The sequence below is a fragment of the Enoplosus armatus genome, chromosome 4, assembly GCF_043641665.1.
Source record: "Enoplosus armatus isolate fEnoArm2 chromosome 4, fEnoArm2.hap1, whole genome shotgun sequence".
In the NCBI taxonomy this organism is placed as follows: domain Eukaryota; kingdom Metazoa; phylum Chordata; class Actinopteri; order Centrarchiformes; family Enoplosidae; genus Enoplosus; species Enoplosus armatus.
Window position 1 is genome coordinate 20,652,637 of NC_092183.1, and position 254,498 is coordinate 20,907,134.

At 42.9% G+C, this 254,498-nt stretch overlaps 6 protein-coding genes across 7 annotated transcripts; 4 read left to right on the forward strand and 2 right to left on the reverse strand.

The window, feature by feature from the left end:
- Positions 1–15,612: 15,612 nt before the first annotated feature.
- On the reverse strand, positions 15,613–21,579 carry stx2b (syntaxin 2b). Its single transcript, XM_070903742.1, has 10 exons — positions 21,544–21,579; positions 21,347–21,446; positions 20,510–20,584; positions 20,334–20,407; positions 19,856–19,964; positions 16,671–16,744; positions 16,366–16,503; positions 16,087–16,197; positions 15,842–15,952; positions 15,613–15,678 (listed from the first exon to the last, which is right to left on the reverse strand). The coding sequence occupies exons 1-9, from the start codon at positions 21,562–21,564 to the stop codon at positions 15,857–15,859; spliced, it is 798 nt and encodes a 265-aa protein (XP_070759843.1). The 5' UTR covers positions 21,565–21,579; the 3' UTR covers positions 15,613–15,678; positions 15,842–15,856.
- A 1,776-nt stretch (positions 21,580–23,355) lies between these two features.
- adgrd1 (adhesion G protein-coupled receptor D1) lies at positions 23,356–50,674 on the forward strand. The gene is made up of 26 exons (XM_070904188.1): positions 23,356–23,430; positions 23,519–23,555; positions 23,908–24,024; positions 24,667–24,765; positions 25,234–25,356; positions 25,467–25,643; positions 27,426–27,683; positions 28,825–28,892; positions 29,473–29,622; positions 29,755–29,805; positions 30,984–31,107; positions 31,473–31,580; positions 32,890–32,965; positions 33,860–34,001; positions 43,007–43,080; positions 43,644–43,767; positions 46,067–46,170; positions 46,457–46,568; positions 46,978–47,131; positions 48,470–48,536; positions 48,816–48,882; positions 49,047–49,138; positions 49,242–49,368; positions 49,465–49,506; positions 49,763–49,855; positions 49,946–50,674. The coding sequence occupies exons 1-26, from the start codon at positions 23,356–23,358 to the stop codon at positions 50,039–50,041; spliced, it is 2,757 nt and encodes a 918-aa protein (XP_070760289.1). The 3' UTR covers positions 50,042–50,674.
- Positions 50,675–53,947: 3,273 nt separating this feature from the next.
- Positions 53,948–66,789, forward strand: ulk1a (unc-51 like autophagy activating kinase 1a). Its single transcript, XM_070904075.1, has 27 exons — positions 53,948–54,037; positions 54,127–54,219; positions 54,308–54,349; positions 55,661–55,693; positions 55,814–55,850; positions 57,285–57,458; positions 57,669–57,742; positions 57,837–57,938; positions 58,924–58,982; positions 60,124–60,206; positions 60,290–60,340; positions 60,441–60,529; positions 60,676–60,832; positions 60,934–60,994; positions 61,373–61,462; positions 61,695–61,820; positions 61,983–62,116; positions 62,544–62,644; positions 62,843–62,964; positions 63,220–63,335; positions 63,661–63,786; positions 64,319–64,473; positions 64,563–64,738; positions 64,824–64,942; positions 65,189–65,346; positions 65,453–65,588; positions 65,738–66,789. The coding sequence occupies exons 1-27, from the start codon at positions 53,948–53,950 to the stop codon at positions 65,779–65,781; spliced, it is 2,748 nt and encodes a 915-aa protein (XP_070760176.1). The 3' UTR covers positions 65,782–66,789.
- Positions 66,790–67,199: 410 nt separating this feature from the next.
- ep400 (E1A binding protein p400) lies at positions 67,200–93,855 on the forward strand. Its single transcript, XM_070903677.1, has 54 exons — positions 67,200–67,272; positions 68,571–69,922; positions 70,039–70,146; positions 70,271–70,355; positions 70,611–70,730; positions 72,354–72,748; positions 72,860–73,159; positions 73,513–73,698; positions 73,841–73,981; positions 74,073–74,151; positions 74,340–74,377; positions 74,468–74,525; positions 74,672–74,761; positions 75,168–75,281; positions 75,392–75,579; positions 75,685–75,862; positions 75,975–76,111; positions 76,209–76,378; positions 76,663–76,837; positions 76,924–77,060; positions 77,462–77,648; positions 78,203–78,372; positions 78,487–78,674; positions 79,593–79,892; positions 81,772–81,945; positions 82,372–82,524; positions 82,772–82,842; positions 82,999–83,288; positions 83,592–83,794; positions 84,417–84,586; positions 85,475–85,671; positions 85,811–85,922; positions 86,081–86,401; positions 86,525–86,599; positions 86,790–86,924; positions 87,023–87,067; positions 87,329–87,482; positions 87,699–87,934; positions 88,086–88,259; positions 88,352–88,399; positions 88,503–88,639; positions 88,956–89,012; positions 89,101–89,179; positions 89,394–89,570; positions 89,679–89,724; positions 89,807–89,913; positions 90,096–90,297; positions 90,381–90,523; positions 90,723–90,962; positions 91,266–91,440; positions 91,609–91,769; positions 91,954–92,112; positions 92,214–92,285; positions 92,732–93,855. The coding sequence occupies exons 2-54, from the start codon at positions 68,606–68,608 to the stop codon at positions 93,050–93,052; spliced, it is 9,495 nt and encodes a 3,164-aa protein (XP_070759778.1). The 5' UTR covers positions 67,200–67,272; positions 68,571–68,605; the 3' UTR covers positions 93,053–93,855.
- Positions 93,856–113,955: 20,100 nt separating this feature from the next.
- ncor2 (nuclear receptor corepressor 2) lies at positions 113,956–192,987 on the forward strand. The gene is given in 46 exon segments (XM_070903858.1): positions 113,956–114,006; positions 129,488–129,683; positions 130,472–130,591; positions 135,756–135,923; positions 141,300–141,482; positions 145,180–145,293; positions 150,084–150,140; positions 150,852–150,904; positions 154,356–154,422; positions 156,222–156,394; positions 156,611–156,704; positions 158,186–158,364; positions 159,159–159,213; positions 159,301–159,399; positions 161,565–161,692; positions 163,449–163,609; positions 164,780–164,842; positions 170,202–170,344; positions 170,513–170,651; positions 171,507–171,936; positions 173,080–173,200; positions 173,731–174,013; positions 175,348–175,512; positions 175,695–175,831; positions 176,069–176,168; positions 176,336–176,443; positions 177,274–177,377; positions 179,862–180,012; positions 180,208–180,357; positions 180,475–180,567; positions 181,325–181,542; positions 181,641–181,986; positions 182,088–182,291; positions 182,828–183,079; positions 184,225–184,320; positions 184,424–184,742; positions 184,883–185,038; positions 185,190–185,563; positions 187,847–187,977; positions 188,134–188,309; positions 188,467–188,601; positions 189,705–189,847; positions 189,970–190,023; positions 190,644–190,847; positions 191,687–191,866; positions 191,979–192,987. Coding segments are annotated over 45 exon segments (7,128 nt in total). The 5' UTR covers positions 113,956–114,006; positions 129,488–129,578; the 3' UTR covers positions 192,176–192,987.
- Positions 192,988–198,035: 5,048 nt separating this feature from the next.
- Positions 198,036–205,089, reverse strand: rflna (refilin A). Of its 2 annotated transcripts, none has more exons than XM_070904731.1 (4): positions 204,927–205,089; positions 204,405–204,788; positions 199,325–199,434; positions 198,036–199,178 (listed from the first exon to the last, which is right to left on the reverse strand). In XM_070904731.1, the coding sequence occupies exons 2-4, from the start codon at positions 204,621–204,623 to the stop codon at positions 198,845–198,847; spliced, it is 663 nt and encodes a 220-aa protein (XP_070760832.1). In that variant the 5' UTR covers positions 204,624–204,788; positions 204,927–205,089; the 3' UTR covers positions 198,036–198,844. The 2 variants fall into 2 exon arrangements, with proteins under 2 accessions (XP_070760832.1, XP_070760831.1); XM_070904730.1 differs by having other exon boundaries at positions 204,906–205,089.
- Positions 205,090–254,498: the final 49,409 nt, after the last annotated feature.

The following is a 254,498-nucleotide window of genomic DNA, read 5'->3' on the forward strand; positions in this document are numbered from 1 at the left end:
GTGCGGATCCAAACAGCCCTCCACCTCACTGAGCAGACCACAAACAGACTTACTGACAGCTCAGAGAGAGCCACAGCAATCTCTAAAAGTGATGTTAAATATGTGTGCTTTTGGGTTTATAAGTTTTGTTAGTCAGGCCTAGTACATATTAAAATCCTGTTTGTGTGCGAGAAAGGAGTCCTACTTCCTCTCCTGCACTGAATTCCTATAAAGACAATCAATGACCTGTCCATAACAATGTAACACTGACGACGCTAAAGCATCAGCATACGCTTTAACTACCTGTGAAAATGTCACAGCAACAAATTTGAGTTTGTCACATCTGTAAACTGGAGTATGAAAATAGCATCACCCCAACAACAAACCACTACTACCAACTTCTGGGGACTCATCTAATCTCATGCTGTTTACCCCAGATCAGTGATGTCCATCTGACTGAGTGGACAGCCCTGATCAACTCCAGGAACAATCAATTATGAATGCAGTCAGATCCCCGAGGTGATTACTGACTACTCTCCTCTGACCTCCAGTGAAGTCAGCAGACGGTCTCTCCCGGCCGTCTGAGCCCGACTACAGCGGTCGGTCAAACTGCCGACATGACGACAGCTGGCACGACACATCTACTTAAAGCGTCTTTCACACTTAGTTCCCGGTAAATTACTGGGACAACCTTTCGGGCACCGCTAGTGAGTCTCACTATTCACACATGCGGCTACATTCAGGAACATTTCTGTCTTGCGCCTTTTCACACATGCCATGGGGATGCCGGAATAGATGGGGCAAGGGATGGTCCAACTGCCATAAAACTCAACGGAAGAAGAAGATGGGGCAAGGCTGGATGTACGTGTACGCGCCGGAAGTCGTCTCATATTATTTTCAGGAACATGGCGGGCGAGGAGCTGTTTTTTGTCCGGTGCCAATGTTCTTGTAATGTATTTAATACATCATTGGCAAGGCAACCGTAAACAAGTCGCGGATTCAAATACATGAAAGCGTCTTGAGGTGAGAAATTGGCGATACATATTCCTCTAAATATCCATCCCTGCTCCCATTCACACATGACCCCATGCAGGAAATGTTCCTGAACATGTCAGGGACACACTGCACTGACACTTGAGTGGTGGGAGCTATGGCGTAACACAAACATGTGCTGTATGTAAGCATACACATGCACATATGTAAAGATGCAAACTGCAACACTCACACAACAGTGTAAGGACACATGCAAGTCGATACACATATATGGACAAGAACATGTACACAAATACACTGAACATGTGTGTAGAGGGGATCTAGTCTAGAGGCTTATATTGCACAAAACGTCTACATAAATCTGCCCTCACATGAAAATACCCTCAGGACACACAAGAAGCACATGCTTGCTTTGTCATGCACGGGACAGTCCAACAATCAGAGCAAGTGATGCAGTTGCTGACAATGATAATGCACTTTCACTCTGCTGTCAGCGAGTCTCCCGGAGCCATCTTTACAGAGATTTCCCAGCGAAGATGGTGTTACGTAACAGCGGCCATGGACCCTGCTGTTCATATCACTAATGCCTCACACTGTGATGGGGTCACGTGCTTTATCCAGGCCACATCCAGGCGCCAGCAGCAGCAGTGTTCCAGCTGTTACTACAGCCTAGCTTCAGTCACTCAGGACCATGCTGAGCCATGCTCCTCTCGCACTGCTACATGCCCTCCACTGAGCAGCCATGTTCGGCGCCTCAGCACTCCCCCCTTTCCCTTTAGTCTCTCTAACATCAGCACTGGAGACAGCGCTTCATACTAACAAGACTATTCAACTTATCCACCAAGCCATTTACACACTACACATACAGGAGACACTGACGCATTCTTTTGCAATGTCAACTGGGCAATTCCAATTGTTGCCAACCGCTAGCTGTGTACATCATCTGCATTGGCCAAAAGGTTGCTAATTGTGTCACCACTGTTGCAAACAACACATGCTGCACAATGTTGCACAGGGTGTTTTTATATAGACCTGAACAAACCAACTTCAGACGGAACTTGCTAATTACTCTTAGCACTAGCACCACCACAACAACACATGAGGTTTATCTTTTAGCATTTATTCTAATCTGCTTCGTAGCGTCAGCACCAAACTCATACACCAGCATGGCGATTTTAGCTTATCACAGATACGATCAGCATGGTCAGTATCTGTGTTCAAGGTACAGTAGCAGTACAGTAATGTCAAAGATATGTTTACTGCTATAATTCATAATTTTATACCAACAGTCGGATCAAATGTCTACCAGTATGTGAAAGGGGACAGAATTATCACCCGGTCCCTCTCACTTCTACTGAGCATTTTAGCGCCTTTCAGCTCATTGTTTTAGTTGTACAGCCCACAACTTTACAGCCTTATTTCCAGACGCAGCAGGTTGCTGTTTTCAGAAAATAAAACCCCAACTCTGATTAATCCCCTGTACACTACCTGCCCAGCACAATGGCAGACAGACAAAGTGAGTGACTAGCTGGTGAAGACAGTGGAGCATTTAGCAACTAAAGAGCCAGATATTTCCCTCAGGAGTTGCGGAAGACCAAAACAGAGCTAAATACTAAGGTTGCTCTGTTATCTGGTGGGTGTGTAAATAGGAAACTGTTTGCTAACAAGCTCGCCATATTAACTTAAAAGGCGATAATATGTCAGTGTGCTGTGTTCACATCTTGTAGCCAAAAAAAACAGCAATGTAAGTTTAAATGTAGCGCTCGTAAATATTGCATGAAAAATATCTGATCTGTTTTTAGGCAAAAAAAAAAAAAAAACATCCAATACATCAATATACTTTTATATGATATATTTTTTAAAACTCTCAAATATCACACTTCAAAAATCCAGCGTCATTGGGTCTTCTTCATATACCATATGGGCAAATACCAGATGGCTTCATTATAGTTTAAAATCAGTGAGCAGACGTTTTTTTTTTTTAATTCAGTATCGTTTTCTGTGACTGAAAACAAAATGTCTGAACTCCCGATGCAGTAAACCCCGTGATGGGGTTTTGGTGCTACCAGAAGGAGGAAATAAACACGAAGAATTTTATGCAAATATTATTTGACCCAGGGCTGGATTTAAAAAAATGCTCTTCCTCCCTCCTTGAACTCCCCCCACCACCAACACCACCCTCCCACCTCCTCTCTTGCAATCAACTCATTGCAGAGCAAACAAATTTAGGTTAGAAATATGAAAAAACGTCTCCTGTGCATAGTGAAGATAAAAGTCACTTGCTGGCAGCTCAGGGATAGCCAGTGAAATGATGAATGGCCATGTCTGCTTGTCAAGGTGGGCAGGAGGAGCTACAGTATGAATGGGAGATTGTCGTCGGAGTACTCTCTCATATCCGAGGTGTGGGTCGAGACAGACAGCCCTAATTATGGAAGCTCTTCAAATGGGAGGCATGACCTTGGGAGGCAGCAGAAACATCCATACCTGAGCACACATGCACATATAAACAACATATTTTTTGCTCAGTGAAAATCACAGTTCAGCCTTCACTGTTTATTCCCGGGCCACCCTCTGCTCTCATGACTGCCACCTATAGGATCCCTGCAAACTGAGCTCTGTAGCTGATGACACAACATACAGAAACACTTACATCCTTTACATGTCTATTAATGCCCTCTGCAACCCACAGTGTCAATTTACAATGCACACACACACACACACACACACACACACACACACACTCAAGGACACCTTTTTGATATGAGGGGAAAAAAAACACCAACCATACAGTATCAGCTGTTGTCATTGATAACAGTCCACACTGGTGTACAACATTGATGGATAATCCGCACATATGATTGACAAAATCCACGCAAACTATTTGATCAGTATCAGATGACTGCTGTCTACCAATTAGCATTCATATCTCTATTTCATTAATATAACTTCATTTGCCCTAATGATTTTTCTCAACTAAAAACCAACACAGCTCCTCTGCATGTAGACTCTACCGAAAGCGTCCAGAGAGCGCCTTCTGACAGGCATGGCAATGACAACCGGAACCAACGTCAAACCCCAAAAAAATCATGTTATATCACCCACAGACAATAAACACACTGCTCCTGCTCTGCCGACTAAAGATTTAGTTCATTTTTAAACATACTGCTCCTGCTCTGCTGACTGCAGCCTGTTTTCAGTCAGGACGAGAAACTCAACAATATCACAATATGACAGTGAGTCCTCACTGCATGCAAATGATGTGCAATGTCCTCTGGCTCTTCTCACTGATGTCTAACCTGGATAGTCTGCACTCCTGTGCAGAACAGCTCAAAGCAGGCTGATCCAAGAAATGCACACAAGGGTAGGGGGGCTACATGTGTATGATAAGCAGGAGAGTACATTTTTAATCACTGTAGCCGCTAAGAGTCCAAGACACAAGACATGTTATGATCATCCTTATCCGTCCGGCAGCGGCAGCAGCAGCACAGGGATCCTGCAGCAGAGGCAGCACAACAATCCCTTGCTCAGAAAAAAAAACACACACGGCTTGACAGCAGACAGTACGCGGCACAGTACCTTAGCAGCAGCGGTTAAAGGACCGATGCAGTTGCAGGTGTTTCCTGCTGTGCTGGGTGGGCAGAAAAGCAGCCAGCAGCAGGACCGGTACGGTGGCTATGGCAGCTCTGTAGCATAAAATGGTTCATCAATGCTCGGCAGAAAGAGGCACAGCCAGGCAAGCGCGCAGGGGGAGAGAGAGACAGAGAGAGAGACAGAGAGAGAGAGAGAGAGAGAGAGACAGCCAGCGAGCATCACTCAGCTCACACTACTGTGGCTGTGCAGCAGAGCACGCACATCAACACGCCCCCTTTCTCCCTCTCTCTCCCTCTCTCTCTCTCTCTCTCTCTCTCTCACTTTCTCACACACACACACACGCACACGCTTAGTCACACAGACACAGGCACGCAGGGGTGCAGAGGCAGTGCAGTGCGCAGCAGCACTGAGCAGCGCTCCCTCTCCAGGATGTCTGTCGTCTTCCTTAATCAGAGTGGGTCGTTCTCGGTCTTATTCTCAGCAGTCACAGGCGATCCTGTCAGTAACCCCTTCCAGCCACGTGCTCCATCGTACCGCCTGCCCACCTAACCGCCACTGATGAGCAGCCACGATTGAAGCCGGCAAGGTCATTTGAGGTTCTCTGGCGGTCCCCCCCCCCCCCCCTTGGTCTTTGCTCGCTGTTTTGTTGCAGTGCTTCTGAGCTTCTTTTTTTTTTTGTTTTTTTTTTTGCAAGCTGATACAGGGACTCTGCCTCGCCTCGTCACGGGTCATTATGCCACAGAGGCTCCCCAGAGGCTCAGCTTGACAAACCCTCACTCACTGAATGGTGGGCCAGACCAATCAGCTATCACAAACCGCAGCAACACCATTACCATCCAATCACAGGTCGGGAAATCAAGTGCAGAAGGGTATTAAAGGGGATTATTTGGGCCATCCTGGGGGTTTTTTTTTTTTTCACTACAGGGAGATGTGGAGGAGAACGTGTGCAGTATGGCTGCCCTCTGTGGCGGACAGTGGTGCTGCACTCTGTTGTGGGAAAAGGAGAGAGGAGGAGCAGGGCCCAAAACAGATATGCTTTACCCAGCTTGGATGCCTAGCAACCACAGCAGCTCCTTACCTCTGTTTAGAGCCTTCCCTCCCCCTCCAGCGGGACCCTCTCTGCAATCCCAATTGAGAGCTTATATTGCACAGCGGCTGTTTAACACTCAAGGCACCACAACGTCACACACAATTGATGTCAAATGTTCCCGCCCATGTCCTCTACCTGGTGTGTAAACACTAAAGGGGGAGGTGCTGAGCTCTGACAAGGAGCAGGAAGCACACCTGATGTTTTCACTATAACATCAGCTGCTATGGGCAACTGCACTGTAGATTAGAGCTCCGCTAGGACCATTACTAAATCAACTAAAACCATAACACAGCAGGATTAAAAGCACTGAGAACTGCAAGCCTTATACTTCTTTGATCATTTTTTTTTATCAAGGAAACTGCTCGTGAATCGGTTTCTATTATTTATGAATGGAGATGTAATAAATGACCTTCAAATGTCTGATTTGACGCGTCTCCATGAAGGAGGACAATGCAGTCCTTTATTTCCAGGTTTATTGTATTTTCTCTCCCATGACACGTCAAAGCTGCACAGGGCAAACACTGTAGCTATGTGAAAAATAAACCATTTGTTTAAAGTCATTCATTGTTAAGGTCAAGCTGCAAATCATGCCTGCACTAAATGGGATACAGGCATTTTCTGACTGTTCACCAAGGAGGACAAAGCTATGCTAAGGTGCATCTGCTGGTCTGCTGCTGGTCTTGTATTACTTTGTTTTATTTTTCAAATAATGATTCAGAGGACGCCTGCCTACCTTAGGATGTTAAAGGGAACCAAACCTGTTCGGACAGCTGTCAAAGGATGTCAGAAGGAAGACCGGCGGCTCCGGGCCCTCCTTAACTCAGCTGCCTGAGACATGTTTGGAGGTGTGAACAACTGTTTTGACATTACCTTTTGTGAAGGGTTCTGCGGATTAACAAAAAAACTGCGTGAGGTGCAACAACAACATCACGAAGAAGAAGACAGCTTGTATATCGAGAGGCAGCTAATAAAAACAACGCAGATGTTTTGGGGTCAAATATATATAATACATAATATATATATCATAATTTGCATATAATGACAGAGGCTGTCATTGTTAACATAAAAATAGTCCGATTACTAAAATCTCAATGATATAATGAAATGCATCTTATATCTATATAAAAAATCCTGCCGAGTTCATCACATCACATCCTCTTCCCCATTCCAAAGCGTGGCTACAGACCAGCGGCACTGACTTCAGTCATAATGAAGTTCCTTGTACAGCAGGTCTTGTCCTGCCTCCTGCTGTTTGCCTGCAGAGTGAACCACTTTGATGCTGTCCAAATCCTGTCTGAGGACTTCAAAACAAGCATCCGTGAGCAAGGCGAGTCTGCTGAAATGACGCTGCTACTCTCTACCTGCCAGGGGCGTCACACTCCCCTCTCCCATTGTCCCTATAAGCAAATGACTGCCCCTCCGGCAATCTACAGTAAACATCATGGGATGTAATCAACACCAAACTGAGGACGCTGCTCCGGTGTCAGCTACATGTGTCACAACATAATACCAGTCAAACTGTATCGTTTTCTTTGCATCCTCTAGCTGATGAGGACAGTAAATTGCTTTCCATCAGTACTGGCTCAAAACCAGAGGAAGGAGACACAGAAACTTCACTGGAGAAGGTGGTTCCAGTGCATCACTGGCCAAACACAAAAACACACACCACCCTGTGATGACAGATTGACTGTTAATCTGCACATGGACACTGATATAAGACACTCAGGCTATTTACAAACCCAGCTGCATTTAGCACAACTGCGGTCATTATGTATCATAGGATCGCTGCACTACCGATGCTTAAAACAGCCATTTTAAATCAGGTGTGTTCTCTTAAATTGACTCTTAATTGTGAATCTATTGTGCACAGGACTGCACGACCGGTAGTTCAATGCCAAAACCATTACTGTTAAGACAAAAGCATTTTTTACACTTGAGCAGCTCTTCAGCTTCTTGTCTGTCCTTGTGGTGCATCACATTTACTTTCTATGAATCCCTGACATTTACGTTTAACCCTCGTATTGCAGTTACAAAGTTGCTTAAAACTGACAAGATCACTAAATAAGTAAGCAGGTTTTCCACAAATCGAAAAATACACATTTAGGTGTGGGTACCTACTATGACAGACAAACGCAAAACATGTAGAAAAACAGCAATGAATGTGTTGACACTGCATATTTTATGCTTTAGTTAGTAAAATGCATATTACATAATGGCACGTTGGGTAATCTCTTTATAAACAAGCAAACACCACTAATGATAAAGCTTTACCATATCTCGTTTGTTTGGTAGCTAAATCATGTGCATAAGAGATGAAAGTACAATCAGTGAGTGCCACATATGGTTGCATTTGTTAATGATGAGCCTTGGTGACAGTAAAGAGCCTTGGCTGAGGAGTGCAGGGTGAGGTCAGATTATGGCTGCAGGCAACAACAAGTGCTGAGGCTGCCAGTGTCCAGACACGGCCGAACCAAAGCTTATTCATCGAAAGCTTTACAAACAACACAACACGCTCACCTTATCTGCGCCTCTCATCCGGCTGTTCTTCTTTGCCGTGGCTGACCTTTGTCTCTGGCTCCACCCTACTTCCCTCTGAGACTGTTTCAGGAGTTTCTCCACCTTGCAAGTCTTCTGACAACCCATTGTCCCCTGGCATGGAAAAATCAGATGTCAAGTTAAGCCACGCATCAATCACATTACATCCCAATGATACGTTTCCTGTTTTGTTACAAGCAATAACCTACCATGACAGAATGGCTTGCATGCTTCCCCAAACGCTTGTCATGGTCAGCAGTGCCGGGTGATGTCATAACTCCAGCATGTTCAGATTATAAATATCTGTATTCAGCAGAGTTACATAATAATGGATGTTGGATTACTGTCAGTACACACAGACAAAAAAGACAGCGCAGCTGCCACAGGAAATACATAAAAGTATGAAACCATGCAAAATTACATTTTGGGGATTTAAAGAGCTGCATGTCAGAAATGTACTGTATGTTGTTTCTTCTGACAGCATCTTATTTTGTTTGTTTTTGTTGATGAAATTGAAGAGATTATTATATCACATGCATGTGGAAAAGTAAATAGTTTTAAACAGTGTCACTGTAGAAATCATGAAAAAAATGTAGGTTTTATTTTGCTTTGTTAAATCTATAAGTTTTTTTCTAATTCATGGCTGGTTAAGAACCATGGTGTTTAAAGGTAAGAAGACTTTTAGTTTGAGTCTAAAGAAGTCTTTTAGACATGGCGATTCACAGTAACTGTGGGCTGTAATGAGACTACAGACTATAACACTCTATACAAAATCCAGTATATTTGTTTAATATTTGACTACCACCCACCTCTGATGCAAGATAAGTCAGCCTCCAGCAGAAACGAGGCTGCAATTAAAACATCCAGCGGTCCGGTCATCAGTTACAGCGCAGTTTCTACTGGGTCATCCAGGCCAGCGTGCTCCAAAACGACTCCAGAAGAGACTAATAGCTCTTGGATTTTCCTTCCCTGTCAGCTCCGATTCCAGTGAGACCAAGCACTCTCTTGTAGTGTGCAATTCACTCTTACCGTTTTAAGAGCAGTGACATATCTCATACAGTTCACACGGTAACAGAAAGATCTTTCTACAGCACGATGAGAGTCGCTTCTACTCGGGCGCACAAGGAACGTGGCGCCTCCTGCATCACTTTGAGAGACGGCGCTGTTTTCCTCTCATAGGTCAGGTGAATCTTTGGTGCCTGTTTAGTCATTCAAAACAGCCCTCTGTATTTCATTATGTCAGAGTTTCAGGCAGTTTTTTTTTTAATATAGGAAGGCCTAGAAGGTTACATCTGCACATACATGAGGAGTTTTTATTATCATTTGGGATCCAGTAAGAATGTAACAGTGGATGCACAGTGACAGATTTCACTTGCCAAATAAGTAGCGCAGGTTTACTGGCTTGGGTGCCCTGATTGCCGCTGGTGCCAGTCCATGAGAGATATGAACCACAGATGGATAGAGTAGATAAAAAAAAAACTGTATTCAAGTTTAAGTACTGACAGTTTGTAAAACAAGTAACTCTAGGAGAAGTAAAAGTAGTCATCAAAGTGACTACTCATTCAGAGTACAACAGTATCTACTGATAAATGACTTGAGTAGCAAGTAATTTCATAAGTCAAAGAAAGAAGAAATAAAAATACTTCTTTTACTTCATGTGGATATGACGGACATCATTTCAATCACAGCTGGTCTTCCTCGGGTAAAGCTGAAGAGGCGAGCATACATCTGTGTTTATGGTCAGTTTGTGATGAAATGTCATGTCATCACCTCCTGATTGGACAATCTGCTACACAAACACCAGGACACACTACTCACGAAGTGTGATCGCAGGATCCCCATGTGAACATTAAAGTACAATTTAATTACATTCTGGGATTGTTGTCTCGTATATTACAATTTAGCAAATAAATGAGCAAATCAGACATGCATGGACCATGTCTATTAGATTATAAAGTAAACCGTGTCCTTAAACTTTGGTTTCCAGTATAGTTCCACTTCCCATCACACAAACTCAAATCTGTCCAATATCATACCATTACATTGCATATTAAATGCAGTTGTGTTAACGTCTTCACTTTTGCCTGAGGAAGAGCATCTGTGGTTGAAGTGTTGCATCAGTCACGCCTAACTCAATTAAAGGTTGCAGGTCTTGATCGTTAGCTCGCTACTTGTCTGTCTCTCGCCATCAGGCTGCATAAACGACTCAAACGGTGAACGCAGTCGCAGAGACGCGCAATGTCAGCTCGACAGACGGCAGGAGCGGTAACGTGTGCGTCAAAGTTATTGGCATTAACACAACAGACACAGCTTGCTGCTCTCTGTCAGCTCCGTGTCCGCACGGTTCTCTGATGCACTGTGACCTCAGACCAGCGTGCACAACAACCGGAGCTCGCTGTATTCTACGCTGCAGCTGCCAAACTTTCCGACAGTTACGAAAGAAAAAGTGAGGCCAGCTAACCCTGTAGATGTGTGCTGGGTCTGAGTCAACAGTACCACGGCCCAGCACTACCCTGTTCCTGTACAAACCATTAATGGCAGCATAGAAGGGTCAAGGAGCTGTTAAAGGTACCCTGTGGAGGGTCTGACCTCTAGTAGCGCTAAGGAACAGTTTTTCCATGAGTGGGTCCCATCGATGTAGGTGGGCCCCTGTTTTGTTTGTCTCGTGCGCAGCCCTGTCAGTGGCTTAACACTAGTAGCAGCCTCAGCTATGTTTCACTCGTTTGGGCCCCGTCCTCCCAAAGTTCCCCCACGACTGACGTGCAACGATTGAATAATTCACCCATTTTTTTATAATGGGCACTCAAGCAGGACAGGACTACCTCAGACTGAATCGACTGTAAGTCTTTTAACACATTCTTAGCAGAAATAAAGTTAATAACAATAATATTATTTTAAAAATAAACTACTTGTTTAGGTGGCGGTGACTTCTCTATCTCCCCCTCTGTCTCTCGCTCTCCTTTTCGCGGCTCCAGGCCTGTAATGAGCTGTCCATGGTGCTAAGAGAGCATGAAGCACAATTCATTGTAAACTACCAGTAGTGTCTCATTTCAAAGCAAATAAGTCATTGTTTCAGTTTTGAATTAAAGGAATTGTTTGTTAAGCTGTCCATGATGCTGAAAGTGCACATAATACATTTAAGTTGAAGTCCAAAAAATATACTATCATTTATTTATGCAAACCAACTTGAATGCTCACTTTTTTTCTCTCTTTTATGTTTTTTTTTTTCAAATTAGCTCTTGAAACGAGCCCCCAGATGCTTAAGGCCACCACTGCTTCACACTATTACACTGATCTACAGGTGGAGCTAATGTGTCAAGAAATACAGCAATGCTAGAAAAAAGAAAAAGGCGGGGGAAGGTTTGCACACATGAAGCACCAGAAATCCCCTTGGTCGAGCAGAAGGTTTGAATTGTCGTATGTTGTATGAGTAAATGCAAGCAGCCATAAGAGAGGTGGAGCGGTATGTGAGGGAAACGAGGGTGGGGAGAAGGACCCGAAGGCTTAATATAGTGGTAAGATTCGAGGCAAAGGGGGGAGTAAAGAAAGCTCCACAAACAAAAATCATTAGAGGGCAAGTTGTAGAAGTGAAACATGCGAGTGTTGGGAGATGGAAACTGGCTAATAGTGTGTAATACTGAAGTACAGATGGAGAAGACAAAGAAAATGATTTGTATTGGAAAAGTCAAAGTAGCCAAAGTAGTAAGAGTGGGGGAGCAGAGGTTGTGTGGTGGTGATTTCCAGAGGGTGCAGGTTAGTTCAGTTAAAAGTGCTCAAAGAATGACAAGGCGAGTCGAGGAAAAGGAGACTGAAACTGAAAGAGTTTGAGACAAACATACTTGTGAAATACAGCGTAAGAGGCCGACACAGCGATATCAGATGGTGCATGGAGCACAGCCTACCTACTAATATGGACATAGAAACATTTGATAATAAGACAAGATATAATATCAGCTGCATTAGTCCATTCCAGCCAAAATAAAGAGGAAAGCAGTACCATGGTGGGATAACAAATATAAAGTAGCAGTGAGCGTTTGAAATGAAGCATTTCAACTAGTGATAAGGACACACGATGTCCAGTGTATGATTCAGTACAAACTAGCTCAGGCAGTAAGTAGTAAGAAGGATAATAAGACAGGCCGTACTGGAGAAAGTACTGGGAATCAATTGGGAACACTACCCAGGTGAGGTGTGGGGGATGATTGGTGATGAAGTAGCAGGAACCAAAAAGGAAAAGGCTGAGTTAATGGCAAATACTTTTGTTGCAGTACACAGTTCCAATAATTTGTCTGGGGAGGGAAGAAGAGGCAGAGAGAAATCTAAATCTGAAAACCAGAAAGAATAGTGTCGAGGATTAACAAAACGTCCGATTTAGCATGGGAGAATTAAAGAAGGCACTGACTAAAACTGGGAAGACTGCAACGGGGAAAGATGAAATATGCTGCATCATGTTGAAACATTTAAAAATGGAGGGACTGAAGAAGTCATTGCTATTGTTATAATAACGTATGGGAAGAAGGAAGACTCCCAGTGAGCTGGAAAGAAGCAAAAATTATTGTGATAAGGAAACCTGGGAAAGATGATGGTAAGCCGGCAAACTATAGACCTATATAATCACATGTCTGTAAATTGAATGGAGACTAATGGTCGTCTAGGAGAGGTATGGTGGCTACGTACCAAAGCGGGATTTTGCATATGAAGGGGCACCGTGGAGCCAATGTTGTGTCTGGATGAGATAAGAAAAGCTCATGTAAATAAAGAGACGGTGGCTGCTGTGTTTTTTAATCTTGAAAAAGGTTGATTTTTTTTGAAATGCTGACGTTAGAGAGAGGGGTCGCTGATCAAATTACACTTAATGGGAGTCAAAGTTGTTCAGTTGTGTTATGGACTTACTTAGTGGAAGAAGTATTCAGGTTAGAAAAGGGTCACAACTATCAAATACACTTGTTGTAGGGGGAGTGCAGTAAATCCCACTCAGGTACATCAGATCACACAAATCCTTTAAATAAAGCTGGACGGGTGGAAGATTAGTGACTACACCGCTGTACTACACTTGTACTATAACAGAACTGTGCTTCAAAGAACATTTTTGACACATGGAAAGTATAAATATCACTCAGTGAATTCTTATAGTAAGCCCACCTGCCTCACATACACTCAGTTGGTTTGTTTAAATTGTCTTTTTGATCATTCTCTATTCAAACAGACTACCGACTCACAGTTGGCGCACTCTCACGGGCTACAGTATGGAACATGGTGTACACTTATGAATGACATCATAATAATATTATTCAAATCAAAAATACATGAATTAGAATAAAAACCCTCCATGTCTCTCGGAATATTATTCCTATACATTTGTTCTCGTTTACCAGAGCGTCAACACCTACAGCTTGCCACAGAAATGACTCATCCAAATAAACTGCTGTGTCCAAGTTTAATCACAGTCCGTAATATCACTCGTCTTGACATCGAGGATGTCTCGCTCAGTGACCTGAAAGCGTCCTCGTGCAGATTTTAAGGACATTCACTGGCATTTGACTCTAAGTGCACCTCTGAAGTTTCCTTTGATCTAATTCAAAGAGAGAAAAGAACTTGTCCTCAGGGGACCTACTTCCACTTTCTTGACTAATCTTGTTTGGTTGATTACACGGAAGTCAAGCGCTTTGTGCAAAGTGCTCATTACTCCTGAAGTAAACAGCATCCTCTGTTTCTTTCTGTTTTCCTGTAAACAAATCCAAATGTTTGGAGTGTTAAAATAACCTGACAAATTCAGGGGTGTTTGCAATCTAAAAAATGTGGAGTGGTCCTATAATTACGACTAATAAGTTCGACTTCATCACCTTCAATATATGAACAAACAATACATTCTGCAAGGACTTTTTACTCTTTATTTATGATTGAATTATTCCTCAATACAAAATACAGGACATAACTTAAAATCAAATGTATCAAAATGAAAACGTGTGCTCTTGAAATAACTTCATCCAGAAGTCCTATGTTGCAGCGTGACTTTTTTCACAATTAATATTTCAGTCATCACACATGACAATCATGATAAACACAATGCAATAAGTGAAATTTTCATATTAAATGTCAAGAAGGCACTTTCGTGAGGTTGCTGATTTAGAGTTGTTGAATGAAGTGATGAATTCCATTCAACTGATTCTTCTGATTGAGACGCAGTTAACTAGGAATGCTTACAGTGTATATCTTTTTTTTTTTCTTTCTTTTTTTTTTTTTTACATTTTTCTATTTCTAAGACTCTGGAGCTGTAGTACTTTTACATTCAATACACATGAATTACAGTAAATATACAAAATGACAAGAGAACATAAGGAGCCTACACATGTAAACACAAATTATACAACCAATTTATGACGAGAATTACAATTGTCACAATATGTTTTGAATATTAAAGCAACAGTCTGACATGTTGGGAAAAAAAACACTTATTCACTCTCTTGGCAAGAGTAAGATGAGGAGATTGATACCACTCTCATGTCTATACGCTAAATATGAAGCTGCAAGCTTAGCACAAAGACTGGACATAAAGGGAAACAGTTACCCTGGTTCTGTCCAAAGGTAACAAAATAAAAAAGCCTAGCACCATCTCTAAGGCCAACAGACTACCACATTACATCTTGATTGTTTAATCCTTATCCAAACAGAAGTGTAAAAATGACCCATTGTGGCTTTATGAGGGGTTATGTGCTGGGAGCAGTGACTTCCTGGAGCCTCCGCTAGTTACCTGGCAACCTCACAATGACAACAACACAGGAAGTCACTGCACCCGGCCAAGAAATAGTTCATGACACGTAACCCTGTTAAACCTTAACGTGTCATTGTTGTTAACTTTGGACAGAGCCAGGCTAGCTGTTTTTCTGTCTCCATCCTTTGTGCTAAGCTAAGCTATCCGGTTACTGGTGATAGCTTCATATTTACCATTCAGACATGAGAGCGGTATCAGTCTTCTCATCTAACGCTTGGCAAGAAGGCAAAAAAGCTCCCACAATGGCAAACTATTCTTTTAAAGTCATTAGACACGTCCGAAAGTGATACCCAACATGAAAAAAATGGCAGCAATACAGAAGGTACAGCAGTGTATAAATCTGATGTGCTGTCATTGTTCATCACTGCTAAGGGGAAGGGATATGTGCTGACAGGGCGCTTTATGCTAGCTGTATAGAACTGCTCCAGAAACAGCGTATCATGAGGTCTGGTGTTACTGGTGCAAAGTGGATCACACACAGTGTACTTATTTCACTGTGGACAAGAAATCCTCTCTGTAATGCTGTTGGGTAGTGAATGACTTGTTATGACTTGTCTTATTATAAAGCTGTTAATCAAGTTTCATCACTACAGGAGCTGGCTACAGCTGACTGCTGTGACGTTGTGAACCGTGAAATCCATCACTCAAAGACTCCAACTATAATGATGAGTAAAAGGAGGAAACCTGCGACCCCACACGTGGCAAGGCAGAGACGTTTCTGTCAAAAACAAAAGAACAGAGGAGTCACGAGTGTTGCTTGTGAAGAACTGCATTAGAAATCCTTTAAACCACCCAATCCTTTAAACGACTACTTGAATGAATGAGTTCAGGGATATAAAGGTGGATGGATGGGTGTTGTGTTTGAGGAATGGAAGTGTTACCTCAGGTAGTAGTTCTCATACAGGGGGTTTGGTTAGTCCAACAGACAGGCCAACGATTAGTGCAATGACAGCAAGCAGGATCAACAGAGCAAAGGCAAGGATAATGTATTTCTGCCAAGTGAAGAAGAGGTTGTTATTTGAACTTGAACTAAAGGTAGGGTATAAACAGTTTCAAATGGTAGTTTGACATCTTGTATAATTGACATTTGTAGTTTAGCAACACTTATTTAGAAAGGAACACATACCCTCCGGGATTTCTTCTGGTATCTCACAGCTTTTTTGGTCTCTTCCTTTGCACTACAAATGTATTCGGCTGCATTGAAGACGTTCTTCTCAATGTTGTTAACCATATCCCCCTGTAAGTGAGAGAATCAGAAGGCTTTGAATTATTGCATTTTGTCTTGGTAGTGTTGGCAAAGAAACACAGTGGTGCACTTACTCCACACTGTGAGGAACTATCACAAAGTAGATACTACTAAGACTACATTTGGCAGGTTTCTTATTGGTAAAGATTTAGCTGTTACCTGAGTTTCTACCAGCATTGCCATGTCCATGAACATCGCATGGAGCTCTCTGATGCTCGACTCCAGGCGCATGATGTCCTGGTGTCGAGACTCTATCTCATTTAGCGCCTGACGTGTGATCTGGGAATCAGAAATGATCTGAGGGAGAAAGATAGAGAGACGAGGTAAAATAATTCCTCCTGTCTGGCAGCACACTACCCCACCCCACCCCAGATGATTTACTTCTCCTCCACCACTAGATGGCAGTAATTGCTTTTAACCCTGCAATAACAACATACTGCTCAGTAAAGCACGAGACAACTTACATCAGATGTGAATATTGAGGGATTTCCACTTTCTAACATGTCCTCTAGCTCTTCATTGGTGGTCACTCTTCCAGCTGAAATAATAAATAGCAGGCAATGATTATCCAGCAATGAATCGACCCTTCCTCCATTTGATTCATCACTAATGATGAAGACCACTAGTGGCAAGGAAAACATGGAGCCTGGGCTCCAGACATGCTGGCTCCTTTAACTGTGTAAAACGCAAAATAAGCCATGTTGTTGTTTTAATTCAGTTATTAAATGTAACAATTGATGATCATGGAGTCAGCACATGGGCATGCACTCACCCAGCCTTGAACTTTGTGAGTGGGTGAATGCACTTTACTGTGTAGTGCTGTGTCTTGTCTCAGCATGATGCACAAACCACCTTAATAAAATAAAAATAAAATCGTACAACTGTAGATGCAGGCCTTTCTATGCATACTGTAATTGGATGTATTTGTATTCTGGGAGCAGAAGGACAGAGAGCACAAAAACCTTGAATTCTCTTGTCTGTAATGACCTTTAAGCAAGACTGGATACTAGATCTAAAGATGTCCACCAGGACATGTTTTTAAATGAAGAAATTGTAGTCCCAAACCACCCAGAACCTGGTTCAGGGACATGATGCGGTTTCTGAAATTTGAGAAAATTAGGTATAATTTAAAGGCCTTGAGTGAGGATTTTATATATTTTTTTAAAAATCAGCATATATGACAGCTTATAAAAAGAAAATTGAGTCCTGAGATTTTTCAATAGGACACCACTCCTACTCATGCCCTTTCATTTTCACTCTGGACCTTTGATTCAGTATCTGGCATTAAAATATGGACGGCCAGTGGGCTGAGCGCTCTTTCCATTCTTGATAAGAGGGCTAGGCATGAGGTTATGGTTTAAACAGCTGTCTATGACTAAAAGATTGATTGACTGACGCACCCTGTTCGTCATCATTCTTGTAGCGTGCTTTAAAAACAACAAAAACATAACTCTGACATTTAATCGAGAAAACTCCCAAAGGAGTGAGTGTTGCACTAATGTCAGGAATGAAAACAACAAATGTCTGTGCTTTTCCCTGGTTCAGTATGTACTGGTGAGTGTTTAATCCCAGGATAATACATTTGTCTGGCAGTGCTGTGAAGCTGCTGTGTATACAGCCTGTTGTGAGAGGAGAAGAAGCCTCATTGTAGCTCTATCGATTGAGCTGACAGAAAAATAATGTCTGTGTTACCCACCCAGGGGACACTGCTACAAACACAATGCTGACTTTTCCACAAGTATTAAGAGATATATTGTGTTGTTTAATGAAACAACACATTGAGACTTCATCCCAAATGTGATATCCCCCTTTTGAAATAACTGATAATGTGTTAAAGTAACTGCGTTAATGTAAGGCACACTGAGGATCACTATTGAAGTGAGCAAGACTTTTGTTTACGTGTTTGAACGAAACGATTTGTGAGGAAGTTAGAGTGCTAAACATTGATAGCAAAACATTCTGCAAATCTCAGCGCAAACAGTTGTTAACAATACATTTAAAGGAGGACTGCTACATTAGATAATTTAATGTTTAAGATAAGATAATATAAGATAAGATAAGATAATCCTTTATTAATCCCTCAGCGGGGAAATGTGCATTGTTCCAGCAGCATACAGGATAGTGCAATAGAGACATAAGTAGAAGATCAAGATATAATAAATAAAAACAATAAAGACTGCCGTAACAAATCTACTAAGACTAAAAGAAAAACAAATTTATTATTGAAATTTTAATTATAGTCAGTTCCTGCTGAGGTTCAGGATATTCATGGACAAGGGCTGCACTTGTGACTAAGATTAGAAGTGTCTGAGGAACAAAGGAGCCCAGCAGCCCTCATAGACAAACACCCGCTGAAACTCTAAAAACAGAAAGCTTTCTCCTGTTGTATGTTGCATGTTGTGCAACACCCTCCCTGGAGAGACAGATCTCTGTGCAGGTGCTTACTGTATGTCGCACATCGTTTGCAATGGCTATTCCTCAGGGAGACAGAGCCAAACACAGCAAAACACACCACCATTACAACTCATCAAGCAAAAAGAGTCTCACTTCTGAATGATGTGCATTAATGGTGTAAGTCTACGACAGCACAGAGCAGGGTTGGTGCGGCCGTGTCAAAGACAGGTGAACTACTGTTACACGGGCCGCTGAGCCCTCTGCAGGTTTCCCGGGCAACACAAACACGGCGAGCCGTCTCCGGTATCAGGCTCTTCCGTCTGCAGTGTGGAGAACTAGAGCCTCTCATTAATGCTGGCCGCAGGGACTGTGGGAGACAGTCCTATTTTTTGCCTTTCGCTATAGTTTCGCGTTACTCATATGTGCATAATACAATGCACCTGATACACACCGTCTTTGTTTGTCACTGTAATTCTCAACAGAGATGACCCGAACATACTTAACATACATAAAATGGTGGAAAATATCAAGTCGTCTGCTTGCAAAGGCAAAACCATTTAACACAAGTTAAAACTAATAACCTTGTATGAATGCTAATACACCTACATACTTATTTACACTGTATATTGCATGTTTTTCATTATGTTACATCTCACATCGACTGCAGATTCTGTGCTACATACACTAATGCTGCTATTTTACACATCCTGTTAGGGCCCCACATTTACAGCACATTCTGTTCATTCTCATTCTGGTTTGTTAGTGCCTAACTAGTTACGTGTCTTTATATAACCGGTTGGTGCTCTATTGTATATCCTATTCTTTGATCAACCCTACTACTACAACAACTACTACTCATTTAAGTTCCATCAAAACTCACAAAACATTGAATATCTAGTGTTTGCTTTGGAGTTTGGTACGTGCAAAAGAGATCCTTGACATCTTGAAGGAAAAAAAAAAAATGCTGTCGTGCTGCTGGCGTGTGTTTATCAACAGTTAAGTTAGTGTCCAGAGAAGCAGAGAGGAAACCGGTGTGGTCTGTTTCCTGGATCCTGTCCTAACACAGCTTCAAGGGTTTATGTGTCACGCTTTTATCTCTTTATCTTGTGCTCACAAATCTTGAAGGTGTAACCAAATTCAAGCCATTGATGTGTTCAAAAATGTCTGTAGTAGCAATTTAAAAGCTTTAAATACTACTTTATCGTTGTGGCCCATAAATTCCTGGCCTCATGGGGGTCCATGATTTGTCACTTACTTATCTCCAGCTGTCTCTGGATCCTTCCTTTGCTTCTTTCCCGAAAAGACACTTGAGTCTCATTATACTGGGTCATGACCTCGACAAACTTCCTGGACAGCACTGTGTGCTGAGGACAAGCAAGAACACAAGGACAGATAGTGAGAATGTGGGCATTATGACTAAATACGCCACAAAGCAGTTCTGTACAAAATACTTAACATTGTTGGAATTAAAGTCACATAAAGTCACTTTTCTCTGTGAGGTTCAAAATTACACAAACAAAGAGATCAGGAAGAATCTATAATCTATATAAAGAATATATAATCTACAAAGACATATGGTAAAGTTGAGAATTTGATAGTAAATAATCATAAAGTTCCATATTTAGCTATAACTTGGGTAAATCTTTACAAAAACATTATCCCCATATCCTTCCTGACGTGTGTGTGTGTGTGTGTGTGTGTGAGGAGTTAGCCGTCCCAATCAGTTTCCTGACCTGTGTTTTCTGGATCCTGAAGTCGACAGAGGACCTGTTCGCTGCATCATCTTTGGGCATACTTTGCTCCATGGCTTCAGAGGGAGAGAGCCATGATACAACATTATAATACAGCAGCAGACAACATCAGCTTCTGTATGGTGTGGTCAAGAAATATCTAAGTGTGTTCAGCTCACATTTTAGTTTAGTTCGCACCACATTGGCATTCCCTTTGATATCGTTGGTCAGTGCGTCCAGTTGATCCTTTGTTCCTTCACACAAACACAAACAGGAAACACTTGATTTGCTGATGAGGACAAACAATGTCATCCATCCATCTCTCTCTCTCTCTCTCTCTCTCTCTTCTGTAAATATTGGATTTACTATAATTTCATCTTGTAACTTGGCAACAGCCCTGTGGCAATATTGCTGAGGTCACACAGCACAAAGCACAAGCCCTTGGTTTTCTTTCCCTGGTGACCATTTCCACGTCATGCATCTTATAAAACACTGGCTAATATGTTACGCCGAACACAATCACTGATGATGCCATGGCACTGTCTTGTGGTTCTTTGTCAGCTCACACACTGAACAAAGCCAAAGGGTACATCCAGCAGTAACACTGTGTTACATTCACAAATGTTGGTATCATATAGCTTTAAATCGTTAGGAATACTTTAGAACTGTATCTGCCTTGTTGGCTGCCTGCAAACATCTGCCAGTGACAGCATGTTTGAATCCCTGACTGTTAAAAGGGTCCTAACAGGACAAGTCAAAGTCCAAACTACAAAGGTTCGTGGGTTTGGGGGCAAAACGGAGCCGTTTCCTTCACAGGTTTCCGGCCAAGCAGCCATTCATTTACAATGAGGAGGGAAATGTAACAAAGGAAGTGAGACATTTGTTGCGTTTTCCCTCGGTGCCTCAAAAGTCAAACTCCAGCCGAGCAGCTCTCAAAAACAACCGAACTCACAAACGAACCCTTGAAACCTACAGACATCCCAATATATTCTTTTTTCAGAAAGACACACACTTACTGTCATCTGGGTGGGGTGCAGACAGGATCATGCTGTGCATCTTCCTCACCTCTTCCACCTGGTAGGCGATCTTATCAATGAGTCCTCTAACTTCTTCCACCTGAATCAATCGACAAATCAATCAATCAATCAATAACACAGCAGCATGTTGAATCCCCCCCCCCCCCCCCCCCAAAACCTGTTGCAGTGATACCCACCCTTCTGAAAAAGCTCTCCATGAAGCCATCTCTGTCCACTGCCACCGCAACATCCTCCTCTGCTTGTGTCCCACTCTGTACGGAAGACAAATGTGTTTGAGGGACTTCTCGTGTCACCTGTCGAGGTATACGCACAGATAAAGCAGGAGAAGACACCTACAGCAGTCAGCTCAGCCAGTCGATCCTTCATCACACCGATCGGCTCGTCTCCTGCCCAGATAATTCTACCAAAACGTCCGCCGGGTCATCCTGGAAGTCTCCATGTGCAGAGTGACATTGATGAGATGAGGAACACAGCAGGCCTCCGTCAACTGCGTTATTTAGACCACAGAAATAGGAAGAGGGGCGCGTCGGGTCCAAAAGTTTGAATTCTGTCAAAATACAGCTCTGAAAAGTAAAGTGCGAAGTCTAAAGTAATTGTGTTTCTGGTCTACTCTCTCGATATTCCTCACCGCACCGGCGCAAAAGACCGTAACAAATCCACAATGTCTCTTTCTCCGGGATACGCCTTTTCTCCCACCTCTCTCTCTCTCTCTCTCTCTCTCTCTCTCACTTTCTCAGGGGGGGGGGGAGAAACTAATCCACCCTCAATTAAATTTGATCGCATCATTGTGACAAACAAACTAAATGAATGTCGTGCAATTATATTTATAAGAAAAAGAAGGAAAGCTTTTAACCATTTAAAGCCACTACTAAGTGCCATCGTGACACAGCTCGTGGGTCATTTGTGGTTTCTTCTGTGAAAACCGCAGTTAATCAGATGATGACTTTTATTTTGACAGGTTTGAGAAATAATAGATAAGCACGGCTGGGTGGCCGCGGAACTACTGACCACGTGGCCACGCGATGGCGCTGTTTACTGTGATATGCACGCGAGTTGACCTTGGCAGCCTGTGACTGACCAGCAGTGCATCTCATGACTCCCCCACCTGTGGGTGTCCCCCAAACCGATCAGCATTTCGCCAACAAGACGAGACGCACATTAGATTCTTATGATATCTCTGCATGGGCTTTGGCTGTGAGGTACGATATTTTATTTAACAAATAACGTCCAATGGTTGAAATGTAATTAAAGAACCCATCAGGCTACTCGTAAAAAAATAAATAAATAGAATTAACCTTTTGTGAGTGACCTGATGGGTTTGGGAGTTGCAGATATTGCATCTGCGTGATTTCAGTGAACAAAAGCCTCCCATCCCACGGCAGCAGTTCCCAGAGAGTCCTGTCATTTAACCCAATAATCCGAACCAGTCCTGCGACCACACGTTAACACGCACCTTTTATCTAAACACTATTTGGATAGCACCAAGCGCAAACCCTGATCTCATTCATTCCCCGCGCGTAATCTCCAATTACGCACAAATAATGCCATTTTACGCAGAGCTCTAACGCCCCTCCTCAGAAGATCCAAAAATGACATCACGTTTTGCAATTCCCACGTTCGGTCCAACCAGCCAGTACGCCTCCACGCAGCTTCTCTGCTGCTTGCAGTTTTACAGATGCAGGCACGGAAACTCAGAGAAGCACTAGTCCAGTGTCGGAATAAAGAACACGGATTACAGTTTTCTGCGTGGAAGTTGGGCTTCAGGTTTTTTTTTGTCATGAAAAGGGTAACTTCTGAAGTGTTTCTGCCTCATGCCGGAACACTAAATTAATTCCTTTTTGTTGTTGTACTGTTATTATTATTTATCTACATTTCTAAGTTTGGACACATGGACTGATCAGAAGTTTCCACATCTTGGAATAATGAGTGACTGCTCCTGGATTCATCTTTATTTGGGGATTTAACAGTTGCTTTATATAACACTTTGTATGGTCCATTTTCCAAAAGCTATGGAGTTCTCTTTGCGAATTCACCTTTTTACAGCTTTTGTCTCCTGTATTAAGGTAAGCTCATAACAAACATAACTCTCATGTTATAGTCTGGTCATCAGCTGTACAGTGGCCTTTATAAATACCTTTGATTTCTTTACAGGTTTATGCTCAAGTTGTACAACCTGTGAAGCATCCAGGTAGTAATGCATTTTTGTATGGGTGGTGTGCTTGCTTTCATTTTTCCATACTGTTGCCAGACTTGATGACATCATACAGCTATATTTCAATGAACTGTGAAAACAAAGTCTTTTGCCATCTGCTAATTTACAAATCAGAAGGTTGTTATTGATTTGTTTACTGCTCTTCTCATTAATCAGAACAGTCTGTATAACTTTTACAGCTGCTGGGTTCATTATTATCAATCTTTTAATCCCCCCCCAAAATCCAAAATGGAGCGCCAGGAAAACAAAATTTGAGTAATGGGACAGAGCTTGATTGGGGGAAAAGCCCTTTTCTGGACGCTTGTTTACCCGTGAACTCTCCGTCCAGGCCTGCAGGTGTTGGCCACGGCCTCACATTATTGGCCTCTTGACGCGGTGGATGGAATCCATGAACTGTGGGACCAGATTGGAAACAGACCAGGTTATGTTAACGGAAGTAACATAAGTATGTGCATACATAAACAGGCTGTATATACTCATGGGAATGCACAACCTAAATGTCTTTTTTTTCCCTGATTGCTCTCTGCATGCTGTTTTTTTCACCACCCACCTTCCAGCCACAACCATTATGCTTTTTAAATGTGCTGCTGTGTTCAGAGCGTTTATATCGTATGTCAGAATTATCACTGAAATTATAGAACAAAAATATCTGGAGTGTGTTGTAACTCATTTTTTTGTAATTTGAAATGCTGCAATACTTCACATGCAGTATCCCACAATCTGGAGGTGTCAAAAGCCTGACAAAAACGTAGGGAATAGATCATTATTCTGCATCTTAGAGTTTGCAGCCATGTTGTCGCTACATTACTCAGTGCAAGTCTTCCAAAAGAAATGATAAAGTTGAAGAGGGATCAGGTATAGACTTGAGTATGATGTGTGGAGTCACTCGGAGTTAAGGAAAATCCTCAAGTTGAGAGGAAAAGAACCTGAACCTGTTTGAGCGCCGCCACTGTGCACTCAGCATCACTCTGTCTCATACCTGCGCACCACGTCCCTCCTGTTGTCCTCCTTTCACTGTTCTCTTGTGTCCTCTGTCATGTGTCTCTATAGGTGTGAATCACTGTTTTTCTCCGTTGTCTTTGTCCAGCTCTCAGAATCCACAACCACACTGTGCTCCCTTCCTCCCATAACTCTTCCTATGTGTATACCAATGACTCTGCCTACACTAACATTTCCGCAACAGTAGGTGAGGATCAATCACTTTCCGCTCACCGAAATTCATTTGTGCATCACCGACTGCTCTCTGTTGTCCTCTCTGCATCCACACACGGTTGAGCTGAGCATTTCACACTTTTCTCCTTGTTCAGTCTTTTGTCCGTGCAGCAACAAGGCGAGGAATTCTTGGCCTTTTGATAATTCATTATTGTTCATTAGCTTTAGTCAAACCAGAATTGTGACTTATTAATACATTTAAGCCACTTTGTTAATGCCTTTGTATTCTTGTATGAGATACAAAGAAAGCTGTAAAACCCTCATGTTCATCAGTTGCAAAAACAATTTATGATTTGTTTACTATTAAGGGACTTTGAATAATTTGATTTGTTGGATGAACAGAGGACAAAACATTTTGAATATTTTGGCACTTAAATAGACTAGCAGACACTGCTCGTAATTTTCTAGCGAAATGATTCCCTTGATGTGTGCTTTGCTGCAGATATTGTTGAAGGAATGGTCAACAGGGGCATCTTTCTGAATGGAGATAACGGCGGTACTTTTCTCCACTTCGGAAACTACCAGAACTCTTGCATTAGTGACCCTACTTTGTGTGGTCCTGAGGGTGAGTGCACTGCAGTTTAAGCACATGAGGATTTGGCTAAACACACACATTTTCAAACTATTTCAGTCTCTTGTATTGATGGCTACAACTGGTTTTTCATCATTCGCTAGGGATTACCTTCTCCTTCTTTTGGAAAAACCACGAGGCAGAGTCCCGTTTTGCTGTTGCCTCTGGAGGGAAAGTCATCTCCAATGGCTTCTCCGTCTACACCAATCCCTTTGGAGGATATGTGGAGTTTTACACTCGAGGCAACAACCACAGATGGAAGGCCAACATCCGAGTTCCAGGTACTGTGAATGAATTTGCCTTTGTGTTACATAGTTTTCTTTCAGTGAAATTCCCCATAGGCACCCATGAGTAATATATTTTGCTCTTGGAAGTCTATATATATTTGTTTGTTTTCAACCATAAATTGTTAGTTATGTAATTGCATTCATGGTTTGGTTAACTGAAAGCAGATGGAGCCGCAGAGAGTTGATTTGGCCAGTCATGGATACATTTCATAAATCTTGTGTATCACAAAACATACAATTATCATGGACGTGTAATGACATGCAGTCATTTCCTTCTTAAATATAATAATGTTTGGTGTTTAGTAAAGGGAAAGTTAGATGAAATTTGAGCCATAATAAAGGAGTGTGACCAATACTTTGAATTCAATTCTCAAAATAAAAAAAAAAGGATTTAAATGAGATGAAATTATTTGCTAAACAGTTTTGACAAAATAGAAAAAACAACATGAGGCTTAACATTATGTGAAACTTACAGGTCAGTGTTATGTTCTCAAATGACTTCTGTCATCTTTGCTTTTCCTGCAATGACTCAGGGTTGTGTTCACGGGGCGTCATAACTCAATTTTGATTTGAGTGTACAGTTACGGAGGATCAAACGTCATCTGGTTCTCATAGAGTGTGACATGTTGAAGTTTCAGGACAGCTCTCTCTCTCTCGTGTTTCACAAGTGAGGAATAGCTTTGAGGGTAATAGCTTAAACCTTGAGGTGCCCTATGAGCAATGTAATTGTCAGTGAAGGCTGAGAAGGTTGCATTATACATGGAGATATCTCCCCTCATAAAGACGTGGAAGAGAGAGTTTAGTGGGGGTGATCTTTGACACATATGGTTTATATTCTAACAACAAATGAGACATGTTTTGGTTGTTTCGCTCTTCTGGCAGAATTGTCTTTAGGGACTCCCTTTATCGACAATTAACTTCAGAGAAACAAGGGGAAGCAAGTTCTTTGTATTGTAAAATTGACTGGAGAGAGCTTTCAGGCCAGAACAGACTTGGGCCACAAGTTCTTGTGGAAACACAGGATTTGCAAATAAATCATTAGATCGACAGAATCACAAAGCATTTTGATTAGCAATGAATCATTTTCAGCCATTACACGTTTTTGACCAAATACCTGCAAAGCTAATGACATTCCTCAGGCCTTCATCAAGCCTTCTGTTTAATCACTTTTAAAGAAAATTTAAATGTTAATGCATAGCAAAAAAATATCCCACACTAACATGGTAAACATTATACCTGCTAAATGTTAGCATGTTAGCATTGCCATTGTAACATGTTAGCATGCTGACGTTAGCATTTAGCTCAAAGCACTGCTATGGCTCACTGAGCCACTAGCATAGCTGAAGATTCTTAGTCTTGTCCAACCAAAATGCAAATATTTCCTGGCTCCATGATTTGTTGCTTTTCTATGTCATATATGACAGTAGGTTGGATATATTTGGGTTTTAGACATCTGACAATTCATTAATTAGATAATAATTAGAAAGAAATCTGCAAATTAATAGATCATTAAAATAATCATTAGCTGCAGCCCTAAAATAGTTAGAGCGGAAATGTTCCATTATGTCCACTATCAGCATGATTTTAGATGTGAAGCCATACTAATTCCTCAATTTCTGTGTCCTGTTCAGTTTTTGATCATTTCCCCATTCTCTTCATTTTGCTCTAATCACCCACGCATTGCCTTAACATTTGCAGCGCTTATTTTGTGGAGCTACTATTTACAACTCTACATAAACCATATAAAAAGTATATATAGTATGTTTCCTCTTTCAGGGCCTTACTGGAACCACATTCTCTTTACATGGACCAAAACGGATGGTCTGAAGGTCTACATCAATGGGACCTTCATGGCTGGTGACACAGTTGGCAGTGTCTCGGAGATCTATGGCGACCCCTACTCTGACCTTGTCATTGGAACTGGCAACGACAGGGCATATGGTCACTATGTAACAGGCGCCTTTGATGAGTTCGTCATCTGGGAAAGGGCCCTTTCACTTAACGAGATCCTACTCTACTACAGTGCAGCCATAGGTAGGACGTCACGCTTTACTGGATAGTATTTCCTGTCATTCTAGGACATGGCATATCTATTATAATGCTTCCTCCCTCTTGACTCTGCTCTGAGGAAACAGGGGTTAAAAAGCAATTTCTGTCCTTGTCCTCACCACATTCAACAACACCCACAGCATTCATGCATAACAACAAGATATTAAACTACACAAATATGCTGTGGTACTCCCTGTCAAATGGCTCTTCTTGCACAAAACCTTTTCATGACCTTCCACCATACAAGTGCCATGGCTCACATAGTTCTGCCTTATAAGTATTTTTAAGAGTGCAGAAGCATGTTGGGTTGCAGGGGGCTGATCATTTAATGTGACAGGTTATAACAGGCTAGGACGAACACCCCCAGACTCTTGACCGTCTTTGTTCTCTCGCTGTTTACCTCCTTTGGTCAGTAGAGTGCCATAAATGTTGACATTTATGAAAACTTATGACTCGGCTGTGTGATAATCCATATTACTAAATTTCATGGTAGTCTGAGAAATGCCCAAAGCCTGATGACATGTACCTTTTTAGCTAGTAGGCTGAATCACCTTTTGCTGTGTATGAAACTTACTGATCAGTGAGGGTGCATGCCTTGACTTCTTACCGAAAGCAATATATTCCACAGACCATTACCAGACGCAAAGAGCCTGACTGTTATGGTTACAGAATAATATTTTTACTTCTCCAGAGCACACATATAAAATGTTGCATTGAACCAAAGAAAAGCAGGAACGGTTCAGACTGATACCTCTAATGGACATCCATATATGGCGATTTTCTGGTAGCTAGTTAGTGTTGTCTTTATTAAACGACAGCAAAGACATAAAATGTATCTTAGCCTTGTACAGAAGCTGGTGGCAGACTATTATGCGGTTGATTATTCCAGTTTTCTGGAGGTTGTAATCTATCTCCTTTCATGACTTGGCATGGTCTGGCCTCTTAAACTGTAAACTGTATGGTAATAAAATCCAGCTACATTACAGCAGCTTAGCATGGTCAGGTTCAACAAAGGACCTAATAACAAAATAACAGAAAATAGAAAATCTATACACCACAATCTATACATGTCACCAGTGTGGTTCCTAACCTTTTGTAATGGTGCCCATTGTATTGTCTTTTCTAGGTCAGGCCTTGGTTTCTGCTACGACACCCAGAGTCTCCAAAGAAGTCACTTCAACTACACCGACAGTCGTAAGTTTGTCAACTCTCGGACTTTGCTGAGCTCTTTCAACAAAAACAGAGGCGATACCTAAATATCAATGTAAAAACTACATGTATGAATCGTCTTGGCGTTCTTCATCTTCATATATAGCATCCATACAGAAATGGTGTGAAAAATATGCATACAGTTTTGGGGCCAAAATATACACAAAAGCCATCGCGATGGGGACATTTTGCTTTGATTAACATTAGCTTTTGATATGAATGCAAACAGTTCATTTCTTATTGAGCTATTGTTTCCTTTTGAAGATAGTGAAGCTGGGAAAAGGGATATTGAGAGCACATGTGAATAGACTCATCCTGTTTGTTAAAGGGCTTTGGAGGTAGAAACGGACAAAGAAATAGAAGAAAGTGGAGACAGCTGCTCAACACTACACACAAAATGGCTCCCTGTAGGGCACTACGCTGAAAAAGAGCAACACTGAATCACTTGTCCAAAGAGTATTCTCTCCGAACTCAGTCTTTCAGTCACTAAACATCCTGTGTATGTTGGAACTCGCTGGCTCCTGATAGTAAACTTCACTTGATGCCTGATGTGTTGCCTCCCCAGAGAGCCACTGAAGTGAGTCCTCCTGTCGTCAGCAGTCAGCGTGAGGAGGTCCAAAGCTCCCAGGACCCGCAGTCCATGCCAGTGTTGGGCTTCCTTAAGGTGATGCCCAATAGGACCATTCCTCACAACACTGCCAACAACCTCACTCAGGTCTTGGAGCACAGTCCAACACACACACACACACACACGTTACACTTGCAAAACCAGTTCACACACAGACACAATGCCCACCCATGTGTATATGATGCAACAGTTCCGTGATGTCCATTTTCTTCCACCCAGGCTTTTCTCAAAAGTGTGGAAGAAGTGCTGTCCTCTCCAGGGTTGCCAGAGGTAAATGAGTTCACACTGTTGTTGTGCAATGTTCAAACATGACATAATGTAACATATGCAATTTGGTGAATACTTTAATCCAAGGCACTTAAGAGATCCATGGGTTTGAGATTTTAACACCGCATATTTTTGGCACAAGTGGTGCCAGCAGCAATAACAGTGCCTGGCAGTGTACCCACACAGGATTACAGTATGTAGTCAAATATAGTGGTGCAAATTGTATAAGACAGTACTGCTGACTATGAAGTGCTCTACAACACAATGCTTCGAATGTAAATTTGCAGGTTCCTGGACTGTACACTCATCCTGGCCAAACCCCGGGGCTCTTATATACAAACACATTGCTGCCAGAAGAAAGACATTCTGAGCAAGTGTGTTTCAGTACATTGAGTGCTCAGAACAAGCATGCTTGTTTTTGTAGGAGCAAGATGAAACAGATGTCCACGTACAAAAACGCAAAACTTGGACAGTAGATACAGTGTGCAGTAAAGCCCCTTGTGTTTACCTTCTCTGATCAGATTCAAGCTGAGTGTCAGAAAACTTCACTCTTTATCAAGTTTTATTTTAATCTAATGCCATATGGCCTGTTAGTTTGTTGTTTTCAGCTTTCTGTAGTTGATCTGATTCAATTGAATGAAATCTGTGTTATTACCAGCCATGACAGCGGTGGGCGATCCCATCACAAGATGGCCTCTAGTTTTTATTATTACCATTGTATTGCAACATCTGGATGTTTGTGTAATACAACACATGCTACATATTTGTAACTAATGTTAAAGCAGGACTATGTCACTTTTTTAGAGGACAGATAATACATTCTTCTACTTACAAATGAAAAGTTGCATATGAAACAAAACGCACATTTGCCAAATTTTGATACCCTCAGAGGCTGTTTGCTGCTACAGCCTGACTTGGTCTGGTATGACCAGTAGCTTATGGTGGCTAATGTTAGCAAACTTTAGGTAAATATTTCTGTGTAACGGACATTACTGACTCAGTTCACTGACTTTATGACTCTTCTCCACGTGTGCTAATGTTACATAGCTTAGCATTACAGATTATAACATACATTATAAAGACGTGACACCGTTCAATAGGTTAACATGAAGCAATGCTGGACATTAGCAGCGAGCGTGGATTGATTGAGAACATCTTTCTGTTGGGTCATTGTTGAGCAGCAGCCCACCCCTGTGGTCAGCGGTCTGATCGAGACGATGGACAGAGTGATGGAACATATGGTGACGAACCTGGAGCCCAGCCCGAACTCTCTCATCTCCCTTGGTGGAACATCTTTTGTTGCAGGTCAGTATGCTGTCAGCTCTCCATAAGGTGACTCACTGTTTGTAGTTTGTGTGGACACTGTTACGGATTGAAGGACATGGAGCGTCGAGCTGACATCATTAGTTTTCTCATTCAGAGGACAAATGCGGGTCAGAAGAGCAGAGATCAACCCCCTCCTGTGAGACTTTGCATCTCACGGGTGTGGGTCTTTTTATTTTATTTTTTTTTTTTTGCACAATATTTTGTTTGCCACTAAGCTTGACCCAATGATCGCTTCACATCTTTCATCCACCCCTGATGAAGCAGATGGGATTTGTTGCTTGCTTCTCAATCTGTTTTTCTCAACAGTTCTCACTTTTTCTAACCTCTGCCCCCCCCACACACAGATTACTCCCTGATGAAATTGCCACAGAACTACAACCTGCCACATTACCGCTTCCCCACACAGGGCAAGAACTACATCTCGGTGCCTGGAGAAGCTTTCACCATGCAGTGTAAGTGCAAACATTACAAATTGCAGACGTTCAGTGACATGACTTGAATGACGTGCAAAGTAGACCTGTCCTAGCTTGAGGATTCTCTGTATAAAAAGTAGTAGCCTCTCTAGGTTGAGTGTGAATACTGCGCATTAGTCGTGCTCTGATTCTGCCAAGAGAAAATGGTCCAGCTGGGAAGCTCTTGTTATTGGCCAGTAATTTATTATGCTAAGATTTAAGACTGCTAACATAGCATAGAGTGTAGGACAGGAGTGCCATGAGAGCTTTTGTGTGACTTTATGGTGCACCGTAGAAATCCAGCTATGACTTTAATGTTGGCAGTTACCCTTTTAGTCAAAACAGAAAGAACGAGAGAGAGAGAGCACTTTTTCTCCACTTTCCTCTGACATTAAAAAGAATGGACTCTCGTAGCGGAGTGAGGGAGAGCACCAATTATGGTGGGCATTAAAACCCTGTTTGTTTGACTTTGTGTTCAGGTCAGATTCCCTTGGCTCCACCTGGCCGCTACATGCACTGTGTTGCCATACAATCACTGGAATAAACCATTTTAATAATTCATTAAAGGACTGTTATCAGAAATGGAATATATGTTACTGCTTGACACATTAGAGCCAGGACCAAATTAACTCACAGCTCTGAATACCTGGCTGAAAGAAATGCTCCAAGGGGAGGTTTTATATGCTAATTAAGTCCAGAGCATGCTACACATCGGTGTGTTTTGATACTTTATTATATTTTTTTCTTATTTTCTCTCTTCCTTTGGAGAGTTGTACATGCAAACTGGACACATTGAGACCTCTTGTGGGACTTGCTGGGGGGCATTCTGTCGAAATTATTTTTTGGAAGGTTCAAAACTCTCCTGCAGCATATACACCACACATTTGTTTGACATCAGCAAGCTTTTGTTGTCACCGTCAGCGGGGCCCGGGTAGAGGGCCTTTGAAAGGAGGAACAGGACCATTAAGGATTTCCTCCAATTTCATTGTTTATCTTGCAGTATTGAGGTGGGACCGAGCTGGATGATAGGTCAGATTAGGGGAGGGGTACCAGACCTCCTTGCTCTCCTGATGAAGTCATGTCGAGGTTTCATAAGATTTCCCAACACCCACATGGTTTGCGGCCCTCTCCCTTTCACCCTTGTGCGAGTATATTAGCCTATTAGCCTCCTGGTGCCAGCGTGAGGCGGCAAGGCAGCGCTAATTAACTTCCCTTCAGTGTGAGCATTTTAGCGGCGCTGCATTACATTCCCAGCCCGCTGCCCATGCCGTTCACGTTCAGCTACTGCATGTTCTCTTCTCTTCCTCAGCTCAAACCACCATCGTGGGCCTATTCTACCACAACATGCACAATTACTACAAAGAGATCAGCCCTGTCAAGACCAGGTAAGAGGATGGGACAACACCCAATGTGAAAATTTAAATAAACTGACCCTGCACTTGTTGTTAATTCAGTCCAGTCCAATCATACCACTTTGGTTTTATCTAGGAAAATATATTCCAAATAAAATCGTTAATTTCAAATATGAAGAAAAAAAATCAGGCTTCTCTTTTTGTACTTCCTGTGTGGGGAATCAGGTCCACTGGCGCTAAGGGGCCCGTGCTTCCTGAACCACAGAACGGCTGGTGCCTGAGGCCAGGGCCTTATCTGTCCTGTCTTTGGCCTATCTCTGATCTCACTACTCAACCTCCACTGACTGATACACCCTGCCATTAGCCCCCCCCCCCCCCCCCCCCCCCCCGTTATTGTCTGAAGACCAGCTTGTTCCACTCGTGTTTATTTTTACCAAACCTGACATAACAGCAATTAAGCAACCTCTTTTTCTTCCACTTTAGTTAAAGTACAAAATGTAAAATATGTGACAGTACGCTTGTTTGTGACTGTTAATATGGCCCTCCCACTGTCCTGCTTCTCTGTGGGTGAGAATGTCCCTTCTGTGTCATGGTAGAGAGGTGATGCTTGTATAATCCCAATGTCACATATCAGATTACCCTGAAAAACTATTGATGCAATACTGCTGGTTGTCGGTGTTATTAATTATATAGACGGGTGATCAAAGTCCCACTTAAATGCTACTCCTCTGAGCCTGTGTGTAACACCAATGTGTTGATGTGAGTGCTAGATTAGTGTTTTTTGTATGATTTATCTGACTGTATTTGTTAATGTCTCTCTTGACCATTTCTGTCTTTTTCTTCTGTAATTGTATCAGCCTCTCTTTATTATTTCTGTGTCTATTTCTTCCAGTGACGCTGCCTTCATTTTCTTTTTTTGTCTTTTAGGATTAACAAAGCAGCTGATTTCCAAGATCACAAGATCCAGGTAGCAAGCTGTCTAATCTCTCTGAAAGTGGAGCCTTCGCCGGCTCTGTCCGTCAACCTCTCGGGAGCACCTCTCATTAAGATTGTCCTCACCCACGTCTTGGTAAGAACCAACTCGTACAATGTCCCAGTTTCTTCCCTATTTGACTCATGTCTTTATCGGCCATTTATTTTCTGTGTGAGTCAGTCATACTGGGAAAATGGAGTGCTTTTCCAGTTGGCGGGCACAGTTGTTGGGTGTGGGACACCCACCTTATCAGAGGAAAGAGGGCCATGGTTTGCCTGTGGCCACAGTAGCAGTATCCCCCCCCATATGAAATCTATCAACTCTATTTTTGGCATTTCTCTTATGTAAGAAGATGATTGTCTATCACAGACTGTGGCGTGTGCAGCTGGTCACTCACCAGCCCACAGAGCAAAGCCTATTTTGGTTTTCATTAGCCTGCCTAAATTTTTCCTCGTGGAGCATGTGGCTTCCAGAAAGCAAACTGATTATGGACATTTGAACCGCAGGCTCAGGGCGCTTTGAAAGGAACAATAACTTTCTTTTATGAACAACATATTTTTTCTTTGCTGCTTTATGGCAGGGCTGTGCCAGGTTTCCATGGGAAATGCAGTTGAAACTCATAATGAAAATTAACTTAAAAATGTGTATTCCATTAGCTTGTTTTCCTATAAAGTCAGAAATGTGGCAGTGTACTTCACAGCCATGTACATTTTTTTTTTTTTTGCACATTGACATCTTTTCATCTAAATGGATTGTGTTAATAGCCTATTAGGCTATCATACAATGGCATTAATAAGGCAGTTAACGAAACTAGTACCAGCAATGTAGTTCTATTCCATTTACAAGTCCTACAAGAATTATTCACTTTCTATTGAAGTGAATTACCAATGCGTTATTTTCTCTCCTCAAATGAAACCCATGCAGCTTTGTGAAACCATGGCAATATTGCTTTGTTTGCCTTCATTTTCCCTTGTGAAATAAATGTTTATGCTGCAATCATCTGGCTTGGTTCCTGTGACAATGATTACTATGTTTGTTTTAGCCGACACCATGGGAGAGGGCTTATAATCCCCTTTGTTATGGGAGTGCTGGAGATGCTCAACAGCTCTGCTGTCTGTTGAATCAAGGTGTTTCTATTTTAGTTTGATTGCCTTTACCTCTGATGTAAGGATAAATCAGGCTTCTTACATTCTTTCCCCTCTACCCCATTACAAATAAGCTGTTATACTTATTACTAACGCATTCTGATTGGAATGCACCATGCCAGCATATTTCAATTTAACTTAGGCTGCATAGCTTTTGACGATGATTTATATTTAGGAGCTGCATCGTAATTTGGCACACATCGCTTTTGGCTGCGATGGCGTCCAGAAAAGGGGTTGTTTTGCCATAACTGGATTGCTGCACAGAACTGTAGTTGGATTTAGTCAAAAAAAAGTGACTATTTTTGGAGTTTTTTAATGTCTTTGGCAGCTGGCGAATACTTATCACCTCCCTAGCTTGGAGACAGGGAGGGCAGCTCACACAGTATGAGGCGGACCTTTCCCGTCATTGTTTATGTTGCTCTTTACTGTCTGCACAAGTTAAACCTCAAAGGTGTCTTCGCATGGCACCACTTCAGTGGCCGAGAGTAGGTGATTTGCAACTGACCTCTCTGTTTATCCTTTGAAAGTAGACAAGCACCCTGTGACTTCATTAAAAGTTAGCGGGGGGACTGTGTCTGAAGCAGAAATGTGTCAGCTTCCACATCTGTCTTTTTGTGCTGTCATGGTTACAACAAGTCCTGTGTGCCATCTCTTGTACTGTACAAACAGTCACTTACTGTCATGGCTCGGACCCAAATGACATCCATTTTCCCAATCTGACACCTGCCATGATAAAAAGTATCGTACTGTGGATTGATGGAGTCGCCGACTTGTAAAGAATCTTGTGTAATGGCAGGAACCACTCACTGAAGGTCAAAGCCTTGTGGTTGTTGTCTGAGTGACCTTGCAGTCTTGATTGATGCCCCCGAGTACACTGAAACTGCCTGGTGAGGTCATGCCATTCCCAGCTGATTCCCAGTTTCATGGCACGGAGCGGGTTTGATACCCAGACAAGGTGTTATCAAGGCTGCTGGAGGCCCACATGCTTTCTCACGCCATTCGGCTGCGATGTTGATTGGACCCTGGCTCCATCAGGGATTTATTACAGCTGTCCGACTCAGGTTCAGTTTGAGAAAGCCTAAGGAGAAAAGAAGGGAAGAAAAAGGAAGGTGGTCTGTAGTTAAACATTAATACATGCATAAGAAGGCTGACACCTCCTCCCTGTCCACTTCTTCCGTCAAAGCATCACACTGAGTGATGAGGTATGAAGTGAATGAATGGAAAGATTGATTTCATGAGCAAAGTCGATTTATCCGAGAGGATTTAAAAATCTGATTTTGACAAGGGAAAAGCCGTGTGTTAGTTCAGCGGCTCTGTATGAAGGGCAGAGGCGAAGGGTGGAATGGGGTGGCAGCACTGGAAGAGTGCCGGTGGGCTCCATCTGTCCCTCAATTCAATTTTATTTCATTTCATCCGTTATGTAATGTGGAACTACAAATCCTTACCTTTAAAGAAATAGATCAACGTTTTATTTGCTCTCTGGAGGTGAGTTACATGACAAGATCGACACCACCACTCACATATATTTGTATGTTGGATAAAAAATAAATTAAAGGCCACAGCTAGATGTCCCAGTTAGCTTAACTTGGTTTAAAGACTGGAAACACCGAACACCCACCAGCACCTTAACAACTTTATATCCATTCACCATTTTATAAAATTACTGAATTTGTCCAATCGACACAAGTGACCTCAGCTCCAATATTTGCCAAGTGACTTGACAAAAAACTGTTAGTGATCAAGTTCTCCATTAAGTTGTATCCATCGGTTCCCTCCCATAATAAGAACATGAAGGTTTGGTGGGAAGTAGTCTCGCAGCCAGACCTATCTCTACACTTTGGAGAAAATATCTGGCTTTATCAATGTGGGATAGAGGAAAAAAAACGCTCTGGCTTGTTTGTGTTTCTTTAAACCAATCACAATCGTCCTGGGCAGCGCTATGCCCAGGATGCAGCAACGGTGAACTTGCAAAACGGTAACACGCAGATAACGGAAGGGGAAGAGAATTCTGACTGAAATAGTCGGCCGATGGCAGACTTATCCCAACAGCCTACATCCTTAGAGTCAGACGAGGTGGGAAGTGAGCGAAGAGATCAGGGGCAGAAGGTGAAACTGGGTGGCTTGAATTTACAAAGACGTCTAGACTTGTTGGAACTTCCTATACGTGTGGGAAATAATGGGCTAATTGTTCAGCAACTCTGAAAATAAACACGTAAAGCTTCTGATACCTGCGCTCTCAGTCGTTTAATCATGTGTGCCAATGCCGCTATCAGTCCTTTCTGCCACAAAAATAACAACTCTTTATTGCCAGTCTTTTTATAACTCCCAGCACACGCCCAGCATAAACCTTGTGGGCAAAATCTGTCCTCTGTCTCTCTCTCTCTCTCTCTCTCTCTCTCTCTCTCTCTCTTTCCCAACCACCCACACCCACCCATACACCAACACACACACAAACACAGGCTGTGTGAGCCAACATACTGATCAATCACAGATGGAGGTCTGGCTATTGCTATTCCTCTCTTGCCAAAAGATTTAGAGTCTCTCTTTACGACTCCTCCCATTTAGCACCCCCTTTCTATCACCACTCCAACCTCGCGACCACCACCTCTCACTACGTGCTGAACAGAGCCGAGCTTAAGCCCAGAGGAAAGTAGAAAAGGCCCTGGAGCTGATTCTGTCTAAAAAAAAAAGATTTAACGCATGTCAAATAAAGTTCAGAAAGAATTTCAAAACCTGTGGTTGTATATCAGCCTTTTTAAACCTGTGACAAAAGTCAAGACTAGCCTAAAATTGGGATTGTTGCGACAGTGAATTGTGTGCTAAGGAGGATGTTTGTTTCAGTCAGCACCATAGCAAATACTGTCACTACTGTTAGCTGCAGTAGCTAGGACGCTCATTGTCACATAATGGGCAAGTGTTGACTTTAGCTTAAATTGATTTAAATGAACTGAAATGAATTAATAATGTTAATTTGGTTAATCAATTCATCCATTTCTGCTGCCTATCCGGGTCCAAAACTTAGGCTGTAGAAAATCGTGATTGTGAAAAAAAGTTTTTCACTATTTCCTGATATTTTATAGACAAAATGAACCATTAATTGTGAAAATCATCGGCAGATTATGCTTCCCACATTCGGACTCCTCTGCAAAGACTCAAAAATTCAGCCCTGAACTTGCAAATGCAAACACGTTTTTCCTGCGGAAACAGGCCAGAAACCAGAGAAATGTTACAGTGGCCTTGCATGAAGGCCTTTGGGAACTGAACACATGAATTCACGCATGAAGAACCTCTTCCGTTGTCATGTGAGTTTAGTCCTAAAAGGAAAGACACTCTTCGTGTTTGTTGTTTTGAATGTAATAGGCACAGTACAGTATTTCTGTGAACCTTCCCCGCTCACCTTATCAAAAACAACTCTGGGGTTGTTTAATTGTCTCCAGTTTTCATCACACCCTGCATACCTATCAACGCGTCTCGTTGTTTTCTGTGTCTACCTCAGACTCTGAGCTGAGACCACAGCTGCACGTCTTATTGCATTTCCCCTGACAGCATGATCTCACTCAAGGCCAGTTGTGTTTTGCTGCATGGATTCAGACTGTTACTCCACATGCTGAATGTGGACCCGCTTAAGCCTGACCTCTGACTGTAAGGCCCTGTTGTAACAACACTGAGATCTGTACTCCATCAGAGCTGCAGGTCGTGTCAGTGTGATGCTTTAATATATTGGCCTTAAGGTTCAATGGGCAGGTTTTTCTCAAACTCCAGGTCACGTTTTGAACTGTGATTGGTCCTTTCCGAGCCCGCTGGATTGAGTAACGTAACACCATACCTTGGTGTGCCTTTCCCAGACATGCTGCAATAAAGTGTTTCCTTCCCTTACTAAATTTAAGAGCAGTCAATGTAGCTTTTGAGAAACGCGTGTATGGCCTCTCTGTTGTTACGCAGAACAATTTAGTCATTGTCAAAAACCTGGCTGCATCTCAGCCGGCCTTTCTGTTGATTCATATTTCAACAAACACTTTCACCTACTGTACACTTCCACAAAAACACAAGATGATGGTAGCATTTAATAATGTTTCGTTAAAGTGTGACTGATGAGTTTCAGTGCTGTTATGGGCCCTGCTGGCAGCTGCACTGTTAAAGATTGATATCTATACCAAATGCAGAAAGTGCAGTCCAAATTACACCCTGGCTCTCTGTGCTCTCAAATATTTGGAACGTTTGAGGGAAAAGGAGAAGATCGCTTACTTCTCCACTCACACTGTTGTGTAATTTTTTGCTGCTTTTTAAATTTAGCACAACCAAAGTCTGTATTTAGACTTCTTTGCTCCTGTGGCTGCTTATTGTTGTAGCAGTGCTGGATGGAATGAGTGGGAGTGTGCGGGACTTTTTTATTAGGGATATCCATTCAAGGTCCACTCACTCACTCTCATGCTCCCAAGCTAATGTCAAGCTCTGGAAAAAGCCAGTAAATGGCCCAAAAAACGAAAGATTTTTTTTGTCAAACTACTGTCAAGGTCAAGAATGAACTTTCATGCTGAATATTTCAGTAACTTGCATCATATTTGATTAATTTTGTTGTCCTCTGTAACTGAAATAAGATGTTCTAATTCTTTATTTCTCCATTTGAGTTTGTTAACAGTGGTTTACTGTTAAATTGGTGTCACTGCAGCATACTGTACTGTACACAATAATGGTTATTTTCTGTGAAAGTAAGAAAAGCCTAAATACATTGCAAGTTCATCAGTTTGAGAGTTTTACTACAACAAACAATACATTGTTTAACACAGAAGTACGTGTGTGTGTGTGTGTGTGTGTGTGTGTGTGTATTCTTCAAGTCTTTGACTTGTATTTCTACCCGGCAGACGAGCCTGTCTGTCTGGAATTGACTGTTGAAACAATGATGATGAGTGGCGTGTAGCTTTCTCCGTCTTTTCTTCATTTGCGCCTTGCTTGAGAACCAGCTGTCAAAAGCTCAGATTTAAATTGGCCCGCAGTTGCCCGATGTCCTGGGATTTGCAGAGACATATGCTGTCAGCGTTTGCTGAAGCTAGCTCAACCACAGCGAGGCCCCCGGCTGCCAGCTCTGCCAGTGATGGGAGGTCTAAAAGACACCACAGTGGACAGAGAAGCTTGCGTTTATACAAATTGCCGGGTAATGTGTGTCATCTACGACTTACATGCTTTTGTGATGCATTAGAGTGTTTATTTTCATCCCTCCTCATTTTTGCCCAACAGGCTCAACGCAGCCATTAAACAGCAAAAGGACGAGGCGTGCTTTGGGTTAGAGGGATATACACATCAGGCGGCCTCTTGTTGATGGTGAAGGCCTTTTGGAAGGCTGGTGGGGGTGTGTTGCCATCAGCAAGTCAGAAGTCAGAATACATTATTAAATATCTATTATGTAAAACACTATCATATTACAGGTATGTTATGATGATGACATGGCAGCTAAGAAGTGTTTGTTCCCTCCAAAAGAGTTGCATCATGACTTACAGTGCTGTTGTCCCCCGGCAGCTGTTTCAACTGAGATGGTAGTTAATAACACCCAGGACTCACTCCATGTAATACATCTGCCACGTACATTTTACTCTAGTACCATACTTGAGCTCACTTTGGAAATACTTGTACTAATTTCCATTGGACGCTACTTTCCACTTCTACTCCGACATTTATTTTACAACTATAGTTACTTATATAGTAACTTCTTCACTTTTGAGATGAAGATTTTACATTTAGACAAATGATAAAGTTATGAAAGAAAAACACAATACATCGTTAAACATTAAACTAGTAGTACCAGTAATTTATGTAGCAGAACTTATTTTTTTCTTTTTTCTTACACAATTAATCATCAGTGTGCCCTGGGTTGGGAACCATGGGACTGAACTACTTAACTGTATATTAAATAGTTAGGTCGCCTGCTATACCAGTAACATGTTGCATCACTATTAACAATATAATAATGTCATATATAATAACACATCAGTAACAGGGACCATTTTTCTGCAGAATGAATACTTTTACTTTGATACTTTTAGTAAGTAAGTACAGAGTTGTTGTTTTTTTTTTACATTGTTGTACTGGTACTTTGATGTAAGTGAAGTATCTAAATACGTCTTCCACCTGACAGCTGCTGGCGAATCTGGAGATTCAAGATTTTTGACGATATTGAATTTCACTACAGCGGAGGATGAGTTGCGGTTAAAGTAACTATAGGTGGAGCCGTGGTCGACAGCTGCGCCAAGTGGGACATAGAAACATAGAAGCACCAGAACCACCTTGACTATCTATTCTATCTACTCTCTACGTCTTTTCTCCTTACAAGGCTCAAAGTGATTTCCAAGGCCGTGTTTGCTGGCCTTCTGTTGTTAATAAAGATTTTGAGCTCCAGCTCCAGTCTTGGCTGGTGGCTGAGGCCTCAGGGCACTGAGGGAACAACAGCGTGCAGCGCAAAGCCAGATCTTTGAGTGCATTTTAACACTCTCCAGTGACTTTCAGGTTCCTGCACCTCTCCTCAGATATCAGCTCGAAAACACATGCTGGATGTACCACAAACAGACAGTTGCTAGAGAGGAAGTAAGGCCAAACAGCACTCCTTATATGCGTGATGGTCTGTTAGTCAATGTATATTTTAGCTTGTGTCTGGTACATGTCATGGTTTGATAATGATGGATTGTTTCCCATGAGCCACGGTTTACATTTTGTGCTTAATGAGGATAATTAGTCTTCCTTCATTGCACAGGAACATTAAAGGTTCAGCAATTGTGGAGAGCAAATATGACACTGTAAAGCAAGGCTTACAGTGTGCCAATTACAGTTTGTCTCTTTTCCATCTGCTTTCATTTACACCCAACAAGAAATGTGAGTTGTTAAAGCCCACAGGGGAGCAGTAAATTCACCCACGGGGTTTCTTGCAGCTCCTCAAAGCTGGCCGCCGGCTTGTGATGACGGGGTGCATTTACGGCGCTCTCATGGTTCTTGGACCCATCGTGCTGCCTGCTCTAATGGGCCACATGAATGTCTATCCATTGCATTCATCTCGAGGGTCAAAATGCATGATGACTAAAGAGCTGCATGTGCGAAACAGACAGAATGAGAGCAACGATTTGGTTACACAATGAAGTCAACGTATTGTGCTATGCTTTGTAATATGAATCAGGGAGCCTATGGGCCAGTTAACAGACAGCCTGACTGTCAGTCTCACTCTAACTCTCACTTTTTCCAGAAGGAAGTAGTGCAGACCCAGTCCATCTAATCATACACTTATTCAGTCTAAGAGTCGAGGCTTTGGGAGTGAGAAGAGGTGTGCAGTCTTTCAGTGTACACCCAACCAGCCAATGAAAAGTGTTGTTTTCTTCAGATGACAGATTGAGGAGGGTAGTGGTTTTGACCTGAAACCAGGGCCAAGCCCCAATTACTGCGTTCTTGCACTGTAGCCATTAGGTCACTGTCTCCGTGGGACTCCAAATCTCATATTAAGGAATGACACGGAAAAAGTGAGTTATAATCAAATAAGACTCTTGAAGACAGCAGAGATTTTCACTCAGTGCAATAAACACCTTAGCTCGATCTGTGTGTTGTCTGTCCTTTAGTATGATCTCACACCTCTTTAGTTGAAGTCTTCTTTTATTGCCATTTAAGCACCAATGAATTGCATCAGAAACCAAATTAATAAAGTGGTTTCCTCTTTAGATACAAACTGTACAGTATTTTTTAGCCTTAATATATCTAATATATCAAGATCTGATGCTTCGGTTGAATGGAAAGAAAGAGCATTAAAGACAGAATGCTGCTAATTTGTGTCTAAAAAAATGTTTATTATTCCACGTCTTCATGATCACAGCACATTTTCCCTGAACAGATTGAGTTTTGGGACAACAAAGCTTGTGATCCAAAAGCAAATGTTTTCCTGTATCGTAATTAAAGATCTCAATTTTATTTGACTTTTCTTTTCAGACTAAAGAACAGCAAGAGCAAGTACTAAATCAGAGCAATAAAGTCTTCCTCTACTGTGCCTTCTTGGACTACAGGTGGGTCTGTGTTCATGATTTAGATGCAGCATGTCTCAATTATTCATGCAGATGCGGAGCCAAAGAAATTTTATCTTGATTACTGACTCTTTGCATAGTCTTTGCTCAGGTCTTTAAGGCTTTAAATCATAAGAAATGATGATGAAATGATGGAAATGGTGTATTTCCCTTTTTCTCATTCAAATCAAAAACATGCCGTGTTACATGTGTTGCTATTTCAGTTTGGTGCACCTTGAGCAACAGCCCAAAGGAAGCATAAATCAGTTTAAAAGGGAGTGTGTTTTAGTTGGATTCAAAGGCTTGCACTCCTTACTCCCCTTTGCCCTGATGCTCAAAATAATGTGAATTATTGGATTGCCCTGTCAGATTGCCCTGATAAATCCAGCAAAGAAATGTCTCTGTGTGCCTCCCACAATGGATCATGTTAAGTGATCCCTGCCAGCAGTGCTCCTGTAAATGTTTTTTTTCTCCTGTATATGTGTTCTTCATGTTAGCATCTTTATATTAATGTACCTCTAGGATATATTTCTCTATGAATAACACCTAATTGTCTTTCTTTTCAGTTCAAATGAGGTAATATGGTCCAACGAAGGTTGTGTACGCTCAGATGGAAACATGACGTACTCTGTGTGTTTGTGCAACCACCTTACCAACTTTGCCATACTTATGCAAGTGGTGCCCTTAAAGGTATGACATTTTGGCTAAAGCTGCTCTAATTTATCTTTTTTGTATTAACAATGGATCGCAGCAGGCAGCTGTTATCAGTGAAAAACCGACTGCACACTACCTGCCCAGCACCACACGGCAGAAACAAAGTTAGCAACCAGCTGGTGAACATAGTGGAGCATTTAGCAGCTAAAGAGCCAGATATTTCCTCATGCAGACTAAAACTAAGCTAAAAGTTAATATTGCAGAGTCACCAGAAACAGTCTTTCAAATAAATAGGGTGGTGATGTAGTATGTCAACATTGTGTTTTCATCTTGTTGTGCTGCCACCAAGTGGCCAAAAAATAAATCATTGTAGGTCGAACATTGACCTTCTTCACAGAGGCCTTTTTGCTATGTCACAGTAGGAAAAGTACTGGTGTGAATTATAAAATACATGATGGCTAAATTCCATTTAGCTGCTTCCATGTCAGGGTCCTGGTCATGGATGTATTAAGAGAGGTGGATATGGCGCCACCACTCAGCCTTGCTGTGTCCCAGTGGTCACTTAAGGTAATGCAACAAAGAAATCCCAAAAAGCATTTTTCCCATAGACCATTATAAAAGAGACGTCTGTAAAGCTGTTGGCAGGAGAACTGCAGACATGATCAATTATTGCTCTGTGCATTATGAATTTTTAATCCATGAAGTTTTTATATTTGTAAAACTTTTCCTAAGCCCTGAAATGCGTGACGTCATCCCTATGTGAAAACCTTTTAGCTTATGCACTTAGCAAGCAATTTTCATTCAAGTGAATGGGTGCCATCTTTATCCAGTTCTTATGATATATTTGTGGTTCTGGTATTTTGCATGCTAGCTCACTGTCAAAATGTCATGGCTTACACTGGAAGAGAACAGAGTCATCGCTAATGTTATTAGAAACACCTGCTTTTCCTGCAATGACAGGTCAAAATGTCTGCTGTGATGTGAATGTCCCAGAGGAAGGTTTATCCCTCTGAACCAGCCGTATTCAAAACTGTGTCCCTCTCTCTGCGTCTTTGTCATGAAATAAGTAGATTTGTAGGACCATAATTGGACAGGAGGCAGTGGTTTACCACGTAGTAACCCATCAACCAGAAGCCCCCACTTGTGCCTTTGGACAGTTTAAGCAGGTCAATTGTAAGCAGATCTACACAGTCACAATGTTGGTTTCACTGGTGGTTTTATACAGAAGTACTTTGGACAACCATGATTAATTGTGGTTCTTTTGGGTCGTTGCACAGGTCAGTGGTCCATTCCTCCACAGTCTCTCGAGAGACCAAAAACTGTCCCTTTGAACCATCCTCCAAAAACTGTCCCTTTAAAACATCTGGGATAACATTAATGCTCTTCTCTGAACACTGTCCGGCACAGTATTTTCTATTTACATTATTTGTATGCAGAGCAATTGGGAATGCCAAACTTGTGTCACCACAGTCTAACTCTTTGTTATACGTGAATACGTGCCATGTGAGTATGGTCAGCATCCACGATGGCTCCTTTAAATAGAAAAGAGGACTTCTTATTGCAGCTAAGTGGTCCAGTGTTGTATTTAAGGAGCAGAAGTCTATTTGATGCTATACTTTCCCCTAGCCAGTCTCTAATTAGTGGGCTGCCTCATCCCTCAGCTGCGAGGGAACATCCCACGTATCCCTTTTCTGGAAGGCTGAAACTCCTCTGGGCTCATAATGACAAGGCACATGTGAAGACAGTTAATGGAGAATCAAACTCAAACCCTCAAAATAGTCTCAACTCCAAAACAACATCAATGCACGAGGCTGTACGCCATGGATGTATGCATATGGAGAAACACAATTACCACTGTCACTCTTTAGTTTACACATTGCTTATCTCAAAATCATACAAAATAGGTATTTGACTGTACTTTTACAGTGACTCCATAAAAAGAGAAAAACAACTTTACATCAAAAACATGTTAAAAAAAAAATAGTAATAATAATAATAATAATAATACACAAATAATAATACACATAATATGTGAATACCCGTTGCATCTGTGTCTCATCATTCACACAGGTGGATTTGAACGAGTGTGCTAAAGCTTTATGACTTGGAGAGTAGCCTGCCGGAGAAATCCTAATGAGAGTCTTGTGTTCATCATCATAAACTCAACAGGGCCCCTTTTAATTTCCCGGCTAATGCTACAGGCTGAATGAAACAGGCTGAACTAGCTTTGCAATGTGCGCTGATGGCACAATACACTGACCCACCATGTTGGTAAAATGTTAGTGTTTTTACATGTTGTCTTGTCCATTGTTGACGGTGATGTGTCTATACACAGCTCACTACTGGCCACAAGGTGGCACTCTCAACCATTGGCTATGTTGGCTGCTCAATTTCCATCTTCTGTCTCGCCATCACTCTGGTCACTTTTGCAGTTCTGTCGTGAGTATCATTAGTTAATCACAAGAACAACCTTTCATAGAATATTAAAGAATATATCACAGTCTTCATCAATCAATAGATTTATACATAAATGTTTCTATTGTATCAAATATAGCTAAAGTATTTCTGATTCTGATATACATGTAAGCTGTATTTTATTTCATAAATCTACCTATGTACATCTGTATTCAAAACATACACGTTTTATGTTTTATATACTACGTGTTGTTATAATATTAAGTATTATAGCAAGATAAGGTGATGTTGTCCTTGTGCTGCTCTGCAGGTCAGTGAGTACCATCCGTAACCAACGCTACCACATCCACGCCAACCTGTCCTTTGCCATCCTGGTGGCTGAGATCTTACTACTCATCAGCGCTCGCTTTGACCCTGGCACGGTAGGCACAGAGTACCAATTATGTTGTTGCTGATAATTATAATGGTTGCAAGAATGATTACGATGATGAAAACAATTTAAAAAAATTGTGATGGTGATGACAAGTATGATGAAACAAATGAAGATTATTAAAATGATTAGGAAGATGGTGAAAAAGGGTTTGTGTAACACAGAGGTGTGAGCTACAGTGTGAAAATGTTAAATGTGATAGAGTGAAACTACCACTACGTGATTAAAATCAAGAATGAAAGATAAATAATGACCACTGGTGCAAGAAAAAAACAGAACAGAAGAAAAGAAGAAGGAAAATGGCGATTAGCAAAAGGCTTTTTAATCATAAAGCATACATAGATAATCATGAAAAAGAGAGTGTTTTGATTGTAAAAGCCTGCTTTTGCTCTCTTTCCCAGCTGCCTTGTAAGGTAATGGCTGTCCTGCTTCACTTCTTCTTTCTGAGTGCTTTCGCCTGGATGCTGGTGGAGGGCCTCCACCTCTACAGTATGGTGGTCAAGGTGTTCGGCTCTGAGGGCAGCAAACACATCTACTACTATGGCATTGGCTGGGGTAGGTCTGCCCAGCAGTCTTTGATTACTACACTTAGATGGAATCATATATCTATATATCTGGCATATTCGCTTCAGAGTATAACATACATACCTGTCTTAGTCCTTGTTTTTCTTATATATATATATATATATGTATATATATATATTTTCTCGTTTGTCTGTTCAAGAATACACTAGGCAAATATTATTTTTTAACTGACCTTACTGGCCAAATATTGTTGATGAAAAGTAAATAACGACAACCCTGTTAAGTAAATCTGCTTTGAGTTACATTGCCTCTCCTTAGTTTGATGAACAGAAAAAACAGATTGTGGAACATACGTATACTGTCTCTGACTGCTGAGGAATGCATAGTCTCTCCTTCACATGCTGAACCTATTAGTGGAAAAACGATCCCTTTTTTATTACTTCCTTTCTTCTGGCCAGAGTAATTTTTCATTTTGTGTGGCCAACTGCAAATTATGTGCTGGAGACTTGTCTGACAGTTACAAGTATAGCTGTTATACTTAAAAAGTAAACACTCATTTTATAATGAATTGATCTTGCCATTAGCTGTGATAAAGGCTGTTGACTACTTTATCCTTCATTTCCTCCTTCAAATTAAAACTGTCCTTGTGGTATAGCGTGCTACAAACCTTTGGGCTTGGTAAGCCAAAAGATCAAGGCACCAAAATAAAATGAGTTATTTTCAGGGAAATGAGCAATTAGCAGCACAGCAGATAAATAAAACCACCACTGGGTTTTGTATGCAAAGACAGGTGCTACAATGGCTGGAGTTTACCATGTTGGACAATATAATGGGTTGTAATTACAGTTTGGCCTCATTCTGTCATAACCTGTATGTCTGTGGCCTTGGTCAAAGCCTTCTGGCTACTAGACTACTACTTGAGATGATTCCTAAATCATCCTGCTGATCTAAGAATATGAGAGTGTTGGTAACTTGTGTTGATGCTGTCATTAATAAGACTGCATTACAAACCCTGTGATCCAGTCCTCAGGGGCCTTAAAGCCTTGGGTTCAGTGTGTGTTGTTTGTGGTACTTGGATTAAAGGTACCCTGTGGTGTTTTTGACCACAAGTGGTGCTATGGAGTGGGTCCTCATTTTGTCTGCACGAACATAGATGTGACGCAATGCAAACACTGAATGCAAACATAACTTTTGTTTATGAGAAACATAAGTCATGTAGGCACTGTACTTCATTGGTACTTGAACACAACAGTGTAAATCACATGTTTTGTCCCCAGGGCCCCATAGCATGTTAATCCAGTCATGGGTACCATATGTCAGTATAGGCGAATGTGTAAAATGTGTGTTCATTTCTTTCTTCATTATCAGGCTCTCCATTGGTTATATGTGTGGTGTCCATGACATCAGCTCTGGACAGTTATGGCGAGGTTGACAAGTAAGTATGACCTGCACTAAAAAAAACAAAATCATAGGAATTATATGGAATTCATTTTACTCCATCAAAACTTGCTGGGATTGCATAATAATGACATCACCTGTGGGAGAAACTGGAACCATCGCTTATGTTCAATGTTATTCAAAAGCTATCAGGTTAACAGCAACAACATATGTCATTCCATATTTACATTAGGGCATTATAGCATTTTACTTGGAAGGATACATAATGTGGTATTTTTTTTCTTTTTTACTCTCTCCCCTGTCCTTGCTTTCTCAGCTGTTGGCTGTCACTGAAGAATGGAGCCATCTGGGCATTTGTGGCACCAGCGCTGTTTGTCATTATGGTGAGAAATTTGCAACAATTAGCATTTGCCATTTTTTACAGTTCCCAATCGTTGCATAATTTGATCTACAATGTCATCTGTATTCATTGTAAAGTTGTGTTCTATTTGAGGAGGAAAGAAACAAAACAGTATATCCTGTGCCACTGTGTTAAATGTGTTTGCAGGTGAACATTGGCATTTTGATATCTGTGACCAGGATCATATCTCGGATCAGCGGAGAGAGTTACAAGGTTCATGGAGATGCCAATGCAGTCAAGTGAGTTAATTTGTTTTCATGAACAGACCAATGCTCTTTTAATTATTTTTCGCTTATTAAGAGCGTATGATATAAACATGGTTGTCTCTTGCTTTGTTTCAAGGCTGACTGCAAAGGCAGTGGCTGTGCTCCTGCCTATACTCGGCATTTCCTGGATCTTTGGCGTTCTTGCTGTCAACACACACTCTCTGGCATTCCTATATATATTTGCTGTATTCAACTCGTTACAAGTAAGTTCTTCACAACGGAATCTTTTCTTTTCCAAAAATGTTTGCAGCCATTTGTGAAAATTCTACTTAAGTTTACATTTTTTCCTCTTTCTTCAGGGGTTCTTTGTCTTCTTGTTTCACTGCCTTCTCAACTCTGAGGTATGGTGCAAAATATGTTAAATATGTGTTTTAATGTTTTGATTAGTCACGTCCTGTGGGAGAAAATAGTCCACATACTAAACAACCAGAATTTCATTTGGCCCCAGGGTCTCAATTAGTGGTGATATTTACTCTAATTAACAGGGAGGGGACGATGTTCTCTATTACAACCCCAATTTGTGATTTAGAGTGATAAGATGTGTATAGCCTGACATTTCTCACCATTGCCTGTTATGCCTTTACTTTTTTTCTGCAGGTCAGAGCTGCTTTCAAACACAAAACCAAGGTGTGGTCTCTTACCAGCAGCTCCATCCGAAACATCAATGTGAAACCATTCAACTCTGACATTGTGAGTGCTGGCATGGAAAATTTGCTCAAACAAAAGTGAGCTGTTAAACCCTTAACTGGCTGTCTTAACATTCTCCCTCCCATCCTCCAGATGAATGGAAACAAGGAGGGCGTGACTCCCACCAAGATGAACACATGGGACAAAAGCACCAACTCAGCCAATCGTATCGACCTCTCCGCCGTGTAGAACCACAGATCATCGCTTCTGTCTGTGGCAGGAGAGCAATCTGAAGCTCACTAGTGTAGAATGACAAACACTGGCCAGAGTATTCTCCCACTATGTTATGTAATATGAATTGAACACTCATCCACGGAGGTGTGGTGTAGCTGAATGGTAGCTTCACCTTTAAAGACAAACAGACTCTAAGGACTGTGCCTTATTATTGTCTCATAAACCATACTGCAGTGATGCTCAACTTGCTTTGATCCAGGGGACAAATCTGGCCCACGATAGGGTGCCTGGTGGCCGACCATTTTCTAATTCACAATAAATAAATAATAATATTATTAATATCCAATAAATGGATTCACACTAAGATTTGTTTTGTTTGTTTATACCAATTAGTAAATGTTCAGTGTTACTTGGGAAATTGCATATTAGCCCATCAGCGATCTGTGCAGCGCGCAGAAGCGATGACACTTGATTTCTGCGAAAAGTTCATGTACAGTTGATCTGTGCGGGGCACACGGGAGAAGTTTGCCCTCAGGGCTTTCGGCCAGAAAGTCTCTCTGCCAGAAAGACAGGACTTTCACCCAGTAGACCGCTGTTTGTCTCCCTTGTGAAACCAAAAGTCAACGTTGACTTATTATTTTAACCCAAACCATGGTCTTTTCCTAAACCTAACCAAGTAGTTTTGGTGCCTAAACCTAACCTAACTGCAACTGTTTCACTTTAACCACGTATTAGAAAGGCTTTCTGGCAGAAAGGCCTGTGGCCTATTAATGTTTGTTTGTTAACTGGCCCCTAGCCTCCTGTCATTTTCAAGTGGCCCCCTGGCAAAGCAAGTTCCTGCCATACTGTGTTCCCGAAAACAAGAGCTTGGATTTCCGTGTGCTAGAGTGTCTTGATTTGTATATTGCAGTTGATTCACTAATTGGCAAAAGTTTATTAAACAGAGTTGTTCGACATTTTGGAACATACGCTTAATTGCTTTCTTGCTGAGAGTTAGATGAAAAGATCACTTTCATGTCTGTTCAGTAAATATGAAGCTACCACCAGCAGATGGTTAGCATAGCTTAGCACAAAAACTGGACACCCGGAAACAGCTATCCTGGCTCTGTCCAAAGGTGCCAAAAGCACCTCTAACAGTTATTAAATGCGTTATATCTCATTTATTTAATCTGTACAAAAACAGATGTTTTTTAGCCAAGCCAACTGTTTCAACAGTCTCCAAAATTTGTGCTAAACTTAAGCTAAACGAAAATAATCAGCTGTTGGCAGTAGCTTTATATTTAGCGTACAGACTCGACAGTGGTTGCCATCTTCTCATCTAACAGTCAGCAAGAAAGCAAACAAGCTTATTTCTCAAAATGTCAAAACACTCCTTTAAATCACAGTGATGTGTTTTGACATATAATTTGTCTCACACTATGAAATAATTCAAATACATCTGCTTTAATTTAATGTAAAATATTACAATTTGGGACGATAATAAGACTTTCAGGGGATGGTTGGCTACATATGCATAAACATGGATAGAAAAAGACCAAGGAAAGCAGTATATCTTCCTTGATTATAGTGTTAGATTAGAGGCTTAAAAACAATGACATGATGGTTTCACCAGCTGTTAACATTATTCATCATCACAAGGCACAAATTGCTTATTTTACCTGGATGAACTTCTCCTAGATTCACCTGATTCATACAACTTTAATCCAATTTTGGGGACTGCATAACACAACAACTGCATAATAACAATGGATGAAGTAGCAGTGAATTAGACCCTATGCAATTCTGATATAATGTATTTATTTATTTTGTGATTCTCAGTTCTGTATTGTGTCACAGCTCAACAATCAGTTGTTCAACAGTATGTTCTCATGTTAAATTCAATGTCTGTGTGTTTTCCCTCTTGAAATGAACTGACTGGTATATTTGCAGTACCTCACATCTTAGTAAACTGCAGTATGTTATGCTTTTTGACGAATAGTGAATACTGGTTGTGTTTTGGACACAATTCTGTGAAGTTTTATGGTGTCTTTAGCTATTTCTGTTGCTAATTTCTTTTACATTTTCATACTTTTTTTTGTACAATGAAATATGTTCTAAAACAGAAGGACTTGATAAGGTTGTTGCTTTTTTTCCCTTAACATACTGTGAGAATGGAGAGAGATGACATATTTTGAAATGTCATTGATCTTACACTGTACCAACATTAAGTTTCCTAAAACAGGATTTACTGTAAGTCACTCTGCGCTCACTTTTCATGTCAGATTTAAAGTTAAATATTTCAATATTTTTATGCTTGTATGGCCTTTAATGATTGTTGTCTTACGGTACTATGGTTTGTGCTTCCAATTATCTTTATTATAAAACGTTTATGACAAGAAATCAGTGTCATCTTTATTACCATCATGCTCACATTTGTATTGGTTGTTGGCCAGTACGACTGATGGTGTTGGGTGGACACTTGTTATCAATCCAATTGGTAAGGATGGCTTTGAAGAATGCCAATACCTGAAAGCTACTGTCAAAATTGTGTTTTTAGAACAAAACAATCTCTTACTGCGTTACTGTCCCTCCACCAAAGCTCAGCAAGAGAACACCGTCTGCAGAAAAAAAAAAAAATTGCACTAAGATAAATATTAGCTTCAGATAAACATTAGAACACATTTTACACATAACAAGGACTGTGGATTTTGTCCCCCATCATTGGAAGCACATGAGGGAGGGATCTCTTAATGGCCAGTGTGAACAGAAGGAATGATTACAGTGAGCGAAACCTGTTTTAATGTACATATGGGCACATGACAATTGTTTTATGACAAATCCCTTAAACACACCCCAACAAAACTGACAGGTGTTTATGATACTGTTGATTCTGTGATATTTAGGCATTGATGGATTTGGAGACTGTAGGCCCCTGGACATAAATGCCTAAAATGCATTGTGTCAGTACTGAGCACTAAAAACCCGAGGGGACAAACACTTCCTTTGAATGTCTTTCTTCTGTTTTTCAGAAGGAACTTTAACTGAGTCCTTGTACTCTTTTATGATAATTGACCCATCACTTGTCACTGAGCCTCTGGCCTGGGGCCCCCTGATCACCTAGGCCCCTGGGCCTTGGGGCAGGTAATACTGTACATGAATATGTTAAGGTGGTGAAGGGGATAAGGAAATTGCCTCCTTATTTGATTGTAAAGGTGATGGATTTTTCTGAATTTGAAAGTTTGTTTAATTTGAGTGTTTGTGCATATACATTTTTGACCAATTGAAATATTACAGGGATCATACATAGGCAAAACAGCAAAATATGATTTGCGCTGCTAGACTCCTAAAATAAAAAAAACAACCATCATAACACTAATTTTGGAAAATGGCCCCGTCTTGATATAGCGTTTAAAAATACTGTAAGTCTTAGTGAGTCATTGAATTACGAGGTGTCCCTGAAGGCGCCATCGTTAAACAGCTGCCAGTCTGTTTGCGCATGCTCGCCGTGAGATATGAATAACTCCAGCGTATGGGCAGAAAGGTGAAGAAGACAATAATATCTGAGCTCAGTGTCTGAACACAAACAGCGACTAACAACGCTAACGTGAGCTTTTAACCTCTAGCGGTTCCTGAAAAGTCTCAGAAGCTAATTTGAATCGTTAAATAAGAACAGCGGGCCGCTAATATTTTGTTTACATATAGCTGTTTATTCTGACGCACGTTGTTTTAACTTTTTCTGTGTTGACAGAAACTTCGTCATGTTGTCATCGACCTTTTCGTCGCTTCTAACGCTTGTCTCATGTGAAGACAGTGTTTTTCATCGATGAAATGGGATTTACCGGCACAGAGGACGTGTCGTGGGACCGTACGTCTGTTTCAGTGGGAAAATCTACCTCTTGATCCTGCTCGGACACTTTAACGCGTTTAATTTTTTTATTATCCATGGAGTCTGTTGGGAAGTTTGAGTTCAACAGGAAAGACCTGATTGGTCACGGCGCCTTTGCAGTTGTGTTCAAAGGCAGACATAAAGAGGTACGTTTGATATCCATCTACGTATTTATTGTTGATAAATGTAAGGCTAGTGTATTCATATCCTGCTTCTATTTTTTCCACCTTTCAAGAAACGTGACTGGGAAGTTGCTGTGAAGTGTATCAACAAGAAAAACTTGGCCAAATCACAGTCTCTGCTTGGCAAAGAAATCAAAATATTGAAGGTAACAAGTTGACTTTTAATGTTGCCATACATTCTGTGTCAGTCTCTCTGTGTACCTTTAACTAACAGCAGGGTTTTAACTCTTCCAGGAACTCAAACATGAGAATATTGTGAGACTACTTGACTATCAGGTAAAGATGGTTTGCCCCCCCCCCCCCCCCCACACACACACACACACACACACACACACACACACACAACACTGTAGACGTTTGATTGAACGTCATTTGCCCATGTGATATAGATCTGGCTGTTGGATGTTGTAGTTTTTCTTGGGCCTAGTGACCTCAGTGACCTGAAGTGGAGCTGTAATTTATGTTTTCTTCAGATGTCCTTCAAACAAATGATTAAGAGTGAAAAGTGGATGTATGACAGATATTTTTTCACCATTTGATAAATCTGAACATGGTATTGATTCCTCTGTAGGGTGTCTTACTGTATGCCTCATACTAAATAAATATCCTTAAGCCTTTAAACAGGTCACACATACAGTTGCACAGGACATTAACCATTTGCTTGGATGCGAGTTGGCGTGAGTGTGTTTGTGTGTGTGTGTGTGTGTGTGTGTGTGTGTGTGTGTGTGTGTGTGTGTGTGTGTGTGTGTGTGCTCTCCTCTTCTCACCTTACTGACACCTGCCAGGCAGCCAGACAGGGGTAGGCTGATCTCTCACCATTACTGACAGATGGCAGGGTGCAGATGGTCAAACAATGGCTTATAAAACACAGTCTGAGTAGCATCTCACAGCAGGCACATACAAGGCTAATGACTTACACTAGGTCAGGCTGCAGGAGCCTTGTGTAGACAGCAATGTGTTAATATACCCCGCACTGACACAACCTGCACTCTCTATTATCTGTTATGGTGAAACTACATCGTAATAGCCATAAGTTGTTATTTATTTAATAGCACAAGTGGTAAACACTTGTTAATTTTCACTCTAACACACATACACCACTAGCTTTAACTTTGTGATGTAAAAGACAAACAAGAGGCAGCCTGCTCCCCCACTCATTACCTTCCAGTCAAGTCAGGCAGGACTGACACCCTAATCTTGTCACCTCACCGCTTTGTGACTTTTTCACTGGCAATGAAGCGGGTCGCCAAATTGGGGAGGGGTCCTGGTTGACTCAGGGGGCCCCTGAGCTGTATAGGGGCCATGACGGGGTGAAGTTTCAAGCCCCCGAGTTAGCTTGTTGTCCAGGGTCCCAGAATGTGCCGCTAGTGGTGTGTCACTTGTTACGTAACCTGGGGCGCAGCTGCTATGACACGGATGGATTGTTTGTATGAGTCACAATTCCCTCACAAATCTCTCTACATGAAATAAATATGATGTATTTACTACCATTCATTAAATCTGTAACTTTTAATCAGATTCTTAGCCTTGGTGTATTTCAGTTGCTATTCCATTGATCATTCGCATTTTATCTGGTTTTATCAACAGGAAATTGGAGGATGTGTGTATCTCGTCATGGAGGTAAGTTGTTTTAGAAATGGTAATGCCTGGTCTGTTTTCATGTGGAAATGCAAATCACATTCACTAACAAGGCAGCATTGTCAAAGCTTCTATTAAGACTTGTCTTTCTCGTCTTTTCAGTACTGCAATGGAGGCGACCTGGCAGAGTACCTTCACTGTAAGTTTGCTACATCACGCAGGGCTTAATATAGTCCATGTCTCACACTGGCAAAGCTTCACCTGTGGTCAAAGCAAAAAAGGGGACATTCACATCACTCCTCAGTCTTGCACCAGAGGATCGGACTTACAGTGTGTTACTTGTAAATATGTTTGGAGCAGCCTACTGGCGGGTCAGTTTGGCATTTAAGAGGCTTGGCTAAGCTTTTCCAGTGTTTTGGAGGAATAATAGGATTTTGAGGAGGCAGAGCAGAACAACCATAGAATTCAGGTTTAAGGTTCCAGCAGGTCATTGGGTAAATTATCACTAATACTCCCTAGTGCTTAACCCAGATAAAATTAAACCCCCAGAAATTTGCTTGGAATCAAGCATTTTCCCTCACAAATGATGTAGAAACCAGTACAAAATGAGTGGCCAAAAATAACTCCTAGCTTTTATTTTCCATGGGGTTAGCTTTCCATGCACCTTGTGATTTCACCACGTTTAAATTCTCCGAATGAAAGAAAGAAAACGTTTCTCACTTGACTGTCACACTGAAAATTTCCCCTGCCTCAAGTTTCAAACCCTCTTTCAAAATATGATGACGCAGCTGAGGGCATGGAGTTGATTTTTCTCAAGCTAAATTTACCTCGCTGGTGTGGATGTGTCTATTTAAATGCTGATGTGGAGCGTCGGTCTAATTCTGCCAAAGTGCCAGCATCTCTTATTTTGTAGACTTGCCCATTCTGTCTCCCTGCCAAGGTGGCACATCCAGCTATTTGCAACGTCCAGTCACACTTGGCAAGGTCCACGGAGCACCCACATGACCTCACCCATCTGTCACTCACTTATCCGGTGGAAAAACACTGCAGCTATAAATACTGGATGTACTGGGAAAGGGGGGGGGGGGGGTGCTAGCATATCAGACGGCTTGACATTAATATCCAAATAAAGCCCCATCGTAAACAAAATTCTCTTACATGAAGTATGACAGCAGTGACGCTGTGATTCCACTTCCTTGTGAGAGTGTACAAACAAGGTATATCTAATTTGTAAGTAAGACCAAGGGCTGCAACTAACTATCATTTTCATTATTATTAATCTGTTGGTCATTTTTCCCAATTAATCATTTGGTCCATAGAAAATTCCCATTACAATTTACCAAAGCCCAAGTTGACATACTCATCTCAACCTTTGTTTGTTTTGTCTGACCAACAGTCAAAAATCCAAAAACATGTCATAGAAGAGTAGAAAAAGCAGAAAATATTCACATTTGAGAAGCGGAAGTAGATATTTGGCATTTGTGCTTAAAAAGTGACTTAAATTCTATTGAATAAACGACAAATCAATTTATCTCTAATAAGATCTGGGTGCTAATAGACTATAATATCCTTTTAATCTATATGCGAACTTCCTCCTGGATCATCTTGTGTATCTCATCCCTCTGACTTTCAGCTAAGGGCACGTTAAGTGAGGACACCATCCGCGTATTCCTGCAGCAGATCGCTCAGGCCATGAAGGTCCTGCAGAGCAAAGGCATCCTCCACAGAGACCTCAAACCTCAGAACATCCTGCTCTGCCACCCTGAGGGGCGCAGGTCCAGTTCCATCAACACCTGCATTAAGATAGGTAATGACTTCACTAAGCAGAGCATTAGAAGAACTGAATGTACAGTATGTCTGTGATAATGTGTTGATTTAAGGAAGATGGTGGAGTTTCTTTCATTTCTTTTCTAACTCTCTCCCATTCTCTCTCTCACACACACACACACACACACACACACACACAAACACACATACACCTATGTGTGTCCCTCACCTTATTTCTCTCCCCCTCCAGCTGACTTTGGGTTTGCACGTCATCTCCAGACAAACACTATGGCGGCCACGCTGTGTGGCTCTCCCATGTACATGGTGAGTATTAAGGTCTCTTACTCTGGTTTGCCGTGCCAACAAGGTGTAAAGTCACCGTGTCTCTAAGCTGTAAGCTGTGTTTGTCTGGACACAGGCTCCTGAGGTCATCATGTCCCAGCACTATGATGCCAAGGCTGATCTGTGGAGCATAGGTACTATTGTGTACCAGTGTCTGACTGGAAAGGCACCATTTCATGTGAGTGAAACACACACACACACACACATGCAGATACAGAAACTGTAACATCACTCTTTATAGGTGTTTAGGTAAATGGATTTAGCAATTTGCCAGCAAATGTTCGCTAAGGTCCCTTACATAATCATGAATACTTATGAAATAGTTTTGCTTTAGTTCCTAGGAAGGGCAGGCTCATTATTGACGACACAAAACTGAACGTGATGCATCCCTTTCACAGCACAGTGAGACAACATGGTCACCAACGCAAACCTTTAGAAACCACCTGCCTGCTTGGTGACGCTCTCCCTGATCTCCAGTGTTGCTAGTTGGAAAATGCTGGAACAGCTTGACCACTTGTTAGGAAAGAGCCTTGTTTACACACGGGGGGGCATGCGGAAATGGCTGCGAGCCATTTCTCTGAAACCCATAGTAAATATTGTTTCACAACCCTGGGGTATTACTTCCTACGGTTCACGTGGCTGCTCAGATGGAACTGTTATTTGCAGATTGCCTCAGTTGCGATGTGATGTAGACACGTGCATGTTTTGTCACTTCTTTGGGCGCTGGACCCTGTTGTTTGACCTTGTGTTCCTATTGATGTTATTTATGTTTCATTTTCCTCGAAAGCATTTTTGAGAATGAGAGGGAAGATTGACTTCTATTTCTGCCAGGCAGGTCAGTGAGTTGAGAATAAGTCCAAGGGTCAGTGTGAGGTTAGCTGTTGAAGATGATGATGATGTTTACTTAGCTGGTATCTCCAAGCATTCCACTTTGCCCTCAGTGGGATCATCAAACACCCACATAGTATTTATGTTTGGATAATATGCTCTGTGGCACAACATATATTTGTAATAATGTAGGCAGATAAATAGTCAAACGTTCCACTGTCATTTATTCAAATGCTTGTTTGTAAGGATGCAGGTGCATTCATTTGCATATGTTTATGGTTTTGTGTGTGTGTGTTTGTGTGTGTGTGTGTGTGTGTGTGTGTGTGTGTATACAGGCCAGTACACCGCAGGAGCTCCGTCTGTTTTATGAAAGCAACAGGACCCTCTTACCCAGGTTAGTGCATCCCCGGATGACCCCACGCCAAAACACATATATACTGCACACGCAATACGCACAGGAAGATGATGGATGACTGAGATGTTAATCTGCCCACTGCCCAGTGTGACTGGACGAGTGCACACTCAGGTTTGTGTGTATGTGAATGATTTTCACACACATGCAAGCGCACACACCACTAAAGATAATCCTAATGTGGAAGAAATGGACACCTGAGGGGGCCGATCATCGGAGCTTTCTTGATCAGCCGCGCTCACACAGCAACTCGAACAAACGTACGATGCTAAATCTAGTGACCTGCCGATTATATATTTCTCTATTTGCAATGTGAAACTCTGTGTCTCTGCCTTGATGTCAGTTGACAGATGCTCTTAAAATCAGTTCTCTTGGCTATTTAAAGTCATTTTGAGCACTGAATCTCTCATGTTCAGAACTTGGACCAGGAAAGCGTTCAAAGGGATTTATGGATTGTTTGCCCGCTCATGGTGTACTTTGCCAGCCTGCGTATGGCTCTTGGCCATGCTTATCTTTCGCTCTGATAAAGCTGGGTGATAAGACGGGCCCTGTTTGTGCGTGAGGAGGCATGGTTTGTTGTTTTCTTGTCATTCTATATATAACCTGTTCCGAGCCGCCAGCTAGTGGCCTGCACGGCTATCGTTTTCCACATGACCCACATAGCTCCACACAGACGTAAACACACACACACACACACAAGGTCTACTGACTCTGTGTGTCATGATGCCCTGAGGTTTTGCGTTGAAGCCATAAATTCGATTTAAAATTGGCATATTTTACAGCTCCCTCTGATCTTATGAAACATAAATGACCTAAATATTATGTATTTAAACATCATATATATCAGCAACAAAATGCAAGCACAGTGAACACGCTGGAGCAGCAAGTTCAAAATATTAGCATGATCTTTCAACATCTAGGCTACACATACAATACACTGTATGAAGCTGCGTACAGAGAACCTGTAATTGTTGGGATCAGCCAATAATCTGACTCAAGTCATGGTTTCTCTCAAACGTCTTGTATAAGTTTGTTCATCAGCATTTCGTTTTTTCCAGGACTTATATTATCAGTGTTCTAACTCAGAAGTGAATCTAAATAGGAAACCTTTGTATTTTCCCAGCATCCCAAAGGAGACTTCTAGTAACCTAAGACACCTACTGTTTGGCCTGCTGCAGAGAAACCACAAAGATCGGATCAGCTTCGGTGAGCCTCTGCCTTTTAACACTCAGAACGCTGTTCCATAATTACATTTTTAAAAGCTTCTCTTACATTTCTATTTTTTACAGATGAGTTTTTCCACCATCCCTTCTTGGAGACGAGCTCATCCTCAAAGAAATGTACGGACTGTTGCTTATTCTCAGTACAGCTTAGAATCAATAAGGGTGCTGTAGCCGGAGTCCTAACACAGGCACATCTCTGTTTTTTTTTTTTTGACAGGCTCTCCAGCTCCCGTGCTCTCCTACCCCAGTTCAGGCTCGGGCAGTTCCTCCAGCAGCTCCTCTACATCCCATCTGGCCTCCCCGCAAGTGCGTACACTTTTCTTTTGTGGATTTATAAAACAAAATGTTAAAGATGTGAAATGTAACTGTCTTTTTTCACTCATGGTACATTTGTTTCCCTGCAATTTATCATCATTATATTTTACATTTTACTTTATTTTACACTTTCTTAGCATTCCAATGGAGAGATGCACCGACCTAGGCCCAAAGTACAGTATTCCCCTACACAGGACACCCCCGGCTTCCTGCTGAAAGAAATAGCCAATCAAGACAGTAGGAACACCTCATCTTACACAGAAGACTATGTCATGGTGCCTGCCCAGTTTCCCAGTAAGACATCTCACTTTATAGATATATGGATTTTTTTTTATTGTGTTATTTCTTCACATCAGCACAAGCAGTCTGACTCTTTCTATTTTACTGCTTTGTAGGTGAGTACACATGTGAGGTGGAAGTTGGGTCACCCATTGAAAGTTGCCTGATATACAGTGGGTGAGTCATCACTTCTCGGGGTGCACAACATCTTGTCAGTTAATTAGACTGTGGAATGTGAAATACTGTCTGATGTATCACACCGATTTACTATGTGGATGATTCAAATGTCCACACACATTAAGTATTTTAAATATAGATTAAATATGATTAACACAAAACCAATTTTGAAATGAATTAATATATCAGCTTCTTTGCTATAAACTGTATAAGAGGCAGATACCTGCTTTTTGATATGTACAAAACCACAGTGACAGTCGTCATCTTACAGAGAAGCTTCCAAGCATCCAGAATGCAGAACAGATTTGTTGTACAAAAACGAATGTTGGTAAATATTATTAATTTGTGCAGACAGAGCTGACAGGTAGCTTTCTTTAGGTCCTCACTACTAGCTGAAAGAGGTCCCGGAGCTGCAGGAAAAACACCTCCACCCTCTCCCCTGCTACACTCTCCCTCCAAGCCTGTCAGGTAAGAGAAAGCCAGGCAGGTTTAGATTGGGGTGGGTTAATAGATGATTAAGTTGAGTGTGAGCATGAACCCAAAAGTATGTACAATAATTGTAATGTACAATTATGAGATGGTTTTAGAACATCTGCATTTACTTTATGTAAATGTTACTGTTATTTTTTATTTTGAAAGTCACTCCTAACTGCGCATTCCTTTGTGTCTAATTCATTTGCTTCCTCTCTCATCCATGCAGCAAGCCTGTTGAATTTGTAGGTTGTAACTGCAGCCAATCGGTGCCCATTCCTGTCCCAACTCAGATCCAAAACTACCAGCGTATGGAACAGAACCTGCAACCTGTCGGCTTGCATGGCTCCACCAGGCATGTCTCATCTCTGTGTTGCCAGAATGCCACAGGCAAATTTCCATATCATGTAATGTAATGGACAATAAAGTTTTCTTATCTTATCTCCCAGCCTACTTCACTGTTTTGTTATTACCCTTTCTCTTCTGCCTTTGTCTGACTATGTCTCGTGTCGTTCAGGGTCACACTCTGCTGTGCTGGCAGCAGCGGTGAAAGCTCCCCACAATGTGGAGGCTGTAGACCTCCAGGTCCAGGATTCGTTCTCAACTCCACAAGGCTGGCAGGAGCCCGACCACAACAGTGTTCCCTGCTAGGTAGGCATCTCAGTCGGCTTTTGTTTTACTTATCAAGGGAGTGTTTGTTAAGCAGAGCTCTTTCACAGCAACTCTCTCAGTCACGCTCTACAGTTTATCACACTACATGGGAATTTGTCAGCGCAATGTCACTTGTTGTTGGTCCCCAGGGCCATTTGGGTGTTAACAGAAATTCCACCATCTGAAATATGTCATGTTCGGTACATTGCCAAAGTTGTTTTGTGAAGTTTTCCCATTTGATTTTCCCACTTTCACTCCGCCTGATTAATTTAGGCCTTTTGACAACACCCAGAGAACACGTCTGAGCTTGTTTCATTCGGTGTTAGTGATGTTGTTATGAGCAAAAGTGTTGATCAGTGAACACTGATGACTTACTAAACAGACCTAACAGCTAATGGCTTAATCTTTATAAAACTCTGTACTCTAGTGGGGATTACCGCAAAGACCTCAGAGCAGACTCTCCCACTCAGCTCAAGAACTGGACTGCTCACTAGCTCTCCTGACATGCAGGACACCTCCAGCCCCAAGGTCAGCTTGTAAAACCTCTATATTACAGAAACAGGACATCCAAAAGTCATCTACACCCCATCATGTCAGTCATGATGCTGACATCAGCACATTTGTATTTACCTCTCACAGTAAAATCAAATTGTTCTGAAATCAAACATTGCCTAAGTGTACAGTACACACGTTAGTGATTAAATTAGGTTTCCTTTTCAACAGCAGGTTCAATCGAGAATGCCCAACCGAATCAGGACAGTCCCAGACCTGCAATCCCTTGACCCATCTCCTGCTTTGCTGACCAACCTCAGCAGGAAATCGGCTAATAAAAAGGGCCCTTTTAAAAGGTCAGAGCAGCATAATATTAATATATTATTATGAATATAACAATTATGTTTATATGATAATATGCTAACATCCTGCAAAATCACATGACAATGGAATGAAATTTGTATGTGTTCATGTCAATAATCCAATAATAACTGAGACAAAGTCATTCATATGAAAACCTGAGATGTCACACAGAAAAAGGATAAAAGATCTGCCATCTGATCAATTATTAAATGCTCTCGATGGTGTCTGTGGCTGTATTGAATGTCCAGATCACTGAGCACAGGCAGGCTGTCTGACATGCTGCTGAAGGCGGCCTTTGGAGCTCACCTTTTTGAAGAGGGCAGTGACGAGAGCCTCAACTGTGAGAAAGGCATGGATATAGCAGGTACCAGTGCAAAGTAGTACAAATAGGACCAGTCAAATTATTTCTACGGCTACTGTTTGTTTACCAGTATTTAAGCATATGTAGCTGTTGTTGTAGATTAGAAAAGATGTACCCATTTGTTAGCTAAATATACTTTCTACGGGTATGGGCCAATTTATGAAAACGCCACCATAAAGTCATGCAAAGGGAAAGCTTTATATAATAATGAAATCAATACAAATAAATTGTGAAATAAACACACACATCATTATGAAGGCAAGCTGGGCCACATTTTCCAAGGGCGTCTTAGCCATTTGACTTGAACTCTTCTTATTTGTTCCTACAGCTCCACCTACTGGTTGCCATAGAGGCTTTCAGTGCTCAGACAGCCCCCCTCCTGTGGTCTTCATAATGGGTTCTCCGTCCAAAGTAAACACTCCTCCTGATACCATGGTATCAAGGGTGTTCTCGGGTAAGTGTTTCTCTTCACTGAACATTAACTTGAACACTGTTGCAGGTATTTATTTTTCACCGTTATTTTAGCTTGTGTTGTAGGAGGTTTGTGAGACGTCCCCTAGCTAAGTACATTTATGAGTGATCCAATGAGGCTGTTTTTTTGTTATGTATTGCTTTCTCCAGTTTGGAGTTCAGTTAGGTCACTTGCAAATTAAATAAGGTGTAATTCTCCAATTAAGAAATCTTAAGCAAAGCACAAGTACTGAGCTCTTGGAAATCAAGTAAAATTTGAGGTAAACCATTTGAACAGCGGCAAGGTAAGAGAGCAAACTATGATTCTTCACATTAAAGTTGCAGTCTGGTGTTGCCATCACATGGTGGCACTGAAAGGTTTATGTTTTTTATAATCAAAATAATAACAAAACAACACTTAATAAGAGCCACGTGGTTATTGTAAACCTAAAACGTGTCATCAGTTACTCCCATTACTCTACCCTTTACTCGTGTCTCAGCTGTTCAGGGCTAAGATGTATTGGTCTGATTTGCAGGCTCCCCCAGCTACATTAACTCAGCCTGGCTACTTAACAGTCGCCTTCTCCCGGGAGGAAGCCGTAGAAACAGTGAGACTGAAGCCATGGACGCTACTCCACACAGCAGTCTGGCCTTTCACCCTCCAGAGCTCCCTGAAGACACACTGATGGAGGTACAGACAAATACTAACGTGATGTTGTGAGTTCAAATTCAGATTCCACATGAACAGTTTTCACAGTATTTTATCTGTTCTTTTCACAGCAGGCTCACACAGATGCTCTGAGTGACCTGCGTTTCACCTTGGCTTTTGTCCACTGCGTCATGGAATTGGCTTCTTCTAAGGACCCAGGGCTGGTTGTCATCAGCAGTCCTGATGTTTCCTTTCTAGAGCAGAGCTGCGTGACGGATCAGATTAGCCTTCTGAGTAAAGAATGGAGGTGAGAGGCATGAACATGTACAGTAGCTCCCTTCATTCACAAATCTTCTTTGGAATGACTTCTGTTTCTTATGTGCATCTTCCAGCTATGCGGAGCAGTTAGTGTTGTACATGAAGGCAGAAGAGTTTCTGTCATCAGCTCTGCACACTGCTAAAGAGAACATCAAACAAGACAAACTCCTTCCCTCTGCTACAGTCAAACAAGGTGAGACCAGTGACCAGTGGTTTTGCGTATCAAGCACTCACTTTTTGTAGACTCGAAATGTGTCTCTTAACAAGAGCTTTTGGGCATAAAAAACTGTAAGCATTAAAATTGCAGAGCCATCCAGGTATTTCTGCCGTGGTGGTAATGGAGTGAGAATTGGCTTTCCATGTTGAAGCATGATGAAAAGGTGCAGTTTATATTTATTATAATAATTAAATGTCTTTGCATACTGTATCCTTTGTGCAGTGATCAGAAAGCTGAATGAATTGTACAAGAACTGTGTAGCATACTGTCGCTCTCTCAACCATCGGCTGCAGACCTTCTTGTTCGACAAACAGAAGCTTATGGACCGCTTCAATGGACTCACAGCGGAGAAGCTCATCTACAGCCACACTGTGCACATGGTGAGCTCACCTTGCCGCAGGGGATGTTAATATTCACTCTAAATCAGATTCTCGCCATTGTGCATCTCTATCTTAGCATTAATGTGTGTGTTCTTAATGCATTCAGGTACAGTCTGCTGCTTTAGATGAGATGTTCCACTTTGGCACAGCGTCAGTCCAGCGCTACCATAAGGCCCTTTTGCTGATGGAGGGTCTGTCCCGAATCATCACAGAGCGAAAGGACATTGACAGCATAGATAAATGTATGTGAAAGCACTATGACACACAAACACCACAAGATAGTATCTTGAAAATTCTGTAATCAGACCACATATGAATGGATTCCTTTTGTTATCTTGACTAGATTTAGTCTAATCTAATTTGAATTTCTCAATCTCTCTGTTGTTCTCAGGTAAGCAGTGTATTGAGCGACGCCTTTCTGCTCTGCAGGCCTAACAGTATCCATGAGCTCTACAACTTCGTCCCAAGAAACTGCATTATCTTGCGTCATCCATCTCCCCTCAATGTAGATGGATCCTCCTGGACTGTCAATACACACAAGCACTTTGTTCGGTCTTAAGGGAAATGACCACTGGAGCATCTGCTCTTATCCCACCACCCAGTCTGTAATCTTTACAGAAATGCACAGAAAAGACTGAAAGTCTTGAAGACAGTACTTTGATCAGATCAAATTGTTCTCAGTATTTGTTTTGTTTTGTAACAGACTGTAGTTTTGTGCTTTGCACATAAAAAAAATCAGATTATATAGTAACTGATTTTAAATGTGCTGACTTGAACGAACATAATTTAGTTGTTTTGTGTATCTGAAGAGTTTGTGTTATATGTATTGTTGTATATTGATAGTATACAGTAGTAGAAGTTCACCAGCCAATAGGAGTCCGAATATTTTGGATGAGATGACCAAATATTGCAAACGTGTAGCAGTAATAGTAAAACTGTGCCTGATTTTTTTGGACATTTGTCATTAAAGCAAAGTAGTGGATGTAAAGGTAATGAAAGTATGTTTTGACCTCATACAGGATAATTTGTCTTACAGTCAAACAGACTTACATCATAGACTGCAATAAGTATATTTTGACATTTGAATGAGATTTTAGTTTAACACTGAACATCAGGTGGTAATGTACTGTCATGAGGTACTGTAAGTGACACCAACTGCATGCCACATTTCTCATGTTTATCTGAAAAATACAAAACCAAATGTGTTCTATAGAACACATTTGGTTTTGTATTTTTCAGTTTAGATAAATGTAAAACAATTGTGTTAATTTGTTAATGAATTTGTACATGATTTTGCCTGATAGTACACTAGTTTTTTTCAATTACATATTCAATATTTTGTGTTGAAGCAGTATTGTTGAAGTTTGTTAGAATTTATCAAATTGCCTTTTCTACTTTTATGTTATGACTGCCTGTAAAATTTGCCAAAATGAGTTGTAACTCACTGGGTGATGAAAATAAATAATATTTATTGCTCTTCAAGTGTCTTTTTATGCGCAAGCTAAGTCAGCATGTCTTAGTTTGCTACAATGTCTGATTACGATTTGACCGTTGTCGTTACAATTACATCTTCTCCTCAATTCCAAGCTCTGAATAATTTATTTAATTTGTGCATTAATATGTTTCTAAGAACTATCTACAAAAATCGCCTTTTGACTGAAAATATTTCTGGTTTTGCTAATACTAATAGCAGGGTAACAACGTCGATTCACGGTATTACCGCTTCCTGGAGATAGAACGACATCCGGGTTACACAAAAGGTTGCTGCGGTCGCCATGTTGCTGAATGAAATTAGCTCCAAAACATTGAATAGCCGCTAGCAATATCGATATTTTATTTTTTCGCGGAATAACATTTGTTACAGCATGTGACTCATTGTAAATATGACTTAGGATTTATGAAACTACTACAGAAGCCCCATACCCTGTAAGTAACACCCTTGAGGTGATAAAATGTATTTATTCATTAGCAGCTGGCCTGCTAGCAATAACAAGCTAACATCATTAGCATTGGCTAGCACGCGTCCCGTAGGAAGGATCATCGTAATTGCTGAAATTGCACAAACCGCATTATTGCGGATGTTACAGTTTCATATTCGTAATCTACTGTCAATATAGTTATTACCCAACCCTAAACCCACACGGTATTATTCTAATAATTGCTTCTAGCTAGCTAGCGTTAGCTAACGTTACGCCCCGGAGCGAAACTGGAAGTGGGAGCGAACGTTAACGTCGTAACAAACAATGACAATTTAAGCCAGTAGCCAGGAAATACTACTATGTGTAGTTTATTTTGGTTGTAATTATAATGTCTGCATTGCGGTGTAAAAACGAGTACTTAGCATATAATAAATTTGCGAATACCTTAACGCTGTAATTTACTGGCATGGGCCTACAGTAACAGTACAAATCACCATCACATGGATCGGTATATCACCTTTGTTTAAGATGTTGGCTATGGCTTATTCACAGCGGAAGATGAGACTAGATCAACTTCATCATTCCCAATACAGGACATCTGGCGATATAGATATTTTGTCTAATAGCATGCAAATGTACTGTTAAAGACGGGCTGTAGCTATATTACGTCAAAGGTGTGCTCTTTAAACATCTTAATATGTAACGGCTTGCAAGGTGTATGTTCTGGGCTTAAAGGTAACAGCCCTTGCCTAATTTGCCATTAACACACATATCTGTATCTAATAATCACATTGTAATATGTGATGTCCCAGCTGTCAACCCTGAAGTGTGCTGCCCTCTATATTTCTATATTGGTGTAAATGTATTTGTTTGTGTGTGTGCGAGTATACATATTTTCGGTTATGCATACCAGTTTAATAGAAGAAATTGGTAATATGGAGAAATTCCTCTGCCACAATGTATGTCATTTTATATCAAGATGTTGATATATATTATGATATGGTACATTTTCTGTTAAATCAATTGAGAAATAGTTTGTAGATAAAATAATCTGACAGGAATGTCTGTTTTAGGTTAATCTAGTAAATTGAATACCTGACAAATCAAGGAACAAAACAATCGTCATTTACATCATCACAATGATGTAAAATCATATGAAAGAAAATTAATATAGCCACGAAGCCCCACTGGTCATGAAGTTGTAATACTACCATCAATGACTTAATACACCCAGCGATATTAAAGGGTCATGATTCAATAATTAGAAATCACTTATTGTTGTGCTTTGCTGTGCCCTTTCCACAGATTATTGTGTTTAGACATAGTAACAGTGTCACGCAATGCACCATGGAAGTGGATCACAGAATATGCAACGACAGCTCCAGAGATCCAAGTCTGTCAGTGGGTCTGAAGCGGAGGAACAGCAGCAGCCCACCATGGCAGCGACACAGCAGCAAGCTACAGTTAACCACCCACAATCTCCTGTGACAACGTTTTCCTCTGCTGCCAGCCCTTCAGCCCCACAGTCGCCCAATTATCAGATAATCATGAGTCGTAGCCCAGTCACTGGCCAGAACATGAACATCACATTACAAAATGTGGGACAGATGGTGACTGGTAACCAGCAGATCACCCTAACCCCACTCCCCATCCAGAACCCAGCATCCCCTGGCTTCCAGCATACTACACCTCAGTGGAGGTTTGAGCATGCTCCATCCTCCTACATCCAGGTCACCTCACCTGTGCCCCAGCCCATGCCACCCCAAAGTCCCACCCAGCACAGCCCAGTTCCTTTGCAAGGTGTGACAAGGCCAGGAGCACCTGCAACAGCATTGGGTGTGTGCGGACAGAGTCCAACACGATTTGTTGAAGCTGGTATGTTGGTACGGCAAATCAGTTTAAGCAGTCCATCGGGAAGTGGCCACTTTGTTTACCAGGAGGGGCCTGGACTGGCCCAGATTTCCCCAGCCACACCTGGCCAGGTACAGCTGGCTTCTCCAGGAGCACCAGGCTCTGTGAGGGAACGCCGGCTCTCTCAGCCTCACTCACAGACTGGAGGCACCATCCACCACCTTGGACCTCAAAGTCCGGTGGCCACCGGTACTGCTCTCCCCACTTTGGGCAGCCCTGGTCACATCACCACTTCCAACCTACCTCCACAGATAAGCAGTATCATTCAAGGACAGCTGGCACGCCCTATGATATTTGACAAGACGCCACAGGGTGTGGTTACTGGAGTAGGAGCCACAGCATCATTCAGTATACCCTCCTCCATTCCACCCTCTAGCCCATCCCTCACCAGCCCATCCCAAGGGATCCCCAATAATCCTCTTGCACCCACCAGCATGGCTGTGGGCACTTTGAAGAAGCAGGTTCCCAAGAAGTTAGAGGAAATTGCTCCTTCTACTCCAGAGATTGCCCAGCTGAGAAAACAGTGTTTGGACCACCACACCAAGAAGATGGAGAGCCTAAAAGAAGTGTTCAAAGAATACCTGATTGAGCTTTTCTTTCTGCAGCACCTCCAAGGGAACATGATGGACTATCTAGCTTTTAAGAAGAAGCCCTGTGTTCCCTTGTATACTTACTTGAGACAGAACGACTTGGACCTTGAAGATGAAGAGGAAGAAGAAGAACAGTCTGAGGTCATTAATGATGAGGTATTACATTGGCTGGCTCTTAGTGAAAGATCAAGTAGGAGTTTTACAACTAAAGAACTGTACATGCATTTCATCCAATGCATACTGTTCCTCTTTCAAATCTGTGGCTTTTTCAGGTAAAGGTTGTTACTGGAAAGGATGGCCAAGCAGTTACACCAGTTGCCATATCAACACAACTTCCTCCCAATGTTTCCGCAGCTTTCTCTGTCCAGCAGCAGTTTCAGGTGATAGAGGCAACACTTGTTTTAAGCACTTCTTACAGTGAAAATAAAATTAAAATAAAATCCTATTGAGAATCTTTTGTAAGAGGAAAGCCCTCACTCATTCTTCAGAGGTTGTTTTTTCCAGGGACACCAAGGAACTGTTGGTGGCACCATCACAAACCCTGGTGACATGGATGCCTTTAAGAGGCAACAGGCTATGGTTCAAGCAGGTAGGGCAAGGATCGTAGACTCCTGTCTCTCTGATGTTGCTTTGTTTCCTCCCCGTTTACTTTGTTTTCTGTTGTTTTCTTTTTTCCCCTCTAATTGCTTCTGCTTTTAGATATTTGGCATCCTCTACTAGCGCTCTGTGTTGAAGTCTTAACCCGAGGAAGGAGAGGTGACCTGTAAGGTCTTCAGAAGGTCATTGCTCTGTGCTTAGTGCTTTTGTTTTGCGTTATGAGGGTATTGTGTGTTTTAAATCCCAGATCAGGCTAAGAGGTCCCGGATTGACGTTGGTCGCCATGGGCTGATTTTCCAGCATCCTGGTGTAGGTCCTTTAGGATCACCTGGCGTTCCACTCCAGCAGCTTATGCCAACTGCGCAAGGTAGGAGTGCTACTACCAGGCCGTTCTGTGTTCTGTTCGATGCTGCTGGACGTATCCCCTTCCTCAAACTAAGGAGATTTAAAAAAGCGAATCACAACATTCATCTTCTACAAACAAACTTCAAGCAGCATCAACAAACAGATCTTCATCCATCTGCTGGATTTCTCAGCAGTCCACAGGAATTTCAGACTTAGCTGTACCAGCACCATCTCTCTCTGTCAGGATAAATGGGGAAGAAGACAACCCAAGTCTGAAGAAGAGTAGCCACTCAATGGGAAGATGCCATGTCTTATGATTTTCCTTTTTTGTTTTAACTGTTGATCATCCGTCGTTATCCATCTCTTCTTTTCTGAAGTTTGTTCCTGTTAGTCATCTTTATTTGGACAGACCTTCCCGCGCTGATGGATTTTCATCTAATTTGGAAGTGGAACACAGAAAGTGGGAACCCTGTGGGAATATATTCACTTTCCAATGGGTTTTGCTTGTTTTCCCATTTTATGAATCCACGTGTCATGCTTCCTTTTGGTTTCCCATCGTCATTCCTTCACAAGTCTTTCCCTGTCCGATTGTCCGTCCTTGCATCATCAACAGGGATTCAAAATCATCAATCTTTAATTCATACGTTACGTCTTCAAGAGTGTCTTTATTTATCTCATGTTCACATTTAGTTGATTTCCTTCCATGTTATTTCATGGCATTTTGTTCTGACTTGGCTTCTTTCCCTCAGTCTAAGTAGGAGGGGAATCATGTGGAGGAGTTGCGTTCGCGGCACAGGTTTTTGCGATTGTGGTGGTTTGGGTGTGTCAGGGCCAGGTGTTGATGGCGTCTAGGCAAGGTGGTGTGACGTGCAGGGAGGTAAGGCAGGCGCTGCTTTAGTGTGCACAGCTCCGCTCAGACTTGCTGTCTGCAAGACCCCATGTTTGTCCTTTTGCTCACCTCTGTGCTTTGTTGCTTTGTGAGGCATCCAGATGCCTTGGTTACTGCTAGAATGACATCGCTTCATGCATGCCAAACATATGGTGTTTTTGTGAGTGTCCGCTCTATATTTTTATTTCCCCTTTCTTCTCCCTGTCTCTTTATTTTCAGAAGTTCTTTTTTTTTCATTTTCCTTTGTAACATTTCTATTTTTCCTCTAAAAGCCTCTCTTATTGCACGTATATTTTTTGATGTTTTTAACCACATTCTCTCAACATTTGAAATACAATGTTTTGGTTTTGCATTAATCAAAGTAGTATTTTATTTGAGAGACATGTAGATTCTCACATTGATTTCATTTCTTCTGTAACCATTTTGCTGTATGACTTTCATTAGTTTCCGCTCTGATCATCAGAAAGTAGTACACTACTGTTGATTCATACAGTACATCTAGTTCCTTAAGGCAAGGTTCTGAGGAGCTCTAATAGCTGGAGCTCAAACAGTCATTTAAAATTTAAAAGTACTATTTCATTATCTACTTAATAGCTTCAAAAGATGATACTTCTCTAAAGGGGTCTCTCAAATATATATTTTTATTCTACCAAGAATACAAAAAGACATTTCCAAAGACTTGGGAGGACAAGATTGACAACTTGATTTCTGTACTACCCCCTTGTTTGTCCTATAATTTGGTTACTATGTGTACAGGCGGGATGCCGCCTACTCCTCAAGCGGTCCAGATTGCAGGACAGAAGCAGAACCAGCAACAATACGACCCATCCAAAGGACCTCCAGTGCAGAATGCAGCGAGCCTGCACACCCCTCCTCCCCAGTTGCCTGGCAGGTTGCCCCAAGGTGCCCTCCCTATGTCAGGCCTGCCCATGACACTCTCTCAGCAGGCTCAGTTAGTGGAGAACACCGGTCAGTCTGGTGGTCAGCTCCAGGCACAGGTGAAGGTGCAGGCAGGTGGGCCTGTCCTGGCCACGGTAAACCCACACACACAGCTCCAGGCCCAACTGCAGCAGCAGATGCAGCCAGGCCTTCATCTCCAGTTGCAACCCCAGCAGCAACAATCCCAGGCCATACTACAGCCAGGACAAGCGGTCAGTCTACCTGAAACCATGTACATACAGTTTTCATATATGTTTGTGAACTCTAAATGGTGAGACTGCAAATTGTCCTACTAAGAATATTGTTTTCTCCCTTCTTCATAGACGGTGGCACTCGCTCGCCCTGGTACAGAGTCAAACCAGCCAGTTCAGAGGATTATGAACAACTCAATATCCATGACATCCATGTCTCCTACTACCCTCTCGGCTCCCAATTCTGTTCCAACCCCCCATACTGCAAGTCCACTCCGCCCTCTTGGCTCTAACATCAACCCAAACACCCAGTCCAAACTGACTGGAACCAATGGCATATCTGCGGTCAAAATTGGTGGCTTTGGTCAAAGTGGCACCATGCAGTCCTCACAGGAGGGTTCCCAAGATAAACAAGTTGAGCAGGCCAAACTGGTGAGTTCTGCAAATTATCTTGGCCTGAATAGATTCAGTGCCTTTATACACTTACGCCTTTTAATCTTCAATACTGTGTGCATTTTTTCTTTTTTTCCTAATGGAAGCAAATAACTCCTAGTTATTTATAATGGCATTTGATACATAAGAATAATCGACATGGTTATTGCAATGCCCAATAATGTCAGTTGTTTCTATGTTCTGCTTTTGTGCAGTATCTTGTATGCTCATTGAATATGGTTTTAATTTTGGAGCTCAACAACCTATCACTTACTGGAGCAACTGAAACAAGAATGAAAGAATGAATATTCTTGATTTCTATTCTGATGTCACATGCTTTTTCTATTTCCCAGGAGAGTCAAGTGCATCAGCGCATCTCTGAGTTACGGAAGGAGGGCCAGTGGTCAGCCAGTAGGCTCCCCAAGCTAGTGGAAGCCTCACGTCCAAAGTCTCACTGGGACTACCTCCTGGAGGAGATGCAGTGGATGGCAGCTGACTTTGCCCAGGAGAGGAGATGGAAAGAGGCTGCTGCTAAGAAGGTATGGCAGAGATGGAATAATTCACAAGGAGAAATGTGAAGTTACACAGCACAACCAAAGAACTCACAGTTCAGCAGAAAAACCCACTGCAGAAACGGATGTCTTGTTAAAAGCCAAACTATCTCATGTGTCTCTGCTACAGCTTGTTCGCACATGTGCCCGTTACCATCAAGAGCAGAAGAAAAGTGAAGAGAGGTCAAAGAAAGAAAGGGAAATTCATCTTCGTCACATTGCCAGCACGATTGCCAGAGAGGTGGAATTCTTCTGGTCAAACATTGAGCAGGTACGTTTATTTATATCTTTATTTTCTTAATTGTGAAACCATGACATGATCTCTAAATAATACAGTGTATTATTTAAATTGTTTCTGTCAGGTTGTGGAAATCAAACTCCAGTTTGAAATTTATGAGAAGAGGCTCAAAGCACTCAGCTTACAAAAAGCCTCAGCCAAAGGTACGTCCCACTGAGCAACATAAATCATAACATAACATAAAAACAACATATTTGCTCTATATCATGAACCTTTACTTTCCCAGCCATTGTTTGCGGTTCAGAGCTCAACTATGGTGATATACCTCATCTGTAACTATGTTTTTAATAACCAGGTTTTTTGTATTGAACTTAAATTATTTGTGTTACAGTACCTGGTCAGTCAACAGGAGTGAAGGCTGATAAAGAGGTAAGTGCTGCACTCACACATGAATTATGACGCTAATGCACCTATTGCATCTCATTTATATTTTTGATGTATATTTTTTCATTTTTATAGGAGGTGGCGACTTCAACCAAAAAAAGAAAATCAAGTTCGGCCTTGGTTGATGAAGATGGTATGTGTCAAACCATTAAGGTTCATTTGGCAAAAAAAAATAACATGGAAGTTCAGAGTCTATACAGTTGGTGTTGTACAGTTGCCTTTACTCTGCCAAATTATTTGCAACTGTAACATTGCAACATTATTTGTCTTTTCCTTTAGTCCCAGATGAAGAGGGCACCATAGAGGAACAGGAGGCCATGGAGGGGGAAGCAGACCACAAAGCAGAGTTGGTTGACCTTGCTAAAGATGGTACGTATTTATTTTACTTCTCTGTCTATGCATAAGTGGAGAGACAGGATTAAGGGGGATAAATGGGTTTAGTTATATTATTAATAATATGTTATTATTTGCTATTATCAGTAAACCAGGCTTTAGTGGTATCCAATTTTTCACAACTGGTACACAGCATGTACTGACACTCTATACGGCTGAGAGTAGTGTTACTGTTGCTCATAATTGTGAATTATTAATCAACGAGTTTGACATTTGGTATTTATACTGTGCAAATAATCTTGGGCAATATATACTTTTCTTTTCTCAACAAATTACTAATTAATACAAAGTATTACACCATTTATTCCATACAAGTACCAGAATTGCTTTGTGTCCTTGTGTCTGTATTGCTTACCCAAATGCTTTTGTATTTGGCTTTTAGCTGAGATGCCTCTGGATGCTTTGATGAAGCAGTATGCTGGAGCCTACGTAGACAGCTTTGAGTGGCCTCAGCCTAGTCGACATAGTGATGAGGATGACGTGGATGAGACTGAAGGTGCCTTTTGTGATTGAAAAATGAAATTGTCATGTTCATCCTCATACCCGTTTTAGCTAATGGTTGTGAATAATGTTACTCTAAAATAGTTGATATTTTTCATTTTCCAGAAATGCGGTGTCCTGCGGGCAGTCCACCTGAGGCAGTGTTGATTGACTCCCTGCTAAGTGTGGACCAGTACCGTGCTGACAAAGCCACTTCCTCTGACTCTGATAGAAAGCCTGCCAAAGACATAGCTGAAGTGGCTGCTGCCACAGAGCTCATCCTGCCCAAAGGCAGCTTCAGGACCACTTCCTCAGTAAGACATACACACACACACACACACACACACACACACACACACACACACACAAAAGAAAAAGATGCCGTTTAGCATTTTTTAACTGATCTTTTATTTTTCTAGACCCGTAGCCCAGCTCCTTTTCTACTGCATGGGTCGCTGCGAGAGTATCAGCAAATTGGTGTGGACTGGCTGGTAAACCTTCACAAGAAACACCTCAATGGCATCCTAGCAGATGAGACGGGCCTTGGCAAGACTGTACAGACAGTGGCTTACATGGCCCACTTAGCTGGCCAAGAGGGTATGCCTCTATTCAAAGATATATGTGATTTTTTATGAATATTTTTGTTTTTCTTATGTTATTTAATTGGATGTCATAAAGACAAGTCTGACAAGTCTGTTTTTGTCCACAGGCATCTGGGGACCCCACCTTATCGTAGTAAGGACGTGCAAGTTGCTAAATTGGGAGGTGGAGTTCAAGCGCTGGTGTCCTGGCCTTAAGATCCTCCTGTACCTTGGCAACAGAAGAGAGCGCAGATCTAAGAGAATGGTAGTTTTTGCTGTATTTAAACAACACATATTGATGACATTACTCAATACAGAAGTTGTACAGCTGTACATGTCATAACATATCATCTGATCTACAGTGGTGGGGAGAAGCCAACAGCTTCCATGTATGTGTAACATCCTACAAGCTGCTGATGAAAGACCAGAGCCATTTTCTGAGGAGAAGGTGGAGGCACCTGGTCCTGGACGAGGTGCAGCTCATCAAAAACATGACTGAGAAACACTGGGAAACAGTCTTTGCTCTCAGAAGGTGAGCTGGATGATAAATATTAAAGTTTATTATTCTTATAGTTTGTTGATACATTTTCAATCTCTATTGTGGATCACGGTTAACATGCATTTTTGTGTCCCTGATGATCACAGCACTAAGAGCTGTTATTTAAAAAAAGGTTAAAAATATTATTTCATTGATGAGATAATTTTCATGTCAGAGGTTTTTGTCTTTTTCTATGAAATCACTTTTAGTATTCTGCTAGATGTTTGTAACAAGGCTCAGTTGACTGATTCAATTAGATATTTCTGTTCATCTTCCAGTGAGCAGAGGATTCTCCTCATCAACACTCCTCTACAGAATACTCTAAAGGAGCTGTGGACCATGATCCACTTCCTTTTGCCAGGAATCACCAGGGCCTACTCAGACTTCCCTGTTAAGGCAGGCACAGACCAAAACCAGGATTACTGCCACAAACTGGTCATCCGCCTGCACAGGGTGAGTTTATTAATGTGCCACATGAATGTTCACCTGCAATCCTGAAATACACATTATGTATAAAGTCCTCTTACTCTTCACTGTAGATGATCCAGCCTTTCATCCTGAGACGCTCCAAAAGGGATGTGGAGAAACAGCTGCCTAAGAAGTACGAACACATCCTAAAGTGCCGTCTCTCCACCAGACAGAAGAGCCTTTACGAGGATATCCTCACTCAACCAGGGTGAGATGTTTGGATACATGGATAGTTATATTGTGATGTCAATGCAAGGTTTTCCGTGGCACTGAGAGTAATATTCGATAATATCACCCTGGATGAATCAGGCTTCACACAGGTACTGGAGTTTGAAGACATGCTAAAAATATAATTCACACATTATACTATATATCAGGAAATCTTAGGAAATATATTACAATACGTTTTTATGGCTGTGTGGCAGTCCAGGTTAGCTTTAACACATTAGTTTTAGTGAAGAAGACCTTTTATTATTTATCTATCTATTTGGAAAAAAAGATGAATGATACAGTATAATGTGTCAAGATGTACAGTAAATGTTATAAATATTGGTTGCATCTTTCTTTTGTTTTCATAATTATGTCTTCTATCTGGGTGTGATCCTCTAGAGCTCAGGAGGCGCTGAAGACAGGTCATTTTGTCAGCGTGCTTCAGGTCCTGATGCAGTTACAGCGAGTGTGTAACCACCCTGAGCTGGTGGCACCCAGAGAGAACAGCAGCTCCTACTTTTGCTCCTCTCTACAATACAACGTCCCATCACTGGTGCTGGGGGCTCTTCAAAATGACTCAAGCAAGGTATACACCTGTTCTTTGCTTTGCTGATGTGCATTAAGGTCTTTTCTAGCCCTGTTTAACTGTCTAAACGCCCTGAATGTCAGTGCTAAATGGATTAGTTCATAAAATTCTGAAAATGAATCCATGACCATTTTGATAAGTGAATAATTGTTTAGATAATTTGTCAAAGTACAAATATGAAGGATTTGGGAGTTGCTCAAATGTAAAGATTTTCACGCCTTTCTCTGTTTCATGGCATTATGAAATGGATACCTTGCTTTATTAGTGTGTTGGACATACAAAAAAAGCTATATTAAGACATCACTTTGGGCTCCACACTGTCCTTCCTTTTAGTGCTTAATACTTATTTCTAGTTATATGGCTTGTGTGCTTCTTGTTTGAGCCCCTGCCTGTCTATCGTTTTTTATTATTATGCAATTCCTTCGTCTTGATTTTGAACCTTGTGCATCTTGAGTCTCTTTTTGTGTTAAAATGTCATTATTAGAATAAAAAACGTATTAATGTATCATCAATGTGCATTGATCCACTTCTTCTGTGTTTTTCCATCTTCCTAGATTGCAAACATGTCCATATTTGATTTGATCAATAACGAGAACAGACTGACTCGGTATCAGACTGAAGAGTCGGTACCAAAACTAAAGGTCACTCAACAGCTCATAGAGGAGATCTACACTGGTCCAGATCCACCACCACGACCCAAGCCATGCCCGATAAAACCCATGAGGTCAGTCAAGTAACATGACATGGTTGATGTCCAAAATGCTCTAAAATGTCAACATAATATTGTAATATTGATATTCTGGCATTGAAACAACTTGATCATTACATTTCTGACTAGATTGTTCCAGCCAGTGCAGTATGGAACAAAACCAGAAGGTCGTCTGGCTGCCATCACAAGTGCAGCAGGCCAGCGTCCTCCAACAAGCTCTCTTGCTTCTAGCACCTCTGCCTCCACCACCAGCCAGTCAGCGCAGACCAGGGGCAAGTCCCCTGTCACTACTGCAACTACTACAGCCACTTCTCATGGTAAGACCATTTCAGTGGTAATAGTCTGTAAAGGACAGGACATTTTGCTTTCACAGTGGCTAAAGGATTCCAGATGGTGTCATCTAACATCAAACTTTAAAAGACAAACTTAACCACTCATAGCTGTTTTTTGATGCCTTTACCTTATTTGCTTATACTAGTATGATGTGTGCATTATACAATGTTATGCTGCATGATTGTAACGCTGTTTTGGATTTAAATTAACCTGATTTACTGTGTCATGTTTAAAAAATACATACTCTCATATATTATCATATGTGCTTACAGCGCATTTTAAAAACATGTACAGTATATACACATTTATGCACAGTGCTGCAAATTTTAAAGGATAGGTCCTCTTTCACTACTCTATGGAGAGGTTTGGGACACCTTGACTGGCAGGTTTCACTAGTCACAGAGGTTTCACTTGATTACATTTATACTTCAATGCAGCAGTGGTGGGCAGGCCAGCCATAAGGGTAAGGCTGAATGTGAGGCTTTTATTGCAAGGCAGCTGCAGCCTTCTGTGATATAACTTCTTATCGATTGGAAAAACAAGTTATGGAAAAGTTATGCAAGTGGTGACATTGTAAAGTAGGATATAACTAACAGTCATAGTAAAAATGAAGAGCTGCAGGCAAAAGGCACTGACTGCAGTTTGGGTGAAGTTTGTCGCTGAATACACCCACTGTCACACTAACTTTGTTCATTGTTGTGTAATATATGTTTCATCAAATTGTTAGCAGTGATTAATTTATCAGTGATAAATCAAAAGCATCCCTAATCCTGCTTGCTGTGATGGCCCACCACTGCTGAGTGAATATATGGCGGAAACTGTTTGATCGTACTGATGACTTGACTAAATATTGGGTTACCCCTAACATGTAGTCCCATACCCCATTGCCTTGTACTTCACAGCGGTTGGAACAGCTACTCAGAGAGCCCAGACTACCCTTCCTGTCAGCAGCAGCAGCAACACTGCCGCCTCCACTGTAGCCTCCTCTGGGAACAGTGGCATTGGGCAGCATGTGTTGGGGGCTTCCTCTGTGGCCTTGGGCCAGACCTTAGCTGGCACAGTTGTGGGATCTATAGCCCCCATCAGCCAGCCTGGATTAGCACAGGTCCCCAGGCCAGCTCTAGCCCCCAGCCATGCCATCCAGCCCAGCTTACTTTCCCAGAGGCTGGTTCTTACATCCCAGGCCCAGGCACGGTTGCCTAGTAAGTGGCCTCCCCTCCCTTTCAGCATTTCCCCTCCACCTCTGGCACAGCAGTATGGGTTGCTCTATGCTGAGGCCTTCACTTGGGGCACTGCTGATATGTGTTGAGTCTTTACTCCTCCAGAGAAATGGCTTTGTACATAGATTCAAACATGCAATGGTAGCACACTGGTGGTGCAGCAATTTTGGTAATGGCAGAGATGCCATGTATCAATAGACAACTCATGGTCAAATAAATGTAGCCATATCAGCAGCATCTCCACAGCCTCAGCATTCTCCAGTTTCTTTCTCGAAACCTGCATGTACACTATGAACAACCCACTTATGTGACACCACACATCACTATACTATTTAATTATTATGTCCCCCTTCTTTTTAATAATTTTTTCTCCCAGTTTACTAATATTCTTTTGTCTCTTGCATCAGCCCAGCTGCAGGAAGAAATCCCAAAGCTTTGGTTGTTTCATTTTTTTTTCTTTGCTAATGTTATTATTTCACTCTGATGTGGAGCATCACTACAAAGCATGTGGAAATGGTCCCACAGATTGCCAACCCTTTCTGCCTCAAATGTGAACAGAGAAACCTTGTCACACACAGCATTTGAATATATAAAAAGGGAGAACATTTTTTCAAAATTATCTTGTTTCGAAAATTCCAGGATAAGATTTCTGAAACCCTTTGAATGTGTTTTTTTAAGTAAACACATTTTAAAAAACATTTTAGCCCAGCAGGTGTTGGCTAAAATTAGTGCAACTTAATGATCTATGCACACTGATATCTTGTGCCTACTAAATAACAATTTTTGCCTTGTAAATACTTAAAACAGTTATTAACTTGTGTGTATCAATTAACAGAATTAGCATTAACAAACTATTTAGGGATGTCAAAAATAACTGTGTTTATCAACCATAATTCGTATATCGAAATTATATGTTAACCATTTAGATCGACAGGTCCACAGCCTGAAAACCTTTACTGTGCTTATTGTCACTGCATTTAGACGGACACAATGTGTTGCCATCACTGTTGCTAATTTTTACAAACAAATTTTCGTCTGGTAGCTGTTGGGTTCTGTACATTTTATAAATCTATATTATTATTAATATTTGTGCATAACTTTTTCTTCACACATTTGATATCTTCAATAAACATTCTTAAATTTACTATCCATCAATCAATTTACTAATACCACTGAGCTCTTTGTGATGGCTCAGAATAGTTCGTTTCCTAAAATTGGCACGGGACTGGGCACCTGTATTAGAGGGCATACATTTGAAACATAAAAGCTGAATGGAAACATTTGTTGTGGCCTGACAAAACCCAAGTTCATTATGCCATTTCCAAACTAATTGTAGTTAATTTCCAAAAATGCATAAAGTGGCCATGTTTATAAATTCTCAATTTCTCATTTACACCTTTTAACATATTTTATCATTTAAGGCCAATCAGAGTGAGTGCATTACTTAATCAGAACAAACAGGGTTAAACCAGTGTTAAGAATTGTCAAATAAATGGATAGGATAGGATATCATTGTTTGACACCAATCCCTAAGTATACCTCCTGGTGACCAGTGTGGTGCAGTGCTTTCTGTACTGTATGTGTATGTTTCAGGCTCTCTGTCTCACCTGAGGACTACCCTTGTAGCCATTTTCTTTCCCCTTCAGGGTTTGTAAAACTAGGAGCTGCTATGGTTCTGTTGTGGAGGGCGGCTGTGCTCGTTCCTCTGATTAATCCACCCTGGTTCTGCATGTCTTGTGTCTTTTTCACCCTTTAACTAACTGATGCAGAGTATATTGTTTTACTGTTAAAATGTCAGACATTTCAGCAAACGTTTTAATGCTGTCTTTGATGAAGTATCTGTTCTTCCTTTCCATTGAAGGTGGAGATGTGGTGAAGATTGCCCAGCTGGCCAACATAGCAGGCAGTCAGAATCGTATCTCCCAACCAGAGACTCCTGTCACTCTGCAGTTTCAGGGTAACAAGTTCACTTTGTCCCCCAGTCAGCTCCGCCAGCTCACGACTGGACAGCCCTTGCAGCTCCAAGGTACACTCGGTAATGTACATCCCATTGTCACACTTTTTCTAAAACATAATTCTCTTCATTCCTTCCTTCCTTTTAGATCTTTATATCAAATTATGGAAGCTTATTGTACTTGTCTGCAGTCCTCAAGGCGTGTCACCCTCCTCTCTCAGCTGTCAGTAAAGGCTTAAAGCCAATAAAGTCCTTATGGAATTATCTTGAATACAGTTAAAGATAAACATTTCGTCTTAAAGTCCAACTTAAATTAAATAGCATTTTCTATACACTATAGCTATATATCTGCTCTGTAAATACCTTGTCCTGTGTTCTCATTTGAAGAAAGAATCAGAAACTCTATGATATAGGTAGTATAGTGGGTCTTAAATGCCATTCTAGCTAGTGTAGGGTTTTGAGAAGGCGCCTCTAATATTGGTTGCTTAATATGTGTCATGGATTTAGGCAACATCCTGCAGATTGTGTCAGCTCCAGGGCAGCAGATCATCAGGCCCCAGGGATCCATGGTAATGCAAACAATGCCACAAGCTGTTCCTGCCTCCAACGCATCCGCTACACCTGGCACACCTCATCCTGCCCTGTCAACAGCCCAACAAGGTGACTCATTCACACTGAAGATACTGCATCTCTTATTCAGTTATTTAGTAACATTATCCAGTTCCAATATATTATAATGCTGACAGTTAATACATTTTTGTGGGACATAAAATGCTACGTTGTTCCCACAGTTACACCTCTTTTGCTTTTGCCATAGCTTTAACTCTGGTGTTCGCAATAGCACTCATTTGAAATTTATAATTGATAGAATTCATTCTTCTATTCACATTGAACATTTCTTTTTAAGCTTTGGGTGTGACTGCGAATGCTACATCAGCCCCCACCAAGCTCACTACTGCAGCTCATGCTGTTTCTCAGGTCAGTGCGTTGCTTTCATCCGGAGTCATGTTTATAATGCCCAGTTTCACTTTTTTAATAATCTGAAGTCAAATCATTTTACAGCATGCAGACTACATTTTGGAATAAAAATGAATAATTGTGGTTGTGTGTACAATATCTCACTGTGATGTTCAGGAGTCTTCAGAAGAAAAGACTCAGCAGCTGAAGGAGCGTTTGAGCCGCCTTTTTCAAGCAAATGAGCACCGCTGTAGCCGCAGAGTGTTGTATGGGTCAGACCTGCTGCAGGCATGCACTTTGAGCTCAGAGCCTGGTCACTCTGCCCTGACTGCTGGAGGCTGGAGGTGGGTGGGCAGAGAGAGCTGCCTCAGGGCCCAGAGAACCTGCGTGGCTACTGCCTCAACACTGCAGTCCACTCTGCTCTCTGTGGAGGACCGCCTGGAGGCTGCCAACAGCCTTATCAAGAGGTACTTCAGCTTAGTAGGCCATTAAAGCCGCCTTTATTCTATACTGCACATGTTGTTCGAAACCATCATGAAATACCTTTTAAATCCCTTGACATGTTGTCAGAACATTGCACTGCTTTGGTTCGGTAAAACAAATTTTCTTTATGCAGTATTAGAATTAGCACTATCTCTTCCACCATCTTGTAAAAGAGATGAAAAAGTATCACAATGCAATTCCATATGTTTCATTTCTTAATGCAAATAATGGCTATCTCATGTACATATGTTAACCCATCAGTTTTGACTACTATTGTCATCTTTTAGGCTGGTGTGTGTGGTGCCTCCAGCTATAGCCCCACCTCCTCACCTGTATGCAGCCAAACCCCCGGTTCCTTACAGCCTTCAGCAGAAGTCCCTTCACCGTCAACTACAGGAGGCCTCTGTCCCCCACAGTGCTGACATCCACCACTTGGTATCCAGGCGTCTATTCCGTTTTCCTGACCTGCAGCTAATGCAGATGGACTCAGGTTAGCCTAGCAACCTTTTTGATAATTTTTTACATGCAGCAAAATGAAACTTTTACAGCTTTCAAGAATAACTACAACATAACTAACTAAAAACTAATATGTATTGCATGTAAGACAAACACCACTGTAACCCCTCTGCTACACAGGTTGAATAACTCATCCCACATTTGTGCTCAGTATACTTTTCTTCTGCCAGAGAAGAATAGCCTCTCCATACACAACCATCTCTTGGACTCAGTAAATGCAGTGCCATCCGTACGCTATATTTAAAAGAAGCAGTGCTGACATCATCTGTCTGCCCTCCACTTGTCCCTGTTAAAGGGTTTTTTGGAGGGAGTTTTCCCGTATCTGAGTCAATGGTCTAAGGCTAGAGGGTGTCCCTTGAGGCTATAAATACAAATTGACTAGACTTGACAGGGCAGTTCCATGTAAATATTGTAAAAACTACTGGGGTTACAGAGAAAAATGCACCTGTTAATTTGCACACATTATACTCAGACATAGTTATGGTTACTATAAAACTAAAATGAGCCTCTCTGCAGCTGAGATTAACATTGATGGAACACCACAAACATCTGACCATGCCAAGAATAATAACTCTTGATATTTTTCTTTTCCAAAGGTAAACTGGAAGCTCTCGCCATTCTGCTGCAGAAGCTTAGGACAGACAGCCGTCGTGTCCTCATCTTTACTCAGATGGTGAAGATGCTAGACATCCTGGAGGCCTTCCTGGATCACAGGCAGCTCTCTTATGTGCGGGTTGATGAAAGCTTCACTCCTGATGAACGACAGGTAAAATCACCGCCAGTTAAATTGGTTCTGAAAAGCCATACTTATAAGAAACGTCCTCCTAGTAACACTGTTTATCCTTTGTGTTGCGTATGTGCTGGTCAACTGTTTGCACCAGCAGTCATATGAGACCCAAGAATGGGTAACTTTATGCAACAACCCTGTTGCATCAAGGGCCCTGTCAGACTTAAGTTTGTCAAGTCAGCATTAAACTTTTAAACCACTGTTATCCAACATGGACAGGTACATTCACCAGTCGACTTCAGAAATTTGTTTTTACCCTTCCATTGACATTCATACCTTTTGTGTGCCTCCCTGTCTAACACCAGGACCTCCCAGTTTTCTGTGCACAGTTCTGGCTCAACAAGGGAACAAACTGTGTTGCTCTCTTCCCTCCCTTCTGGATTCTGTTCCTTCTGGGGCCTTAAGAGATGCAGACATTAGTGAAGATCACATTCTGGGCTCATGGGTTTAAGTTATTTTCTATTTGCTGCTGCACACTTTTTCAAAGTGTAGAATGTTTCTACCCTGCCTGTCAATTTGAAATCTTAAATGTTTTTGTCCTGATTTTGTCTAACTGGTGGTATATCATGGGATCCCTCTTGTTTCTGGGTCAGTTAATTAGATCTGGTGTTGCTGTAAGGAACTAAAGATGCAGACAACTAATTGGCCGCAGCAGTCACCTCAAAATGGATATTAAAGATAAGATTAAACTTTAATGACCCTGTGGGGAAATTAAATGAATAAGGATGTAATGTGAATAAGGTTTACTACAAACCACTAAGATAAGCAAAGAAAATATATGAAATAAGTGACATTTTAAAAGAAAACCTGTGTTGTTCTTAGACTTTGTCCCAGTCTGTTCACATGCTTGCCACTGTGTCCCTGCAGGAGAATATGAAGAAGTTTAACAGGAACAGGAAGGTGTTCTGCAGCATCCTGACCAACCGCTGCTGCTCTGCAGTTGGGACTGTGTTTGATGCGGACACTATCATCTTCTATGACACAGACCTCAATCCCAGCATGGACGCCCGTACCCAGGAGTGGTGTGACAAAATAGGACGTTCCAAGGATATACACATATACAGGTGATATTATCACTACAGATAAAACTGTTTTAGTTCATCTTGTATTTTGTGTTCCTTAATGCATCACTGGTAAAACTCTAGATCTAACTAACTGAAGGACTTCGGTGCTACCTCTGTTTTTTTTTTGTGTATTGCCCAGGTTGGAGAGTGGGAACTCCATTGAAGAGAAGCTGCTGAAGAACGGCACCAAGGACCTGATCAGAGAGGTGGCTGCCCAGGGTACTGACTACACCTTGGCTTTCCTCACACAAGTAAGTTGAACTCTCAAACACTATTCTTTTTAATTGCTTAATGCTACATTTAACTATGAAAGCCTTTTGTGCATGAATCAGTAAAGTTGTAACCAAGACCCATTACTGTACTTTAATTCCACCTATAGTAACTGACCTGATATTGTGTGTTTGTGTAGCGGACAATCCAGGATCTGTTTGAGGTGGAGGCAGGCTCAGGGGAGAAGGTGGAGGAGTTTGTGGTTCTTCACCAGGAGCCTTCGGCCTCTGAAGCCATCTCTCCCAGAGTGGCTAGACCCTACATCCAGGCTCTCAACAGCATAAACCTGGATGCCCTGTCAAAGGAGGAAGAGCAGGAGCAGCAGCAACAGCAGCAGCAGCAGCAGGAGGAGGAAGAAGAGTTAGCAGGCAAAGAGTCAACAGAGGATGACCAGGAGTCAGAGAGCCAAGCTAAAGAAGAGCCTGCTCAGAAAGAGGAGCTGAATGCAGTCATGGAGCAGGTAGATTCACGTTTTTTAATATACAGTTTGGAAGCAGAAAGTAACAAATACAAGCAATAAGTTAGAAGAAAATTAAATGCTGTTTTTTGGGGGGTCCTGCTGAGTTTATATTTGCGTTTACAGCTCACACCAATCGAAAGGTATGCCCTGCATTACCTGGAGTACCTCCACATCAGTGACGATGAAACTGCCCTCAAGGTAATTTAAACTGTTATGTAACAAGTAACAAATTTCATCGATTTGAGGTATATATTTACAGATTTACTGTAGTATAGATGTGGAAATCAGTCCAATAGTCGACGAATCATTTCTGCTCTGCTATGTTGGCACTTCAGTGTTCTCTTTGTCCTTTGATAAAGTTGACATGTTAAGTGTTCATTTTCCTCAGGAGCGGTTGGAGTGCTCTAAGAGAGGCTGGGAGCTGCAGCAGCTACAGAAGCTGAAGGAGGAGGAGGAGCAGCAACAAATGATGGAGGGAGATGAAGATCTCTTCACCTACACCAGAGAGGATGCCTACAACATGGTGGGTGGCCATTATGAGCTTTGCTAATCAAACAAGAAGTGGTGTGTAGATTGTGTTGCACTGTTGTTGACATGAACCTTTTCTCTGCGTTTCAACAGGAGTATGTATTTGATGCAGAGGACGGCCATACAGAAATCATGCCGGTAAGACACCAAATGTGATGTTATTCCTGGAAAAAAATGTAATTATGTTATAATATTTTGCATGGTATTTAATAATAGTCCGTTTTTTAGGATCAGTAACTATTTATCTTGACTTCATCTGTAAATTTTTACTCAAATCCTTGTATTACCTGTGGGATTGTGTAGATTTGGATCTTTTCTTTATTACATTTATTTGTTTTGAGTTCCTAAAGTCCCGCTCTGTCTTCTGGCTATGTTCTGACTTGTGATTGTCCAACACAGCTTTGGACTCCACCCACACCACCACAGGATGACAACGACATTTACATCGACTCTGTGATGATGCTGATGTATGACACCACACCCATGCCAGAGTCCAAGCTGCCACCTATCTACGTCCGCAAGGAGCACAAGAGACTCAAGATGGATCCCTCAGGTGAGAGGAGATCTGTGATTGCATATTTAGTTACATATAGATCTGCTGTATTGAGAATATTTATTTTGATCTAAAAAGGTTTTTTTTTTCTGCTTTCAGACCAGAAATTGTTCTAAATCCTGGAGTTTTAAAACACATTTTAATAATAGATACATGCCGAAGAGTCTTTGCAGGTATGTTTAGTTTCCCTGTCTTTACTCGGGTGTGTTTGTCCAGCAGCAGCCAGAAAGAAGAAGAAGGGCCATGGGGAGACGGTCATTCCTCCACGCTCTCTTTTCGAAAAGGCCAGCATGCTGAAAGTTCGCCGCGAGGGCAAAGACCAGAAAAAGAACTTCTCCCTCAAGCAGCAGGCACCTTTTGCCAAGCCCCTACCGTCGCTGGTTAAACCTGCCATGGAGGCCGGCCAGGACAACCCAGAGTGGCTCATCAGTGAGGACTGGGCTCTGCTTCAGGTACTGGCTCCACTAACAGCTCCCACGATGAGCTTTCTCTCCAAGCTACGTTGATGGAAATGAATAAATCTTGAATCTTGAATCACTTAATGCAACAAGTTATATGATATGTACATTCAGTGTCCAAATATCATTGCTGTGTGTCTGACAGGCTGTAAAGCAGCTGCTGGAGTTGCCTCTGAACCTGACAATCGTGTCTCCCGCCCACACTCCTAACTGGGATTTGGTGAGCGATGTGGTGAACTCCTGCAGCCGCATCTACCGCTCACCCAAACAGTGTCGCAACCGCTACGAGAATGTCATCATTCCCAGGGAAGAGGGCAAGGTAATGGACACAGAGTCACCCCACTCTTCTGTAAAACTGCTTTACTCACCTTGTATTTGTTTGTCTAAACTACGTCTCTTAACTTGTTTCAGTTGGTGTATGAGGCAAACCCCAAGAAGAAGACCAAGAGCATATACAAGGTACTATATCCTGGTCTTTGTATTTGATAAATGTGTCTTTGCTGTTGAATTCCTAGCTTCACTTTTGTTCTGTTTTTTTCATTGTGTGTATGTACACGCTCAGTCTAAGAACAGCCGGCCTCTAAGGACTTGCCAGATCTACACACAGGATGACAACGCCACTCACATTCAGCTCTACAACAGCCGCTTTGAACTCATGAAGATCATTGCCAGCAAGAGGAGCCCACCAATCAAACCACTGTAAGCACTGGTGATTAAGAATGAACGTGTTAGTATCATCAACACCAAAACTGAAAAAAATGCACATCCTAAAAGTGTAAACAGTCACGCATAACAACGATTGAGTTATTGAGTATGATGTGATCTTTGGTTGATCCTGCGTGAATCATTGTTGTGTTATTGCAAGGCAGTAGCATGGGCCAAAGTCTGACTGATGGAAACCAAGAAACCCTCTACATTTTAAGCAGTTATTTTCTATCTTAACCAAAAAATGAAATCAGGTTCAGATGGGATATGTCCTTTTTAAATGTACTAATTTAATTTATACTACTCACAGGCTCGGCATGAATCCCTTCCAGAAGAATCCCAAACACGCCTCAGTCTTGGCAGAAAGGTGTGTTGCCATTTTTTTGTAGCATTGACATCTACACCTTTAATCTAGAAATAAAAACAAAAGTATAACATTGTTTTGTTTTCTTCAGTGGAATCAGCTACGACAAGCCCCTACCTCCCATTCAGGTGGCATCTCAACGTGCTGAAAGGATTGCCAAGGAGAAAAAGGTGATCTGTCTGCAAAAGTTAAACAGCAAGACTAAAATATTAAAAACATATTGTCTTTACCCTGGTGTTCCTCAGGGTCAGTAGCAGCGTGAATCAGGAGCACCTGCTTTGCGTTTTATCCAGCCAGATCAAAGTAGAGCTTGTTTTTCATCTTTACTGACATGTTTGCATTTGTGTTTGATTTTGTGCATTGTGTGTGTGTGTGTGTTTGCAGGCCCTTGCAGAGCAGCAGAAGGCTCAGCAATTGGCCCAGCAGCAGCAGACTGGAGCTCCCCAGGCCCAGGCTGCACCCGGCCAGGCACAGGCCCCTGCTGCTGGCCAGGCTCAGGCTCAGGTCCCTCAGGCTGCAGCAGTGGGTGGAGCCGCTGCTGTGCCTAATGCAGCTGTTCTGGTGAGAATCAAAACATCCTCCATCAATGTGCTGCTACGTATAGTGGGATCCAAAACACGCCACTTTACCCAGTGAAGGCTCTTACACACAACGTTTCATGTTTTTCAGGCTGGAGCCATAAAAAATGCCACTGTGGGCACAACCATCCAGGCTGGTACGTTGACACACACATATGGTTCACATTACGGGGCGGTTGGTGTTCATGTAGTTCATTCATTTCTCTTTGTTTCTTCCAGCCACTGTAGGGGGGAATGTGATTGTGAACACAGTAGCTGGAGTTTCTCCAAGTCCCTTCCAGGCTAACAAACGCCTGGCATCTCCAGTCATACCAGGCACCCTGTCTGTGAGTCATTCATTTATCACTGCTGCTCTGGCTTAACTCAGCCACCTACTGACTAACAAGAATTCATGACGCAGATAGCCTTTGGATTGGCATGAAGCAGAATGCACACCCACTACACCCTGTAGACAGAATGATCATTACAAGTGTTGGAGCTTTTACTGACGATGTTGTTGTTTTTCCAGCCTGCTGGTGCAGCTGGAGCCCAGGTTGTCCACGCACAACAGAGGGCCGTTACGGCTGCTGCTGCCCCTGCCGAAGTGGTCGCCATAGCTCCGGGTCAGGGTGTACGAGCCGTTAACCCAGTGACAGCGTCTGCAGTAGTTTCTACCACTCTGAGCCCAGTGCAGTCACAGACTCGCCCTCTGGTCACTCAGGTCACACCAGGTACTTAACTGGACACAGGCTTTTCTCCGATAAGTAGCCGTCACTGTTTTACAGATCTGACATATCTACCATCCTCCATCCAGCCACAGGTATGCAGTTGCCACAAGGAAAGCCTCTCACCCCAGCCCATCTGCAGATGCTCCGACAGCAACAGCTGCAGCAGCACCAACAGCAGCAGCAACAGCAGGCTGCTTCCCCACAGATCAAAGCTGTAGGCAAACCCCAGGTACACCACCAGCATCTTTACACAATAGCTGCTCAAAATACAAAGGAATGGCTCACTGCTCGTCTTTGTTGGATAAATTTGACATATTAGCAACTGTAACCGAGAATAACTGAGGTAGTATGATTGCAGTGATGGTAGTATTTTAGATGTAAATGTGCATAGTTAACTTATCTTTAACTGATAATCTGTGTGTTTACAGGAGCTGTTAAAGATGCACAAGCATAAGTTGCAGCTGCAGCAGCAACAGCAGCAGCAGCAGGTAGCTGCAGCAGTTGCAGCAGCAGCAGCCCAGGGCCAACAGGCTACAGGGGCCCAGCAGGCCACCCAGGTGCAGCCTGCACAGGCCCAAGCCAATCCCCAGCTAGCAGCTGTGGCAGCACCCAGACCTGGAGCCGTGCTGACCGGCACCACTGTGGCCAACCTGCAGGTGACCAGACTGGTAAGACTGTAGAAAGGATCATTTGATTATTAAAAGAAAATACAGAATTTGCAGCACTTAGAAGAAGTTGTGGAAGTCATTGAGAGCCCTTGCAGTATAGGCCTTCACCAAATGAAACAAAAGACGAGATAATGATTAACAATCTGCCTGCAGAAATAAATCTTAACTTGTTGTATCAGAGGAAATGAGTAAGTGGTGACTGATGTTGTGTATTTTTGTGTATTGTTGTCCTGTTCTTTCCTCTGTTCATGACAGCGGTTGATGTTGTGGCAGTATTAATACTGGTTGTGTTTCTTTTCACAGACTCGAGTTCCCACTCAGGGCCAGATTCAGGCCCAGACAGGACAGACGGCCCAGGTGACCCTCACCAAGCCTCCTGTGGTCTCTGTGCCAGCTGTGGTCTCTTCAGCTGGTGTCACTACACTGCCAGTCACTGTAGCAGGCATTAGTGTGGCTATTGGTCAGGCCCAGAAAACAGGTGAAGTCTTATTGGATCTCTTTGACAGTGAACATTTTCATGACTTTGACTTGATCGTTGCCCCTCATGTCTCATCCTTTTTGTGACATGCTTTTATTGCTGCTGTTTTCTCAAACGTCTGAAATGTCCTAAAGTTCCAATATGTTGTTCTTTCTCCCCCTCTGTCAGGTGGGCCTGTGCTGACGCCGTCCTTCCCCCCGATGCAGGTCCAGCAGCTGCTTCAGATGAAGAAGCAGCAGCAGCAGCAGGCGGCAGCAGTGCAGGCAGCAGCCGCAGCCCAGCAGAAAGCAGGGCAGCCGCAGCAAGGACAGGCCACTGTACAGCAGAAGGTAAACACACCACACCAACAGACCCTGGATTTTCACCCGTGATCGTTTATTAGGAGGCTGTTGTCCACTACAGAAGCAAGAAATGCAGGAAATACAAGACATTTTTATACATGCACGTTCAGTATTGCTTACCACTGTGGTAGTGGAGTTACTATATTAACTGTAGTTTTGTTATTTGCCTTAGATTGGCACCCAGCAGGTGACAGTGCAGGCAGCCCAGCCAGCCCAGCAGCAGCAGAAGGTGACCTACGCTGCCACCACCCAACTCCAACCAGGAATCAAGACCCAGTTCTTCACATCCATCACCCCGGCTCAGAAACCCACCGGAGCCCAACAAATCCAGGTACGTCATCAGTGGCAGTCACTACTGCAAAATACATATTTGCAGATAAACTTTGGGCTTGTGTGTTGAAATGAGATTTTCTTGTTTACTTCTCTTATCAGATGTCTAAGCTCCCACAAATAGTGCAGCAGCAACCCACCACCAATATTCAACAAATCGTGTCTTCTCAGCAGGTAAGGCTTTTAGGCTGAACATTGCTCCTAAAGATAACTTCTGTTTGGCTGACTACTTGAACGCGTGGTTAACTCTGTTCCTAAGCTGTATCACAGACATTTTTACCTCCTTAGAAGCCTCACATCCTCAGGGAGAGCCTTTATAGGCCAGGCTTAAGATTAAACGTCACTGTGGGCTTTTGGCTATGGAAAGTGTGCTAAGAATTAGCGTTTTAATTCATCACTTTCACCACATGCCTTTATGTCACATTTGCTGATTTTATCTTTTTATAGTCTGTTGGTAATGTCTTTATCAGTGCTAACACTATGACAGATACTTCATTTTCAAGTTTTTTATGATTCATCAAGGGCTTTGTAAGCTCTTTGTAAAAGCCCCATAAAGCTTCTAAATGCAGTGGAATGGATCACATCAGGACAAAGGTTTTGTTTGTGTGGTTCCTCTTCAGATCCAGGCGCAGCCTCAGACTGTGACTCTGACCCAGACAGCCACGTCTGCTCCTGCTCAGGTGCAGATGATTCCCGCTGGGACGGCGACAGCCCAGGTTGTCCAGCAGAAGATCATCCAGCAGCAGGTGGTTACTGCAGCCACCTCACCCCAGATCCAGACTCCTCCTCCCCACAGCCCCGCCCAGCAGCCTGCGGCACCTTCTGCCGCCGAGTCTCCAGTGCAGCAGCCCGCTCAGCCCCAACAGCCCACCAAGGGTCAAGCTCGCCAGGGTGGCATCAGGGCCAAAACTCCTGCCAAGCCCAGCGGGGGGAGCAGCTAGAAGACACACAATAACAGAATTTACCTAGTGTTTTCCTGCAGTACAGATGTGACCGTACTGAAGCGTTCTTATGGATCCCACGGCAGCTAATGCCAGAGACACACTTCCTGTCGCATTGTTAACCACACCAAACCTTTACCTCACCCCAACCATCTCTAATCTTAACCTGATTATAACTGTGTTCATCATAACACATAACCATCTCAGTGCTCATACCCAGACTGTTGTGGCAGATCAGTCACAGCGCTGCTGCCCATAATTCTGGTGGGATCCATAATTTTGATTTAGTGAGTCAACATTGTTACTTCTGTTCTTTATTTGATTCCTGAAATGTGGAATGTTTATTGAAATTACCACAACTTAAAAAATTTCCCCTACAGCTACTGCCCAGTACATCAAACGACAGACTCAACAGTCATGCCTTCAGAGTGATGATTATAACATTACTCAACCGATATCTGAGGCTGAGGCTTATGGGTAATTCTGCATTGGGAAATAAGCTATCCATTAGAATAAGTGTATTCATAAATAGTCCCTTTTATGTCTAATTCCCTTGTTGTCTATAGATACTGAATGGAGAATAATGCACGTTCCTTTAGTCATTTGTTTTTTATTGCAGCAAATACACTGTAAACATGTACTTTAGTATTTTGTGTTTTCTCATAAATTTGTCTTTTTTTATTGATGTCAAGAAAAAAAAACTGTAAATATCAATGAAAAACATTTGTACTTGTAAAGTAGTCGTGTTTTCATTGGGTTTTTTCAGCCTAATTGTAATAAAGTGTTTTGTTTTTATACACAAATTCATCTTTTTTCCTTTCATTTTTTTTTTTTTTTCATTAAATCCGTTGTAAGTACTTGGAAATCTTGTGAATTCTTATAACGCATTTCCCGGTTTGTTACAGCGAGTATTTGTAGCCTCCACACTGAGCTGGAATGAACACTGAGCTGAGACTGAGCGGGTTTGTTCTAACAAAATCTGGAGGTTGTAATCTTTTGATGAGTCGTGCTGTATTAATAGCTATTCTTTTTTTTGTCCAACATTAATTAAAACAAGTCCTGGAGGCAGGCAGGATCTGGACCAGTAGGTTACAGCTGGACAAAAAAAACGCCTGACAAAACAGAAATTGGTATCAAAGGCTGCTTTAGATCTTCAGTGAGAGTTTTGGTTTGGCGTGCAGTTGGTCTTGCATTTTAAGCATCTTGCCTTTGGACAGTCTGAGGATGCCATTGGAGACTAGAAAGCCCCTCTCAGCACTCTCTGCTTGGCCTGGCCGGCTGCTGACTCCGGCAGAAATGTCAGCTGAATAAATCAGACATGGGGGCAGAGGAGCTGAGGATTAACCGAGCTGCCCAACACATTCTCAACATTTGTCTTTTGGTGCTTGGCCTTTGCAAACTCACTTTCTAATTTAGGGAAATGAGAACATCTCTCAAAATGCACTCAATTTAAAAAATTTTCCTAGCTTGCTGAAATAAGGAGGTGCAGGTTTGTATTTGTCCACAGGGGGGCACTGTTGTACCAGTATCGCCCAGCACAGTCTCTGAAGAAGGCCCGCGACTACTCTGAATTTTCCAGCCCATTGAAATTTCCCATCTGCTCCTCAGTGCGTACTCTGCGTCTTTCCTCTCCACTGGCACTCGGTGGCCGGTCCACATTCACCACTAAACAAGTGAGACAAGGGAGGTGAGGTGGAAGAGAGGGCCGAGAGATGAACAGATGGGCACAGCTGGTTCCTTTGGCCTGGACATCACTCCATCCCTGTGCTCAACCTCTCTTATTTATACTTAGAAAAACTGTCCATTGTAAACAGGAGTTATGGATGGAGTATTTTTGTCTTTTTTTTTTTTTTTTACTGTGTGACATAGAGGTCAGAAACAAGAAGAGCTATAATGGTTCTGTACATTTATTAAAGCTGGAGAGAGGGAGAACTGGCAGACTTCAGAGCAGCTGTCATGGTGCGGTTAAGGAGAGTAGATGAATCGCACCACTTCAGTCCATACATCTCATCACTAGCTTCACACCTCCTCTGCGTGAATGTGCATATGATGGAGAGAGCTGCAGAGAAAAAGGAAGTGTAAACACTTGTGGAACCATTTCTACATTTTATTCAAATGTCAGTTTACGGCAGATAGGGGTGAGCGTAAGTGCACCGTTTTCACACGAGTGTAAACATGCTAACGCAGTGTTTCTACTTTGATTTTAAACTGGAGGAACAACACAAGCTCTGTGATCGAGGAACTGAGAGTGAGACGTTTAAAGCTGGAAGTTGAGTGCGTAGAGAGCCCCCGTGGCAGCACTTTGGAGTGCAGACTTGTATTTTGACATCTTTATTTCCATTGAAAAAGTCATGCATCAGGAGGGGCGCAGGGTAAGCAGTGCAGGGTAAGGGCTGTTGACGCTGTCAGAGTCTGTTTCATCTTTCTGCTCAGACACCTTCCCGCCATGCGAGTGTTTACCTCAGGAGGGTCTTTAAAGCCTCTGAACGGTGTCAAATGTGTGAGCCTGCCGTTTCACTGTTGTGTGTTTTCCTCCCTTTGCACAGAGCCTTGAACAAGGGCCCCCTAAGCATGTCGGAAAACAGAGGAGCAATGTGAATGACAGCCTCTGGAAACAGGGGATGATTCAGTCATAACGTGTGTTGACACGACAACAGTGAGGAGATCAACACAGCGAGGGCTTGGTTGTTGCCTTAGAGACAAGCGGGGCTGAAGGTAACAGATGCAGAGGTAAGCTCAGCACGCCATGGGGGGGGGGGGGCATCCAGGTACAAAGCAGCCCATGGAGGTTCGCCTGGCCCTGCTGCACCCTGCAGATGATAAAGGCCAAATCCTCTGTCTATCATTCTCTCCACACTCTCTAATGTCCTGGCCGGGCACTGATCACGCTGCCCCGGGGGGCTCCCTGCTAATGATGCTCCTCCAATGATGCTGATGATCACCGCTATTGGAAAAGAAACGGGCCATCTATACTGAAAGGTTGCCATGGCAACCCACTGCGACCCCTTCAGTGCAAATCACAAGGCTGGTGGAACAATGGTGTGCGTAGCACACACGGCCAATACAGCATTTCAGTCATGCCTCAGTTCAGTTTCTCTTTAAATAAATAAATCACACTAAATGAACTGTTATTTAGCTTTATGGGAGCAAAAAGTCAATGTCATGCTGCTGATGTGCCTTTAAGCAAGGTGTTACACCCTCAGGCAAAAATACAGCGACGGCAGCTTTTGAATGATATTGAGGTGCTGCCTTTCTGATCCATACTAATAAGGATAGAAGGTGAGATGTACGGTGCCCTCCTCCCTGTAACGACGTGACTTTGTCATTTAGTTTAGTCATCCCCCCGTGCTCCTTAAGCCTCCTATAAGCGGTCAGACTCCTCAGGCCAATACAGAACAGGCCTATTACTCTAAATGATGAGTCACAGGTCTGCTGGCTGATTTCACTGAATTACAGGGGGATGATGGTGGTGGTGGTGGTGGTGGAGGGGGGTAGAGGGGTGTATGTGCCAGTGGTAATTGCTCTGCATGCAAGATGGTGTGAGAGAGCACCGGAGCTGACACGCTCCACTTCCCTCGACGTAGTGATAGGACGTGTCATTCGGCACTTTGAAAACGTACCACCGAGATCTACAGTAGAAGTCTGCCGCTCTCTGCTCCCACCTCCCACTCATTCTCTCCCTCTCTCTCTCTCTCTCTCTCCCTCTCTCCTTTGTCTCCTCTTTCTTCCCTGCTCGCCTCTTCCTCTCTGCCCGCTATCTGTCAGCTCACCGCGCTCGGCTGCTCTCATCTTCCACGCAAACGTCTCGTGGTGTGACAGTCATGTAAGCGAGTGGCTGCGAACCACAAAGGCCATCTCTGTCTTCCCTCTGAGTCTTGGCGATGACCCCGGCTGAGGTGTGGCCCTGCTCTGCCTGCCAGCACCGGCCTCAACTCACAAGGCCCTTGCTCCTCGTCCCGGCTGCCCCGGCACCTGCCGCTCCCATCTTGCCTTGCATGTGCTTTGTGAAATATTTAGATACTCTTTGCTGAGGCAGTGGAAGAAAGCCAAGTCTCCGACCTGAATGCTCTCCTCAGTTATAGTTTCTCTTTTCCAGGTGCACGCCACATTCAGTCCTCCACTGTAATTAAATCTATCCCCTGTCCCGGGTAGGAGCATAAATCATAATCTCCTCTTGGGCGCTCACGATGTGTCGCCGTCTTAGGCTGTCACTTCTTGTAATATTGTGGTGTGGTTTTAGATTTTTATGAAAAATGGCCTGAATTTGGCAAACAGCCACTAATACTGAGAACAATGAGTCATGTTACGACGTGCATATTAAAGGGGCGCTCCAGCAATTCAGTGCTGCGCTCCCATAAAGACGGGGGACGGGGATCTCTCTGTTTGCCAGATTAAAATGGTAGCGGCAGAGGCCAAGATATCCTTAATTTTCAGCATGTTAGCATGCTAATATTTGCTAATTAGCACTAAATACAAAGTGCAGCCCAGGCTGATGGGAATGTGATTAGTTTTGCAGGTATTTGGCCATAATCCAACAAATTCCCTCAATCCTGAGGCCTGAGGGGAACATTAATGTCTGTACCAAATGTAATGGCAAAGCATCCAATAGTTGTGGAAACATTTGACTAAAATACAAAAATGTATCCTGACGAGGAAAAGAGAGCCAGGGGATCACCAGAGTCAGTAGGATTCGTCCTCTAAGGACCACGAATGTCTGCGCAAAATGGAAAAACAGATTCATATGGCCATCCATTCATTTTTAGCCACACCGCTAACATGGCTAAACATTTTCATCTCAAGCCTTACCCGAGATAACCCTGATGACATCATTAGGGTTATTTTTCGCAGACTTTGTAAAGAAGAGGAAGACATTATAGGGCTATTTGTACAGGCTGTGGAGTACTAAAACTGGCTTAAAGGTGTCAGGCAGAACTGTTGCTGCTGCATGGCAGCCAGGCTGAGAAAACAAGAGAAGAAGCTCTTTTTCTTCCTCTTGGCTGCTTTCGGCGCAAAACCCGAAGTGGCTAACGTTTAAACCGCCCAACTCACTCAGTGAAACCACAGCGCAGAGCCTAGTGGTCTGGAATTGTGGGGAAAGATGGAATATAGAATGGTGTTTAGGGGGATGGGTGCGTGTTAGAGGGGAGAAGATGTAAAAAACATGGAAGACCCCCACTCCGCCACACACACACACACACACACACATCCCCGCCCCCTCCCATCTTTCCACTAAGCCCCCACCCCCTAAACAAACTCACACACATGCTGAAAGATGAATGTCCAACAAATGGAGGCAAGAGGTGAGTGAGGGCCCCGTATGAGAGGTGTATTGTGCAGCCAGGGCCTCCACCCCCCCCCCCCCACCCCCCCTCAGAGGCCAGTAATCAAGGGGGCCCAGTCGGCGGGACCAGGGGGGTCGGGGGTGGAATGGGGCAGTGGTGGCTGAGGAGGAGGCAGTTGCTGTCTCACTAGGATGTTATTTATTGGCCTACTTTGAATCTCCTGCTGCCTCCTGCACTCCCTGTCACTCCCATTGATCTTGTCCTGATCCGCCCCCACGGATGGCTCTGCAGACTCTCCTCCTCCTCTCCTCCTCCTCCTCCTCCTCTCTTCCTCTCATGATGTTCATGGTGTAAAAAGCCTTCTGCTCCTGGCGTGATGTCCACAGGGAACCGGGAGAGTGCTTTAGCATCACTTTAGCCCATTTGACTACAGACAATGTATATGTTTAGGGTTGTTAAAGGTGAGTCATTGTTTAGCATGGCCTTGTCAATGGGATAAGCTGCATTTGCTCTGCACAGTCAGTGTGTGCTAAATAAAAATGGTGGGGGTCAATTCATAAGTCAGGATTATTGCTTGATTCTAGTGGGCTGCAATAGCGGTATCTAACATTGTGGCCAAAAAGTGAAAATATTGGGTGACGTAGGGCGCTAAGCACGCACCCGGTGTCCTCACTTCCAGACGTTTGTTGCATGAATTCCTCATCTCTCTCTCCCTCTCTCTCTCTCTCCTCTTGTCATCCCACTACTGTGAAATCTCTAAAACAGGTTTAAACCCCACCCCCACAAAACATCCTTTAAAAAAAAAAAAGCTAAGTATTATAACTGTTATGCATGACTAAAAGTGAACAGAGAGCATCACAAGCCACAAGTACAGAGCCAGGCATTTCGTACCACATGAAAAATCGGTTTTATTTTAGCAACAAATCTCTACATCACTTTCTGCAAACACATCACGTGAAATCACCTCCACTACTTCGGGCTTGTTGCTGTGGGCATGTCAGTGCTTGTAAGCTTGTGAGCAGTTTTCTCCCTCGCAAACATTGGTGTAAATAATCAACTTACTGCTTTCTCCAATAATTCATGTAACTTGGTGCCAAACAGCACAATCTTGGAGGCAAAGGACATACAAAAGAGAGATCCCAGAAGCTACGATAACAATCTTCTCCACTTGTTCCAAACAGCAACAATGGAGAAGTGGCGGAGGTGATGTCAAGCAATTTGTTTGCTTGCCATGGGTCTTCACCGTGTTGCTAACCTTGGCATGCTAACATGCTCACAATTGTTGTTCACCATGTTAGATTAGCAATGTTAGCATGCTAATTAGCACTAGGGGAAAAGTCAGGGGATCACCAGAGTCCTTAGGATGGATAAGTGAAAACCTGCTGACCTGCTGGTGGCGCTAGATGGAAGGTCAGGGAATCACCAAAGTCAGTAGAACTCATCCTCTGGGGACAATGAATGTCATGGTAATCAAAAAATTGTTGAGATATTTCAGTCTGGAACAAAGTGGTGAAAATCAATATTGCCATTATTACGGCCATGTGACTAAAAAACACACTCAGAAACTCACAGTAAAGTCTGGTACAACAACAAACCGTGGTGGAACTTCAGGGCTGGCCTACAGAGAAGTACATCTTTACACCTCTTACGTCCTACCAGGCTCTTGATATCCATTTATTTGTTTAACACATATTCAGTTGAACAAGTGAAATTTCAATTTATTGTGGAATTCTGTACATGTGTATTATGTGCATCTTGTCAGGAGACGGTAAGACACGGCTGGACTGGACAGCTTCTCCATCAACTTTCCCACCTCCAGTGTGACCGTTTGAACAAGGTTCACATTGGTTTCCATGGGAATTAGGAGTTCAGTGCGGATTTGTGCGCCTAAGATAATATCCTGCACACAAACATAGGAATCCAAGCAGGTTTCCTCGGAGTGGTTTATCTTTGTTCTATCTGAACGTGCTTGGTACATGATAGATCTTTTTTTGCGGAATGCTGGGCCGCGCCTGGAATGTCCCGACCATGATAGGAAACATGTGTGTGAGATGAGGAGGTTGGTCGGTTTGAGATAATGGAATTCACTGTCACATGTGTGCCTGGGGGGCCTCCTGTCAGGCATCTCAGGTACAACACATGGATCATACAAGTCATCTGCCTTTGCTCAATAAACCACTAAAGCCCCCTTTCGCGGTGTGCACTCCTCTGTGTAAATGTCACAGGGTGCGTGAGGGGCCTCACTTATACAGTACACCTACCCCAACATGCAGCACACACATGCTCCAAATACACACATTCCAACCACAAAAACCCGTGAAATACAACATGGAGTCTGAGCAATGCAGAGGAACAGGGGTCATTAATCTGAGTGTTGTTATTCTGGTCTAACCGCATCCACAAATCCCACTTTGCCTCCCTGGACAGCCAAGCGGCCTGAGGATTCAGACGTGCAGACAAACTGTCTAATAACATCCCTGTTTCAACACACCTGGGAGGCATGCACATACAGTCGCAATGCTTCAGGCTAGGTGTGGTGTGGCTTTAGCTGCTGCAGAGATTAAGAACCAGCAATTTTCTCTTTTTTAGCCACGCTAGCGCCAGGGTTCTAGGGATAGCAATGTCGGTCCTCCACTTTGGTCCGGACTGAAATATCTTGACAAATGGATTAAATGTATTGTCACAACATTTTGTGCGGACGTTCATGGTTCCCAGAGGGTGTATCATGACCATTTTGGTGATCCCTTGAGCTACCGCAATGTTGACATTTTTGTCTTGCTTTCTTAATGTCTTGACAATTATTGAATTGACTACCATCAAATTTGGCACACACATTCATGCTCCCCTCAGTACGAATTGTAATAATAACCCAACTTTTAAATTTGTCCTATACTTTGGTTTATGACCAAATACCATTGGTTTTAGACCAAATGTTAACACGCTAAACTAAGATGCTGTACATTGTCAACACTATACATGCTAAACATCAGCATGTTAGAATGTTGTGCATTTTGCTTGAAGCACTGCTGGGCTAGCGGCTAACAGCATAGCATTGAGCCTTGTTAAATTACTGTGCTACATTAAGTATTAATTACAAGCAATCATGACCATTACATCCTCACATGCTCATGTAACTCCTACTGTAAATTTCCATGCGCTGTGTTCGAATCAATCCACATTCAGCTCACTGTAGAGGCCCTATGGGGTTTCTGTGCATGGCATTATAGCTGATCCATAATGTACTGGATCACCCATGGCTGTTGTGTGGCAGAGGCAGGCCGCGGTGCCCAAAACTTCCAGCCTGCGAGCACGTCGATAACGAGCAGCAGCCTCTCTGACAGAATCGTTTACTGCCTGGAGGGCATGGAGACGAAAGTGGAGTGTGCATGCCTGCCTCTAACCTACTTAAGCCTCATGCTGCACAAATGGAAGTGTTGATATGCAACATGAGATGTCCTGGTGGATTCCTGCCCGCAAGCAGACTGACCAGAATAAATGTGTACGATTAATGCCAGAGGAAGTGCGGACGCTGTTACTGTGTGTGTGTGTGTGTGTATATGTGTGGGTGTGTTTGCTTTATTCACTGCTTATGTCAGAATGTGATATTACTTAGTAAGCGTGTCTTATTGCAAATGATGCCTGCTTAGGCTGCTTAGTCTAGAATAGTGGCCAAAATGATGATCCAGATCGAGTCCTCTCTCCGTTTGTGCAGCAGTGTAGTGTAAACAATGTGCAGGTATGAGAAAGAAAAACATGCAGGTTTCTGTGAGAGGGAAATGCTCCGGCTTGGGTGTGTGCTCCTGCTGTCAGCCGAGGAGCTATAGCATAGTTTCAGTGACTCCAGTTGGCTCCTTAATTCTATTTGCCTCTCAGGGGGAACCTCCCCCAAACCTCTCACACACATTTTTAGAGAGCTTTGTTGGGAGAGTGGGGGAGGGTGGGGGGTATGTACTCCCAGCTCCCACTGAGTCTGGACAAGACACATAAATCACACACACACACACACACACACACACACACACACACACACACACACACACACACACATGCACAAGTACTACTATGTCATGAGGTGATGAGGTCCAGTATCTGGGCCGGGGGCCTCTTCTTTTGCCTTAAATGTTGGAAGGGGCTGAAAGTAAAGAAGGAGGAGGTGGGGAGACAGAAGTAGGGGGAGGGGTGACTTATTAGTTTGCACTCTTATTTGTACCTTTATTATTATTAGGGCCTTTTTACGTTTCATACATATAGTAATTTTAGTGCCTTAACGATTAGTCAATCAATCGATTAGTCTATTAGTTGATCAACAGAAAATGAATCGCCGACATCATAATGGAGTAATCATTAAAGACCCTCATCAGACCTTTGAAACTGAATATCTTTGGGTTTTGGACTGTTGGTCAGACGAAACCAGCTGTTCGAAGCCATCGTCTTGGGCTTCTGGGACTTCTCTGACTTTTTATATACAAAACAATGAATCAATGAATCAAAACAAGATTAATCAATAATAAAAAAGAATCCTACATTGCAGCCCTAAAACACATCAGTACATACATATAAATGCTCACCTGTAAGGACCTTTACCACCTATGTTGGTATATTAACATCACATTATAGTAAATAGTCTAATACAGAGTAAATAAAACCATTACAGTTCGTCTGTGTATTAACAGAATAACAGAAGTTAAAAGTTAAAAGAAGTCAAAGCTTGTGGGGTTTTCCCCTCACTCCTTATACAGTCATAACGAACAATAAGTGAAATACAACACAGGTTCCACTTTCTGCCCAAAAATCTTTGATAACAGGTGATTTCCACAAAAATGATACATGTCATAGTTAGCATGTACCTGTGTGTCCAAGCAGCCTCCTCCTGACCAAGTCTCTGCTCCACTGCTTGGTAGAGGCTGCCGGCCACAGACCCAGACACCAGCTGGGCTCAGAGGAGAGCAGCTCCCCGGCCAGGAAGTTACAGAGGGAGGCCCAGGCCGACAGAGCCACCAGCCAATGGAACGGCTCCTCCAAAACCGCTGAGTGGAAAGACTGCAGGGAGAAGTGGAGCCACTGTGGGGGAGGTGAAGTGAGGCTCGGAGGGAGGAGGAGGAGGAAATCATATTTTGTCTTAGCTGCAGTAGTCAACCTTGCACCTGAATGGCTACAAATCCTGTGCTGTGACATCAGAAAATTGTTCATATAACAAACTTTCATCTGTGAAACGTTTTTTTTTTTACTATCCTTTTCAAAATGAAAATGTCATTTTTTCTGATTGGGCTGTTATTCTGTTTTTTTTTAAAAAGGCTCTTTGTAAAGACAGCCAGTCTGCGTCTGAGCTGTTTTTTTGCTGCTGTAGTGTTGTTGTGTGTCCAACAGCAGTGATGTCATGTCCTCTGCTTCCTTTACATTAGTAGTCAGGGCCTCTGGGAAGAAACGACATGTTAGTTGTTTTTTTGGTTTAACTGACTTAAATATCACAATACAAGCACTGACAATTCAACTGATTTCAGTGCTTACACATCAACTGACAGTTCCACTGCTTTCATCTCTTATTGTTTAACTGAGAATTCCTCTGCTTTAAGGGATTACACTTTTACCTATCACACTTTGACTGTTTCAGTTTCTCTCAGTGCTTGAATGTCAACTGAATCATCAAGTCCTTTCAACACTTTCACTTAACAAATACTTCAGCTTCACTCAGAGTTTGCATCTGAACTGTCACCTCGACGTTTTTCAGGAATTCATCAACTTCATCATCATCAACTATCAGTGGCCCCCAGAGGATGAAAATTCACATAAGCCTACATCATCATACTTTCAGATCCTCATGTCTACAATGAAAGCACATGTCATTGTGACAGATAAGAAATCAAAGTAAATATTCCATCTTACCTTCTTTTCTAAGCCTCTGAGACAAAGTTGATTCAATTAAAAACTACTCAGAATTTGGATCAGCTGTACACCAGAATATGTCAAGAGTTTAAGGAATTGTTTTATATCATATTATGTATTGATCATTTTGGTCCAGACTGAAATACATCAGCAACTATTTGATAGATTGCCATGAAAAGCAAATGCATGTGCAAATGTGCACAGATATTCATATAGATATTCATTAATTATTCATTAAATATAATTATAATTAGTGCTAATTTGCATGTTAATACACTAAACTAAGATGGTAAACATTATACCTGCTAAATATTAGCATTGTTATTGTGTGCATGTTTGCATGCTGATCTTAGCATTAGCTCAAAGCACCGCTGTGCCAAAGTACATCTGTAATGGCATGTGTTTGTTTTTGTTTTTTTTTAATCCAATTTATTACAGATATTAGTGATTAGGTAGCATCGAATAGTACATGCTTTGAAACAAAACATTGCTCAATGCAATATGGTTTGAATGGATAAACTCAATTAGGAATATTTTATATATTTTTTGTAAATTCATATTTATTTTGTGTGCAGCTTTTGTCAATACTGTTGCTGATAAACAGTCATTGCAATAAAGTCACTGAAGTGTACATAGGGCGGAGGATGGGCAGTGCCTAGGAGTCTGCTCCCACCACCACACAGACACACACACACACCCCCATCACACACACACACACACACACACACACACACACACACACACACACACACCCACACACACACACAGACCATTGTGCAGCCTCCCTCAGAGGCACAGAGATCCATAAATCCTGTCACAGTTCCCAGACAGTGACAAGCCTGGCCTTTGCCTCTCTTCCATATCACCCATGACTCATCCAATGTACACAAAACTCAGGCTCACCTCGCCAGTTGTCTCTTCTTCTAATATCAACAGGGAACAAGCGAATGTAAATATTTGATTAAATATGCATAAGCTGGGACCATGCCTGAGTCCTTCGGGTGGATCACACATGTTTGGTTTGTGAATGCGTTTGAGTGAGCGGCTTTATTGGAGAGATAGGAGGAAACAGGAAGAGAGAATGGGCTGACAGTTTGCCTGCTAAAACATGCATTCGTGGCCATGTTGGTATGTATAACATAACATATAAATCTTTCCATTCTTCAGCACTGACACAAAGAATATTTTTTCAGCTGATGAGACTCACTAACGAAAAATGTGTCCCCCGATTTAACGACGGAACATTTAATCATGTGAGTTTTGAGTGTGCATGTCTGTATTTGATATTCTGCAGGTGACTTGAATTCTTGAGAACATGTGCGAAGTGTTAACCAGCTCTTGGAGCTTCCAGTGCCGGCTGACGCCACCTCAAAAGAGCGTCATTAATTAACATGCCATTATCAGAGCTGAATGCTGGCCGGGGGAGATTAATGCTGCGAGGAGCTGCTAGTGGATTAAAGGTCACATCCTGTGTGTTAATCACCCAGCACCCCTGACCCCTGGAAGGAAACACAGTAGAATGGGCACATTATTGCCACCTGGCTGGGCACCAATCATTACCAGGATCAAAATGAGGACTGTTCCTCTGAGCAGACACAGACAGTGAATGGATGGGATGGAGAGGAATAAAAGAGATGGGTGTACGTTTTTAGCGAAATAATGACAAGGAAGAGATGAAAGCGCAGGAGGGAGGTAGAGATGAACATGATAATTAAGATGCGACACGTGCAACGGTGATGTTAATACTTTTAGTTGTTTAAAATGGTTGTGAAGGTCATTGAGTGTGAAGGCAGCACCTGGAGCCACTGTTGTCAAGTTACACACCAGCGCAGAGGCAGGTGTGTCAGCAGAGGATATCATTATCATTGAGTTACTTCAAACAAAACAGTGAATGTGCATCTTACACGCCCCTTTCAGCACATACAGTGCATTGTTGGCCTCCTTCACGGCCTCCTCTCCGTCTCTTATGGACATAAACACACAAAGACCCTATACAAGTCTGTTACTAACGCGTCACATTCTTGGTGTGAAAAGCCTTGAGGACTTTCCAAGGTGGATGGATTAATTTCTGGGTGTTCATGAGAAAAACGCTCGCAGGCTGGATCAGTGCTTCTATATCATATTTCTGCAGCCCACACACACCTCCCACTCTCCCACATCTGACAAGAATCTCTCAGATCGGATGTGACTCACCAGCTCTGGCAGTCGAAGGCTAAATTCTTCTTCTGTTACTCTTACGATGACCACTCAGCTCTTTCCACTGCCTTTATTTTTTATTTTTTTCTCTCGCAGTCAAACACAATGCACCCCAGCGTCTGATGTGTGTTGTCACAAAAAAACACACGCTGTTTTACAGGAATTTACGGTCAAAATGAGGTATTGATTATACTCACATGGACGCCATCTGACAGCTGTGGTGGTTTATTTCACATAAATCTGTGGCACACATATTATATCATCTGTTAAAAGGCATGACAAAAGTTGTTTCTGAAAACGCACCCCAAGTGTCGTCGTCCCTGTGCTGGAGGACAGAAGGCCAGGTCAGGTGGAAAAAGGAACATACACTGAGAATGCTCAGGGAGCCTTGTAGATGCTTACAGAGCGGTCTCTATTCTCAGGGGACCCTGTATTCCTGCATCAACGCTTTCCAGGATGCAGGCGCTTGGTTCACTGCTCGTTTGATGGACTATTTTCCCTCCTTCCCGAGCAGGGCTATGTACATTTTGACCTTGGTGTCAGCAGAGCCAGACAGAAGCTGCTGAATAGGATATCTCCCTCTTCCTCAAGGACGTATGCAGCAACATGCTCCTTTGTGTTTTATTCTGAGGATTCTGGAAAAGGCGTACTGAAATTTATTTCCAATAAAGCGTTTAATTTACACATTTACAGTGATATGTGTGATCTATTCTGTCCAAAATGTGCTCTATCCTATTGTAATGTATATGACGTCTTTTTATTCTTGCACCATGTGTCAGTACGTAATGTAAAGGTGAAATGTCTACTGGATGTCATGGAGGCGGATGTTTGATACGCACATATTTGGCTCAGGAGCTGGTGGAGACCAAAAACAGAGCTAGAAGGAGAGTTAATATTGCCTGGTGGCCAGAAACACAACTCCAAATGAATGCTAATGTTGCTCCATATCTGTTGAGTGTGCAAATAGACACCTGTGTGCTAACAAGTTCATCAACTTAACAGAAAGAGGCGACAATCTATCAGTATTGTGTTTACAGCTTGTTTCCACTGCCCCAAGCGGCCAAAAACTCAGTTACTGTAGGCTTTATTTAAAATAAATGTCTATATATTTATTATAAAACCATTTCCATTAACGTGATTCTGTTTCTTTGCCTCAGAGAAATGATAAAAAAAACAAACAATAGAACATTTGATATTTTATTTGCATTCTGTATCACAGCCCAGTGACATCTGTGTGTCACCTGAGCCTTTAGAAGCATATGTATCGCACTTTGAGTTATTTGTCTCTTGTGTGCTACGTGGCCAAAACAAAATTATAAACCACTAATCTGCAGGGAGCGACAACACTGCAGAGGCACCTACTGCTGGGAGTGGAACTATTAAATCTGTGTAGCAGCGGAACAGCTTAAAAATAGCTCAGTCTTCCATTGTCCTCCTGTTTTGGGCTTGAGTCTTGGGCTACTGCAATTCACAGGAGAGCTTCAGCTGCCTGCCTGGAGACTCCTTCTACTTTTTTTTTTTTTTGACAGTGAGATGTAATCAGGTTGTCTGTTTGCTGACAGGCACGGCTGAGTACTGAGTGGGGAACTAAACTCTGAATGCCCCCACTAAGTCTCACTGTGTTGCCTCACAACACAGAGGAGATAGATGTCTGTGACGTAGCACAGTGTAGAGGCTTAGCTTTGAGGGGAGAGATTCAGTCAACTTCATTTTACCCTCTATAAAGCTAAAATGACCGTGCTTTTGCAGTCCAAACACCAGGATTTCTCCGAGGGCAAAGCTGGATTCTTCATATGATACAAGCAGGGCCCAATAGTGTGATTAAAGTCTAGCATTTGCTTAGCTGACACTGGAGCAGTTGGGGGGGGGGGGATAATGGGGACTCAGAGATGGGGAGTGATTGACAAGGATTTGATACTGTGTCTTTCTGTGGCATGTTTGTGTCGAGCTTCCTCCTTTCAGCCGTGCTGTTGAAAAGCCCTTCCCTCAGGGTGTCTTACTCAGTCTTCACACAGACACTGCCACAACCTTGTGATCTCACTGCAAAAAGCACATGAAAGATCACTCTCTCTCTCTCTCTCTCTCTCACACACACACACACACACACACACACACACAGAGGGGAGTGTGTGACAGAGATTAGTTCAATCACAGTATCTGCTATTGCACTCTATTCTTATCTCTGTACTGTTATCAATTCCCTCTAGACCATAAGCTCTGTTGACATTTCACCTCATTTCTGGTGTAAAGGCGTTATTATCTTCATCGCATGCCTTGTTTTAATTCCACTACTCTCTGTTCCAGTAAAGGACTATTTTCTGCACCTTCATATTTTCAGTCTGCCCTCTGGGATCATTTTCAATCGCTGCTCTGTTTATAGTACATCTTAGGCAGACGTACACCTGTGCTGTTCTAGTTTATCGACAGCTTTGCTTATGAATTAGGGGAACCTTGTCAACCATTTACGAGTCTGTGTGTTGACATTCTCTTTGATGATAGCTCCCTGCGTCATCTGACTCAGAGAATGTGCGCTTATCTCCCCCCCCCCCCCAGAATAAAAATAAAGACACCGTGTCCATGTGGGGAATGGCGAATGCATCCATTTCCATGGCTTGCACACTGCACATGCATGTGACAGCGAGTTGCTGCAATGTGCTGAGTGTGTTCTGTGCTGTATGTTGAGCTACCCCCTGCACAGCTCCCCTAAAGCAACCCATCCCCCACCCGAGACATTTTTGCTCTATATATGTGTGACTACTTTACGCCAGCTTCCTCTCCCCCACTGAGTGAGCCTTCTGAGCCGGTCCCTGGGGTGGGTGTCGGTGTGGAAAGCAGGCCTTTTCCCCTGTCCATGGGATGTTATTGATGAGGTGAGGTAATGGATCTCCCCGCTGTGCTCACAGGGACACTGAGGATAAATCAGACAGTGGGTAAGACCCAACCAGCCATTCCACCTCTCTCCAGACTCAACTGCCATTTCATTAGCTTTATTTATGGGGGTTCTGCACTCTTCTGAACCCCTCCCCTTTCCGTCCTCCCACTGAAAATGCTGCTATTCTTCTTCTTCCTCCCTTATATAGTGCTATGGCAACCCATATACACCCCTATCCTTCTTTCCTCCCTTTTTCCTGGAAAACCTAGTATTGTCCCTCCCACACATGATCCCGGGTACTCTTCCCCTGCCTAAGTCTAGTTTAGGTGGAAGTGAAGATGTGAGGAGCCTGTGAACCTACAGCCCGATATCATGTGATGAACAAAGGGCTGGGTAGATAGTATTGTGCTCTGATGTGGCGAAGGACTCAGCACTGGCTGGGCTTTTAACGTTAGATGCAGCGGCACGACTTCATCCAGCTCAGCACTTCCTGCAGAGCCACATTTGAGTTGGCTGGGCAGCAGCAATTCACCTCTGGGCTTATGGCTCAGCCACTTAGCGAGAGAAAACTGCAGCCAAAACCGGCTTTGTCCTTGAGGGAAGAGAAAGGAATTCCTTATGTTTCCCCGCTGGAAAGGTGTCCATTATTGGTAGAAAGACTTGCTCCATTGTGCTTGAAAGAGGCGAACAAGCTCTCATGTCCATATCCATGCCAGCAGAATACCACTTTGATTCCCTTAGGGTCCTTCATCACTATGTGCCTCTAAACTGCCAACGTTTATCACACAACTCGGAATCACGTACTGAGTCCACAACACTACGACCTGATTTCATCTGCGAAAGGCATCAGTGTTATCACCGCTAGTGCTGTCTGTAGATGTTGTGGCATACGATGAGTGAGCAAATATCTAGGCTGTTTAATATTTCTGAAAAGCCTTACCAATGCCAAAACTGGATCCATGTGTGAATGTTCATGTACATGCAGAATATACTGTGAGTTGTATCATGTCTCTGTATCTAATTTGTCAAAAGTGCGGAAACCTGGATTAGACACGAAAGGCAGTGAACGATGATCTCCTCGCACGCTTTTTCCATGGGGAAGAGACAGGACCGGGGCTTTTTGTTGGTTTCATGGTGAACAGTGATGTCAGGACTGTCATGCTGGAACATGTCTGTACAAGGTCCACTCTAGTTTACGCTGCATGAATCCATGCAACCTAACAGATGGTTGACTGAGCTAAGCTCCAGCGATGCTGTGCCACTGCCAGTTTCATTACAGGGGTCCACTTGGACATGTGACAAGTGTGAATATGTCTGTCACGCCCACAGCAGCCAGTGACACCGAAGAAATGGAGGCGCAATTTGCTACACGAAAACAGAGAACACATGACACGACATGCCGCATACTAAGTATTCAGATTTGTTATTGAAGCACATAAAGGGTCTGATATGTTAATTGATTAATTTGTCAAACACTAGTGGTGTGTACATTGCTGTGGTTGTTTGAATGGTCTGGAAGTTCAATCAAAAACACATCAAAAATACTTGAAAGGATATCTGCCCAGCGCAGATTTAAATGAATTCAAACCAATATCAATGAGGAAAAAACTGCTGTTAAAATACACGGCTATATGATGTAACAAAGACACAGAGCACAGTCCAACTTTGTATTACATGTGGGTGAGGTTGGAAAGACTCTTATGTCTCAACAGTAAAATTAAGTCTACATATGATCTTGATAAAGGGAAGGAAAGGAAAAAATGAGAGAGAAAAAGCGTGTGCTGGCGGCCGGCCAGGTGTGGACAGACTCAGGAAGTTAAGCCGGAATTCCAACAATGCAGGCAGTCGTTAGACTCTTCAGTGAGATGCTGCCATTTTTGCTCTCAGTGCCGTCTTTGTTTGCGGCGAGGAGGAGGCCGTTAGGTGAAGTCTTGTGGCTGTGAATAAATTTCAGCCCCTACTTTGCATTGTAAATCCAGACTGATTTGTGAATGATATGAGGAAAATAGTGTCGCGATCAAGCTTTCTGTCTCTCCCTCTGCCTCTGTTATCTACAGAGAAAGATAATTTTCCCAGGCTGTTTGACTCGAGCCCAGCCGTGACAATAATGAATGCCAGTGATGGCAGAATGAATTATGTCTCTGCTAAAAATGTACATCATAGCCAAAGGAAGAACCTGGCATGTAATTATGCCAGTGTTATAAATAGCAACACGTGCCGCAAAGTATCCATCACCTTCACCTAAAAATCACATTATAAATGGAACATATGATCTCAGTTAGAGATATTTCATGTTTATGATTCTGTGTCTCTGATTTAATTGTGCTTGAATCCAATTAGTTTAAGTCTAACTGAACACGCCTTAAGCACTACCCCTGAAGACAATAGAAAACCAAGAGTGTAATAATGTGTTTCTAATCAGCCACAGTTTTGGAAGATGGCACCAGCAAAAGAGTATTTGAATTTGTAATCAAAGCTGATCACCCACAAAGGGGAGCTCCATTAATCTGGTAGACCCCGGATGGCAGCTCGTCTTTTAAGAGGGCTGTTTTGATGAGGATTTTCCCTCCAGCCTCCTCTCTGTTCTGAAGGATTTTCCGTTGTTCATCTTTTATTTCAGAACCGTAATGACTGTCTGCAGTGCATCTATTAACTAACAGCCTTTGAAATCTCCAAAGTCTGCTTAGCTGATGCAGTCACTCTCAGTGGTGCCTTTCATGTGGGCTCAGGATCCATTGAAACAATCCTCTCCAGCTCTTTTTTAATAACTTGTAGAAGAGATGCCTCAGGTGTTTCCCCCTGAAGTGGGCCGCAAATGCATTTTTGCAATCATGAAAAGTGTCCCTTGTTCAGATATGAAGTATTTACTGGCTGTGAGATTTTTAGGATCTCAAGACAGTTCATCTGGCCGTTTGGGCTTTGTCTGAAGCTCCATTTAGCGCTACAGGGGATCTGGCTGCAGATGAAACACAGCTGTTGACATCAAAACTGGCAAGTGAGAAACATTTGTGCTTTATCAGTGAGCTGACAAATTGGGCATTGCGGAGATAGGGGATAGATTATTCCGACGTGCGCCTGGGCCCAGCAAGCCCAGCTGAAATAAACAGTTCTTTTTTTCCTGCTCTGTGATGGCTGGATGAAGAGATGGTGGTTATACTGATGGTTAGAGGGGGTCTCCCAAACCACAGAGCAGAAAGAAAAACACAGGGAAGAAAAACAATCCCGTCTGACATCATAGGGAAGGCTGCCGCTGAAATTTAGGTCAAGATATAGCCTGCCTGAAGTGTGCAAGATAGTTATATGGCAAATTTGGGTTGCCAACGCCTAGTCCAAGTGGAATGACATAACACAAAATCAAAATTTACAACATAAAATGAAGTGAACGAATTACTGTAGCCTGTCAAAACCGGGATGACGTAGCAGCAGGTCTCTTTCTTTAATGAGCCCCACTGACTGATGTGAATACTTTTCAACAAAATCTCTTCTGTGTCTGCAATAGCTGCAGTATAGGTGTTGGTTTTAGAGGCCAGTGTAGCTGTGAAGCAGCCAGAGAGGTTTCAGACGATTCAGAGGGCAGTGGCTTCAGCAGAGTCATCAACTATGTGCACAGCATGGTATGTTGTGATCTCCCTAATACTATCCTTCACTGTTAAGTCACTGTATTCACAGCTTGTACTTCTCCACGGGCATCAAGCAGCACAGATGTAGACTTCCTGGAGTGTCAACGCTTGAACTGACCCCTTTTGGAACCTCTGAGACTGGAGCAGGCAGGGAGGGAGAGAGAATACAGGAGGTTTTGTCCTCATAGCTGTAGTGTGAGAGGGACAATGCAAGTAGTTGATAATATGCCGATGTGTGCCGACAATATGTTGTGAGCAGTGAGGATGTAGTGATTCAACCTAAACAGTAGATAGATAGATAGATAGATAGATAGAACTGTTGGATGTCTATCTATCTATCTATCTATCTATCTTATTTTTCATTGTTTTGTGGAATATTTGTGCTAGACTGTACATTGTGATGGAGACGAAAGCAACATATAGCCTATATATTTGTGAAGAAGTACAATGTGTGCAGATGAACAATTGTGCAGCGTAAGCTGTTTACATGATCAGATCATACGTATAGCATACATACACTTACAGAAATACACAAAGATACATGAACATGTTTATATATGTACTGAAATATTTACAGATCCTGTGCAAGAATGCATATCAGACAAGCTAAATAATGTGTAGAAAGTAGCGCAGAACCCACTAAAGAAAAAGAGAACCGGTGGAAAATCCTACTTGCCGTTTTGTATATTTTTTTGTTTTGGTGCCTAATGATGATCACTGACTTTAACACTCCACCACTATATCACTGAATTTGTTGTGGGCATGGGAAAAGTGCAGTGCTTGAGTAAAGAGGAGGGGCGAGAGAGCATGCGGACCTATTGAGAGAGAGAGGCGGTTCAGCCCCGCTATGGTCTCAGCAGCAGCGGCTTAGGGAGTAGTGCTATACCACTGTGTTGTGCTGAAACAGGCACGGCATCGCTGAAAACCGCCAGCGGAACAAATGAAAACGAAAACTACTCTTTCATTTGGATTAATTCAGGGGCGAGACTCTCAATCGAAGCGAGAAGCTCTTTGAGCGAAATTGGACCGACTGACGAGGATTGGGACATTAGCTACTGTACGATAACACCGCCGAATGGTTTCTCTTGCCCCGCCGCTAAGGTTAGTTAGCTTCCATTGCTGGCTGTCCGTTGGTTTGGGAGAGGGGGGGGGGGGGGGGGGGGGGGTCTGTCTGTTCTGTTGTTGGATGACGGGGTCCGGCTATTCTTTGGAGGAGAAACATACATAGCAGTATTGACCTTATCGAGGCTATACGTTACGGTACAGCCACACGGATCGTCGAACCTTTGGGAAAATGTTGGTGTTAGCGAACAGTTCGACTAGCTGGTTGCTCACCTCACCACATTATTCCAAGTTGGCTGGCTATCATCAGCTAGTTAATTATTTTATAAATCAGGAACACGTGCTACATGGCTAGGCTAAGCTAGCTAATGGCTAACGTTGCTAGCTAGCTGTCAGAACCGCGGAGTAGCTAACCCCACTTTTATTGAACTGAATTAATCCTACATGGGTGTTCTCCGTGTTAGCACGCTAATCCCAACCCAACACTACCAACATCCTCTATTAACACCACCAATATCCTCTGTCAACTTTCCACTAACGTTATGTGTCAATAACGTATATTGTGGTGTCTGGCTAAGTGACTTAGCCTGCTAACTTGGCTATGCACTGAAGCGGCTGGTTTGCGTTTGTAAACAATGGTTTTACATGAAGTTGACTTAGTGCGCTCTAGCGACAGCTAATCTAACGCACTGCTTTGTTGTCAGATGGCTGATAAGCTATGATTTGCCGACTTTGTTATCTAGCCAGCTTGATGTCAAGTCAATGGGAGCGTTAACTTTGGCGAGTTAGCGTTAATGGTTGGTTGTCTCAGATTGATAGGTTGCTATTTTGACTGTACTTGCTTTTGAGTTGGAGCGTGGTTTTCAACCTCCCGTTTATTTCAACATTTGAACTTCCATTTTTCGGTAGGTTGCTTTGAGAGTTACTTCAATTAGCGAATGATGGTTATCCACCTGTGAGCGAGTGTTATTGTTAGAGGTCGTCTCTTTTGCCCACTGAGCATAATGTTTTCAAACTTTTACGAGCAGAGACATCGTTACAGACACATTGTTGACATCTTAATGAAACAACCAAACCATTCTGTGAAATGCCAAGGGACAGAACATTACCCCAAATAACCGTGTATTGTTGTGGAAAGAAGCGGATGTTTGTTTTTGTCAGCTGCCCAATCTCTACAGCCACTTCCATGACAACCAATCAGATATGTTATACTTTTTAGCTGTCACTCAGGAGTCTGAAAACATTTCTTTTCTCCATTATCACGTCTTCTGGAATTGAAGGTGACTGGATTTAAATAGTGACAGTGGCTTTAAATTATATGAAGTATTCCTATATCTACACTTTCTATGATTATGGAAACATTGTACTCAAAACACTGAACAGTACTACTTCACACAAGTTGTGCTGCATGCATTGAATCTGCTATTGAAGAACAGCGCTGTCCTATAATAATTTGAATAGGCACAGCACTGGGGAGTTTTATTTCTATATAGCTTTGATTAATAAAACCTCTGTTGAATTAAAATCAGAGACACGGGGCAATGATTTACAGATATCATTCATAGAATGTATGAATGATTTTTACTGCATATGCGGTATGCAGTTTAAGGGCGTACACAGAAGTCAAGGTTTGGTTCATACCCGGTTTAGGAGTCACAGTTTGGAGCAAGGTAGGTACAGCCCAAACCCGAATTGTTCCCAAACAACTTATTTAAAGAACACAGACGGGTCTTATGTTGGGTGGCGGCAACATGTCACAAAACCTAGTAAGGTTAATCCAAAACTGTCTGCATAACTAGAATACCATTAGTGGTAAGTGATATATTTTTTGTGGCTTTGGTGAACTGTCCTTTTTGATTACGTAACCTGGGGTCCCCCCCAGTAAATGGTTTAGCTGGTAAGCCATGATCTTGATGCATTTCATCTTGTGATCCATTGCAATTGATGACCTATAAACAATAGGGGTGTAATGGTTAACAAAATTCATGGTTCAGTATGTACCTCGGTGTTGGGGTCGCGATTCGGAAAAATATAAACATTGTACTGTTGTCTTACTATAACAGTTAATGCACTCAAATACTGGCATCTATTCAATAAGAAAAAATAAATAACACAAATGTCAGTAATGCTCCATCCAAGACTCTGAGCTGTTGATAATTCCGAGCAACTGCTCATTTATTCAGGGCAGGCACAACAGACTGATTAACATGCACAAGCACTTTAACCATATGCTTAAATTCGATAAACTCTACCACAGAGTATGGTCTCATATCTGCAGCGATAAATACACCTGTAGCATTAGTTAGCACTTTGGCATGGTCAGAATCTGGACGTTTGTGTCGCGGATTCGGTCTCTGTTTCAGAACCATTACACCCCTAATAAACAATAGCCACACCCATTAAATATATAGCATTTGCTGTTTGAAATGTGCTTGTTCATGTCTTATTTCATAAAAGTATCAAATTTTATGACGTTAGCAGAGGTGGTCTTTGTTGCAGACGAGAAACATTGCAACCGTAACACTTCCTGTTGCTGCTACACAATTAAAGCCTCCCACTGGCCAACTCTCACAAGGCTTCTTATTGTGAAACGATTCCTGTGGCCTTTGTCAGTAACATTCGCGACTGTTACTGCTACTCCTTTGTAGTGTGAAATGCATAAATACGGACATTTAGTTTTTTGTCAGCTGATTATATTGGCAAAAGAAGAAATAACCACAGCCACAAGTACCTGTATTGTGCCAGCATCACAGGTTCAAAACGCCATTGCTTATGGTTGCCACTTGGCAGTAAAAACAAACTGTGAAGAAAACAGTGACATATAACCTTTTGAGTTGATATGGTAAAGTTGTTCGCAAATAGTTATTTATTTACACATCCAGAAGTTCAGTCGTTTCTGGCCACCTGGCAAACGTAAGTCCAATATTCACTCTCTTTTTGGTACTCCCGACGGAAATACCTGTCTCTTTAGCTGCTGAATCTGTCATTGACAAGCTTGTCGCTAACTGAGTCTGTCTGTAGTTTGGTGCTGAACGGGCAGTGGGTTTAGCTTTTCTTTGCTGAAAACAGCTTCCTGCTGCGGCCGAAAACAGCACTGTGAACCAAAACAGTTAAGTTGGTGCCCGGACAGTCAAACAATGCGTTGAAACTCACCATAAAGCTCTGTAAAGCCGAGGGCAAATTTGAATGATACATTTCTGGAGGTTCTTCACTACAAGCGACCCCTTTCGCATTGTTTTCACATTGCCATGTTATTACACAACTATCGATTATAGCCACTTTAACAGTGATGCTTGCCTGATTAAGACAACAAGAAGGAAGGGGGGAAGGCTCCACTGAACTACACTGAACAAAATATAAATGAAAACACTTTTGTTTTTGCTCCCATTGTTCATGAGTTGAAATTAAAGATCTAAGAATTTTTAAGTGAGCGTAGAGTTTATATTTTTGTTCAGTGTAGTATGGCACATCAGAAACAACATCTTGAAGAGTGACTTTGGTGCAAGGTACAAACATCAATATGACGGATGTTTTGATGCCTTACTCTGCCGTTCCTTCATGTCTATGTGTTTGCGTGTGCCTCAGTACCCATTGATGTTTATCTGTAGAGTGTGCGGACTCAGTGGTGTGTTGTTTGATGAAATGATCTGCACTTCTCTGATGTATTAGTATTTACTGTTGTCTTGGTTCAGACTGCATACAAGAAGTTCACTCAAATAAGATGATATAAAAGAAATAATGATTAAAATAAGGAAATATCTGACCAGAGAATAAGAAAGACTGAATATGAATCGGACCAAACATTTGGCTCCCAGTTTGGGTACTTGATGGTTTGGTTCATTTTTGATATGGACACCGTTTAGTTGGTACTTCAACATAATGTATTCAGGACAGGTATTATACTCAGTCATAGTGCCTGGAGACGGTTGAGCCGTCTAGAGAGCGCAACGCCTCCATAACGGCGTGACATTGTTGAGTGCAGTGTCAGCTTTGCAGTTTGGACTGTAAAGGGTTAAACGAGAGTGAGGAGATATCTCTCCCTTTTCCAAAAGGGTAATGGGGGCAAAGATAATCCCGTGCTCAGTGTGGTGCCTCAGGGAGACCGTTTCACTGCTAGTTCAATTTCTGCTCATATTATCAAACACAACACCGTTATGAAACTGGAAAGGGGAGAGTTCTTGCTCATTTTATTGTCTGTGAAAGATGAATCCTCACAGTGAATTCTTGTGGGAAGAAAAAGCGTGTTGCATCATCATAAATCACAAAAGATTTCCATTAAAATTCAAAAAGTCTGTCCTTCAAAGACATAAATGTTAAAATACCACAACCAGAGAAGAATATTTTATATAGTATATATTTTCTCAAAGAGCAAATGTAAATATGAGAAAAAAATGCTGGTTCAGCCCATTAAAAACAATTGCAAAACATATGATAATGTTTGCTATTATTGATTATTTACAATTATTAGAAAGTAATGAGGCCATCATAAAACCCAACTTACAAGAATGTGGCTCAAACTGAATTTCAGCAACATTTGTTTCTTTGGTATATGCCATTGCTGTAGATACTGTCATATACAGCTGCTGCATAACACGGCATGGCATAAAATGGCTTTCTATGTACAAGACATTAGCAAATGGTTTTGTGCGATTATGTAAAACATTTTGGAAGTGTTTTGCACAATCTTTGTCTGTTTTGTTAGGCTATTGTAACATGTTCATATGCATCCCTGTGTGATAGCTGCTAGCCTGTGCAGATAACTAGCTAGGAAGCTCTTTTTTTAATTCTTAATTGAGTTTATAAGGTAACCTTAGTGCTTCACACCATACAAGATTGTGCTGACGACAAGCCCCATAAAACAAATAGTTACTTATGGTTATTAGACATGGTTCAGCTTGTGTAACTTCGTCAATCAGACATGCTTTTTGGGAACAACACATAGCCCGAGGACAATTGTTCTTTTAGAAGAGAAATTCGAATGAAAGAAGGCCTCCTTCCCGTAATTACAAGTTTGTTTTTTTTCCTTTTTTTCCTTGAGCTTGATCAACTAATGGCCAGCTGGCCACCAACATGCACGTGTTGACTGTCCTTTACGCTAATTTAACGTGTTGAATTGATTGGAATTCAAATGATGATGACTGACTGGAGCCAGCAACGTGTGGCCACATACAGCCCAACTCAACCTGTCGGCTCGGTGTGTCAGGGTCTTCGTCATTATTTTCTATCTTTCTACTAGTTTGGATGTGACATTAAATCATCAAGTCAACAATTTCCACAGACAGTAATAATCCACATCTGAGCGTTTAAAGGTGGGCTTCTTTAATTTAGGCACATCCAGTTATGTTTCTATTCAGACGCAACTGTTCCGTCAATGAACGTTTCACATGCACATTGAACTGAAGTATATAACAATGATTACAGGGAAATGACGATGTTGCACCTTAAGTTAACATGCAGAAACCAAAGAGGGGAATATGAGGCTATCGCCGTGAAACTGCCTCCCAGGCGCATTCCCTCCTCCCACCCAGTTTCCCTCTCACTGAATGAGTAACAGCAGCTGTCTAGCATTGCTCACTAGTGGACTGCACCTGGTAGGTTTCGCGTGTGGAGAATGTTATCCTTCACTCAGTGTGGTAGAATATTATGATCAGGCACAGCTGGTCTGGTCTGTGCAATGCCTCAAATTACTCACAATCAAAGTGCCATTGAACTGGACGCAGTGCCACCTCAGTTCCTGAAGTTGAGCACTTTCCAAATGGAAAAACTGTTGTTGTGACATGTTGTTTGATGATATTGGCCCATGCAGAACCCATGCAGATCCTGCAAGTAGCCAATTAGCCTCATGATTTTTTCCTAATCTTTAATGCCCTCCCACTTTCATATTTGGCTTGCAGTTGTAAGGGTGCAGTCGTCAAAGGGAGAGAGGGGGTTGGGTCTGCTGGCCTAGGGGTTAATGGGGTCTGAAGGTCAGACTGATTCTGCGTCTGTCACTCTGTGGAGCTCAAAAGGGCCACTTGATTTATCTGTCCCTCCAGGAATTTATGATACTGCTTGTAATAATTAAATTCAACAAATCAGACAAAGTTAAATTGGAGTCTTGCTTCTCATTTTCATCAAAGTTCTCATAATTGCCACCCTCTCCAAACATAAAATCCAATTGCTGCTAACGTTGGTGAAATAAAATCAATCCATGACATCCTCAACAAGCCAACATGATTATAACCAACGATTGAGTTTTTTTCTTCCGGAAGTTGTCTTGTATACCTGTAGCGCAGCAAGGCTGGTTTAATTCTTTCCTTCACATGTTAACTGTGATTTTCATACCTCTGCAAGTTGAAAATATGTTGCAATAAAAAGCACTTTAATGATAGGATAACTTGCTTAAAACAAGTTGAGATGTCATTGAAACAGTAGAGAACATATGGATGTGGATTCCATGCTCTAATTTAATTTTAGTGCTGAATGTACTTTGAGTAAAGAAATGAAACCTTTTGAGAGTTTGTTGCATATTATGATTATGTAAAGAACACCAGCTGCTCTAAAACATTTAAATAGTATTTATTCTCTTACAGGAAATGTATATGTTATGGTTATCTGTGAGTTCTGTAAACAATTTTTTTTCTTGTGGCCTTAGGGTTTTCAATTTAGACTACCACTGTTCCATCTGCCTTTTGTGTGCTTCCCAGCCCTGCTGCCAAGCTGCTGTTACAGTATAATTTTGTGATAGATTTACATCTCTGATACCTGATGACTTTTACTTCTTAGCTGCTTCATTTACGTTTGGCTTTCATTGCTAAAACCAAGAAAATAATTGATCAATATAATAAGACTTCTTTAGACAAATGGACCAACAAAATACTTTCAGCATTAATACTTGCAGCCCTTATTGTGTCGACTTGGAAGACCATTATTTAAGAGCCTCATATAATATCCCTTTGTTTGCTTGCTATTGTTTTGAGTCTTATTAGAAATTAATTAAAGGTTAATGTCATTTATTATTCACAAGGCTTTCTATTTTGACGTCCCTGGCAATGAAATGGAGTTGCTATTGAAACCAGTCACCCATATTTAAACATACTAAAAGAGAGGCAGACAGCGGATTAGCAGAGATTAGAAGTGGCTCTGTGGTAAGTTATTCACTTGACTCTGTTATGCACCACAGATGACAGGACATTACTCTTGTTTGCGTGGAGGCTCCAGCTGTGGGGAACGTTATATTTATCTCTCTGATTAGCCAAATGTTTCTACTAGGAATTTGTGTTACAGCATAGTTTGTTTTTCACATTCTGGAGAGCACGTTGGTGAGGGCAGCCAGGGGCACACACCTCAGGGTTGATGATCTTACAATGGAAATACGAGTGACATGTAGCAGTGAAAGGTATGAAGGTCTAAGTGGAGTGTAATTACAGGTTACGGTGTGCTTCTGTGGGAGGATTGAGCTCCTGTCTTGACATGTGCACTGGATCCATGACAGTGCAGTTTGGAACAAATTAGTCCCCTGAGTGCATCAAAACATCAATCTGCTGGTGTGACGTCAAGTCTGTGTTATGTTATTTTGGGGTATTTTCCCCACTAAAGCTTTCTGTCCATAATTCAAAACCTTGTGTATCAAATCTAGTTGGGATGTTTTGTTTGGTATGTTGTCTGTGTAAATAACACCAGCATGTATGGGCATTAGTGTTTGGCATTACGCACATGTACACTGTACACACACACACACACACATACTTGAACCCTCTCATGCATAAATGGAAGCTCTGTGAGGCTGCTGTCATGAGGGGCAAACAGAGGCACTCGGGTTGCATGCTGCCATACAGAAGAACATTTCAAAGCTCTTGAATAATTAAGTAGCAGTGAGGAAGTAGGTCAGCCCAGCAGACAAGTGCACTCCTCAGTTTTATTTCCTGCTCCTCAGCATGTAGAGCTGAATGTCAGGTGGGCTTTAAGAACAGAGCCAACAGAGAATGAAGAGGCATTTGTAAGTTGAGACCGCATACATCAGAGTGATGCTGTCACATTGTGTCCTGTTGAGCTGAGTGGTGTTTGGTGCAGTGCCATCCAAGAGGATCTGTAGAGAGTCATTCTGGGCATCAATAATTGACAAATAATCATTCACAGCAATCATTCAACCTCAATCAATCTTTGATTATTCGTCATTTGTGTCAGTTTTTTTGTGTAATGTCTTGGGGGTAATCAATTTAGGGTAATTTAAAATGAAACTGCATGTACAAGAGATGGTTTGATTCAAGTTGTTAATCAGGCGTGGCTTTTTGACATTATTTGACATTTTCGGTTCAGGGCCAGTATGATGCATGGTTTTCGGCACAGGACACCAAGGTGATGCTTTTTGACACTTTGAGTATGAATGGACTTTTCTACAAAGTATGCCAAACTTCTCAACATGCATCAGTGTGTAACGTCTGAATATTAACAGCCATAAAATAACTTTGGCGTAAATAAGTGTAAAATTGCACATCTCGCAAACTGATTGTTCAGGACATGATTTAAGTTTGGAAGATATGTGCTTGAGGTTTGCCTGGTCAGATGTAAGTCAGTGAAGTAAGATGAATGTTTAATGGAGCATATTGAATCAGTGCTGGAGGCATTTGACAGTACATACAGCTGACAAGTTATTTTCTCTCACACGCACAGAACATACATTCATCTGGCTGTTGCAAATTGTAATTGAAGACATGGGGCGATTTGATAAGTTGGCCTATGTCGGTGTTGTGTCACAGGGCTCTAGAAAGGGTTCAAGTAGGCATCAGAGTAGATATCGCAGAGTCATATCTGTCATTTATCATGACGCACACACACAGACGACTGTGTATATGTTGGGCTGCATATGTTTTAATAGACAATTTAAATCTGCAATAATAAATAGAAGGAAGTTGTCCAATTCTATATGCGATGTCGGTTACAACTTTTCATCGAACATTTACTCAGCCATCTAAACAAAAGTCGGGAGTCAAGAACAAGTACTGTGTGAAGTGCAGTGTGTGTGAAGGGCCCAGTTCTACACCGGCCAGCAGGGAGGGGGAGGGGAGAGCCTTATGTAATTTCACACAGTGTCGCTGAGGCGGCTGGCAGCAGGGGAACAGGCAGGAAATCCAATAGCTGCTCTGCTGTCCAGCATGGATACAGCTGGACGATCACATCTGGAGGTACAGGCCAGCCAATCACTGGCCCCGTTCATCTCTCTCCTCCTCCTCTCTTCCCTGTCAGACACACACTCTACAGACTGTGTTGAGACATTGCTAATGATCGATATAATCTGCAAAATAGAAATACGGCCAACATTTTATTTGTTTTTAAATCTGCACTTTTTTTCTTTTGATTGTTTTTAGGGGTATAATGATACACAAAATTCACACTTCCTTTTGGCATTGTCATTTGGTGTATTTTTGTTGCTGTGGGGAAATAAAAAATTGTTGTTTTATTTAAAACACCTGACCTGCAGTTATAAGAAATATTTTTACGTGCTCCATCCAGTTACCCAGTTACACTCCCGTCCAGCACAACTGCAGAGCAGCCGCCCCACACTAAACGATTTAATGCCTTTGTCCATCATCTGGAATGAAAAGAAATAATAAAGCATGCGCCCTGGTCGTAGCTCGGGTATTAAATCCAAGTTATAAAATCACTAGCATTCAGCACCATCTCTACTTGTTATTTGAATCACGACCTAAAGTGGCAACAACCATGTGCTCTATGGGATGGGCTAGCAAAGGGCTAGCGACTAATGCTACAATACTGGCTAAAAGGCTTTATTTTTGTATCTGGCTCACTGTTGTGATACTGAAAACCTTGAGTGTCACATCTGTTAACGAAGGATGAATCCTTTCAAATTCCCCATTTTCAACATTTTTGCTAAATGTCTCGAGGCTTAATTGAGTTCTATAACGGCCTTTTCCTGGTTTGGAAGGAAGAAGCTCTACAGTTTTGGGTGGCAGCCTAATTGATGCTCACATCTTTTAGCTACAACCTAAAAATGAGATCTGAGCAGAATAGGCGTTCTAATGTTCTGTATATCTATCACATCAGAAACAAATTAGCAGGCATACCTTTGACACCGCACTTTGCAGTTATTTGAATTTTATAATATGGAATCTCTTTAGTGTAATAGAAATCATATGGTAGGTATTAGACAAAAGTTCAAACAATGTTTTTATATTTCATTGCACAAAACAAACAAAAAAAATTGTTTTACAGTCTGATTCTGAACCAGATTCCTTTTCAATGCACGCTGTAAATGTACCTTTGAAGCTAAATGATCAAGCCAGTGCTTGTATTTTATTTATCCCCGTTTGGTCAGTATTAAGTGATTGTTCTATACATTAGTCTATGCATAATTGTTTGAAAATGTTGTGTACATTTGTTGTCTTCTGCTGATAACAATTTAACAGCATCATGTCAGGCGACGTTAAAGCTAAGGATAATCTGCATTGAGGTTGTATGTGCTGCATTTTAACATTGTTTACATCTCAATGCCACTTCCATTTTCAGTTTCACAATCTCTTCTATTGTTTTTCACTCCTCGTGTGCAGCTGCAGGTGTTTCTTTGCTACTGATCATACTGCCGCTGACATGATGGGAAGTGTGCCGTTCAGTCAGATCCAAAATGAAAGGTGTGACAGGCTGTGGTTTGGAGAGATGATTGTACCTCTTTCCGTCAGACAAATTATAACCGTGCCAAAGTTGACTGGGCGTTCACACTTTTCTCACATTGTCTTCAAGTGCTGCCTGTGTGTTGTGACCGCTGATTTCCTGTCTGAAAGTTGAGCAGATGTATAGCAACATCAGCTGTTGGGATAGTCATTGTATTTGCTAGCAGTGCACTAGCCGCCTGCCTGCACTATATATCAGGTTGGCACACAGGCAATGATTATATCACCTGCTGCCTTTTCAAGCCTCTCTCTGTCACCCAACGTTTGATTTCACCTCCCGGTTAGTAACTCTATTTTCTTGCTTGCCCATTTGCCCAGTACTGGTTGGAGGACCTTACTATTTTGAATTAAAACATTTTTGAGTTTGCTTTGGCATTAAATTTGTGTTCATCTTGTCTGAGGTTAAATGTGTACCCACTATAAAGTATCTTACATTGGCCTCTGCACTACATTGATGTTCTGTTGTCTTTTTTAATGTTAGTCTGACGGTGTCTACCTGGATAAGGGCATCCCGCCTTGTCAGCATTGTCTTTGATGTTGCTGCTTGGCAGAAGGTGTTTGGGTTTGGTAAATGCTGCGGTTGTCCAACCGTTGATTTAAAGGTGTTTGATATAACCTTCCCATTATGTTTACTGGCTATTGTACTGCCACTTTCTCATCTTTACTTTGCTTTGTTTGGATTAGTTTAACTCTTTGTCAACACAAAGGGCAAAAGGAATTAAGATACAAGAGTTTAAAGAGTGAGGTTTTATTGCACAGAAAACAGTCATGAAATCAGTAAGAGGCTTTGCATGGTACCCGGGGTAATCGCAGTGTTAACTCGATCGATTGTTTTGAAAAAACACAAACTGGGTGGGGTCACTTGGAAAAGGCTTGGCCTATGTGTTTCTGCTGTGTCTGTTTTGAGGAACTGTGGTTACCCCACAGATTGGCCTTGATTCTGCAACTTGACCTTAAAAAACCTCTTGGGGCCTCAATACTGAAGCTTCAGTGGATTAATTGCAAAAGCTTTGTTTCTATGTAAAAATTTGGGTGGATGGGGAGGGAGCTGAAGGGTGGCAATAGAGCAACCAACAACTGCAAGTGAGTGTTGAAGCCAATGCTGAAGTTCCTTAAGATTTAGTTGTAATGACTAATACCTAGTGTCACTTTTTCGATGTATCTCATAATGTGAACTGGACCACCCATGCTGCAAGTAAAGATAAGTCATTTGAAGATCATTCAGAATGTATAGTGTATGTGAGCAGTTCAGTATCAAGGTTGAGGGTGAGCGAGTGAAAGGGTAAGCGAGAGAGAGCCTCCTTGTCCAGGGCCCTTCGGTAATGAGGCTCCAGGGAGATAAATCCTTATGAGACCTGACAGGGTGCCACATTCCTAGGCCGAGAGTCCTAGCAGCCCCCCTCCTCTGCCTACCTCCTCTAGGGCACTGCTTTATAGACTTCTGATGTTGTTCCCAGACCAAGCCTTATGCCCATTACAGTCCACTCATCTGACTATTCACAACAGCTCCATGCATTTGAATGGAGCCATCATCTCCTTTGGCTGTCATGATAATTGCAGAAGTCCTTGCTGACATCGCAATACCCTAATGTGTTTTTTTTCCTGTTTTAAAAATACTGGCATAATATTTTTATGGGTATATTATTAACAGCACATTATTGCTGTTGCAGTGATGGGCCGATCACGCCCTTGGTTCTATCATGGTCCAAGCCATGCTATCAAGGCTCTTATCAAAAATATGTTACGAGCTGTTGAATCCCTTGTACTCTCTTTAAGAGCTGGCTGTCAAGGTACCAAGGCAGACTAGACAGAGATTTGATTAATTGTTTGTCAGTAGAATTATACTGTTGTTTGAAGTTGGCTTCCCGCTCTCTGTGGCAGGCTGGAAGCTGTCTGTGTGCTCTGTGCTAGTATTCCTAATAGTATTTTATATATCCTAAAATGGAGAGGGAGGGTGGGTGGGGGGTAAGAGGATGAAATATTGGCTTGCATCGCTGAAGGCTGAGGCCCACTCTACTCTGTGTAGAAGACGAAAGTATAGAGAGGGGAGGAGGAGGAAAGCACGCTAGAGTGAGAGAGTGAGGTGACCGAGTTCATTCGCAGTGTTGGCAGTGAGCCAACGACTTGCCTGTGGGTGTCTGTAGCAGTGCCAGTGCATGTGTTTAGCCTTTCGTCTGGAAGGCCCCATTCGCCTCAGAGTTTATGTCAAAGCTCTCTCATTGTGTTGGCCCTCTCATCTTGATTCAGGTTTTTTGTCCTCTGCAGATCTTGTGACTGCCTCAGACTTGTTTTCGTCCTTCTCAGGGGAATCTCTCTGGACTGGACCGTCATCAAAGGGAGGCTTCCAAGGAGGATGGCTTATCTCACCCCCTCTTTGTCTCGCTGGCCTCTTTTTCTGCACTTTTGTTGCGCTTATTTGCATGCTATGTCAGTATCATGAGTTTTCCTCATCTAGCGTTTCACCAGCAGTGAGGTCTGTTTATCCAGGTCTGTCGGACCAGAAGATGTGCACCAGTGTCTTGGAAATATTTGAAGCCACAGTTTAGACTACTCGACACAAAGGCAAAGTCTCTTGTTGGTGTGAGAATTTCAGCCGTGTTTTCCTATCTCGTGGCCTCTCTGAGCCTACGTTTACAGAGCTCCTCTGTTCCTTAAAGCCAGAGCCGTGTTCAGCCTTTCATAATGGCGCCCTTTGCACAACTGAAATCAAGTGACACTTTGTGTTTGTGACAGTCGAGCAGGAAGGAAGGGTAGATAATGCCCCTCTTTGTACTGCAAAAGAGTCAAAACTAGAGTCAGACAATGGAGACTGGCACACTGGCACTCTGCTATAGATTATACTATGCCAGTGATGTAGGCACCTTGTGGTGTTATCTGGTCTCAGATTCATAGTGCTATAAAAAGTGCTTGTTTACTGCTGGATGCAGAGGTCATTACTCAAACCCACTACGAGGAAGTATGGCCACCAGTGGAGGTAGCTGACCTGTCATTAGTGCTACTGAGCTAATATTACACAGTGTATACACCACCATTGGCAATGACTTCGACCAAGTGTTATGTTTTTTTTTAGTTTTCTATTAAAATTGTTACATTTAGGTGTAAAATAATTATTGAAAACGTTGTTGCATTTTCCCACCAATAACATTGTTCATTGTGTCTCCCAAAAAGTGACGCTAGTTTTCTGTCACCACAAAGAAGAATGCACATCTCATGGACAAGGTGCATGTGACAGCACAGACATTTATATTAAAACAACCACAGTTTGTAGTGTCTAATACACTATGTAATTAAAAAATATTGCCAAATGCCAAAGAACAGGAGATACAAGCAGAAATTTGCACCATTATGAGATCCTAGCTGTCAACAAATCATACTAGTCTGGATTGAGAGATGGTATCATGAATCATCATGAGGCCACTACACATGATCTAATAATAATATAGTCTTACATAGCATCTAGGACAGGTCTTTTATTTGGATTGTGTGTTATAATCAAAATAGTCACCTAAATTATTATTATTTGGATTGCAACAAGATCAATAAAGTTTTTCAGTGAATATCCTATTAATTATAATTATTTAGGACTGTATTTAATAAATACATTTTCTCAACATTGTTATGGCTATTAACTAATTATGGTTATCTATATATTCTTTATCAAAACAATTACATTCAGTGTCATCTAGAAATATAATGCAGGTTGTCCCAGTGGCATTGCCTTTCCCATTCAGTGAATAAAATTGCAGTGCACCTACAGCACTTTGCTATCTTGTTAAGATTTCGATCAGTGCCATGTTGAGAGCCCATATTTCTGCCACCGTGCCTCTTGTGTGCCTCGCACAATGCAGAAACATGAGCTACAAGAGAGAGGCGTCATTAGTTAGAGGCCCATAGAAATGGCAGGAGTCTAATTTCTTTGTTGGCAGGAGTCACAGGGACGCATGTCATGAGTACTAGTCCACCCACTACTACTATCGCAGGCTTTTAAGAGTTTCTCACACTGGTGCATTAACAAGCTGACCAGAGCTGAGTGTTGACTTTTGTGGAACAGTACATTTTTGTTGAACTAGACTTTTAAAATTCTTCAAATCTATTCCCATTGATGGTTTGAAGCTATTTTCATAGGTCCATCATGTTCCTCTTCTACATTGTCTCCAATTTTATGTTTTGTTGATGTGTGCTGTAATAGGATTATGGCCCTTTCCTCTTTATTTTCCCTCTTTACCTCTGTGCAGAATAAACATCTCTTCCCTTAGGGGGTATGTGGATGTGTGCCTGGTTTTACTTATATCATCAGTCTTGGTCAATATACGACACAGTCTTTGTAGATGAGGCCACTCAAGTTTGCGTAATGTCATCTGGAGTTAAAATCTAGTACCTGACTCTCAAGGCCTACATCTCTTTCTGTCATTGAGTTATTTGTGTTGCCTCTAAAGTCCCATTAAACTCGGAGTATTTTTGGTTTACAGGCTAGCTGCTTGACTTGGCTGGTCTCTGTCTGTGAGTCCTCAGTGTGAGGACAGTGGGCCATTCAGTAAGCAGCGAAGGAAGGATTCAGTCTAGCAGGTGCAGGGACTCCTTTACTAGCAGCAATGGAGGGGGGAGCAGCTGTGGTAGGGAGGTGATGACATTCTGATATCCGGAGCAGACTGAGACACACACTTTCATCTCTAGCTACTTGAGAGGTGCTAGCCAGAAAACAAAAAAAAAACATTTCTGAGCAACAGTTACGCATATTGCATAATGTTTTATGCATTGTTCTTTGCAGGTATGAAGGTGTCCAAGGCAATTCCACTGAGGTTGCTCAACTACAAAAAATGTCTCATGGCTCATGTTTTTCTTCTTCTCTACAGGTTGCTGGCTAAGAGAAGCAGCCGATAATGCACGGCATCTGCTCTGGAGCCACACCTACTACCTGCTTGTAGAGGAAGCGGCCGTGCCAGCATGTCCTCTCATCCCCAGTCTGTGCCGCCGGGCCGGAGGACTGTGGACACCCGGCACCTGCCAAACCCTGCCACTCTGCCACTGCAGCTGCAACGGGCACACACGGTAAGGGGCCTGACACACAATGCGTTAATGTGTTGTTGTTTTTTTTTGTTAAAACCCTTTTGAAAGTTGTAGCTCTGGCTGTGCCTGCTTGGTGGATATTTAGTAAACAGGGCATTACTCCGAACCACTGGAGAGGGCCTGACCCCAGGGGCACCCACTGGTGTTTTTCCTACAGAAACATTCCCAGGTTACATTGTTGTGCACACAGAACTGTTCCCTCATTAGATGTTTGAGTTGAAAGTTCATGTTGTCATGGTGGACTCACATTGAGGCCTTCCCCATTATTTCCACCCACATCTCCTAATTATCAAGATTATGTTCTTCTACGTATCAGAGACAGAGCTGTCTGTGCTTCAAAGAAGAGGCCTCTAGCTGATGTAGAAGTTCATTCAGTAACCTCCAGTGTTGGCAAGGCTTTTTTTTGTTCTTGCATGGCGGGAAAATCCAAGGCTTACCCCCCCAGGGTTCCCACAGCTGCACCTGTAGTTAATCCTACCACTCCCTCATCATCACATTCAGGAGAAGATGAGGGTTGATGGGCTGTGTCCCACAATCCCTGATTGGCAGAGGCACAAGTTTACAGTAGCTGCATGGGTTACCCCTACTCGTGTGAGAAAGAAATGGCAGAAGAGGAAGAAACAAGAGCTGGATATTACAGAAGAAAAGAGGCAGGGAATGGGAATGTTAAAATGTTTTTATTATTTTGGGGGTCTATGCATCATTCTCAAGGAGAGGGGATAAATGCAGAATATCTTGTTCCACGCTGACACTTGTTGTTTGTGTTTCAGGAAGTGGGACTGGTTGACTACCACCCTCATCATGCCAGGGACTACAGCTCCCACCTGGCCCAGCCGCATCGCCGTCGGCCTTCCTTACTTTCAGAGTTTCAGCCTGGGAATGAGAGGTAGGTGCACTGTGCTCATGAGGTCAGCTTGTTTAGATTCCTTGTGCATTTCATCACTCATTTCATTGTTTGTACATTACCTGCTGTAGTGGGTGCTGTTTGTTGTATCATGTATTAGTGCAGTATTATTTACAGTACAAATATAGCATCAGGGTAGGTAAAAGAAAAACAACTACATGAAAATATTCCATCCTAATATAATAGCTATATCTTTAATTGAAAAATTGTCATCAATCTTTTCAGTTCAACATCCTCCTCTGCTGATTTGGTTACGTAATTTATTTTGTTCACTGCCAGCAAATGTAAGAGTTGTATACCATTCACATGAGAGTGGTAGTGCTGCCGCTTTTTATGTATTTGTCCTTGTTGAGTCTTTGACGACTGAGGGACAAAGCATGCTCAGTGGAAGCGTCATGCAGGCTGCATTTTTATGCAGTATTATTCTACTAAAGCCTCTGCCTGTTAACCCTCCCCCACTGTAATCCTTATGTAATTGGCATCCGCAAGCCGTTCCTCTGTAATGTTGTGTTAAACGGCTCTGCGGGGCAATGGAGCTTGCAGAGCTTTGCCATCTTCAATAGACCAACAGTAAGTCAGGCAAAGCATTGTATGTATAGTACTTTCTCTCTGGAGACTCAGGTCTTGTACCTACCAAAGTTGTTTATTATTTATACAGCCATGCTTTTTTGAGGATGCGTCTTGATGAGTACTTGAATGAATAATTTATGCGCATGCCATGAATTTTGCATGATGCATAGAGGATAAGTCACAAGAATATTTATCTCTCCTCAGTTGATTGTCATGGCAGATTTTGCATATTAAAACATGCAAGAAATACAAAATTGAATTTTGAAGAGGTTGATTTTACTACAAATCAACTGGCGGATATTTGTTACATGTACAGTACATTGTGTGTTTAGTGGGGGCTGTCTTTTCAAAATATGTCAAACAATTTGTGTAGCTATGGAACACACTAGAGTTATAACAGCAGACGGCAGATGGTAGAATGACTTTAGCAGTGTGTGACTGTTAGGTGTCTTCAAGTATCAATCAGATGGGATTAATTTCAATGTAAAGCACAGAGCTGCGCGTTGGACGTGTTTAACGGTTAGCATAGCCTAGCCCACAATGCGGGAACACTGGGTCATGGCCTGAGACAGAAATAAACACCACACTGTTCAACTGCTACCCACCAGCTCCCCCTAATTTGCTGACAGCCTTCATTCAGTCACTGGTTCTTTGGCAGTCACTCTCAGTATACATGATGCTCAGACAGATGTCTGGTGTAACTTCTGCAGTGAACCAGTGAGGTTCTTTTTCAGTAGATAGAAAATAAGCATCATATCAAAAGGATAGACTAGCAGTTAGCCCACGTTTCTTTGTGGATGGTGTGAAATAAACCGCTGGTCTTGCTGGCAGGCGTCTGTGGGTGGGGAGTCTTTGAGTTGAATATATCAGGCCTTCAGCGTTCCTTTAGAGGGCTTAAAATCCAGTCTGAATCCCTCATTCTACGTTCTCATTCAGAGTCTGAATAGTGTAATTCTGGCCTTGGCAATCCTTCAATCTATTCTCCTCTCAGATGTGTGCTCATCTTTTCATAAGTCTCAGTAATTCTACACACCCTGTCTCCATTTGTAACAAGTTCAGGGTTGTTCACATTCTGACTGAGAATGTAAGCACTAACATGGCCTTTAGAAACTGCGCTTTCCTTTTAAGGATGGCACTATCTCTTTCTCAGTGTGATAGATATATGTAGCCTTCTTCTTTTCTTAACTCACAACAAGGTGAAAATGTGCTGTTTAGTTAATGCTTCAAATTTCCCCTAATTACAGGTCAGAAAATCACAACAGTATAATCATTGCTGAGCCACTGTGCTAGTTGTTTGTTTCATCCTCCTCTTTACTCCAGGCAATATCTCACTCACTCCGCCTCTTCCCATCTGTCTGAGATCACCCAGGCTACTTGAGAAAGGGAGAGAATACATTTTATAGCAAGCATAACAAGACAGAGAAACCACTTAACAGGGTTGCTTTTCTGGCCAGAAAAGAGAGGAGAGTGAAAACAAATCTGGTGCAATAACGCAAAGATTAGTTTGTACAATAGCTGTGATTATTCTTGTCATTTATCTGTGAACTTTGATTAATGTAGTTAAGTAGGTATCAAAGTAATATCCTGAGGCTTCTGTTCAGACCTTTAATATGTGGAGGTGTGCATAGTTACATCAGTGTCTTTTCAAATATTTGTACAAATGGACCAAAATAGGTGTGCCCATACTGTCCTTAATTATTATGTCATTTTATTAATGTTTTTTTTAAATTAATTAATGAATTTATTGCCATTTATTTACAATGTGTCATTCTGTAGTGTGTTTACTGACATTGTAAACATAGAAAGATTATAAAAAAAACAACAAAATGCAACCGTTTTTTCTGATAAGGAATTTAGAGCATCAGGAAAATGGATTGCTTTTCCCAGCAAAGTTGACCTTCCAGAAAATAGCCTTCATTTATCCAGTATCTAGCTTTTAGCAGTTGAATCCCGGTCTCCTGTTGTTTTGGCCTTTGAGTAATGTGGTTTTTGCTCAGCAATATGAACAGAAAAGTTGAGGGCTTGAGCACATTTTGCGGGAAGTTTTTGGACTCCACCCATTGTCCCTCCTCTCCTGTGTACTTTCTCAGTTTCATTCATCCCAGCTGTGGTGCAGTTAGCCTGGCTTCTCTCTCTGCTAGTCGTCCCTGCGCCGTGCACAGCTGTGGAGCCTCTCCACTGGGGAGCAGCGAAGAGATTGGCAGCCGCACAAACGCCATAGTGCTTTCACAATAACAGGCGGCTATCTGCACACAGGATCTCTGTTCTTGTCGTAATGGGGCTCAAACCACTAAGAAAGTAATGGAGCTGTTGTGGGGTGTTGTGTTGTGTTGCTCCGTCTCTCTCACGCGCCCCCTGCGCCCCCCCCCCCCCCCCTCTCATCCTCCAGACAAATCCTCCCCAGGGATCAGATTATTCTGCACGCTCACAAGAGGGAGAAAGAAAGAGGGGGAGAGAGAGAGGGGAAGACTAGGGGGGTTGGGCTAGAGCTTGATGATGTGATTATGTAAGTGCCAACCCTCTATGGAGATGAGGAAGTGTGCGACTGAATGAGTGAGAAAAATGTGTTCGGGGGGGAGTAGTCACACACCATCTGGTTATTAATTTTGGCCCCCTATTTTTCGAGGTATTATTTAGGCAATCGCACAGATAAACGTCCCCAATGAATTTCTTTCCTCAGCACCCCATGACGCCTTTTAACATGCAGATTTAACCCCGCATATTACATAAGTGACATGACATATCTCTCCTGTATTAATCTCTGGTCTAGTCTGAGGATGGTCTCGATCGTTACAACACCCCACCAGCACCCTCAAGACAGAGGCAGGCTCCATGCTCTTTGGCAGATAGAGAAACCACACACTAGGCCATTATGGGCCTGTACCAGCAATTATGGTTGTGTTTTCCCTCTTCTCTTCAGAAGCCACTTCCATTTTGACACTGGCAGCAAAGTCACTGACATTCTGGCATCTGCCTTCAGGGCAGTCTTGAGAAAACCGTTCCCTCAGAAAGAACAGAGAGCCATTTACAAGTGGGCTAATAAAATTTCCCAGATCTGAGTGGCTAGTGCAGTTAACATTCGGAAGCTGTCGTTTGACTATTTGACTACACACCAAGGGTCTGTTTCACTGGTGCCCCCCCCCCCCACACACACACACACACAAAGTACTAACGAATTAATGAATGTGATGAACACGTGCAGAATGTGGTTTATACTAGCACCACACAGAGCAGATCTTGACCAGATCACATTACAGTATGGTGCTTCCCCCTCCTCTGGTGTCATTGTTAGCATTCCAGGCCATCCAGATCAGTTCTAGTTTTGGGGTTCAGTATAGGGATTGCCATAGCTCCTACTGCAAGTCTATACAAAGAACTTTTTTGGCTTTGTGTGTGTGTGGCCATTGACTGCCTAGCAATGCCTGCAGAACCCCCACACAAGAGCGGCTCGACCATATGCTGCTATATTTAAAACCATTAGATGGTAATGTTACAGTGAGTCACCATTTCCAATTTTCTTGCCTCCCTTTCTTTCCACTACTGAGTGACCTATTGCATGTTCCCATTTTGCAGAAAAAAAGGTCTTTAGTGATTACTTTTGTGATGATTCTGTTTGAACCAAATCAAGCCAGCTGGCATTTGTGTGTGCCTTGAACACAACAGTAAAGATTTAGGTCAGTCTGATCTAAGGCTGTAACTGTCATCTTGTGCTTTTGTACAAATGTGTCTTTGTGTGGTTAAATGTAGCCTGTATAAATGGGATTTAAACCATCGTGTTTAAACAGAACCAGCACCTAGCCTCTCGCTCAGAAGATCAATATTGTCTCAATGTTACTGATGTCTTCACATGTCAGATTATTTAACCCGGGATATCGGTTTGACGTGACACATCATTTAATTGTTTATTTTGTGTCTTTTGTCCATCGATTTGATTGATTATGTCTCATTCTGTTTGCTCCAGCCTTTACTTGCTTTGCAAGCGTGTGTTGTACTATTAAGGCCTGGTCTAGTATTTCAGACAAAAGATCATAACAATCAAACTGTCAAGCTTCACACATGACCCTTATCTTCCATTAGTTCTTCCTTGGGACTAGTTCATCCCTCCTACATTATCAGATTTGGCTCATCTTTCATCAGTTTAATTTGTACTTCATCTGTCTCCGCTGTACCTGAGCTCTGCTGCGCTCTCAGCTGAACGCCAGCATATACTGTCCTTCCATGCCAACTTTGGTCTGTCAACATGCCTACGGTTAGCATGTTAACGCGCATGTTCTTGGGGTGTCCCAATGTGAATGAAGTGGTGTTAGTTGAAAAGTCATCAAAGTCATTAGAGTTTGTCCTCTGTCTCCCACAAATGTCTATTTGAAATGTCAAACCAATATATCAAGGAAAATACTGGTCAAGTATTTCTACCATGTGATTTTCTTTCATCAGCTAGAAAGTCACAACTGAGTTGTTATCACAAGCCCTATATTATAATTTCTGCCTGTAGCTTATTGTGCATCTAAGTTTTTCAGTAGTTTTACATACTTTTCTCTAAACTGCTGTATTTGTATTTTTTCTGTTTCAGAGGGCAAGAGCAGCATATCCGCTATGAGCACATCTACCTGCCAGAGCCCAGCAGCCAATCAGAGATGGACTATGCGGAGATCAAACGGCCTCGTTTAGAAATGGGACCAGAGTCTCTGATGAGGCCTTCGTCCCACCGGCCACCAATGCCTCTGGGAGGGGCTGAGGATATGGCAAAGGTCAGCAGTCGCTAAAAATACAGTGTATGATATTGATTGTTTGGAGCAAATATTATACCAAGATGGCCAACAAGCAAATGACAAATAATCAGTTCTTGACTTGGTTATGAATAGCAGCTCATAATAGAGGGCTTTTCACAGTGTTTTTGAATTAATAATTAAGTGTCAGTAATGTGCCAGTATTTTTGGGAAATCACTGTTGGTGCCATCAGGAGTTACACATTTACAATTAGATTTTGAGAAATTATCATTCATAATGTATATATATTGTGACCCCCTTTTTTTTCTCTCTCAAATGTTCCAAAACCTTTTTGTTAATCCTGCCAGCATCCTTCAGAGCCACAAAGGATGTTATTAGACATACCACACCAGAAGTTGTAGAAGGAGACTCTGCATTGTAGGAGCTGGAGCTCTGTGAGCAGCAGTGGGAAGCTAAGGGAGCTGTGAAACAGCAATTAATAAATAATGGAGTTGACCTAGATTTCAAAAGACTGAGGATGAAACTGTGTGAACTGCACATCAAAACGACTTGCTTGCTGTGTAGAGCTGCTGATGGGGAGGTGTTCCTGACATTACACAGAATGCTTCAAACTGCCAGGGGAGGCAGACAGCCAAGGAATGGTAAATAGATACACCAATAACGGAGGGTACAGGAAAAGAAAATAACATTGACTCTTACGCTAGCAGGGAAATATTCAGGAATGCCATCCATTCCCCTCGGAGCACTGAGAGCTATAAACCTATTATATAAGTCATGTCAGACGCAATCACTGCATGGAACAAGTGCACTAAATGATAGTGCGTATAGAGGGAGAGATGCAACTGAAAACAAGGCAAAGGGCAAGTGTAGGGAGGCACAGATGAAGGGAAAAAGGGAAAGGGAGGAGTAAGATATAAAGACCAACAAGAAAACAGGGAGTAGGCCAGCAGTGTCAGACAAAGCTGACACTTGTATCATGGCTCACACGGACAATAAATCAGAGAAGGACAAACGCAACATTTTGTCACTGTACACCATTGTGCCATCATCCTGATTTGTGTGCAAAAAAGGGAATAAGTTAAAAGATCCGATCAGAATGAGTGACTGTGAGAGGTGTGCCCTTCTTTACACGGATGCTCCCATAAATTCTTACCTATGGCTTAAAGAGTGAGCAGTGCAATTGGTGATTTATACTGTTGCGGACATCCACGCCTGACAAAGCTGGCTACCCTTTTTGGACCAAAACAGTGACAGTCAAACCCCTGTCTGAATGGGTTTATGCAAGTTAGCTGACCCTCCTTCGTAACAAGAGCCAGACCACTAAATAGGCTGGGCTGACATAGTCAGTATTAGCTTGTCGCAGATAAGCTAAGAAGGTATTGGTATATAGGGCTTCCTCCTTAAAGTCTAGACTCCAGTCAACTAGCATTTTGTCAGTTAAATCGCTGCACTTTTTTTTTTAAATAGCCGCATCATTGTACACAGAGCAGTGCAGGAGCAACAGCAGGGAAGGCTGTAAGCTTTACAGGCTGTGTCTGGTCTCAAAATGACAGAACCACAAAACTAGCTGTAATGGAAGCGCATCACCAGACGGCGCGAGGCAGGGCCTCCCAGCTCCGGTACTGACTGTCACGGAAGTCAGCTAAACTACTTGCTCCTACTACTACAAGATGCTCCGCAAACTTTTGCTTTCTCTGACTGTTTTGAAATTTTATCTTGAGTAAAACATGAGACTAATGTAGGCAAATACAGGAGTTTTCTGTGGTGTGGCTGCTCTGCAGGCGTGCTGAACTGACACCAACTGGGAATAATATATATTTCTCACGTTTTATAGGCAAGGTATATTGAAGTAAAGACTATGTTAAATGTGTTTATACAAACCAAATATATCTATAGATAAGAAAAAGCATGAACCAATGAAGTACCCAACAAATTAATATACCGGAGATGGTTATTTTGTCACACGCATGGCTATACTTATCACCGGACCCACTTGATTTCTCTCATTTACTCTTGCTTAAAAGTATTCGGTCCGATTACTTGAGTAGATGCAGCCCAGCATTTAAGACACCCGCTGAACAGCAGTAGTCCAGATTCAACTCATTTGCAAGACAATGATATAGAATTGAGGCGTTCACAGTCAGTCTTTGGCTGAAGGAACAAAACATGAAAAGGGTAGTAAACATAAGTCGGCAGAAGCTGTTGGTGACATTTCAAGTTCACAGCAAGGCCGTCCACACAACTTACATCTGTATGTTTCTTGCATTTTAAAGATTTTCATTTCATAGTTTTAAATCTCAACCTTGTTTAGACCATAGACCCGATGAGACCAGTTTCAGTCACTGTACTTCATATTGCAGTTTCATTTTCTTTGGTTTCAATTATTTCACTTTTATAACGAGGCTCATCTTTGAAACATAAGGAAATCTTGCCCCAGTCACCGCAGTTTCAGTAGCTTTGTGCACCTGCTGTTGTGTTGTTCTTGATGTCCAAACGAGGTGGACTATTGTGAACTTTGCATATTGTAGCATGAAAACAGGATGTCTATGGCTTTTTCAGGTGTTGTCTGGAATGCATAAACTTAGGCCAGACTACTATGGCTACGTGACTCAGTCACACAGGCTGGTGCTCACGAAACAGAACACATTTACACAGACACACAACACCCAGAGGTAATTTTAACAAAAAAACCTGATGCATGTAAACCCGGAGACATCATGCACTGGAATGTTCTAAATGCGACCGGGGTCATTGAGGGCATATAAGCTGTAAGCTGTGCTGGGCCAAGGGCTTAGCTATGGCCCTGTGACCTTTTCACACTATGTCACAGGTGTAGTAGCTGTTGATGTGCTGCTGTAATGTTGACAAGAACAGAGGACGGTGTAGGGCACAAGACCAGAGGGACAGCTTAACAGACAAAGCGAACACAGACTACCTTTGACTTGATAATGTTGTCATACCATCAAATACCTCATGGTTAACCGCATTTTACTGTCCTTGAGTTCTTAGCAGAACAAGGTGGCAACAGGAAAATTTCACAAATGTCATTACGAATAGACAACTGCTGTGATGTGTTGCCCCCCCCCTCCTAAAACCACTGCACTCCATTTTTTTTTTCTTCTCAAGATTATGTTCTGAATCTCTCTGAAATCTGTGTGATTGTGATGACCATGCACACATGTTTTGTAACGATAACTGGCTCTACATCACCATGATTGTGTCCCCTGAGAGGCATGCTTAGCTGCAACACAAGTCAGGGGGGTAGTGGTGTTATTTGCCCTCAAGGATGTGCAGGTTAGTTTATTTGTACCTGTGGGTAGATTTGGTTTGCAGTAGAAGACCAGGCATCCATCTCGACACACATTTTACAAACAAAACAGACAATAGACAAACATGATTAGTACTCACCCATGTTGTTTTAGACAAATTCAAGCCATCCCATTTTTTTGTATTTATTGTATGGTGAATTTATGTGACTAACTGGCTTTGGCAAACTCGGGCTTCTTCATCTAGGACAGCCCCTCAACATCCTCTGGCACTGACATTTTCAATCACAGCAGGTCTACGGGGCTATAATGCAGCCTGCCTAGTCCAGATTAGCCCACTTACATAACCTTCATTTCAGACGTTTAAAAATAACGCAGAACAAAACCCAAGCTGGATCACACACGCAATCATTTATGGAGGCTAGAAGTCTAGAATGCTCACATACATGCAGAAAGTGGGAACACACATACTGATCAGGAAAAGATAGATCCTGCCCCTGCAGAGCAAGTGGGCTCTCTCCTACCATTTGCGTGTGTTGTTGTTACATAAACGGGCACATGTAACAGCAACTCCATTTCCACTCTGTGCATGTGAACAGATTACTGAGAATTGGCTTAAAGCATGATCTACCAGACTTTGAAAAAAGCATTAATATGTGCTGGGCTTTTTGAAGGCAGCACACTCGAGGGTGTATGTGGATCAGAACACAAGACCCCTAATCAAACTGTCGTGGACACGTCAGATGGCTTGACATTGAGACAGGCTAAAGTTAAAATCATATTTGCGTGTGGAGTACAGCAATCAGTTTGCAAAGAAAATGTCTTGCATGGGGTGTAAGAGCAGATGATCATGCAGGGTACTGGTAACTGTTCTGTTGGTGACCTTTTCAAAAGGTTGTCTGGTCTAATGAATTCCAGTTTGAAATGAAACACTACAACATTAGGTGATGGACACATCATTCATTGTTCCAACTGCGCTGGCGTAATGGCTGGGGAGCATTTAACACACACGTTACCATTGTAATAGACTAGATTCGTGGTCATGTCCAAGAAGAAGTTGGTAAGTTTCAACAAGCACAGGATGAATCAGGGGGACATTCAGGTGACATGAAGTTAATGAGCTGGTCATCTCAATTAGAGCTTAAACGAACCTTGGGACGTTGTGTGAAGCACTGGTGTCTGCATGCTCTGCTTTACACTGTGAGGCTGCAAGTTCCCCGTCAGTGCCAATAGGTGTGGTAGCTGTTATTTAGACCGGGGATTTTCCAACACGGTACTGAAGAGGGGTTTATATTATCAGTGTATATGCTGACATGGGAGTACTGTACTTGGATGATCAGTGGTTTGATTAATTGCTTCTCTCTACTCTCTCATCAGTGTGGCCGCTCAGTTGATGAGCCGTGCTGTCTATTGTTTGACTGACAGGCGCACACCATTTCCATTTTTTTTCTGCCAGAAGACATGCCTAATATATACCTCCTGAATTTGATCTACACATATGTTGTACTTCCCTTCAGATATCGCCCCCTACATCTTAAAAACAGAGCATTTCACATTTCAAACAAAGTCTCTTAAACAGAGCCAGCTGCCAGTGCTCTTATGCAGAATCCTGGCGAGGGAGGCTGTGACCTCATATTCATTAGTGTGGTCTAGTGACATTGAGACACTACACTGGCTGTCATTACCCAGAGGACTTAATTACTGCCGTGTGTTACCTTCCCAAAGGACACAGAGACCGTGTTTGGATGATGTCTTGTAGAGTAACCTACAGACCTTGCAATCAGAGGAAGACAGGGATGCTTTCAACGGGAGAGGGCAAGTTCATTCCTCTGAGATGGTTAAGCCATATCTGTGCATGTCCTCATGCTCTGCTGTATGTCAGTTACTTACACTGACCTGCCGACTGTAATCAGTTTTATCCAAACACCGTATATACTTCGTTTCACCACATGAAATTCCCTTTTGAAATAATCGTCCTTGTCCTCATTCTTCCCCCTCCCTCCAGATTTTAATTAAGTTCATTTCACGTTTGACTTTTGAGCGTAAAATTGAAAAGACTGAGAACCGTAATATTATACACATCTTTTACATCTAACCATGTCACCTTTTCTCTCTGTTGTGCTTGTGTAGGATCGTGGAAGTGCCATGGGGAAGCTGGAGCCAATCTCCCCTGTGAGCCCGGTCCATATGGACCCTGACTTGGATCTGGTGCCGGCTCGCTTCTCCAAGGAGGAGCTAATCCAGAACATGGACCGCGTGGACAGGGAGATCACCATGGTGGAGCAGCAGATCTGCAAGCTTCGCAAGAAACAGGTCTGCACACCTATAGATCTGGTCATAACTTTTTGTTTTGGCTTGCTTTGGAATTTAATTATATTTCTTTCGAAGATTTAACTTGTTGATTGTTGTAGCACCACCAAAGAACTCGGTGGATGTGTTCCCAGTGGGAACATATCAAACTAGCTACTGAAAATACGACAAACAATAAGCTGCACCCAATTGTGTTTACATTCTTTCATTCACTTTGTGATAAGAAAGTGGCCACCCCAACAAGGATGGGTTTTGCAGTGGATGTTACCTTCATAGCTTAACATGAGCCACCTTTTAGTGTTTGTAGTCATGACTTTGAAGTTCTTTTTCTTGAGGTGTTATTTTGTGCACAACCATGTATGAAGAGATGGTGTGTGACAGTTGTGTAACAGAAAATTGAGCAGACACCACTTTGTGATGTCATTCATGTGCGTTCTGCACATATTTTGACCGGACAGGCAGGCCTAAAAGCTATGAGGTACCTAAGAGTTTATTTATCATGCTTGTAGATGTCTTTGCCAGTGCTGGCATGCTTGTTGAATTTTATTAGTGGCAGTTTTTGGCTTGTTTGAAATGTTCATGTGTGGTTTTCCAATGAGACGTTCCCTGCCAGGCTTCAGTTGGCATCAGTGCAATAAAGTCTTAAGCAGACTTTGCTGTGTTGTAATCGCTGCATTCAAGTTCTGTAGCTGTTTCTTGCTCAATGTGCCACGATTCTATACACGCACTCCTCTAGGCAGCTGCATTCCCATTTCTTTTCTCTTCTCTTCGGCTTTTTATTTAGGCGGAAAGTAGGTTAAAAATATATAAGGCTATAAATAACAGCTTCCCTGGAGGAGGAGGAGGGTTATGTTGGAGGTTTTGTGACTTCTACACCACTCATATCCCTGCCACACAGTCTTCTTTTTGGCCGCCTGCCATGTTTAGTAGAGAAACTGTATGGTTGAGCTTGCTCTTTTCCACCCGAATCCCTCCTCCATCATGCATGCTGTTATATTAACACACTGTTATTATATGTATTATAATATATAATATATTATTCTCAATTATGATATATAATTCAAAAGTAACAGTATTAAGTTATTTTATGTGTTGTTGTTATTTTATGTGTTGTCTCAGTCTCATCTGGCAGTATTAAAACTAATGATATGACTCTTGACCACTGAATTATACTATCGAAATCTCTCCACTGTAGCAGCCTGAGCTAACGCTGGTTTCACAGACTAATATCACAAACTACTTCACAGCTTACACTCCTGGAGCTTCCCATTTTAGAGATATTGGTTTGATAAGCTTAAAATATTGATTATGATAAGCTTGATTATGTTGAATGTCAGAGTAAAAAATAGGGTCTTTCCAAGTATCCAGTTATTTGGTCGAGGATGGTCTCCAAGTAACTAACACTAACAAGAGTTAATGAATCTGGGTATTTGACTAAATTGCAATTGGAACCAAAATATAATGGATGGATTCCACCCTTTGGGTTAAAACTTGTGAATGATTCAGAGGCTAAGCTCTGCTGCTTACAAGCATAAACCAAGACCCCTCACCCTCCCTCAATACACACGCAGTGCTTTTATGGATATTTTTTTACAGTCCGGCTCTCTTCAAGCATTAAAACATCTGGACTAATTAAGTGGCACGGTAAAACTTTATTTAAAGAGTTCTGGCAGAGTTAGTGGAAGGGCGGGGGTTTGGGCTTAGGTTACCGCCAGCCTGTGTCATGTCAGCCAAGCTCAGGATGGCTGGTTTATTTTGTTTTACTCTGCGGTGGGTTTGGAAAGGGAAGGGGGGGTCTCTATGGGAATGTCTGTGTTTCCCTCACCAGATGCTTATCCAGGCCTATCATGGCACATGATGATCCATCTTGCTCTACTCTCTTATGGATCCTCTGGAGACTGCATGTCCCCTCTCCGAAGCCCCTGACAGGAGATGAGAAGGAGGAGTAGGGGGAAGTGAGGGGCTGACTTAACTGTAGATCAGCTGTAAGAACGCCTCGGCATCCAGACAGCAAGTTACAGCTGAATACACTCATCTCCTGCCTCCAGCTTATAGCCTGCACAACATAGAGACCGTATCTGACATTTTCAGGCAAAATATGATGTTAAAGATGTCAAAGAAGTAATGATTTTATTTTTTCAGGGTCACAAGGTTTTTCTGTTCACTTGAGCAGACAATCGTTGTTGCTGACAGTTTTTTTTTTCAGAATTGTCAAAGTTATGGGATACATGGTGTTTGAAATGCAGACAAAGATGCAGAAAATCTCTCTGTCTGTTTTTTGAATGGGGGTATGAAATTTAAACGTTTGTGACAGTAACATGAAGTTGAAATGTAGATCGGTTCAGGGGCTAAAGAGACCTTTTAGACCCTTTAATTGCTAAATATCAGTAGATACTGGCTGCCAAATTATATGTTTGTCAAGCTTTTAATCAAAAGTCAGACCTTTGGTCTTGCTCTTTATAAAATAATTGACTAAAAGCAGGAAATACGTATCAATGTTCTTGTTATATCAGTACTACAAGCTTGGAAGGCCCTAACATACTCTGGTTTGGAAGATTGAGGAAGACCAAAGTTTGACTGGATAACTAAAACAGTTTAGCCAGCAAGCTAACAAGTAGCTAACAGACACATTGATGAGTTGCACTGCTAAATAATACGCAAGACATGGACTTTGCTCATGTGATAAATGCTACATACAGCAGCAGCTTATGCCTTCTTTATGACTGAAACTGCTGTTTTCTGTGTTGCATTGGAAAATTCCATGTGTAAATAATTTAAATCTTTGAATAATTTTTGTCTCATTATCGCCTTCCATTATCACAGGCGGAAGGAAGTGGCTACTTCTACATGCTGCTTATTGACGTAGTGTGGGAGGATTAATGATCCTGACTGGTCCGTTTACGCCTTTTCAACATCTGGATAGAATGCACAATCAGTGCTTCTTGTTTTTTTTCAATTTCTGATAGCTATCCACTCTGCCAAAGATGCAAGAAGTGTCTAAATGTAAATGGGCTCGAGTTCTAAACACTGCTTTTCTTTCTTTATGCTATGCTGGATGTCAGCGCAGGCTTCTCCTCTTCTCTTTCTGTACACCTTCAAGGGAAGATTGATGGACAAAGAAGCACTGACTGAACCCGACATGAAAGATAAAGATTAATGGGCCTCGACCCTGCCAGATTCTCTTGTTTTAGTTCCTCACATTTTTCTCTGCCAACCCCCAAATTCGTACTTGCTATCTTTCTTTGTGTTTGTTCACAGTAGACAGTGCTTCCTAAAATTCACTGTTTCTGGAGTACAGTCTCCAAGCAATGGTTGGTTACATGCCAGGGTGATTAGTAAGTTAGAGGAATCAGTATTTGTCTGTTGTTAATTTCCCACATTCCCACTTCATTTTTCTTTTGTGTCTCTCCCTCTCTGTCTCTCTCTCTTAATTTTCTCTCTCATTGTATGTTCCAGCCACACAGCAGGCATTGGCTTTATTTACAGGCTGTTGTAGTAACTCTTTGATTAACTAGGCCCTGGGGAGTTAATAGCTATTACAGCTAATAGGACAGTTAGTCTTGTCCCTGCTGGAGAGTTGGGAGAGGACCGGTTACCTAACACACACTCTCTAACCTTGCAACAGGAACTGATGAGCCACAGGTCTTCCTGGAAGATCAGGGACCTTTTGTTAACCGTCATCTTTGTGTGTGTGTTACAGCAACAGCTGGAGGAGGAGGCTGCAAAGCCCCATGAGCCAGAGCGGCCCATCTCACCGCCACCCAGCGAGGCCAAGCACCGCAGCCTGGTGCAGATCATCTACGATGAGAACAGGGTCAGTAGAGCGCACACACACACACACACACACACACACACACACACACACACACACACACCCCAGATGCTCAATCTGTGGCCCACCACTCGAGCCCAAATTACATTGCATTTGAATTTGGTTTCACTTGATCACATGCTGTGTATTCATTACCACAAGTGAATGTAAAAGTGAGAGCGCTGAATGGTTCTGTGTTGTTTAACTGGGCTGATGTAAGATAACAAACTAAATGAAGCCAGGCTATTATGTCCTCTGGATATTGTGTTGCCTGGTATCGTTATTTGGTTATAATGTCAGGGATAGGGCAGCCAGTGTTGGAGATGGAGACAGTGCCTGTAAGGTAAACTAGATTACCCAGCAGGTACACCTTTGAACAAACCACAGACAGTCCCTAATTTTACTACAAGTAGGGCCCCATAGTGTGTATGTCCTTCATCATGTTTTTCATTACATTTCATAGACAAAGTGTGGATTACTCTTCTAGTGTGTATAATACTGAGCAGCATACTGGGGCTCTTAGGGGACTTATTTCTGTCTTGGAGATCTATCATTTTCATTTATCTTGCTTGATGCAATCCTCAAAAACCCTCGTCAACAACAGCAGCACCACAAAGTGTTCTTCTCCTACCTGAGCCTCCCACTCTTTACTGTCAGGCAAGGCAGAAGTCTTGCCTAACAGAATAAGCTACTAAAGGTCAACATAACAGGCACGATGAATCATACACACACGCACACACACACACACAAACACGTTATGAGGTGACGCAGACGCACACTGAAACAGATCTTTGTCTTTTGTCACGTATGTATAGAAACTTAATCATTCTTTCAAGAATTGAAAAGGGGAGCAGCAGGGAGGTCATATAAAGCTATTTGGAAGTGTTAAGTTATTCCTAGTCACAGCAATCATAATATGCAGCAGTGATTCTCAGTGCTCTCAGTCCCCCTAGTGGTGAAATGCACAAGTCTCCTTTTTTATTGGAATTGGCATCTAAAGCGGGGAACTCCTCTCACACTCTTATCACACCACAGATTCAACATCTTTTAACATTACTCCTAGTTTCCCATAGGGGGCTTGTTCAAACTTCATATTTCAGAGGAAAAGAGCTCTTGAATGTTTTGAACAGCTTCTCTGACACATTCAAGGCAAATCATTTTCATACAGGGGCAAAGCAGTGTAGTGTGTAGAGAAAATACACTGCAAATGGAGAACTTAGTTTCAAACCCATGTAGCACGTAAGCATTCACCCTTAATTGTCATGAAGCAAGAGACTAAATCCTTAACAGTGCTAGGGATGTTACTTTAACCTGCACAGGTGCCTCCAGATAACCACCAAAATGCCCTGAGAAGCCCTTTTATCACCACAGTACAAGGAGTGTCCTCCATGACTTTCACCCTTACTGTCATCAAGCCGGCTAAATTGCAGCGCTTTTATGCAACAGCGCAGCTTTGCAGATTGCTCAAGACTCATCTGAAAGGCTTGAAGTTTAAGAATGACTCATGGCTTACTCCACAATGTAGCCTGACCTCTGTAACACTTTCCACTTCCCCCTAACTGGCAGGATGTACTCTGGCCTACTGCCTGCCCCCCTAACCCTAACACACACACACACACACACACACACACACACACTCTCTCTCTCTCTCTCGCTTAACCAGCTCCTTCAGCTGTTTTCTAGTTTCACTCACGCTAAGCCCAATACTACAGTTACACAATAGCATTCACTCATCCACACATATTCATTCTTTTAGTCACTATAACATGTATTGCTATTTGTTGAGTCATAATGAATTAACATTACTCAGGTTATATAGGCTTTTTAAGTGTCTCATATACTGATAGAATCCAAACGAGGAATATCTTTAACAGTTTTATTTACAACAACAGTTCAGCAAGCTGACAACTGTCCATAATCTGAAACAAACGCATAGATGACTTGCATGGATGGTCTGCGAACAACACAAAAGTTTTGCTCATCTTCACAAGCTCTCACTCTCGCCACCCACTCCACTACACCCCCACCCATACAGATCACTGCTCTCTCAAGTCAGGCAATTCAGTGGTTGTACTGGATCTGATTTAAAGCTATGATGACCTCTTACCTGTCAGTATGACTGTATTTGTTTAAATCGCTGGAGCCATTTCTGCCTGCCTTCTATGTTACAAGAAGAATAATGGCTAATTTCAGTGTCACTCTAACTGCCATGATCACAGGGGACAAACCGTATAAATGACTTTTTTCTACAGATCAATGTCATACGTAGTTACACTTGGGAGGAGTAAAGATTGCGTATGTGTTCTGGAGAGACAGATGCATTTACACCTTTTCATGCATTTAAGCTAGGCTTTTTTTTGATATCGGATGGCTATCCAACCCGGCCAAGGCGCCTGAATTGTCTACGTGTAAATGCCGTAATAACGTCACATTAAAGCTTAATATTGTATGCCTGTGTGGTGTGTGTATATTTGATTACATACATGTACAGTACATCTCTAGCCTCCGCATGCCTTTTTGAGCTAGTGTCACTACGGTGTCATCTGTCCCTTCTGGGCTCAGTGTCACCAGCTTCCCCAGACAGAATTACAGCTGCATTTCTACCGACAGTCCATTGTCAAAGCCGGGGATAGCTCAAGTCAAGTTCACTCTTCTCATATTTGGGACATGCCGTCATGGACATGAACACAAGAGAAGGCAGCCCCACTGAGACTGCCTTATCATAATTCTGTTGAGCTATGCTAAATCCTCATGCCTATGCTGTATTAAGATGGCCCTGTAGCGCTCTCTCTTTTTTTTCCCCGTTTTTCTCTTTCATTTCCTTCACGGAAGGTACGAAGGTTTGTAATGCTGTGACTTTTAGTCGCATAAGCTCCCACAGTGTTATTTTCAAAGCCATGTCCCGAGTTTTCTCACGTTGAACGTTTTATTTAAGTGAGATGTGATCCGCTGGGGAAAGTGTCTTGTTGACTGCAGGCAGCATGTGCAACAGTACAGTTACTAAGCTTTACAGCTTGTAAAGCCACTGCCAGAGTAGCAGTCCTGTGTGTTACCACAGGGGGGCATAATTTAAGTAATGGAGCCAGCCTCTGTGTGTGTGTGTGTGTGTGGTGTAGATGGATCGAGATGGCAGTTACAAGATCAGCAGCTCTCTCTGAGTAATTATCCACACTTTTAGAGAAAAGGTAATGCTCTTCATAGCTTCCATTGGATCCCATCCACCCACTCCTCCCTCTCTCTTCATTGCTAAATTTGTCATTTCTAGCATTAAATGTGAAGCCATGTTCCAAGAGCTTTGAGAACAGTATTATGCTCTCTTCATTTCATGCCGTGATTCTTTAAGCAAATTTGAAGGGGAAGAAGAGAAATCCTTGAGCCGCCGTAGTCCCTGTGGATGAAAGGCTGGTTTTTAATAATTGCTGCTCATTAACTGCCCCTGTAGTGAGCGAGCTCTCTGAGGCAATACTCTGCAGCCTGTTACACCTACTCACTAGTGAAGAAGCAACAGGAGGAATAACGTGGATCACTTCAAGACAACTGAAGGAAGAATAGTAGCATCATGTTACTGTATTTGTCTTTGAATGATATGTATAGTATGTGCAAATGTAAATCATCAATGCTTCCTTTTTGCCTTATGTCTTGGAGGAAATGCACAGGGCACTTATAAAAGTGTAGCCATGTCATTTGGCTTCACTCGCAGGTGACCCAGTTGGAAGCCTGTGTTGAGTCAAGTTAAGCTGTGTGCGTGAGCTCCTCTGGGGTCTTACATCCAAGTCTGTTAGCGTGAGTGTTGTATAAACTTAGGAGTAGATCCCGAACACCTCCTGTGTTACTTCTACAATGAAGACAGAGTGAAAGGGACAAGGAAGCAGCACGACATGGCGGGTGGTGAAGAAATAAAGGTTGATGTGCACATACACACCGGCAGGTTCTGTCTCTGTAATCAGCGTCTCTTCCTCTCCATCCAGCCCTCCCTCACTGTCCCTCCATCCTGTCTGTGAATGTGTCCGTCCTGCCAGTCTCACTTGCGTGGTCACTGACGGAAATGAAGTGAGATGGAAAGCAACAGAGCATGTGGTGTGTCAGCAAGGAGGGTCTGTTTTGATCGATGAAGCGGAGAGGGTGTACAGAGTGGAATGAGGAAAAGAGCGGAGCGAACATTGAGAGGGGTAGTCTGGGACACTGCTCGCACATTTGTCTGCTGGAGCTAAATATAAATGTATGGAGGAGCAGAGCTGCAGAGAGGTCACCCAGAGACACCGATGGGAGTTTTTGCTGCCCAGCTTCATGCCCCAACACCTCACCTCTCTTGCTTTATGGTCACTGCCAGGATTTTTTGTTTTAAGGCTGATTGTTGTAGGTAGGAAGCTAGAGGTGAGATCTTTCTCTGTCTTTCATCAGATGTCTCTGATGAGATAAGCACCAAAGCCCTTTAGCCCCCCCCCCCCCTTCCCTGTTTTTTGCTCTTTCTCTCCCACTCACTTTCAATTCCACTCCCACTTGCTTTCCTGCCTGCCTGCTCTTTCTCTCTACCTCTCTCTGCTCAGGGGAGGTGAGTAATCTTCTTTTTTTTTCTGGGAGAGGAGAGAGGGAGCCGAGGCAAGGAGCTGTGGCCCAGCTTGAGTTAAAAGCTCTAATAATAGTCGGTTCATCCATCTCTCCATCCATCCATACATCCAGCCAACAGTGGTGTAGCCGTAGTGATCAAGCGAGCGTGCTCGCTGCGTTGCCGTGGTGATGGCAGAGGTGCAGGCGGCCGGCTAATGAACTACTTCTGTTTGCTCCCTTACCAGAAAAAGGCAGAAGAGGCTCACAGGATACTGGAGGGACTGGGACCCAGGGTAGAACTGGTGAGTGGAGACTTTGATTTTGTGTCATATTTCTGTTCTTGTATTTTTCTTTTTCCTGCTCTCATGTCTTAGAGGGATACAGGATGTTTGGGAGAGACGAGGAGCAAGTCTGAATCACATGATGTCCCCAGTTCTTGAGCAGGGGTGTAAAGTAATGAAGTAAAAATATCTGATTACTGTACTCAAAGCAATATTGAACACATTGATGTTGAACATTGAGTAAGATGACTCACATCAGCAGGTCGCTTGTACCCAAACCCACTGAGAATAGAAACTCAACCCTGCCGCTCACTTTTTACTTCATTACATTTTCAAAATTTGACTAATTCCCAGACTACCCTTGTTTGCAATAATACTTTTTCGCTTGTTAGTTTTTGTCATAAATCTGCTCACACACACTACATCTGTCCATCTTACTTGGACACACAGTCTCACCCAGTGAATTTGATCACCTGGTTTTGTTGAGTGAATTACCCATTGAGCCCAGACAAGACGCTACACAAAACAGGTTCTCCTCTGTCCTGGACAGCGTTCATTTATGAGTGAGTTCCTTGGGTTGAATTCGATCTGGTTATTGGGCTTCCGTCAGTCAGACTCTGTAAACATTGAAATCCTACATTTATTTGGGGCAAGGTGAGAATTATATTGACGGAATGTTGGAGTGAAAATCTGGCTGATTGTTTGATGTGTTTGTTCCTTCTTGTGTTCCAGCCTCTCTACAATCAGCCTTCTGATACCAAGCAGTACCATGAGAACATCAAAATGTGAGTCTGTCACTACACATGCCTACACACTTCCACATTGATAAATGTTTTAGATTTGGCCGTTTAAAGTATAAATGACACTCTGCTGCAGAGTTTAACCATCGATACGAGAGCTCATGCAGGATTGGTTGATATGCAAATCGTGTCACCACAGATCTCTAAGATGGATTTTTGTTTTATTCATTTTAAAGATATTTTGGGGGGGCATTTTTTGCCTTTATTGGATAGTGACAGGAAATGTGGGGGATAGAATGGGGATGTCTACCAGGGTGCCCCCTTTTATACATTTTAAATTCAAAAATAATTTGTCGTTGAATATATCATCAATTGTAAATAATGCATTTTAAGCAGGCCACATTGAAAATCAACTAGCAGAGTATGCCAAACTTGAATTGACGTAACAACTTTAATTGCTGGGTTGATGAGAATGTTAGAATCAAAGGGTAACGGGCCAGAAAAGGAGAAGCTGCTCTGTACTACAGACAGACTTATTATTGACTTGTATTTATGGGATTTGTTTGTGTACACATTTGATAACTCCCACTAGTTCCATCAAATAATATAAATGGTGCATACAAAGACAGTTCCTGTTGTATTGTGTTTATGGGACTGGGCAGGTCCTTGTATTTTTTTTTTTTATTTCTCTGTAATCTTAAAACTACTACCAGTGGAAATTGAAACTTGGTGACCTTAGCAGCTTTCCCGTAGTGGTAGTATATTGCCTCAGTGAGAGACACTTGCCACCTGTCTCCGCCCCCACACCTCAACTCACCCTTCCCCCTTGGCAGACTGCAAAGAGTGGCATTTCAGAGGAGGATGTGAAATTGTCAGTATGTAAACTTAGTACTGAAACTTACTAGAATAAGCGTGTGTAACAAGGGCAGCTGCAGAGGGTAAGAAAACAATGCAAATTTCCTTATGGAAAAGGACCTGCACTGTCAGTGGTGATGGTGATGAACTCAGCTGGTCTATAGGCTAAGAAAATGCAATTATTTTACTTGCAGTCAAGTTCTGACAGTTCTGCTTGAATCCATTCCTACAATTTCTAGTGTTATGTAAGAGCAGTGTTCATGGTGTGCATTCATGTTTTGAATTTGATATCTGATTAAGTTTTGAGTTTAATACACCTTTCCTCTCCTTTTTAGTTAGGTATAAAAATGCTTTTGATTGAAACTTCCAAATGGTACGAAGACGAGCCGTTTTTTGTTGTTGTGAGGACCTTCAATATGTGACTTAAGGCTACAGTAACTTTATATCACAGAGGTTATTTTGTATGCTTCACATTATGACTACCAGCTGCTGTTAGCTTCCACCACTACTGGGCTAACAAGATGGTAGAAAATATACATGTATATTTTACAAGGCCACATAAAAAAATAGGATTTAGGTCAAAAATGACCAACCTTTAACTCTAAAGTAGCTATATTTACATAGATGGATACAAAGGAACAGCAAGTCATATTTGAATTCTAGTTATGTCTTTTTGCTGCAAACTAAAGCTGCATTAGTCAAAAAAAACAGAACAAACAACCAAGAAAAAACATAGCTATTGCCTCTGAAAATGGACTAAAATTACTTTTGATATAATTTTTTGACCCTGATATTATGACATGAATTATTAACGGCAGGATGCTTTTCTCAGCATCCAAGGTTGCGTTAAGGTGAACGACTAATAAATCACGTCAATTTCATGTTAGTATATATCTGCAGTAAGGGGAGCAGAGAGTACACTACTTTCACGTGGCCCTGCCATGTCTATCAATGAGGCTTATGTGCATCTGTAATCTTTTAAGGACCATAATTCATTGAGGCACATCAAAGGGCTGTCGGAGGGTTATAATAGCTTGTCTCCACCATTGGCACTGTGGTTTGGGCGCAGTGGCATACCACAAGATGTGTCTGACCCCTTAGCCACACACGGCTCTGTCTTCGCTCCTTTTGATCCCTGCACCGTTTGATCAGTATTATTGCCTCAAAGGAATTAACTGAAAACTCTCCTCTCTCCCTCCGTGTGTGTGTTATTAAATACCACTGTATTGCTTTGAGCCAGCACAATTGACTCCTTTGTTTTGCTAACCGGTTTGATAACCTTGGCACTCATCCCTGCTGGGATAGATGAGCACCAATATCTCTGTGGAGCTCTCAGCATCAGAGTCCCCATCCCAGTTCATCTCCTGCACACACAGCGCCTCTACCACTCAGCTGATGATACATTTGCCAATACCCGTTGCATATGCAGACTTCAATGAAAACAAAATCTCTTTGAACTGTGAAGTCTGAAATGCAGTGTGCTTGTACCGCTGGAGAACATCTCTGTCACAACTGTGCATATAATGAATCTTTCAGCCATCATGTTTTGGAGGTATTATGCTAAATTACAGTGTTCTCCGATATCTCAGAAATGGCACAGGCTTAGAGCGGGACAAAGGAAACCTTTCGCAGGGGTTCAGGGCTACTAATCTTTCCCTTTGCCATCTGGTGTCCAGAGGACAATGCCATCTCTGTCTTTAAAGGGCTTAATCTATCAGTCCTGTTTTTGCCATACCAAGTTAGTTCCCACCCAATATTTGCCACGATAAGTGTGGATATTGACTGTATCTTGCTGGATTTGGCAGTATTTATCTTCTCTGTTGCAATGGCTTGGCTCAGTATGTGTCTGTTTGTATGTGTGGGTGAGTGTTTATGTAGGTTGGGGGTTAAGGCTGTTTAGATTAAACTAAGGTTTGTTATTGCAGATAACATGTTGGGGAAATGGAGAGTAGGTCATCCTGTGTGTTTATCCTTGTAGACCCTAAATGTTATCATGCTATCTTCCAATTTTCAGAAAAACTCATATGCCACCAGTAGCCCACTTCCTCGTCTTCTGTCCTTGCCTGTGACCAGAAGGACCCTGCGGCTCAGCTGAAGTGACTAATGTAGAATAAGATTACATTAATCAGTGGGGAACGTGACCTTACAACTGACAGATTAAGTGTCAGGAATAAAATTCTGTCTTGCAGCAAAGAAAGAGACCAACTGAGTGGCTGCCTAAGGAGATTACTGGCCCTGACCTTTATTTGAAGCGCAGTGGCTGGCTGTTCCCAGCCCAGACAAGTTTTATAAGTTTGGCTCACCTCGCTGTCCTTTCCACCCAGAAGCAAGTTTGAGTTTATCAAGCGGTGGCATACAAGGACAGGCATTGTTTGTGTTTGTGCGAGTGAGTGAGTGAGTGAGTGAGTGAGTGTGGTTTTTGTTTGTTTATTGGGTGAAAAAGTGAGGCAGAGAAAGTGCAGAGGGTACACAATGTGTACCCGAGGATCTGGAGAACATCATATACTTAGATTTATTATGTGACAGATGTGATGAAGGCAATGCTCACTGTCTGAATGGAGTGTTTTCCTAAATGTCCTTTTTGTTTCTTTCCCTCTGCCCCTCTGTCTTCTCCATGCCTCTCTTTCTTCATCCCTCTTAGAAACCAGGCGATGAGGAAGAAGCTCATCTTATACTTCAAGAGGAGAAATCATGCTCGTAAGCAGTGGGTAAGTAGAGAACTCAACAGTTTTTGACTCTCTGCTGGGACTCAGCCCATGACGGATGACTAGTGTGAAACTGGGCCAGCTGCTCCTTGAAGTGAGTGGCCATTTTAGGCCAAAGAGGAATAAAGCCCTGTGCACGATCTGTTGTCAGTATTCTTACTGTGCCTTGGGGAAGCGATTTCTTTTGGAAAAACAAAAAGATCCTCTCATACTGTCATCTGAAAGAAAAACCTCGATTTTTTTTTGTTTTAATACTTGGCTGAATTCACTGTCAGCCAAGCACTTATAATGAGCATTGTACAGGGTTAGTCTGCGCTCTTGTCTGCCAGTGATTGAGCGAGACTGAGCCAAAGAGCATGACTATAAATAAAGCAGGGATCAATGGGGTGAGCTCTGATGCTACAGCCAGGCGGACATCTTAAAATCTGGCTTGACAGAAAATCTTTATTGCAAATCTGTCCACAAGTAGGAAATATGGCGGGAAAATAGCTTTGTTTTTTTTGTTTTTTAAAACTGCTTCCAACCTTGGAGATAGTGCCAGCAATAACTGTCCCACAGCTCTGCATATTATCATTGCAAGTTCATGTGAGGCCAGAAACAACAGTTCAAATGCAGCACCTGTGTCCACGGTGGCCGGGGGACCTTAAATTGTCTGAAATTGACATTTACTAATAAAAGGCCTTAAAAAGTATCAAATAGTCTTAAATTCTGGTTGGGAAGGTCTGAAATATTTCTGTTTTTGAATGCTGTAGGCATGATCTAAGATTCACTCCAAGCGCAAAATGCTTTAGTGAAATCAAGGAGAGTTGAATTAGATGCCTCTATTATCCTGTTACAGTATTTTAGGTTTTTGCTATTTGTGTTCGCAAACTTTGTCCCCTGGTGACCACCGTAGCGCCTGTCTGGGTGTCATGGAGGAGCTAGCTAGTTAGCTAACTTGCAAACACTCCAGTTTCTGTGGCTTTGCGTTCTACCTAATTTTAAACCTTTCTTCAGTGCCTCTGTTTAGCCATTAACCCCCAGTGTTTCAGAGCAACTCTCATTGCACCTGTCAACTTGAACTGGTGCTTCACATCGCACATTCCCTATTCAGAGTATAAATACAAGGCACAATATTGGCCAAATAATGTGTAGTACACATTGCTGGGAAAATAATTGTCTAACAATCATCAGTCCAATCTACACGAGGAGGTTGACTAAGTTAGATTCATAGTGACGACAGACTGTCTGTAGACGCCCTGTGTATCAAAGCCTGCAAGTTGTGGGCGAATGTCCAGTCTTCTTTTGTGTTGTGTCTAAGTGGGGGAGGTAGCTCTCGTGGGCAGAGTGTGGGGAGACATCACCTTGTGGTTTATGAGCCTACAGAGGGTTGTGTCTCCACCAGGTTTAATGGTGTGCTTTACAGCCTGCCTGTGAGGAAGCTGGGAAAACAGTGGGCTGTCGTCTGCCAGAGGGTAGGCTCAATGCCAGACTCCCCATAGAATACCTACATATCAGTTTGCCCCCTCTGAACATCTGCAGGTACATGGTAGGACACAACAGAAAGACAGAGAGCTAAGGGACTGAGCATAGTTATTGAAAATCAATCTTTCAATGTTACGACAGCCTAAAATATCACTCTGCCCTTTGGGGGATGTCTTGTTTCAGCAGTAACTGTTAAATGTTTGTACTTGTGCTTCCTCAGACTTAATGGTCCATTCGTTTTTGTGTCCTGAGATCAAAGGGAAGACAGAAACGGATAGTGTTGATATTGAAGTGGATCTGCAGTGGACTGAGATCTTTGTCTTTCTGTGGTGCTGCAGGAACAGAAATTTTGCCAGCGCTATGACCAGCTGATGGAAGCCTGGGAGAAGAAGGTGGAGCGCATCGAAAACAACCCGCGGCGCAGAGCCAAGGAGAGCAAGGTGCGGGAGTACTACGAGAAACAGTTCCCAGAGATCCGCAAGCAAAGAGAGCTGCAGGAGCGCATGCAGAGGTGAGATCACAAGACCTTTTCTGCATTTGGCAACAGAGTAAAAGAGACTCTGTTAATTTCTGAAACTGACTAATTGCCTTGATTTGTTGCCTAGTTACTGCTGTTAAGGTAAAAAATGACTGTGGAATTGTTTCATTGTGCGGTGTCGGTAGCTCATTTACAGTAACATGTGGGTAGTTTTGATTGACAGGTCTTATTGTCTTTTTCCTTTTCTAGCCGTGTTGGGCAGCGAGGAGGTGGGCTGGCCTCGTCTGCAGCTCGCAGTGAACATGAGGTCTCCGAGATCATTGATGGAATATCGGAGCATGAGGTAAGCTGTTCTGTTAAAGATGGTTTGCCCCTCTACTTGTTCCACTGCAACACTTGTGTTCACACTATCACACTCTTGAAGTTCAAATTGCTGTGGTGGCCAGACATCTGGATGTCTGATTGTGTTCAGTGGCACACACGCCAAGGCTGGCACTGCTACCAGGAATGAAACCGTGAGTCTAAGAGGTGCTGGATGAGAACTTGACATAAAAAAAGCCAGGTCTATTTTTGGCTTCCTCATACAAAAACATATATACATATATAGTATAATAATATTTCATATTATTTGATTTCACATGCAGTACATTGTAATAAAGATGTAAAGATAATGGGGACAATATCATAAAAAATAGCCTGCAGGAATGTGTCTCAAGCCTTCTTCAGTTTCAGTTTCAGAAGCATATTCCACCCAATATTGGAATATAATACAGCTGTTATACAGATGATATGGTATGCCACTGGAATATTTGTGGTAGCAAAGTTAGCAGGGCTAGCCAAAGCTAAATACTAGCCCTTTAAGGCCACCACAGCGTAGCGAAAAGCACAGCAGCACAGCTGCTTTCAATTGAAATTCTCCCAAAACTCAAAATGTTGAGTTTCTGGCAGATTTTACTGCCTGTCTCTCTCTTTACAGTCTTCCCTCCTTTCTCTTTCCTCCATTTATAACATGCGCAGTCTACACATAGCGCCAGCAACAGTAATTATTGTCTGTGCACTCGTTCACTGTATAATAGTTCTATGGTGAATCTAAACTTTTAGGCAGAGAATGGTAAATGTCGTGGGTTACTAAACACAACCATGTAATAGCCTGCAGATTTAGCTGCTTTTGGAAAAGTTTCAGTATCAAAACTGTCAGTCTTGTCTAAGAAAACATTTTTAGCAATTGTTCAAGCCCTCGGAGGTAAATTATGTGAATACGTACCAGCCAAATTCATGCTATTTGGGCTGACATGGTTGCTGTAGTTACACTTCACAGTTTAAACTGACTCAGGTGTGGTGGTAAGTGGTGGAGGACCATGCTCCGAGTAGCTGTGATGTCCACTAGTCACACATTAGACCTGTTCCTCTCGCGTCAGCCAGGTCCCATTAAGCTGAGCAGTGTGGCACCACTGGGTTGTCTTGTCAAATCTCAAGAAATGCCTTCTACCTTCCAGTCTCTTCAAGATAGCACAGTGCCTTTGCTTTACTCCCCTCTTCTCTCCTAACCTCAGACATTATGTCATTTCTAAGACTTTTTCTTTGTTTAAATTGAAGAGTGACAGGAAAGATGTAACATGGAACATGCCTTAGCCTGCTGAGCCAACGAGACACCCTAAACTTCCTCTCCTGTCTTGAACTCTTCCACACTTAAAAGCAGAATGTATTTCCATTAGGTTTCATATATTGCAGCATATAAGCACCATGTTGTCAGATAGTTTCCCTCTCGAGACCAACCCACTCACTCCAGGATGTTGGTTTCTTTGTGTGTCTTGTGGGTGCCAGAACACAGAGAAGCAAATGCGACAACTGGCGGTCATCCCTCCTATGCTGTTTGACGCTGAGCAGCAGCGCATCAAGTTCATCAACATGAATGGATTGATGGATGACCCCATGAAGGTGTACAAGGACCGTCAGGTTATGAACATGTGGAGCGAACAGGAGAAGGACACTTTCAGAGAGAAGTAAGCTGAACACTTGAGAAAAGTCATAATAGCAGACACCATTTCTTCTACTTTGAATAGAAAAATATCTCCTTTTATCCTCATTTCCTAGCAGCTGGATTGGGTTTAGTAAAAAGATACCTAATATGGCTTTTGACAGCAACATTTTGGCATTTGGCTTTGGCATTTTGCACCCAGAATACACATTTTATGAACAAACTTCTTTTCCCAGGCTTTTCACATTCAACTCTGTCATTTCAAATTTTTTATCAAATCCCATATTAGTTTCCAGCTCTGTTCTCATTTTGTAGACAAAGTGCCTCTTTTTAAGCAACAAAAATGAAGTATGGCTTTTACTTCCTGTGAGATATGGGTGACCAATAAAGGGTCCATAAGTTGTTGATGAGGAAGTGAGTCTTCCCCTTTCGTGAGAAACGACAGGAGGCGTTTCAAGCCGCCAGATCCAATCAAACCCACACAAAATCAGTGACTTTAAAGTCTACCCACATGCAAACAGAAGAGCTTCAGTTTCTTCTAATAACTTTGATCCAAAACATACAGTAAGACACTTGATCACTAGTGACTGTGGTGTAATTTTTGATTTAGTGAGGTTTGAGGGTTTTTTATTTTTTTGGAGTAAGCTAAATCTTGTTTTGAATTTTCTTTTTCTGTGTCAGCACTGACGTGACCTCCTCAGTCAAGTGTGTGTTATTCTGTGATCTATTTTTTTTTTTTTTTTTTTTTTGTCCTTCAGCAAACGCCAAGGATTTCTAATCATTCCAGGTTGCAATAGTTTCTTTGTTCTGCTCCCACAGGTTCATCCAGCACCCCAAAAACTTTGGTCTGATTGCGTCTTTTCTGGAGAGAAAGGTATCGATTCATTTCCGTTTTACTTTATGTTTTTTCGTCTCAGGAAATGATTGTTAAAAAAAACCTGACATTTCTTTCATGTTTCAGACGGTGGCGGAGTGTGTGCTCTTTTACTACCTGACCAAAAAGAATGAAAACTATAAGAACATAGTGCGGAGGAACTACAGACGTAGAGGAAGAAGCCAGGTATTCTCGCCTTTCAAGCCAATAGTTAAAAAAAAAAGAGCTTTATTTGACATCAAGGCCCAATCATACAACAAGGTTTGTAGGCTGAATATCTGAGGAGCACGACTCTGTCTTTTTTGACCTGCTCAGGCAGTGATTGGGAGTCTCCTTTTGCTAGTGCTAGGCACCAAGAAGTCAGCTACTGTCAGTCACTCAGCTAACTTATCTAATGATAGTAACTAATACCAAGCACTAGTTGATTTGTTTCACTGTCAACTTCATTTCCATTTCAGTCATTACACTCCAGGCCTGATGCCACTGCTTACTTCCCCCCTATTTTTCTTGTGTACTGTGGAAGTCACTGAAGAAAGATTTGACTCTGATTTTATCCAGTTTGACAGCAGAGAGAAAGTTGCATTGACATTGTTTCTATGTGGAATGGGAGAATTTTAACTTTAGGCACACAGATCGCTTTGCAAGGCATACGCAGATAAACATGAGGTATCGGGCGTGCAGAAACAGCGTGCAAAAGGATTTAAACTTACAAATTTAAATACTAGTAAAAATGGGGCATTGTATCACTTAAAATATGTCCTGTATGAGCACGGCCTCAATCTCACTACCATTACTGGAGCTATAGTGATGTCTTTGCAGAACAGTGAGGCAGTCTAAGCCACAGAACTCCCATGATGGAGAGAAACGCCAAAGGTCACACAGTTATGCTGATCAAGTGCCACACTTTGCTCAATGCCGTCATGTCTGCAGTTTTCCCATACTGACAGTGTTTTTTAAACACAGGTCATTTCTGTTGCTAATGAGCTCAGTTATTACTTACCCTCAGATCAGGTGCCAGCGGTTAAACTTCATAGTGGTGGGCGCTAAGGAAATGGCACATTAATTTACTGGCGACCTTTTCCTGTGGGTACGAGGAAGGTGTCTCCTTATCTTTGCTGAAAAAAACCTTGCTCATTATCTGGCGGTTTGCTCCACATCTCTTGAGTAGCAGTTAGCACTAGTAGCTCAGTCACAGAGGGAGGTAGCTACAGAGGAGGAACAGAAAGTGCAGTGCTTTATGGCAGAATGACTGCAAATACTAATAGAGATTGTGTTTGGGTTGTGGAGAGATGGTGAGGATAAGTAATAGCCCCCGGCTCTCTCTCTCTCTCTCTCCTTGTCTTTTTATTTTTGTCCTTTGTATGTTCCCTTGCCAGGAACCACATGTAGGATGTCTTTTTTTAGAGCAGAATTGTAGTAAAGAGATCAACAAAGGTTTACGTTCTGCGGATGAGCATTAGGCCAAAGGCAGCAACTGCGAATATATCAAATAACGTAGGAGTGATCAGCATAAGTCTGTCTGCTTGGTCAATATTAAGCAGTTTTTAAGGTTTTTGGTCAGACTGCATCTCTGTACTAATCTGAACTCTAACCCTCAAAGCCCAGACAGGCAGGAAATTGGCAAGGAAGTGGTTCTGGGTGCTTAAAAGGCATATTTCGGAACTTTCGTATCCTGTTTTGATTTTTTAGGTTAGTAACTGCTCTGTATTTTAAACAAGTGAAACAAAGTCTGTAGAAATGTCAAAGATAAGAATTATTTTATGTTTCACGTTTCTGTGTTTTTGCAAACACCATAGTGGGGTTGTGTTATCTCATCAAAAAGCCAGCCAGACATTGTACCATCTGCAGCTTTTTTTTTATGTTTGAATAATGTCTTGGATATCAGTGCCTCCTCACTTGCTGTTTGCAAGTAAGCAAAAAAAATGTATGTTGTTAAAAGAGATAGATTGTGGCTTGTAATTATAGAGAAATATTGGAGGAATCTGCTGAAGTGAAACAGTCACTTTTACCTATTGACATACATGGAGGCATTATTTTCACACCCCTGCTCATTGTCGCATCAGTTCTGCAGGCATAATGCACTATTATCTGGGCAGAAAATCAATAACCACCCTTTACTAGGTCAATGATTGATTCTGGTCTATAGTGAACAAAACTTGTAATACTATACAAAATGATTTAGGTGATAATTGCACAGTTTTGAAGTGTGTGTGTGTGTAAGGTATACAGGTTACAGGAGAGTTTTTTTTTGGTAACTCTGTGTATCCAGTTACCTGGGATTATCCTTTTAACAGAGTGCCTTGTTGTTTCTGTCTCCCTTGTCGCAGCACGGCCAGCAGCAGCAGCAGCAGCAGCAGCAGCAGCAGCAGCAACAAGTGCACCGGAGCAGCCAGGAAGACAAGGAGAAGGAGGAGAAAGAAAAGGAGGGAGAGAGGGATGAAGAAAAAAATGAAGCTGAAGACAAGGAAGATGGAATGAAGTGAGTCGCTTTTTAATACTGACTGAACCTTTTTGAATTTTGTGACTCTAAACACTGGGCGCTGCAAAGATGACTTTACTTACTGATTCATAAGAAAAGCACGCTGACAAGAGTGAGAGAAAAGATGCAGCCGAGTGAAAGCATTTCTGCCACTTGGTATGAACCTGTGCAGCTGCAACAATCTTCTCACTTTCCCCATTTCTCCAACACACTATTTTAGAATTGTTCCAGGTCAGGCTTCAGCAAATGGAGTAGGAGTAAATTTTGGCTAGGGGGAGCGGATCTGGAAATCCAATCATTCTGTAACCCATGAGCTCTTACTCCCTCACCTCCAGCCAGACTTTCCACCTCAGCAAATTCAAGCGTTCATTCGCTCTCCCTATTAAAACAGCTGTTTTCCTGTTTATGCTTCTCCCCTTCCCGATAGGATGCCAAGTGTCATTTTCAAAATTCTGTGCTTATTTTGTTAGTCTGGGTTTTTTTTGGTGGGGAAAATAAGCAGTACGATTAACCTAGCTGTCAATTTGAAATTTCAGTGTGTAAGGAGGAATGTGTGTCTGTGTGGGTGGGAGGGTGGGTGCAGTGGTGGAGGGGGGGGGTGTTTTCAGGCACTGTGCCAGCAAAGGATGCAAAACAACAGATGGAATATCACTGCTTTCTGGGGCCTGAAAATTAATAGATGAATGCAACAGTCTATGTCTGCATTCATGCACTGTATTATGATGTCAGCTGAGGCAGTGCGCTACAATAGTTTCAAGTAATAGCAGGTCATATTTATTAGCAGCTGTGTCGGACTAGAAGATGATGATGAAGCATCGCCTACTGCCTCCCTGCTCGGAGGCGAGGCCAGGGGACTCCGTGACTCCCAGTACACCCTGCTGCCTGCCTGTCCCTGGCACAGCTGGCTTGCCTATATTTAGTGTGCCACCGGCTCCCCTCAGCAAGATTAATGGAGCTTTGGGAAGATGAATGGAGGTGCAGTGGGTTCAAATTCAGTGGCTGTCTCCTTGCATGCCATTGTGCTGACACTCGATAAGTTATCTTCGGGGGGGAAAAGAAAGAAAAAGCAGTATCTGTATACACTTTCACATTTGGTCACAGTTTGTGTTTCAGTCGATAGCATTCTCTAGTTGGTTTCTCCAAAATGTCCAGTGCAATGTCGACGCCAAAAAGCATAAGAGACATTTTTGGGGACTGATTAGATCCCTCTGATTAGCAGCATGGCCCATATATCGTAGAACGATAGCACATGGGGTTTGAAAGGAAACAATGACTAAGGTTCATGTGTCAACTTTGCGATTGAACTTGATGGTGTGAACATTGACGTCAATCAATTAAAGCACTTTTTATACATCAAGGTAGACCTAAAGTCATCATATTTAATATTTGGTTGCCCCATTTTTCGTCAGTGATAGCCTAAAGCCTTTGACCCATAGTCATCAGCAGACACTTGGCATCTTCCTTGGTAATGCTGTACATTGTCTGTACTACAGCCATCTTCAATTCTTGTTCGTGTCAGTCTGATCTTCAGCAGTGAAACACATGCTCAGTTGGACTGAGGACATTTAGTTGTTTGACAAAAAAAATACTGCTTTTTTTTGGTCTTAATGATTATTATCAGTGTCCTACAGTGCTGCCCCAAAAATCAGTGGACTGTGTATAAGGCTTTGACTCCTATATCAGTGACCCATCATATGTACACCTTCAAACGCCCTGTGTATCTCTTGCTGACTGTGTTGACATTTCTCAAACGCAGGGATGACACCTCTGGAGAAGATGCAGAGGACAAAGAGCCCACTGTGGCTTTCAAGGGCCGACGCACAGCCAACAGCCAGGGGCGCCGCAAGGGCCGCATCACCCGCTCTATGACCAGTGAAGTGGAGGAGACGACCACACCGCCACTCAACAATGAGCTCGGTCAGTCTCAGCTGCACTGCACCAAAATTAGTGCCAATTTGCTCCTCTGTCTATGGTTCTTTTAACATCAGAATACATTTAGCATGCGGCTACAGTCACATTGCATACTGTAACCGGACAGGGTGATGTGGGTAAACATTGTGAAATGAATTGTTGGTCAAATCACAATCAAACCATTGTAATGTCCCTGATAAACACACAGACATGACAAGACATTTTATTCAGTATTCATTGTAAGGAAACTTCTGTTATTTCTAACTAGGTGTGAACATTAAGATAGTAAAATAGCTAAATACCACAGGATTGACTTTGTCACCTATTGATCTAGTTGTGGCCTCCTGTCCCACACCACAAGAGCGCACTGTTGTTCCTTTTGTCTTCATTCTCTTATTCACATTCAGTCTTGCCCTCACTGCTTTTTTCCCCTAAATGACTGCATGAGATATGTAGTTTAAATCCCATCTGTTGGCAAAAGACAAAAGTATTATTTAAGGACAAGATACTCAGTGTGTCAGCAGTGTCCCTCCTGTTGAGTTCTTTGTTTCCTCGCAGATGGTAAGTCAGCCGTGCACACACTCACACTCTTGCTGCAAGCTATCAGGGAGTTTTGATGTTTCAGCAGTTGTGTGGATATGCTGCAGTCGCTCCTGCAGCACAGGTTTAGTCACAGGGAATCCCCAGGTGACTCTGGCTGTAAGGGCTCTCATCAGCAGCCCCCCTCCGCTACTGTTTGTTCCCCTGTTGGCAGCAGTACTAGCTGGCCCACTGTGGCCTTCACAGGTCCATATAGAGGACACATAAGCACAGGCTCCTGCTCCTCTGTCTGACAGGCAGGGCCAGGGTCGGCCTGGCTTATGGCCTGTGCAGGGAAAGAAGCCAGTTGTTATGTCTATAATCATTAACTGACTTCTCTCCTTGGATTTCCTGCTTCCTCCATCTTAAACAAACAGTCCCTAGCGACCCACGCTGCAGTGCCTCACTGGCAAACGGCACAAGCTACCCTGCCCCCCACCCTCTTATTCTTTTTTCTTCTCTGATTTCTCTCTCTCCTTCCTTTCCTCTTGTCAGTCACTCCCTAACTGACTTTGTGACAACTGCCCACTCCCCCCTCCTCCTCCCGCCTTCTCTAACTTGGTGGTTCTCTTTTTTTTTTTTTTTTTTTTTAAACAGCCAATCTGGAAATGAATGAGAGCTCTCGCTGGACTGAAGAAGAGATGGAAACTGCCAAAAAAGGTAATACGGAGTAAACTTTTCTTCTCCCTGTGAAGCGTAACTTTATCACAGTTACTGTGCATTATAATAGAGATGTCAAGGAAAGAACACTAGTAGCAGCTCAAGCACTGTTTTTCTGAAAGCATAGACAAGTGATGCGGCTGTGACTTCCTGTTAGTGAGGCAGCAACTGCCACGTGCTGCTAGGTTGTGTCTATGCGTGTATGCGTCGGTCTGCCTGGACTGGGTCTGTTGCTCTTTGGAGCCGTTTCCCCGTCTCTCTGGGTCAAGGCAGCCTGTCTTTTTATCAAGCGGGCTGTAAAGTCTGCCTCTTATCAGCCAGCCCCTGCAAATGCAGCAGTCATTAACTCAGCCTGTTTATTGTCTCTGACTGAAGATTACCCAGAGCCTATGGCTGATTCACAGAGGTCGCTGACATTCTTCCCATTTTCCTAGTACTAGCGCCCTGTGTGAGTGTGTTTGACAGTGTTTGTTGTGTGCAGTCCTTGAGTCTCAGTTACTGATGTAATGAGCTCCTCACCCTCAGAGTTTTCTTATGCGTAGTACTTGTTGTATTCTTTATAGTAAAGATTCCCCACTGATCTGTTACTCCAGATTGACGGTCGTCAGATCTGCTTCTCATCTGTTTGGGTTTTTAAGAAAAACATATTTTCATGTTACAAAAAAGGCGATGGGTGCTACAGGCAGTAATGTTGATATTTATGAATATCTTTAAATGACCGAAAATCAGCCTGAGCTGTGTATTTAAATGCACCTTTTTATAGATGATTTTTTAAATGTCGGTACTCTCTTTGTAATGTCAAGTCCTGCTTTCTGTACATGACTCAGTGCAATTTCACTGCAAGGCAGCTGCTTTGTGGCCGTTTGTAGATGATGTGTCATCTTCTTCTTCTACTCTCAGGTCTGCTTCTGACTAATTTAACCTGTCCTCTCTTGTAATCAACAGTAGATGAAGTGCGTCTTGCAAGCAGCTATCAGAAGCTTGAATGTGATATTGAAACCATATTTGGTCTAGAGGAGTTATCGCTACCGTCTTGTGCTGTGTGTGTGTGTGTGTGTGTGTGTGTGTGTGTGTGTGTGTGTGTGTGTGTGTGTGTGTGTGTGTGTGTGTGTGTGTGTGTGTGTGTGTGTGTGTGTGTGTGTGTGTGTGTGGTGTCCTGCAATTTGGAGTTTATGTATGCGTGCAGGTTTGTGTGTTAAGGGGTTATTTTGCGATAACTGGCGCTGGCCTGGCTTGGACATGGTCCTGTGTAGTAATCCCAGTTAATGTCTTCAGTTCCATTCTCCTGCAGTGGGATTAGTGGGGCTCTCCATCCCAAAGGATTAGCCTGGCAGCTCGGTGGGAGCAGGGCTTCTGTGAAGGGCTTATGTAACCACAACCACAGAGCCCAAGCTACAGTACCGAGGGCCGAAGAGGAGGAGCTGCTCTTGCCGTTTTTCGTCAGTTCTAACAACCACCCCCACACCTGCCAAAAGGGATTCCCCTTCCAAGAACTCACACTCCAAGATCATAACACCCCCCCCCCCCACAATTTCCTCGTAGTTATTGAATAAGCTTGTCAGGGTGCTCTCCCTTGCAGGTGCTTGACATGTATATGTTTTAAAGGGGCTTAGGTGTCCTGATGCTAATGTGTTTATCCCCTCGAGCTAAACAGATCTGAATAATGGCATTTATTGTGCCTGGCAGGACATCAGCATTCCAGCATGGCAGCGCCAGCTAGCGCTGCCGTCAAGGATGGCATGGCCACACTCGGAGATAGATCACTCTTGTCTTCACTGCTCATAAAGACGGGTACCTCAAACAAGGGACGGCCAATCTTTATAAAGCCTCTCTCTTAAACCCACCAGCTCTGCCTGTGTGTCTGTATGTGCGTGCAAGATATGTGTAGCAAAGGTTGTGTCTGTGTGCACTTGGTCCAGGCTGTGTGTGTTTGCATGTGCACCCTTCTTGGCTGGCGTTTATGTAAGTGCACTAATCTGGCAGGCTTTGCTTGGGTGCAGGCAGGCAGGCAGCTGGATAATGGCCCCTGCTCTGCTTGCTGGAAGAACCCATTTAAAGGAGCAGCAGGTAGAGAATACCATATTCTTTTTTTCTGTCTTTCTCCCCCACTGTTGCTCTATCTCTGTCTCTCATTCTGTCCGTCTCTCTTGGATGGGAGATGGCAACGGCCCAGATTGGCAAGAGCTGTGGAAGATTTGGCAAGTGCCTCTTTCCCCCACTCACTTTGTCTCTCCCCTCACTCTGTGTTGTTATAGACTGGAGAGAGGTCACATTCAAGATGAAAAGCAGGTCAGTCAGGAAAAATGTGAAAGCCTTTATGCTTTCTCATGGTATCAACATCAACTCCCTCGCTCTCCCTCCTGTCCCTCCTCCCCCCTTCTCTCTTTGCTTACTCTCCACTTCTGTATCCTTTCCCTTTCTCCATTGTCTCTTTGGCTCAGTGGCTGTGCTCTCTCTATATCTCTTTCCTCTCTCTCTGTGCTGCTCTCTCTCTCTCTCTCTCTCTCTCTCTCTCTCTCTCTCTCTCTCTCTCTCTCTCTCTCTCTCTCTGCTCTCTGTTTACTCTTGGACTGCCTGAGTGTGTGTTTGCGTCTGTGTGCTAGAGTATTAACAAGAGAGACGGAGAGAGAGAGGGTTCGAGTGAGTGTGTACTCACTCATGCGTTTGTGTGTGTGTGTGTGTGCGTGCCGCGGTGCCTGCTGGCAGACTGAGGTAGGGGGAGGGACGGACCGACAGAGAGGGAGGGAGGGAGGGGAAAAAAAAGAGAGATAGAGGAGAGATCAGATGAGGCGAGAGAGAGGCTGAGCACATAGCACCGCCCCACAGTCCCACTTTCCTGTGGAAGTCTTCCCAGACGACCGCCATTGGGGAGAGACACGGCAGAGAAGAACAGACCAGCACTCACCGAAGCACAGGGAGGACCGAGTGAGAGGAAAAGGAGGGGAGAGGCCAGGAGCATGTGCCGTTTTGGAGCATGTCAACCTGACACCGGCTCAAGTATCAAGCCAGCTGGCAGGAAGAGCGCCGAGACTGAGCTGTTTTCATCTCCTCTGCTCTGGATCGGAAGGCCCAGCCCTGAAGAGCTTCCCGGCTGGCCCTCCAGAGATCGGACCGTCTGATAGTGTTATCCACTGCTGGGCCACGAGACGACGGCCGGAGTGACAGGCATGTGACAGACAGGAACAACCACTTTGTGGCTGCACCAGGTGTTGATTGGACTTTTTCTGGGAGGAGCAAATGGGAATACAGTGTCCTGATTGGGCGTGAGGCTACCACCTGCTTCAGTATTGCTGCTGCTGATTGGATGTTTATTCCATGTGTGTTGCTCCAGCAACTAAGGCCCTGAGTCAACCAGAGCTGCTTGGGACTGTGCTTTGTGTGCGTGCATATGATTGAATAAACTGGATGTAGCCAGAGGTCATAACAAAGTGATCTTTAGCACTGTTATTACTTCAGGTTCAGTGGGTGCAGCAGAGTGTTTTGTTTGAATGTGTGTGATATTATGCTGCTGTTTGTGTCTTTGTTTATTTGAGCATGTGTATGTTTGTGTGTACTCAGGCAGGTTGGAGGGTGTCTGACATGTAGGGCGGTCTGCCCCCTCCTCCCCTCTTGTGAGGCGGCTGTAAAAGGTTAATAGGTGTCGGTCACGTGTCTCAGTCCTCTTGGAGCGCGTCAGACCGACTGGTCTTCTTTCGTTTCTTCCTTGGAGAGGCTTTCCTAGCAATGCCTTTAGTGGCAGCGATGAATATTTCAGCCGAAAAACCTCTTCCACTTTAACACTTGACAGGTTGTAGGTGCGCAGCAGCTTTTAGACACCAGCAGCTCAGACTTGAAGATCACCTTTCCTTGTTATGGTAGTTCTTTTTATACTGGCATTAATAAATTCTCAGCATGATAGTGAATATTATACGTCTTCTCACATTTGCTGGATGGTGCACAGCTTTTCTAGCCCTTTTTGCAAAAGTGTTTTTATATCTGTAGGTAGTGTTTGACTTATGCCACATATGTGCACAGATACATATAATAGATCTGGCTTTGCAAGGGATGGATTGAAGTTAAGAATTGTTACAGTTTTCTGGATACTTTAATCATATTTGGGGTGACTTGTTTATGTGTATTTTCATATCTTGATTATAAGTATTCCTGTACACATAAATAGAAAGTCTTGTGAATAATACCCCAGAAATTCAACTTGTGAACAACCAATAGACCTGCTTTTATTGTAGCTATTACTTATTAATAGCTGTATTCAATAAAGCCTTGGTATCAGAGTCTCTAAAATGACAGGTCTGTAAACAGCTGTCCTTTCCTCTCCTTTGGCACGGACTTCTGCTTGTTGTCCTACTGCCTCCATTAAGCGATGAGATGCAGAGACCTCTGAACCCATGTCCAAGGTTATCCCAGGAGGTGTTGGCTCTCTGCCTGTTAATAACACCCCCCCAACCCCCCACCCCCACAACCCTTTGAGAGGCTGTCTTGTTGCCAGGACCTGTCAGGCTGGCACAGGAAACAAGTGGGTGGTGTAAGCTAAGCCTCTTACAACACACACTGTTAATGAGCTGCCTTTAGCTAACAGCAGACTCTGGGGGGGAAACACCGGTGCAAATTCTACACTATCCGTCTTTCTCATTCACTTCCACTTACTCACTGACTACTCTCTACATCTCTTCTTTTAGCACATTTACTCTGTGCCGTTGTGTATGTGTCTGTTTCATGACAGGTTGATCTAACACAGCTCTGGCCCCGCGGGTGCCTGTAGACTCTTGTGTAAGGCACAATCATGTGGTTGACTGGGTAAAGGACCAGGGTTTCTTGGAAATGGGTTACATCAAAGTCAGTCAGAATGTGACACAGTGTGACCCCAGTGGGAAGAGTTAGTGATGTCATTGGTATGACTGACGGTTTAGCCACCAAACCACCACTCCCCTCTCTGCCTCACTCTTTCGCTCTGTATCTCTCAGTCTCTAGGTAGGAAGCATATGGCATCAAGCTATGCTGCTGCTGGGAGAGTGCGATTTTGTCTAGGTTGCATTGTGAACTAAACTCCCAGGCTGTGCTACAGTTTTGACAGATCCATAGAGAAAGATGTTTATGGCTATTGATTTACCATAGAGAGACTTCCATCCTGTGCACTTGAAGGGATATTCTTCATAGTATATAAACCAAAATAACAATTCAGTTTACAATCTTTACATGTGCACTTTGCACTGCTTTCATAATTTTTTTTTTTTTTACAACTGCATAGAGAATATCCTTTGATATGGAGTGGAGACGTAGTTGTGCAAGACCACATGTCTTCCATGTCTGTCTTTGTTCCTGTCCTGTCCTAATCCTTCCCCTGTCCATCTGTTAATTCCAGGCCTTCTCCAGTATGGTAGGAATTGGTCCGCCATCGCCAAGATGGTGGGATCAAAAACCGTGTCACAGTGCAAGAACTTCTACTTCAACTACAAGAAGAGGCAGAAACTGGATGAGATTCTGCAGCAGCATAAAATGAAATCGGTAAGCACAGAAAAGGTTGTGAGCCGTGTTTGCTCCACGTGGTGATGAACAAAGTAATTTGTGCTTTTTGTGCAGAACTAAGCTATAAGACATATGTTTGTTGTCTTCTGCATCTGAAGATCTTTCTTCCCTGGGCTTTTTATTTAGTGTGTGTTTGTTTTGACCCAGGAGAAAGAGCGAAAGGCCCGTCGTAGGGGCAAAACCCTGCAGAATGAGGAAGCCAGTGCCCCGTATGCAGCAGAGGAGGAGGAGATGGAGGGTTCAGGAGCCAGCGGCAATGAAGAGGAGGCCCCTGAAGATGGAGAAGGTACACCACTCCCAAGAGCTACATACATAATGCTAATTGCAAAAACTAAACACTGTATAAATTGACAGTTCTATGTTACCTGCTTTTATCAATTGAGGAGCATAATGAATCTTTTACTGTTTAAAAATGATGCTGTTTTATGTCAGTATATAAAATTTGGTGTGGTTAGTTGTGCTTCAGTATTGAATTATGTAAGATAATTAAAATACGCTTGTTGCCATGGATCTGTTTTTTTTTGTCAGATGTACTGTACTTAAGCGAAATAAATTCCTCTACAGGGTTAGCTAATATGTACACTCACAGCAACCGTTATTGGGTACACCTATATAATTTAATGCTAAATTTATGAAGCTTATAATTACCAGTTTTTGGTTTAATGCTTCAGAGAAGTGTTAATTCAACTACGTTAACTATGTTTATTATTGAGGTCGTATTTAGTATTTGAGTGTCCCCCCAAATACTAAACATATAGTGTAATAATTAATACCTCTCTGACAGCGTCAATCAAAACTGAATAGCATTCTCTTATGGTAGGACGTATGGCTGAGCTGTTGTCTTGGATTGCATTAGATTGTACATGTATACCTAAATAAGTGGCCACTGAGTGTATATAGACTGTACTTTGACAATAGAGCGCTGAAGCCCCGGGGGATTTCGTCCATCATCCCAATTGGTTTTGTGTTGCTCCTCATTGTACAGTGAAACCTGATTAGGCAGAAGACTGGCACTGTGAGGAATCTGGTTTAGCAGAAAGAGATGGGGAAAAGATGGAACAAAAAAAGACAAGGAGATAGAACATGATTTACAATATGAGCCCAGTCTTGTCTTCTGATCTGTTTCCTTTTGTCCTGCCAGGTGGAGCCAACAACAGCTCTGACACAGAGAGCCTACCCTCACCACACTCATCAGAGGACAGCAAGGCTAAGGAGGAAGGCTCATGCAGGTCAAAGGCCGGCTCCAACAGCGGGGACAAGGAGGCATCTGGGTCAGACATGGGCCAGGCAGGGGATGACAAACCCCCTGTCAAGGAAGATGCAGACTCAGCCATCAAGCAGGAGATAAAGACTGAGACAGGGGAGCCCAACAAAGAGCAGCTGCAGCCAATTCCACCCAGCGATGCCACAGATAAAAAACCTCCTACAGCAGAGACGGAGGAAGTCAAAAGCTCTACCAAGAGCTCCAAGAAGGACCATGGGGCCAAAACAGGCTCCCATGGGGACAGTGACTCTAGTGCCACTTGTAGCGCTGATGAAGTAGAGGAGGCAGACAACGCAGATAAGAGCAGGTAAGAACTCTTAGCAAGAGGTAAAGTGGAAATTATAAAGAATATTAATGTCCCATTCATTTAAATGAAAAATGTTACACTGTTTCGTTCCTGTTTTGTTTTATTGATGATGTCATCCGGGCCTGCTTGTGGTTATTAGTGTCAAAGGGCTTCTGGTTTTTGAGCAGTGGTTTACTAGGTGTCCTACTTCTCTGGTGTACCACAGCAGATAGCAGAAAATAAAGCAGCAAGGGTTATGAAGTGTTATTAGTTGCCTAGCTACACTGTACAGCAGTGAAGCCATATTTGGCAAGCCACTTATGTGTACACCACAGGTTGCTCTTTTCAATCACCCAGAGATTTTATTTGCACTTTGTATGAATGAGAATATATATTTGTTGTGGGTGTATATATATATATATATATATATATATATATTTATATAATCATACACAATAAATATATGAAATATGTGTGTCTGTGAATGAGGCCAGAAATGGGTGTCAAAGTGCGTGGGAGAAGTGATTAGTCTTGTTTGCACGGTATTTGTTAAATTTTTTCCATGACAGCAGACTGCATGTACTGGCAGAGCCAAGGGAAACGCTGCCCTCTCTGCCAGAGCAAACAAAGGGATTGAGTGAGTGTGTGTGTGTGTGTGTGTGTGTGTGTGTGTGTGTGTGTGTGTGTGTGTGTGTGTGTGTGTGTGCGCACACACTTTTGTGTTGTTGTGCATTAAAGTGTGTGTCTGTCTGTGATTCAGAGTATGTTGTGTGCTTTCGACAGATGTGCGAGACATGGATATGGATTTTTACTTGCAATTCGTTTCCACAGTCTCAGTCTCAGTCTCTGTCAACACACATCCTGCATATATCCCAAACACACACACACACACACACACACACATCCCCACCATGTATTCCTGCTGTTCCCCATTATTTAAATACTTAAACAATCTGTTTAGTGAGTGAGGTTTCTGTGTCTCCTGGGAGAATGGCTAGGCAGGCATGTGGGATGGAAACACAATCAGAACCCCTGCCCTGGTTTATGGTGTTTTCTTTTTTCTAGATTTCTAAAATTTGCATTAGAAAAAATAATGTGTTTGGGCTCAAGCGTGCAAAGCCAATAAGAGAAGGCACTAACATATTTCTATCTCTGTGTGTGCAGAATGACTTCTCCACGGCCAAGCCTGCTGAACTACACTCATGATGGGGTCATATCCTCCCCACTGCAGAAGCCCATGGACTTGAAACAGCTCAAACAGAGGGCTGCTGCTATACCACCTATTGTGAGTCACTAGTTAAACTTTGTGTGCCACATTGTTGTGTGGAAAAAAAAAAAAAAAAAATACACGCCGCTAGGTGCGGAGCATCTCAGCTTTTCCAGCTTTCCTAAGTGTCTTTGACCCAGGTAGTGTTTTGTAACACAAAACTGATTTACCCAGCACACACACACACACACACACACACACACACACACACACACACACAGTCTTCCATTGCAGTGGTATCAATGCTCTCCCTGTCTCTCTGCTTACAGAGATAACAGTACAGCAGGTGAAATTGTTAAGTCATATTTGTATAAGATAACCCAGCCAGATGGAGGATGATGAGATAGATTGCTTTGTGGAGAAGAAATTAGATCCCAAGCATTAGGGAAACTTTAGCTTACCAAGAAATAAGAGATGCTTATTAGCTATCATGTTTATCAGATACTGTATGTGGCTAACCATATGTCAAATGCCAGGTAGGAGTGGGCTTGTGTTATGTGTGTGGTGTGATTGTAACCTTTTCTCTTTTCCTCTCATCCTGTGTGTAGATGCCAGAAGCCTCCATGCAGGGCGGTCAGCGGAGTGGGGGTGGCAAGGCAGTGCTGCCCCCCCACGCCCTGGCACTGTACCAGCAACAGATCACCATGGCTCATGGGGAGTCCTCTCAGGAGGTGAAACAGCAACAGCAGCAACAGCAGCAGCAGCAGCAGCTTTCAGGCCCGCCAGGCAAACAGCAGCCTTACGCCCTGCAGGCAGAGAGAGACAGGGAGGCTCTTCACAGCAGCAGCCCTCGCATTCGTCCGCGCAGCCCCTCCACCAGCGACAAGGATGGTACGCACACCTCCATCATGACAGAAAACTACCCTTTTGTTGCTATTAGATTTAATCATCAATACACATCAACACACACAAAATAAGATAGTATTTAGAACAGTATAGGATGTTTTGCAAGCTGCTAAAATTACAAATATAGGAACTGCTCTCACAAATTCCAGCATTTGTTTCATATTAATCTCCACTTCCGTCTTTTTCCCATGCCATCCTTTTCTTTCTGTACGATCCCTAGTGTTACTCTTCTGCAGGCTTTATGTATATATAACATGGTGCACTGCTGAAGTTGTCAATTGTTGTCAAAATACAATGGGTAGGATACACGGGTTTATGGAAACAAGATTAGCACTGTAAATGAGGAATCATTAAATGGTAAAATGAAAATGGAGGTTAATGAAAGTGCTGCATATTATGCAGTTTTAGTAGCATTTGATCTAGTTTTACTTAGTTGGTCCTTGCTACACGCTCTAACCTTGAGTCTGTGTTCTCTAGTGCTTAGGGTATTCAAGTGTTTCTGGGACACTCGTGGAGAGGGAACTGATAAATGATCTGGTATTGCTATTGACCCAGAAGGGAATATAGTCTAGTTCAGTGCACTTACTGTGAGCTTGTGGAATGTGAATCTCTGAGAGCACAGTGTAAGACTTTTAGCAACAGTCCAGACAAAGACAGGTCTTTTATAAGCAACTGGGCACAGCAGCTGTGAACTCTAAAGTAAAGAAACCACTTTTTCATGACCTTTTAGAAAAGAAAAGGGTTTAAAAAGCTTTTTATTCAGTGCCTGCCACAGTGGTAGGTGTAGACATATTTACTAGCTATATTGTAGCTACTGTTTGCTAGCATTTGGTTGTTGGCGAATACAAAAGTCACATCATGTGATAATAGTAGTAAAGTGTTTATGTAGTTAGTGCATGTTTTTGTTTGAGAGAGAAGAAATCTGTGAGGATGCGATGATCTGTGGTGTGTTTGTGTCCCTTCAGAGCTGGAAGGCAACGAGAGGTGGTTACTGACCCTCCTGCAGGGATTAAGTAGGTTCACCCCTTGCCACACCATTCCCTTTTTTAATTACACCTTCACCACAATGCAGAGTGATCACCTCCTCTGCTGGATTTTACTGTGTACTTTACTATAAATATTAGCAGTGGCTTGTTGTGTATGTTGGCGTATTAATTCAGTGGTGATATCACCCTGGCTGGGAAGTGGCGTGAGGGGTTCTGTTTGCTCACGGATGACAATGTGAGCGGTGGCTAAAGGACAGCTTCTTGGATTAGTGGAGGTCAAGCTGAGTGCTGTGCTTTGGTCCTGATTCTGTTTGTGTGTTGTTGTTGTTGCAGAGAAGTCCCGGGCTTTCTCTCCACATGGTGATGCCAAGAAGCAGGCACTGGGTCCTGATGACCTGAGGACCTCTAACTTGGGTCGACCAGTTCTCTCCCCTTACCCTATGTCCCCGCGAGACATGGCCAAGATCAGCCACGACCAGCACCTGCTCCACTTCAACTGTGAGTCCTCTTCTCTGTCCTGCCCTGTCTTTATATTCTTAACAAGCCTCAGTTGTAATATGTATTGCATACTGTGTTAATTGAACAAAAGCTCTACTTCTTGATGCTAAAATGCCTCTAGAAACCCTCTGCCAACAATCAATCGGTCAAATCCAAATCTCATAATCTCTCCTGCCTTCCAGCGTTCCAGCAGGCGGGCCACCCCTCACTCTCTAGTCTGCCACAGGACAGTGGTAGGCTAGCAGCAGTGAGGCCACTCACGATGCCAGAGCCACCGCCACTCATTTCCTCCACCAAGCCAGGAGGCTCCATCACGCAGGTATAGCACCATCCAAAGGAAGATTAGGGCTTTTACATCATTGTTTGCCCACAGAAATGAAATAATAATGATTATTATTATTTATAATTATATATCATCTTAGTAGCACACTTAAATATTTGCTATATAAGGTATTAAGTCATGGGTAAGAATTGATTGAATCTGACCAACTTATTTTTATGCAAGAGCAATGATACTGTATATCCGTATAGGCTAAACAAATACGTGTCTCTGCAGGGCACCCCAGTGCAGTTGCACAGCCCAGCTCATGGGCTGGACCACGGGAAGATGCCCCCCACACAGATGGGGTTGTCTTGGATGGATCAGAGGAAAGTGGGTGAGTAAAATTGTCCGTTAGGACTACTGCACTTCAGTTTTTCCGCGTCCATCACAACTGATATTGAGGACTGATCATCATGTTGCTTCAGCATAGACATGTCTTTCTCATTGCTGTCTCTCTGTTCTTCCCTTTCTTCTCCCCAACTGCCATGCACTATACAGCAGGACCTTTCCCTGTGATAAAGCAGGAACAGTTGTCCCCTCGCAGCTCGTCCTCCCAAGCTGACAACATGTCGACCCAGGGGAATCCTCATGATAGTGCTGCTGGACGTGGTGGGTGACTTCACTTTCAATTCATTTCCCTATGCAGTAAACTGGTATTGGTACTAGTACATTTCTCCTTGTCCTGTGTAGTGGGTTAAGAAGGAAACCAATGCGTCTTGGAAAGTATTCAGACTCACTTTTTCCAAGTATTGTTGCATCACAGAATTATTTGATAAAATCTTTGACATCAATCAAGATGCCATACAACCTTGAATAACAAAGTGAAATCATGAGCTTTTTCACATGTTTGGCACAGCACTGTCATGCTGAACAGATTTACCTCCTAAGCATGAAAGTGACCAGAGGCACACAGCAAGGACCACACTGGAGAGTTACATTGGGACAAGTTTCTGAATGTACTTGAGTGGCCCAGGCTAGACTTAAATCTCTTCACTGTTCACTGAAGCTCATCTGATCTGACAGAGCTTGAGAGAGATGTGAAGAATGGGAGAAACTGCCCACATTTATGTGTGCAAAGCTGCTAGATGCAAACTCAAGAAGAATCAGAGCTGTAATTACTGCCAGTGGTGCCTCAACACTTCAGTTGTCCTTTTAAAAATCAATTTGGAAAACTTAATAAAGCCATGCTTTCACTCTTGCATCAGTAGGAACGGTGTTCAGACTGAAAATTATACTTATAAATAACACTGTAAATATATTAAGACAACAAACGGTGATCAAAACAATCAATAGCATTTGTTTTGGTTGCAGCCGTGCTCACAGGCTAGCAGGCCAACCTTGCAGACCTTTTTGCAAACCTTTATTCCCAATGATAGTTTACATTGTGTTCCACTTAAACTGCTTTTAATGCTCCTGTTCTTTCTTACCATCTTTTACAGCTTCGATTCAAGCTGTTCAGGGGGGTAGTATCACTAAGGGCATCCCAGGGACCAGAATGCATCCGGATTCAGCAATCTCCTATCGAGGGGGCTCCATTACTCAGGTGAGCTCAGAGTTGAGGTCCCTCTTAAGGCTGCTATACAGGAGAATGTCCCATTCAAGTTTTTAACTCTCTCTCTCTGCCCATCCCAGTGGAGATTTGCTATGGATACTTACATTTTTCTACATAACAAAAGCTGTGCATTTGATCTAAAGTATCCCACATTCATTTTATTTAATTTTCACACCCAATTTCGATATGTTTGAGAGCTAAAATATATATATATATATATATGTTTGTTTAGACCTATTTTATCATTTTTAGTGATCTTTTAACCCTTAACTATTCTTTTGTTGGGGTGGGGGGGGGGGTCCTTTCTGTTTCCCTTTAAAATGCTCTTACACTGCTAGTTTGATGATGCAAAACAGATATAATCAGATAATGCCCTACTTCTCCTGTGCAGTTTGTTATCGCTGTGTTGGGTGTGGCGATCTTGATGAGAGTGCGTTGTGAATATTCTGCTGACAGGGTTCAAGTTTGAGTAGTGCGTTACGACAGACTTCTCTTCCCCTTTTATTTGGAGAACCTCTGAACAACCTCTGAAATTAGTTTAAAAAAAGTCAGTTTACAAATGAACCGGTGTAAATGTGCCATTATGTAGGTTTGTGAGAGACTTGTTAGCATGAGTAGGAGCAGCACACTCAGGTTAATGTGATTTGCTTTGTCCAGAGCCAGAACTGAAACTGACAGTATGTTAAACTGTGTTAAAGTTCATGATAGTAGCAGCTTATATGGCACAGACGACGCAGACTCATTATTTTCCATTACCCCTTCCTTTTCTGATAGTTGACACTGGCTTTGCCCATATGGATGCTGTCATTTGGCCTCTGTCCATACCGTTTAAAGCCACTGCCGTTAAACTTGCAGCCTTCATGTTACTGGGCTTTGATTTGTGTGCTTGTGATGGAAGAGAGAGCAGCAGAGCTGTTGAGACGTCATGAGGCAAGCCAAGTGCTGTGGCTGCTGGATTTCCCTGCTGCTGTGACATAACTGCAGCTCTGAGTAGCCCTGTCACCCTAGCAACAGGTACACACTGTACCGCGTCTGTTCCCTCTTATTATTTATCTATTTGCTCTCGACTCTGGCTAAACCCAGTCATTGATATGCCCACTGTAATATCACATCATGAGAGTGTTGGGGGGGGGGGGGGCTGTTATCCACCATGATAGATTAGTGAGGAAAAGGTGAAAGAGATAAAGCATAATCAGTTCTGTTGTAGAGGGACAGCTCCATTGTTTGTTCAGCTTGCACCTATATGGATTGATAGACGTGTGTAAGCCCCCATGTCTGGCAGTGTTGCACTTTCTTATGGAGTTGATGAGGACTACTTTGGTCAGTGCCATCCGATCCTGTAAATAAACCCCGTCAGCAGTGTCTTCTTGGAAAAGCTGCAATCAACAGACAAGAAATGTGATCTCAGGCACTACAGTGTCTCCTACTCGACTGTCCACCCCCGCTCTCAAGCAGTACAGAGATATTAGTCATACTCAGAGTACGAGTGATGTGACTCAAGGTTTTAACAAAGCTGCCTGTTGTCATCTACTGTTGCCAAGTCGGTTGCACCTCCGCTTCTTCAGGGAGTACTACTTTGTATGTCTACAGCTGTTTGTTTTTGTGTGAATCTTTAATTTGTCTTTATTTATTTGGATCCCCGTTATCTGTCACCGTTGTAACAACCACTCTTTCTGGGGAACAAACAATTCAAGAAACAGAATACATGTTCTGTATGTAACACAATCCACAGTCAAATCAACAGCAGCTCACAGCTGCTCCAATTACATCCAGTTCAACAATCCTGAAAAGAAAATTACTCTGTAATTGTATCAATCAGGGTTGTTTCTGACCTGCACTGTGACTCATTAGCTAAGACGTTTTTGTGTAAACGAACTTTTTATTATTAGGGAGCTTTATGACAGACATTAGTTAATTATTCTATTGAGTAATCGTTATATAACACCATCTGTTTTCATAGCATTGGTTGTGGCTTTTCGAATGTCTATCTTATCCTCTGTTTCATGATAGTGCTTATCCCTAATAAAGGCAATTAAGGCTATATAACAGAACAGACTATTTAGTTTAATCACCTTGACATTGTAGAGGTATGAATTTCACAGTATCCAACAGTGTAATAACCTGAGCCTGGTTTGTACGTGGGCATTGCTCCTGGTAGCTGCTAGCTTGTGCAGTTAGCTAACAAGTAGGAACCTGTTTGAAGCACTACATAGCCTGGTTCAATTTGGATCGGTAAGAATGTGGCTTAATTTCTTTTTTATGTGGCTTTGGCATGTAAAAGTGGGTCTGAAAACTGTCTAGTTTGACAGAAATGTGGCTCGTAAATGGTGCCTACTGCTAGTCAAGGTCATCTTTTGTAGATCCTCGCTACAATTTGTTATACAAAAGTCATGATCAGACTTTTCCTTAAGAACAGTTGCTTCTGCACACAGAGATGATAAAGTGCCGGTCTCAAGTCTCCTCTCTTTGCCACAGGGGACACCGGCTGATGTGCTGTATAAGGGAACCATAACCCGTCTGATCACAGAGGACAGCGCCAGCCGAGCTGAGAGGGAGCGGGATGAGGCACTGTCTAAAGGCCATGTGGTCTATGAGGGCATCAGTGGGCACATTCTCACATATGACCGTGAGTACATCAGCGTGGCTGCAGTATATTTTATGCCATGACCAACGATTACTTTCATTTTGAGTACACAAACCAACAAATTGTTAAACACCATACTTCACCTTGAGTCATTCATGCAAATTATCAGATCTCATTGAGTGCTACCCCTAAGAGGTGTCCTTTATCTAATTATAGTAACATCTTTGTCATTTGTAGGCCCACCTTCTCAGACTCCTAAAGATGAGGGCCGAGTCTCCGGGCAGCCTGGGGAAATTCTAGGCCTGAAGCGTCCTTATGATGTTATGGAGGGAGGCATCTCTAGAGGACTGCCTACGAGGGATTCACTGTCTGCTGCCAACTGTGAAGGTAAGAGACGATCCCACTTAACCCTCTGTCACTCCCACGAAGTGCATTCAACTCTCATTATTGATAAAATCATTTGCCATAGTCTTACATCTCACTACTCCTCCCCCTCTACCTCAGGTCTGATTGGTCGAGCCATGCCTCATGATAGGGACAGTCCACACCACACACCTTACAAGGATTCTCATCACATTCGTGGTTCCATCTCGCAAGGTAGGATGACGCCTCAATGTAAAACACGAGCTCGTGATTTTTAAGTCCTTTTTCCAAATGTATTCATTTTAAATCTAACTACCATTGCCTTCTGATGGGAGACAAGATTTTTCCATTGTCCTGTGTTTCTAGTAAAAACCTTAACATAATTTATGTCTGAATGTACAATAATGAAGAATCCATGTGTTTTTGATGACACCAGAAGAGAAACAGGCTGACATTGTTTTACCAATCACAGTAAAGGGGGTTGAGGTATGCATGGATGTTAGCATAGAAGATCAAAGTGACACAATAAGACTGAGAAAAGTCTTGAAGATGTTGCAGCAGATTAAATATTTTAACTAAATGGAAATGTATCTGCTTGCAAGGTAATGTTGTTGAATATTGTCTGTCGTCTCTGTTTGCCTTCTGTGAAGGCACTTGCTCATTGTACTCTATACTGTACTTCATTAGACTGTACTCTCAGTGCTCACTCAGCAGAGCTGCAGAAAAAGATAGCTTTTTCTTTTTTCCTTTTAAGAAACAGATTGTGCCAGCTTACCAGAGCTCCCCCGCTGGCAGGAGTACTTTCATACAGTTATCTATCTGATAGGAATAGGTTGCATGAAGATAGTAGTAGATGAAGCTGTTCTCAGAACCTCTGCTGGTTCAGCTGATATAATCCTATCAGAACCTCTCCTGTCTGTTTCTTCATTTCTCTGTTCCCTTCTGTCTGAATGATGAAAAAAAAACACTGACTTTTTCCTTATGATTTCAGGTATACCTCGTCATCTGGACCCTCAGGATGGCTACCTGAGGAGGGAGCCTAAGCAGATGAAGAGAGAGGGCTCCCCACCCCGTGGGCCCGGTTCGCTCTCTGACCCAATGAAGGGCAGAGAGGGCATGGTGCCCACGGTGAAGGAGGCTGGCCGCTCCATCCACCTCATTCCCAGAGAGGAGCTCAGACAGCCTGCCAAAGAGGGCATCATAGCACAGGTATACACACACTAACAGCACATGCAGAGGCTATCCAACCCTTCATGTTTGACTCTCTCTACACTTAACTGATTATCTCCTGTTGTGCTTCTCTTCAGGGAACACCCATGAAGCAGGAGGCAGCTGGTTCAGGGAAGCGTCATGATGTCCGCTCCATCATAGCCAGTTCACCACGTTCCTACCACAATACACCCTCCCACATGGAGATGCGTCCTGAGAGGGGCCGCTACGAAGAGGCGCCAAAAGGACGGCCCAGCGCAGTGGTCAGTACGGCTAGCCCCATAGCCCGCTCTTCTCCCCTTACACTGGGATCAGAGCAGGGAAGCAAGGCCCACCATAGTCCGGTGGGTTACGATGACAAAGGCAGCTTAAGGACTGCTTACCCTGGGCCGTCCCATCGTGGCTCCCCTCTGTCCAGGGAGGCAAGCCAAAGGCAGCATGATGGTGGGTACATCTCATATAGCCAAGACAGTAGTTTTTGTTTGTTTGTTTTTGAAAAAAGACCTTACATGAAATTCTTCTTTGCTTCTTTGTTTTTACTCCAGGTTCCAGTAAGAATCCTCCCCAGGAGCGGAAAGCCACGCCAACCCCCAGGGAAATGAGTGCTACCAAATCACCCCTCCAGGGTGTTGCAGATCAACAGACCTATGAGCGTCTGCTGCAGGGTCTCGGAGCTGCAGACGTGTACCGTCAAATCCCCTTAGCCTTTGATCCTGCAGCGCTGCCCCGTGGCATCCCCATTGACCCAGGTACAGCCACAGTCAAATTAGATTGAAAAAAAAAAGATCAGAGCATGGTAGCCTTGTCCTCTGAATCTCTTCATTTGTGTAATGTTCTTGAAGGCCCTGCACACCCTCTCAGGTGTTTTCAGTTGTTCAGACCTGACCAGACCTCTGCTTAATTGAGGTTGAGTAGAGCTTTGCTGGGAGTTATGTGAGGTCACCAAAATCCATGTTCTAATAGTAATCAGAAAGGCCTACTGTACTCTTGCGGCAACACACTGCATTGACCAATCATGAATTACATACAAGAGCGCTTACCAGGTGGACTACCAGTGTCTGATTATCCTTAAAACTGGACTTCCTGGTTTGTATTTTATCTTCACACCAACGTAGCCCCTTGCAGTTTTTTTTACCGGACGGCCTGTTGTTCTGAACACAGCCTGATGGGTGAAATAAAACTGTCCTGAGAAGACCAACAATCCTATAATCATTTCGATTTGTTCTTTAGTCCAATATGAATGACAGACATTTCCTGACAGACGTTTCCTACTCTTCATACACAGCGGCCTACTACTTGCCACGCCACCTAGCCCCCAACCCGGCGTACCCTCATCCCTACCCCTACCTCATCCGTGGCTTTCCTGACACTGCGGCCCTGGAGAACCGCCAGACGCTGCTCAATGACTACATCACCTCCCAGCAGATGCACCAGTGGCCTGCAGCTGCTGCTATGGCCGCCCAGCGCTCAGACTTGCTGAGGGGCCTTACTCCACGAGACCAGCCCCTTCCACTGCCCTACTCTGCAGCCCCACGTGGTAAGGCTAACTGACTTCACAACACTCACTTTTTACTCATATTTGTCAACAATTGTAAACTCTGCTTGCTGAGAGCTCTTACCATTACTGAACATCAGCAGGGTTCATGTTGCCTGGATTTCATTGAATAATAGAATTATCTGTAGGCTGAAACATGAAGTGCACTGCTGGCCTACTTAACCTTGTACCTCACATTGCAACTCTTATGCGGTCACAAGGATTTCTGTATAACATTATCATTTTCTCTAAAAAGGCTGTAAACTTTGATGGGCTCAGTTTTAGATATATTGTGTTCATGGTCGTAATCTCTTGGTATTTTTTGTTATTTGGATCTGATCTTTATCCTAAGCTGCGTGTTGCATGCCCAGCTTTGGTGGTATTTGTCTGGCACTCGCAAGTTGTGGGCAATCAGCTGGTGTGCTGCATCAGGCAGCAGTTAAGGTGAAGATAATGAGAGTTTTTGAGAGAATTTGAAAGCATCAAATACATCTGATCTGCTTACAGCATTTATCATTCATTTATCCAAGTTTCTGAAAAGTTGTCAATGAGGGAGCAGTGAGTGAGTTTGGTTTTCAATATAATGTAATGAAGTTAGCAAACGTCGACAAACCAGTGCAAGTATTTACAGGTACGCGTGTTGCATCATTCATTAGTGACTTTGTCTTGACACGCTTACTGAAGCAGAATCTAATCAAATCCAACAATGTTCTCTCATTTTAATGCTTTTTAATCATTTACTTATTTTCCCCCCATTTGTCTGTGTTGATTTAACATTTTCCACATTTGAACCAGGTGGTAAAGACTTGCCTGTTAGTCAACCCATTATTTTTTTTTTTTTCTAAAGTTAATTTTATTAGTATTTATTTCAAACAGACCAACCGTGTTTTTGTTTTCCTCATTACAACGATAAAACCTCAAACCATTGCATCTCTAATGACAAAGAGGCAGTTCGCTGTGGAGTTGAATGATCTCGTGTGATGTGGACCAGTATGAGAATGCAGTGTCGGGCTTTATTCACGTTATCCTCGAGACCAAAACACACCAGCTGTTACGGTTTTCTTTACCCTTCTCTTCTTTCTCTCCCCTAGGGATCATCGATCTTTCTCAGGTGCCACACTTACCTGTCCTGGTCCCTCCCTCTGCAGGGGCAGCCGGCTCCCCAATGGATCGCATCACTTACATCCCCGGGGGAAGCACCACCTTCCCTGGCAGGCCTTACACCACCTCTCCCATCTCACCTGGTACAATTCAGTTCACATAAGCAAACTCACCTAGAGATTACACACGTTGCACTCTTATTGTTTTTATAAGACATTTTCTTGTTCTTTGCCTTTTTTTCTACAGTTGGGTCCTCACACATGAACAAGATGCAAGGCACATCCTCATCCTCAGAGCGCGAGCGCGAAAGAGACCGTGAGCGCGACAGAGAGAGGGAGAGGGACCGCGAGAGAGACAGAGAGCGGGAGAGAGAGAGGGAGCGTGAACGGGACCGGGAGAGAGATCGTGAAAGAGAGCGGGAGCGAGACCGTGAGCGGGAAAGGGACCGGGACAGAGAGAGAGACCGAGACAGAGACCGAGAACGAGAGCGCGACAGAGAGAAGGGCGGGTCTCTTGGAAATGTGGAACACGCCCCCATCTGGCGACCAGGTGTGCAGCAGATAGGGTTTTTTCATTTGTAATCTACAAGTTAAAAGTACCACACTGGCAGCACAAATGTGGTTTGAGGAAAGAGTAACGCACGTGTGAAATGAAATGAATCTGTTTGTGCCTCTCAGGTACAGAGCACAGCTTGGCAAGCAGTAGCAGCAGCAGCAGTGTGAGACCTTCTTCCCAACCGTATAGCCACCAGCACTCCCCAGTGTCCCCTCGCACCCAGGAGAATGTGCAGCAGAGGCCAAGTGTTCTGCACAACACTGGGGGCAAGAGTCTGTCTGTCAGCGAGCACTCCAGCTCATCTGTGTTTCGGTAAACTGCTTTTTAGTTCTGTTTTTTTTTTATGAGGACAACACTGGGACATTTTCCAGAGCACATTCCTCACAACTGTTCACAGCCAGGAGAACATTTTGATTGTCTTGTTTACTAAGCGTGTTTTTTTTTTTTGGCCCGGCAGGTCCATGTCCTCAGGGCCGGCCCGCTACCAAGGTTACCCTGGCCACCTCCAACGTACAGGTGAGGCCTACCCACCTGCCATGGACTCGAGTGTTGCCAAAGAGCAAAGTCGCGACGGAGGCAAAAACAGGGGAGGTCTACCCAAGCACGTGCAGGACCAGCACGGGCCCTCCAGTAAATCTGACCCCAAGCTGTCCATCCCCAGCCCAGGAGGAATGTACCCAGGTTCCTATCCCTCGGCTTCAGGCCGGCCACAGCACCTGCTGCCTCCCCAGTCGGATAACCCTCCTGGCCGTGGAGAAAGCGGTACACCTAGTAGGGAAAAGACTCAAAACAAACCGATGTCCATTCAGGAACAAGAGCTCCGAGCACTCGGTAAGACCACCATGACTGCGGCCAACTTCATAAACGCGATTATTATGCGTCAAATTTCTTGTGAAACGGGGATGCCAGAGACGGGCTCGCTTGTTGCCAGCAGCGCCACTGATGGTAAGACGCTCTGGATCCCAGGGTCCCCCTCATCACCCAGACCCTCCCCCGTCAGTCTGTGGCCTATTGCACGCTGTGGTGGTTGGCATTATCAAATCAGCCCAATTCATTTACATTTTTTTTTCCTTCAATGCTATACTTTTTTGCTTTTTTTTTTCCAGTTTTATTATTAGTTTTTCTTTGCAAACTTAAAGACCACCAAGGGTGCCCTCTGGAAAACCAAACCTCTAGCCCGTCCAAATTGGACCTGACTGGCTGAGATTAAATGAGAAGAGGCAGTTAACAAATGATAGAGCACTGATGAAATATTAATGGCTAACAACTCAACACATTAAATTTTTCATGAAGCAGATCCTGGGTGTCCTTTAAGGTGTCATTTTAAAGTAGCTAAAGCTGGTGGGACATTATGGCAGAACATCCTTTGCTGCTTATTTTCATTTTCTTTTCGTAGAGGATGTGACTTGAATTTAACACGTGGCACCCCTCCTCCCTCCCATTCAGCTGCTCACTTTAAACAGAATAATTCACCACATGCAAGTGGGCATGACAGGAATATTTTAGATGCTCGAAAAGGCATTTCACCGCAGGAGGCTTTTATAACCCATGTTAAATGAGACTGCCTGTAATTCAAACACTTCGACTTCATACATGCAGTCGCTCTGCTTCACTACTGCATGTCTTATGAGGCACTCCTTCCTGTTGATACTCATAGACCTATTTTAAACGCATTGTGCTGGGGCACTACTTTGGACAGTGGCCACATGTAACCAGGAAGACGAAAGTAGAATAGAGAATTGGTGTGACAGTCCCTTTTATTAAACGTCACTGAAAGCCTTACCAACCACCAAACTGACTCCCTGGGGTCCCAGAGAACACCATTGTTGCACAGGAGGAGGGAAGGGAAGGGACGTGGAAAAGACTCAGCCTTCCAGGGGGAGGGGTGTACTGCAGCTTCTGCCCCCCCAAAATCTCTGCATGTTCCTATTTATGGCTCACTGTAATTTATGCTGATTTTTTTGTTTTGTTTTTTTCCCACACATGCCAAACGCTCAACACATCTCTATCAATCAAGCCTCTGGGAGTTTGTCCGTCATTTGGAATGTGATTTTGTTCTGTTGTTTTCTGCTTGTAGAGCAATGTGTCACATCTGTATATATTAATGACCTGTAGGGCAAGTGACAACTGCATGCTGAGTTCAATTGAGTGTTGTGGGTTAAAAAAAAACTTCTGTATGTACAGAAGTCAACAGGAAGCATGCTTCTCAAAACAGACGAGACTGCTAGGAAGACTTGTTAATAGGATGTCGTCACCTTGCTGTTGGCATGCATCTACAAACTAGTACCGCAGAGAGAAATGCAAGCTATTGTAAGCTGTTGTTGAACTTAAGAGTCTGTCGTTGCTAGCTAACAACAAAAACCACAGCATCCTGTCCCTGTGGGGGACTCGTCCTCTGGGAGTCCATACAGTCAATCCTGCCCTGCCCCGCCCCGCGCTCAAATTACATCATCCTCTCCTGAGATAAATACTGTAGTGCAAGACTTGTGTAAGAAAACACATAGTGAGACATGACGCACAAGGGAAAAAAGTCTTGAGATAGGCTCCCACAATGGTTCAGCAATAATATTATGACTAACCATGAATGGGTCTATTTGAGTTAAGTTTTGTGTTCTTAGTATTCATAGCCTAGTTGTAGTCATAACATAGAGTAATAATTTTGTATTCCTCTTGTCTCTGAGGCAATACCTTTTTCATGATTTTCTTCGCTCAGTTCAGAACGGAAAGATGGTCTTGAATACATCCGTTACAAAGTGGGGTTCTGTGACTTCTTCTTTTATGAGTCACTGATGCAAAACTAGTACATTTTAGCATCATTTCTGGTCAACGCTAAGCTTGCCAGGTCTGTATGCAAAGAGTACATTATAAATAAAATAAGAGATCTGATGTAGCTTGCAGATGCTACATGAAATGTTTAAATTGCCCATCCACCATAAGTCCTGATGGATGGACAGACATTTCTGAATTATGCATGTTTTCATTAGCAAAATGGATTTAAAAAAATTAAATTTTTACTAGTGTGAATGTAATTTTTGCCTGTGTGTGTGTGTGTGTGTGTGTGTGTGTGCACGCCTGGGTGTAAATGTGTGTCTGTTTTTTGGATTTGACCCTCAGCTCAACAGAAGATGGAGCCACACGGTCTGTACCGTCCTCCGTCTGAGGAGAGACTGTCTCCAGGCCAACAGCCGCCGTCCCCCTGTGTTAAAGGCAGCCAGCGGGTGGTCACCTTGGCACAGCACATCAGTGTATGTTTGCATTATGAATGGCAAAAACAACACAATAACATAGCAAACAATAATCTTAAGTGCTGAACAGAGTAGGGATTTTCAAGGAATTGTGCTGCTTAACGTTTGCCAGACAATGTTGTCCCATTTCTGACATTGATGTCTTTACACAAACAGGAGGTGATAACTAAAGACTACACCAGGCAGAGCCAGCAGCAGCAAAGCTACCACGGCTCTCCTGTCCTGGACTTGACCCGTCCACCCAGTGCCTCGCAGCCCCCACCCACCTCACAGGAGTCTGCCCAAGGACCCAGATATCTGGAGGGCCTTGGTGGAGAACGCAACAGAGACCGGTAGGAGCAAACTCTGGAGAAAATATCTGTTAAATGTACTGGGAGGGCACCGTCCACTGTGTAACCTCATCCGGTGTTACTGGTGTTTATAATTGAAATGATTCATGGATTTGGATTGATGTAATTCATGCTGTATCTGTCTTTGTGTTCTTTGCAGGTCTCCTCCTCAGCCCAAGACATCACCTGTCAGTGTTTCAAATGATGGCATTGAACCAGTGTCTCCTGCTGGAGCCATCTCTGAACCTGAAGTCCAGGGTGGGGCCTCCTATCCCAACGAGCAGGGAGAGCAAGGGTAACGGCTCACATCGCTGTAGATCTCCACACAAACAAATATGTTTTATGGCTTTTATTAACTTACGTGGGTGCAGTCACATGAAGGCCAAGTCAAGCTCGCTATATATAATCAAGCTATGCTGTATGTGTTCAGTTTATGGACATAGCTTGTATAATATTTAGATTAGCAGGGCTGCAACTAATGATCTTTTCCATAGTTCAGTGTTAAATTATGCAAGACAGGCAAACATCTCTGTCAACAACAAGCAGGCTATTATCTAAAGACATACATGACAGCTCCACCTTTTTAGATGAGATTCGCCCTCAGATGATAAATGGTTGAGACGTCTGGGGAGGTTTGCAGTTGAAGTAGTTGGTATGAGTGTGAGAACGTTCAAGTCAAGTGGCTCATTCTTCCCGGCCACAAAGTGTTGTATTAACTCCTCCAGGATGGGAGTCATTTCTTGTCGTAGTTTTAGGGACTGTTCATGATTGAGGGTCTCAATTTATCAGCCAGTTGATGCTCCAACGCAGCGAGGGTTAATGGTCATGAGCCTCGGATGGTCACCGAAGTAATTAAATTGCAAATCTAAGCAGCTACAATGAGGCGATTTGTGATCAGGAAGAGCGTCTGATGCCTCCTTGTTGAAGAAGAACCGGAAAAAAGGGTGAAACAGATGCCCCGCGTTTTGCGTCCTGATTGTTGAGGCATTCCTCAACAAGGAAGGGAGGTATCGCAGCTGAGCTGAGGAAGAGTATGGGCTTCTCTGTTTAGCCTGCTGCCACTACAACCCGCAGCGGAAAATAGTTGGATAAGTGGATGATTTATAATTTGATAATAACATTTGTTCATCAATCATTACCCTACAGATAATTAAAGCAGAAATGTTGATATTGACTTGTAAATGCTGCTTATTACCAAATGTATGCATACAAAAGCAGTGCAGGCCTCATCATTAATTATCAGTATCAGATATTTAGATTTTAGATATTTATATAAACATCCAAACTACACTAGGTATATTCTGGGACTATCACAGGGCTTGGTTAGTGTGTGTGTGTGTGTGTGTGTGTGTGTGTGTGTGTGTGTGTGTTAACCTGCTGCTCCTTTCCCTCCTGCAGGATGGGCTCCCGTTCCCCTCCCAACGCCTCCCAGCCTCCAGCTTTCTTCAGCAAGTTGACCGAGAACACGTCATCTATTGTGAGGTCAAAGAAACAGGAGATGATCAAGAAGATGACTGTGGTGGGAAATGAGGGAGATTTCAGTAAGTCTGACCCCAGCTCAGCCATGAGTGCTCGATTTAAAAAAAAAAAAAAATTGTGTTCAGAAGAAAACATTGTCATTTAATGAAGACACTTTTAAAAGAATCCCTGTTCCCTCTTACAGATGCAGGTCAGCCAGGAACAGAGATCTTCAACATGCCGGCGTCTACCACTGCAGGTAGTTTCTGTTTAAACCTCATCAGTTATTATATTGATTCAAAGTGAGAAGACAGCCTTTCACGACACGCTTTATGTTACTGTGGTAATGGAGCAGCGTTGTGATAGTGGCTTTATGGAAGGATGGTAAATCCTGGATGTAAATCGGTCACATGACAATATATTAGCCTTGTCATGTTGACCAACTGCATGCCACAATGTTTTGAGTGACAAATCAGCTTCAGTGCAGCTTTGTTTTGTTGGCAAGCCTGCCACTGTGCCTATGGTAACTATGTGATAGTATACTGCTGTCCAAAGCCCCAGCGTAACGACTTGGACTTTAAATGTTTAAATGCTCTAAATTGTTTAGTTGTAGAGCATAACTTACCGGACAGAACAGTGTTTTATATTCTGAAAGTGCATTTTACACACAGAGTCGGCAAAATTGCAGGGTTTTCAAATACACCTCCTCTGTTTTGTCTCTTCGCTACTGACTTTCCTTCGGATGCAGTTTAATGCCGTGCTTCTCTCTCTCTTCCCCCCCTCTTCTTACGCTTGTCGCTTCATGCCCTTCCTTATTGCACTCTCTGTACTCGCCGTCCCTTTCCCCTCTAACTTGTTTAACACTGTTTCCTTTCACAGGACCTGTGAGTGTCCGCTGCCACCCAGCTCCAGAGACACCTGGTAACTCAATAGGCCTGGAGGCCATCATAAGAAAGGCCCTAATGGGCAAATACGATGACCAGTCTGAGGAACGCTCTCCATCCAACGCTAACCCGATGGGCTCCAGCGTGTCTGCTGGTATGCCTGTAGCCGACGGACGTGTTGAGGACTTTTTCTCACAAGGTGCGACATCCTCAGGCACTTTTGTGTTTTATCTGTTTTCTTCACCCCAACATAGCCTTGCATGTGCTGTTCCCTAACGTGCAATTGTACTGACTGTGTGTGTCCTCCTGTCAATTGAGCCCAGCAACCTGACACTTGGGAGAAGTCTCGATAACATACGAAGCTGTGTGTGTGTGTGTGTCTGTATTTTCTCCGAAAAGCTGAGATCAGTTTTATTGCCCCTCAAATCAGCTTCAGCATCAACCTGCATCAACGTCACCTGAAGTAACACCGACTACTTCAAATCAGGGATTGCGTTTGTTTGAGATATACATCATAGTGCAATCCCTCAAAGGGTAAATGATGCCTTTATCTCAAGCAGGAGGAATAAAGGCTGAGGAAATCAGAGCTGCCTCCTCGGTGTCCTCTTGTAAAGCACTTTTTCTAATTTAATCCACTGCATTCAATGAGTCTCCATTTTATAACTGGCTTGTAGGCTTATTGACTGTTGTATTTAATCTTTTTCTTCCCCTCTTAAACATTACCAGTTAATGATTAAAGTTAAGTCTTCTGTGAAGCCTTTTGTAACAGTATTGTCAAACAATATTTATTATAGTTATAGTTTAAGAAAGATACTGAAGGATTGAATTATTCATTTTATGATGTGTTTTTTCATTAACAGTATGCACATAACACGAACACTACCATACTCGTACTGCTAATGCAGTGCAGTTAGTTCTTCAGCTAAACTGTGTGTGACTACAGGCAGAGTAGAATCAGCAGCTCTAAACACAGCTGGACTTGTTTTGCACAGGATTGTGTTACACTGTAGGTTTAAGCTCGGCCTCCTCTGTTTGCAGGTGGGGGAAAGTCCTCAAAGGGCAGCGGGCGCTCTAATGGGAGGAAGGCCAAATCTCCAGGACCAGGACTGTCAGGGGGGGAGAGACCGTCCTCTGTGTCCTCAGTCCACTCTGAGGGAGACTGCAACAGACGAACTCCCCTTACCAACCGCGTCTGGGAGGACCGGCCTTCCTCCACAGGTATAAAACCCCTGATTGATTTACTGTCTTACTACCTGTTGTACTGGCTGTCTGGAAAAAGAGAACATGTCTTAAACACGTCATAACAATTCTGTCTCTTTGCTTTTTGCAGGTTCCACTCCAACTCCCTTCCCGTGTAACCCGTTGATAATGCGTTTCCCCAGCGGGACTGTGTCCGCTCCCTCCCCCTCCTCTGGCCAGCCAGGGGGCCAGGGCCAGGGGTTAGGACCTGGACAGGGCCGGTCCTGGGAGGAGGAGCCCAAGCCTTTGCTCATGTCTCAGTACGAGACCCTGTCTGACAGCGAGTGACCCGAAATTCTGTGGTACCACAGGACCCGCCAACAGTCAACCAACCAACCAACTCTGTGCTGCTGCAGCCACAAACACACACACACACACACACACACACACACACACACACCTGCTGAGGCATCTGCAAACCTACCTGCACCATTCCACTCTGCATTTCCTCCTTCAGTCGTCAAGCAAGGACCGTGTCCTCCTTTCTCACCCCTGAGACGCCAAGCAGGGACGAGCTGGAACACTGCTGCTCGTGTGTGTGTGTGTGTGTGTGTGTATGTTTGCACTTACGTGTTATGCATTCACTCCAGGACTACTCTAATGGACGAATCACTTTTTTTTTTTTTCTTCTTCTTTTTTTCTTTTTAAACTTTACTACTTTTCCTCACTGGCCTTATCAATATAGACACATTGACCTGCACCTTTTGGGTGTGCCGCTCTAATGTGCTGACACTTGTGTGGAAGGGACTTGTTGGTCTGGTCAGGAGCCTGATGATGGCTGCCCGAGTGACAGATTTTGACCGCGGATCTGACCTGAGAGCAGAGGCCCACACAGCGAGGACCCTCTCATGTTTCTTCTCGGTGAACTCCAGGTGCAGGCGGCCTGTGCACTGCTACCACTACAAGAACACGTGCGAGGGGACGGGAGGAGAATCAACATCTTGTTTTTCTTGTTTTGGTTCTTTCTTTTGCTCCTTTTTAAATTCAGTCAGTCCAGTCCTGTGTTTGGAACGTGAGCTGAGACCTTTAGTACATTTTGATGGTGAACTTTTGATGGTGTCATTTGTTGTCTATTATCTGCAATGATGTATCTTTTTTGGGGGGTGGGGGCAGACATTGTTATGCGGGAGGGTCATATCATTGGTTTACAGGGTAAACATGCTGTTCATTGCTGATGTCATATATGGGGGGGGGGTCCTGAGGAACGGCGAAGGCCTGTTGACTTCAGGCATCCATGTGGGGAGAGATGATTTGCCAGATGATGGCACTGAAACAAGTGACACTTTCTCACTGTTTTTATATTAACCATGTCTGTGTTTGTTGAAACAGTTTTTGGATATTAAGCACTTAGTTGTCAATCTGTTCACAATGGCATTTTTAAGACTCTGTGTTTCCTGGGGCAGGTGAAAAATGGACTCAAGAACAGCATAGAAATCCCACTGTGGAGGTATCCTTTAACACCTATCTGTTTTATTTTGGTCTTGCCACTGATATTCTTTATTGCTCCCACACTCAAAGCGACAATCACATTTTAGTGAACGACGACTAAGCCGCTTCGAGCAGGTGCAGACCAACCTTAAAGCTGCTTAAAGGCGAACTCCTCAGCATCACGTGGAGTTTGCTCGCATTGAAGAGGTTAAAAAAAAAAGAAAGAAAAAAAAAGCCATCTTTCCATGACCCTTGGTCCATGGCGGCGTCGGCTTCAGCTGGCCTGCTACAATCCCGTCTAGGAGCTGTTGTGACGGTCTGACCTCTGACCTTTTACTGCCTAGAGGGGGAGCTGAGAGCCAACTCCTCATCCAGGCAGGTTTTGTACAGTTATGAGATATTCCTAGTGTTAAGTGCCATTTATTTTACATATACAGTACTGAAGTTACCAAGTGACGCACAATTTTTCTTTCAGCCCCCCATGACAGGGTTAATACTGTCCACACAGGGAAATCTAAAAACAAAAAAGCAAATGAAACGTCCTCTTTTTTTTTCTTTTAAAAGTGTGCATTTTTTTCTTTTCTTCCAAATTCATCACAGCCTTAGCTTTTAACAGCTCATTAGATTTATCTTCAAAACAAGATAATGCTGTATCACAGCACAGCTTACCTTGGCCTGCATCAGACGTTTTCTCCACCGCGAGACCTGCAACATACTTCAAGTGTACTTCATTGCACCCCGTGTTTGTACTGGTCAGGAGAAGTCGAGGGGAAGGCATTCGAAAGCATTCTGGTAGTTTTATGTAACATTAGCTGACATGTTCTCACATTTTACTGCAGTATTTTAAAGGTCACCTTCTCTGTAAATGATGTGAAATGTTTCCAGCTTGTGACTTTGTGCAACCAGGGACGAATTCTGCCCCAGACTGAACGGTGAGCTCGTTTAGTGGTTTAGAAAGACTTACCTCTCTATCTCTAGTTCATTTTGTCACAATACAAACATGACTGTTCTAGGACTACCTCCTCTCCCTCCTTCATCCCACCTGTCGATGGTGAAGCATCTAGCGTGCCACACCTGCAGAAAAGCTCAGCCATGCTTAAGGTCTGATTGGAGGGTTTGTAATTTCATCAGGCAAAAATACAGCCAGGCTTTGCACATCGGTCTCCCTGCGTGTATTATCATTATCCACTGATGAAATTGAAGAATGTGACGGTAAACAGACTAAGCCATATCCAGCTGTTCCCCTTAACCGATGACGGCTAATGTGTTGTTTTTAAAAGTATACTGAAATGAATTTTAACATGCATCCATTTTGTTTTTTGTTCTTGCAGTTTGTTTTGATTTCACTCAAATCAGAAATAATCCTTCAAAACGTTTAAAAAGACAAAGTTGATTGCTGATGTGTTCCCTGGACTGTCAATGCGTGGGGTGGGGGGGATTGACATAAACAGTACATTGTTCAACCATTTTGTGCATAATGATTTTTTTTTTTTTATTATAACCCACTGTATAATAGCAAGGATTGTATATAAAACTGAAGAGATGTAAATATTTATGTGGCTTGCTTCAAGGTTGGTATTACAAGAAAAAAAAAAAAAGAAATATTCACATGGTTAAATTCTACATGCCCACCAGCAAGCTTTGTGGATAGCAGTGTAAAAATGAAAAACAAAAAAGACACTGCCTTAATGTTTAAATAAAAAGCTTATTGCCATTCATGGTCTCAGAGTCATGTTATTTATTGGTGTGTGTTTGTATTGAATGTCTGCGTCCTCACACTTGCTTTTCTTCGTTTTGCATTGCAAGGAAAAAGTAACGAAAGTCAAATACCACCAGAGGGCAGTGTGAGCACATTTTTAACAGCTATATATGCCTGTGTATGACAGAGAATTCTGGAGGAGATACTTCATCACTGCATGTCATCATTTTGCATAAACTGAACAAAACGCGACGATAAAATGCAGTCGTGACCCATGTCAATGCTGCCGGCGCTCAGTTCTCAGTAGTTATACAAACATGCTGTTCAGCTGCTGCTGATCTGGCCTCCTGTGGATCTGCTGTACGCTCGTTCGGCTCGTATGAAGGTCAAACTCCATGCCTGTTAAGATCCCGTCCTTCCACAACTCCCATGAGCTCTACAAGGGGCCAGTGTTATGAAAGTACGACTGTAATTAGTCTTCCCTTCTCAATTTACAACATATAAAAACGTCCTTTTGTAAGGACTTGGAATTACTGTGTTTTGTTGCTTTCAAAAGTGTCTTTGGACGGGACAGAATAGAGACGATGGTTTCTCCTGATTAAATGTAAACTGAGCTGATCAGGTATTTCAATTGTGTCGCAGTGGTTTGTCCAGTAGTAGTATGTAGAGCTGAGACATGAAGAGCAAATTTGGGCACGAAAACGTTGCTGAGAGTTAATATTCAGTCCTGTGACTTCATTGGCTTTTGAAAGAATCATTTGTGCAGTCATTTTCACACCCAAGACTGTATTTTCATAAATCCTAACCTTGGATTTAACGACAGGAACCGAGCCAATGTGTGTGACTGGTCCCTCTCTGTGTCTGGAGAACTTCTTCTTTCTTTCAGAGGGACAAAATTAAACGAGTAGTCAGCAGGAAAAATACAATGTCCTGTGATCAACATTAAGCAGATGTTCTCAACACAACAGAATCAGGTTTTTGGGAATTGCTTTTTTTTTTTTTTATTCTAGTAGGATATACATCTTTTTTTAAATTATTTTCTTTGATCACAACAGGAACGATGATTGACGTACAAAAATATAAAGAGAATTATGAAGTGCCTCGATGCCACATATACAACAGGAAAATATTTTACAGTAACAAAATCAAGTGTTAGGAAACACAAAAGCATCTCACATAAAACCACCAACGTGTTAAACTTGACACCTACCAACTTTCTCTGACATTTCACACACCATCAACACGTAGCAAAACTCTCCATCATCTTAACTTTGTATGAAAAGCCATCATAAATTTCCTCATCTCGTTTCTTTTGAAAGAGCGGATCTAACTTTTCTCCTCTCGTCTTGCTCTTTGTGTTGCCACTTACTATTTCCCTCATCAAAACCCAGTTCCCTGTTTTACAGTACTGACGCACCGCCTCAGCTCTGTGTCCCCCACGTCTCTCCTACTCTTACACTAGCCTGGAGGGTATTTCAAACTATAAAAATAACAAGATCGCAAGCTCAAGGCCTCAACTGAAAGGAAATACCTAAGAAAATTTGAGGTAAAGTCTGAAGTTTCAATATTTGCCATGTTCAATAATCTATATCTATATCTATATATATATATAGATATAGACAGAAGTCATGAAAGCATTCAATAAAAATGTAATTTACATCTTCAACAGGGAAATCTGATGTGGATTCACTGTTCCACTTTTTACATTTCGGTAATTACAGAGGAGTTTGATGCCTTTGAGCTACTTCGGATCAGAAAACTGCCCAATATGACAACGTGTTGATGTCTGGAAAACAACATGAAGCACTCAGTTTGCACCAGCTATCCGTAGATTTAGCCTCGTTATAACTTTACTAGGTGGAGGTTTACGCATCACTAAATCAAAATAGGTTGCATCACACACAACTAGTTCTTCTGTAGAGATTGGTCGGTATCGAATGTGCACGCTCGGTAACTGCCAGGTGTAACTGACAAGGCTAACGTTAGCTTGCTAATATATGGCCCGTTTAGAGTGAAAGAGGTAACATGGTGTAATATGGTGGAAACATTTGACCTGACACCAGGGGGAGATTTTAAATGAAATTTGCACCAAAGTAACAACATGCCTCAAATTACTAAACGTCATGCTAACAATGTCAGACTAAACGACCAAACTACGTTAGCCAGGTTAGCATAATCAGACATGGCATGAATACTATCATTGAAAACCTCATATATCTCCATGTCCGCACTTGAAAACAAAGTATTAGCTCCATACATTTACAAAATGGTGCAACATGATTTAGTGAATCGCTAGTTTAGTTGCTTCATGCACAAACTTGGTGCTGGATTTACGAATAGCCGGTGCCCTCCCGATCCAGAGCAGTGTTGAAACGGTACGACGTCGATCGCTTGTAGGACTAAACCATCCAGACAAACGCAGTTGGAAATAGTTCTTGTTTTTTGTGTTTGACTCTTGGAGAAGTAGACGGGTCAGCGTCACCGCATCAGTACAGCTTGTTCAGTATCAAGAGTTGTGTTACAAACTGTCAAATACTTCCCCATCGATTGTCTATTGTCTTTTTTTCTGCCCTTTCCTGTGTCCAAAGCAGGTTAAAAACAAACTGTTACAATGATTGGAAAAAAAACAAAACACACACACACACACACACACACACACACACACCGTACAATGATTGCCACCGTTCTCAAGGCCCTGAAAGTACACAATGTTCTCAATCGTCTTGCAACTGTACATGATGTGGTCCTACACCCACGCAGTCCTGCTGAAGCAGATTAACTGAGTTTTTAAGCATTAAACTCTTAATAAATAATAACTATGGATGTTTTTTTTTCTCCCTCCAAACTTCATTGGCAGTTGCTCTCTAGCTCTTCAGCTCCTCCTAGAGACCAAACAAGAGTCCGTTTACCAAAACAACCTTAACTCCTACATTATCTCAGCCAAAGTATTCAAATTAAGTTAAGTTCAACAGATAGATTATTTAATGTTCTAGAAAAAAATGATTTGAAACCGAGTTTTCAGAGGCTTTGGATATCTCCCCTTTATTCATGTAATATCCTCAAGGCAATCTTTTGTTGTCATGCTGAATAAACAGGACACTTTACAATGTGCAGTTAAGTTTAGTTAAAAACTTGATAGAACTAGACAAGCTGCTGTCTGAACGCGTTCATTGAAACTGTAAAACAAAAGCAAGTGTTCTGTCTCAGTGTGTGGAGTCATTACAAAGACATAAACAGTTCAAACTATCTTTGGTCCAATTTTTCATAAGCAGTACTGACCCCCCCACCCCCACCCCCCCTCTGCAATACCAGGTCCACAGAGAGGACTGTGACATATAGAACATAAGTGCAATAAAGCCATATTAGAAAGCTTTGCATTGGTGTGACTGGGTTTGCGCAGGATCGGCTGAAATACACAACACGTGTCATCATGACTTTTTTGTACATACACAGACATCCACAATCTGATCGTTACCTTCACTGAGGTCACAATCCAACCTGAAGGAGAGCAACGGCCACCAATTTGTCAGCTCTTGCATTAAATAAGACATTAACCATTGAAGCGCAGCTTTAAACTGCCAGAGGACCGCCTCCCTTTTTAAAGACTGCATCAGTAGAAAGTCTAAATACACTCGGGTGAAATGTCACTAAAGGGTTCCCAGAGTTTCCTCCATGGCGAGTGGAGATGAACAGGGTTTTTGGGAGCTCCAGGTATCACTTGAAGTATTTCCCTTTCAATATGGGCCTTCCCAAGTTCCTCGTCCTCCAAAAAACAAATGTGATGGCCACCAGGTAGCCCTCTCCCTGCGCGGGCTGGCCCGGTCTGGGCCCTACAGGTCCTCGGTATAGATGATACAGGGACTAGTATCCTCGCTCGACTCCAGCTGCACCGTGGAGACAAACCAGCGGCGGGAGCCCGTGGCGTTGTAGTTGAGCGTGGTGCGGTAAGTGTTCTTGGCATGTTTTGGGTAGATGATGGTGGTGCTCTGGTAGCTGATGGGCTTCTGCCGCGGCTCCAGGTACACCTGGGACTTGTAGCTCCTCCAGGTGCAGTTCCGCACCGCCACCACTGTCTCGCTGAAGGAGGTGGCCGTGGGAACGGGGGCGCAGTACACCCCATCCTGGTAATGCTTGTCGGAGTCGTACTTGACCTCTGAGTTGCACCTGGAAAGGGGAAGGTGACAAGTCTTTAGAAACACAGCTGGAGTTGGCCACTAGGTGGCAGTGTTGACAAGAGAATGCTGAAAATAAATGAACTAGGCTCTATGTTGCAACCAACGCTACGTCTTTATGTGTCAAAGTTCCCTTACTTGATTTCCTGCTCTGGTTTGGGGTTGACCTCGATGCTTTCCCCGAAGAACACGGGGTACATGCGAGTCTTCGGGTCGGTTCCTGTGGAGTTCAGCAGCAGGTAGGGCAGCTGTGCAGAGGAAACACGAGAGTCACAATCATCACAAAAACGTTCATGAACTGCTGAACTGTTTGTAACCAGCCTGCCAGCGTGTCCATTCAAGGAATTCCAGTAAAAAAAAATTTTTTTAAATGCCAGCATGGTTGGGGGTTTCAGCAGAGCCAGAAACCCAAATTAAAAACACTACAGTCCCCACCCTCTCCAGGAAAAACATGCTCCTTGATCCGCCCTCATGAGAACGCGCCTGGTTGATGGCACAGCTATCACTACAACAACAGTTAGACAAGAAACACGGCAGTCGGGGCAACACTTCCATTTTAAGTCAGATAATTACACTGCGTGGGTCCCGCCAATGCAGTGTCGGTGGTAAATCTCCCTCACACAAGCTTTCACTGCACTTCAGGCTGGCGAGAGGCGTGTGACCCTGACACGGCCTGTGTGTGTGTGTGTGTGTGTGTGTGCGTGTGTGTGGCTTACAGATGTTGGGCCTACAGTAGTTAGAAATATGAGTCTGTAGAGCAGCTGGTAGCCAGGCTGAGTGGAGATGATGCTGCTAGAAAATGATAACAAAGTGATACTGAAAAAATGTGTCTGCCAGCCCCCACAGGGAGCTCTGAGGTCTCATGGGAACAAGTTATATAACTGAAAGACACATGCTATGCTTTTGTCATATTTCTTGATTCTTATGTCAGGTATGATTTTTATGGGTTGAAATGATCAACCATGGATCCCCTCCCTTAGGTTCATCTTAACCGGACTATTGTTGCCACTCCACCTGCTGTTTCGCACAGCTCACCCACACACACACACACACACACACACACACACACTGTCGAGGCACAGTCTGATGATTTGTGATGTAAAATATTTGTGGAACCAAAACAAATCCATACACAGTATCGTCCTGTAGTCTAACCGATGGTTTCATAATTGATTCATCTGCTATTTATTGTCTGTTTGATCTACAGAATGTCAAAAATGGCCATCGCAGTGCCCAGGGCGACATCTTCTGATTACTTTTTTTATCAGTTAAAGTCCAAAAACCAAAGATTTTCAGTTTATTACAAAAAAAAGGTCTTATTTGAGAAGTTGAAACTCGGTATTGTTTGTTATTTTTAATAACAAAAAGTACAATAAAAATCCCTTAAACGATCAATCACAGGAACAGCAGACTCATTTTCTGTCCGTTGACTATTTGTTTAAGCTCTAATAGGTTCCTGTATGAATAATCTAATGAATGGCCCTATTAAGATCCAATAAAGCAATAATGAGTACCAGAAACACATAACATAAGTTCCTGTCGGAGTCATACGACATTCATTTTCCTGGGCTTCATTCTGTTTTAAGCAGTGTACCACACCAGATGGACCAGATCACCTCATTTGCTCCAACAAATTGTATGAACCAGGTCTGTTTTAGTGCTGACCCTCGACCTCTGAGTGTCCCCTCTGGAGCCATAAGGACCAATCAGAAACATATATACTGTCACACGCTGTGAAGCGAGGTTGTAACTGACCGTTTCCTTTGCATGTGTGTGTCTGAACACTGACCAATCTGAATCAAATGGCACCCCGACCACAACTCCGGGCACCTCTCACGTTACACAGGGGAGGTGGTCACATGCTGCGGTTTGGCCGCTGCCAAGCGCACATGCCACTACAGCGGACGAGCAAGAACAGGCCAAGGGCACAGCAGATCGCTGTGTGAAGCTCGTCTTACCTACAGCCTGCGATCATCACCGCACACTATCTGAGCGCTGGAGCTGAACTCGCGCAGCTGCTAGTTTCGCCACGCAGGCCGTTCATTTTCTGCTTCTGGCAACTTCATGACCTGAAAAAAAAACTGTGCGAGTGCGTGATTGTCTCTCCTCCGCTGCTCCGGCGCGGAGAGCATCCCAGGTATTTCTCCACGGTGTCTTCTGGCAAACTTCTGCAAAGCAAACACCGGCGAATGGGGGCTCAGTCACCTCCAGGCAACGGATCCCCCCCAGTGTGCACACAAAGCATGAACCCCCCTGGAAGCACATTTCTGCCCAGGAAAAATAGTCTGCAGCTGAGCGACCCACACAATGCACAATGCAGAGCTGCAGAGAGAAATGCCAACCCAAACACACCTTTTTCCCAACTGCTGGCTGAGGTGAAGCCTCTGCCTTTACATCCCGAGTTTGCAGGGACATTGATGTGAGAGCATCAGTGTCACACAGCGAGGCAGATTTAGAAAAAGTCATGAGATCTGTCTCCTGTCTGTCCTCCTGTCTAATCCACCGACACTTGACCAGTACCCTTGAGCAGGACAAGCTTATACAGCTCTGAAACACCTACAACTACATGACCACGCTCATATTTTTCATGCATCTAGTCCCTCTTGTTAATTTATTCACGTGTTAAGACATGCAAGTATAATATTATATTATACATAATATCATATTCATGATCCCGCATGAAGCTTACATTTGAGGTTTGAAAACAGACAGGCTGTTTATCCACGTTTTAATTTAGAAGTGAGAGGTCATCAAACACTTATGCAATGGCCTGCAGCCGCTCTAACAAGCTCCTGCACCCCCCGAAATAGAAGTCGAGAATTGTTCTTAGGTGGCATAGAAAAACAACACCAAAATAGATCTGGACAGAGAGAAAAAAAATCGAGCACATGTACAGTGTGCTTCCGCTTGTCCTGCTGCTAACAGCTCGAGAAAACTCCAAAAATCTCTCTCTGATGGGGAGGTTTGATTGTTTCCACGCACACACAGGCACACAGAGGGGATTAGAAACGCAAGCAGGCGCAGCCCCTATCAGGACTGATCTTTAAAAGGGAAACCACAGAGCCGCGGAGTCCTTCTACTCTGAACCTCCAGAGGATTAGAGGATCTCTCTCTTTTTCTCTTTCAGGCCTCTGCAAACCAATGACACACAACTCCCAGGATGCAGAGCGCTGCATTTCTGAGGCCTCCTTCAGACACTTTAAAAGCCACCCCGACCTGCGCCGACATGTTCTTAAGGCTTTCTTGAAACTGGGAGCGACCTGGAAACGATTTTCAATCAAATCAGCCTCGTCATGTCACGTGTGACACGAATAATGGCAGGATGCGTCATTGAGCAGTAGAAAATGGGGGCACGACGCTAATTAGCATTAGTTTCCATGGAATATATTCTACTATGTATCATGTCTGTCCTCAGCTGAATGAGGACTAATATTGCCTGAGGGTGTCCTGGTGCCCATGAACCAATTTGTAGTTTTGAATTAGTAATTCAAGCAATTAAAAAAAAAGTTAAAAAAAACAACTGAATAATGGTGGATTGACAGCGTGGCCATATGTTTTCTGGGCAGGGGCACTTTTCATTGATGACTGCTGAGGGTACATCAACAGGTCCTGTTTCTACTTTGTGTCTACTGCCACCACATCCACAGACATGGAGACGTGAACATTAATAAATCCAGCAGGACCCTGGCTTCCAGATGCTGATCAACCGTTCATTCATTTTGAGACTCAAATGAATCCACTTTCCAGTGTTCTTCCAGCACCTCCCGACTTTCAGCTTCTCATTTAGTGACGAGGGTGTCAGTGTTCACGGCTTGAGCGAGACACTTGGGGGGGCTGTCAGGTAACAGTGCTACTAACTACTAATAAACATTAACACAAGCTAGACATGACTTTCAAACGTCTGCACTAAAGTTAGTTTTAAGGTAGTGGGACCAGAGTCACAATTATAAAATGCAAATACTGAAGGTCCCATAAATAAGATGACTATCTGATCCAGTGGGTCCCAACTTGGGGGGGGGGGGGGGTCGTCGATCAACCAGAGGGGTGGCAAAATGATTAACAAGTAAGGAACTCTGACTTTTCTTTAATTGGAGTTTTGCAGAGGAAGGACTACAAAAACAAATGAAGCAATCTGAGAATGGAGTATCACTTCTGGTTTCAGTCGCTTGCCAATCGAAAACATAGCAACCTGTGACATTGCTTCACGTTAAAGGTTCACAAGCCAAATAAGTGGGGAAGCACTGATCTAATAAACCAATTTGCCTTCCTGTCCATTTAACCTCCTAAGACCTGGCATCCACATGCGTGGACATCACATTTTGGGTTATACCATAATACTTACATCCGCTTATATGGAAATTCAAAATTGTCCCCGTAGGCGGAACCACATCATGTCAACAGATGATGCTTAGTTTTTATACTTAACAGGTCCCAATAAGCCCAAATAGCAAAGAGAAATTAAGACAGAGCTTGGGTCTTAGGAGGTTAAAGTGGTCTCAACAGAGGACACTGACCTGCTGCTGCTGGCTGGCTTATTTTAAGATTTTTATGGAGCTAAAAGTCTGACTCACAATTGATTTCGACTCAGTTGTGAGTCTTCAATCAACATGGCAGACATGACAGGACGCCTGAATCCAAACAACAGTCCCCAACGTAAATGTATCACAGACCATTATCATAACATGTTTACCGTCTAGAGAAAGAAACCTGATCGCAGTAGTTCCTCCCTACAGATGCATGCTGCTGAGTAAAACAACTAGTGGTATAAAACTTTCTGTCATCGCGCTGGGAGCCCCTGGAATCTTGGCAAGGACCCCTGGGAGTCCCTGGACCCCAGTTTTGGAAACCCAACTGGGTTCTAATCAACTCTCTCAGACCCGGAGTGAAAAAGAAAGACTGCATCAGTGAGGGTCAGTGGCATCTCCAGTGCAACATCAGAAGTTCAGAAGTTTGCAAAGGAGAGAGAGAGAGAGAGAGAGAGAGAGAGAGAGAGAGAGAGAGTCCAGATGTTGTGTGAGTGGGACTGAAGTGAAATCTGAAGTGAAAACACTGAAATGCTCTCAGATTTTCAGTTTCTCTCACAGCAGCAGCAGCGTCGTTATTTCTCCTTTAATTCAGAGTGTCCAACGATCCTGGACACAAAACAGACCCGAGTCCCTGCTTTCAGATCGCAGAACTCTTTCAAATGACAAAGCAAACACAGCGACGTGCTTCTTACCAGTTTGCCCTCTCTGCTTTCCTTCTTATAATATCCATGATGGCTCTCGACGGGCGTCGTGCAGCTGCCGGAGCGCGACTCGATCAGACCCGGGGAGAGGGAGCAGAAGGGCGGACTGGGACTGGGGGGCAACCCCGAATCCGGACTGTCGAGCAGCCCTTCCCGGTTCTTTCCTTTCAGGCTATCATCCATCGCTTGCAAATGTAGGTGCCCCACCATTTCTGGGACGGCTCAATTTAAAAGAGAAAAACTCCCCAGACGACAAGTTTTGTTGGGTTTGTTTTTTTTTTTTTTCTTCCGCCTCTCCTGAAGCGCTCCGAGCTGCCGAGCGCTCCTCCTGCGCCGACAAGAAACAATCACGGGCGAACTTTTTACAGACGTCTCCTGCAAGCAGAGAAGGGGGGGTGGGGGTGAGGGGGAGGGGGGGCATCAGCAAATATGCATTTTAGCATTACCCATTCAACGCCACAGAGAGTGTCATGAATTCAGCTTTAACTGTACCTGCGCGTCAAGTATATCCACCTTTATTCCCGACGGATATCCCAAAATAGGCGTGAAAATGAGAGACAAACTATGGAAACCCTTTAAAGTTGACGCCAAAGTGAATTAGATACGACACGAAAACGTAGCAAAGCTCGCGCAAAAACAGAAAAGGTCGTCCGTGCGTCTGGCACCGATCTGGATGCGAGCTGCTCTGCTGTGCTGTGACTGTATGTGAGTGTGTGTCAGTGAGTGTGTGTCAGTGTGTGTGTGTCAGTGTGTGTGTGCGCTCTCCAGTGGAGAGCTCCCTCTTAATGATCCTGCCAGGCTTTTTTTTTTTTTTTTGTACCTGGATCCAGTCCAGCCCTCATGATCTGGATCTCTCCTGCTGTACAATACACTGACTGAGTGTGTTTCTGATCAGCGTCCCTTTGAGCTAGGTTACCCAAACCCCCTACCTGCTGCTGCTTTATATCAATGTTTATAATTAGCAGTTGTTCATTAGTTACTAATTGGTAATTAATAATATACCACTATTCAGTCTGTATACAGCAAGTTATTACATAGCCTAACAATTGTGATAAAACTATTCATGATTAACAGCTATTAATTAGTCAGTTGGCACTGTTTATAATAATAATGACTAATTATATATAAATTAGTAATTCTATTTACTGCTATTAACTGCTATTTATAATTAGTTAGTCATCAGTGTTCTTATGAATAAGTTTGTAATTATCAGTTAATAGTACATCACTATTAATAATGTGTTAATTACATATTACTCTCTACAATTAGCAGTTAATAGTGATATTACTATTAAAAATGAGCAGTCAGTGACTGATTTGTTTCTCCTTTATTCCTTCTAAGCACTCAGGATTTTGTGGACCTTATTGCTGACTGTTTCCTCATAATCTAATTTGTTCACCATGAAGCACATTCATGATAAACTTTTTTAATAGTAATGACTCGAGCGCCACCCACAGGACAAACTTCACATTTTTAGCCTTTGAGACTTTAAGAATTGCACACATGTTGTTTTCCGTCCAACATTTTGGTATCATTGGTAAATATATACATATATTTTACATCCCATTGAGGTTGGAAACCTCTCTGGCAAGGCAGACCTGGCCAAGACTACAGTAGGCCAATAACACGTTGCAGTCAAAACAATACAAAGTCAGACTAAAACTAATAATACTGAAAACAGATAATACTAAAATAAGGCTATTAAGAACAGACAGTTCATGAAGATATGAGATAATGATGCAAGAATAACTCCTATTCTGGGCAAACTGTGATTGAAGTGCCAAATAACAACTTGTCTCCCCCGGAGTTGTAACAATATCCACAGCATGCTAGCATTTGAAAATAACACCAGTTTAGTTTTGTCTGCATTCAACACAAGTTTGAGTTGATTGAGACTGCAAAATATTACAGAAGTGAATCTGAGAGAGAAGCTCCACAGCTATACACAACTGTATCATCTGCGTAATGATGAATATTAGATGTATGTGCATCAGTGCCTTAATTATGTATGTTAGCATTTTTTAGTCAGGCCTGGAGCTCATTTTATGACTAAAAGGATTACAGATTAGCTGAATAACTGCACTGAGTGAAACCCAGAACCTGTTCTAATCTGGAAAGTTATCCAGATAAAGTTATCCAGAAGTTATCCAATGTCATTCAGATGTAATCCTGCTGCATGAGAAAACAACCTGAAGTCAATCCAGGTACAGTTTCATGTCATTTAAAATATCATCAGCCAACTGCCTTTTCGGAGCAATTTGTTTTGACACAGAAAGTCACTGAAAATATTATCAAAGGGTTACTAGAGTGATTTTCATAAGGCCTGTGTGTAAATGTGTCTTTGTGTGTCTGTAATACACCAGGAGGCAGGATGCCTGGTGTATTTCAGGACTGGGTGGAGATGGGTGGGAACACTGTGCATCCAACAGTTACCAAATGAGTGTATGTCACACACACACACACACACACACACACACACAGAGCAGACAAAACAGACCTGAGTGAACAAACGAGCAGACAGCAGTCATCACAGCAGGCACAGGAGAAAGAATTGGAGCCTTGTTGATGGTTCCCTCCACATCATGTCTGCGCTCTCTGTTCATATTCTTACCAACAGCAGCTTTGCCAAAAGAGAAATCAGAGCATAACAAATATATGCACATAATATCAGAGCATAGAAGAGCCAGTGCGGGGCTGCACAGAGCTGACTGTGTGTCTTAAGTGGCTGATTGTATCTTTGATGGTCCACCAGCTCTCCATGGTGATTACCACAGATTGCCAGGAAATCATGCGTGATGTTTTTTTCAGTTCTCATAAAACCCAAGATAACTCTGTTTGCCTTTGTTGTTTGGAAGACATACTTAATCGCATGCCTGTTAAGCTTGTGCAGCTGCGATTCTGTTTGCTGAGAATTGTTTTCCCTCCTCTGTGCGATTGTTTTGAGGCCGCAGCAGGAAGCGGCGGTGCGGCGCTGGGAGTTTTACTGGCGTTCCCCGCGTCAGGTGTGTTTTTGTGTCATCGTGTCCATCTTAAAGAGCAAATCATGTTGATCCTCAGGCATTCAAGGGATTAGTGTGGAGATCTGGTACAGATTAGCCGTAAAATAGTGGGACACAGATGATGAGCGTGTTTGTGGGTACAGGCATGTCTGTAAACACGCCGATGTTGCTCAATTGCAGCCTCACTGAGGGAGAACCAGGAGAGCTTTGACAATGACCAGAGTGACCATGCTGGCATTTTATTTTGGTACCTAGTGCTATGTAGCATTGTAGATAGTTTTGGTTTTATTTCATTAGGCTTTGAAGTATTCATCTTTGAGATTTCTGCCTCCACCGCAATACAGTGGAGGGGAATAGGATTTCATGTGTGGTTCTTACAGCACTGAAAAATTATATTTAATACTAAAATAAAATCTGTTAGTATTTACTGAAAACTGTTGACAGTGTTTTCTGTGGATTATTCAGAGCAACCGCAACATTGTTTGTATAAAGATATGTTGCTATTGAATGCCATGCAAGCAATTACATTCATGTTCCCCCGAGGATGATTATAATAACTTTGGTGATAGCCTGACTTTTTCTTTTAGCGCCATAATCAGGTCAAAGTTTTATTTCGTCCTTCACTTTGGTTTGTAACCAAATGCCTGCAAAACCTATGTTCTAATTCTATCAGACAAATTAGGAAATATTAGCATGCTAAAACGCTAGATTAAGATGGCGATTAGTATACAGTTCCTGCTAAACATCAGCATGTTGGCATTGTTTTTGTGAGCATGTTAGCATGCTGATGTTAGCATTAAGCTCAAAGCACCATCTTACCTACGTACAGCCTCACAGAGATGATGCTAGCTGGGCTATAGACTCTTAGTGTTGTTTAGTGATGACAATTGAAGCCCCATTTGACTCCATAATGTTGTCCATCGTTTATCAGTAGAAGAAAACTGCGTACCTTTACAAAGAAAGTCACATTGTAACCTCCATGTTTATTCAGAGCATGTGCCGGACACACATCTTTCACATCTCCACTGTCACATGTGACAACTTCACGCAGAAAGACAAATAAATAAATCGGTTGTTTGGTTTTCATTGTGCATGTGTCAGCATGCATCACCTGGTTTCACTCAATTAACAATGCCAGTTTTGTATCACGAGGGAGTCAATTTAGCATTAAGCTGGTCACAGTTTTTTTTACAAACAAACAAAAATGTTATATTTTGACCATGCAGGCTGAGTTAATGTTTCCTCCATGTGTTCTCATCCATCACAGGTTCAGGGAGATTAATTCTTCTTTGAAAACTGTAATCATTAATTTGGGGAATGGCTGTCTGCATACCTGTTTTTTCCGTCTCATTCATTCACTGAAGGTACTTTGACACTGTATATCAAACCTATGACCTCTCCATTATGGATGGTAGATCCGGGACAGTACGGAACAGACACCTTTACCATTTGGCCAAACGGTTGCCCCCGTTATGTGGGAGATGATTGAAGAGTTCTGCAATCAGCATTCTGTTCTTGAGAGCTTTGAGATCCCAGGAGGCTTTGAGACAGACACGGGGGCTGGGGGAGGGGGCGGGGGTGGGGGGGGGGGGGGGGGGGGGGGGCAGCCAAGCCGTCTGCTGATGATTAATTTTTTTAGTGCTCCATCATCCTTCCCTCTCATAGGACCATCACTCACGTCCTGCTACACACACACACACACACACACACACACAGACAAAAACCTGAGAACACAAACATGTTTGTATGCATGCAGAAATTCACACACATGCACAGAGACAGTCAGACACACACATTCCTGATCTGCAGAACTCTCTGGCTCAGTCTCACTGCGTTCACATAACGCTGCCAAGCCAGCTGCGCGAACTGGGTCTGGAAAAGGGAGGCGGGGGTAGGCGGGGGGTACAGGTGTGTGTGTTTGTTTGCATGCAAAAGACATAAAGAAGTACACTCAGTTCGCCTCCGTGACAATTTTTCAAGCCTGTGTTTTCAATGTGAGGTACACATATTTTCTCGAGGTGTGCAGTGTGCCGCGCACGTTGGCGTGTGCACGTGCTGTCTGGAATAGCTCTTAATGTAAACAAACCACAGAGAGGCCGGCCTTGGCAGGGAGGTTGTTTTGAGCCGGCGGGGACGTCACTGTGGTTTCCACACACAACGCTCTTCTTCAGACTCCCAGCCATGAATCTCCTCCACCTCGCAGATAGGTGACCATTCTCCACTTTGCTTTTCACACAATGTACACATAAACACTAGCCGCTTGTTCCAGCGTGCTCACGTGACCCGCACACCTCTGCGCTGTTCTCCTTGGCCTGTTTGAAAATGCTTCATGAATGTGCCTTGACTTGGTGATGGATGACCCTGGCACATTCTCAATATGCCATCCAGACCTTAGAGTTCAGTCCATAATGCACCTCACTTCTCCGGAGCCTGGCTGCATCTGGTTTTAATGTGTGCAGACCCCTGCCTTTTCCCCCCCTCCCTGCCTTCCCAATCTCTTTTTCTATGGAGATAGATGGTCCAATGCTGCCTCCAATCACAACATCACCTGACCATGTTAGATCTAAAAACAACTCAAAATGGCTGCCTATGAAATGGCTCACTGGGTTCTAATGTCTGTGACATTACTCTTTTCATGTTTGACACCTGTGACCGTGCACATTAGCCAAACTTATTTCCTTGGAGTTATAATTTGTAGCATTTTGTTTGTCAATTTGCTGAACTGAACTTTTAAACTGATAGAATTCAGTTTTATTTCAACCTAGTCATTACGTTTAAGTAACAAAGCTCAAGGACCAAATGTGAAGAAAGAAATTCGTCAACACTAGCTAATTATCTGGAACAATCTTCTTTATATCACCAAAACATTTCCAAAAATACTTAAGTAGTGACATTCCCATCAGCCTCAGCTGTGCTTTATGTTTAGTGTGACTTAGCAAATGCTGGTAAACACTAAACCTTCAGTCATGTTTTCTCCTCTCTGTTTGTAGTTCTAAGATTATTTGGCAGACAGAGAGACATTGGCACTCTGAGGAACTTATTAGATGTTTGTGAGTATCCAGATCCTGGATTTTGGCCATTAGATGATTTTTTATTTTATTTATTTATTTTTTTTTTTTTGAAAAATGAAGATATGTGATGTCTTAGACTTATAAATGTAAACCTTTACAGTGCCTTTAGCTCCTCTGGATGGAAACGGGTTCACCATTTGCAGACATCTGCCCCCCACTGCGTTCCAGTTTAATTTGTACCAGTTTCAGTCTTCTACATTTTCATAAGCTGTGCTGCTGCATATGGATAAGCACGAGGGTCTTGGGGTGACAGAGTCGTTGTTCACATGTTTTGCACAATTTCGACAGTTATAAATCAATGCTGGTGATCAGTTGGTGTGTTGCTCGGTGCAGCCTGCGCACTCGGTGACCTCCTTACTGAGACCTCCCTAAGGCTCCACAGCTGTTGGCCTCGCATGCTAGCAGCTCATCCACTCTCAGCTGTAATCAGTGATTCACCTACACGCCACTTCCTCTGACATTTCCCCTTCCACGCAGCTTTGTATGAACAGTCAATAGGTAAACACGAGAATGGGTTTTGTCTAATGTGTAACAGTCAGATATGTGACTGCCTGCATGTACTGACATGCTCAGTGATGCAGATATAGTGTACGGATCTTTATCTAGATACATTTGGATCTATATTCTGCTTAGGTAAATATGCAGAGATGATTTATAGGCTTGAAATGTCATCGAAAAATCGACTTTGTGTGCAGACAGTCAATAGTCAGTCGCTGGTGCAGATGAGTCACAGATCTGTCAGACAAATACCAAGGAGTGGGAGTGTCAACAGTACCCACCCTGAGAAAAATAAAATATGGACAGAGATACAATCTGTGCTTTGTGTCAGTGTGTCGATTCTCAGTGTAATTTATTGACTAAACAAGGTGCACAGTGGTCACAGGGAGAGCCGGGCTCTGCAGGGGAGCAAACACAGCCATGTGAGCGGGCCGAGGAAGACGACAAAGGTCACGGCGGGGCTAGAGGACGAAGAGATAAGAGCTGTTTATGTTTCTTGTCCCATTCATCTCCATTGAGAGGCATTCATCTTTGCACTTGGAGAGAAAAGGCCCTGCCCTTTGCCCTGCTCTCTGCGCTTTTGAAGCATAAACAAGTCCCACTCTCGGTTCCTGACAACAGCCCTGCGTGTTTGCTCAGTGTGTTTGCTCAGGACTGCGGTTCAGGTTTGAGTGTTAGCCGTACATTGGCAGCTCAAGGCACAAAATCAAATGCAACAAATCTTAGATGGATGTGGACGGGACAGCAGCTCACCACAGCAACATAATATTTATTACCCTGCAATGAGACCAAAGTGATTCGGTCCACCTTGTAGGAAGAACAAACAAGCTGTGACTTCCTCTTCAGTGACAGAGGGATTTATTCTCTACAATATATTTTCACCATAGAGCTTCCTCTCTTAGGTTGCCTCTGCCCCGGGGAGAGTTCAATCTCTGGCTGGTTGATACACCAAACTTCCATCTCCAAGTGATTTGTGCTTCACTCAGAGTTCAAGACTTGTCCTCTGCCAGATTGAGAGCAGCTCTAGTGCTCTGCCACCAGGGAAGGTTGTGTTTCCCATGGTGCTTTGTGTTTGCCTTCTTGCCTGCAGGGATATAATGACAAGCGTGGACCACCCATGTCTGCTTTGGCCTGAATGTTATTTAAGGAATTCCCCCAGCTTCAGTGTGTGTGTGTGTGTGTGTGTGTGTGTGTGTGTGTGTGTGTGTATGTCCGTGCGTGTGTGTGTGTGTGTGTGTGTGTGTGTGTGTGAAAAACCATAAGCTCTAGTTTATGTTTGCATGCTTGTTCTTAAGCCAATGTGTTGAACCTTTATTTTGAAAAGTTGACATATAGCCTTAAAGTGATTACACTGTAATAACCGATTATTGATGATTTTCTTTGTCATTACACAAAACAAACCCTTATTCAAAGGTTGATGTGAATATTATTGTGGTTCTGTATTCAGTGACTGGGAATATTGGTGGCAAACAATCTTTTTGGCTTTTCAAAATTGCTTTTAATCCCCTCAAAATGTTTGATTACGTGAGTCAGCACGGTTCATAATTATAGCACTGTAATAGGACCCTCTTTGTGTTTACAATTACATTATGGCGTGTTAGAAATAATTAATGATTACGTGATCATTAGGAATTTGAACTGTTTATCAATATGAATATCAGAAAAAAATATGTAATGATAATTACCTATTTCAATTTTAGTGTGTATATTGAATATTTATTAAGTTATTATTCACATAAACAAATCATTTGTACGTAGGTGTAAAATTGTTTGTAATGTCATAACATAAGGTCAAACTTTTTTTTTTAAACATGAATAACCAATTGTATTGTAATTGGATATTTTATTTTGCCTTATAACATTTTACACTGTGTTATAAATAATGTATTAACAGTTTACTGTAAACAATGTACAATTTATTAACAGGCTGGTTTAAGTGTAATAAAACTACATAAGTCATATTGTCACTAATGATTACAACTATGTTTTATTGTGTTATCAAGCATTAAAGCTAGAGGATGTAACTTTTACCACAATTGTCTTGTTACAAATTCAAAAAAGTTGAATTCTTAAGCGGCAAAATGCACCTTTGCTAAATTCAACACACTCAGTATACGAGCCTCACTTGGTCTGGTATGACCAGCAGCTTATGGTGGCTAAGGCTAGCTAATGGTAGGTAAATATAACATTACTGAATCAGATTGCTGACTTTATGCACAAGTCTACGCTCATTTAAACGCTAAATATTACAAAAGTCACATAGTAGTTATAGTTATGGACAAATTCATTAAGAGACGGCCTTATATCTGCTTACAACTACTTTATAGTGTGTTATTATAAGCCATTCATTATTTGTTTACATACTACTTATAAATGCTGAAATATAAAAGGGGTTAACATAAAGTGATACCTGTCTGGATATTTTTCCTTTTGTTTTAAGAAAGCCGCCGCTGACTTAGAGGGGAATAATTAAAACAGTATGAGCGGTGCGTTCAGACTGAGTCTTGCCAAGTTCTTGTCACTCGCTGGGTACAATGTTACATGCAGTATCGTAGATCTATAATCACTCTCAGTGCCTCTGTCAAATGCAATCAACATTATCATGCATCCTCATTGCATTGAGATTTGAAAGACAAAACTGTGCACCAGTCGCAGGAGGTGCTGGGTGAACTAGCGGCTGTAGACTTCAAGGTGGAGAGTTTTCAGGAGCTGCCCATTCCCCAGAGGTCAGAGGATCTGCTGTGGGGGGGCAGTTCGCTGTACCCTGGCGACCAACCATTTCCTGGCTCGGCTGGTTTTGCAGGGTCACAAACTGTTGCCCGTGTGTTTTTTTTCTGCAGTGTCAACGCCATGCATGTGTTTCCAAAGAAACTCAGGAAGCTGGGTTTATAGGAAATGTGGTCTAAATTTTGAAAAAAAACACTAGCACACATAGAGAGAAAAACATGCACATCAATAGGATTTTTGTGCAATTCCTATCACAAAAACTGAGAAGAATCCAAATTTCATTTCGTCTTTATGTTGTCACACCACCAGTTACACACTCACTTACTCACTCACACACTGTCCACGCGCCCGCATCTTCTTTTTTTCCATCTCAAGTCGGACATTACCTCTTCAGTGAAGTGCTGGCCTTTGAACTCTCAGAGATGGACCTCTTTCTGCTGACTGACGCCTCCTTCCTCGCTGTCTTCCTTCCTGGCCCAGTCGTGTCATGTGGAGTGGGTGGCCATATTAGGAGATAGTTAACGTCTGTGTGTCCATCTGTGGTTTCCAGCTCACGTCCAACTTCAGTCCTCCTGTTTGTCGTCTGACAGCGGATGAGTGCAGAGACAGTTTCAAGCCCTGCTTTTACAGTTGCATGTAGGCCACCGGAGGTGTCTGGAAAAGTCCTGCCAAGTAACAACATGAAAGGAAGGCAAATTCCTCACATTTTTCCCCATCACATTTTCAGCTCAAGGATCCAAAGTGATCCAAACCACTTGAACCCCTGGAAGAATTCGCCCTGCTGGAGAGCTAAACGACCATCTTACCATCCCATCCAGAATCGCTTAATCTAGTATGTGATGGAAATCTTTTGGAGACAGACTGTAAAATAGTTTTAAAAAATTGATCAGCGCTGAAAGTGCCTTAAGGTTCTTGTTGATGGTAGACTTGTGAGTCAGACTCGTCTGCCGTGACACACGCTGACAGAGGTTCTTGTTTTCTGCAGCCGCTGTCTGGCCTCGGGCCTCAGGGAGGATACTCTCCACAACACACTCATTCATGCACAAACACACACACACACACACACACACACACATCTCTGAGCTGTTGCTCAACACAGCTGTGGGTAAACAGGCTGTGTTTAGATGCCTGTGTCTCAACTTGTACACACACACACATGCACACACACACACACACACACACACACACACATTAACACGAAGACACATACATAGAAAGGCAACAAACCAAGATATACTGAGTGGGCGTATTTGCGGTGCCACACCAAACGCTCTTGCCACAACTTGTTAGACTGAATGAAATTGTGTTCTCGCACACATATACAACATAATAACGTGCATGCACCTCTTCGCCACTGAAGTCAGAGATTTAGTAGTTTGGTTTGCACAAATGAAATATGTTAGCTGACGCGGAAAGGCAGCATTTAAGATGTTTTAATTCTACATTAAATGCTAAGCTGCTGAGAGATGCTTTGCTTTATTTCAATGATCATAGTGCAGGATGATTCACAGGTAACAGTACCTCTCCTGTTATATCAGTATCTCATGTTCTTTGAGGAAGGAACTATAAGCAATTATTAAATACTTGTACAACGGTGCCTGTTTCTCAATATATATATATTGATGCCGGTGAATTGATGAACATGGAGGTGTTGTGCTGTATATAAAGGATATCTTGGTGGTTAAAAGTGGCTGAACCTTGTTGGGAGGAAAGACTGTGAACCTTTCCATCTGTTTGTCAGTGTGGCTGCTACATGCCAGGATGTTTTTTGTTTTCTAAAAGCAGGTCAGTCATGTACTGCTGCTACGTGGCTGTGGCTACTGATTTGGGCTTTGGGATTTAGTCTGACTCACAGGGGAAACAACACATTTGTTATCTTTGGTTGAATCTGCCGGTGATACCAGCTGGGTAGAGTGCCAGCTACAGAAAAATGTGGGTCACTGGCAAGCATGCTAAACTGGTGTTCAAATGTTCTGCCCCTTTATGGCACTTATTACAATATAGACGCACAGTAGCAAACCATCTGGTACACCAACTTAAAAAAGCCGTATTCTGGAAATATTATTTAACCTGGTTGGAAGTCGGTCCTCTGGTGTCCCGTCTAGACAAACCGCTGCAATTTAGTTTCCTAGACTTCATCCTGCAGTGATTAAGGGAGTCGGAGATGCTACTGTGGCCCATTTCTAAACAGGATATGAGGGTTCAAACTTGAGCTTCAGCCTGGTTTTGGCAGCCAGTCTGCTCAGCTGTGTGGGGCTGGACTGAGGTCACGTTCTAACCGCTGTCCCACCAGTCCACGGTGACCCCGGCTGACCTGTGGGCGGCTTTGAGGCAACCAACAGCAGCAGAACATACAGCTGCTGCCTCCTTCGGACTCCTTATGCTGTCAGTCACGAGCGGCAGGCGGGTGCTGCAGGACAGACAGAAGTGAGAAAGCCGTTTCCTAGTCAGCCCTTCGCGGGTCATTTCCCTCCACAATGGTAATATTTTCACATCGACTGTATCCATTAGCCCCCGAGCATCCAAAGAGTAAAGTCATAACAAGATCTGTGCGTATGCAAGCTATAATGAGCCTTGAATGTTTTGCGGCAAGTGCAACTCTGCCGTTAAACCGTGGGCCCTATTTGAGTTGGAGAGGAGGGATTTGGAACGATGTGTTTCTATTCCCTCCGTGAGCCAACTGGTCCATTATCCCCGATCCATTTTCACAGGCCGCTTTTATCCCTCACAAAGCCCAAACACCGCAAAGAAAATGGGACGGGGCGGAGTTCAAACGACAGCTCAAGTTTTATGTTCAGTGGAATTAGAAATGACTTTTTAAATGCCGCTCTGTACATGCTGCCCTACTGTAAGAACTCGGTTAATGAATTTAATGTGCAGTTGTTGGCATGGGATGTTCATTTTTCTTCTTTGACTGATTAAAACACAGGAGTGATTTACAGCTGCAGTGGGCGTCTGGGTTGTTTTTGTCATGTGGGCGTCTTATTATGATTCTGGTTCCCCTAATCTGCGTCATCACTCCACCAAGCTGTATTTACCATCTTGCTGAATGCATTGTGCTGCTGGTCAAATACTGCATTTCACTCGCAACATGAAGATAGTTCAACTCCAGCGCTCCAGGCTGCTGACTGACAGATTGAGAGTCATCACGGCGCTTGAGGTCTGAGATGAGAGGTTTATGTAGTCAGCACATTCCCCTCCTTCATTTCCATGAGACTGCTCTGAATGTTTTCTTCTGGAGAAATATAAAAAAAAAAATTCTCTTTTTCTAAGGTATCGACGTGTCGGTGGACTGTGGGGAGTTACATGAAGACAGAAAAGAGATAAAGTTTAAGAGGTCAGATTCAGACACACATTTTTGCTAATGTGGGTCTGAGTTTTATTTCTTGTCTCTGGGAATCAACTCTCTCAATTCTCAACCTGCCTGCTGCATGTAATCATACTAAATCAGTAGTTTTCTTAACGGGCAGCTGTGTAATATGCCTTGACAGTTATATTGGAGCATGTTTCACAGTGTTTAGGCCGCCTGGTGTTTGTACATAAGACTTTAGGAACACTTAATTTGCGTCCTCTATGTAATTTAAAGTCCTTATGAACATTTTTGTGGACAGGAGTAAGGGAAGTGGCGGCACTTATCTCCAACGGTGGTCTCACCTCAGCCCTAGAACCTCATGTGCTGTAAGGTGAACATGTTGCGTTCTTACTACTCACAGTCTTATCTAAGCAAATCCCTCAAATACTGCAAACATAATAATAATAATAATAAATAATGGAATCACAAATAATAAGGACTGTGCAATGCTGATAAATATTATGTATTATATTAAGTTATTATTTCACATAAGGCTTGTAATTCAAAGTCATGGCAATAAGTCACTACAACAGGGTATAAAACTCGTCAGTATTTGTTAAGTTTTTTTTGTTTGTTAAGTTTTTGAAGTGTATTTCTTCTGAAAGAGGGGTGCAATGACCGTTTAGAATGTGTTGAAGGAATAGTTTTCATCTAACTTTCTTGCCGAGAGTTAGATGAGAAGATCCATACCACTCTTTTATCTGTTAGATAGACATGAAGCTGGAGCCAGTAGACAGTTAGCTTAGCTTAGCATAAAGACTGGAAACCGCTAGCCTGGCTCTGTCCAAAGGCAACAAAATCCACCGTCCAGCACCTCTAAAGCTCACTAATTGACATGTTTTTATCTCATTTGTTTAATTAGAACAGAAACTGAAGTGTAAACATGCACAGTTGTGGTTTTATGGGTGTTATGTGTGGGGCTATTTCTTGTGCTGGGAGCAGTAATTTCCTGGAGCCTCCTTTGGACAGAGCCAGGCCTGCTTCCAGTCTTTCTGCTAAGCTAAGCTAACTATCTCCTGGCTCCAGCTTCACATTTAATGGACAGATAAAAGAGCAACAACCCTCTCATCTAAACATTGACAAGAAAGTGAATTAGCGTATTTCCCAAAATGCAAAATTGCACTATTCATTTAATTAGTGTTCTCTCTTACCAAGCTGCAGAGACTGGCAATGTTGTGTTTCCTTAGAGATTAAATCACTTCTGCACAGCATACATGTGGAGATGCATTAATTGGTCAAAGCTGTACATTGGAGAGAGAGGAACAGAAAGACAAGGATACATAGGATATATTTCCCTGCTTTCTTTACATTGTACTGCGCAAAGCTAGTTCACAGGTGTTTGCATTTAAATGTGTTGGTATTTGCGTTCACAGGATGGACTAAGGGACGCTTTGCATTTTAGTCAGCACCCCCCGCACTAAAAGAGACACACCAGGAAACTGGTGAGTCAAGGGATATTTGAAGGACACATTCTTGCCCCCCTGTTCCCTCAGCACTGGGAGGCCATAAACATGATGAAGATTAACTACTGATGCTGCTGATGGATATATTTAAAACCATCACTCTTTCACTGCCAAGTCAGTGAAATCTCCTCCTTAGGGTACAGTTGAGTGAGGTGGTAGCTGTATCTTGTACGCAGTGATTTATCTGAACTGAGTTGACAGTGTGATAATTGATAAGGAGCAGAGGAGCACAGAGATCATGCTGTTCCTTCAGATATGTTTCTTTTCTTTTCTTCTTGTGCGCAACCTGTCGTATCAATATGATAACTGTGCTGCAGTGTATAGAAAATTCTGAAGATTCTGGGCAGTGTTAACAGTGTGGAGCTCAAGTTGTCGGGCTGTTTTTCCCAGTTTTTGAGCTTAGCTGGATTAAAAACATGGGACATATGTCTTTACTGGCAAACAATTAATACTAATACTCTGACTCTTGTTAAGAGAGCAAACTTACAGTAAAAGAATAAAAGAATAGACTGACATTTTGTGAAATGCATTCATTCGATTTCCTGCTGAGAGCTGGACGAGAAGACTGACTGGAGCCAGCAGAGACTCCAGGTAGGTACCACTCCGGCCGAGAAGTTGTCCCGCACGTCTGGAACTTGTCACAGCTTCACAGCTCACGCAAACATGACTAGTGAATGTATCAATCTTCTCGTCTGACTCTCGTCATCAAAGCAAATAAGCGTGTTTCCCAAAACTGCAAACTATTCCTTCACGACAGCAAACAAGTATGTTTCCCAAATGTTGCACTGTTCCTTTAACTTGATTATTCGTAGTTAGTCAAGTATCACGGATTAGTTTTCATGTCAATTCTTTTGCTCTGACAAACAAGACAAGTCATCTCCACGCGGTCGGATTGTTTTCTCCCTGCTACGCACAAATTTGATGCCTTGTGTATGAGTGTGTGCACTTAAACATGCTAGCACAGGCACGTAGGGAGTGTGGTGGCTGAGCAGGTCTAATGTTTTTGGTGGGTGCTCGACACACACACACACACACACACACACACACACACACCCCTGAGCTGCTGGGTTAGAGTGGCTGTGTGGCTGAGGATGCAGACTGTGACTCACACAACGAACGTGACACCTGCAGCGTCCAGGCCGTCACATGTCACCGAACCACACCTCGGTTGCGCAAAAACTCTGCTCCTGACGTAAATACCGCAAATGAATCCTGCCTGTCGACCCCTCGAGGCACAGAAAGTCCTTTTAGGCTAACGAGGGTTTAATGGCTGCAGCGGCGACGCCTACATTTTCCATTGATTCATTTATCGATTTCCCCAGTCACATGTCAAACAAAGTGGGCCCAGCGTTTTCAAGGCCGATTATTTCCTCCACATGTGTAGAAGTCTATTGATGGCATGTGGTTCCATTTAATGTAGACACATAAAACAACAAGCAGGAAGCATTAAAACCATGTGAGGCTGGCTGTGCTGCTCTGCAAGGGACCCACTTCTCAATTCAGCCTGTGTACTCACACAGGCTGAACACAACCAGGACACAAACACATCACACACACACACACACACACACACACACACACACACACACACACACACACACACACACATATACCTGTTCAAGCAATTAGACACGCCTGTCCTCCATATTGGAATAATAAATACAGACTGAAGGGTACTGCAGTACTATACCTAGCTAATGCCTCTCTGTCAGCCCTCTGTGCCTTATTAGAATAAACAGAAGTGGTTTAAGGTTTGGGAACTTTGACGAGCAGCAAACAGACCTATGAGTCCAAGCAGTGTTCACACATATTTTATTATATATTATTATTATTTGTGGTTTGTTGAAGCTCCAGTTTGTATACGTTTGCCATACAGAGCGGTGCAATCAGTGTGAGAAAGTTTGGACAATAACTGAGAGCTATGTTTCAAAGTTAATGTGGTGTGCTCTCCCGTGATTGACCAGACTCTATTTTGAATGTGCTGAAACGGTAAACCGCACTCATGTGGTTCTCTGAGGACGGGGAAACAAATGCTTACTTGAACTACTGTTTGACCCAGCTCTGGCTATGGATATCATTTATTTGTGACACCCAATAGTGCGGAGGGCTCTTAGCGAGATTCCCTCCATGGTAAACAGTCATAAAAAGCCCAGGATTCAGTTGCACAAACGCAAATAGCTGACTATTCATAGCACTAATGAGAGCTGCCAGGGACACCAGCAGGCCTTGAAATGCACTGTCGCCACTCGTAGAGTTATTGCATCGCTCGGGGTAGAAATCATGGCTGGTTGAAGGGCTGGAGGTGTAAAGGAATTCCTGTACAACTTCCCCTTTCCCTTGCATTTTCCTTTTTTTGTCTCCTCTTTTCATTCAGCTCTTTTTGTTCTATAAAGAGGACCACTCTCCTTTCACTCTTCTTGCTGCAAACTCAAACGATGGACACGTTTTCATCATGACAAAGACGTTTCCCAGCAGCACATGTGTATGTCACATTAATTCAGCTTGTTTATTCATACAGCGATATGCCCTCACATAACTTGAGGTCACGTGAACCATGCTGCGGATTGGATTATGAAAGTGTCAAGCCTCTCCCTCATGGTCAAAAGCTATTTTCTAAGTGAGACATTAACTTGCCATTACCCCCCACAAACCACAGTGGAGGGGTGTGTAATTTAGCAGCGTACTGATTGATTGGCCTGTTTATTTTTTCCTTTGGCCTGACAGGAATTTTAAACTTCAGTTTTCAAATTCCTTGCAGATGGCCAGCCAGCCCGTTGAAGCCCCACAGTAATTAACCTTTGGAGGAGAATAACAAACCGGTACACAGGGGCACTGTGGCCCGGCTGAGATGCTTTGATGTGGTTCCTGTGTTTGCTCTGCCGAGGACTGGATGGGAGGTGAGCTCTGCTGACATGTCCGGGGCTGCTGAGGGGCACGTCACACCCTGGGGGTCTGCCTCCGCCCGTCGCGCCACCACCAGCATGGAAAGAACTGTTATCGCCTTTCTGAAACATTGGCTACATTCACTTACACGGACGAGCTTGGCCATCAGCCATAGTTTTAGAGGCGCATATCATACCCTGCAGTCGACTCTCCCTGTTGCCTCAAATGAACCAGTGAACATAATATTCCTGCTGAGCTTAGATGACTTGATAGAGTGATAAAAGAAATACAAACAGCTGCCAGCTGTTTCAGGTATGGGGAGGAGGGAGTCCCCCTTATACCTGTCATCAGTGTTGGAAGACATAAAATACTCCATGACAAGTAACATGCATTATTACCAAAGTGTCCTTAAACCTGCATTCATTGATTTTTTTGATCACTTGGGGCCGACAGCGCACGCTGTAAACACAACACTGACATATGATCACCTTCTAAAGTGGATATGGCTAACATATTAGCAAACGGTCGCTTATTCAGACACATAGTAACATTAGCATTTATTTGGAGTCCAACATGCACGCTATTTTAGCTAGTTGCTAAATACTCCACGATGTTCATCAACTAGTCACTAACTGTGTCACTCTGTCTGTCTGCCAAAACAAAATGAGCTGAAAGATGCTAAAAAAAAGCTCCAGGTGATTGTTTTCTGTGGGTTCGTCATTACAGCCAGCACCTTACATGTTGTCATATTTCCACTGATTACATAAAAGTATTTATTAGTGCACTTTAAGTAAGATATGTATTACTGTTTTACTATCTACTATATACACTGTACTAAAAGTATGAATACCCATTATATAGAATAGTCCCTTTTAGAGGGTTATGTTATATTACTTATTGATTATTATTATATAATCTTATATATAGGCATATTTTAGAGTTTAGAGAACTAGTAGAGAACTGCTCAATTTGGAGCAAATTTTAACAAGCCTACTTTTTTTTTCTTTGTGTAGTTGGGAAGTTAAATCCATGTGTCAATATATCATATTGTATGAGATGATAATATGTTACGGTTAGGTATGTATGTAAACTATCAAAAGTTCTCCATGTGTTGAGCAGTGGGATTATTCAAACCTTTTTCCATACTAATCAATTGTTCAAGTTTCAAGTGTTTCGATGACCTGTCCACCTTTTCAGCATTTTGTCAGCATCCTCTTCACACAGTACTTTGCCATGGGTTTCATTCATACTGCTGCTGAAAGACAAAAGTTTTCTTCGTCCTCTCGCTAAGCACGCAGTGTGTCTCCGTACTTCACTGAAAGCTCCAGAAGGCAGCCATGTTTGGCTCCGTCAAGCAATTGGGCCTGGAGGCTATTTTGGCTCAATCCTGCAACACTGTGGTGGCTTTTAATTAGCTGGGGCTTTAGTGGCAGCTCCATCATCAGCAGAGCGTGTCGAACACATTGCTGTTTCTCTGCTCATTAGACCTGCAGAGCAGCTTTCCACTTGGGCAGGCCGGATAGCTGGTGTAGCTTTGCAGACACCTCATATGAGATCTTTATCATTCATACAGAGTACCATTCACCGTCTGGGTTGGTGCACCGCAGCATGAGGCCGGTCAGTCATCTCTGTTCCCCCTGAAAATATGTAACAAATTTGTGAGTAGTTAATGCTAAACAGACCGTTGATATCTGGCTTTGGATACTTCCCCTGGGCTGTTTTGCTTCTTGCACAACTCTGTGTGTTAAGTTGAGTAACATGTCAATGCCTTTGTGCTGCTCACATTGTTGATTGATTTCCTGTTGAATTGCCTCCTACTGCTTTGGTTTTTCTTATCACTTATACTTTTGGTTCAAGACTTTGCTTCGGGATTGTCAGTGTGATCCAGATATTTAACTTGCTTATTTTTCTTCACCCATTCTCAAAAAAAAACCAATGCTTCTGTGGTAATGTATTTCACACCAATATCATACCTCATAAATAACAGGGCAGATTTTCGTTCACCCACTTCCAAAGATCCTATCTGCCAGCAGCCTGAATTCTCACCCACTGTGTTACAGTAAGGTTTTTTTTCCCTTCAACAACGTCTCCATGTGCATTTTAACAGGCCTGAGGAACAATGTTGGCCTTGTGAAGGCTTTCCATGCGTTTTCTGTTAAGGACGTGGCATTTCAGAGAAACAGATTCCTTTGAATGCCTCACAATGGCAGTGGATTTTGTGTGTCAAAATGTGGGCAAAGCGGGCTCGGGTTCATTTTCAGAGTTGTAAAGAGAAAAACAACATACTCACTTAGATTAAAATATATCTGTAGACTTGACATGTATGTACTTGGCGGCTTCCCTGCAGTCGTGTTAAAGCATGTGTATGCATTGTGTGTGTGCAGTGGGAAGGTTTCCACCGGCCCTGAAGTGTCGGCGGTGGGTCGGAGCAGTGCAGTGGCTGTAAGCTGTGGACAGATTGGTGCTCCGTCCTATCTGCTGTGTATAGCTGACATTCTGGCTCAATGGGCGATTTCAACACCTCGACACTCTATCCACATGGGACAGCAGACAGAGCTGCAGCCCTCTCTTTCTCTCTCTCTCTCTCTGTCATCCCATCTCTCTCTACCTCGTTTTCTCTGTCTAGACAGACAAATGTGCCTTTTGTTTCATTTTACGCACACTTTTTTACACACAGTTTTTTTTTTTAGTAGTACAGCCAGTTTTCTTTGACCCTATTTAGTCAGGACATTTTTCACGCTCAACAGGAGTGAGTCAAGTCGACTATGTGCATTCAATATTTTTATCAACCATTTAATTCTGTGTGAAACACAAAGACGAGGCAAAGAAAATATAAGACACTAATTCAGACCACAGTACCTATAGACAGCAGTGTAAAATGTTGTAAGTTCATGTCCAAGCTCAAAATGCAACAGGTTCATCAGCCAAAAATGAATGAATCTTGACTAAACAAAGCACACATAGCGAGTCTGCCAGAAGCTCTCATAAGCAGTTCAATCACAATTACCCATGGAGAAAGCTACAATATTTAGCTTTAAAGCTACAATAATATTTTTTCTTTAACAATGGATCAAATGACTACTGACAAACCCACAGATCAGCTTTACATCGTGTTTTAGCGTCTTTCAGCTCAGTTTTATGGCCCACAACTTTACTGTTTTGGTTCTTCAGCATAGCTTCCAGTTGCAGCAGGCACCTGTTTTCAGCTATATAGCCTTGATGACGACAAACAGACAAAGTTAGAGACTAGCTGGTGAACATGGTGAAGCATGTGCAGCAGCATTTAAAAAGCCTTGTATAACCCTCAGAAGTTGGTGAAGACCAAAACAGTGTTAGAAGGAGAGTGAATATTGGGCATTCATCAAGTGGCCAGAAACACGACTCCTAATAATAATGCTGCTCCGTATCTGTTGTGATAGGCCACAGCTAACATGTTCGCCATATCAGCTTTATATCGTAAGATGATAATATGTCAGTGTTGGGTTTACAGGTTGATGCACTGCCCCCAAGTGGCCAAAAAATCTGAGAAAAAGGTTCCAATGAAAGTCTCTTGTCTATCATTTTTGTTTCTACTGTAGATTTAAAAAAAAAGAAACTAAATTAACTCAGTCCCCTTTCATTTTTTAATTTCTTAGCTATGTGCTGGATGCGTAGCCTAAAGGAAAGGCAGCCGCAGCTGTCAATCAAAATTCCTCAATACTGCTTGTTTTATTCTAAATGAATGGCACATTAGAGGGGAGTTTCCATAATGCTATACGAGACAATAGTACAATGCAATGAGTACCAGGCAGCTTAGACAACCACATACAAATATGTATATATATATATATAATATAAATAATATAAAAATATTAATGTTTATGATAACATGTCTAACTATATGGCAAGCCCTGAGTCAGCTAAACCAATGTATACCATACACGCATTATAATAATGCACACAACATTTATTAGTATTTTTAATCAGAACTGAACAATAGATGGATATGAGTAAGAGATGATGGAGGCCAGGAGAGAGACAGAGGCAAAGAAACAGAGAGGGAGTGCCCTTTTGCTTGCGCTCCGCTCTTTTTATAACTCTCCACGGGTTCACGGAGGCTGACTCCTGCATGGCTGCCCACAGCATTCAGTTACCTAGAAGAATCTAATGTGTGTAAGCTTACATCAGGGGCCACTGGCTGCGAGTATATGACTGAGTGCACTCTGACGTTGTGACAGCGCATGTCACCTTTCCCGGCAGCAGGGTCACAGAGGGTGCAGTTTTGGGGAGCATGCATAAAAGCAGTCAAGTAGACTACTGAAATGAGGATTGAATTACTGTCAGTTGTGTGGATGTATTTTTGGCTGGACCGCCGCAAAGCAGGAGCCCGCCGTAAAGACGCGAAAGCCTGTCTGTGACTTACTGAGTGAGTTAATGGTGATGTTACACCATTGGTGATTCGAGTGTTGGAGTTTCCCCATTGGCCCTTGCTCTTTCAAAATGAATAGGAATGAACGTTAGTTAAATACCGTAACTCCGGATTCCATGAGTATAGGCGCAGCCCTCAAGGCTCTCGCTAGTGGGTTCGTCCATCGCTCGTGCAGCACTGAAGACTTTTGTTAGCTTTGTACTTTCGGCGATTGCAAATCTCTTAACTCTGTTAAGGGCCACCATTTTGACAGGCTGAAGGCAGTGCAGGTGGTCTGAGCAGGGCTCAGGTTCTGTACTGCTAATGTCCTCTTGCAAAGTCAGCAGCAAACACCCTCTGCCCACACACAAACACCACTTTACCTACACACACCCCTAATGACCATCAATCTCCTCATCTGAGGCACAGAGGACCAGGAAAAGCACCAGCCAATCCGCTTGGGTGCTCTCTTCACTGCCACCTTCTTTTCCAGACTTACTCACTCCTTCATTGCAATCATTCCTTTTCTCTCACCCACTGCTTCTCTAATTTGCCCCAGTGTGTATAACGGGAATCTACCGCATGGCTCCACTGAAACTGAATCCTCAGAGTGGGAGTGGGAGAGTGAGCAGAGTGCTTGGGGGAGGTCACCCAGGTTTATGGAAGGTCACGGTGGAGCCCACCTGACAATCCGGCCCCAACACTGATCAAACAGATGGAGATGTGCTTTGATCGTGTGCCTTGAGGTGCTCTCCCCGTCCAATGTCCTCCGACAAGTTCTGAAGTTATGTAAGCATCACAAGAGGGCGGTCCACCTCCTGGCCCGGTGCAACAGCTCCGCCTTCGATCCTGACCTCCTGTCTAACCTCAGTCTTGTGACTGCAGGGCACGGGGATAGTGGTGGGCATTTGAGCCATGCCTGGAAGGTGACTCCTGGTGCCAGTGTTGGGTTTCAAACTCGACCTACAAAATGAGAAGGAGAGGCCATGTACCGCCGCTGTCAGGGCAGCGAGTGAGATATAGGGGGAAAAAAAGGAGAGAGAGACAGTGAATGAGAGTGACAGAGAGAGATCGGAAAGAGAAGAGAGAAAGACTGAGAAACGCCAGCTTCATAAACACCCCCGCCGCTGCTATGCATGCTGGGCATGAATGTGTTTCACCAGAGAGCTTGAGTCCTCACCACTACTGACAGACCACAAACCCAAACACTGAGGGAACGCTTCATTTTTGGGACCATGATGGTTTCTGGCACTAAATCTTGAAATTTATTTATTTCAGTTTGGTGCATAACTTGTTATTAAATATTGGCTCTGAGCAAACATTTTCACCACACAAGCATGGGTTAGGCTGCTGTAAAGTCTTAATCATTTGTACTTGGTTGTAGATCTGGCACCTTCACCACCAGCAGTTACACGTATGTGTATCACTTTCACTACAAAACTCTCAGATAGCTGATAGACTCTGCCATCATCAGTGGAACACAGATGGAAACTATTATTTTTCTAGCAATCAAGATTTTTTGTTTACTTTACTGCAAAGCTGCCAGATCTGCTCGCCATCATACAAGATAATAGAAATAATAGAGATCTGAGTCCCAACAGGTTGACTCAAACACTTGAGGTGAATCCACTCCCAGCCACCAACCTGGAATGATAGGAATGAACTTCTCACCCACATTCTCTATTGTTATCCTGGGAAGCTGAAAGGGGGAGCAATTTGTTTGAGAGAAGGGAAAACTTGTAGCGACCGTCTCCTGCAAACAAATTCTGTTTTAAAAATGTTGTATGTATATGAAGTGTGCTGAAATTAAAGTGTTTTGTTGAATATTATTTTAGCAGGTAACGTGAAAATGACATGGAGAAAAATGCTGTTCAGCATTAAGGGATGGTAAATACAAGACTAAGAGTCTACAGCCATGCTAGCAGCACTGTGAGGCTGCACTAAGGCACAACGGTCCCTTGAGCTAAATGATCATGTTAGTATGCCAACAGGCTGATGTTTATCAGGCATAATGTTTGCCATGTTCACCATCTGAGTCTAGCGTGCCAGCATGCTAACATTTGCTAATTAGCAGTAAACATGAGGCTGACGGGAATGTCTTTAGCTTTCCAGGTATTTGGTCAGAAACCAAAGTATTGAACTCATACAAAAGTCATTAGGATTCATTATCTGGGCATCTGAGAGATCTTTACTAAATGTCATTGTAATCCATCCAATTGTTGTCAAGACATTTCCCTAAAATATCCAAAATAGCAACCTCATGGTGGCGCTAGTCACCAAAGTCAACACCAAAGTCAGTACAATTCATCCTCTGGGGACCATGAATGTCCGTACAGAGATTCTTGGCAATCCATCAGTCAATAGTTGTTGAGACCGACAGAGTGACAGATGGACATTGCCACCCCTGAAGTTACGCCGCTAGCAAGGCTAACAAACTGACCATGCCGGACGCTCACACAGCCACTATGGTGTGCGTGCAAGTTAGAATTCATATATGTACAGTATGTGCTTATGTATGCATGTAGCATTTAAACCATCATTCACATGCTGCACGCTCTGTTGCACATAATGTCTATTCCATTTGAATTGTGTTTGCGCTGAACTGAGATTAATGACTTGAGCTTCAGTGTCCACTTGCAGACACAGAACATTCTGCTCTAATGTGTCTAGACAGCAGTAGATGTATTAGTCACATGTGCCATTTATAAACAGCAAAGAGAAAGAGACATAGACATGATAGCGTGATACAGCACCGTCGTGGTGTCGATGACAGATTATGTGACAAGGCTATGTCTCTGTCTCTCACACGGGGGGCTTTTCTGGCTCGCCCTGTCGCACTCCTCCCTTCATTCCCATCTATATGTTTGTTGCTGGGCCTCCCCGGTAGTTGCCGGTTGCAAGTGTGGGCTAAACTTAACTCCCATTTATTACCACACCCTTCCCTGTCAGTGCCGCCGCCTTCTTCTCAAACACATGTGTTTCTGTGCCTGCAGCCAAACCAAAGCAGCAGTCAGCAGAGAGGCTATAAGTGACTGCTGGCAGGCATGAGAGTACAGAAAACAAGAATGGAACATGCCGGTCAAATATACAACACAAACAAAATGCTGAGAGGGAGTCCATCTAAAAATATCCTGGAACTGCACCAACTATAGGACCAGTGGCACCGTCCAAAAATACATGGTATTGTTATGGGAGGAGGCAGCAGGCTGATGTGTGTGGCTGGGTGTTTGGGTGGGTGCGAGTGTGGATACAGTACGTGGTTTCTTCTGATCTATGAAAACAAGTTCAGTAGAGCTTCATGACTACCAAACTGTTTGCCCTGAGAAAACAGGGAAATCTGCCACTTACAGAGAAGAGGAATATCCACACCTTCCTGAAACATGAAACACAGTATGATTGTCCACTCCTGATAGTGTGTGTGTGTGTGTGTGTGTGTGTGTTTCTGTGTGGGAGAGACAAAGGCGAGAGTGGGAGTGAAAGTTTGTTTACATATCCCAGAGTTCTTATCAACGGTGTCGGCTGGGAGAGAAACCTTATCTCACCTTGACCTTGAACCTGCGTGGCATAGCCCTCTTAAAACAAGCCCCCACCCAACACACACACACACACACACACACACACACACACACACATCACCCTCCCACAAAGCGTATTTGGCACATTTTATGTAAACATTTCATCTTTGGCATTAACATCCCACCCCCCAGCAAATTAACGAACCAAGAAAGAAGACTTTGGCATAAAAAGTGTTTTTTTCGTTTTGTTTTTACGAGGAGGAGGATCCAGTACTCCAATAACTCCTGATGGGTCCAGATGACTCTCATTCACCTCCAGCGTGTTTTTCATAACATTAGAGTATTTCACCTTCTTTTAGGCACTATCTTGCTCTGATTATGTATCAGATGCACAAATGGATCTTCTCCTTTCGGCGATTTTTTTTACATGATTTCAATGCATTTTACTTCAAAAGGTTTGCAATTGTCAAAAAGGCAAGGATCAAGATGTTCTGCTCAATCTTGTAGTAATTATATGACTTGATTAGAGGGGGTTTGTGTGAGTTTACTTTAAGTTTATATATATTGATAGATCCTCTTTCATGAAGGAACTGGTGCCTCTTACATTTCTGGCAGCAGCAACAGCAATATGTTTACAATAAGTAGAACAGTAAGAAGACAAAAGGAAAAGTGCCACCCACAGGTACTCCAAGAGTCTACATCTGTGCAAGAGGCTGTGAGGCTGTACGTTTAGCTAAATGCTAACATCAGCGTACCAACATGGTCACAGGGACAAGGCTAATATGCGGATGTTCAGAAGGTAAGCGTATTAGCATGCTAACATTTACTAATTAGCAAAATACTGCTGAGGCAGATGGGAATGTATTTAGTTTTGCAGGTGTTTGAATTAGACAAAGTGAACTTTGACCTGATGATGGCGCTAGATGAAAAGTCAGGGGACCTAGAAAATTATAACAATTTTCCCGTGGGGCGCAGGAACGTGTGTCACAAATTTCATAGCAATCCAATAGTTGTGGAGATACAGTATTTCACTTAGACCCAAAAATGTCAACCTGCTGGTAGCTCTAGATTATAACGTCAGAGGAAGTCAGTATAAGTTATCGTCTGGGAACCATGAGTATCTGTACCAAATTTTGTGCCAATCTGTGAAGCAGATGTGGACATATTTCACGGGATGAGTGATAAATCTGAAGAAAAGTTCAGGGGGTCACCAAAATCTTTATCATTCATCCACTGGGGACCTTCAATATCCGTAGCAAATTTAACTGCAATCCATGAAATAGTTCTTGAGATATTCCACTCAAAACCAAAACTGTCAACTTCATGGTGTCACACGAGGAAATGCCGGAGGATCATGGATCATTAGGACTCATCAGAAGACATCCCTAGAATAATATGGCGAAAAATCAAATTCAAGGTATCACAGTTATAACCACACTGAGTGACTGAGCAGTGATCTCTGGGAATATCGCTAATATCATTTTAAATAACTTTAGATATATTTGTGTGAAGGCAGTGAAGAGTGACAACAGCAAGTGCGAGCTCTTGTTGATCAGAGAGCATCTGATCTACAAACTGAACTACCCTTCTCAAATGGGTCACCATCACAGTCTCCTTCCCCTGATGGAGCAGCACAGGCTCCATTCAGACAGACAGGCTAGTTTGAATGGAGATGGTCTGTTTAGACTTAATTTTTCCCCTGAAATGTCTTCTACTTGTCTACTAGATGTTGTATCTCACATTGTACTTCACATCTGCCACTCTACACTGAGGTGCATAAAAACAATCACATTACTGTTTTACTTAGACTGATGGAAAGATATGTTGCCTGAGCTGGTGGGCGGTAAGAAATCAAGTGCTGATGACAGTCATGTAGTCAACCAAGACTTAGTGCTTTTCTGGGAATTTGAGCCGTTTATTAGATTGGGGGGGGGGGGGGGGGGGGGAGCAACTGTGCTTCCAGTGAAGACGTCCTCATATTTCTCTGTCAACACCAGCTTGTCCGGTCCAACCGTGAGAGCGGACGTCCGGTGGGCCAGTCAGGCCGTGGTCATCCAGGGGCTCGATTACTTGTCTTCCACCGCCGAGCAGAAGCTGTGGTACCTGGGGGCTTCTGTAATGTTATTCTCTTGTAGTGGGAGAGTAAGAAATAGTTTGCAATGCGGAGAAAGACTGAGAAAGCAGCAGCTGTGCAAACATGGATTCCAGCAGGTCTGGATGGGGTGTGCGTGTTTGAGGGTCTGTGGACCAGGGAAAGAGGCTACCTGATGCTCTCTGGTCTGCTGACGTGTTGCTCCAGACTGCAGATACTGATTTAATCTAGACTCTACGGTACGGGGAAAAAGAAGACCTCCTCTTGCATGTTGTCTGAGAACTGGCTGATGGTTGTCCGAAAAGGAAATCTCCAGATACTGCATGTGTTTCCATGTAGCTGAGGTCTCAAGGAGACTCAAGTCTCATTTCAGAAGAGAAAGGTTGGACATATCCACTGACCCCAGTCGGATCTGATTATTGAAATATGTAGTAAAGGTCAGGAGAAATCATCGAATGTTTCTATATTGATCGGGATGAGTCCAGGTGCAGGACAAATGTAAAGAAAAGAAACCTTGAGGCTTATTCCGGCATCATTTTCCTCCTGCTGATTGCCAGAATAACCACCACAGTGCACATTTTTCCTTTAATAATTTCCATGCGTCTCGCAGGGATTGAGAAAATTGCTGTCCTAAGTGGTACACAGACATATGCTATTCCCTGCATGTTAAAGTAAACACAGAGGAAACTCACCCTCTGCTCTGTTTACCCTGCTTTTCCAGTCGCCAAACAAACACAGCAAATTGGTCTTAATCAAAACATTGTGAAAGTGCAAATGACTTTTGAATGCAGCCTTCTTGTCTAACTTGAGCAGTAATCCCATTTGAAACATGTGACAATAAGTAATGTATAGCATCTCTGTGGCCTCTAATTCTCCAACCCACACAAACCTTTCTCTTCTTCCATTTCCCTCCTTCTCTCTCTCTGCCTCTCATCTGTGCAGCCTCTCATTTCCCCACCGGCCATGGCCATTAATTAGCACTCGCTTATAGGAAACAGATGACTTTTAATAAATTGGGGTCATGTTTTGAATTGCTTTAATACTTCCATTCCAGTTCCTAAGCAGCAACATGAAAGCATTCCGCTGCAAGTTCAACCCAACGGCCAAAATTCACAGAGATTTCAGAGTGGCAGGACAGCTGGGGTAAGAGCTGTGCGCACACACACACACACACACACACACACACACAGGTTTGAGTTATCCTTTGGGCCACCACAGCTCACCATCTTTTTCTTTTTCCCAGGCGCAGTCCCTTGTTTTGGTAGCCAGGCAGGCGGATTCATCAGACACTAGAGCCTACATTTACAATAATCAGTGCCTCTATCTAGGGCAGTTGCTCGTAACCGTTTCAGCCCTCAAGATTAAGCCCAGGCCCAGTTGCCATATCTTACCTTACCCCCGCTTTCCCCTGGAGTCAACTCCTTCCAGACATTTTGTGGTTTCATCTCAAGTTCTCCACTTCAGGGAGATTTTCCTGATTAGTGTCACAGAGCTCAGTGGATGAAAAGGCAGAGATTTCTCCCCTTCTCTTCAGAGTGCCAAGCCTTCAGCCCCTGCACAGCTAAATCCTTCCATCATTTACATCTATAGGATTTGTCATGCACGGCTTGCCCAGCTCTGGTCCTAACCAGAAGCTAAACAACTGCAGTTCTAATCCTCCTTAAACAAGTCTCTCCCGATGTCACACTGTGTGTCCGGTCACTTTCTTAAAGTTTCATTAAACTGGAGCCGTGTGGCCTCCCGTGATTTTTTTTTTCTTCTCCCTCTTGGCAAATCCAGAGGCACAAGCGTGAAACTCTGCGTAACATCTGAGTTGGACGACAGCCCAATCACCGCTGAAGGATTTATGTGCATAGGTGTTCCCTTCAATGCTAAACACAGGCAAACAAACGCAAATTAGTTCTTGGAAGTTGCTGACCTCCAAACCACTCATAAATCCATGTATCCACGTCTCCTTTCCCACCTTCTTCTGGACATTAGTGACAAATATATTACTGCAACACCTGAGTCATTGCCCCATTTCTTTTATTTGTAATCCATTTAATTTTAGCAGGTAAAATTGTCGTATTAATGTCCAACTCTCTTTTTGGCTGCTCACAGCGTAACTAATCTGGGTATGGCTGGTGTTCTGCTTCTGCACTCTGTCGCTTTCTCTCCTTTTGCATTTTTTCAAGAAGAGAAATGGCTTTCATTTCAGAGGAGAGAAACAGAGCACCGGGGGAGCTCGGCCCTCTGAGTTTTTCCTCTGCAAGTCTTTACTGCTCTTGGTCACTAACCACACCAACTGAAACACTTTTCTTCTCCTAATGAGACAGATAATTTCTTGGCTTGCGCTGAATGTAGGTACTCTTTCTTACTGGCCACCTTTGGCTTCATGCTTTTGGCATTTTTTTAATACCACAAACCATGGGAATTAACTTTAACTGCATAAGCCATTGACATTTGACTTGGTTTACAAAGCATTATAGAAGTTGCTCTGCTTCTTTGCTTCTCTGTTCTGTGTGAATCGACAAAAAGGAACCTCCAGATGTTCCTTATTGAAGTGTATTTAGTGTATTTAACACTAATCAAAAGTTTATATTAATCATCTTACCTCGTCTACAGCGCAATTACACCATCCAGAGGATACAGTTGATGCTGGTGGCTTCAGGGTTGTTTTTGGTGGTGGTTGTCATTGTTATGGCCAGTGCCTGTTTGAGCTTCCAGTGGCAGTGTGGCCTTGTGGTTACAGAAAACGTACAGGTTAGATCCAACCAAGAAGATTGTAAACAATACTGTCTTACACTGCATTGCTGATTCTGTCCAATTAGCCACAGAGTAACTACAACTCCGGATTACGCTGGATGTCATTTATTGTCACGCGGCTGCTTCCGCTCTGAGGACCGTAGACTACAGTTACCATTCAGCCCTCAAGTTCATTACTGGTGATAATGACGACGAGAGATGTAAGAATCATCTCAACTTATTTATCTACGAAGCCCTTGTTGGTGAATTACTATCTAATATCTCATCCTTACAGTGGGGCTGCTGGTCCATAAATCTTCTCCAGTGATTGGTTGATTCTTTAGAAGCCCCGAAAGTACAGTGGCCTCGGGGGAATAATCTGCTAAAAATCATAATACTAATACCTTTATGTGATAGGATAGTGTGTGTGTGTGTGTGTGTGTGTGGGGGGGGGGGGGGGGCGCCCCACTTCTATGCAACTTTAAGACCATTTTCATCTTTTTGAGACACTTGGAATTTTTCCTTACAAATAAATATTTTTTGAGACTTGAAACAATTGTATGTATGAGAAAACAATGCAGGGGGTGTAAAATGTCTTTTATACTTTATTTGAATAAAATACTATATGACAGAAATCATAGATGTTTAACCTGTGAGAAGAACGCAGCCTTGCAATGCCTTACTGGCATTAATTCAGGCTGCACAGAATGTTTTATTTTAAAGAACAGACAAACTCTTAAACTACTAATAAGAAGGCATGTAAATTGAGCGAAGGTATGTTTACTCTACCCTTCATGTCGGTGGGAGCTGGCAGCTCCTCGCAGCTTTCTCCATAGCTGTATTAAGTGTTTCTTGCTTCCCTCTGTGTGAACAGAGCACATTCCTGCAGCCTCCTGTTCCCTGCTGCTGCTGCAGAGAGGAACTTTAACGGCTCTGCGTGGCATTTTACAAAGGAGGAACACACACTTTCAGTCGTTAACTTCCCCTTTTATTGCCCTAAAGTAGCCAGGAGAGAAAGGTGCCATATGCAGGCTTTTTCATTGTCCGTGTCCGCTGACTCTTTTACACATATGGTAAAGTGGTTTAGAGAATTCAGGGCTGAACTGTATAACTAAGAATTTGAGCTGAGTTGTGGAGATGGAGGAATGATTACCTACTGTATCTAATCAGATCATTTCTACGTCCTGTAGTTGAGGAAGAGACTGATGGGAGAAGCATGATGAGGTGCACAGGACACAATGGGAGGAATGGGTGTAGCTCTGCAGCAATCACAACCCTCTCCTCACCCTCCTGGTCATCACACTGCCTGTTGGCAGCCCCACACCCCACACTAAACAAATATACAACCCAGCCTGGTCCTGTTTCGCTTCCTCTCCCTCCCCTGCAACCTCCACTGGCTCTGATGCCCTTGACTTTGTCTTCAATGTTAATTCTCGGAGGTTAGGACAATAAACATCGCACTGACGGGCCCTAACCCAGAGGAGGCCACACTTCCTGTCTGCACGAGCTGGTCTCTGGGAGAGAGACCAGAGGGTTGACAGGAAAGAAGGTCAGGGAGACAAAGAGAAAATGTAGATGAGGCAGAAAAAATGTGGGAAGAGAAAATGTGTGTGTGACTGAGTGAGAAGGCAAAAAATGAGTTGAAGGGGTACGTGTGTCGTGGGCGATCACCTTTGTAAGACTTTTTTTATTATTTGCACCGGAACAGTCTGGTGAAGTTGCTATAAACAAACTTGGTCTTTTCATCTTTTTCAGTCTACTGGACTTCCTAGAAATAACAGCCGTTTTCATCCTTTTGCCTTGAACGGAGCCCAAGTCATAGGAAGGATTTATTTTTGCTCGGACAATCGAAGCAGATGTGGCTGCTGATGAATTTGTCGTCGGATCTATGTTGGTCCTTCAGAGCACATAGCCAAATCCTATTTCTGCCTGGAATTCTTACCCAAATTCTCACGCCTGACACTTCTTTAATGCTTCATGAGCGCCTTTTAACATTTTAGATTAAAATGTGTATACGGGCTCCAGCTTATCTTTGGACGGATGCAGATAAACGCGTGCTTTTAAGGCTTTGTGAGCCTGAGGAGAGATCAGGGATTGTTGCAGTCTCTGTGCAGGGGTGCAAGCTGCCTCTTTCTCTCCCTCTGTCTTTCTTCTCTGTCGTTGAGACATCTGGCTGCAAGCATCTTTAGGATTCCATCAATACCACTGCAAGGGGGGAAACCCCACAGCTGAAAAAAAAAGCAGCCTCAGCAGTCTCAGTCCGGGCCAGCTCATATCGACTCCAACAAGCTCTCAGTCATCTCGCAGGGCTCTCTGAGCTATAGATCTGGGCCTGCCAAGAGTGGGGGGAGCCAGAGGAATGAGGGGTGAGGTGCAAAGAGGGAGCTCATTTCTGTCCCAGTAAAAACCAGGGGGTCATTGGTGTGCAGGAGGGGTTGTGCGTCTGTAGTGTATGTGTGTGTGTGTGTGTGTTTGGTGTCTTTGAATGGCAGCTAGGCAGTTCCAGCTGTTGCGCTTCATCTTGGCAATTAGCTGTAATCAACTCTCTGAGCTCTCTGGGTGTTCTAAGACACTTTCACACACACACACACGCACACGCACACACACACACACACACACACACACACACACACACACACTGAATTCTACCTGGGAACTAAAGTAACAGTGTGAAGCTTCAACCCCCTGTAAAAGAGGAGAATGTACAAGAACATGGGTGTTTGAGCAGATGTGTGTGTGTGTGTGTGTGAGTGATGTGTGGCGGTTGTTTGTAGCCAGGTCTCTATGGGCCTCTCCAGCCCGTGGCTCTCTCTCACTTTGTTCAAGCTTCACCATGTGTTGCGCACATGTTCCCATCAGCCCTGTGAATCAGTCTTTGTGCAGAGCAGCATCCTCCACAGCAGTTACTGTATTTCCCCTTGTTGCAAACACTGACCTGGTCCACCCTTTCCACCCGAGTGAAAGCCCCTTCACAACAATACGCTGGACAAAGTGGGTGCATGTACCCACGGGGACCTATGTACACATGCATTACACGAGAAAAATGTAAGTTTGGGCACAGGCGTTGACACAGACACACACACACACACACAAAGAACAGAGGTTATCCTCCACCTTTTCCAGATCTACTGTGACTGATCCCTTTTACCTATGGGTATTGTGGGATAGTCCAGTGAGCTCGCTGTGCCGCTTCTCATCCCCACAGTGTGTGGGCCGAGTTGGCCTGCAGAGGCACCGCAGGCAGGCGGGCAGGGACGACTGCTGCTCTGGGCAACAGCTGCTGAACAAAATGGAGCTGAAAAATTCCACTCCCAGTTCCCATAAACAGGACAGAGATATGATTTACATATTGTGAGAAAAGAGGAAAAAAAAAACGCTGCACTTTGCTGCCGAACGCTCTTACCTTTGCCTATTCTTCGGTAAATGTAATCAGACAAAGATTTTCATTGATAATAATTTGAAATATTCACTTTGAGTTTGCCTCCTTATAAGCAGGTCTGAGATCAGGGTCAGTCACAGACCTGGGAGGGATTCGGTGTTTTTCTCAAGGACACCTCAGCTGGAAGGGTACGTGCTGACATGTTAGCGCGAACCTGGCCTCATTACTCATATTACAATGTTGTGTCAGTAGTTACAATGTTTTGTTGAAAAGTGTAACTAACTGTGTTGGTGACTGTTGGTCAGCGGTTGTCCTCCCCCAGCACCAAACAGCCTCCTTAACCTGAGCTCTTCATCTCACAGCTGACTCACCCTGAAGCCCACTCATACACGCCTGCACGCAACACAGATAGTGAATCCCACAGATAGAAACACACCCGCACACGCACATAAATACTGCACACATGTGAACACACACAAGCATACACACACCGCTGACCCTTGGCCAGATTGAAGCTCAGCACATTCTTGCGGGGCATGTTGACACCCTGGCAGGATCTATGAGGAGGTTCTGGCATCAGAAGCATTTTGTTATTCCAATGTTTCTGCTCTTGTGAATAGCAACTCCCTCGTCTCAGAGCCACAGACCAAATAAGAATTCAGCCAAGTCTTTCAGTCGCACCACATGTAACATTGGTGGATTTTGGAACTGTACATGAATAGATGTATATTATTACTTCCCTGGCTCAGTCGAATTCACTGCCCCATGTATTTTCATATATTGATGCTTAAAGGTTGGTCTGCAGAGTGCAGACTACTGAGGATGTAGAATGCCCAGCATGCACTTGGCAAAAGGTAGGATACTCTAGACAGTCACAAAAACTAGCACATTCACACTTACATTCACACCTGCTTAATACATTTTTAAAATCAAATATCATCCAATTATATGTCATGTAGCCAGGATCATTTTGCCAGAGAGCAATAATCTTTTCACTGAAGGAAACTTTAAAAGAGAAATCCATCGTTTTAGCATTGTTGGACTCACAATGGACAGAAAAGATTCAAATTGATACAGCAGGACTAGAAATATTGTGATTTTTATTCCACACATTCTTTTTCCTTGACGAAGCACGGTGCCTACATCACCCACAATGCAACTCAACTGCTGACAGTTTGGTTGGAGATTCGTGTGTTATGCTAGTAGCTGCTAATGTAGCCTTGAGCTGCAAGCAGCCCCAGATTTCTTCCATTTTCAAACTTGTAGTCTTCAGTCTTCAGTGACTCACTCGAGGCAATTTATCAGCTCCCTCAGGAGACACAAAAGCTATATAGACATTACATTTCATTTCATTTAACTGCCAAAGTGTCTTCCAAAATATGATAATATAAAGATGTCCTGTACAAAGATGTCTTTCTTTTCGGACACAAATTTGGAAACAAGGGACTATGTGACCGAGCAGGTAAAGCAAATAACAGTTTTTAAAGCGGGCCATTTTAGCAATTAACTATGAGAACAATAAACAAATTAGTAAATAAATGAGAGCTTTTGATTTGCAGTGTCACAATCTCTGCCACAAATGTCTCAGCTTTTGAGCCTTTAAACTTTAAACTTATATTGCCAGCAGCCCAGTTTGACTCCTTCACAGTCATTATTTCTCTTTTCCTATGTTTCACTACGTTTCCCGCTCTGTGATGAACCTGACTAATTAGTGGCAGCTTGTTGTGACCCAGCTCTATAAATAGGCTTCCTTGTGCCTCAGGCCTCCTTTTAGTCAGGCCCTCTTAGTGGTCTCAGAATGTCTTTACCAATGTGGGGCACAGGACGGCTAATGTCAAACACATGTGGAGAGGAAAAGGCTTTACAGCGAAGGCAAGCAAAGATGCTTCATCTTTTAAGTGATAATTACTTGATTCCCTCTCTGCTTCTCTCAGCGTTAGCCTTTGATCTCCTGCGAGTCAGCCTGCAAGACAAGCATAAAATTACAGGGGAGTGTAATGAGTTTAAAAGCCCCATATGTACTGTTACATATGTAATTAGGGAATCTCTCTCCCTCCTGTTCCCTGCTTTATTCCTCCTTCTCTCTTTCTATTATCTATTCTTTGACACTTGTTGTTTCTCTCCCATTTATTTGCTGTGTGTGTGTGTGTGTGTGTGTGTGTGTTTGTGTGTGCAGCACACATGCCTCTTGACACATTTGCCACTGACTATGGCATGACTCAGATGCCAGTGGAACAGGGTGCGTCTCCCAGTGCCAACTGCACATATTTTCGAAGTCAAGATTTGCAAATGTCTTTCAGAGAGCCCCCTCACTAGAACAAGGGTCTGTAGGAAGGAAACTGAACTCCGCTTATGAGCGCTGTAGAGCTATTAACAACATTGAATAGAGTATTGTACTTTATGAGTGTCCTCTTTAATAAATATCTGAAATGTCAGAGTGTGGTTCTGACTCCTTTTAAATGTAGTGAAACAAAAGCAGAACATCTCTGTCCAAAATAAAAAAAAATCGTTCTCTTGTTTGTACCAGCTTTTTATAAAGTTAAAACTTTCGGATCATTGCGTTCGTGTTAAAATGTACTGAATTCGAGAGGGAGAACTTAAGAGGCCATTCAGCGCTGCAGGGCTCAGACTCTGGCCTTGTTTGCCTCCTCCCCCTGTCCTGCCTACCTCTCTCCATCCCCTGACCACTTCCTCCTGCCTTTGAAGCTGTGCGCCCCTCTTTGCTGCTGCCAGACAGGATACCCCACATCCTGTGAGAGACAGGAAGGAGGCCTGCTCCAAGCCCCAGACACAAAATCTGCACTCCAGCAGCCTCCAGCAACCCCATTCACCTCGCTCAAAGACTTCCAACAACAAAAACGTAGTGCGAGATAGAGACAACAGTGAACACATTCTCATCAAACTGAAGCAAAACTTCTTCATCCCAAGAAACGTTAAAGCAAAGAACAGATCAAAATCAGCTCTCGGAGGTGCACCTCAAATCTGTGAGAGGATCTCAACAGCTGACACCAATTTGCCCGAGCCTCTTTTGGACGGGCTCGCCCATGCTCCAGTGAACGCAGGCCAGACCTCCATCTGATGCAGAGCTAGTAGTGGTTTTGGTTGCTGCACTGATAAACCGTGTGCAGATCAGGAATTTGGTTACCAGTATTTTCATGGCTTTCTTCAACTCATACGAATACACAGTCAGGGTCTGTCAAAGGATCAGCTGAGATGAGGGGCGACTGGCTGTCAAAATGTACTAATGGCGGGTGACAGCGCTCCATCCCAGCTGTTGGACAGGTTCAGTGAAGAGAAACTTTTCAAGCAAGAAAAATGCATTATACTGTCTTTAGTACACCTCAACGTGGCTGTTAAGGGAGGGAAGAGTGTCACTCATTCAGTTTCCCTCCCACCACCGACCTCCCAGTCTATTGACTCATGTCCCAAGAACTGCAACGTCTGCTGTGAGTCAAAAAAAAAGGAGTTGGGTTGTTTCAAACTCAAGCTTTATTTAAAGGAGGCTTTATTTTTAATGTTGACGTGTATTTAGATTTTACTGCTAAATTTGATATACTGCAGCCTCACCCTTCGCCACCGCCCAGCGTCGCAGTCACTTGGTGAAGTTGTCTGTTTAGTCCCTGATGTGGAACCGTGCCTGCTTTCCCATCCATCTGCAGTTTGAGGTGAAAGGGAGTCAACCCGAGGCCCAACGCCCCGCCAAACCTCCTCTGACGCTCAACTCTCACTTGTCAGAATATTCCTTTTCAGCGCCGTGAAAACAGGCGCACACCCAAAGTGCTTGGCCTCCTCCCAGAGAGCAGAGAGGGGGCGACAGCGGCGGTGGTGGCCGTGAACCGAATAACTCCGCCGCTACGGCCGAAATGACTGTTCCCTGTCCAGCAGTGGCTGTCTAACCTCTGCCAGCAGCAGTCAGCCTCGCTGCCCTGTCAGCTTTCAGGTGTGAGAACCCCTCTCTGCCAGGCAGCCATCAAATGCAGTGCTGTAATTTAGACCATTAAGATGCAGTAGAGGTCTGAGAGCTGCCGTACAGGAAGCTGGCAGGGAGAGAGATTCGCACACCACTCCCAGCTTTAAACGGCCAGAAAGAGGAGATGGCAGGGAAGTGGACTGATGGGCTGGTCTGGCCAACTGAACTTGATTCACTTAGCTAGTTACCTCAGTGGATCAGATCACATGCTTTGAATGTTGAAATGTCCATTCATATCTGCTTTTATAAATATAAATATGTTTGTTTTGTACTTGTTCGGCCAAAGGTCAAAGGTCTCCCTATAGCAAACAGCTCTTCTTCCCAGTGAGGTAAAAAACAAAAAATATACTCAATATACTCAGTCTCAAAAAAGTGCAGGAGGACAGACAGAAGATTATGAATACAGGGCCTTTTGTGTTTTTGTTCTTTGGTTGTTCATCCAACTTCCACTCATCTTTATGGGCTACAGAATGTCTGTTTCACTGTGACACACTTTTTTTTTTTGTATTTTCTTTATTATGGCGATGACAACCTGCTTCAGAGTTGATTCACCACATCTGTCGTGTTCATTCCCCGCCTCTTCCACTTAAATATATTAGCCGCATGTGGAGGCAAATCTGCTGTCTTTGGCCGTTTGGTGCAATGCTTGAAATGCAGTGATGCTAATGTGAGTCTGCTAGTTATCATGCTCTACTAGAGCTCATCGTGCTCTGCATATGACAGCAGAGCTAAAGCCTGAAACTGAGTATGTTTGTAAGCAGTGACAGGAGACACCTAGTGGCCTGTTTGGATTTTGGTACAAAGGAATGAACTGATTATAGTACAATAATGCTCTTCTTTTCTCGTCTCCTCTCCGGGCCTACTTGAATAAGACAACGATCCAGTAGGCTGGAGGTTCAGTATATCCTTCAAAGCAGGAGGTCTGTTCTCTCCAGCACCCAGCCATGACGTACACATCACAATCCACATCTCTGTCCTACCTCTCGTGTTGACGTTGTAATATGTGAATGATAATGTTATTGTTTCCAAAAGCCTCCTTGATGTTGGTTAGCTCCAATTGCAACAGTCAAGCGTGGAACAGCGGAGAGACATGGCAGAGGGAGCGCTGCCCTGAAGAGTGGGAGTCAGCGAGGGGACCACATGGGGACGCGCTCGCCTGTTGGCGATCCAGCTTTTAATATGCTTGAATTGGCACAGGAGTTAATGTAAGCTAACCCCTAAGTTCAGGTTTAATTATGCTCCTTCCAGACTGTGCGTCCCACTCTCCTTTTCCCACCAGGCCCCCTCACCCTGATGGTTGCCGTGCCGATTGTTTCTGCCACCCATTACTCTGGCTGTGTTTTGACAAACTTCTTGCAGTTAAATGCTTGGTTAAAGGTGGCCGGAGGGTCAGCAGCAGAGCCAAGGTGTTAATCATAATAAGACTAGTGCTACAGGACGCTTACAGCGCAGGCCTTTCTGACGATTGTGTGCATGTGTGCATATTTCAAATGGTACACATGTTTTATGTGGACGTGTATATACATACTGTAAATATACATGTGGAACAGTGACTTCAGAAATCTATGAATAATTCTGAAGTTCAGTTAATCAAAGAGCCCAAAGCGAGTTGAGGGCCATTAAAACGAAGTATGGCTTCTTCCCTCTGACAGAGGGCTGTTTGTTGCTCGGCCTCACGGCCTCTCTGTTCAGGACGGTACCAGCGTGCCAAGCGGTGGAAGTGGGTCAGTGCTCAGTCACACAGTGGCTGCAACGCATACATCACACTTGCACCTGTACAAACATACAGAGGGAGGGAGAGCAGAGGAGAGCAGGAGTGGCGTCACCTTCCAAACTTGAATTTTAACGTGAACAGTAGACCACTTTTTTTTAAGCTCAGAAACTGCTCTGTAACCAGGGTTTTTCTGTCTTTTATGCCTTAGCCATGGATGCAAACACAAAGACTGCTGCCATGCACTACAAGTTCAGATACTACAGGCTGACTGAGGTACTTATGAATTACATGGCAGACTATGACTGCTACATGAGTAAGGCATGTACACTTTGTAATTTGCTGGTGTTGAACTTGGTGCAGTCTGCGGTGACTGCTGTCCTGTTTGTCTGACGTAGAACAAGGACTCTCGCCTGCAACAAAGCCAAGACCGCAGAGGCAATATATTTTACGGCCTTATTTGCATCCAACAGTTTATGCTCTCAGCTATACAGCTCTTTATGGTACAGAGCCTATAGCTTTCTGTGACTCAGCAATCCAGCAGCTCAGATGAATGCAGACAAGCCGATGCCAAAGCCTGTGTGGTTTCGTGAGTGTGTGTTTAGGCATGTCTGGAAGGAGCAGGGTGTTATTTTATGTCAAAGGTCTCTGCATTCACAGATGCAGAATGTTTCTCAGAGCCGTAGGCTTATGTTACAGCTAATAAGAGATGGAAAGCTTACTGCTGATTTACCTCTATTTTGTTCTAGCCAGAGTCTGAGTGGAGGAAAATGAATTATCACAGTGAAATACAAGTTTACTAAAAAGGAACAAGTACTACGAACTTGCTTTGAAGAAAAGTCCACATTTGAAAAAACCCCAAATGGAGCAATTATTACACAAGTCTACAGCCATGCTAGCAGCTGTATTTTGGCACAGCAGTGCTTTGAGCTGAATGCTAACATGCTCACAATGACAAGGCTAACATGCTGATGTTTAGCAGGTATAACGTTTACCGTATTCAACATCTTAGTTTCGCATGTTAGCGTACTAATATTTTCTAATTAGCACAAAACACAACGTACAGCTGAGGCTGATGTCTTTACAGTTACTGCAGGTGTATGTCCAAATACCTGCGGTTATAAAGTATTGGACAACATTTTAATTTTGACCTGAATATGCTACTGGACGAAATGCTATCACAATTCGTCCTAAATAGACACATGGATGTCTGCACCAGATTACATGGCAATCCAATAGTTGTTTCGACATTTTAAAGCCAAATGTAAATGTCCTAGAGGCACAAGAGGAAAAGACGGGGATCACCAAAGTCAGTAGCCTTCATCTACCCTGCATCATGAATGTTTGCTCAAAATGTTGTGCCAATCCAGCAAGTAGATAAGTGAAAACTTTGACCTGCTGGTGGCACAGACAGGTTTTAAATTCTCAAGTATACCATTATTTTCCCCCCAAATGAGCACACATGTATGAATTAGGGGCAAAAGTTTTTGTCTGTATCGTGTACTCAAAGGGCCAACATGGGAGGAAACAGAAGTCCCTCCTTGGTAAGTCTTAGACAGTATGCCAGTGTCTTGATTGGCACTAGTTTGTTGGGAATTTAACAACTTTACCTCAGTGTGTAAATGTTTTTACAAGTTTACTCACATTGTCTGAGCGTTTGTGATCTCAAGAATGAAAAGGTGGCTGCCCCACCGTCTCTCCCCCATGTCTGTCTTATTCTCACAGCACGGGCTGTCATGTATGACCTCAAGTAAACAACCTCTTCAAAGTTTGGCCCTTTTAAAGTATGAATAAATTGCTGCATGCCTGTAAACTTTAACAGCTGTTTTGTTGCTCATTTGCACTTTCCTGTGTGGCTCATGTTTAGAGTGGAAAATGTCCCTGACTGCTTGCCTGTTATGAATCTACTTGTTCCCATAAAACATTCCTTTATTTCTGTGGGATTTTTGTCTCGACAGTTCTTCTCATTGAGGGAAACTTGTAAAGATAAACTCCTGTAAAGTGGTTCATTACAAGAGTTTATAGCTGCCAGTTGAGTTAAGGAGCTTTAATTTCAAAAATACAGATCATTATGCTGCATCAACAAAGGATACATGGGGAGCACGTATTAATACAACAGATCAACAGTCCGCTTTGCACGCTCATTAGGGGTCAAATGGAGACTAAGGGCTAGAGTAATCAAGTATTTCCTACATCCACAGCACATGGTGAACACTGATTTTCTTTGCAGGGTGTATTTTGTGTGAGCTATTAACTCTGAATCACAGCTTTTAAAGGATGATGGTTCTGTAATGTTACCGGTAAACCCCTGAGTAAGCAGAAAAGGCCTCAATTAGGGCTTGTTCACCTGAGCAAACAGCTGCTGAACACACACAGGTCGGTGTTGGATATTGGCTTCCCCTTCCCCAGTTTTACAGTGAAAGGTAAATATTCCACTCTGGGATATTGGCGGCACCTGAAACAGTCCAGAGCAGGCCCCCTTCAATCCCAGATCTGTTCACTGCAATGAGAAATCTGCCAAATATATAGATCTAAATATACTAAGCACAAGTGCCAGCTGTGCACACAAATCACATCACCCTCAAATTCACAGCTTGTGTGCTTCCACAGATCTTAAATATGGTGTCCTGATGAAGCATTTATGCCTTGTTTATCAAAAATGTTGAAACGAGCGCATCGTGTGTACACTGGTGAAATATTGTTGTCCCCGTTGGCAGCCGCAGCCCCTCATTTTCGGCACAGTAATAAGCGAGTTTACCTGCAGTAATCATCAGCAATGCGTCTGCACGGCTGCAGCAGATGTGTCCTCTCCGCCCCGGTTGGCTCAGAGGAGACAGACTTACTGTGGGAAAGAGGGAAACGTGTCTGAAGAGAAGAAGTACGTCTTTTAAATAAAGCCAGTCACATTCAGAGACTTCCAGAAATCCACCATATTTCAAATATCTGAAATCTAGTACTACTTTCCTGTTGAAAAGTACAGCTTAATAATGATGATTACATTAATTTTCATTAGATTACTTTTAAAGAATGTTACAACTCTGAGGTTATATAAGGTAACAGATTTAAGAATTACAGTACAAATATTATTTTCAAACACCATATCTGCTTAAATAGTGTAATGACAATGTTGGGTTAGAAAGTATGATTAACTCAGATTGGCCATTGAAGCCTTGTTTTAAAGTTTTGAAAGCCTGTATGTGCTACAGCTCGAAACCAGCCATTGTATTTTTCAGCCTGGTCCGACCTGTCCACAAACACACACGCACGCACACACACACACACACACACACACACAGGACAAAGCAGTAGGTAGATGTTCCAGACAGGGTTGTATGCTTTATAGTCAAACTGGAGGCTTTGAATTCTTATTAAACATTATATTTGGCTTATTCTAATTAATTATTTGTTTTGTTTTTTTGGACACATGTCAAGTCTGTCTCTGCCTCTGAAGGCTACTGGTTTTCGTACTGGGTGGTCATTGCTGTAAAGATGTTTGTGCACACTAGATGTCATTTAAAGGAACAGTTGCGATGAGACTTCAGGAAGTGACTGTTCTGGCTAGCGTGACTGGCTAGCAGTTTCTCCTGCTTCCAGTCGTTATGCTAAGCTAAGCTCTTTGCCTCCGTACTGAACACACAAACATGAGAGTGGAATCAATCTTCTCGTCTAACTCTCTGCGTATTCCCTACAGTGATTTCACACTATTGGCTGTAACTTTTTCATCGTGCTTGAGTGGCATACCTCTCTGCAAGAGGCTTGGTCCCTAAGTTGCGGTTGTGTAGTTTACACCTTCCCCGTCACGTCGTGGCCAGACCGTGTGGTTTCTGTTTATTTATGTGTGGAAAACTCAGCAATATATGCGGTCTGAATTAGAGAGCCAGAGGCCCTGAGGACCCACTCCGAGTCCACCGGCAGGAGAACCAACGGGGCCACAGAAACCCTCCATTACACCACAGCTTTATTTTTAGCCGACATTCTTCAGCTCAACAAAGACGTAATTCAAGTTGATCCAGAAGCAAATATTTCTAGTTATAGAAATAAACCGCAGCATTTATTTACATTTATGCTACTGTACAGCCTTACATTTGTCGCGTGCAGTGTGTGCATCAAGACAGAGATAGTGAATCCTCAGTCAAGCATTGGGTCGCTGTCAGTGGGATTAGGAGGAGAGGGAGGTTTGGCTGAGTACAGCCTCTTCATAAAGTATCAGCTGAAAGAAAAAACAACGATCCCGCTCATTGGATATGACCGCTCCACTGCTTCAACAACATTCGAACATTCTTCAGTGGCATCAGAAAATATTTGGAGAGGGAGGGAGAAGGAGAGAAACCCAAGACATAAACACATGGAGCTGGGAGAGCTAACAGGCACAGGAGGACAACCTGCCAACAAGGAGCTGTGGCTTCCAGGAATGTGCACAAACACAGCGCAGAGTATCATCTGTGCTCCCAGTTCCTCTTTCTGTCTGTCTCACCTGCAACTTGCAGACGTTTGAAAGTTGAAACAGATATTTTTTAGCTGAAAACTGCTGAATGTACTTGAATATTGTGTGCCAATATTTGCCATCTTGGGAAATATTCTTTTTTTCTTCTTGCCAAGAGTAAAGAGAGAAGATTGATACCACTCTTTTAATTGTGCGGTAAAATAAAGCTAGAGTTAGCGGCTGGTTAGCTTGGCTTAGCATAAAGACTGGAACCAGGGGGAAACGGCAAGTCTGGCTCTCTCCAGAGGTAACAAAATCCAGCTACCAGCGCCCTTAAATCTCACTAATTAACACGTTATACCGTGTTTGTTTAATCCATACAATAAAAGAGTAACGATGATAACTTGTCATTTTATGGAGGGTGATGTGCCAGGCAACCAGCAGGGACCGGGAAGTTGCCGGTCCCGGCCATAAAATAGTCTGGCACATAAAAACATCAATTGTCCTTTTCACACTTTGATTTTTGTACGGTTTAGACAAACAAGATGTAACATGTGAATACAATGTACTTTAGACAGGGTGGTGGGCCCATTTTATTACCTTCACACAGATCCAGGCTAGCTGTGTCCCCCCTGTTTCCAGTCTTTGTCCTGAGCCAAGCCTCACGCTAACCCACTGCTGGCAGTAGCCTTATGTTTACTGGACAGACATGAGAGTGGCATCTGACTCTCTGCAAGAAAGTGAATTTCTCAAAATGTTGAACTATTCTGTTAAAAAAAAACAAATAAATTCCAAGCATTCACTTCCTCTAGAACTACATAGAGGGTCTCTGACATAGCAGTTTGATGAGATAATGCAACCCTCAAATAAATACCCTACAAATTCAATTCTTTAAAGTTTCACCATACTCAAAAGACTCCTCTTGTCAGCCAAATGAAATAAATACGATATGACAATAAATCATAAATGTACAAAAGACGTAATTTCACTAAGTAATTACCATTGTTGGCGCAGAGGCTTGCGATGGCAGTATGTTGTTGTTCTTGCCCTATTCACTTCACCTTGACGGCTCACCAGCTGCTCCCTCAGCAGCGAGCCAACAGCACAGACAGCAGCTTAGTTTACGCAACCCCCAATTCCAATTTTTCCCTCCATCAAGTTAGTGTAATTTATTTCATGCCTGTCACCCTCATCAGAATAACTCCCTTCATCACACACCACACCAGTAGACCGCTGGTCACAGACCATCACGGTTTTAGACTCTTGTGGAGTGATATGTACCATATAGTCTCGCACTGCTGTTTCACACCATATGGTGGGTCCTGTTGTCCTTGTGTCAGCCTGACCCTTTTTGGACTCTTGGACGTTGTTCAGTATGATTCTGCACCAATGTCAATGGTAAATACTTGTGTTGCATTTATTGCATTACTGCAGGGCATTTTCGAGATGCAAGTCAGAACACTGTGTCATCTGATGCTGCTGTTATCGAAACCTGCGACTGAGAACGCTGCCAAGCACTTGATTCATCTTGAGGAGCGAACACAAACCAGTCAAAGGAGTGATTTATGTCAAGGTGTGTTTATCGGTGATATTGCTCCGGGAAAATAAAATGGTATTTTAAAATTACCGTTCGAATGGAACTATTGCATGTGTCATCAGATTTAAAATCACAGGAAAATGTAATGTGCTATACATGGAAATGCATATACACATACACACACACACACCATCCCAATTGTTGATTGTTTTTTTTTTCTTAGCAATATAAACTTTTCTGGCAAGGTGTCAGGTCATGGTAATGAGTTTGAGTGAGTGGCAGATAAAGACTCTTTTCATTGCACTCTCTGGGGCACTGGAGCAGGCCTGTCAGAGAGTTTCAAGGCAGAGCTGTGCCCCCGCCTGAGTGAAAATACAGCACGGAAAGAATTTCCTGAAATGAAACTCAATCGCATTTGCCACTAAACAGCAGAATATGCACTGGAGGAATCATCAGCAAAGTCTTGGGTTTGGGTGGCTTGTTAAAGCAGTTCTTGAAAATTATAGAATAGCGGCCCAACAATCAAAGTTAGACAAGAAAAAAAACTTGCAGCAGCTCCATGAAAGGGAAAGCTCTGTGGATGGAACAATAACAATGTTATATGTAATTCAAAAATACACTGAATATTGGTTTTCCTTTCAATTTCTTCCATCTGAGACCTTGAAATGTTCTGACTTTTGTCACAGAGGAGCCTTTCCTCAGGGTAGTGGACTGGCAGCCAAGGACGACCGTGGCGTTACTGAAGATGGTGTGGCAGTGGAGGCCATAATCCGTGGCTTTCCTGTGCTGACTGGTCTCACAGAGCCCAGCTGGTGTTGGGTTTCCATCCAAGCAGCTGGGCTAGGGTGTTTTGTGGTCCTCTTCAGTCCTCTTTGAAAGAGGATAGTCAAGCAGAGTCCCTCCATGAGGCCCCGTGGACCTTGCCACTGCAGCCACACTGAGTAGAGACGTCCCTGTAGCAGACGTCTAGAAAGACAACAGGCCCGGCAGAGAGCAGCTGGAGGACTCTGGGAGACATTGGCAACAGGTGAACACAGCACCAGTGTGAAGGAGAATATCTGGCAAGCGACTTGGAAGGTCTTGAACCAATGTGGGAGCTCAGGAAGTTGTCAATATGGGCGAAATGTGTCTGACTCAAATGGTGGGAAGAAATGAAAAGACACTAGTTAAAAAGCAAATGTTTTCGGTTCAGGAAGGTTGCTCATACAGGGTGGGGTGTGTGGAGCTTGTGAAGCAGCTCTCCTGCTGGGAGAGGTGCAAGGTTAGGTGAAGCTTTTCACTTGCCCCCACAGAGGAAGTGGACAAGTTTAGGAAGGGCCTTGACAGTGTGTTGATTGGGCCTTTTCGTCAATCTGACTGATCTAGTGTTTCTTGATCCGGGAAGGCCTCAGGGTTGAACTGGTTTCCTTGTATTTTGTCTGGCCACACAGATGGTGGAAAATAGCTCTGTAGTGGGTTTTGCTTGGCTAGGCAGCTCTGTTTTATTTGGAGTCCTGCGCTAAAGGATGAGTCGCCCAGTTTGACTGGAGCGGGCCCAAGGCCTTTGGAGATCACACAGGCACTAAAAATCCATATGTGAGATGTATAAACACCAGCCAGTGTTTATTTACAGCATTTGATCCTTCAGCATGTACCCAGCGCTTGCTAGCTCCACACTCTGGTAAGAGGAGCTGAAGTCGAATGTACCTGGCTTGGGTAAGGGCAAGAAGCACATATTGAATTAAGTTTCACAATCATTTCTGTCAATGCAATGTCATTTTAGTATAATATATATATAATTTAACAATATCTTCTTCTTTTGCTGCAGATTGGGAGCCAATCCTAACCACTACCAGTGTCCATGTAGATTAAAGATTAAAGGAATAGTTCACTATCAATCCTCTGATCAAACTCTCAGCAACAAAGCGAACAAGTGTATTTCCCAAAATGTCAAATTTCTCTTGAGGTGTTGGCGTTGTGTTTAGTGGGTGAGTAGTTTGACTTTTTAACCTTCACTTTGTGCAGTGCAAGTGGTAGAGTTTAATGATGGGTGTTTTAGGGTTGGGTTAGGGTGAGGTTTTGAGGCCTCCATCACCGACAGGATTAAACTGCTCAGACCCCCAGCAGAAAAGAACAAGCCAAATTTCTGTACTCTCAGTACAGTTATAAAGACACAGAGTTGTGCAGCATGCTCACTGTGGGATTTAAGACATTTCTCTGCCAAGGCCACAACGCTAAGTTTCATAGAAGTCACAGCCATATTACACAGAGCTCATGTATATGTATAGATTCCTCTCTGCAAGGCCACAGCCACAAGGACAATTCAAGCACTGACCAAGCACCAGCAAGTGTTTTAGAGCTTCTGTAACCTTTTCATGGAGTACATTTACACGAAAGTTAGTGGCTAAAGTTCCATGGATAGTATTTCAGAGACATGCTCTCTCTTCTTTTGAGCATCCAGCGTTCAAAGATTCCTTCTTTGCACACTCAACCAGTGGTTTGAAGATGGATAAATGTGGGCACATGAAATGAAGGAGTCAGCAGAATTCTCATCCTTATTGTGACTAGACACCAGGATGAAATTTTTCTATTGAAAACAGGGGAAACCTATAACCAGTCTCTTATTTCTCTGGAAAAACAGATTGTTTGAGCTGCGTATCAGAGCAGTGATTATGGTGGTGCACAGTGGATGGCTGAGGTGGTCGAAATGAGAGCCTGGAGAATTTTATGACTTCTCTGAATGCAGGAAAGGCACGTCTGCTTCTGCTTCTCTTCTGGTTGTCGCCCAAAGTGTGATAATCCAAGAGGAGAGTATCCACCACAAACCACAAAATGGTTTACGCATAACCTTACCACACAAGTTAGCCTGGAGCATGAGTTTGTTCAGAATAACAATGTTCTTGAGGTTGTACACTTCTGCTTATATTCTATTCACCTGAACATCCAAAGAAACAGCTACCTTAAACCTAACCGCACAAATAAGCCCGGTAAAGGAGGAGGAGTTGGTGTCGTGTCTTATTTCTAAATCTAAAGCACTGGCATAGATGTCTTCATATTTATCTAACTGGATGTAGTGTGTTAAAGTTAACAATGCACTTTCCAGTACTATGAAGTGTACAGTGCATTTTAATGATCTCTGTGTCAAGGGGTAGAATTGCAAATTTATACCGATGACACTGTTATATACACACGTGAAAAAACAGCTGAGCTCAATCACCTCTTTATTTTAGTATTGGCAAGACAAAGGGCATCTCCAAAACCACGATACAGCTGTTGAGATGTTGACATTCTCATCAGGGGTGAAAAGATTGAAATAGTTACTGAGTTTAAACATCTGGATTTAAATCTTAATTTTAAGAAACATGTCAAAAATGGTAAAAAAGTGAAATGCAACCTCACAAATTTTAGACACAATTAGAAATGTCTCTATTGATGCAGCCAAATGAAATGTAACCAAATGACTCTCATTTTATAGATTTTTTTGTATACACATATCATCTGTCTTTGCTAAGTGTCATGTACTTCTCTTCTCCCGTTTGTTTAGTTCTTCTCTGTCATTGTACAATACATCAAATGGTAACATCTGTTTAATTGTTATTATTTCTTGATTCTTTTTGTCACATGGCCAGAAAATAAAATTACTTTTTACAATGGCTTTTGCATTCTCTAAACTATTGGCTTATCTAGGCTTTCAGAAAGATTACTCAAAGCGAATTCCCATAATTGCTTTCCTCTGATTGGTCCTGTGATCCCTCATGTTTTCTAGTTCATTAGCTCATTTCAGCGGCGTTATGGTGTCTTATCGCAGCATGTCATGTGCCAGTATGTGGGGAAGGATTACACCGTGGCACACATTTTTCCTTGCTGAGGCTGGCTGTGCGGGCACATTGACTTACAGCCACTTCAAAGTCTGGTGTTAGTGGTCCATTAACCACTAGTAATTAAAGTGTCACTTTAAATGGCATCGAGCGCACTGCTCTCCCTGGACTGTAAAAAAACTACATATATATATATAAAAAAAAGAGTCGCATAGAAAGCATGGTTTCCTGCAGTCCACCCTCATTACCAGAATAAAGGCAGAGACATTTTGGCAGTGGCGGTGTAGTGATTCCATAGCAGGGCTTTCCATGTAACATGTTGGCTATAATTTCCTCTCTGTGTTCACCTATGTTTTGTCAGCTCGTAAATTTGTCATGAATTAATTGGGAGGTACAAAACGGTGTCAGAGAAGCTGATTGCTGTTGAAATAACCTTTACTTTAAGTGCTCGTTTCACATATTTGACTGGAGCAGCATATATACTGTATAAAGTCCAGATGCTACTGGCAGTCATACTGTAGATACTGTGTAAGGACTTGAAAGGACAAATACTTTCCATGCCACACAAGCACAGAGCAAATCAAAATAGAAAAGTCTCTGGGTCCATTTAGCATTTGACAGAGAGAAGATTCAAATGTCTGTTATGGACTCAACATCTGGCTAAAACGTGATGAGCAGCCCTCCGAGAGAGGCTGAATCCTTGTGTCTGCATGTGGGGGTGATGAGCACGCACAAGCACGTACATTCACTGCCTGCACTGTCTAGAGATTATAAGGACTCTAAAAACATATTTCAGCTAAGGCTAAAATGTTGTCCAATTGTATTTCACATTATGACACTGTATATCCAGTATTAAATGCTCTATTATAAAGTTGAAATGAGTTAATGCCATCGCGACTGTCAGTGGCTTACTTTGAAGTTTTCACATAAATGACACATTCAGTTCAACAGTCGAGCGATTATGACTTTCTTTGGACAGACAAATAAAAAAAGAGGTCTTGGAAAATTAAATTAGGTTTTCAGTTTTAGAGGCATTTTGCCTTGCCAACCTCAATATAATAACTGTAAAACTATTACAACCTGAGAAGTGTTGGTATTGGCAGCTTGTCAGAGCAGGGGCAGTAAAACAGTGCCATTTGAGACTTGCTGCCATGTGCTTCGATTTCATTTGTAATTCCATGAATTTGACAAGGACCTGAGCTATCTGTTCACAATCCAGCAACTATACCAATGAGACACATTCATGACTGATATAAATTAGGATTTTTTGACACTCATTGATGTGTGACTGATGCCCAGAAGTTGTAACAAAAGCTTAATAGTTCACTCTTATTACTTTTCCACATGACGTTTTGGGCCCACGTCCAGCACCCTCGCCACCGTCTGTACGGCATCACTTGGAGCATTTCTGAGTGCGTGGCTGTGTTTGAAAGAATGTATTTCCTCGCTTTTTTCATAAAAAAACAGAATATCAATCTACAGACGCACCAGGCTGTAAATCACTGACACATTTATGAGGCCTGCCAGATTGTTAAAGGAAATCCCACTGTGGGCAAC

What these genes read in the sequence shown, in the direction of transcription:
- stx2b (XM_070903742.1), bottom strand. Translation starts at nt 21,564, where the DNA reads ATGGAGAGCTTTTTCAGAAGG. An exon ending in TGCACCCCACCCAGATGACA is followed by an intron (nt 20,585 to 21,346) that starts GTAAGTGTGTGT and finishes GTTTGTGTGAAG; the next exon opens with GAACAAAGGATCAACTGGAC. An exon ending in CCTCAATATTCACATCTGAT is followed by an intron (nt 16,504 to 16,670) that starts GTAAGTTGTCTC and finishes TTTCTCCCTCAG; the next exon opens with ATCATTTCTGATTCCCAGAT.
- adgrd1 (XM_070904188.1), top strand. Translation starts at nt 23,356, where the DNA reads ATGGTCCATTTTCCAAAAGCTATGGAGTTCTCTTTGCGAATTCACCTT. An exon ending in ACAACCTGTGAAGCATCCAG is followed by an intron (nt 23,556 to 23,907) that starts GTAGTAATGCAT and finishes CTCTCCGTCCAG; the next exon opens with GCCTGCAGGTGTTGGCCACG. An exon ending in TGTGCCTTCTTGGACTACAG is followed by an intron (nt 43,081 to 43,643) that starts GTGGGTCTGTGT and finishes CTTTCTTTTCAG; the next exon opens with TTCAAATGAGGTAATATGGT.
- ulk1a (XM_070904075.1), top strand. Translation starts at nt 53,948, where the DNA reads ATGGAGTCTGTTGGGAAGTTTGAGTTCAACAGGAAAGACCTGATTGGT. An exon ending in AGTTGCCTGATATACAGTGG is followed by an intron (nt 60,995 to 61,372) that starts GTGAGTCATCAC and finishes AGCTTTCTTTAG; the next exon opens with GTCCTCACTACTAGCTGAAA. An exon ending in GGCTTGCATGGCTCCACCAG is followed by an intron (nt 61,821 to 61,982) that starts GCATGTCTCATC and finishes CGTGTCGTTCAG; the next exon opens with GGTCACACTCTGCTGTGCTG.
- ep400 (XM_070903677.1), top strand. Translation starts at nt 68,606, where the DNA reads ATGCACCATGGAAGTGGATCACAGAATATGCAACGACAGCTCCAGAGA. An exon ending in AAGTTGAGCAGGCCAAACTG is followed by an intron (nt 73,160 to 73,512) that starts GTGAGTTCTGCA and finishes TCTATTTCCCAG; the next exon opens with GAGAGTCAAGTGCATCAGCG. An exon ending in GGCCTTGGTTGATGAAGATG is followed by an intron (nt 74,526 to 74,671) that starts GTATGTGTCAAA and finishes CTTTTCCTTTAG; the next exon opens with TCCCAGATGAAGAGGGCACC.
- rflna (XM_070904731.1), bottom strand. Translation starts at nt 204,623, where the DNA reads ATGGTGGGGCACCTACATTTGCAAGCGATGGATGATAGCCTGAAAGGA. An exon ending in AAAGCAGAGAGGGCAAACTG is followed by an intron (nt 199,435 to 204,404) that starts GTAAGAAGCACG and finishes TCCTCTGCACAG; the next exon opens with CTGCCCTACCTGCTGCTGAA. An exon ending in AAACCAGAGCAGGAAATCAA is followed by an intron (nt 199,179 to 199,324) that starts GTAAGGGAACTT and finishes TCCCCTTTCCAG; the next exon opens with GTGCAACTCAGAGGTCAAGT.